We start from the raw sequence: 243,793 nt of genomic DNA on the forward strand, positions 1-243,793 counted from the left end.
TCAGGAAATAAAATGGTACAGAAACAATGCATCTGGATAAAATAAAAATGTTTACACTTAATGAGCCACATCTTCTTCTGTGAGATATGAGAGGAGGAAAACAATGGTGAAGGCATTGCAGGCTTTGACAGGAATGGAAATGAGAGGAAAGGAGGAAAAACAGGATGGAGGTGATGGAACAATATCCAGAATGGGTAACAGCTTGCCAGTTTCCACCAAGGGTAATGGGGGAAGTGAGAGATTTTCATTAATGGGAAACTGGCATTGTCCTGCTTTTCAGTTTTAACAAACCTTCTAATGATAATTGCAGACTTTCTGTATTTATAGAGACCCAGTGTGTCTGTAGACAATAGCATCATCTACCAAGTCCTTCTGCCACGATACAATTTCAGCCATTATCTTCCATGCCTTTCATTAAAATATGAAAGGACATAAGCAATATATGGCAAAATAATTTCCCAGTAGTAGGAGGGGAGGATCAGAATTAACTGGAGCTAAGGAGAGCCAAAAGAAATACTGAAGGACACATCAGTAAGAAAGGGAGGCAGAGCTGTGCCTCACACAAATTCCTGCTGTCAGCACTGGCTAGTGCTTATGGGAATGATCAAAGGTGGGAAAAAAGGAGAAAGGGCTAAAACCTACAAGATTAATGTTTCAGAGAAAAAGACACACTGCACTAAGGGATCCTGTCTGCAATGGTCATGCTCAGCCAGGCAGCATTCCCATATAATCCTTTTCCTTAGTCTTCCCCAACAAACACCTTGGTAAAATAAAAAGCTGGACATTTTAAAACTCCTGTGCTCAGCAGAATTAGTCAAGTGCTTCCTGTTTGGATTTATGGAGTAAGATGGGGCACAAATTCCTGATTTCAGCCCAAAGGACCATAGCAGATGTTAATCATGTGGCTGATTCCTGTGCCAAATTCCTGAATTTTACAAAAGTACACGTTCCTGGTTATGACTAAACTCTTTTTAGACCACTATTAAAAGAGATGCAAAAAATCATGAGTTTTTCCCATTCTTATGTAATTTTCTTTAGTTACTTGATATTGGTGAGTTCAAGAAAAGCTTGAGAATATTGATTTTAAGGAATTTCTACCAACAACTGATACTCTCGTGTGCTTTCAGATGCCAAAGACTCAAAAAATTAGTAGGAATTATGCAGCAAAATATCTTATACCTAAATTGTCAGTCTTGTATTTCCACTGGCACGTCAGAAAATTTTCCATGGATCCTGGATATTCTTTCCAAAGCTCAGTCTCTTGGCTATCTCAGAGTTGTAAACCAGAGCATCAATAAAAGGCACTTTAGTCTTGGCTGTAATTTTTATACTGCAAAAAGCATTTGGATGATCAATTTGCATTGAAATAAGTCATTGAAAATATGGCAATTTCAGCCTTAGAGCTGTATTGGAAATTCACTGCAGATGATGAACACTGGTAGAAACATGTCTGGAGAGGTGAGCTCTCTATCCCTATCTACCTTAAGGGCCCACAGGTTTTTGTTCTTTGGGGTTTTTTTTGTTTGGTTGGGTTTTTTGGTTTTGTTTTTTTTTTTTGGTTGTTTTTTTTTTGTTATTTTTGTTTTTTTTTTTTGTTTTTTTTTTTTGTTTTTTTTTTTGTTTTTTTTTGTTTTGTTTTTTTGTGATTTTATTTTTTTAGTGTCCTGTGATGAAACCATGATCATGTCTTGGCTCCAGCCAGCCAGAACACATCTCCAAATCGTCCCCCTTCTGTTTACCTAAAGAAGCCTCCCCCACCCTCCAAAGCATAAATCATTTTTCTGAAGAGAAGCCACCCAAAAAATGTCACCACACATTGAAATATGTGACACTTTGCTTACTTTGTAATAAAGGTGAAAATAAAGGGAAATAGTTTACCATTAACTTCCTATGTGCTTACAGATTATCTAAAGTATTTTTCAGTAGCAAGGAAGGCTCAAATGCATTTTCTCTCTCTGGAAAGTAGTAATATGAATAATTTCATAGAGATGATGTCTGACAGCATTGAAATTGATTTTCGAGCTCAAACATGTGAACGTTTTCATGTTCCCTGAGTGATCCCACCCATGTGTGGTGGTCTCTTCTGGAGTGTTGAATATTTACTGCTGATACCCGGAAGAATATGCAGCAAGTGATGCGAAGAGCCCCTTTGGTGGGGGAAAATGGGAGGCAGAAGAAAAACTGCCCTGTTTTGCTGAAGTGGCTCTAGACTTTGATATTGTCACATCCACTGCAGCAGAGATGAGGCAGTCTCACATCCTCCACGAGAGCTGTGGAGGTTTCTCTGCAGTCCGGCATCGTGTGCCACGCTCCGCTGACGTCGTTCATCACCTGCCCTTCAACAAGGTTATCTAATGACAGTGCCTTCATTGATATCCCTAACAGTCACTGGAGAGGACTTCTGATGTTAATTCTTCAAGAATTGGTTAAAAATAGCAACGGTGTTACAAGGCTAGGCAGGAAGGCTGTGAGAGATCTTACAGAGAATTGCTAATCAACATCTGCAGCTTCATTTCTGAGTCTTTGACTGAGACTGAACTGTTGTTCCTTTCTCATGAGTTTTTAAACAACAGCACAGTGAAAGATTTGATGGTCAAGATAAGGAAGTGATGAGAGAAGTATTTTCTACTTTCTGCAAATTTTAAGAACTTACGGAATTAACTTTCTGTATAATTTTTTCTTTCTTGGAAGTTGTAAGTTCTAGCTGGCATTTCCATTTCTATTTAGCATTTGTCCACTTCATCATTCTTCAGTTTGCATTTTAATAAAGCTACCAGAGGAGGCTATTCAAAATGAAGACTAACTCATGTACTTTCTTTGCTAAGACAAAAGCATTAAATGGAATTTAAGCACAGAAAGTGAATGCATTATTAGGGGATGGCATTTCTGAGCAGTGAATAATGATTCTTGTGGCTGTGACTTACTCTCATGAGAGGAAAGCTCTAGCTGCCAGTTCACTGCTGCTCTAATCCAAAACTTTGTGACCCCATGGACTGCTCAGCAAATACATACTGCTTTTTGTTGTCTTGTCCATAGAGATAAAGGGTTCCCTCATTTGCTCCTTGGCTTCCTCCACCCCTGCAAAAGTGCCTGGGGTGGGTAGGAAGTAGAGCACAGGGGGAAGGTGGACAGAAGAAAGACGTAAATGCAGATACACTTGTTTGAATGCACAGCTCGTATTACAGCTATCGGTTGATGACTTTGTTTTATATGAATTTAAATATGTGAAAAACAGTTTCCTACAGCACTTTTGTACAGTGGTGTGCTGAGGTACTCTGGGCTGAGAGAAAAAGTCTGGATGACAGGAAATTGCCAATGTGGAGTGAATGTAAATGCTCATGTAATCTGAAAAGAGCTGAACATTTTTCCAGGACACGAGTGTGTCACAGTGCCACAGTGTTCCTGAGGCTGCCAGGGGCAAGGCAAAGGCAACAGCAGTTATTTCCCTCCTCTTGCTGGTCTGAGTATGGAAAACCTCAGATAAAAGATTCAGCATTTGCTTTCTGCTTCCTCCACAATGCCTTGGGCACCAGGCTGGGTGCCGTGGCTCTGAGCAAGCCCTGCCAGCTCGCCAGCAGCACCATGTGGTTCCTTCCTTAGGGCTGGGAGGCTCCTTCTTTCAGGCCAAGGACTCACCCACATCATCCCCTGCTTGGCTGCCTCAGCCTTGCCAAAAAAATAAAAACATTTTAGCTGAGGAGAAGAAGCAATGGGTGACATTTCCTCTACCCACTGCATGATGAAAAACACCCTTCCATCCTCCCTATCCCCTGCATCATTTGTTTTAAATTCCTAAGTGATTTCTTTTTCTTCCTCTGTATTTTCCTTCCTCGGCTCCCTTGTGCAGGGCTGCTGGATTGTAATGTTACACAACCACCACCAGCCATCTGCCTCGGGGCAGCTCACCGTAACCCAGATGTGTCACATGAAAGGAGAAGTTGGGCTTATGACACTCAAGAAATGCTTCTGCCTATGTCTAAAAAAAAAGGGCAACCTTCCCAGCTCCTTCCTAGTAGTAATCCCTGCACAGGTCTCTGAGCTGCTGAATGTAAAAGATTCCTGTTGCTGTTTTAGGGATGCTTTTCTAACAAGTTTTGGGTAATTAGGAAGATTGATGCACCTGGAAGCATTGATGCATCACTGCATCCCACTCCAAACCCCAGTGCCAGGCACCAAGACTTGATCACATGTACATTGCTCAGTCATCAATCTAAATTGATTTTGGTCAAAGCCCCTGTCAAAACATTTGTAGGGCTTAATCCATGTTTTCTCGTACAAGAGAGCTCTAATTATGCCACTGTGTATGGAAACCCATTGCCATGTCCTAATCAAACTAGAAATACTGAGAAAATACCTGTCCTTCTGATACGTGTATCCCAAGGCACTTGGAAATTCAGGCATTATATATATGGTACAATATATAATCCAGGACAAAAAAAAAAAAACCAAAATGTAATACAAAAGCAAAAGAAACATCAGAATACCTCGCTACATAAGCCAATAAAATGAAATTCAGGCCAAAACTTCCTTGAAATAAGTGAGTCTTCTCATCAATATAGTGAATAGGCTTTTAACCAGACTATAAGTGAACCTTTGTGGCTGATGGATGTCAGAAACAGGTTTCCTAATGAGAACATTTGGGCAAAAATAAATCCAGCTTAAAACTATTTTCCCATTATTAACTCTTCCATGCCACTGTGCAATGTAAACAAGTATTTCTGCTGTTTAATAAGTATTTGACATGAAGTTACAAGTTACTTTTAAGGAAAATATGTCACCACAGGCTCAGTTCTGCATGTCACTGTAAGTTATTTCTCACCTTAGATAATGACTTCTGATCCTTTTAGCCCATGAGTTAACAGGCAGATCATACTCTTAGGACATATCTCCTTAAAAATAAATAAACTCCAAAAAGGTTCATCTTTATTACATGGTAGGGGACTTTCTGTATGCACAACAAAAAATCCAGGTTTAAATGACCACACATGGTACTATAATTCTGGTCATATTCAGATTCCTTTTCTGGTGGCAATCATGGTGCAGATAAGAATGACTGACAATTATTATATTTTGTGTAATTATAATACCAGCAAATATATTCTTTCAGCTTCTTCTTTCCTGATATCATAATCAGTGGTGTCACCATGAATTTGCATGCACAAAACCACTTTCAATTACATTCAGTTTCCCAAACATAAAAAATTCCTTGAGCCTCTCAAGCTGCCAGTGTGCAGATCTTTAGTCATGCCCTCCAATTTATTCCCCTGCACAGTTCAATTTCCAGTCTTATTGCTCCATACATTTCCTAAGGATCATGGCAAGGAGACTACAGCTAACAGGCAAAGAGAAAAGCTCTGAAGTCACCAGGCACAAAGGTGATGCCTGTGGTCTGACATCCTGCAATCATCCATCTCTCAGTCCATTACAAAATGCTTCTGCTTCACTTTGCTTTCAGGACCAGGGGACACAGAGCACATGACAAAAATAGATGAGATCTTGATTTCCACAAGGGTGTGGGATACCAGGGCAACCTTAAAGGCTTGTGATTTTAAAAAGTACTATGGACAGGAGATAACCCTCCTTTGAGCATTTCAACCTCTAACTTGGTGCTTGATTGCTCCAATAAGAGAAAGGAAAAATTAGTGTATGAAATGTGCCTCCCAGTGACATATATGTTCCTAGAAGAATTTGCGACTAAATTTGCTAGAATTATTTTCAAATTCTGCAGTCCTGGCACACATTATGGCACAGCATAGCTGTCCTGACCCACAGGCAGACAAGCCTCTCCAGAGCTTTGCCATTAATTTTAGGATGAGGATGATAAAAAGCAGAGAAGGATGAGTTCTACTGTCTCTTGACAGACCTGAGTCATTCACTTGGCTCCCTCAGCCAGGATGGAGAGGTGTTACACAAAGAGTTTGGTTTTTATGTGGAGCTGGGTGCTTTATTTAGCTACAGGAGAGACATGCTTTGACCTTGCTTAGTCTCTCAGTAGGATGTGGTGGTGGGTGGACAGGCTGAGGCTCTGACCAGGATCAGGTCAGCCAGGATCCCTGTGATATAGCACGCCAGCCCTCCCTACACACAGGCTTTATCTGAGGTAGTTTATTCCCCATTTTCAGAGGGCTGAGGGGGTCTGTGTGAACCAATGGCAGCAGCAGGCAGGCACTGGCTGTCTCAGCAGGAGCAAAACTGGGAGAGATAAGGGATTGGTATGGCAGGAGGCTTGTCAGCAAGGGGCTCTCCAGAGACTGCATCACATCTAGGACTCAGTCCAAGAACTCCAGGAATCAGAAAATCAGCTAAACATGATTGTGAAACATTATCTAACACTCCCTGGCAACAATTCAGTGGTGTCCCCTTCAGGCTGCACCATCAGTTCTAAAGGGCTGTCTTTCTAGTCCTCAAAAAACTAGAAAAATGCATTTTATCATGCATGTCACTGGGGAGTTCAGGGAAAGCTGTTGTATTAATGAGACTTCCCAGAAGTTTAATCAATGACTTCTACAGCCGTGGGATGGAAATACAGCTATTAATATTTCCTCCCATGCTTTTTGTTTGGGTTTGTTTTTTGTTTGTTTTTTTTTTTTTTTTTGCCTATTTATCAAAAGAGAACTATTTGAGCATCACTTGTTAGCAATAGAAGAATCTTACACTCAGTTACTACTTCACCATTATTTTACTAAGTACTGATTCACATTGTATCCCCCAGTGACTGCACCACCCCTATAACAAAAGCTGAGTGATTAGGTAAGGTAAGGAAGGGCTAGGACTAAATATCTCCTTAATTCTTTTCTTAAAACAAAAGCTATATGACTGAAGAAAGAGAACAGTGTCATTTGACTTTAAACCTGAGACATTCATGACTCAGTGAAGTCTCTTTGACTTTACGTATTGGCATTTAAATAATATCAGCCTTAAACTAAAATATTTGTCCAGCAGAAACTGAGCAAAGAGCTTAAGCCATTCAGCAAGATATTGGCTAGTGCATCCTTTTAATCCCTGTTTCTTCAGTCCAGCCCTGTGGGAAGCCCTTTGTGTCTGTATGGATTCCATGGGGGGTTTTAAATCCTTCATTCCAGTTTTATCTCGGGAGCTGTGGTGAGGCAGTCTTGTCCACATCACCCTGAAGGACTGCTGGCTCTGAAGGGCTCTGGGAAGAGCTTCATGACTATGCCCAGGTTTTAATTAAGGTCTCCTTTATCTACGGAGAAGAGAGGGGCTTGGCTGGCCAGCACTGCTGTGCTCTGGGGCCATGAAGGATCTGCAGCCACGTCCAAAGTTCAGTAGCTGGTTTATTTGTCCTGCCATGCTAGTGCCTTGTCTTGACACAAGCACAATTTACTTGCAATTATTTCTATGGAAAAAGTGGAGTGGTTGATAATTCAAAGGAGGAATTGTTTTAGTTTGTGCACCTTCATTCCGTGCAGTTTCCAGCTGCTCAGCAGATTATTATTTTGCATTTTAACCTTTACATCCCTCTTCAGATACCATTGTATCCAAAAGAAAATGCTTTGAAAGAACTTGCAGACCTAAGCTGGGTGCAGGGCTTTAAGTAATGTAAAGCTGTTAAAGACCAAAGAGTTCATTATGTAGGTTTAAAACTGTTCATTTATTTGCAACCAGATTGTTATAGAAAAATCTGCCAAAGTACATTTAAATATATCACTGCCTGAGTAGCCCTTACAGGGGAGGGTTTTTGTTTTTGTTTTAACATTGCATGAGTAAAGCAATCCCAAGCAACCCATAAATGCAACAAGATTCCTAAGTGCTCTCACCAGACTGAAATTTGGAAATGCAAACTGATGCTGATAGAATGGGAAATGTAAGAATTGTAATGCATAACACACATTTGATTTTACTTTATGAAGCATTGTTTTTTTTCTGGGATAAACAGCCAATTTCAGCTATTTATTTACAATGTAAATATTTACAAACTGGTAGCTATGAATCAGGCTGTTGTTATTTCATTGTCTTTAGCATCTGATTACTTCAAGGGGTGCTTTTGTTCTAGATATGAAGCAAAGCTGAGGTCTATACTACCCTGAACATGTATTCAGTTGAACAAAATTTTGTGTTACATACACTAAAAAATGGGTCAGAAGCTGCCTACTGCCATGAGTTTCTGAAAGTATCTTTTATGGCAAAATGTCAGAACTTGGGTACAGGTAACAGATGATGATCTCGCCACAGCAGGCAGGATTTGGGACAGATCAGGCAGTTGCCTTGGTGGCCCCACAGTCCCCAAGGAGAACAACTGCAAATGTTCCCTGTTCTAGAGACAGCACGGATCAGGTTCTAATAGTTTGTTATTTATTTGTAATTTTGTCACTGCCAGAAGCCATTAGTTGTGCATTAGGTAACCTGCATTCTCTGCAATTCTATCATCTATTAGGCACTTCTCTAGATTAATATTTATCATTACTGCTGTGTTTTCTAGTGGTTATTGATATTACTGTGCTTATTTTGTGTATGATGAATTTCAGTATATTAGCTTCTGGGGTCAGACTAGGCAATGTCTAGCATGAAATGACTGCGAGCTGCATGTTTTTGAAATGCTGCCACCCTTTGCTGTGCCTTTGAGGGCCTTTGAGGGCTGAGAAATCTTTGAGGAAGATGAGGTGTGAGTCCTCATCTTTCCATCACAGCCAAAATGTTCTGTTTTACTTGGCTTAACGAGTAAAACAAGAAAGCCCTCTAGGGTTCAGATACTGGCCTGTCTCAGTCCTCTTTAGAGAGTTCATGGAATTCCATAAGCTGCAAGTTTCACAGGTTTCACTAAACAGTTTTCAAATGTTGAAAACTACTATAAAAATAAAAATTTGAAGAACAGATTACCAATACATGTAATTATGAGACCAAGAGCCCTAGCCCTGGCTGCATGGCCCAAGAGTGATACTGCAGAGGATCACTGTTAGGTGACATAGCTGTTTGCAGCAGGATTTTTTTTTTTTTTTTGAGCATTTTCTGGCAGCAAAACAAGGACAGGGCTGATGAGCTCATTGGCAACATCATTGCCCCCTCCAAAGAGTATCACACTCCTGGCCCTGGGCTGCCACTTTCAGCCTATTGCAGGCTCAGCCAGTCTGGGTATCCATGGCTTATGATCAGACAAGTGTGCCATTTGTACTCTATTTGTATCTTCTCCATCATCAATACATGGAAGAATAAATAGATCTGTCAGTGAGTTTCAGAGTGGAAAACATTTTGTTCCAGCACCTTTCCTTCCTTAAGGAGATTAGAATAGGTATATTATTTTTATTCAGTGTGTGAGGTTACAAGATAAATTAAAATAATAGCATATTCCAAATGAGATTGCAATATATGGATTGGGTTTATTTCATTTGATTTCTATGACTGGAATATTAAATTTATTTGACTAGTCACATACTTAACAGGGCAGTGAATTATTCACAGAAAAGTTTGATTTGCAGTTAATTTAACCTCCTGCAAATCCCAGTGAAACTTGTTTTGCTGGAGGTGACTCAGGGTCTGGAGAGCTGCCCAGAGACCCAGGTTTAGGTTTTCTGGGCTGTATGTCTGCAACCTAAAGCATTTGGTGGTTCAGGGCCCTGCAGGTACGAGCAGCTGATGTGAAACTGAGGTAATCCCAAAGGGAATGATCCTGCCTCACATAATTATGCAGATATGGGTATGGTTAGCTTTTGGCTGAATAAAGTCTCTGAAATAGTATCTTGTGTATCAACATGCTCTCAGTGCTTTTAGAAGTTAAAAGCAGCAGATGCTCAGCTCTGCTGAAAACTGAAGTGGTTTTATCCTCCGCCCAGACAGTCCAGTACAAAACAGCTCCTCGTGGTAACAGAGACAGATTTCAGTCTGTCAGAGAAGCCAAGCCCCTCCTGCTCCGTGCTTGATCCATCCCACTCCAGCTTTCCTCTGCACCGGCGGCGTTGCTAGACCCTCCGGTTTTGTTGTGTTACATAGGAAAGTGAAAAATAAAGCAGTCAAGTTTTGCAGCTCTAATTTTAGCAGTACTTTCACAGTTACTATTGTGTTAGAACACCACATGACACAAAGAAATCGAGTAGGTCAGCAGCTTCAAAATAGAGTCTAATTTTATATTTTGGCAAGTTATATAAGCATTTGCTGATCACTTTTCTTAATAGAACCTGTTTTTTCTCTAAAGCAGCTAAATCTTTCTCCCAGAAGAGAAAAACACACACAGTGCTTGAAAGGTCCCTTAAAGATAAAACCAGAATTACTCAGTATTGCCCTTTCCAAAGAAGATTTCCAAGAAATGTTCACAGGCTACATCAGTATTTAAAAATAAAATCAAGTGTTATGTTTGAAAACATAGTGAGAAATGTGTTGAGTTTTAAGTAGCACAAGATGATAATGTTAGCACCTCTGCTAACAAAATCTCTGAAGCACTTGTAAGGACCCAACTAAATTAACAGGGAGTTTTTGTTTTCTGCATTTCATGCTGTAAAAGTAATTTGACTGTCCTTTGCTGCTGATTTCAATGGAGCTGAACCAGTAACAATTTGCCAGCTATAAAGGGGAAGTAAACATTTTTAAAAGTCTTTGGTTTTCATTCTGTGTGAATAATTAGTGGAATTGCTTTTGGACAATATGTTGAATTCTGTGATGTATCTTCAGTCAATGGGAAAAAAAACCCCTCAGGACAGCGAGATGTCTGCTCCTGGCTGGAGGGTGGAGAGACAGACTTTCCATTACTCAGAGTGGCAGGATTGGAAAGGTGCAAATCTCTTTTTTTTTTTTGTGAGAGATCAAACCCAGGCAGAGCAGAAGGATGATCATGAGGTGGCTGGGCAGAGCAAACAGAGGGCTGCATTTTGTACACAGTGGTGGTGTGGATGCCGTGACAAACACAAGTTGTCATTTCATTTATTAGTAAAGGTGAATTTATAGATTATAAAGAACCAACTGCTTAAGAATGATTAATCGATTAATTTTACATTAGAGTTTAACAACTCAACAGCTCAACAGCTTAACAACTTAACAACTCAAAAACTTGTTTTAACATTATAGTTAATAGTTACCTATATTGCAGCCTATTGGTGGGCTTAAATAACCATCAACACCAGACACTTGCTGCCTGGCTGTGCTTTCAACTACAGGATTTAGCTTTGAGCTACAGGATGAGCAACATGCTCAGCGAGCCAGCATTCATCCAATATTAGAATCTTTCTTACAGGAGATCTTCATTAACAGTCTGCTCATTGCAAAATACAGGCAGAGGTGGCTGAATGTTTCCTTCTGCAGTGGCCCTGTGAAGCAGGACAGGTTGTCTTTCTAGTTCAATAATTCTGTTGCTTGCAGGCTTGGCTGAGCAAAAATGTTGCTCTCCTCCTCCCTTTGTACCTCTACTACCATTAGGGACTTTCAAACCCTCGCACCACTGCTGACAAACCTGGCTGCCTTCACTTGTTTTATAGATTTCTCTCTTTCCTCAAGGTTTCTGGGTTTATTTAATTAAACATCTTTGTTCGTTTGTTCTGCTTGATAATTAAGTCCTTTTATTTTAACCATCTTTCTTCAAACAGAGAATTCATATGTATGAAGGACAGCTCCCAGAAGTGAGGAAAGGAAGCTACTGAGTGCTTTGGCCATATTGCCAGCAATGAAAAATACAGTTTTTGATAGACTTGCAGATACCCTTTAGGAGTCATCAACTTAGGAAAAACTGTTAAAACTGGAAAAAAAAAAAAAATCTACCCAGGCCTTCATGTCAGCTAATTCATTATTTATAGAGATAACTGACATTATTGCTATACCTTCACCTTTTTCAGAGAGAAAACTGCCCTTTCCAGAACATCTCAATTTTTCTCATCCTTCCATTTTGCTCGGCCTTTCCTTCTCCAAGAGATCTTCAGTCTGTGCCACCTTATGTCTGTGGAGCTGATATTCCCTCCCAGAGCTCAGTGGCCATGGACTTATCTGCCTTCATCTGAAAATGAAATTTTCACAACAAACTGCACACAATAAACAGACCTCAGTATCTGAATAGATATTACTGGTTACCACTATCAGAGTCCATTCTTCATTAATGCAAAACTTTTCAATATCTTGCTGGCTGAAGAAGGGTTTAAAATGAGGCTGAGTAATAGTTAATCTTCTCCTCAGGTCTCCAGACCTATTGTGAGACTCCTCATTGGAATTCACCCTGCATCCATCATTTAATTTCCTAACCAGATGAAGCACGGTGGTTTCTGGCCTGCCTGGCTCTGGAGTTCTCATTGCAACAGCAGCATGGGCATTAAAATAAAGAAAGATATCTGTGAGATCTTTTTCAGCCTAATACATTCTTACTGGAACTGATAAAGTATACATAGTTTAATAGATGAAGACCTACTAATTCTCTGAAAAATATCTAGGTGGTAGTGGTGGTAAAACTATTCACATTTCCCCTTTTTGTCCTTAGCATTATTGGTGTAGCTGTGCATCACTCCCAAACAGGGGTCAGGAAAATAAGTACGGCTCCTGCAGGCAAAGGTTTTAGCTGAACATGTAAAGGTTCTCTGTGGTTTATGGTTTTCTGGGAAGTATTTGTATCAGTATTATTTTTACCACACTGAGTACACAGAAAATATGAGCAATAACAGGCATCACATTGGGGCTGCGAAAATTAACTTCAATCCATGCTTACCACAGATGACAAAGAGAATTTATAAAGAAGACCTCTGATTTGTAGTGAACAATTCTGTCCTTGGGAAAGTGGAGAATTAATAATATCCAGAGAAACTGTACAGATTTAAACCCGTGGTGATATAAATGAGTGGACAGGGCTGCAGATCCAGAGGGTGAGACCTGCAGGGAAGAAGCAGGTCAGACAGCTTCAAACTGGCAGCCACAGCTAAATCTAGCAGGGTCTGCAAATCAGAAGAGGTTCATGACCTAAACCCTACAGGAATACCACCAACAGCTGGGATGTGGCAAGTGAGTCTGCATTCCTTTTCCCTTGCCATGGGTAGCCTGGCAAATTAGTCTGCATTTGGGACTAAAGCTGTGACACAGTCCATGATGGGGAAATGAAGCAGGCTAGGAAGTAGCCATATTCTCTTCTGCAAATAATAATTTTTAAGAGTTTTTTTTTTTTTTAATTCTTTACATTTTACCTCCTTTTTCCCTCTCCTTTCTTACTTTTTCCATTCTTTAATTTGTTCCTTATTAAACACATATAAAATCTTGCCTTCATAACAACCTTAACATTTTTTTCAACCCTGAAGATGGCAAGTTCATATTCCATGCTTTGTGGTGCTTTATAATGCCAAGCTGGCCTGATGGATCTCTGTGCCACGGAGTAAAACTGAAATCAAACCAGACTACACTCAGGAAATTGCACCCAGTGGGAAGATTGTTGTTTGACAGGAGTTAAATAAATTGCTGTCATGGTTTGTGCTTCTCCTATAAAGCAGGTTAGGTACCAGGATCCCTGAGCACACACTATGTCAGCCTAGTGACACAGGTTTATGTTTGTCTTGGGTGTTAACTGGGGAGCAGGGGTCAGTCCTGCCCTGCTGAGCTCCAGCACATGGTGGGAACTCAGGACACCCCTCACATGGTGCCACTGCGCTGGATGGCCCCAACAGGAGGGACATGGGGTGAGGAACAAGTGCTTTGCCCAAACTCAGCTGTGCAGAGAGGTTTGGCTTCGTGAGGAGCTGGGGAAGGTGGTCTGAATTCCCAGCTGGGCTCAGCATTCCGTGCACCTCATGGGTGGTTCATCACCCGCTAAGGCCTGACCCCTCAGGCTGGGGGATCTGCAGCAAGATGCAGAGCGTGTTCAGACACCACGAGAACGGTTGTTCTGTGTTGGGCATCAGTCACCTGCTCAGTGCAGCATGGGAGGATGCAAGGGACAGGAAGATATGTCTGCAGCCTTTTTACTGTTCCTGGTAAATTCTGTGATGCCTCACTGCTATCCTCACTCCAGTGGAGTTCCTCCACCTTAGCAAGGCTGGGAAAACCTCGAAAAGCCACATTCACTGGAGACTAGAAAACACTTTCAAAAACCTTTTTAAGAAGAATGTTCATTGCCATAGCCCAGCTTGTGATGGAAGATGATGGCAGTATTTCTGGATGGTCAACATGGCTTTTTGCACATTCCTGATGGGCAAAAAGCCCAAGTCTATCATGCAAGAACAGCTTTAAATTTACAAAGTCAAATTGTTTCATGTCTGTGTTTGGAGAAACAGAAGCAGAACACTAAGTGCTTTATTTCAAGAGGGAAACTAAGTTTACATTCAGGTATTTCAATGATAAAAATACTTTATTATATGATATGATTAAATTTTTACTTATGAAGCTCTTCTTTCACCATTTCATCATCTCTTTTACCTCTTTTGTAATTCAAGCTCTCAGCTCACAGTCCTCTGGGAAATGTTGTATGGTTGGATTTTTTTTTATAAACAGGGAAAACTCTTTAAAAACCATTCTGCCTCCACTTTGTTGAGTCTTACCTGTAACTGATATAAATAGAGGTATAATTAGACATTAAAAAATCAACACATTAAGCTTGTTAATTAATTATGATTTGCCTATTGATTTAATGTCCTTGTAAATTATTCTGCAGAGATGAGATTGCCTTTTCCAGACATAATTGCATTATCTGTCCTATAGAGGCTTTCCAAAGAGTTCTGTAAAGCTGAAGGCACTTATTAATTGTAATAGCAACCAATGCACAAAATAGGCATTTGCGTTGTCCTTTCTTGCTCGTAACTTCCCAATCTGCAGGCAATTTACAAAATCTCTTAAACTGCCTATTTGCACCTCAGTTTTTTTTAAGAAAAACCATAGCTAGAAATGCCTTGAAAATCAGGTATGTAGACTTATGTATCATATTCTACCACAAACACCTTTTGTATCTCACAATTTTAAGTGTAGTATCTTGGCTCCAATGTTTTCATAACTCAGGGCATAGGTTAAATAAATTAGATCACAGCTACCCATAGCTATCTAAAAGCATCACTACTGAATTTTAGGCTATTTCCCAATGCCTCAGGAAATAAACAGGCCTGGTTATCCCCATTCAGACGGCAGCAATATTCCCTGGGAGCATGCACACAGCATCCATCAATGAAGACTGCTAATTTACAGGGCACATATTTCTGCTACCTGATATTGCACAGGCTTTTGCAATGAATGATTAACTTTAAATAGCTTGATAATCAAGATCAGATTAGGAGGGAGTGGGATTAGGTGGCTTCTCTTCTCAGCCCTTTTCCTTGTAATAGGTGGCCCAATGGTTTTCTCTTGTGACCATGGTGTGCTCACAGAAGGGTGGGTGAAGGTGCAGGGTAAGGAGGCAACACTCATGGAGGTGTAGGGGAGCTGTCCCCATCCCTTATGGCTTCTGTTTTGGTGTTCTCCATGCCCCCGTGCTGGGCTGCAGAAGCTGCACATCTGTCATGGCTGAATTCACATACAGTTCAGTTTTTTGCACTACCTATCAGGGAGTTCATTCATTTGCTTTAATCCAGCTCTTTAGATGTCTTTGTTTCGTGGGCCTTTGAACACTTCCCAGGGAAAGGAAGTCCCACCTTTGCCCTGCTGAATTGGGTGATGCAGGCAAATTCAGGTGATTGCTTTCTCACAAGCAAGGCTCCATCTCCAAGAGCACAATGATAGCCCATAGCATTGATCCAGGGGAGTGAAAGGGCAATAGTAATATCTGCTACCATTGGAGGTTCCCTCTATTATGCTTTTTGTTTCTCTTTTCTTCTTGTAAGAATACGTAGTTTAAAGATGAAAAACTTTTGAAAATTTCTCATTCAAATTCTTTCTGTTTCACCTTTCCCCCTCTTCATTTCCAAGATTGTGTAGGCTTACTGAACCCTTTGCTTCTTTCAGCTGATCCCTTCCGCATCCACAGTGCTATCTTAGCAGGAAAATCCTCCTCCTTACATCCTCCTCCTCTTTCTTTGTAATGTTCAGAAACCACAGTTGTGGGCAGGACTCGTCGCACTGAGGTTCGTGGGCATTTTCTGTGGTCCGAGTTATTTCTGAAACTAATTATCTTATCAGCTCTTTTTGACAGGATTTGTTGTGTGCGTGCTGGAAGAAAACAAAGAGCAAAAGCTTTGAACCTTTAGACAGAAGTAAAATTGTGGTTCAAGCACAGGTAACTCCTTTATGGCAGATAGAGCCTCCCCACCATTCCCCTACACTTTGGAACAGCTCTTCCTCTGGCACCTGCCTTCTCTCCAATTGCTGTGCAAGACGTGCAAATGTTATTTTCCTTTCTGCTGTCAGCTCTTTTCTCCACATCATCTACTACTTCAAATAACGCTTTGAAAAAGGAACTCTGATGTCTGCTTTCAGATAAAAAATGACAATCCCTGGGTAACGTGTTCAAGCACATTGATGGGGAAGCTGTAATTTCAGGATAGCATCTTTCCCTCTACAGTCATAAGATTTATTGCAGATGAATGGAACAACTGAGAAGTAATTTCTTACTCAGAAGTTTCAATAGATACGCAAGGAAATGCCCTGATAGTCCACTGAGGATCTACATTAAATGTTAATTTGTATGAGTGCTTTCATAGCAGTGTAACTGCCTTCATCCTGGCATGAAAAGATACCTTCATGAGCATATTTTTCAAAGAAATCTCAGAGGGTTACTTTATTTCATTTTGGTTTTGTAAGTTATGATAGTTTCCCTTCTTTAAGGTAAACTAATGTGTTCAAAACCAATTTTTTTCAGCCCTGCGTATGTATATGCCTTTAGATATGACTATAGACAGCCCTTGAAGAGGAAGGAATGCCATTCCTGCTGTCTTCCTGCAGCAGGGCATTCAGGGGAAACCAGAGAACTGGAAGGTAAGCCTAGAGGTGTAATGGTGCCAGAAGAGTCCTGTGAGCACCTGGGTACCCACAAGGACTGTTCCACATCACATCCAACCAGCAGCACATGTGGTGGCAACTTTCAATTCAGCCTTGTGGATTTTCCTAACTTTTCACCTAGGTCTAAGTCCTTTCAAATATGTTGAAAGAAGCTTTTGACAAAGAAATTATGTCAAAAGAGTATGCAGGTTTTTTGCTCTTTAGAAATAAAAAATTTCTCTTAAGAGGCCAGTTGATTTTGCTGAAGAGCTGATTGTCATAGAGATAAAGCTCCATGGCACACAGGACACAATGAAAGTGCTGGCAGCCCTTGAACATGGTGCCATTTATGCCAGAGTTATGATAAATGCTCTGAAAAACACTTCCAGTTATTTTAATTTACTTTTTCTCTGCATCCCTGAACTCTGATCACTTGCAAATTGAAGTGCTCTTAAAAACTTTAAGTACTCCATTAATTTTAAATTGCTCTAAACTCTGCAAGCCCAGAAACCCAAAGCACTCTTGAAAATGTGTAGTGCTGCAATTACTTCGATTCACTCCAAAAATGTGGGTTCAAAATCCATTTTGTGTGTTTATTTTTTTTTATGTTCATATTTTCTCCCACAGTGCAACAAACACAGCAGAGACATAAATTCTTCAGCCCACTAGGAAAGAACCACATCATTTTAAGAGCAAGTCTTGATCCAAATTGTTTGAATAAAAAAGGAGCAACTTTGAGAAAACTTAATAATGCACAAGGATTGCCAGAAAATGTGTGTCTTCACACACTGCTATCCACACTAAATCTTAGATGCAGGCATATAAAGCAGAAGTTAGGATGAGCACCTCAAGAGATTGGCCAGTGCACTGAGCTGGCTGCTGGTCTGGCTGGGAGCTGTAGTTATTTCTTATTACAAATGTACCAGACACGCCCTCTGTGGGAGCTGGGCTCCATCCCCACTGCGCACATCAGGCTCCTGGGCTGGTCTGACCACGAAGAGCCTGGTTCTCTCCCCTGTCCCTGTGGAGTTGTGTGCTCCCCCACAAACTCCTGCTTCCTTAGCACAGCAAGGGTGGTGTTCAGGAGGAGCCTGCAGACAAGCTGCTTTCAGCTAATATCTCGTCAAAAGGAAATAGCCTTTTGGCAAGGCGTGGGAGGAGCAGCACAGCGCTGCCTCCACTGAGGACAAATCGCTGTGATCTTCAGCTGCTGGAGCAGAATTGGGGATGACTAATATGTAATGAAGCAGCACAACAGGTTTGGCCCCCTAGTAAAGCCTTTGATTTCAGTGGCGGCAACTGACAGATGAAACTCAGAAATGTTTCACATGCTCAGATGAAGCTGTCTGAATAAATAAAAACTTTAAACATATTTTCCTCGGAAGTATGATGTGAAATAGCTATGTTAGAAAGCTTTTGGGGATCTCTGTTAAGTAATTTGTTTTACATATTTGTTTTCCCAGAATTTTTTAAATAAAAAAGATAGTTTGGTCACAAAAATAAATCATTTGCCATCTTTAAAAAAATATAAATAAAGTATCTGATCATTACTTCCAAGAAACAGTATCAAGTATTTAGGCTTTCCTTCTTTCTAAAGTAACTGTTTCCATCACAGGTTTGTGGCCTCCCCTGTGGCTGAGCAACACAACATTTTCATCTTCAGTCAAAATAACCATCCTACTTTTACAACTCTTCCTGTCATAGGTAAATCCACTGCTTAGAAGGTCTCTTATTTTTAGGCTCTGATCTCTCTGTTATGGTCAGCTGGGAGCAGGAAATTAAAATTCTAAAGATCATTTTTCATCTCTGGGGAGATTTCCATTTTGAGAGCTCACCATCCTTGGTTGCCTTCAGCACAGCCTAAATTACATGAATACATGACTTTGAGCCTGTGTGTCCTGCAGTGTCCCCATGGCTGAGACCAGGAAAGGATGTGCCATCAGAGGACTCTCTGGGAAACCCTGCATGGGATGGCATGGACCTACTAAAATGCCTTTTAGAATTTTTTTTTTTTTTTTTTGGAGGGACTAGCAACAGTCCCAGCTGGTTCTGGGCTGCAGAGGCTTGGTGTGTCCCATGGGGACACTGTCCCTGCTCCCCTGCTCCCTGTGATCACCAGTGCCTTGTTACACAGGGAGCACAGCAATTCCCCAGCGAGGTAAGAGCATTGAGAGCTGGCTCCATGCAATTTTTCATTGCTACTTCCTTATTAATGCCATATAATCAGTCAGCCCACAAGTGAAAAATAATGGCTCTTATTGCCCTTTTCCTCCCCCATCTTCCTCCTGGAAGATGCACCAGCTTAGACCTGCTTTTGCTGATCACCATGTGTATACTCCAAGACAGTGAGGGTGTCACCTCTGCATGGGTCTTGTCCCCTCACTGCCTGGCTCTGTGCTGGCACCCAGCATGAGAGCTGCTCAGAGGGAAATGTATCCTAAAACACTTTAGCCATCATCACTGGCTAATAACCTAAAATCCATCATTCCTGTATGGAAGTTAAATGAAGAATCATTACATGTGCCAGCTATTAAGTGATGCATGACAAGGTGCTTCAGCAGTTGATCATGGAAGAGACAAAACTACTCTATGAAACACAGAGGAAGGGGAAAGACAGAAGAATCTGTCTATACTAAACTAAGCCCTTTCCAAGAGATGAGACACTGGTTTTGTTGTACTGAAATAACTTTTAAAAAAGAAAACCATTGGATTGTTTTGGAATAAAATAGAGGTCCTGGTTCAATAGATAGAATCCTATCTAATAGTAGTGGCTGCAGTCTCAAGCTGTGCCATCACTCTAATAAAAGATGCTGTTTCCCAGTGCAAAGCCTGATGAAAACATTTTCACTGTCAGTGGATCCACTTCAGCACTTAGGAGCATGATGCTGCAGCCAGCAACCTCCCACTGCACCATGTTTCAGAAACAATTGTCTCAGGCTCCCCTGTATTAGTCCTTTAGCCATTTTATACCCAATTACCCTTCCTCAGACCCAGCTCTCTCTCAGAAGCTGATCTTCTGGGCACAGTTCCACCACATCCTCATTCTTGCCAAGCACAAGTGCCCCAATCCCTTTTAGCACTGACTTTACCTATAACTAAAAGAAAATGCGTGTGGTTTCATCATGTTTGGCTAAGCAGAACACCTGCCCCTGCATCAGGGATCTCTCCTTTCCACTCTTCATTCTTGCCCCACCATGGGTCAGTGGCCAGCCAGTTCTGACGGGGTTTCGTGTAGTTTTTTACAGGCACCAGTAAAACTGCCTGCCTTGAGGCCAAGCAGTGATTTCTGTGGAGATTCCACTTGATACATGCCCACATCAACTGGTCTTGGAGAGGTAATTGTTCAGCTCATATTTGATTCACTTTGTGTGCTGTGTTAATTTTGTACTGAACTGGCTTCTTGAACATTACATCGTGGAATACCAAGTCAAATATTTTACAGAGGCTTAAATCAACACTATTCACTTTATTAAGCAAAATTGTAATCTTATTATATTTTTAAAAATCTAGTCAGTTTTAGAAGATCTATTCCTGTTGATGGGCATTAATTATATTATCCTTTCCTATTTTTTAATTTCTGCAGTTGTTTCTCATTGTCTGGGATCCATTATCTCCACAGGATCAGAGCTCAGCAGGCATCCAAACCATCCAACTTTTCCTTAAATAGCATCTTTTCTTCTCCTATTGTAATTTTACCAGTACTCCATGATCACTGCAAAACCAGCATTAGCAGGCCAGAAAAAAACCTGTAAGTTCTCCTCAAAACACTTCTTTGCAAATTATTTACACTTCTGACTTGAAGATGCTGAGCAATTGTAACTGTGGCTTGCTATGCCCTGGACTTCTGCTGTTATGCAAATTGTTGTACCATCATCTGGTGGGAATGCATTATTTGTGGTTGTTTTTCTCCTAGATTCAGAACAGGAATATTTGTTCATTAAAAACATTTGCCTTTCTGCATAATTGTTGTCATTTCTATAATTTCAATATGGTAATAGTCCAAAGACATAATTTAGTTTATCTTCATCCCTAATACATTTTAAAGACTTCCTTACTGCTCTTTTCTCTGTAACTGTAGCCTGTTTCTTGTATTATTTTCCTTTGCTTATCTAATTTTTCCAGTATCTAATATCCAAATTACAGTAATTGCAACATTCCCTTTTTCTGTTTGTTTTCCATTTGGATGCAAGCATTGCTCTTTTCAATGTTTCTCTGAGATGTTCCATTTCTGTAACCATCTCAGGTATCCTTTGCCAGCAAAGGGACCAGGGCTCTTCAAGGCTTTGGCTGCAGTAGCCTCCAAGTGTATTTGTGTGTCTTCTCCTCTGTTTCAAAATTTGCCCTGGTGTATAATTGTTTTGCACTGGGAATCTGACTTTTTCAAAGTACCAAGTGGATGTGTGACTGAGATTTTTTCCCCCTCTTACCACGAGTAATGATCAACTGTTGATCTTGGGCCCCTGGAGGAACATCTCCATTCTTCAGTTAATTTCTCTCTACTGAGAGCAAATAATATCTAGTTGGATCCCACTTGTTTTTGCATTAGCTGAAATAAACTCTAGAGCTTTAGGATGCTGACAGGTGCACAGAAACACCTGAGTTCAGGCAGCCTCCCTAGGCATTTTCTCACTTCCACTTCCATCAGAGGCGTACCCTGAGCTGCACACATTTGCTGGGCTGGGAGAAAAAGTGCACTCATGTGAGCAGCAGCTTGTTCCTCAAAAGAGGATGTCCCAAAACTGCAAAAAGTTTCTCATTGCTGGGATAATTGGTTCATGGATTTCTGATTTTTGCTTTTCTACATGGGGTTAATTTATCAGTTGATGAGCATTTTCTGCTGGATAGACAGCACATTTTCTTGATTATTTCTGTTTCTGCCTTTAGGTAACAGAGGCCTAGATAATCAGAGGCCATTCTGTGTAATTATTTTCTGGTAATACTCTTGTGTGCAGCTTTGTATAAATACAAAATAGAAAAGTAGCCCTTGTGCTAGGAATTTACAGTTCAAATGACACAGAAAATAGTGCCACTTAAACAAACATAGGATCTTCATGGTGGGCTCAATTTACGCAGTTGGCCATCAGGTTGCTATCAGATAAAATACAACAAATCACAAGTGTCAACTGTGACTGCTCATGTCAAAATTATTATAGAAAGTCGCTCATTTAAGGAAAAAAAAACCTCAAAAGCAGAATCTGGGTTAAGTTTTATTGAAATTAAAAAAAAAAATCTTTTAGAGCAAAGCCTTGCTAGCACCTTCCTTATTTTGTACACCAGTCCATGCATTTCCCAACTACTGAGCTTCTCAGGAATTCTGATCTTTCTCTTTTTACTCCAAAACCTTTCATATGGCAGCCCAGAGTTTGCACTCAGCAGTTTTGAGCATGTTCTCTGCAGTGACCCATTACTAAGTGACAGGCTTTTCACAGTATCCAGGGAAGAGGGAAAAACCAAATTTCCAAAGCACATGGTACTCCGTGCATCTGCAGCATCAAGGTTCTTCCCAACAGGCTTTTATAGGAAAGCATTTGTTGGACATTTGTTTTCTTTAGATGATACCAGGATCCTAAATCTCCTTTTCTACAGAGAGCAAGTAACTGAACAGCATCTCTAGGATACCACTCACAATGATGACCTCTACATGCACAGCAAAATTGATTAAATGCACACTTACTTCCCTGCAGTTTCAGCAAGGCCAGCAGGTCAATCACATTAATATCAGATACTCTATTTTATTGGAGAAGTCTCGTGGAAATAAATGTCAGCATGGCTGCAGTCCAAAAATTTAAAGATTCACTGGTGGAGTCAAACATAAATGGATCTTACCTTGCAGTTTGACAAAGTTTCTTTCATTGATATTTCTCCCTAGGTACCTCAAGCTATGGAGGCAATACAGGACATGCTTTATACTTGGGAGAAATATTAGGATAAATTATCTTAGAACAACACAGAAGCAAGTGAAATTCAGTTCTTTGGTTGCATTACTCCCCTGACATTGGAGACATTATTATAGACATCTCCATTTGTCGTGTGGGCTCCTTTCAGGGCTGAGGAGAAAAATCCAGACTGCTAAGACAGGAACTATCAGACACATTGAAGGCACCTGCCATAAAAGGGGATTGACCATAGCCTGAAAAAGCCCCTTGTGCTGCCATCTCTGCAAAAGATGGTTCTTCTTTGCAAGGAGCCTGCAGTTTCAGTGATAGATGGCTTGAAGGGTGCATGCAGCAGATCTCACAGGAATGCCATGGCCCATCAGCCCTTTCACTCCTTCTCTTTTTGCAAATTCCTGTCTCCTGCTTCCTCCACCACTTCCCTGTGCTGAAACAGCACAGAGTGTCACTGTGACAGGTGTCACTGCAGCTTTACCACAGTGGCCACATGGGCTGGAGACCTGGAAGCAGCAGAGCTTGAGGATCTTATGCTCTGCTTTATTCAGCCTACAGCCTTGCCTCCCACACTGCCTGCAAATCCCCAGACCTCCAGATTTTAAAGTTTGCAGTGCAGTATGTTGACAACACACCACACATTCAATTGCACGACTTCAAATATCAGAGTGCTATAGAACAAGGTGGAAATTAAAGGGAAAGAAAAGGTCAATGTTTCAGCAGTCCTGTCCTCTTCGGCCCCACCATCACATAGGCAGTGGGACACTGAGTCTGTGCAGCCCATCAAAAAACTCAAGACTCTGCTGAAGCCAGTGAAATGACCAAGACACAATGCTACAAGCAGAGGAGTGTTTGTATGACTGGCAACCACTCAGTAAATTTCATGTTTTATTTACTTGTATTCATCCTTGTCAGATTAAATTAGATTTCAAAAAGCTTGGAAAACATCGGACAAATGTCCTTTATCATTAAGGGAAGATTCATTATCTGCATGGTATTATTAAACTTGTATCTTATGCCCCTTTTAGTGCCATTTTTTTGTAATTACCCAAAGCTTTTTGGCACCAAGAGCAGTAATGAAATATCTAAAGGGCTGCAATCTAGCAATTTTTTGTTAAAATATAAAAGGCATGGATTTATTCTTAAAGGCAAAATTTAAAAATAATGGCAGATCCTTGAAGTATATAAATTATATTTGCATTTTCAGAGAGTGGCTCATACCTTGATTACTGTGTCCTTTGATTGCTCTTAGAGATGGGGTGAATGTGTCTGTTCAAAGAGACTTGCTGAAGTCCTTGTGGCACCTGTAAATCACAGGCAGCAGCAATTGTGCTTTTTTTTGTGCCTTTGGGTCTCAGAAATGTTTGTGGTCTCAGCTGTTTTCATGACCAGCCAAGTGTGACACTACCATTTTAAACACTGTCCTGTGTCCAGCCCTGTACATCTGAGCCAGCCGCGTGTGGAGAGTTTTATGGGCAAGCAGAGAGCATTTAAAAAACACCTTTCCTCAAAAAAAAACCCTCCATGTGGCAGTGTTTTTGAGATGGTTTCCTAGGAAGCCTGCTACTCCCTGACCTCCCTAGTGCAGACACAATGCTCTGCTGATGGCACCAGGAGCAGCAACTCCTCAGCCATGAATTACCATGGAAAATTAGGTAGTAAGAGACAAACCAATTATGGATGCTGTGACATATGCCCTCAGAGGGCTTCATCAGCTGCAGCAGTATTTACCTAGTCCTCCACTTTATATTTCAGAGGGCAAAAGGGCAGCAAACATTAAGGAAAGTGGTCCTCAGAGAGATTTCTCTCTCTCTCATCCACAACTGTAACACTTTTAACAGATGAAGGACAGTAAGAAGGCAAGAAATAAACATGACACCTTTATTGGTTTGGATTTTAGACAGAGAAACATATTATTTAATATGTAGAAAATATTATAGAAAAGTGTCTTTGCACTGCTGTAGAGCTTTCCATAAAACAGTGCAAGGAAGTCAGTCAATAATTTGATGAACAACTCTGAGCTTGGTATTTTTGGTACTTCAGTATAATTTAAGAAGTGGCTTGACCAGACTCTGCACAAGTTAATGCAGGGGAAGTATATGATGGTGTCACCTAGCAGAAAATAGCACAATGAAATGGGAGCCAAAGGCCAAAAAGACAGCACAAATGTTCAATAAAGACAATATTCAGCGAGCTGTGTAGATACACCAGCTTCCCCCACTCTGCAGGGTTTTTCAAAAGGACTGGGGCTCCTGAATTAAGGCACTGCAGAAGGGCAGGCATGTTCAGTCAGGAATTACTGGGTGAGATTCAGTTTTGGAGGCTGCAGTCAGCCTCAAAAATCCATTCTCATCACTTGTGGGTGAAAAACCACTTGATTGTGTCCTTTGATTTCAGCTTGGGTAGTGTCACAGCAGGGCAGAGCAGGTTGGACATCTTCCTCTCTCTCTGCAGGGAGGCATCCCTGCCCCTGGATTTCTGACCACACAGGAGCATGTTCAAGCTTCTGCATAATGGTGGAGCAGAATCTGGGGCTTTTCCTTACTGTCTGTGGCCTCAGACACCTTTGTGCACTGACACAACCACATGGCATGGCAGTGGGATCCTCCAAGGAAGAGGCACAGCATGAAGCCTGCTCAGGAACAGCTTGTCTGGGTGATACAACTGCTGGTTCCTGTGATGACTGGGGAACCAGCAGGCAGGTTTTTGTAGTTATAGTTATCCCCAGTGAAGAGTTCTTTACCTCCCACTGTGCTTCAAGCTACAGGGTTTAACTGATATTAGCCTTTTTCCAGCTGTTTGAAATCTAGTGAGTAGTGCTGCTTTTCTTCTCCCCTCTGCCACTGCTTGCCTCCCTGATGGGAATATTTTGGCTGTCTTCCCATCTGAAGATGTGTTTGGAAATTTGGATGAGTCCAGGGAGTGAGTTGTCTCTTTCATTGTCTCTTTCTAGTGCAAACACCATTAGAGTTATTTGCCTTCATGGTTATTTCCATCTCCACGTAGTCATTGTAGAACACCATCCTGCCCTCAGCAGTGGTTCTAACTGTCCTATGGCTGGTCCTCCTCAGTGTGAGCTGTTGCTTGTGGTTTTCACATGGTGTTTTTGCTAGCAATGATTCCACAAGTACTCACAGAGGTTTGCTGTCCCTCCACATGCTGCCTGGGCACCAAGCAGAGGATGACATGGGCAGCACAGTGCATGGCCAACACAGCACATGTCCAACATGGGGAGTGTATGACACAGTGAACATGCAGCACTGGGCATGTACACTTCAGAGTACATACAACAGTGTGCAGGTACACACAGTGCAGCCAGCACAATGCACATGCCATCATGGTACACATAAATCGTGGTGCATGTTCAGCATGGTGCACAGACAGCACCAAGAATGGACAGCATGGTTTGTGTACAGTACAATGCCCAAGATCACAAACCTGCATCAGGTCCCCATCAGGTCCCTTGAGAGCTGCTTGAAAGTCACCTGAGGGGCTCCAGAGGTCCTGAACTCTCCAGGAGATTCAGTCCTGCTGGCTCTGACAGAGTCAGGCTGCCCCATGCAGCCTCTCCACCTCTGTCCCAGCCTATCCAAAGACCACATTACTTTGTTCATCCTTACTCTGCCATCTCACCATAGTGGCATGCAGCTGGCTGGAGTTGTTTTCTTTGATCCAAAAAGCTGCTAGAGAGGCACACACACACACTTGGTGCCTCTGCTCTGCAGACAGTAAAACGTCTTGCAGTAAATCAGCTTGCCAGAGATTATACCAGCAAGGCCAATATGGCAACAAGTGTTCAAACAGAGTTTCAGCCCTGCACATCAAAATTTCCTTTCGTTTAGAAGAATGCTCTGTTTTGATCACACAATCCTTATGCAAAGAAATAAAGCCTGGGTCTGCGAAACTGCAAGTTTAGGACTTGTCCTAAAAGTATTTGATTGATTGATTGATTGATTATTGATTTAATGATTGATACACACAGGATAAAGAAGGTCTAGGCAGAGAAGCTCACACCAAGGCTGATGGGGAGCTGGTGGGTGTCCTGAAAATTCAGCATCTGTGTGGCTATAAGCAGGGATGCTGTTGTACCCAGAGCACGTGCAGCCCTCAAGGCAATGCCAGATGGGGAGACCTGCATTAGACCTGGGAGAGCAGAGCAGCTTCTGTTCCATACCAGGGCTTTGCTGGTGTCACAGACCAGCTGCTGCAAACCACCTGCTGAAACAGAGCTTTTCGGTAGGACAAGCCACGCTCTGGCTGAGGGTGGTGGTGGAAGCAGATGGGCAACTTTGCAATCTAAAAATTACATCTTCTGATGCTGACTACCTGATGCAGGTTTATTTGCTGTTCAACAGGATCTTTTCTGTTCTGTGCAATATCTTGGCAAACAATGTTCATTTCAGAGCACAGCTCAAGACCAAGGCAATAAGATGCTCCTGTGAATCACAGAAACCATGATACGGGAGAAATATTTTTAATAAGTGATCTGACAATTTTAAAAATTTATTTAAAAGTAATACTGTCCTAGGATCATTACAAAGAAGGTAATATTTATTAGTAATAGGCACTAAGGCAGTTCTGTAGCAGTTTTACTGTCATTATTATCTACTTAACCACCACTTTCATTTAGAGATATTATTTTGTTTGTGTGTATGTACATATACAGTGCTTGATATCACTCCAAGATCAAGTTTTTTAGAGAAGGAGAAAATTTTGCATCTAAGATACTACTAGCCACAAAAATTACTTAGGGAGTAATGGGAAATGCAAATGCTGCACAGATGCTTGGAAGGGATCCAAACAAATGCTTTTAAAACCTACATCACATCTTCCTCTTCTCTTGCTGCTGCTGTGTGGTATCATGTACAGAGATGTCAAATTACTTAGAGGTCTGAAATCTGCGCAACTCAGCACCTTTCCTATCAGTAAATTAGAGAATCAAAATGGAATTAAACTATTAGAGGAGGTATTCATGGTGTGAAGAGGCATTAATATGCTTTTAAGGGACAAATTCAACCAGCAGTTGCTTTACTAGCTTGTAAAATGTGCAGCGTGAGCACAGCCACAGACCTCTCACTGCTGAGGAAAATCACATTCTCTGTGCAAACTTTGGGAGCTTTATCATCTGTAAGTTTACCAGGACTGTATTTGGGCTGCATTTCTCCATGAGACTGGGCCAGTTGTGTCTCACTTGGGAGAAAATATCCCAAATCAGGGCAGGTGGTTGCAAAGAGGGATTTTATAAGACAGAGGTTGCCTTGCCTGAGAAGGCAGAACCCATAGTGGGAAGGGTGAGGCTGGCAGCAGAGCTGTGCCTGGGGCATCAGTCAGCCCCCTGAGTCAGCCCCACATCCAAGCTGGCTGCTTTCAGCAGAAGAGAAAAAAGTCAAGCGTTGCTCTTCACCGACTTTCCAAAGTCACCCCAGGTCTCCTGAGTGCAGCAGCCACCACAATGAAACCAAAAGTACAGGGCTTTTCATGTTTACATTGTAGTGCTCTGGTGCTGTGCTTCTAACTCATAACAACATTTGTGTAGCAGAGAAATTGCAATAGCAGGGGATTCCAAGCAGAAGGCATGAAATTGAGTTTCTTTATTTTTATTTATTGCATCCAGATAAAGTCTTTTTTTTTTTTTTTTTTTTTTTTTTTTTCCTCAAAATTGGCTATGGATTGGCTAAAAACAGCTTTCAGCCTCTCTGAATTTATGGGAGCCTAAAACTTTCCCAGGGGAACCCATCAAGAATTTCCCAAGGAACCTTAAAGTGGCATTGTCCTGGTGAATAATTAAAAAATGATCCTTAGGAGTGGCCAGATAAATGTCTTGGAGAAAAGTCAACCAAACCCAGCAACTCCTGAACAGCTCAGGAGGGGACAAAAGGTTTCTCTTCCTAATGGGTCTTTGAATGTCAAGATGATCACCATCATTTCCAAAATAATCATGGGAGAAACATCCCCTTTCTAGGTCTGTGAGTTTTCAGTTTGAGCAAGTCCCCCAGTCCCTATCTCTGCAATCTCATTTGCTCCTGCCAGTCCTGGCCAAGCTTATGGATGGGACATGCAATGGGTTGGATGTTATTTCATCCTATCCCGATGGCAGCAGCAAAGTCCTTATGAACAGCATCAAGTCAGCTTACCAAGTCTGAGCCAGTCCTTTGTTGAATCAATAGTAGAGGAATTTCTAAGTATTGTGAGCCACAGCTGTGCCACTGGTGAGGACACTTGGCCACACCCGAGCAGCGTCCCCAGGAAGCAAGGAACAGCCGGCTGGTATTTGTGTCAAATTGTTGATATGCAAGCAGGGAGCATGCTGTGCATTCAAATCACTTTCACACTAAATTTGGAACAGAAATCATTAAATATTTATTCTGTGCCCAAAATACTGCTCAAGCGCCCTACTTACTGATATTACATATTAATTCACATAGATTTTGCAGTACTGATAATGCATTTATTTTAAAATGGTTACTCTGAGGCATTTGTCATGATTGGGATGTTTAATAAAAAGAGAGATTCATGGCCCCAGAGGAAGCCAATCTAGTCACTTCTGTAAATCCAAGTGGCTCACGTGAAAGGAAATTCAAGGGTTCATAATTACCAATAAAAAAGTACTAACTGTAAGATATTAGTGATGTGTTGAAGACCAGTAAAATCAGGTCTTCCAGAACGAAGATACGTAAAAGCCTAATAGAAATTCAGAGTTATTTACTTAGCAGTAGGAGTACTGTATACTCAGTGAAGTAATCACACAGCTAGAGTATAATTGCTACAAATCAATTGCTCCTTTCCCTGGGTATGAGAGGTTCAGGTTCTCCTGAAATATGAGGACTGGTCAAAAAACGACCACAAAAAACTCAAAAATAAGTATATAGATGCACCTTGAGTTGCAGTGACCCCAGGGATGGCAATCAGGCACTGGCAGCAGCAATCCAGCCCAGGTTTTGTAGGAGCCCTGCGCATGCTGGAATAGATCAGCTGCAATTATTTCCAGGCCCTGGGTGAGCAGAATAGGGTGCATTTGATAAATTGCCCATGGTCCTCCTATCTGCAATAAGACTCAGTCATTTTTAATTATAGACGCCTCGAAAGCTGGGAGCCAGTGCTGATTGGGCAGGAAAATATTGCTACAATCCTCTCAATAGGGTTTGGAAAAGGATTTCAGTGCTGAACCTGACACGGATGTGATGCTGCCAGTCTGGCCAGAAGTGGAGATAAACAGCTCACTTGTGGATTTTGCTGAGTAGCTGCAGATGTGGAGAGAGTCTGGTCTCTTTCAGGGCCTGTTGGGTCAGGCTAATTTGTTTTTATTTATTTTCACACCTGGTATAATAAACCCTAAGAGGAGGCTGAAAGGACCAGAACCAGTGTCAGGACCAAGTGCATCCTCAATGGCAAGCAGGGTCTGCCCAGGCCCGTGGAGGAGAGCAGAGAGCACAAAGCAGGTAGTATGTTTCCTATCACTATTAAATTTCCCCATCTCCTGCTTCATGTTATCAAAGAAGGCAATTCAACCTTTCCCTCTGTCCCTGCCCTGACATACCTCTTACAGTACATCCCCCCCTTCTCTCCCTGCAGAATTTGCTCTAGCTGTGCCCCTGAGCAGTGATAGGTGCCTGGAAGAAACCCATCACGTGGATCATTATGAGCATCAGCCTCCAGGCACAGGAGGCACCAAAGCCAGTGTGCTGGCTGTCTCCTTCTCGAAAAAGGACTGCAGCAGGGAGAGGCTTGAGAGGCAGCAACATTGCCTGTGGAGGCCAGGGCTGCTTCAAACCCAGCCAACAGCACCCCCCACACAGCTGCAAATGTGGTGTATCTAAATCCAGTTACAGGGTGGAATAAGCACTCCTACTTCAGCACACAGGGCTATTTCTGACTCCAGAACCTGGATGCTGTGGGAAGTCTCATTTTCCTGCAGATGCTAATCAGGTCTGGAGAGAAGAACCTGGCACCTGCAAAGGAGGGAGAAGAGAGAGAATGGCTCAACAGACTTTTTCAAGGGACTGAAAAGCCTTTCCAAAGCACCTTCAAATACACTATCCAGAAATAGATCAGGAGGTTATCTTATTGCAAACTGCAGTTTTCCAGCAGTGCAGATAGAGAGGGTAACTCCATCTCTTCAATGCCCTGCCAGTCGCCAGTGGGCAGCTACCACTACACAGGACACAGACAACTGTTCCCACTGTGAGAGACTGACCCTCAGCTGGCTGGAATTTTTCCTTTCAGGTGGCAGTTTACTGAAGAAAGGAAACTTGCTGTAAATGTTCTGTGTGCAGGGCAAGGAGCAGGCTGAGCACTGATAAGAGAAATGCTGAACTGAAGCATTGGCACCCCAGCTCTTGCACCATCTGCAGCTACAGCAGCTGGGTGTCCCACGGTGCCTCCCTCCCCATCCCACACTTCCCTGATGCCAAGGATTCAGTAAGGCCAGCAGCTCTGTTTGGCCCCTGCTTCACTCCTGCCACAGTCCTGGTGCAGCCAGGATCGCAATGTAAATATTAGCTGAGTGTGCATAAACAGGTGAAAAGAGCAACAGTTTAAGCCACTCTGTTTGGGAGACTGAGAAATCTATATAACGCTGTTACCAAGAAACAAGGATTGCTTCCTCTGCTATTTTAGGAAACAGTGAAATAAATGGAGCTTAGGACACACCAGGATTTCTATTTCCACTTTGTAAATGAGTGTTATTACCAAGAGGCAGTGTTTCCCAGTGGCACTCTGTAGCCAGACTCTATTCATGCCTGAATCAAAGCATGTGCTGGTCGAACCTGCCCACTCACACACTCCCATTATCCAGTTCTTTAAAGTGCCCTGTTGCAAGGTGCAAATTGTCTAGCCCTTCACAGCATGTGCCCAAGGATGTGACAGCAAGTCCTCAGGAGAAGGTACCATTTACTTGGCACTACCTGTTGCACAGCCTAAGACAGGCTGGCCCTCAGCAGCTCCTCTGCTTATTTTTTCAGTTGTTGCTGAAATTTCTTATCTTTATGAGCTGTAAGATATTTTTCAGTAGAGTCTTTGCTATCTACTTTTTCTCTTTTTTCCCTTTCATTTTCACCTGATATTCAACAGAACTCAGAATTGTATTGCAAAATTGCTTTTCTAAAGCAAGAGGAACAGCCAAGCAAAACCTTTTTTTTATGTTTTGATGGCATGTTGCCAAAGGGTCAAATTTGCAGCAGGTAACATCCAGAAGAACAAATTATCTCTGACGCTGGACTCCTATAAACACCGAGTAGCAGACAGCAGGCACCATGTGATTGCTGAGGGGCTGGCACTGGGCAGCTCTGTCAAAAATCAGGAGCTGCTCTGCAGTCAGTCTCAAAGTGAGGGAGAATCCTAGCTAGGGTCTCTGTACACCCCTCCAGAGGTGTTTTCGGATCCATACCCAGCATACTGCATATATAAGGCAAATCACCTCAGGCTCATTAAAACAACACTATCCGAGCTGGAATAGGGATAGGAGCTAGTGGGTGCAGTTGGTGACTGGCAGGGAGAAGCAGAGAGTGCCCCAGCACCAGAGTCTGCACTCTCACTTTGCTTCCAAATCTCATGTTCAGTGCAAGTGATTTGCAAATGACCTCATGTTCCACCAGGGGAGGTTTAGAGTGGATAGTAAAGAAAAATTTCTTTGCTGAAAGCATGGTCAGGCATCTGAATAGGCTGCCAAGGAACTGGTGGAATCACTATCCCTGGAAGGGTTCAAAAGGTGTGTGGATGTAGCCCTTGGGGACATGATTCAGTGGTGAACATGGCAGTGTTGGGTTAATGGTTGGTCTTTTCAGCCCTAAGGATTCTATCATATCCCATGGCCACAAGGGATCTCAGAGGAGGCTAAACAGCACAAGAAATGGGCCCTACTCTCTCTTTCCTCTTCTAGACAGTCCCTTCAACTCCCTGCCATCAGTGCACATAGATTTTACAAAGGCACTAATTGCTTCCAGCTTTCATAAATATTCTGATTTAGGCCTTTAACCAGGATTAATAAAAAGAGTGTGGGTTTGTTTGGTTTTCATGCAAATGCAGCCTCCCTGAGGGAGATACTCTGTTAAGCTCTCCCAAATGGCTGCTTTAAGCAGAGTTCACTCTTTCTGCGGGTTTCTCCCAAGCCTTGGGTCCTGCCTGCTTGCTTGCACAGGCTGTGCCACTGCACCTGGTGTCACATACACAGGAAGTCTCTTCCCAAAGCCAAGGCCCCTGCTTCAGCTCTGCTTTTCTTTACGTAATTTCTACAAGTCATTATCTATGCTGATTTCCTCTGTCTATTGGAAAAAAACTGGAGAGAGCTACAATCGCTACAGTAGCAATTTTTCTAATGTCAACAGGTTCTTCCCTCTGACACTGTATAAAATGGAAAGAAATTTGAAACATTTCACAATTTCACAATTTCACTTTTACTATAACACTATTCTTCATCCAACTCTGTTTTCGATACCTGAGGTCACCTGGAATCTCCTTTACTCAGCTGCAGTGGCTCCAACCACGAGAGGTGGGAAGCATTTCGCCCTCAGCAGGGATTGGTGTGTGCGTATTTGCTGCTTCTTCTTTGTAGTGTAAACAGGCACAGGCACGGAGGTGAAGTATTCCCACACGGTGAGTATTGCCCCTTACCAGAATTTGCAAGAGAGCTGGTAATGTAGGTACTTTGGATCTCATTTAGTAATTATTCTGGAAAGTGTTTTAGCAGATACAATTAACTCATGATGCTCGGAACAAATATGTAGGGGCAGATTTTTAAAACCTCCTGGAGCCTGTTCCAAAGTGATAAGCTAGAAAAGACCATGCGTTTTGAAGCTGTGTTTCATCTTGAAAATGAACTTAGCCATCCAACATTAGCCATCCTTTTAACCCAAAGAGCCTTTGTTTTAAGCATCCTGAGAAAACAGCAATAAAAACCAATATAACATCAAAAATTACTTAGCTAATGCTCTTATTTATCTACATTTACCCACTCATGATGGGTAATTACACAAGTACCCACTGTGAAATAATGCCATTGGAAGTTAGCCACACATAATTTTCATGATCACTCTAGTGCTTCCCTTCCTGCACAATGCCTTCCAGACACTGCCTTGCAATAGGATGTAAACAACTGCAAGTGAGAGATGTTTTAGAGGAACCTGCATACATCTCTCTGGACAAATATGGCATTTGGAAAGAGAAAGCAAGAGGCCTGAGAATTTTTGACCTGACTCTTTCCTTCACTCAATAAAAAGCATGAATGTTGTAACTGTACATTCAAACACAGTCACTGTGAAAACATGGCTGTGTGAATTAAGAAAATAAGGTCTCAATCACATTGTCTGTGATATGCCCCTGCTTCTCTGGACCAGCAAAACTTCCAGGTGAACCATACCTTGATATTCAGTCAGGTCTTTCAAAACATAACCAAGTTCAAAGTTCTCTAGTGAGCTAAATCTCACCCACTAAAGGATAAATATAAATCTGAAGCCTCTTAAAAAAAAAAAAATCTTTTTTTGGTGATTGCATGTATCTATCTTACATCAATTAATTTAAGGAATCTTTTCTGACAATCTGTCAGAAAAGTCAATTTGTCTTTATAGTCAGATACTCAATGTCTGTGATGTTCCTACCAGCAAAAATTATTTCTGTCATTCCCAACTGCTTTCCTCTAGTGAATCCACCTCTGCAGAGTTACCACAACAATCAGAACAATCACCACAGAAAACATTTCATAAAAAATGGTCCAATTTTCCTCTGATCATCTGACAGAGCTTTATTGCTGTTTTGTCCAGGAGAGGGAAGACAGGGAGCTGCAGCTTCTGCCTCCTCAACTACGAGGGAGAGCACCTGCAGCCTCATGTCACAGATTTTTTTTTTCCATTCTCCTATACAATAAATGACATTTCTTTCTTGAAAATCCCAAAGACTTCTGCTTTCTCTTCTGTTGTGTGATCACCTATAGATAATATCATCATTGGCACTGATGTAATTTATGCATTTTTTTTTCTGCATTGGTACAACGGGACTCAGGACAAGTTTTTGTTTTGTTTTTTTTTTTTCTAATGGATGCTATAAAAATGGCATCAATAAAAAGAAAGAAATGCCAAACTAAAAGACAACTAAAAAATTAGAGAACTTTACTGAGGAAGATACTTTTGAGCCATCCCATCACCCTTGTGGTAGTTATCCTTGCATTAGCAATGGTAGGGGGCAAATGGTATTAGCAGGGGCTGTATGACCTGTCCCCTAGCAGCACAACCACACACCTTGGGTGAGCAGGGTTATTTGCATTACAGCAATGATATCATGGTACTTCTAGTTGTTTTTCTGGGAAAAAATAAATAGGGAGGCATGAAATAAAATGATAGTGAGAAAGGCTGAAAGGGGCTGAAAAATATTTTCCTAACTTCAGCTTGGACCAGCTCCTTTCAATGGGAAGCACACAGAAAACTTTGTTTGCAGGAACTTTACAATTTTCCTCTTCCCCACAGAGAGTTTGTCATCCCCAGGTCTTGCCACATTGCTGACACACACCATGGCAAGGTGATGTGCAGAATGCCACAGCTCTAACAGATAAGGCTGATGGAAATGGGGAAAGCCATTTTTCACTCTCTACACAAATTTTTCAGCCACTTCTCATGGCTTTTAGAAATGTAGGACCCAGAAGTTTTTCCAAACTCATCTGCTACACTGAGCTTTTAATTAGAAGTAGGCAAGAAGCTCAGAAAGCCCAGCTGTTGTGAAAACGCTGGAACACATCGTGAGAAGCAGTGCCTATCTCCTCTCCCGCAAGCTATTTTCACAGCCCCATCACCATGAACCAATGTTTATCTATTCTCCCTAAATATTTATTAACATGAATTAACAGGTGACAGGTATTTTGACATTCAGAAAAGAAGCACTGCTAATTGAGTAGAAAAACAAAACCTTGAAAACACCCACCGACCACAAATACACAAATACATGTAAATGAACTCTCAATCAGATCTGAAAATCACCAAAAACTAAACCATTGAATACGCGATGTCTTCACTGACTCATCCCTCAGAGAGGCTTCTGAAGTTCTCAGCTTGCCCCAGGTAATCTTCAAAGCAGAACACCGCGATATCATTACACATGGAATAATTAGTGACTTGGATGAAACCTTTACCAGCAATATCACTTTTCGATTAAGACTTTTAGCTGCACTGAGGTGCAAGAAGAGCTGCTTGGTGCAAAGCAAATGTTGGGAGCTTCAGGTCTGCGGGGATCCGTGTGGCTCAGGCTGCTGTGGGGACACAGTAATGCCCGTGTGGGGCTGTGGGGGCACCAGGGGCACAGCAGGGACATTGGTGGCCGTGGGGACATTGAGGACACAGCAGCGTCTGTGTGTGGTTGCGGAGGTTCAGAGAGACAGTGGGCTCTGTGGGTACACCCACCGCGGGCACAGCAATGCCCGTGTGGGGCTGTGGGGACATTGAGGACACCGCGGTGCCTGAGTGGGGCTGCGGGGACATTGAGGACACCGCGGTGCCTGTGTGGGGCTGTGGGAACATTGAGGACACCACGGTGCCTGTGTGGGGCTGTGGGGACATTGAGGACACCGCGGTGCCTGTGTGCGGCTGTGGGGACACCGCGGGCAGACGCGCCTGCCGGGCCGTCACCCCGCACCTCTCGGAGCCCCGCGGCCATGGCGGCGGCGAGGCTCCCACCGGGCATGCGCGGGGCTCGCTCGGCGCTCGCTCCCCTCGCCCCGCGCGTGCAGCACCGCGGCCAGCGCCCGCGCGCGCGGGGCGGGGCGGGGCGGGGCGCGCGCGGATCCGGAGCCGGGCACGGGCACGGGCACGGCTGCGCCGAGCGGAGCGCAGCCCAACGCGCTCCACAGCTCGCCCGGCCGAGCCCAGCCTTCGCCGCCGCGATGTTGGACCCTTCGTCCAGCGAGGAGGAGTCGGAGGAGCTGGTGGAGGAGGAGAGCGGCAAGGAGCCGCTGGCGCCCGCCGCGGCGCGGCTCTCGCCCAGCCGCCCCGGCGAGGGCCCGGGCGGCGGCGGCGGCGGCGGTGCCGGCGGCGGTGGGAGCGCCGGGGGGCTGCAGCCCGGCGGGCGCGGCAGCAGCGCGGCGCGGCCCGCCAGCCCCAGCCCCTCGGTGGCCAGCGAGAAGGAGAAGGACGAGCTGGAGCGGCTGCAGCGGGAGGAGGAGGAGAGGAAGAAGAAGCTGCAGCTCTACGTCTTCGTCATGCGCTGCATCGCCTACCCCTTCAATGCCAAGCAGCCCACTGACATGGCCCGCCGGCAGCAGAAGGTACCGGCCGCGCACCGCCCTGCCCTGCCCGGCTCTGCCCTGCCGGTCGGGTTCTGCCTCTCCTCTCCATCACCCACCCACCTTTGGCTGCTCCCTGCCTGCCCCTGCCATCCACCCACCTGCCTGTCCTCTTCTTACCCACCCGCTGTTGCCTTACCCCTGTGCACACTCCTCTAGATACCCCTCTGCATCCCTGCCCATTCCTCGCCTCTCCCTCTGCTCTCCGGGCCTGCAGCTCCCCGGGCACCCCAAGGGCACTCCCGGCACAGGGCACCTTGGGCCCACGTGGTGCGCTTTGCTGGCAGCAGCCCTGTCTCGGGGCTCGGGGAAGCCCCCTGACCCCTTGTCACCCTCCGTGCTGCTCCCCGACATGGTCTCCCACACAGAGCCGGCGCGGTGACATACATCGTTGCTTCTAGTTACGCAACATCGGGATTCGGGAAGTTTGGGATGTTGGCCATCTAAAGGTTGTCAAAAGGAGAGAAATGGGTTATGTTGCTGGAAAACACCAGGCACGTGCTGTTGCCTCCTGCAAAGGGACTCTACAACTCTGTGCTTCCTGCAAAGTTTGCTTAACTGGGAGTGCTGGCACTGACTTGGGGAGTTGCCGAGTCTCATTTCAACTTCTTTCAAGTGTTTATGTTTGGCGAGCTCCCCAAGATCGGCTTCCCGGCAAAATGTATCAGCAGAGGTTTGCAATGAAGTCTCTGCCACAGTCCTGGCTCTTCCTCCCCACTGTGTCACCACAGCAGGGCCGTGTGCTGCTCCAGGCAGAGGCTGGGCAGGAGCGCTTCACCTGGGCTCCCCATCTCCAGGAGCTGTCTTGGAGCTTGTTTCTCCTCTGAGACACAAGCTTATGGGCCAGGGCAGAAATTAAGTTTCTTCTGGATCTGGATACAGCCATCTTTCAGTCAAATGTAGCCAACTTTTTCTCTGTGGCAGCCAGAGTTAAGTCTGTGATGTAATGTAGCTCTCTGAAACAGCTGGTTGATTTTTTGTCACCATTTTCGGTTGAGTTTCTTAGACTGCAGTTTTAGCCTTGATCCTGTTCTGTGTTCACAAATGACCTTTACAATTCAGGCAGACTCCTGGATGTATTGAGGCAAACGACATTCAGTTCTGCTACACCACAGGACTATTATTAGTCATTGCAACATACGGAGGTAGGAAAGTGTATCCGTACTGTATCATGTAGTTTAAAGGCAATATAGGACAATCTGTTGCTGGAAGCTTGAATGATCTGCTTTTGTTTGCTGAGCAAAGTACATAGCTGAAATTATAGCCAGGTTTGGAGTTTCTTTTATCTGTTCTTTTTGCCTACAATGCTTTTCAACAGACTGTGAATTTCCGAAGTCGTTTTGGCTTTCGTTTCCCGTGCAACTTCTTTGTGTTAGAGAAAGATGATGAAACTTACGTTACTGTTAGTTTCACTGAAATAAAACCAAGTAAGTCCTACAACTGTTTCTCACATAAAAGTGAACTGAAATTGACAAGTAGTTTATCCAAAGGAGCATGCAGCATCTTAGCAGTTCAGAGAAGAGTGGCTGGGAAGGACAGTTTATAGTCCGTGAAGTCAAAATAGTGCACTATGAAAGGACAAGAGAAGGGAGAGGAAAAGGTGGGGAATAAAGTGCAGGCGAAACAAAGAAATGAGGAGTAATGAGAAAAATTACAAAATGGCAGCAATACTCAAGGCTATGTGGAAGTTACACAGGATCCTGGGAGGAAATAATTAATTCTCTGTGAAATGAAGAACATAGGGAAACATTTCTGGCTTACTAACATAGCTAAAATAGGTGTGTCTTGAGGACTGACCATCTCCCCTCAAACTTAGCAGTGAAATGGAATTGGGAAAGCTAAATTTGCCATGATAACATATGTCAAATTGAATTTACCCTTTAAAAGGTGAATTAATTCTGTTTTTTTGTTTTCTCTATATCCCTATATTCAGTTGTCACACTGGGAGTAGATCCTTGCCGTTTTTTCTTTGCCATGACTCCTATTGAAGTCAATTAAAGGACTACCAGAGCTTGCAGTTTGTTGATGAATTTCATGTGCTCCTCTGCTTTGCTTTCCTCACACATTCCTCTGGGAAAGTCCTTTCCTTCTCTGGCTGGTGGGGGACCAGAGGGTGAAGGTGAGGGACTTGATCCCTCGTGAGCATCTAGCTTCAGTTGCAGTGTATTGGTTGGGTCTTCAGTAATGGTGAAAGTGTCAGGTGCTCAAGACTCACCAAAGTGGAACAAATACATTTTGCTTCTTGGGAGAAAGGTGAGAGAAAACTGGATTTTGGTCCTGCTCTAATGGGGGCTGTTGGGTCAGTTTGCTCATCGGCAGAGGAGGGATAAACTGCTTCCTTTCCCATGTGCTATTTGCCTCTCCACCCTCACAGTCTGTAGTTTGCCAGGGAAACAGAATCCTTGAAGAAATAGGGAGCAGAAGATCCCCAAACATCGTCATTTGCAGTCTCCAGGTTGGTGCAGGACCATGCTCCCTCCTTTCCCAGTGGTGCTGGACAGAGAGGCTGCAGGGGCTGCTGCTTGATCCACTGCACGTGCAGGGTCCTGGAGACGCCAGGGCCTGACCCTGCCCATCCACCCACTTCAGTCACTGCCCATGGACAGGGTGTCTGGGAGCCCCACTGGGGCCCTGCCCAGGTGAGGGGACCTGGCTTCATGCTCAGGCCCCACATCCACGTCAGGGAGGTGCCACCGCAGAACTGTGCAGCAGTGTGAGCTGCTCAGCAGGTTCTGCCCAGTGCTGGAAGGAAAAGGATGAGGTTTGGCTTCACCTGGCTCACAGCTCTCCCCTGTAGAATGGGAGATGCTGTGACCCTAAGCACAGCCCAGGCAGGTGACCATGGCTTTGCAGGTGAGGCAGTAAAGTTCTTGCCCTGCCAGAGTGGTTTCCTGTCTGGGTTACCTGATAACAGCCAGCCCATCCCCACCACAGCTGGAGGACCACAGCCGAGATGGACTGTGTTGCAGTCAGCCCCTGCCAGGCTCCCAGAGCCTGGGCAGCTTCTAATAGCTTCACCTTCTTTGCAATTTTCTCAGATAAGAAAGTGTTGATTTTGTTGTGGCCGCAGCACTGAAGTTCTTGCCTGGGCTGTAGATCCCTGTGTACCTCCCCCTGAGGTGTATAATCCTCCCTCCTTGATCCTGCAGTGCTGCTGTGTCAGAGCTGGCTGGTGCCCTGGGGGCTGGGAACACACCAGCACAGCGGGCACCAGTTGTGCAGCCACACACGCCTGTGTAGTGCTCCGGAGCTGGAAAATGCAGCCTGGTGTTCTGCAGCACCCATGAACCATCCTGGAATAAAGGGGGAACTGTGTAGTTCAGGTGCTGTTGCACCACAAAAGTAATCACCTGCGGTTTGATAAATTAGAAGGTATATGAGAGCAAAGAGAGCAGCCAAAACTTGTGAATGGATGGTGTAGCTGGGTATTTACTGCATGTGGGCATGACAGCACTACTTGTTTACACCAGCAGCAAACTCTATGTTTCAGATATCCAGATGAATTTAAGCAGATGCGACTCAGAACTGGTATTTTTCTGATCCTGACACCCCAGAAATTTCAGCAACAGAGGAAAAACTGTTTTTTAGATCAGTTTGTTCAGGTCTATACCTCTGTTTTGGGTTTATTTTGATGTTTATGGGGTAAGGCTCCACTTGAGTAACTACATGTCTGTGACGTCTACCTGTAAGTTCTTTTATTTACATCTCACTAGCATTATTTCCTAAGGGGAAAGAAAAAAGTCTTATTAGATACCTGCCTGTGTTGTCTTTGCTTCCCACTTAGGTCTCTTTTTTTAAGCCACCACTGAATTCCAGGCACATTTGAGATGCAGACAATGGTCTGCAAGATACTCATCCCTGTAAGGCTTGGTGAAAATAGGGAGATTTCATTTTTATCTTCTATCCCAGATGGGAGGAAGGTGCAGTGTGTGGGCAGCCATTACTAGACACTGGGGAATCTGAGCAAGAGACCAACTGAATGTGGAAGCAAAACTCCCATCAGAGCTTACAATATTGCTGGATATGGAAGGCTCCAGCCTCATGATGCAGCTCAGGAGGAAAGTGGCTTTGCCAGCTCCATGGCTCTCAGAACAACGTGTTTTATTACTGCAGATGGCACTGAGCTTGGTAATTGCATGCCCAGGATGTGTGTGGTCTTTTCTCTAGATCATGCTGATTTGTTGGAAGTAGAGTTGAGACGACCAGCCATGCTTGGTGCCTCTTCCCACTTGATCCCAGCTGTCTGAAGCCTTTGGGAAGGCAGCTCAGCTGGCAGCCTTGGGATGTTGGACAAGGTGTGTGTGTGTCTGTAGTGATGCAAACCAGGCATCCTTGAATGTGGGTTGTACTTCTTGCTAAATATCTCCGCAGCACAGCAGTTCAAAAGGCACAGCACAGCCCTGGAATCGGTGTTTGCTCCTTCAAAATAGCATAAACTGAAAACACTTGTTGGGAAAGGGGCAGCAGGAAAAACTTTCTAGGAGATAAAGTGAGGAGAGCACATTAGGTCAGACATTGTTGCAGCCGTGGTTGCCACTGCCTGTTTTCCTTCCTGCAGAACAAGGGGGTAGGCAGGCATGAGAGTAAATCACTTCCCAGTGGAATAAATGCAGGATGAAAAAAGTTCCAGATTTGTTACAGATTACCAGGGCTACTCCTGGGAGAAGTGGCTCATGATTTGGGTCCCTGTGTAAGCCTGTGCGATGACGTCAGGTGCATTAGCAAAATTCTCAAATTCAGCAAAGCATTTAAGCTTGTGCTTTGCTGAATGGTGATTGATTTAAGCACAGTGCTTAATGCAGAACAGGTGTGAGGGGTCAGAAACTGTTAAATTGGTTACAGTGCATCTTGAAATACTGAATTCCTGCCATTTCAGCAGGCACACAATGCTACAACAGTAAGGACACAGTAAAGCTAGTGCAGCCTTCCAAATAACCACATACTTCTTACTTATCATGGGTTGGACTGTTACTCTTATGCCATACTTACACAAGTTCTCTCATAAAAACACCAACAAATTGTTCTTCTGAGACAGACTTTTTTAGCAGCTTTCTGCTGGAGGAATTTGTATTTTGTGGTCAGATTCTGCTCTGCTGGGCCCAAGAAACCCTTGGAGATTTTTGGTTTTCTCAGCTCTGCAGGGCAGGAGTGGTAAAGACAATGCTCTTCTAGTTTTCTGTCTGTTCCTCAGTTACTATCTAGCGCTGTTTAAGAAGTAGCTGCAAAGTCCAGGCAGCTCTCAAGCATGAGCTGTACATCATGCACAGCTCTGTAGCTGCAGCAAAGCTTGCAGGATAATTATTAGTGCTATGCCTATACAAACCTGGAAGAGTAGCTAGGGGCTGGCTTCACCATTTAGATTACTCAATGTGGGCACAGGCCACTGCCACCATCAAATGAGGGCTGAGGGCCTCTTGGCTGGGACTGTGCCCAGCTCTGTGCCAACCCTGAAGTGAAGGTGAGCCTGCTTGCAGAGCATCGCCGTGGCAGGGAAGGTCTGGCACATCTGAGATGCTGTGCTGCTTAGCAGTGTGGAGTGCAGAATGTGATTACTGTGATCAAGTTGTCTGGAATCTGCAGAAAACAGTTGTTTTCAGTTAAAACACTTATCATTTATTTTGCCAGTGCCTTATCTTAATTTAATTCTAGAAGATATTAAACATTTGTCATACTTTGGCTATTTATATACTTGCAGTTTATTGGATTGTGAAGTGGGTAATTAAATAGGCTGTGAGCTTGGTCTTTGGCTATTGTAAAACTTTGCAGCTCCTGATCCATAGCCTGACATTTCAATTATTGTAGGTGGCACCTCTTGGGCCAGAGTTACAAACTGAGAGTGGAGAAGACTTATCTGATCATGCCGCTCCAAGCCCTGCTACAGCCCATCGTTTCAAAAGGTGTAATTTATGGCCTTGCTTTGCATAGTCTAGACACTCCATGCAGCACTTTGCCTCTTGCACAACTTATAATTTTTTCTGCTGAATGGTGAGTCACTTGTTCTCCATTTACCTATGTGGAAAGTGGCTGGCAAGTCATTTCCCTATGCAATTTTTTGTTAGCTGGAGAAATATTTAATTTGTTTTAGCTTATTTAGCAGTAGCAGCCCAGCCATCACAACTCTGCTACTAGCAGTGTATGTATACAAACCCCAGAGCTACTGCCAGTGCTGTAGTCCAGAGTGGTACAAGGTAAACATCCTATTTCTGTTTCATGATGTAAGCTTGATCAGTACGTTAAGACCAATCGATACAGGATGATCAATAAAGCTGTTGCTTGGAGAGGGTTGATGTGAATCCAGCTAGTGGCTTCAGCAGCGCCAAGGTTTCACCCCCGAAATGATCTCTAGAAATCACATATTTTAGTGTGTCTTTGAGCATTAAGACTAATTAGAACAGTAGAGTTCCCTTAAAACAGCAGACAAATGAACTTTCCCTGGTGGTGAGCAATTCTTCTCCATTTGTCACCCAGGAGGGTGGGTGGGGTTTGATGGATGGCCCCTCAAAGGTCTTCCCTTCCTGGAAACAGAACAGGGTGAGGTCCAAGGGAAGGTGCCACCTTCCTGTCCAGCTCTTTTAGAGCATTGTGCAGGCATGGCAGGATAATCAGAATTGTCTCCTCACCTTGGATGCTCCTTATGCAAGTGGCACCACTAGCTCACCGTGGGACAGAATTGGGCCACCCTTCTTGGAAGGCGTGCTCCAAGGTCCAGCAATAGGGTCCAGCTGCCTCTTCATGAGGGTGGGAGAGGGGAGATGAGAGAGATGGAAGGTTCCTGGGGAGTTCCCCTGTGTCATTACCTCGGAGGTACTGACAAAAATACACAGAGCATCCTAGCCTGGCACTGGCTTAGGAAGAAGTTATTTGTGGGTACAGGATATTTGGGTTGCTTCAACCAGGTTTTCCTCTGAATTGTGTGGGCTTCATTCTTGAAACAGGACATAAAGTGCAGTCGCTGAGTGTTTGATGTTAACCTTTTGAAATTGTTGTTTGAAAGGTGCTTTTAGTGATAATACTTGGTATTGTTTGTCTGTGATTCAGGCTGATAAAAGTCAGACATTTGCTAGAATTTGAACACCCGAGTCAAAGTGTCATGCAAATATTTATTCGTCTTCGGGTAAGTCATGCTGTGTTTGTAGTTGTCCTAGTTCAAAACCTGTCTGTCTACTTCACAATAAGGTTGGGAGCTTGGACTCTTGGTAGTGTCAGGTATATAATGACCCTCATGGGCATCTCCCCATACCTAGATGTTAATATTTGATGAAAAAACTTAATGAAATCTAGATTTAGTCATGTTTTTTAGTGACGGTGCTGTGGTGTTTATCTTTGGGGATTGGCAACGTGACATGCACATCTTGAAAGAACCTCACTGACTTTGGTAGGACTTTGGGCTGATGCCACAATGCATTTGTGTAATACCCTGACAAACAGGGCTGATAGTCCAGCACTGGCCTTTTGTGATCTTGTGTGCTAAATTAGGGTGACATTCACACAAGGGCAGGGTGCTTTTAGACTTTCTAAGTGAAGAGTCTTCAAATCTAGCTTTGTCTGTAGACCCTCTGCAGACCACCTTCTGCTCCCTTTTTGGTGGGGGGGGATTTAGATCCACACTTGATGATTTAGGTTTAGCATTTATGAACTGGATCTGATCCTGTACAAGCATGGAGCAGAGTGACCCTGACCCTGCAAGTCTATCACACCCTGTATGTCTTCAGCCAGGTGAAGAATTTTGGGGGGGAAAGACTCAATAAACTTTTTGGCAGTAGAAAAGAACACCCTACTTGTTTAGGTTGTTGTTGTTGCCTGAGGCATTTCTGCAAGAGAAAGAGGCCTGGTATCCAGAGCAGCTGCAGCACTGCAGTGTGCACAGGCTCACTTCAATCTCTTGGAGCAGGGATAAAAGGGGGTGGTTTGGCTCCCAATTGTCTGTCTGGCACAGGGGAGGACAGTAATAGGGAGGAAAGGCTGTTTTCCAGGCACACAGACCTTGAGAAGCTATTGATAGAAGAAGCTATTTGTTAATAATTGTCTTCTTGAAACAGTCTCACAGGTTGCCTCGTAAAGAATAGTGTCTGCTCTAGCATTTGAATTTTATTTCTAGCATTTGCATTTGATCCTGAGAACCCATTGAGCTGGACAGGATGGCAGTGGGAGTTTGCAGATTCTGTAAGATTGTAGCAGCCACTGATGTCTGTTAGTTGCAGTGTGTGCTTTCAATCAATGACGTTTGTGGCTGACTGCTCTGAGAGGCCATTCTCTCTTTCCTGGGGAATTAAGTTACCAAGGCACAATGACACTAAGTTGGTGTTGCCCTCGGGTGCAGAAGGCTTCAATCCTGTTGAAAGATTTTACTGCCTTAAGCACCCCAACATATGACCACAACCCACAAGTTTTTCCCCACATTGCAGGGGAGGAGCCCCATGCTTTCCTCAGAGCCCCTCAGAGAGCGACAGTGATTTGCCTTTGTTGGGTGTGTGCATGAGGGTAATTTCAGAGCCCAGAGTGTCACAGCCAACACAGACTCTGGTTGGCACTGGAGAGGACAAGGTGCCTGGCTGGTGGCATCCTGGTGAGATAAAGGGACTTGGCTGTGAGAGGGAAAATAAACCCGTACTCCTAAATACAGCTCCCTGCTCACTGATACTGGTTGTAGAAAAAGGCACTCACCCATCTGATTTCCAGCTGGTGCTTTGCTTGGAAATGACCTCTTATCCCAAGGAATGATTTGGGGTAGCCCTGTCCAGCCAGTTGGCCAAGTGAACCTGAATACTGCAAAGACACTTAGGGAAGAAATTTCTAGGCTTGCTCTGGCCAGCCTTGATGTCTGGCTGGTGCAAGTGGCTGTGGAAGGGAGAAGCTGCTCTATAAGCAGCCAGCCAGATGCAACCTGTGTTTCACTCAGTGTTCCCCTCAGGTGTCCCTGTTCCTGTCTGATGGGTGTGGGCTGGGAAGGAAGGAGCATTTAGGTGTTGTGTTTTAGACACAAGAAATACTGGACGATTTGGGAACAATTAGTTGCAGCTATACAGAAGTTCTGTCATACTGTTACTGATGCTGCCGGGGGCTGGAATTTTTGGAAGGAGGTGCTTTCACTTTGCCTGATGTGCTGATGCAGGGGGTCAGCTCCTCCCTCACCTCAGCAGCAAAGAATTTAGGCAGCTGGAAGGTGATGTGGTTATCACATAAGCAGAACATCAAGCAAAAGGTAATTTTCTTCTAAGATGCCAAATACCTTTTCCTAATTTAGCAAGAGGGTACAAATACTTTGCATGTTGCATGTGATGAGTTTGCTTTTATTGTCGCCACCACTAGACTTCCTTCCTTCCTTCCCAGCAGACTGCTCCCATTCTTCTTGCAACCAGAGATGACAGGCTTGTCTCTGCCTCGGGGGGAAGCTAATGGGGTGACACAGCAGGAGCCAGCTGCCTTGCTACCTGCATGGTGACTGTGCAAGGAGGAAGGAAGGCCACAGCCAGCGCTTCTTCAGCCACGGGCCAGGCTGCATGACCTGAGAGTAGTGCACACTGCAAAAACCAGCACTGTGCCTCCCACCCTGGCTCTGCAGACCACCCTCTGCCAGTGAGACCTCTAGGCAGAAGCCATCTGCTGCTGTTATCTGGGGATGTTCGGAGCTGCATGGGGTTGGTTTTTGGTGCATAGCAAAGAACTAGCTGGAGTTAGGACTGCAGAGACTTTGTGTGTGCTCAGTCATTTGCAAGGACAGAGCAGCTCCCAAACATGAATCAATGCTGATGCTCTGCATTGGGAAAGAATGGGGAGCTGGGAAGGGCACGAGGCCTGGATGAGGGAGTTTGGAGTTGGGAAGTTTCAGCTTTGCTCCCTCCCTTTATCAGGTGTTTGGTGCTTTAGTCTGTGAACTTTCTGCCTCTGGAAGGTACCTGTGAAGGAGCTGGGGCAGGGACTGCTGGCAGTTCTCAGGTGTGGCTGTGTTTTCCTTTTCCATCTCCCATTTGCTCTGCATCAGATATGCCCAGGGCTATGCAGAGATGATGGGGAATAATACTCGTCTAGCCTCTAGCTGTCTCAAGAGAGCTGGTGTCCTCAAAAGACTTGAGTTGATCGTGCAGTGGTGGATTATGTTGGCCAAGGCTCTGCCTGGTATGATTTCTACTTGTTTATGGCCTCCTGGACTTAAGTGGTACCTTCTACTCTAAAAGATGTTGGGTGTAATTCTGCAAAGACTCTCATGGGTTTTATCTACTCCAGTGGCTACTTCTTTCCCAGAATCCCTCATGACACATTCCCACACGGCCTGAGCCACATGCCCTGCAGGGAGAGCAGCAGTTGTTGCACTTGTTCCAGCCTAACTGGTGTAGGGAGGGAAGGCTGGGCAGGGAATGGCATCAGAGAGCCTGTTTTTTAAACTGCAAGCTGGCTGCTTGTACCAGCTATGTGAGCCTGCATGGCTGAGCCATGGGCATCCCCTCGAGGGCTACACCAGCCTGGGGAGGGGGTTATGAGCAGAGCAGAGCGGTGGAGCATGCCTGAGGCACAAGTAGGGAACAGTAGCAACTTGCCAGTGGCAGGATGGAGGAAGTGAATTTGACACTGGAATTACACTTTTAAACTTCTGATTTTGCTTGGTTTTAAGTGCTATTACAAGTGCATGTGCTTGTGCAAAGGTTATGAACTGAGCAGGATGGGGTCTCTGTGGGCAGTGTTAGATTTCTCCATCAATAGTGAAAGCCATGGAAGTGCCTGGACTCCTGTGCTGGCTGATATAAAATGGGTGTTTCCTTCTAAGGCTGCATTGCATCCCTGCTGCTGAACTTTTATTTGGAGTTCCTCAAACTATGACCTCTGAAGACTCTGTGGCAAATTTCACATTTCATGCAGCAGGATGTGAGTGATAGAAATTTTTCCTGTAATTTCATCTCTCCCTTTTCTCAGCTTCTGTTGCATGCCAAAATATTCCTTTCTGCACAGAAGTCACCCCAAAAGTGAATCAGATCCTGCTGAGCAGGACAGTCTTCCCACCACCTATTTATAGTGCATGCAATTACCCTCCATGCATCTCAGAATTCTAATTGCCTTTTTATTGCTGTTTGTAGTGTGTTAAAGGTTTTTGAATGCTCATGCCTTGTGTTCTCATTAGCTCTATTTATTCCTCCTTTGGCTCCCTTCCTCAACCTCATCAAATTTAGCATCTTCATGCCTTCAGGGCCTTGGACAGCTCTGCCACTTCTGACTTCTCCCATGTCCTTGCTTGTGTTGCTGCTCCAGATGCTTTGGGTTCCCCAGGCTCGTTCTGATGTGCTCTTGGGACCTGTCTCCTGGAAGGGGCTCTGTGCCTGCTGTAATACCCTTCCAGTGACCCCTTTGCTGGGCAGGGTGGCTCAGGGAAGGTGCCTCAGTGTCTCTGAGGCAGCTGTCCTGCATCAAACAGGGCTGTGAGTGGTGAGGCTGACCAGGCAGTTAGGGGCAAGCACATGATTTCCAAATGGCAAGCAATGGTCAAGAATCTGGGGAGCAGCTGGTAATAGGGATTGGGAGTTAGTAGCCCAGGTGAGAGGCAGGTGCTGTGGCCTGGGGTCCCCTGCATGGATTTGCTTTGTCAGGGTGGCACCAGAGCTGTTGTGTCACCTGTGGTCCCCTTGTGACAAAGCCCTTCTCTAAAGCCACAGTCCCTTGGGCTGGGGACACATACAACTGGTATCACTGAGATTGCTTTTTTTAGAGCTTTGTGTGTATCCTGTACCAGTTTTCACTTGATAGGCTTGTGCAGCACCTGGCACTCTGGTGGGTCACTGGGAACAAGCAGTAGCCTGTGTTTGTCTTGTATAGTTTCTTGAGTGCAAAGTCCTTTATAATGTTGTTTGCTTTATGTTTTAGCCTTGTTGTGTGGCATTTCCATAGCTCAGATTAATTTAATTATCCCCCGAGGTGCTTGCTTGCTCACAGTTGTCCAGGACTTTATTGCCCTCCTCTTGTGTATTGAGGAGCCCACACAAATCTGAATCATCAGTAAATGTAATCACGGTGTTTGATGTTTGTTCTTCCAAGTCCGTGATATATACAATGAATGAAACTGGTCTTAATACCCATCTGTGCCTCCCCTTTAAGCACTTCTTATGTTCCAACATGCTTATTTGCTGTGTACAACTCTGCCACTCAGTCTTACCAGTATTTGTATTGACCAGAGGAATTAATGTTTTATGTAAAACTGTAAAAGATGTAAATAATGTATCAAAAGCCTTCTATAGGTAATTATGGCCAGAGCTTGCCATCAGCAATGTTAGCATGTCTGCTAAGCACAGTGTCTGCTCAGGGAGGGCTGAGCTCAGTAGCCTGCAGTGCTCTGTGGGCTGGGGCTGAGGACGGGTGAGTGCTCCATGCTGCCAGCCAGCGTCCCTGCCTGCAGCTGGTCTCAGCCTCTGACATGGTGGCACTTGTGACATGGGCTGTGCAGCGTTACTCTAGGCTGGCATCCTCATCTGTGGGCTCTGGCTGAGTGTGAGGGTTCATTAGTCAACAAGAGAATTACTGAACTGGAACAGCCTGGAGCTCCTTGGTCTCAGTGGGAGTTTGCTGTTTCAGGTTCCTTGTGAAAGGTGAAAGCAAAGGCAGAGCTTGGCAGTTTGGGCACTGACTGGGGGCTTGAGTTTGAGCCAGGTTACAGGCTCAGCTCTCTGCTCACTTCTTCACAGACTCGCACAATTATCCAGATCTTTCTCAAGCTGTCATCAGTAAGGTGGTGAAAATATTACTCCTTCCTCCATAGAGCACTGGAAGACAGAGCTTGTGAGATGCTGAGTTAATTCCTTAGTGCAGGATGCAGGTCAGAGGGAGCACTGGGGCTGGACCCGGTGAGAGTGGCTGTGCTGTAGCTCAAGCACTGAGCACCAGGGGCTGCCCCTTCCGTGACTAGCTGTGTCCTCCAAGCAGCTTTTACAGCTGCTCCCTCTTAAAATAAGACAGTTAATAGTCTTGCATAATTCATGCTTACAAGTTGTACACATTTGATAATAGAAGGAGCCGATGTTTCATTTACACACATGGGGCTTCATATAGATCTTAACAGCTCTGTGCACAACAGCCATGCACCCTTTCCTGCTGTTTGTGTTTGGGCAGCTGGACAGCAGGCTGCCTGCTGTTTCCAAAGGCAGGGCAGTGCCTGAATGCCTGCAGCCTGCTCCTCTGACATTTCCTGAGCTTGTCACAGGTGCTGCCCTCCTTCAGGAGGGAGAATTGCAGTGTAATGCAGAAGCAGGACAGGAAAATCTTCATCCTTGTTGCTCTCAAAACCCAACTGCTGTATGAAAAGGAGGCAGTCTGGAGTCCTGAGCCTAGTTTTGCATTGCTGGGAGTCTGTGGAGCGAGGCTCTGCTCCAGATGGGCTCTCTCGGGATGCATATGGATGTGCTCTGGCTGCCCTTGCTTGGGGCGCTCTCGGTGCACAACGCGGCCTTCAGATGTTTGTGCTCTGGTGAAGGCTCAGGCTTCAGGGACAACCAACTGTGACTAGCAGGACATGGGTATTTTAACTCGTGTAGAAGCTCAGCTTCCCTCTGTTAAAGCCCACACAGTCAGGAGAAGAGTAAGACTTCTGATTGTTTCCTCTCAGCCAAAGGCCAGTGGCCAGCCAGAAGCAGCTGCCTTGCTTGGTTGCTGCAGGTTTGGGAGTTACAACTGCTCCAGTAGTGTGGCAAATCATCTCCATTTATCTTTGGTGTTGTGCCTCGATGATGTCAGAGGGTCTCTTTACATTGCATATGTATTCAGACTAAGCAAATCACAGTAGTTTTCCTATAAAAATTTAATGATTAAATATGACACTTATAAGTGATTTCTTTTATTTTTTTCTTTAGCCAGTTGTTTCATTTGCTGTATAACCTTCATGCTAGTGGTAATAATCTTTCCTTGCAGTGACTCAGGGGAATAGATGTGCCTTTTGAATTTGATTCTTTTACCTAGACAGAATCTTCATGGTAGTTTATTGGGTTTTTTTTTTTTTTTTACAGCTCTGATTACTTGCTTTGCAATGCTGTGACCTATATTCAAGGTGAAACTTGTGATAAATATTTGCTTTGGGGAGAGAGGAACAACCATGCTTTTGAGAGATTAAGGCCTGTCAGGCAGCAATCCTCATTTCAATTAGACATCAAAATGCAAATCATCCAGACTTCAAAGTATGTCAAGGTGAGAGCAGAAAGGACTTTAATGCATTCTGAGATTAAGTTGAAATCCTTGAGCACTTTAATTGTTCTTGGTTAGTTACGCTGTCTAGGAATGGTGTGGGGGTAAGTCACAGCTGTGCAAGGAAGCCCTTCAAAGATATATTTAGTCCCAGGATTTCAGGGGCTAGAGGAGGGATTTGCTCACCTGGATGCTTGGGAGACTTTGCTGTGTTTGAAAGGGTGAATGACAGAGCCTGGGCAGTGAGAAGACTGAAGTATTTTTTTGATTTCTGCTCAAAGAGATTTATGAAATGTAAATGAAATTCCTACTCTTCATTCTTCTTTTCCTGTATTTCATTCTGACTTCTCAAGAAGCAAACATTAATGAAAAAACTGGGGGTAAGAATCAGCAAAAAAACCAACTTGTCCCTGTTGAAACCATGGGTACAAGGTCGTAGCTGTTTATGTAACAAATCTCAGAGAACAATCTCAAAACAATCTCATTTGTTTATGTAACAAATCTCAAAAAATGTCCTTGGTGTCGTCTTGTGCAATTTTTCAGACGTGTTTATGGAGTCACAGTACTACTTTGCACCAAAAATTGTAGCCATACACTGTAATTGTACGTTGTGCACCTCTTTGTATCCAGTTTGAATGATCACACTTTGTAGACATGACACAGATGCTGAATGAAAAAATAGCAAAAATGCAAATTATATATGTATCTTATTTAAAAAAAACATTAATTATGCTAGCATGTAGACTCTGCACTAGAAAAACTTCTGTAGACAGAACAACTCTCTAAATGTCTGTGTTCTTGAGAGCTGGACCTTGTGTGAAGAGCATTTGCAGCCACCTCACATCACCCCCTTCCCAAGGGAGCCAAGCAGCCAGTGAGTTCCTCATGGCTGGCAGATCTCCCTGGGCCCTGTGGGGCTGGGGCTCTTTGTGCAAGGCAGATCTGGGCATTGCTCTTGGGAGTTGCTAGGCCTTGGTAAGTCAGCAGAGCTGGGAAGGGCTACAAACAGGGAGGAAGAGGCAAAGAAATAACCTCCTGCATCATGTGGGCTACTGCTGAATCACTGTTTATGCTGTTTCCATACCTGCTGACTTGATGCATGGAAATAGGGTACCTCTATTTTTAGTTCTTACCTTGTGCATTCATGCACATGCACGCTGAAATTATGCTTTTTGTGATGGGAGCAGTTTCTTGCCTACACAGGGAAAGTATTTCAGAGTTGTGGCACGGTAATGATTTCAAATTTCCTCATTTCCTAAAATCATCTGCAGAAGGAGAGAGTGGAGAAGAGCTGCTTGCTCTCTGTAGGTAGAACAGGATACCCCGAGTGCCTTGAAGCTACTGCTGCAATCGATGCCATCCAGACATGGTCCTGCCCCACTGCCTTTCTGGCAGCAGAATTACAGCTGCCAAATTTTATTCCATACCCTGCTGGCTTCCTTTACCCTCTCCTTTAGAGCTTATTTGATACCTAAATAGGATTTATCAACTATTGCAGCAGGACCACAGTGTTTTGGTTTGTTGCTGTCAGTTTTTAATCTGTGATTTATTTTGCCCCTGTTGATGCTAGTTGAGCAATATTCAGCTCTATCAGCAGAGGAAAAGGTCCCAAGATGAAACCAGCACATTTGTTTTGGCAGGAGTTGTGTGTTGGCTGTTACCTGCTGCTGCATTAATTGTGCTGTGAAAACAGGCACCACTTTTGAAGTAATTTAGACATAAATTACCTATATGAGCTGGGACGTTGAGGTGAAGGAAAGCAGTGACTCGTCAGTACCAAAAAATGACTGTTTTCATTAGGGACAAGATCTGGTTTATTTTGTTTATGCTGCAGGAAGCCAGTGGTTGCTGGTGGAGCATTCCAGTGAAAACAAAGCTTTCTCATTCTAGTGTGTTGGGATTGACAGTGGCATTTTGGGAAGAGAAGAAATAAAAAGTGCTCTGCTTTTAAATGGCTCTGTCATTCATGCAGCAGCAGCTTTGTGATACTGTCTGTCCTCGGCTGCTGCAACTTCAGAAGCTGAGATTCCCCAGAGCTGATGAGATTATTTGACTCAGTGGTATTCTTTAGAAAATGCGTTATTCCTTCCCTGGTATCCTCCTGGTGCATGGGGTGCTGGTTCCTGCCACCAGAAAACCTAGGAGTGAGTGCTGCTGCTGCTAAAATGAGTAAAGTCGTGCATACAGTGACAGCAAACTGGTCCAAGTACTGTGTCCCATGTAAGAAATGTGACAAAAGGCTTGTCAGGATTCTGCCTTAAATTTCTGTGTCCAAAACCTTAATGCTGTACTTGGCAACCATGAGGTTTTTCCAACTGCCCTCTTTGATTTGCTCTCAGGGGTAGGCAGCAGAGGAGTAGCTGCTGCTTTTGAATACTGGGTGAAGTTTGGGATCGGGTAGGTGGGAATTGTGCCTTTGACCTGAAGGTCTTTGGTTTCTGGAGAATCTGGATGCTATCATCTCCCAGCAGGTCTCATGTCTTAAACCACTTGCAGCAGACCCTGTGGCAGCCTTGCTTTCCTTAGCAAGCTTATTCAGAGTCTCAGTATCCAGAAATTAGTATTGCCTCCAAATTCAGATCCATTTCTTAAATAACCTTTTACTGTGCTGTGAGAGTTTAGTCTGGCCAGCAAAAATGACTTAGTGATTCTGGTACTCTCTGGCCCAGTGATGCCTGATGTCTTTTGGGTCCTTTGCTGCCCTTCATCCTTGCAGAGCCTTGGCACCCACACCCAGGAGAGAATGATGTCCTTGTGAAACCCTTGCTGGTTCAGTTTCTGTCCTTGTTTCAGGGAGATCAGGAGTGAAGCAGTCGCTTGCATCGCTGCAGAGTAATTTTCTGCCTCTGGAGCCACGCAGAGCTGCAGCACGTTCACTCCTCGCTGCACACACAGCCCTGGTTTTTCCTGTTGTGAAAAGCCTGCTGAATTGTTTTAAAATGTCACAGCAGGAAAGAGCTTTATGTACTCCATCATTTATGTCAGCCCAACTTGTGAGCTGTTTGCCAGAAGCACGTGTGCGGGTCTAAATGCATTGGCTTTACATGGACCTGTTTTCTGCATGTTTGTGGCTGCCCAGTTGAGGAGCATCACCAACCAGTGCTGGAAAACTCCTGTGGCAAAAGAGGGAATAAAGGAAAGAGAGCTGAGGAGAGGTGGGAGGAAGGTGCTCCTCTTGAAGCAGAAACACCATTTGCTTCTGCTTCGCCTCCCTGCAAAGAGACGAGGGCCTTTGGACCATGTAAGTACACTTCCCCCAGTGGGTGGGAATCTGTTAGAGCAAGGGCTAGCCAAGAGCAGCTGTTTAGAAACAGATCCACAGTACCTCTTGGGTTAGGGGGGAGAAACACTGAAGGTTTGGGTGCTTTTTTCTGGACCTCAAACTGAACTGCAAATTTTTTCTCCCCAAATATGTTTAAAGCTAAGCCTTATGAGGCTGAAATGGTGTGCAAGCAGCCCCAGCTCTCCCCAAGGCTTCAATTTTCAGGATTATTCAGAGTTTTGCAAATTAGAAAGGTGCTGAAACCAGTTGCCTTGAGCTTCAGTGGAAAAGCATTTGATGGCATGTGGCATCTTGCAGATTAGTTCCCAGGCACCATCCCCTGTTGGTGGTACTTTTCCATCCCTGATGCTGTCTGTGGCTAGAGCTCTCTGCTTGGCTTATAGCCACTCTCTTTAAGGCACAGAGAAACCAAGGCAAGGGGAAGAGGCTGAGCACAACCTGTGCAGAGAAGGTGCTCCCAAATCCATGCTGGCTGCCCGCTCTTTCTTCACTGTGCCCAGAGAGATGCCAGTGACTGTGCCAGGGATGCAGGGCGTGGGGTATGGGATGTCTCTAAAGATACCTGAGCAGACAGCTTGGAGGTCAGTACCTCGTTAGAGCAAAGCCATGTGCCTGCCTTGCCTCTCTGCTCTCTGACTGCTGCCTCGGTGCTTCCTATCTGTGTCCAGTAAGCAAGCTGCTGGATAGTTAATTACTGCTCTGGTCTGAGTGCTGTATTATAGTCCATTCTGTCAATACTAATTGTTTTATAGAAATATGAAGTACCTCTTCCCCTTTCCTCCAAGGACTTTGAGACACAATGTGGGCTTTAATGATACCATTCTCCCTTCTGTCCACTGTGAGCAGGAAAGTATCTCCCATTTTCAGTGGCCACTTAGGGCTATGTGCTGGAGAGGCACGAGCACTCTGCTTTTGGGGTCTGTTTCTGTGTCCTTCCAAAAAAGCTCTTTCCACACCCTCGTACCTTTGGTGCTGTGTATTTATAACTAATCAATTTCAACCCAAGATCAGAGCTATGGTTATCAATTGTCCTGATGAATTCAGGCAATGCTTCATTACATTGTTCCCTTCCTGGGTGGGGTTTCTTTTTCTTGCTTTTCAGCCTTTGGTTTAATAAATAGGTGCAAAAGAATAAATAACTTAAGCAGGGGTTTTAGGTGGGCATCTACTAAGAGTCCACATAGTAGTGTGTAAGGATAAAACATAAGGCAAATTCCCCCTTTCAGGCATGAAAATTGTCAGCTCTTGGCATTTACTTGTATCTCCACGTACTTGCCCTGAAGCAGGTGGTCAAGGTGGGCAACCACTGGATAGCTCTTTGCAGGGTGATTTATAGTTTTGAATGTGTTTTTATTATTGCCCTGGAGTAAACACCAAATAAACCCACACTCATTAATTATTAAAGAAAAGTAAATTTAAATGTGCCCCACGTGTGTTGAGCTTCAGGTGTGTTTGTAGTGACTAATGTTTTGGGGCTGTGCTCTGGTTCTCTTTGCCTCACTGGAGGCTTTGTTGTTAGTTTTTAATCATTAGCGGCATTGCACAGAGCAGGATGAATTCCCAGCTGAGCACCTGTGATCTGTGCTCTCTGTCATGCAGAGATGAAACAAGAGAGCAGGGAAGAGCTCTCTGACTGGCTGTGGGAAAGGCCCTGCCACCGGGATGCTCCAGACCTGATCCTGACTGGTTTCTGTACCTACAACTTCCTGCAGAAGCCTCAAAAATGAGATACGGGTGTGCCTGAGGGTGCTGGTGTGATTTTAACAGAGATGAGGAGGATTTGTTGACAGAAGGATGGATGGCAGAGTCCCGTTCCCAGTGGGGTGTGGAGGATGAGAGGTGTTTTAGCCCTTCACTACACAGCACCCTCTGCTCAGCACGTGGCTCTGTGTTGGTCAACACAGCGGCAGGTGCACGTCCTGGAGCTCAGATCAGGGCTTCATCTGCTGTCAGCTGGTTACAGCAAGCAAAAGGAGGATGGCTGGATGCAAGGGTTGATGGTATTCCTCTGTCTTCCCAGGGGATTCACAGAGCAGACCATACTTAATTAGACTTGCTTTTATACTTAATTAGAGTCACTTTCAGAAAACAGTGCAACTTCTGGAGCTATCAGCACTTTTCAATGGCGAACATGGGAGGGCAGGCAGCATGGAGGCATTGCAGACCCACAGGGCCAGAAATACTCAGACTGAGAGGCAGGACTGCTGATCCATGAGCTGAATGTTGCAGAATGACTGCTGGCTACTCCCACAGGCATGGCACAGTGCTGGACTGCTGGACATGCTCAGTGCATCCTTGTCAGGCTGAGGAATCCTTGATGAATGTCTGAAACTGCTGTATGCAGGCTAAGATTACATGGCTGTCAGTGCAAGCTGTGAACTGGGAGGTGACACAGCTTTTTCTCTGGAAGAGACTTTTTTTGCATATTGTGTGGGATTTGTGGGATTTATAAACAAAACTTACTCCAATACAAGCTGAATCTTTCCTGTATTCTATTAAAATAGGGGGGGACAGGAGGCAAAAAATAGCCTTTTAGACTTAATCTCTGTCTTCTTCATCATCCGTATGGAGCTCTGAGAGTGTTTGTGACCAGAGATTTGTTGTTTGGCTTGGAGTTCCTATACAAGGACTCTGTCTCAGCTGAGCACTTTCAGTGCTTTCTCTGCTGTTCTTCTCCGCTAACATTCAGTGAAGTTAGATGTGCTGCTGATGTCATCTGCAGGACATTCTGTTCTGTGGTTTTAAAATGCATCCCAATTTCAAACCTGATCCATTTGGCTTAAGAAAGCCTGTGCTGGTGCCCTTGCTGCCACATCACCCAGCCTTGTGGAAGCCTGGATGTTAACTGGTCTCTGAAAACAGTTTCCTGCTTCTCAGCAACAAATGTGATTATGATTACACTGGGGAATGGAAGCATGAGAAGCTACGTTGTTGCATTAAAGGTCAAGTTCAGTTGATTTTTAATCCTTTGACAGCAGCAGCTTCCTCTCTTTTACACATGTGACTTCATGTGTGTCTGCCAAGGCATAGGCAGGAGCTTAGAGGTTGAGTACCAGGTAGGCCAGGCTTTGCTTCTGGAACTTTTCTGGGGGAAAGAGGCAGTAACATCTTGGCTCTTAGTTGTTTTTTTAAGAGAAGAGGCTGGTGCTGCTGTCTCTCAGTGGTACCCAATGCTTTGTGCCTGCCATCAGTGGGAACTGGGGAGCCCCAGTGCTGTGTGGGCTCTGGCACTCTGGGTGGGAGGATGGCACCTTGCTGTGTGAGAGCAGCACCTGGAAACCCACAGGCTGCAGTGGGAGCGGGGCCAGTTTCCAGGCTATGCCTGCTTGGGGCCTGTGGCATGAGGATGTATATTTTGGGATCCCATGTTCCAGGGTGAGTGAGCTCCCACACATGTACCCAGGGATATGCAGCAGCTCGGGATGTCGCTGATGATGTTTATCACCTTAATATTCATCTCCTGTGTTTGCAAATCTTGGCGTGAACTGCAGATTCTTCTGTTAATATTTTGGGGCAATTTCCTTCAGTTCCTGATTAAAATGCATGTGTTTTTCCTCATTTAAAAATATCATCTGTATCAAAAAGCTAATGATCACAATACCTGGCTTCCTTTTCCCCAACAAAGATGACAGCAGTGATATAAATCATTCTGTTGCTGATTGTAAAATTGCTACCTTCAGGCACGTCTTTATTTTAGGGTTGGATTTTTTGGCTGCCACAATTTACAAGAGAAAGACAGTTAGAAATTTTCTCCTTTTAATATGTAGTTTTCACAACTCTCAAGTCTCTTTATCATGTCAAACTGCTTTGGCTGCCAGGCTGGAAAAAGCAGAAGATTAAAGTGCCTTTTTTTTTTTTTTCCCAAGCATGCAGCTGTGCATATAAGTATATAGTGTCTTTCCTGATGTAAGATAAAGTCATAAAGATTTCCTGGTGGGCTTTTGCATTGCTCTGCTATTGGGGTCCTTGCTGCAGTAGGCAGTGAATGTTATTTCCTTGGGACTTTTTTCTTGTGTGATTTGAGCCTCAGTTATGTTCCTCTGGTTCCTGGTGTGGTTGTTGTGGGATCACAAACCTTCCTAGCACTGAGGTGCATTAGCTCCAACATGTCCAGAGTCCTGCTGAGAATTTGGATTTTAGTTGCTAGTTTTTGAAGTGAAATCTTAAAGGGATTTCAATGCCGCATCGTATGGAAACACAAAGTTTTGTTTGTTTTGTTGCTGGGTTAGTTTTGGGGTTTTTTAATTTAGGTTTTTTTTTCTCCTCCCACCTCTGTGGGGAGATGTAAATGCCTGTCTAGAGAAGTCAGGAGCTGCAGAGACTATCTGAAATGCCACCACCACCTGACCACCTCCCAAATGGCCGAGCTCTGTGCTTGGTGGATGACGACAGCAAACCCTATGAAGGGTAGTGCTTGTATTTAATTCTGCATTACAATCCCTTTAATCTAGGATTATATCCAGTTGTTTTCTTCATGCAGGGTATATGCTGTCAGATAAAAGCAGTAGCATCTGGGAGGAGAAAAATTGCTTCAAACAGGGGCTGAAAACCTTGAGTACCAGGAGGTGCTTTTATCAGAAGCATAAACCTATCTCACAAAAACTGCCCAGGCAGGTGCAGGGGCTGACAGGACCCTCCAGCTCTGATAGATTAAGACCCTGAGAAGGCAACTAGTTGCAAATGAAACAGTAATTGCTTTCCCCTCACTGAATGAAATCTTCTCTGAGGCGATTACACAGATTAAAGCTTCCCACTGCAATGTACCAGAATAAATATAGCCTGTGCCTCTTGCGGGGGCTGCTGCAGAGCAGCATTGGCTGCAGGATGCCTCTTGTGAGGTATGGCAGGGCAGCTGGAGTGAAGGGGAGAAATCCTGTAAAAATAGGTCTGGAAGGACCTAGGCTATCTGAACATCTTCCTCTCTTAAAGCTGGATTGAGCATGCCCAGGTTGTTCTGGTGGCACTTGTCCAGCTGGTCCCACTGGGGATGTGGGGACATGAGTTCCTGGGCCAGCTCCTCCTGTGCATCTGCATCCTTACTGGGACAGGGCTTTTTCTCCAGTATCCAGCCTGGCTCTCTTGCTGTAACACATATTTTAATTTCTTGCCGTGAATGTGAGTGGCAATGAGTTGGTTGGGGTTTTCTTTCCAGCAGATTTTTCCATACTTTGAGGAGTCTTGTGTTGAAAACCTTCCCGAGGGAGCTCTTTGTTTCTTACAGCCCTGCCCTGGGCTCACATTTGTTGTCTTTGCTCCTGCTCCCCTTCTCAGGGGTTTCCTGGGTGATCAGTGCCACCAAGGTGCCCTTTCCCTGCACTGTGTGAGTACTTAGTGCACCCCCAGCCATGCACTTTACATGTTAAGTTAAGCCATTACCCTAAATAACAGATGCATTTTACCAATCTGATAATTGGTGGTAGGTGCCACTTTGAGCAAGGTGCAAGGGAGAATTTGCCATGCTTACACAAAATTGTTTTCCTTGTTTATCACAGCATGATATAACTACCTGGTGCTCTTAGTGGTGTTTGATTAGGTTACATGCTATATAATTTCAAGTACAGTGTGTGTGTGTGGTAGTTGCATAACACAAATTAAAGTCTGAAATACAGGAGTTGTATATGTGAAAGTCATAGAGATCTTTTCCACTCTAATTAGCTTCTTTCCAGAAGAAAAGAAAAAAGCATAAAAAAATGCAGTTCACTTCAGTGTGTAGTAGAAGATGAAGCTTTGTGTGGGCTGGACCGGTGCCACATGATGGAGCATCACTTTGGGTTGTACAGAGCTGTGTCTCTTCCCTGCAGCAGTGTACTCCTGTGAAGAATCTGGCTTCTCCCGAGACATTTGGCAAACCTGAGGGCAGCAAGTGGTACTGTGGGAGTTGTTGCTTTCTCTTTCCTCTGTGCCCAGCTTGTCCAGACCCTCTTGGCACAAGCTTGGGCTCTCCTTCCAGAGCTCAGCATCAGTCCCTGCCCAAGGGACACAGACTTGTGTCCTTGGCACAGCCCTGTGAAGGGGACTGCTCCTGGCTGTCATGGCTTACCATCTGAAATTATTCAAGCTATGAGCACCTTGGGGCTAGGCCTGGTAGGGTTTTCTATTACTTTCATTTTTGCACCAAATGGTAAAGGGAGGCTTTGAGTCTCAGGTTATCAGCACAAAAACAGGCCCTGACCTGGGTGTGAATGGGACAAGGCAGGTGCCTGGGTGGGCCAGGCTTCTGCAGAGGCATTTGCAGCCAAAGGGATTGGAGTGAGCTGTGGGCAAGTACTCAGAAGTGCTTTGAATTGTGACAGTGATTGTGGCACCATCACCTCCTATCAAATGAATCAGCAGGAAAGAGGTCTTTCTTTGGCCCAGGGCTAGTTAGTTTAATTAAAGGTCTGTTGCTCTTGCAGAATTTTGATGTAGTCAGCTAAGTTGGTTGCTTAAATGATGTAATGTTGTTATGCCTATTTTTCCTCGAGTCTAAATTTCTGTAGCATAAGTAACAGGATGAGATGCTCTGTTGCTGTCTGTGGAGAGCTGATGAGAAATGAGTGGTGGAGGTGGTGGGTAGGCACTTAGAACTGGCAGGGGATCTGCTGTGAGACCTGATGGTTTTGCTGCAAATTGTAGGTGCCAAGGCTGTGCCAGCGATTCGCCTCGTGTGGCACACTAGGGAGATGGCCACCACCAGCTCAGCACCTGCTTGTTAAACTGTTTTGAAGAAAATAACCTTGACATCTAGTTTATCCATTCTCAGGGGATTGTGATTTGTATCTGGCTTTTTCTCTAATTAATAAAAATCTATTTTCATATCTTGGGGATGAATTTTCTCTAGGCCTTTGCTTATTCAAAAAATCTTTGATGATTTGAAGTGATGGTTGTAATGATGGCCTTTTCTCTCAGTCGGAACTGCTGGACCCTAAGAGGGACCAAAACAACGTCGTTAAATTTTAAGCCCCTGTACTTCCATACATGCAGTTTTCTCATGGCCCGCCTTTTGTTTTTTGTTATGTCATCTTCTGATCCCAAGCCCTGTTTTTTTCAAACCTACACTTTCTTGTGAACTATCTTATGTTTCCACTGGGAATAGAAATGCTTTTCTGTGCCCTATCCCAAGGAGCTTGGTGGTTGTTGGCAGTAGTTGTTCATGGAGTAGCTGCAAGAAATGCTGCAGTGGCCACCTGGTTCCTTCAAGCTTGCTGCTGAGGACTGTGACTGACTGCCACATGGACACTGGAATGGGGTTTGGCTTGTGCCATTTCTGGCACTTCATGGCCATTTGTGCTGCTCCAGCTCCAATGCCCCATCCCAGCTGAGATCCAGCCCTTCTTTGGAGCCTGAGTCCTGGCTCTTTTCTCATTCTCACAGCAGTGTTCATTTGCCTGGTACAGCTGCTGGGACTGACTTAATGCAGTTCTGTACTCATCAAAGGCACTCATCAAGACTGGAGGCTTTTTGGCTTCCTGGCTGCTGCTTCTATCAGTAGTTCCTATTAACACTAATGGAAATTACACTCTGGCATCAGCAGCACAGCACCCCCTGTGCTGTGCTCTGCTGTCTGACAGGAGTGAAATTGTGGGGGTAATTCCTTCTGCATCACACAGAGATTTTACTGCAAAGGGTCTTGCTGTCACTTCATAAGTACTATGCCAGCTTAATGTTCTGTTGTTTTCTTTCCTGGGAAGAGCCTGCAAAGCTGAGGAGCATGGTGGGGGTTAATGCTGGTTCTCAGGCACCAAGAATAAGGGAAGAAAAGTCTTTTGAATTCCAGCCTTCGACACAGTGCTTCAGAGGCTTTCCCTGTGGCCCTCCGTAGCTACAGGGTACATTTCTCCCTCTTCAGCAGCAGCCCCTGAGCAGGAAATGCAGTCTCTGTCACCCATCCAAATGTCAGCCCGTAGGCAAAGAGGATTTGTGCACAGCTTAATAGAGGGCTCAGCTACCAGCCCCATTCAGAAATCTCCCAAACAGGCTGAGGGGTGCCTTGCTCTTACTGACTCATGTTGTGCAGACTCTGTTGCTCAAGATAAGCATCTTTATTCTCTCATGTTCTTGCTGTTAGCCTGCAATGTGGCAAAGGCTTCTGTCTGTCTTTGTTGTTTTTTTTTCTGATGTTATCTTTAGTTTCTTTGCTTCTCCATTGTACCAGGAAGAATTAGGATTTGTTTTGCACGCTTAAAGCACATTTCTGTAAAAAATGTCCAAGGAATTAATCACAAAGCTCGAAAATAGTACATGGTTTGTAAAGAAGTAGTCACAGTTCAAAAGATTAAAGAAAATAAAAATTTCCATTTGCTACCTAAATTTAAGGGGAGCTTTAGTGTATCCTGGAGAGAAAAGTGAAATTGCAAAGACAGACATCAACCAGAAGAAGTGACTTGTGCCCAGCAGTTCTATATTCAGGTTTGGGCAACTTTGCTTCTGAGAAACACTTGGACTTTTAGTTAGTGAAGGCAAAAGTATCTTCTCCAGGGCTGGAGCTGATGGACAGGGGTGCTGAAGTTCTCAGGTGACTTCTGCTGCCAGCTTCCCTGGCATTTTTTTTCCAATATTTCCTGGTGAGGAAGATTTTATTGCTGATTTTGTTTGCTACAGCATGCATAATGTCCAAGTTTCTGAGCCCACAGCCAGGGTTTCAGCTGGAGCCTGGCAGCTTTCTCTGCTGTGTGCGTCAAGCCAAGTGCTGAAACCTGGCTGGAAATGAGTTGGAGATGGAACAAAGGTTCCCACCAGTTTGTCCTTCTCTTGTCAGTGTGGGCAGGATACTTGCCCACTCAAGAAACCATTGTGTGTAAAACTCTTGACGTTTGGAAACTGCAGCAAGGAGGGCCTGGATAGCAAAGTATCATTGGCATTGCTGGAGAAAGCCCTGCCAGTGTGGAACAAAGGGGAATGGGCTTGTTTGTGCTGCTTTTGGCATTTCCCCTTTGTGCACACCCCAGCCTGGCCCAGCTTTCTGGACAAAACCTGCTTGGTCACAGTTCAGCCTGGCCCCCTCTTCTTCATGAGGTTTTGAGGCCAAAGGAGCTGCATGAGCCAGTGCAGCTGGTACCTGGCATCACCTGCCTTGACCTGCATACCCCGTGGGCTCCCTGCCCATCTTCCAGCGTGCCTACTCCCTCACCCAGCTGCCAGGGAAGCTCGCTGCTGATATTCCAGAGGGCTGGGAAATCATTTGTCTCTGAGATAACTGTCAGTCAGGGCTGCCTGTTCTGGAGCAGGCTGTGTGGGCCCCCTCTGCAGTGTGTGTCATGCCAAGGGAGAAGCCATCACTGGCTGTGCTGGTGCTGGCCCAGCAATCAGCACCAGGAGTGAAACTCCAAGCTCCTTTCATTCAAATATTTTGGGGGATTTTCAGGTAAGTGACTGCATTCTCACATTCTGAGCTGTGCAGCTTTTATTTAAGCAATATTTAAGATTAGTGTTTTTCCTTCCAATTTCTGCAGGTACCAGTTATCTCTAATTCTTCAGCGTAGGCTGAGGCTTCTAATAGGAATGTTTGAGTTTAAAAAAAAAAAAAGGCAATCCATGCTGTAGGCTGAGGTGAGGTGGGATTGTCTGTGCATGTACAGCATAACGTGAGATCTGTTTTATGGGATCAGAATAACATGGAGTACTGTGGCCCAGCTGCCACCAAGCACTGGGATCTGCCACCTGCACAGACCTGTTTCTAGGACATAGCTCACTCCTCACACTTTTTGGGAGGAGGAAAATGAGAGTATTGATTCAATGCATTGTGCTCATTTGGGGAGCTTATTTTCCTTTTTTTTTTTTTTTGTGGTTTTGACTGTTATGGTTTCAGTGATGTCTTGCAGGGCTCCTAGAAGCAGAAGGGAAGCTCCAGGATAGAGAATGCTGTAGGCAAATGCTAGCACAGCTTTCTTTTATGAAGAATAATTTCATTTTGTCTTTTCCTCTTTCTGTATGCTCACGTGTTTTGCTGCTCCTACAAGCACTCCTCTGAAATTATATGCTTCAGTTCTGCAGTAGCTTTGCTGCTTTATGCAGGGGGTTTAACTTGAGCTCTTAATGTGCGGACAAACTCATTACCTGATGTAGCAACAAGCAATTCTTCCCTCCTGCTCTTTGGGACTGTGTTCTGCTCCCTTTGTGCACAGCCTGCTCTCCTCCCTCCTCCTGGATTTTTAGCCACTGTAAGGTAGTATAAGACACATAGGAAATCTGGATTTTGAGCTTGGACAACATATTCTGGGGGTGTGTTGAAGAGGATATTTACTCCATCTGTTACATCCCCTTCTGCTGCAGGTCACTGTTCTTGTAGCATCAGCTTGAAATTCTTCTGCACAACCCACAGCAAAAGAGGAGCAGAGACTGCTAATCTGATGGGAAGAGGATAGCAAGGGGCTCTGACCCTCCCATCATTCACTCAAAGCCTTTAAAATTATTCTGCCTTAAGCCCAAAGCAGAAAAAGGAATCTTCCTGCTTTTGGACACAGTCTGCAATATACTACACTTCACAGGAATCCTTAAAACAGCTTTCCTGGCTTAAATGAGAGAGTTTTTAATATGTAGGCATGTATTTTTGGAGAGGATTTTTATGTAGGGCCATATGACATTGTTTTGTTGAAAATTGCCAGACTTTAGAGAGTTAATGTACAGTAGCGGTACCAAATTTACTCTTTTGGGTTTGTTAGGAAAACTGGATGTTTCAAACTACTATCTCTAATCTTTGGCTAAAAAAAAGCCCCACAGCCCATCAGAGGCACAAAAAATGCTTTTTTAGGTGGTTTAGTTTTTTGTTTGATTATTATTTTTTTCATCCAGTTTACCAGTACAGTGTGTCCAGGCTGATGGGAAGGTGTTTGGATCAGACTAGATCTGTCTGCATTTGCTCCCTGTGCCCTGGAGCCAACAGGAAAGATTTGTGCAGTTGGGTGCTGCTGCTGCTGGGGCTGGGTGGCTGGTGCTGGGTCACAGCAGGCAGCTTTGGGGGGATGTTCTTTAGCTCTAATTAAACTTGGCAGGAGGTGAAAGGCAAAGGACAGCCAGCATGCTGGCCAGAGGCACCAAGGGCAGAGGGCTACTCGTTCAGGGAGCCAGGATGTCCCCCTTGCCTCAGCCAGGTGTCCCCAGGGATGATTCAGTCATGGTTGTGGTGTTGCTTCTCTCATTCCACCGGTGGGGTTTGCGTGGGGAAGGTCCCGGTGCCGAGCTGTGCTCAGCTCAGGTGCCTCACCCCTGTCCTTCCACCGGTTCCCCAGGAGGTCTCCCTGGGCTGCAAGGCTTGGACTGGTCACTGCAGACTCCAGAGCCTGTCAGCCAGCAAATGGCCTTTCCCTTATCTTGAAAACCATGGTTGAACTTCATGCCTAATTTCATGCAAGTAGCTAATTGTCCTTTTGCAGATACCCACACTGTACACAGGCTGTGTGTGCCATGACTGCCCTAGCTGGGTTTCATTTATGCTTACAGCCTAAAGCTGAGAAAAGGTCACTGCTTCCTCCAGCCTTCCCTGTCAAGTGAATTTGCTCCAAGCCTGGAAATCTGAGCACTTGCTTGGACAAAGCCACCCTTGGGGGTATTTCCCCATGGGGCTTTCATCCCATCTCTGTGATGCCTCAGATAATTTGCAAGATTTGCCCCTTTGTTTTCAGCCTCCTGACAGAAACTGGGTCCAAAGGTTAGAACTGTGGGAAACTAATTGGATAATTTTAACATAATTTTAATTTTAGCCTTTATTTAAATAGTAGTAAATCACCTCAGTGGAATGATGTTATTGCGATGAATTTCCCAGATGTCTTTGAAGGAGCAGACAGACATTCTCAGCTATTCCAGGTACATACCAGCCATCCTGTGAAGGTATATTCTTGTGTCTCTGCCTGGTGGTGGGCATGGAAAGTTGAAATGCTGCTTCCTTGCAGTAGTTCATTGCCTCAGAACAAACTACCTTTTACTAAACTTTCTCCTCCAGCTCCAAACAACATGCCCTTGTAAAATCTGATATTACTCACTTTAGCAGGAAATGTGAGGTGGAGGAGGACGTGCACTACAGTTTCACACCTTTTCTCTTGTTTTTCTATCTAGAAGCAAATTCTGTTCTGGCTTGACTGATTGATTGAACCTTTTTCAAGTGCTGTCTGAAGGAGACAGCTTCTCTTTTACTGGATCAGAGATGTATTTGGCTCTTACACAGATTTTCTTAAAATCTGGAGTGTTTTCTTTCTTTTTGTTTGTTTCTTGGAACTCATGGCAGATGCACAGAATAAGGGAAAATTTCAAACATGACAAGTTATACTTAGCCAAAGCCATGCTGTGTAGTAGGTCACGTCTCTTAGTGGGCTGCTTTGAAAATGTGCTTTCTTTGGAAAAGAAATATTGCTCAGACCTGCATCTGCTTCCTCTTCTGCTCCAGCAGTGCAATTTCATGTTGATTCAGACAGCAGCCCTCTGGTTTGGGGGCTGGTGGTTTCCTCAGCTCTTGGCAGGGGCAGCGTGGGCATATGGGGTGCCCACAGCAGGACTCGCCATCTCAGCCTTGTCTGCCTGGGAGCTCCTCTTCATTTCTTGCCGTCTTGTTCATTCCCATCAAAGACATTCCCTCCCCTGCTAACTCTGCCAGGCTGAATCCAGCATTTTCACAGAGGCTGGGACACACCAGGAGTCCTTGATTCTCCATTCATTTGTCTGCCACTTCTGCTCAGTAAGAACTGTTTTTAAAATAGGTTGTGACATGGAGGAGAGGCAGAGTTTAATGATGAAAATGATGCAAAAATAACACCAGTGATGGTAGATGTGCTTTTTTTTTTTTACCTTAAAAAAGAATTCAGAGAAGCTTGGGTTTCTTGTTTGGACATCTGAAGTGTCAGTAGGAGCTCTCTAGCTCTGATTGTTTAATATTTTTAAGTCAGCATGAACTGCTGCTGTATTAACCAGGAAAGATGATTGGCTTCTGCAGTCTGTAGGAATAGGAAGGTCTGCCTGGAATAGGAACAGAGAGATGGAAATAGTACAAATAGTGATTTAAAAGTGTCTCTAAAAGTAGCTTGCTTTTCTTCTTGGATATGCACCATTCTAGTCTGTGAGAGGCTCACAGTCTTTTCATGCATGTAGCTGCTTCTGGAGAGAAACAAAGTGCTTTAACTCTCCTTCACAAATGGGAAATGCAGCACAGAGGGAACAGACAAATGGGCTTCTTGGACAGCAAGGACTTGCCTGAATTCCAGAACCCCCAGCACAGACCATCTTTTGTTCCCACCTCATCCCTCACCCCTATTTGTGGATCAGTTAGTTTATGGATATGTAACTGTCCCTAGATTGTGCCTGGGATCTCCAAACCCACAATATACTGGGCCATTCCTAGCCCCTAGTCCAAGAGTGAAGATACTTGGGTAGTGTCAGCAGCAATAAGGGTTACTGATCTTCAGAGTGCTCAACTGTCCAAATAACGCTGGTCCAGGTGGTGAAAAGAGGTTCTGTGCTGTTAGTTACTCCTCAGGAGGGGCTGGCAGAGTGTTCCTGGTCAAAGGGGCACTGGCCACATTGATCAGCAGTGTAAAACCATCACTTCTATACAATTCTTTCTTTTGGGCACCTAGGAATTGTTTGCGAATGCTCCCTTGTAGCCCTTGTAAGAGATTTTGCACTTTTTAAAAAATATCAATAAATACAGTATCAGCTATCTATTGCAGATGATTGAATGAGAGGTTTTGCATACCTGTGATGGTGACAGAGCAGGAGGTTTAGGGCTTTGCAGCCATTAGGAAATAGATGTGTAATATCCATACCCCAAACTGTCTTTTTTACTTCCTTTCCCTCAGGCTCTGAACATCAAAGTTCTGGAACTTGTCCTCAGAATATTCTGAAATAAATATAAATTCTAGTAGGATCATAGCCCAGCCTGTTCCTGATTTTTCCAAGGGTCTGGACATGAAGGATCTGTGATGTTCTCCAGCTTCCCACCTCCCTCCTCCACTGCAGCACACCAAGGTCTTGAAGCATGAAAGGATGGGAGGTAATGTCTCAGAAACTGTGTCACATTAACACTCACAGGCTTCCATAGACCATGTGTTGTTTTCCATCCAACAGAAAGAAAGGAGTGAAAATGTTACTTTCCAAGACTGCCTGTGATGCTCCAGAGGAGAAGGAAGATCTTCCCTTGATCCTTTTTCCTGGGTTAAGCATTTTTTGAGGTCTCAGAGCAGCAATGCTCTGTGTGTACCACATGTACTGCACTAGTGGAGTGAAAGGGCAAGGCCAAGCCATGTCTATTGTATTTACAGAGAGTTCCTACAGCAGTCAGAGCAAACATGTCTCAGAGTGCCCCTCTGGCCAGGCCCTTGCTAGCGGGGTTTGCTGGAGCAGGCTGTGTAAGTGGTTGTGTTAGTGGCCCTCAGGACTTGAAGTTAATCAGACAGAGACTGGGACTGGGAGGGAATAAGGAACGTGTCTGGGCCAGGGAGAGGAGGAGGAGATAATCCAGCTGCAGAGTACAGCCTGGGAGTGAAGGGATTTTTGGGCACCCAAAGGGGCATCCAGTGCTGGGGAGCTTTGCTTCTCCCTCTGCCCATTCTACAAAGCCTCCGTTCTTTCTGTCTCCTGGATTTATTTCCTAGCTGTATTTCTGCTAGTATTTTTATGGGTTTGTTTTTTCTGTTTTATTAACAGAGCAGCTGCACTTTTACCACAGGCAGCATGACGCTGGGCTCTCTGCTGAAAGCTGCCACATCACGATGATGTGTTTTACCCAGCAGACCTCACCAGGCAAGGTTCCCAGCACAGCAGAAGTCACCAGGGAGGTTTCTCAGAGCAGCAATCACCCCTCAGCCCATCCTCAGTCACTGGCCTAGTATTTCATCATTGCTATTTCTTACTCCTGTTTTGTGCTGGCTTCTCTATTCTTCTAAGATCAAAGTCATATTTTTATTAGCATTAAAAATTAGGGCCCTGTATCTGTTTGATCGTATGCAGAAAGATACCCAGCAGGGCTAGCTTACTCTGTTGAATCTGTCACAAACTCACTCTGCTAATGGCTTGCTTAGGTAAAATAAGATCAAAGGTGGAAAAAGTTCCAAGTTTTCTGTGCTCTTGTCAGGTGGCTCCATCTTGGGGTTACTTGCCAGCACATCAGCTGCAGAGGAGGGACCAGCCAGGAGGAGACACACAGGAGAAAGAAACTTGTAGGCTGCAGCAGAATTTCCTGATTGGATTCAAGCTGAGCCACCTGGTCTAGTGGGAGGTGTGCCTGCCCATGACAGAGAGGGTGGAACTGAATGATTTTGAGGTCCCTTCCAACCCAAACAATTCTGTGATTCTGTGATGTTAATGGAAAAGGGGAGAGATGCAAGGGTAGACAGGTGGAAGGGTGATATGTGAATGTTGGATGGATACCCCTGGTACAAAGAAAGATAGCAAGTGAAGCAGGCTGTGGCAAGGTATTTTTTGATATACCTGCATCTAGGCTTGCTCTGTGGTAGCAGGTTGAAAAAGGATGGTGTAGTTTGGAAAGCACAAGGGGAAGGTCATCATGGCATGGTCATCCCAAATCCTGGGTCTGCTTTCCTTTTTTAGCATTGTGCATGGCAGCGTTTCAGAAAGTAGAAGCAGCTGTAATAGCATTTTAGGTCTTTCATGTATGTCAAAGAAGTGTGCCTAGCTGGCAGAGTGAATCATAGAAAAGAAATATATTCAGGGTTTGAGAGGATAAAAAAGCACATCCATGTATTTCAGAGAGCAACTCAGAGCCTGTGCTTTGTTTCTCCAATAAATCTGCTACTGGATGTAGTCTGGGACAGTGGAAAGAGGAGATCTGCACTGCTTGATCTAGAGCCTCTGTATCTGCAGCTGGCTTAACCAAAGGGATTGATGTTTTGCCTTCCCATACTTACGCAGCAATACTTGAGCCTCTTTACAGGAGAAATGTTCCAGCAAGTGCCAAAATCATTTAACACTCACTGCTTGTGCTGCAAAGCTGCTGGAGTTTGCTCCAAGTAACAGAGGTAGTGAGAGGTCCTGGCAGGGATTGGAGCTGGTGCTGAGGGCAGGCATGGCTGGGTGGTAGCTCTGTGGCTGGGCAGAGGAAGGGGCTTTCTTCCTCTGCAGGTGGCTCTAGTGGGTTTTCTCTCCCCTTTGGTCACATTGCTGAAGCAGATATTTACCCTCAGGTCAGGAAATACTATTCTTGTGTTCTTGGGCTGCTTGAGTGAGAGGCTGGTTCAGTCTCTGACCTCCAAATCGGTGTTGTGCTGGTGTGTAAGGACCCAGGAGCTGTTTGCATTGCTTGTGCTCAAACCCAGCCTGATCTCTGAGCACAGGGTAGGTTGGCATGTAGGAGTGTTTCTCCCAGAGGATCCCAATTGCTCTGACCCATCCCCAACATCACAGGTGGGCTGAGCAGACAGGGCATGAGCTGCTGCAGGCAGCTCTTTACTGCCCACATGTGTAAACCAGGCATGGTCATGGTGCAGTCATTTTCTCTGCAACAAATCAGCTGGACAGCTCTTCTGAGAGAGGAGTAGGTGACACTGGGGTGGCTTGCCAGGACTATGCCTTTTTCTCATTTGCCACTCACAAAAGATGACTGTGGCTGGAGAGTGGGTGGCCAGTGTGCATTCATCAGGGCCTGTAAAGCATGGACCGAGGGAGAGGCAGCAAATCAAGCACCCACAGAGAGGGAATTGTACAGGCTGCAGGAAAACAGTGGGTGTGTGCACAATGATCTGCATATGGTCAGACTGTAAGGGTATCCCTGGAAAGATGTATGGTGGCTATCAGGAACCAAAGCACAAGAAGTTCTTTCTGGTAACAAGTATTAAATTTCTCTGAAACAACCAGAAAAGGCACTGTTAGGTGGCTGGGAACAGTTTCCTGAGACTGCCAATTAATACTGGTTTTGTGTGTGAGCAGTGAAAAGCCAGCAGTGTTCAGCTGTTTGTAGAGCAGCCACATCTGCTCAGGAGAGCTGGCAGTTAAAACTCCAAATGCTGGGGCTGTGAGTCACCCCACCTGTGGCCCTCTCTTGTCGCAGGCAAATCAGCATCAGCAGAGGGACAACCTGATACATTTTCCTAGTGCAAAATAACCTGATTTTTTTTTCTTCTTCTTCTAGTCTCATGCCCATTGCTGGGGCCTCTGGCCTCTCTCCCGAGACCAGTGCTGGCTGCTCTGGCCTTCTCCCCACACCTTCCCTCCCACATTGTTGGTGTTGTAACTGGTTTTCTGGCTGTAAAAGCAGCAATGATGAGAGATGCTCATTTGGTTGGTTTAGATTTTTCCTAAATCACTTGGTGCTGAGGAGTAATGAAATATTTATTACATGTTACAAAACCAAACCCAGAGCAACAACACAGTGAGCAGTTAAATATTCCTCCTTTCCTCCCTGCAGTGGTCCCTGAGCAGCAGGTGCCCTAAGAAGGAAGAGCTCAGTGCTGCTTGTGGTTGACTGCTGCTGGGCTTTCTGGACAAAAGGCAGGAGTGCTTCCCCTGGGAATCACCTGCAGTCCTCAGCTGAAACGATGCCTTCAGGACAGGGATGATGCTGATGGGCTGAGCCATTAGGGACCAGTGTGCAGTGCTGTGATGCATCCTCATGTCCTGCCTGCAGGAAAGACCCCTCAGTGGGATGTGCAGTGTGCAAGGGCTCTGTGAAGCATCAGTGCACTGAAACATTCAGTCCTTGATCAGAGGTGTTCAAGTGTGGCAGTGAAGGGGGTCACTTCTCAGCTACAGGGTGCCTTTCACTTGGAAATATCCTTCTACACAGCCCCAATCTGATTGATTTCAGCACCCATCACATTGATGGACAGGCTTTATTAGCACCTCTGAGTATCTGTACAGGTGTGAACGTGCTATGCTGTAGGTTGCTACTTACTGACAGATTCAGCAATCTACAACTTAGGATGGCACTTCCTTCCAAATGTTCTGTTGGTTATGGTACTTATGTAGCATAACATAGGTTGCAGGAGAGTTCTAGAGGTCTCTGGCCCAATTTCCCTGTTCAAAGCAGGGCTCCCTCCCAAACCAGATAATTTTCATGCAGTCAGGCTGTGGAAGTTTGCAAGGCTGGAGATGTTACAGCCTCTCTGGGCCCATTTTGGTGCTGTACTTATTCCTGCATGCTCAGACTCAGCAAAGCATTCTGGAGAGAGGATGGCTTAGTGAGGCACATTGCTGTATATAACTCTTTTCAGAGAAGTTTTCTGTGGCAAACAGCTCCTCTTTGCAGTGCTTGTGCTTCCTTGGTGTAGGCGAAGGGGGCTAGAGACTATGTGCAGAGATGGTGCCAGCTGTTCACTGGCTGGAACACTTTGGAGAAGGTGCCATGGCTCCCTGCATTCAGGTTTGCATTTGGCTCTGAGTCAGACTGAGTATGTGCAAAAATAACACAGAGCAAGAAAGCTGCTGGTGTATGTTTGTTTCAAAGATGCTGATGTGCTGTTTGTTGGGATCTGCATCAAGCAAATTCTTTGGTTGCCTCTGTGATTTGCTTGTGGCAGGTGGGTCTTTGTTCAAACTGGGAGGTTCCTAGATTGTGCTGGGAATGTGGTTTTTCTTAACAAATTAGACCAAGAAGGTAGGAATCATTTGGGGCCCATGCCTAGTCACTGGTGAGCTCTTCCCATAATGTAGTCTGTTATGGGAAAAACATCTGCCAAGCTTCTTATAAAAATCCATGCAATCCACAAGGGAGGCCAGCCCAAAAGCTTCATGGGTGCCATGCCTGGTACCTGTGCCAGGAGTTCACTGCCTCAGTTGATTACAATTTTTAATATGCCTGTGTGTATCTGGCAACTTAAATTCTCCCATGCTTTAGACAAGTAAAGGTCCAGGAAACACTCTGCTTCACAAGCACATCACAGAATTAACTTGGGAGAGTTCTCTTGGGTCCAGAGTGCTGTGTTCCGTGATCCCTCTGGAATGCAGAAATTACTGTTTGTTTTTTAATGGCTCGCATGTGGGAAGCAGTTGTAGGGGATATCATAGACGTTTGGAAAAGTGAGGGAAGCTAAACAGAATGAAACTCTTCAATCCACCAGTTTTCCTGCTTACTCCCAGCTCTCCTGTGTGATGGCACTTGGATTTGTTTGCATGGGAGGCAGCGAGGCTGGGCCCCCAGCATCCACACCCCTGCTGGGCTCGCAGCCTAACAGGGTTTCACCTCCTGCCACAGCTGGTGTGAAGGCTGTGATGTTGTACTGGTGTCCTTCCAAGTGGAAGTGATTCTGCTGTTCTCTGCTATTTGTGAACACCCTATGGAAGGTAACCGAGTGGCCTTACTGGATCTGCAGAAGCTGTTGGCTTGCTTTATGTGGATTTCTAGCTTATCACTGGGGCCTCTAATTACAGGAGATAAAATAACACCCCTGCCTTTAAAGCACTTAAGCTTTCAGTTGAGTGTTCAGGGCACGTGCTCTTTTAAGCCTGTGGCTGAGTTAGTGGCATCACTTGGCACTGCTTCAAGGCTCTGGAGTGTGATTCTGATGCTGAGACTGCCCCCCTGCCTTGCTCCGGCCTTTGCTGGGAGGTGCAGCCTCCCAGCTGCCCTAGAAGTGCTTCTGGGATTTGGCAGCAATGCCTGTGGGGCCTGATGGGGACAGAAAGAGGCATAAAATAGGAGGTGAAGCGTGTTGGGCACATTTGGTTGACCTGCAGGTCTGGTCTCCTCTGCTCCCTTGTGGTGTGGCTTCTGCACCAGGTGTTTGCTGCTGTGCTGCATAAGCTAAGTTTAATATGAAAACAGTTAAATTGTGTCTCCGATCGACAGCTTCCTTGATAACATCTCTAACAGTGGCAACAGACTTGGATCAATACCCCGTGCTGTCTCCTGGCCTGGTGGGGGTGTCAGACTGAGGGTCCTGTTAGCTGAGGACTGTGCTGTGCTGCAGCCAGGTGTGATCAGAGAGGATCTCCTTTTCCCTGGATGGGGAAAATGCTGGCATACAGCTTGGCTGAGGAGGAGGCAACTGACACTCTTGTAGAGACAAATCCGATGATTCATTTCCACAGCTCCCAGGAGCTTGCGTGTGAGCTGCGTATTGGGAATTTCTAGGAATTTCAAGGAGCATCATTCGTTCTGAAGGTAGCCCATTCAGTACTGAGGAAGGAGAATAAAATACTGCTGCTAGATGGCATTATAGGAATTGAACAAGCAAGGGCTTTTGGAGGGTGTCCTAAGAAATAACCTGAACGCAAAAATGTAATAAATATGCCGTGCATGTTGTTAAAATCCCAAATGAAAAGCCTCTTGGCTGAGAGTATCTGTGCTCTTAGTATGTCTTTCTGTATGCCTCAGTCCCCTGATTTCAAGGTTACCTGTAGTTTTTCTGTTTTCGTTCCTTGGCTTTTTGTAGCATCTGTTGCCCTGTAATTTCTTTCTGACATTCACAATGCTTGCTAATACAAAACTGTCAATACATTTAATTAACATCTTGCCTTTTGCTTCTTTGAGATAATTAAATGATTAATAAAAACAGACCTAGCACCTTCCCATAGGTGTTTTTGATCACTGCATTGTCTCTGGCTCCTCTTATCATTGACCCAGTTTTCAATTCCATCAACTCAGATAGGTTTGGAGCCTGTTTAACATCTGATGTTGTGCGTGTTGCCCAAGGGCTCCTGATGTCTAGGGTGCTGTTGGCAAACACCCCAAAGGGGTTTAGGTGCCTGACATGGCAGATAGGATCTAATTTTTGGTCCTAAGAGTCTGCCATCCTAAAAGCTATAAGCTTTTGGCAGTGCTTTTCCTCTGGGCTCATGGCTCAAGGCTGAGGTGGGTCAGGTTAAGGTCCTTACTCCAGCCCTGTGATGCTGGGCTTTGTTTCATGTGTGCCAGACCCTGTGAAGTCTGGGCTGGTGTTTTGGGGGTGGGAGTGACCCACCTTTGCAGCACCCACAAGGTGGTGAAGGCTGTTCCACAGTTTCTAAAGCAGAGCATAGCGAGTCTCACTTTTTCTGTTTGATGAACACTTCTCCATTTGCAATAGGATAATCCCAGATTATCACATCAAATTGCTATTGCTCACTAACCCCCCTCAGCGTGGTGTTGAGGCATTAATTACCAGTGTTCATGATGTTCACTACTGCAGTCCCCAAACACCCCAGGTAGCAGCAGATCATGATTGTAGCTCCAGTGATATTTATCACTGCATTTTCCAAGTGGTCCCTCTCCTGCTTTTTATCACTAGTGGTGTTTACCAGGCGTCATTATGCTCTGGTTGTTTGAATCTCTGCAGTTTTTTTATACTTTATTCAAAGCCATTTAGACACTTAGAGCCATTAATTTCAACATTCTCTTCCATTCTAATTGTCTGGTTTCTTCCAACCCATTAGGGCTGAAGGAACAAGGGAGAAAGACACTTCTCTAGACTTTTTGGTCACTAATAAATACCTGTCCTAATTCTTACTGCTCTCCTTTCCCTTTAAGTTTGAAGTTGCAATATACACATATTGTTTGCTTCCTTCTGTTGAAATTAATTCTTATCCTTGAAGGTGAAGTAACCCCATGGTAAACCAGTCCCAGCTACATTTCAATCCCTGAAAATTTTAAGCATGAGTGTTGTCTATATCTACAGTTGTCTACAGCATTGCTGATACATGACTTATGTGCCTGCTGTGACTTTGTCTGCATTGTAAGCTGAAGAGGTGGGTTTTTAGCTATGTCTGGTTTTAAACTGACAGATAAATTGGAAAAATACTGGCATGTTATATTACAAGGCTGGAATAAACCCTTGTAAACTTTCTATTGATGTCACTGTAACAGAATTAGAATTGTCTTGTAAGTTATACCAGCTGTATGCTGGACGTGAAGTGTTTTGAGCAGGAAAGAGACAGCAGAGAAAGTCCTTGCTAGGAAAAGGAGAACAGGTTTGCTTTCATAGGATTTCAACAATAAATTCTTTCACCACTGATTTTAACTGATGTTTTGTATGTGAAAAGCCAAAAGAAATGAGCAAAATGAGCAAGGACAAAAAAAAAAAAAACCACAACAACCCCCCCCCCCCCCAAAAAAAAAAACCACCCAAACAAAAGCCAACCGCTAGCTTGCAAGGCATTCCATTTGGTATGAACCCCAAGCTTCTAAAGGGGAGGAGAGGCTGAGTGGGAAGGGGTTGCACCAAAACAGATTCTTCCAAGCACTCACACAGCAGCTTGCTTTTGAATTGAGTATACTTGAAGCAGTAAAAGTCTTGTGTGCATTTTGTGGTGGCAGAGTTGTTTAGAAATGATGTTCAGGGTGACTTCAGGTGCTTGTGATGCCTAAATGAACTCACCAGGCATCAGCGTGTGTGTGTGCATGTACCCATGTGCAGCTGGTTCCTCAGCTATTGCTGCTGGCCCCAAAGAAGAGCAGAAATGCATGTTATAAGCACCCCAGTAAGATACTGCAGATCAGTTACTGAGGTTTTCCCCTCGTACATAAACCTTTTTTGATGAATTTTCTTCTTTTGGCTTGTTTTACAGATAAGTAAGCAGCAGCTCCAGACAATCAAAGATCGTTTCCAGGCCTTTCTCAATGGAGAAACCCAGATTGTGGCAGATGAAGCATTTATAAATGCTGTCCAGAGCTACTACGAGGTAAGGAGAAACAATGTAATGCTCTTATGAATCTGTGTCCTCAACCCTATTCACAGATGGGGTTCAATTCTGAATTAATGGTTTGTCCATTATCACACAGTATGAAGCAAAGGCAAATGCAAAGTGGCTTCTGTCTGATGTCTGGTACATCACAGTGTTTGGGAGGTTCAGGGTTTGAATGTAAACCATGGAACAAGCATAGCAACCCCTATGCTGTGGCATTTCCTTATAGCTTGATTATGGGGAAGACTGCCCTGCCTTTGAGCTGAAAAATAATTTCATGATACTTTTGAACAGTGTATTCTAAAACAGGGAAGAGGGCAAAATCAGTAAAATCAATCTCGTGTGCTCCCTGTGGAAAATACCAAGAGAAATCTGGGCAGCACATTCAGTTCTTGTGGAAGCTTTTGCAGTGTGTCCAATTGACTTTGGGATTTTCAGCAAGAGTCTTGTCTTTTCCCTTTGGCCTGACAAGTGCTGCAAAGCAAAGGGGGAGTGAGGAGGATGTGCATCTACAAAACTAGATGATACCAGACAACATTGTTCATAATTGTGCAAAAGAATAATTATCTGTCTTTTTGCACCTCTTTGTATGCAGCCCATGATGCTGCCTTTTATATCTCTGCTTAGAAGAAAAGAATTTCTGGTTTTGAAGGAAATCAGTGCTTGTCATTTCTATAAGAAGTGTTGTTTGTTTTTTTTGCTAGCCCTTCTGCAAAGCACTTCTTTCTTCCTAAAGCTATTTTATCATAGAAGGTGAAGATTTTGAATTGCCTACATAAAATATTTCTCTAGAAGTGCAATGTAGGAGGGAACCAAAATCAGATAGTAAAACTGAAGAGAATTTTAGCTCTATAGGATATGACAACACCTGCTTCTGTGTAAGGAAAGCACAAATTATCTCTGGATTAACTCTGTTAAACCAGTCTAGTAGTTCCTGCTACGTCATTCTCTGTACAGGAAGGAAGCAGAGAGTAATTTACATATTTTATCAGAAAAGAAACTGCCAAGGAATCATCACAGCTTCACTGAACATGTGCTCTCAAAGAAAGTTTTCAAGATGAAGTGAGCCATGTTTTAGGATACAAGAGCAGCATAATCTGTTCAGATAAGATTATTGGGCAGGAAAAGGAAACTGCTTAAAACCAGGCAAAATACATCCCTGTTTCACTCTGGCTGAATGTTGTCAGCTCCAGAAGTCCTGTGCTGTATAAATGCCCCAAGTTATCAAACTGAAAAAGAGCAGTAGATTAGCACTAGGTATAAACAAGCCCATGTTCTCAAGTGGACCCTCCACTGGTTCTGTCCTGCTTAAAACCGGCCACATAAAGTGTAATGCATCACTCTGTGTCCTTTAGCACAACTTTCTTTTTCTTCTTTTTAGCTGTTGGTCTCCTTTAATTGACAGCCATGTGCTTGCCTCTGTGGCTCTTCCTCAGCACCAGCTGCAGTGGCACAAGGCAAAGCCTTGCCACAGGAAGCCTCTGCCCCTCAGTGCCTGAGCAGTGTTCCCTTCTGAGAGCATTCTCCCTTCCTTCTCTGCAGAGATGTGCCTCCCTTGCTTGATCCATTGTGCAAATCATGGCAGATCCTGCTTATCTCAGCTCCTGCAAATCTCAGTTTTATTCAATTAACTGTCCTTCTGCTGGGTGCTATCTAGAAATCAGGATTTCCTGATTTATAAATCTGCAAGATGGCTTAGAAAACACACAGCTGAAACTGGTAATCTCTGTGTAGGACATGGCTGATATTTCTAAAAAGTCCACGTATTAATGGTGCAGGATAAGTTCATTACCTGTGAATTATTGGTTTTTTGCAGAGAAAAAAAAGATAAGGGTGACCCTGTAGGTCAGAAATGCATTTGCTGTTGCCCTGAATGTGTTTGAATGGCCACATTTTGCTGTTAATTCTGGCTGTCAGGGTAAGCATGTGGTTGTCAGTCTTAGGCTAGTTCACAGGCTGCTATCAAATTAAAAAATTGAGTGATCTACTGCTGCTCTGCAAAGCAGCTCTGTGCCTGCAGGAATGCTGCAGACCCGTGTGTGCAGACAGGCCCAGCATACTCCAACACACTGCAGGGGAGCTCTTCTCAGGTCCTTTGACTTCTAATGAGAAAAGCTTTGTCTGTCACCAGCACATTTTGCAGCAGTCACTTCAGTGCATATGACAGAAGTGCTTCATTGGACCCATTTCCACTCTGCTGTGGGCAGACAGGGACACAGTGGCATGGCAGGCTCATCTGTGGGTGTGGAGATGCCTGACCCAGCTCCTGGAGGTCTGTTCCCTTCTGCAAGATTCGGTGTGTGCACCCATGCTAGGATTTTGTTCTAGGCAGTTCTTGGCTCCTGGCATCCCTACTAAGCAGTCCTACAGCCAGGCAATTCACCTGGTGTTTTCTAAAGAAAACAGGACAGAACATCTTTTTTCTTTTTTTAAATCTTCCTATTTCATGATTTCTGCTGCTTTGTGTCTGACTGATGCTCCCCTGTGCCTGCCTCCTCCCTGCCAGCTGCAGCCTTCCTTTCCTCTGCTGGCTGCTGCTCCACACCCAGGGAGGACGAATCAGGGCTGAGGGAACTGGGGAGCCAGATCCCACTGCTCAGGATGCTGGAGGTGAGGACCATGGATAACAACAGCCCTGGTAGGTATGGGAAGTCATTAGCACTGTCACACAGGTTCAGGCCTGGGCACCTGGCATGGATGAGGGGACATGGGAGCCCAGGATGTTGCAGTGGGGTTGGTCACTGTGACCTCCCACCATTTCCTGCAGTCAGTGTGCTGATAATTTCCTTGACTGCATCAGGAGCTTGGCTCTTGATAGCTCTCACCCAGTACTTGAAAGCACCTGCACACACCTGGAGCACGATCACTCATATTTCATCTCCACGAGGAAATGAAGCACATGCTGCTGTTGTTTCAGCATGGACTGAAGAGGTTGCTGGTGGCATTCTGCCTGTCTTGTCTGCAGGGACTGGATGCTCCCATGCTGATATTGGAAGGAAATAGCCCAGCTCTTCCTCAGCATCATTTTTGGTCTGGTCCTTGGACAAAACCTACTACTACTGCCAACAGATGCCTGTGCCATCAAGCATCTGGGAACATGGAGTACTGTGTTGCTGAATGGTATATAAAAAATAAATCTATCACGTCCTTAGGTCATCCTCAAGCTCTTTAATTATTGAGAGCTGACAGATACACCCCTGTGAGGGTACAGCTTCTTCCCAAGCTGCTGTATTCATCAGTTCTCAACATTATTAATAAAACAGCAGTTTTCTTACTGGATATTGTTTGCTCTTCTGTGTTCAGGGCTTGGGAGAGGAGAGCCAACACAATATCCCTCTGACTCTCTAACCCTTCAGCTCTGTGTTGCTCTCAGGACATCTGTGATCTGTGGGAGTCTGTCATGTTTTGACCCTTTTGCTGCTCTTGCAGTGGGAAGAACATCTTTATGAAATGTCTTTTCCCTCCCTTTCTCCTGCTATCAGTGCACTGCACCTCTGCAAAAGTTCAAGCCATGCTGAACCATCTTGCACTCTGGTATAGTAGAATTAGGGTGTAAACCTCGTCCCTGCAGAGTTTTCCCAGGGGCCTGGCTACCAGAATAAATCCAGTGCAATGCTATTGGCTTCAGGAAGATGACTCTGCTCCCTCTAACAGGGCAGAACTTGGTTAAGTGAATGCAGTTGTGAAAAAACTTCCTTATTAAAACATCAGATGGAACAAAATAAAATCCTGCTTTCCCAAAGGGCATTTATGTATCTGGTGAGGTGTGACCATAACATCACAAGTCCTAATTGCATCAAAATATTTCATTGTAGTAGAGGCAAAGCAGAGCTTTACCTGATTTCATTACACTTCCCAAAGTACAGCTGAAACCTCTGGAAACATGTGGCAGTTGAGTGAGGAGTTGGAGAATATCCTGGTAGTCAATAAGCAGCTTTCCAGCAGTGAAACCACCTTTTGTGGTACTTAAGGGGGATTTTTTTTGACTGGCACCATTTGAAATCACCCTTTTCTTTGCAGGTATTCCTGAAGAGCGACCGCGTTGCCAGGATGGTGCAGAGTGGAGGGTGCTCAGCAAATGACTCCCGGGAGGTCTTCAAGAAGCACATTGAGAAGAGAGTGCGCAGCCTGCCAGAAATTGATGGCCTCAGCAAGGAGACAGTCCTGAGCTCTTGGATGGCAAAGTTTGATGCTATTTACCGTGGGGAGGAGGATCCTCGGAAGCAACAGGCCAGGATGACAGCGAGTGCTGCCTCGGAGCTCATTCTCAGCAAGGAGCAGCTCTATGAGATGTTCCAGAACATTCTGGGGATCAAGAAATTTGAGCATCAGCTACTGTACAATGCATGTCAGGTAAGGTGGGAATTGAAGGGTTTTTTTTGGGGAAGGCTAGCCAATGGGAAATACTGCTGTTATGAACTGGAAACTTGGCGTCTGACCAGACTCTTTTGGAGAGAATCTTTACCAAGAAAGTGGGGGGTGGTTTATGGTGGGACTTCTGCACTGCCAGTGTTGTTCTGGCTATCCAAGTGGGCCTCCTTCTCTTACTCATTTTCTTGCTCAATTCCATAGGATTGCTGAGATGGGAAAACTTTATTCCTCAGCTCTGTATCTGGGTGAGCAGGTCTTTGAGGTGGTTAAGTGGGCTGTTTGCCTGTGGTTTGTTTGCCCTTCCCGTGTCACATCACCAGTCTAAATGACAGAGGTTCTTACAGCCTGTGATATCAGTAGTTGAATTCTGTGAGTCCCTAGGGTGGGTGGCTTATGCAGACTTGCCCAGCGAGGTTATACAGGTTCTCCTTAAGCAGAGGGATCTCTGTGATCCCGGTGTGCCTGTGGTGGAAGGAAAGAGCATCCCAAAGCCCCATGACCTCAGAGTAGCTCTGCTTGCACTTGAAAACCTTTCCCATTCCTCTCTTTCTACCCCAGAAGGGCCAGTTCTCCAGAGTTGCATAGCCAGGACTCTGCAGTGCTTGTGATTCCAGCAGCTCTTGCTGAGGGCTGTCAGTGGCTATCCACACTGCTGGTGACCCAGATTACAGTCCCCTGCTATTGGATATAAATATCACAGGCGGGATAAAGGATGCCAGAGTCACAGAAGGAGTAAGGTGTGGAAAGTTTTTGGAGGAGGAGCAGAATCTTTTCCCTGTAATTCAAGGCTTCAGCTTCTTATTGAAATGAATACATTTGAGACCATTTCTGTCTGTCTTCTGTCTAGACATTTCCAATTCTTTTTAAGACACAGAGAATTATGTTTGATCTGTTTTTACCCCTGTAAAGAGCCTTTGTTATCTTGCATTTGTTCTTCTTCATCTCAAACCTTAATGACAGAGTGGGGAGAGGATAATAAATGTCCCTGAGTAATATGTCTCCTGAGCAAAAACTGCAGTGGCCCTCATAGATTGTGTTTACAGAGATTTTGTGCCTCCATCCTCTGTTGGAAGAATTCTTTAAAATCAAAAGCATCATGTTTTCAGTGATGTGTCAAGAACTATGTCAGTTCTGCCATGTTTTGGTTTATTTTTTAACTTAAACCAGCTCCAGCCCTGTGTCTGTCTGACCTGTGCATTGCTAAGGACCAGGGTGGCTTTGTGTGAGCGTGTGTGTGAGTCTTCCCTCCTGGTTTGTGCTTCCCACTGAGGCAGAAAACAGTGTTTGACCACAGCTGCCCTGCTTTGTGATCTCTGCTCGTTAGAATCTTTCTGGCTGACACTATGAACCCAGAGGCTGCTCCCTGCAAATTGCCCTGTTGCATCAAGGAATCTTTTTCCTGCATGAGACCCGGTTTTAATCCTGGAGGATTTAATTCTGGGTCTTTTCTAATACTTGGAGACAGTAAACCTGTAATTTAAGCTTTTGCAGGAAGACATAATTTCTGATGAAAGCTAGAATTAGCATGGAAGTTACTCTGTTTTTATTACCTGGATAGCAAGGATAAGCTATGCAGAAAGGAAAACCCTTTGTGCAGTGCAGCCTCAGAAAGCTGCAAAGCCAGGAGTCATTGAGCAGCTGGGTGTTTTCCTGGGATGCAGTGGGAGTGGTTAAAGTGCCCTGGTGCTGTGGGGTGGGACCCTGCCCCTTGGGGAACAGGTCACTGCTGCTCCCTCTGCAGAGGGAAGGCAGCAGTGGGCACCCAGGGAAACCACAGACTTTGCTCTGGGAACCCTTTTTTGATGGTACCTGTGGTCATGTCATCCAGGCTATACCAGCAGGGTCTTTGGAGCTCTCTGGCCAGCAGCAGACATTTGTACTTCTCTCTTGCCATGGAGAACAGAAATTGCTGTTGACCATTACTCTTTCTGCAGGGACTCATCCATTGCTTGCAGCCAGTTTGTTGGGGGTAGTTATGAGCTTCTCAGTTGTAATTTGGTATGGTATAAGTTACACTTTTTTTTGACCTGTGCTCATCTGCCATGCTTGGGAGGAATTGGGAAAAGCAGCCTCTTCCCTTGCAGGCTGTCTGAATGCCATCACTCTCTCCAGAGTGGCAGCACTGTGCTGTTCATGCAGTTTATCAGTCAGCCACCTGTGATTAGAAAAAGCAAAGCCCATTGTCTTCTGTGAAGGGCTTGGCTGGTCTGTGCTTTCCCTTGCCTTGGTGTGCAGGGTGAAATTGCCCAGAGGCTGTGCCAGGAAGGAAGGGGTGGCAAGGCTTTGCCTGACTGTCCTCCTTGTTGTCTTCTGTTTGATGCTGGGAGCCTCAAATACTGCTGGTACTTCTGTGGTCTGAAAGGAGATGCTTTTCTCTTTGCAGCCTCCTGTTACATCACACTAATTGCATAATGATTGCATCACTGGGACTGCATTTCCATTCACTTCTGAGATAATATTATGTTTGTACAGAAGGAGGATGATTTCTAAAGAGATTTTTTAATACAGTAGCCCCAGGGGGGCATGAGATAAGTGTATTCTTAATGTGATAGCAGTGATTTAGCAGGATCTGAGATAGCAGTTATTGATAGCAAGGTATTAATGCAGTTGGAAAGGCTTTTAGGAAGCAAAGATGGGAAGTGGTGTTGTAGCAGCATAGTTGTGAAGATTACAGTGTTGTTCAGCACAAACTCTGACTAGAACATTTTAAATAATACACGAGTCTTGCGCTTTTTGCATAACACATACCACGTGGCTTGGTGTTTCTGCTCCACTGGAGTCAGCATGAGAATTGAGCATCCCTGGCTCCAGCAGCCAGCTCCTCTGCTGTGTGAGAGGTGTGCTGAAGGGAGAAATGTTTCAGTTTGGTCTTTCTGGTCCAGAACCTGTTGGCAAGACTTAAATTTAGCTCTTCTGCTTTGTAATTAACCTGTGGCTGTGGAAGAGTTCTAGAGGAGCTGTTTTCTGTACATGTTGGGCAATTCCAAACTTGGGTTCTTGCTGCAGTTGGAATTTCCTAGGGTACTCTATTTCCTGCTGACCTTCATGATGAGTGAATTCAGAGCATCTCTGAAATCAGGCTGTGGTGTTCTCCCTCTCTTATTCTTTCCCAGCCATAGGGCAGTGATTTACTTTTCTGTCTCAAGCTGTGTTTGAAAGTCATTTTTAGCTACAGTGAGAAGAGCCGGAGCTGTTCACTTAATCTTGCAGCAGGAGCAGATGTTCAGATTGTGTCTGTGATGAGCTGTGCAAGCCATCCTCCTGCTTCAGAGGAAGAGTGGGCTCTCCCTGCAGAACTGCCTGAACTCTCAGGATTCACAGTCAGGCTTTTTCTTCTTTCCCAGGCCTGAAGTGTCCCATATACTGTGGCAGAATAACCTGTCCTAAGCATAATTCCCTTAGATGTAAGATTTGAAGCAAATAACTAAATATAGGCATGTCCAACCTGCTGAGTGATGCTAATACATGGTCATGGTTTTTCAGCATTTATTTCTGTCCATCCATGTAGAAGGCAAAACATCAGAGAAGTGTGCATGTGTGGGTGGGTTGCAACACACACCAGGTGTCGTTGCTGTCTGGTGGCTATTTCATGTAAAGGCATAAAGACATCTCACCAGTGCAAGTGGAATTATTTCATAACTTTTGGGGGCCCTGTGATTTTTAACTAGGAAACATTTCAACCCAAATTTTCTCAAACAGAGCTGGCTTAAAACTAGAATTCACTGTTTTGACATTTGTTTTCGCAGCTGAATTAGGACACTATGTCCAAAGGCTGACATTTCTCACATAGCAGAAAGTTCCCCTGCCAAAAAAAAGTAACTCAAGTTTGATTTTAACTCAAGTCAGTATTAGAAATTATTTGCTGAGGTGGTGTCTTGCCTTCTGCCCCTCTCTCATCTCTGCAGTTCGTGTGGTTCTACCCAACTTGGTTTCTTCACTTGCCCTGGTGTGTTGAGCCCCTCACGTGCCCGTCACACGACCAGCATGTGTCAGTCATGTGCCTGGCACGCGGTCACACGGCCATCGTGTACCCAGTGTGTGCCAAACACGTGGCATGAGCTGACTTTGCTGACTTAGCTGAAAGTTGGAGACATCTCCTGAAAAATATCTCCTAAATCCATTCTGTTTGCAGAGAAGCTGTAGTGGTACTTGAAAACTGCAGCCCAAGTAGGGGGAGAAACTCATGTGAGGCACCGTGGCAGCTCAGACAGTGAGATGAAGGCTAAGGTCATCTCAGAATAAATGGTTGATTTGTGTGTATTCTCCCCAGGCCAAGTATTTCATTTAGTTTGTTGTGATGAAGAATTCCCAGTCATGCCTTGCAATGAGCATTGAGTCCAGGTCTGTTGTGCACAGTGTGGACCTGTTACCTTCCGTTCAGGGCCTCAGGGATTTAGGATCAGATCCCTCCCTTCTGCTCCCCATTTAAAGAACACAGAGAAAATCCTTTTTATTCTAGCTTCATCTTGAAGCTCAAAGTCTATGAAATATGTATCTGCAGTTCTGAGCATTTAAGCACTAATTCTGGCTGTAACGACCCCTCTGAAAGGGTGGGAGGTTTGCTTGGATCCCAGAGCCCCCTACAAATATCCTGTCCTGGGGATGGTGGTGGTGAGCTGTGGAGCTGCAGGCAAGAACCAATGAGCGTCCATGGGCTCTTCTCTCCAAGGCTGGGTACATGTGCCATGGACAACCAGCAGCTTTGGCCAGCACTGTTCTCCCCCTTGAAAATCCCCAGGGCATCAACCTTTCCCGGTGGCTTTTTTCCCCTCTTTCACTATTTAAAATTCCTTTTGATTGTTCCACCTATTTTCACTCTGTGAGGATCCTCCCCACCCCGCCTTCTCCCTCCCACTTAAAACAAAGCCATGACTAATAAAAATGGGTTAAAGTGGTTTAGAGATGATAAAAAGCCTCAAAACCCATAAAGCATCGTGGTCTGTTTTCAGTAATTCTGTATTTATTTCCATGGAAACGGAAATGGCAGCCTGGAGCCTTCTGCAGGGTTGTAATTACTCCTGCAGCAGCTGCAGCTTCCTGTCAAGGCCTGAGCACCTCCCAGAGCCTGCCGTGATTTAGTGCCCGGTGGGAAATTGAAAAAGGAGAAATCGCTGGGAAGTGAATGAAATCTTCCCTGTTGTAACAACACAGCGTAGATGATGCACACGTGGTCCTTTGGGGAGGAGGGGCAACTGCCCTTCTCCATCAGCTCAGCATGCAGTGTTTTGAAGAATAATTTTTGTCATGGGGGCAGAGAAACTGAGAGGGACAGTGCAATGTCAGGGCAGGAGCGAGTGTGGTGTCTGGCTCTGCTGGACCCTCGGTTGCCAGGTACATCCTGGCACCTGGTACAGGGGTTTGCTGATGGAGGTTACCCAGGAGCCACAGAGGTGCCATGATTGTCCATGTTGGTGCCAGGCAGTGCAGGAACAGTGACCCTATGTGTGATGCATCTTTGGTATCTGTAATTTGGAGCGAGAGGGGCAGTTGAGATGGGACATCTGATAGCTCCAGCATCCAGTGAGACCTCAGCCAGTTGGAGGGACGTGACAGGGCAGCCAGTGGGGTGGCCCTGCCAGCCCAGCAGTGTGCCACAGTGCTGCTGCCTTTTGGGGAGGACAGTGCAGAGATCACTGCCAGGGTGGGACCCCAGCTGTCATCATCCAGTGTCTGATTTGCACAGACGTGTGGACCTACGCGTGCACCCATTATCTGTAGGATCTGCTTATGTTATGTGCTGTTATGGACTTAGAGAGCAATCTTGGCCCCTGTAATTAAATTTAAAGCAAATTAGCTCTTCCATTAAACAAAATAAATCTGATGTAGCCTAATGCTGTATTCTCCAGCTATGGCTGATCAATCGCTCCTGCAAAGAGCAGGCGAATGCTGCTGAGCAGATGGTCTTGGCTGAGGCATGGTCAATTAAACTAATTAAAGATGCTTTCATTTAATCAGAGGGTGTTTTAACCCTGTTAGCTGCCAGTTGGGGATGTGTTTTTGTGTCCTAGGAACTTCCAGTTCTGGCCGTTCTGTGGACTACTTCTGGTTTTCAGTCCCTTTACAGAAACCAGGCCGAAGTGTGCATCCAAAGAGCATCCATCTAGCAGAGAAATTATAATGTCATGCAACAATAGCGAAGACTTGCAGAGAATTCAGTTCTTTCCTTCTAACACTAACCAGAGATGTTTATTAGCCTGAAGAACTCTTCTGCAATGAATCCTTCCCACCCTACCTCCTGCCAGCCTTCCCTCTGGGTTTAGGGGTGTGGCTGCCTCTCCACAGCCTAGACAAGTGTCACTTGTTCCACCAAAACAAACGGTGGCTTGTCACGGTGTGTTATTAAGGGGACAGAAAATGGTTTCAGCATCCAGACAGGTTCTGGAGTGGAGGAGCAGCCACTTATTTCAGCTCTCTGCTACCATGCAAAACATCTTGGCTGCTGGGAGCCCCTCTTCCTAGGGGTTCTGGAGATAGGTTTAATTCATTATTTGCTGCAGGAGTCCATGAGAACTCCTCTGAACTGAAGCCTTCTTTTCAGACTCTGTGATTTGTCACAACTGGTCACCTACACCATTTCCCGTCCCCCACTTCTGATCCGCTCCCCTGCCTCGCTGTAAGGGTGCCACCACCTGCCAGCAAGGTAAGAGCCACCAAGAGAGCTTCTTAGTCTCATGAAGATCATGCCAAACATTCTCAAGAAGCAGCAGTGGAGCAGAATCATGCATACAGCCCATGAGTGACTGCACAAAGGGCTGCAGCTTGCTGGGACCCCCTTCCTCTGCCTTTCCACCAGCTTGTACACATTCAATTAGAAGCAGTTGTACTTTATCCAGAGGCCATGTGGACAACTCCTACTTCAGCATCATGGATCCCTGCAGATACATCAGGGTGATTTTCAAGATGTTCATCCTTTGTGAAATGATAAAAACCCTTTTTACCCTCATCTAATTAACAAGGTGTTTTTGTGGTGCAGCATCAGCTGAACGCTCTTTGTTGTCTCTTTGTGTGGACTGATTAATTTTTGCAGTTTAAGGCTTAAATTACCATCAAGATATCTTTTACATTTACGTTTATTTCAGTTGGCCCATGAATACTTTTCATCATCTGCATTCATGCTGCAAAGGAATGCATAAAAAATAACCATGGTTACCTTATAAAACATTATATTGATGAACTTGACTTTTCCAACCTACCTTAGCCCTTTTATATAAGGACTGCTGTTTCTCTTCTTTCATTGAAAATATAGTTGTTACATGACTTTTCTGCTTCTAAACTAGATGTTTGGGTTTTTTTCCCCCAGATCAGGAGCTTGATCAAATCAATGTTCATTAATACAATTTTGTTTCCCTATCATAACCTTGCATTGTGAAAAGAGGAAGCTGAGTTGTGAATTCCTGGCTCTAGGTAGGAGCGACTGGGGAAAGTATGAAGGATTTAACTAGCTGCTGTGTTGATCTGCTGTCATTTGCAGCAGAAGTCTCTGGGAAGGGAAGCACTTTGATCCTGAGATACCAGCTGGGAGAGCTGTCCTGGTGTCTGTCCTCTGCAAGGGCCTGCCTGCTTCCACTTCTGAGCAGAGGGAGGGTTGGGAAGATGGACCCTTCCTGGTATGGTTGTGCAGGGAGATGCTGAAGCAGTGTGGAAGGTTTTGAAAAGGATTGAGAAATAGGAGAGTCCTTGAGCATCACTAAGTGTGACAACATTGAGGAATTACAGCTTGAAACCATTTCAGTGGAGAGGAGATTTGGGATGGCACAAAGTACAGACTCCAGAGGTGTTACCTGTATTGGTCTTGGCAGAGGGGAGACTGAAAAATGGGGGAGCAAGTGGACAAGAAGTTGCTGATTTAGAAAAAAACACTTCATGCTGAAAAGCCCAATGATCCCATGGAGTACATTGCCACTGTGCAAGGTATCCAGCCTCAAAACACCTGGTGGGTCTGCCTGAGGAGAAGCCAAGCCAAATGTTGTCCTTTACAGGGGGGCGAGAGTGATACTTAAATGTGCTACATAAAAATTAAATGTTTATTGCTAATCTCACCCGTAAAAACCAAAAAAACAAACCAACATAAAATATAACTGAGATGGGCCAGAGTGCAGTGTCTGAGTTGGCTTCCATGGGGTCTGGTTCCAAGGTTTCCAAAGGTGGGACTTGGCTCTCAAAATGCTGTCTTTATTTGAAGCAGTCTCTCTTGCTTCCCTAACTTTGAATTCAGTGCAAGCCACTATACATAAAACCCAGTTTCTCAATGTGGAGAAACATTGTGGACTGTGTCTTGTTAGGAAAGGAAAATGTCACTCCTCCTGTTTGTCTTTCCTTCAACCAGAGATGATGAGCAGAAGACATGGCAAAGAAATGCCCCCACTGGCCCCTTTTGGAGAACGTAATCTTATTTTTTCTCTGAGCAGTGTTTGTTCCCTGCAGTACATGTTCCTGTCAATCAGCCCAGGAGGCCTTGGGAGACAGAAGGGGTGTTATCCAGACCTCTCTCTCTTTAAGCAAGGAACTGCTAGCTGCAAAAGAACCCATATGTGATGCTTATCTTAAGGAAGGCTGGAATACTTAATAAGACATAACTGGTGCATGACCCTGCACTATGTTAATGCCTCTCTCTTCCTCTTCCTCTTCCTTTTAACTGGAAATACAATGGTGCTGCTAGAATTTAATTTTGCATGTAGGTCTTTAAATCTAATTTGAATTCCACATGAAAATCTCAGTGCTTTGCAGCACTTCAATCCTTGCTCATGTATTTTATCAGTGATTACCTTCATGGGGAACTTTTAATGCCTGTCTCAGGAGCAAAATGGAAAGATACCATCATACTTGCACATAATGGGGGCAATAACATGGTCATGCTGGCTTGTGCCAGAGCTCCAGGGTCTTCATTTCAGCATGCAATGTCTTGTCAGAGAGCCTGGACTGGTTCCCACGGAGCTGTGCTAGCCTAAGGTTACACACTATTCTTTTGGTTTTCTTTTTATCATGTTATATAGAGAGATCATTCTTCTGACATACATCATCCACTAAGGGAATATTTTGGAAGTTCTACATCAATATTTTACTAGGTTTTCTCTAATCTTATTTCTGTAAGATGTAGTTTCCTCAAGGCTGCTTCTTTGCAGTCCATATTGTGTTCAGAATTCCATAAAAGGGAGTTATTAAAAAAAAAAAATCACCAGTCCTTTTCTCCATTCCTCACATTTCATTCTTAAGGCCACCAGTGTTCCATGCAACTTGAAAAATGCTTCATGTCACAGCTTGGGATGTGATAGTGTAATTTTAATTCAGAAGAAACTTTGGGAGTTGAATGGATCAGGCCATAGAAAGTACTTCATGAATATAAAATACAGCTAATCTTCCAGTTTTCATCTAAAAAGCACCAAATTAAAAAGAGAATAGGTATATTTCTTAACAGAAACGAGATGCCAAGAATTTTCTTCAAAAGGATATCAAAGTAGGCACATATTTGTTCCCACTGAGCTGACTATAAATTGGGGAATGATCAGCAAAGTAGATTTCATGCATTTCAAAGGCTCAGCCTCAATATCCCTAACTTACATAACCTGCTTCTTACCTCAATTTCAGTGCTGAGTTTTCATATTCAATAAACTACATTTTTTCTGGAACATCTGATTCTACTCATGTTTGTGAGAAATTGGAGTGCAAGTTCAATAGGGAATTGGATGCAACACAAATTCAAATACAATTTCTCATGTATTTAAAAGGCCTGTAGTAGCCTAAAATCATGTGAAAACTGTGTTGGCCTCCATAGCACAGATTTTGTTGTATAATGCAGGAAAGTAGTGATGTTTCCTAACAGCAGTGTTCTGTGCATGTGTTTTTCAAGTGTTGTAGCCAGCCTTTGATGCAGTTTTTTTGTCTGTGACAGAGAACAGTAAGAAGATGGGGAGGTGATGGCACAATATTATTTGTCATGCAGTCTTTGTAGAAACATTGATAGCTGTGACAGGGAAGTGAGTGGAGTTCCCCAAGAGCTCTGTATGCCAGCCCTGAGTGCTGGTGACCCAGGAGAGCACAGTGTGGGGTGGAGGTTGGAGTCTGAACCCTATTGTGCCCCAGCCACAGGCAGGTTCCAGTGCCCTGTGGGCTTTGGTGGAACCAGGCTTGCCTGCTTGTGTGTTCAGGCTTGAGCCTTAAGCATTCCTCAGATGTGCAGAAGAGACGACAGCTAAAATTACAGGCATTTCCCACAATAAATGAGAACAAACAACAGATGCATAATTTTGCTGTCCTCTTCTGAATGTGCTGCGTGGTGAATGATGTTTGCAGTTAAAAAGGTGCTGTGGAGGAAGCAGGCACAGTGACAGACAGTGGCCACAGGTCAGGCACCCAGACTTCGCCCAGCAGCCTGTTGAGTTTTGGTTAAGTACCTGCTCATTCTCATGGGTGCAGCTCATTTCTGCACCTTGCCTGACTGCTGCCTGTGTGTGCAACTGTACTGGGAGCAGCACTTGAACTGCACATCTCCAGTCATCATTAGTCCACAGGAAGGGAATCTGGGCAAGGTCTACTTTGATGGTATTTTGCTCCAGATATCAACATAAAAATGTAAAATGTAGGGCCCAGAAATCAAAACATTAAGTCACCAGCAAAAGTGGGAGATCTTGGAAGATAACACAAATTACAGTGGGATGCTGGAGGCTTTACTCCTTGGCTGTTCCTTAGCAGAAGGAGCATCAGTGGCAAGTTCCCTTTTTCCCAGGCTGAGGACCATGAGTTGTTCTCTTCTGTGGAGAGTTTTGCTAAATATAACTATCTTTTTCTGTGACCTAATTAAGTCCAAACTTGACAGGGAGAAAGCCTTTTGGGTGTTTTAAATTATAAAATTCTAATAGTGGAGTAATTAAATGGCCTCGTGTTTCTTCTCAGCACCAGTCATTTATCATGCTGATAGTTCTGCCAGTTTGTTGGAGAGCTCATGTTGTGCAACATCGGTGGAATGAGCTGCAGAAATGTGTTTGGCTGCCATTGCCAGGAGTCTTGTGCACCCATGTGCACAACTGAGACCAGGACTGGCAAAATAGCTGCAAAACAGAGATATTGTCCGTGGAGAAATTATTGACATAATAATTTTATTAAGGCCCCTGATGCCTGTTAGGTCTGATGAGAATGCTATTTGCCAAGCGTAGCATTTTATTTTGAGTTTTAAAATCACATTAAAATCCAGCGCTCTTTGTTTCTGATGCAGGGTGTAATATCAGCAACAGTTCCCCATCATGATACTCACCATCCTCTCATGGCTTGAAGTCTTATTCCCTTCCTATGTATATCCAAATTCTTATTGTCAACACAGGCAGATAATGATAAGACAAGAGGGGGCAATTTTAAAGTAAAAGAGGAGAGCATTAGATGAGGAAGAAATTCTTCACTGTGAGGGTGGTGACACACTGGCACAAGTTGCCCAGAGAAGCTGTGGATGCCCCGCTGCTGAAGTTTTCAAGGCCAGGTTAAATGGGGCTTAGGGCAATCTGATCTAGTGGAAGGTGTCCCTGCCCATGGCAGAATGGGTTGGAAAAAGATGGTCTTTATGTTCCCTCCCTTTCAACCCCAACCATTCTATTACTCTGCATTTCTATGAAAAATGTAAAATACCAAGTGGTCATTTTCATTCCCCTTCTAACTCTGCTCTCCATTGACCTTTCTGCTTACAGATTTTCTCTGTATTTGCCCTTTTTCTCCATAACAGTAGATTTTGTCTGGGAATGGTTGTGCTCAGATGGTTAGGTATCAGTTGAGTGTAAGTTAGTTGAAGGAGCTGTGGCTGCCACTGTCAAAATGATTCCAAAATAACTTTGTGTGGGAGAGTGCTGGTCAGGTCAGACAAGAGAAGCGTGGTTTGGGTCTGCTTGAGGGGAATGGAGTTAGAGGGGATAATGCCAGTTAGATTAATAGAAGAGCAATGCACTCTTAAATACTGGCTTATATCAGAGGTCTTTCATGTTACAGTGGCCCCTCATGGGTGTGCAGCAGCAGCAGTATTTGGAAAAAGGTCTGATTTCCCATGAACATCTGCAGTATTTGAGATGAGGAACACTGGTTTCTTTGAGGCTGGTACAACAGCTTTCCTCTGGGAAGTCCCTGCTGACAGCATGGTCCTTAGCAAAGCAGGAGAGGAAAACTGGACGTGGGTTTGGCTCATTGATGAGCTGCTGTTCTCCCCAGGGGTAGCAGCTGCAGCCCTGCTGCTCCCCCAGCCCTGCCTGCTCAGTGTGGGAGGTGACTCTGCTTTCACGTGCAGCCCTTTGCCCAGCTGCGTAACTCCTGATCCCTTTATTAACAGTCAACATAGGCAATTAATCAGGGTCACTGATTGGCCATTTTGTTCGGCTTTATGTATGGCAACTGCAAAACAGCTGAGGATGTCTGGCAGGCAGTAGAAGTTTTATTTCTGTCAATTAAAATAGCCAAATATATGTTCAATGATGTAATTTGGATCATTACACTTTCCTATCATAATGCCAGTTGCAGTTTCATCCATTGTATGGATAAAAACAAAAGCAGCATCAATGAAAAAAATAATATCTATTTCTATCCTAAATATATGAGTTGAAAGGCTGGCATTGTAACATCAGAGTATGAGCCTGATCTGAGCTTTGTCATTAGTGATCTTGGGAAAATCTGATTTGTTTCAAAATAAGAGTGGTTTTCTGGATGATGACAATCAAAATACATTTTGTTTAACCAGATCAGTGGTTACCACCATCATGTGCAGCACCATGTGAACCACTGCAAGCCAGGAACCCCCCCTGGTATCTCTGTCTTATATTTTGTCTCGTCTGCAGTCGGGTAGCAGTAGAGCAGGGGATGATGGAGGGAAGGGCAGTGCAGTGTGCAAGGGCAGGACAGGAGGCACATCTGTCTCCCTAAGGCATCCTGCCATGCCAGCATGCCACAGCAGAAGAGACTCTCTCTCTCCACTGTTGTCTGAATTTCCTCAATGCCATATATCAGCCAAAAGTAAATCTCTCCTGTTCAAAGACAAAGAGTTCATAAGAATCTTTAATAATAAAACTCTCCTTGTGCAGAGGCTGCTAGGAAGGGGTATGCCAGGGTGCTGGGGAGCAGAGGAAAAGAAAAACGGATCAAATAAAAACCCTTCTTTTCTGCTGAAAAAGAAGAAAATTCTCATTGATAGCATGAAATTTGATGTAACTGTAAACTCTGCTGGACATGCATTGTCCTATGCCAATATGATCCCTGGAGAAGGGAAGGGCAGCTGACGGCAAGGGATGGTCTGAGAAAAATTCACCAAGTAAGCCAGAGTTCAGCTTGGAACTGGAGCATTTCCCTTGAAAAGTGTCATTGGCTGTCTGCTGCAGGCTGCAATGATTCCTGCCTTAAGATGAAGCAAAACTCATTGCTCTGGTCTGATGGCAGTGATCTGTGTGGAGAGCTTTTCCAGCTGCTTTGGGATGGTCTGGAAAACCCTGGGGAGGGTGTGTGGGCACAGCTGAACTGCATATGGGGCCAGTCCTACCTTGCTACAGCAGTTTGCCTGCCCTGTTTTCCAGCTGTGAAACCACTGTGATGCCCTTGCTTTTCTTGGGATGCAAGCCTGTAACCTTCAAGAGAACCGCTACCAAAATTTAGAGGCAAATCAGCTCATTTTAAATTTTTTTTTCATCCATACCCCCCCCCCCCCCTTTTTTTTTTTTCTGCTTCAAAAGAGGCCCTGGAGAGGACTTAAAGTAAAACAAGCAATGAGGAAGTACAAGCTGTCATAAATAGTGTTTAAAGAAGAGTCAGACTTGCAGTAAGGTAACAAGGTACCTGAGAAAGTGGTGACAGAGTTGTGAAAGGTTTTCAAAGCTTGTGTCTGATTGATGCCTTGTGGGCATCAGCTAAGGATTCTCAGGACACTGGTGGGCAAGGAGAACAGGATGCAGCCACAGCCTCAGTGGGTATGCTGAGGTGTCCAGCCAAGGTGCCAAACCTTTGGCACATGTGAAGGCACCCCAGGAAACATTGTGAGAAAGTGTTGTCTTTCTATAGGGCAGCAAAAAACCCTCTCCTATATCCCAGTCTGGAATCTGTACTAAAAAAATATGTTGGAAAGGTCTTGAGAGTTATGTGAAGGGATAAGGAAGAGCTAAAGGTTTGACTCACCTAGGGAAATGGTCCAAGTCATTTGTTTGCAGATGTATTGGAGCAATGTGTAACTGTCTGTGTACAGGAGCAGTAAAACTGGGATCAAAGCAGTGATTCTTGGCTGCCACTGATAGTCAGGGTTGGGAGCACTGGGCAAAGGTTGTGACAGTCTTTCTCTCACCTGAAGGATACACTGGATCTTTTTCTATCAGATATGCTTAAAGGTTAAATGGAAAGTCGGGCCTTAACATAGCAATTGTGTGCTGATGTTTTACTAGGAATGTACAAGAGATTGCACAGGAACGAGCAAGTGGCTAATTTTGGGCTGGGAATCCATCCCATGACTGGGCATGGTGTTTTGGACACCATGAGTGTTATTGCTGAATATAGAATCAGTTATTTAACTGAACTTTGTCTAGGCTTGTTATTTCATTTTAGTCTGCAATGGAAGTTGTGGTGGGTTCTGAAAAAGAGTCTTGCAGCCAGGCAGATTGGAGCTGTTCCCTGGCCACCTGCAGCCAAAAGCCTTTGCTGTGGAGCTGCCCGTGTTAGGAAGCAGGGCTGGCATGCATGGAGCACTTGGTGCTGCATGGCAGTGAGGATGAGGTGATGGCAGATGAGGGGACACTGCTTTGCCAGATGAAGTTTGTTACAAATTCCCATCTGCTCAGAAGCAGAAGCTATAAGGTTTGTGCTTGTACAAGTAATTATTTGTTATACATTTTTAAACATGAAATCTAGTCCAAACGGCAAATATTTTTAGCGTGTATCATTGTGCAGTTAAGAAGGCTGCCAGCAGCATAAACCAGAATAACTCTGCGTGGTGATGGGGCTGAGATGGGATTTTCTGCTTTGCCCATTTTCTCCTCCCCACGCCTGTGTACTCGTTCTCTCAGCTGGGCTCCTGCTCACATGAGCCAGCATCTTGCAGAGCCAGCTGCTTTGTCACCCCTTCCATTCATTTTTACCTGTGATGGAAAGCACATCTGGCACAGCTGGGAGGTGTTTGGCTTGGTGTGAAAATGCTCTGGAAGAAATGGGACAGGATTGCTGCTTTTTCTCCCAGTGGAATATGGAAGAGGCAATCTTACATCTCTTAATTTCCAGCACATGCACGCTGTGGAGTGAGCCTGCACATGGTTTACAATGTAGGCACATTTGGGCTGAATGAAGCATTTTTTTCAGGTCTTTAAGGAACTGCTTGAATTGTTTCAGCAATGTTTTACCCTCCACTCTAAATTTCACTAAAAAAGAGTAGGAGAATGGATTTAAGATGGATCTGAGCATTCTAGAAACAGGACAGCTTAGGTTTTTAAGTTTGCATAAAAATGTAGGGAAGAAACCTGTCTGAAGATGAATGCTTTTTGACAGGGTGGAATCTGTTGTGGATTTTGCTCAGCCTGTGAGGCAAGTGATTTTGTTATTCCCTCAGCTCTCATGCAAGGTCACAGCATAAACCTCAGTTGATTCCTTTGCACCTGCGAAGCAGCACAGGCAGATACCAGAGCATTTCCCAGCTTTGCTGGTTCCTAGCAAGAGCTCCCTTGTTTTCTTCCACCTGTCTTAACAGTTTTCTCAGCATTTGGGCCATCAGTCCTGTTAGAGCCTGCTTTTCCCTGTTGTTTTTCCTTATAACTCCTCTGGAGAAGGACAATGCAGAGGGTATACAGCAGGGACAGCAATCTAACCCCATGGGTTGCACACATGCATAATTTTTTTCTAGTGCCCTGAGCACTGCTCTCCTGACCTTGATTTCCATGGATCTTTGATTAATAATAAGAAAGAGAGGGGAAGGGATTCAGCTTATGTTCCGTATGTGTCTATTCCCATGGGTTTATTGCTGGTAACATCTGGCGGTACCTCCATTTGAAGTAAGAGGGTGGTTCTAGCAGTGCAATTTTTACCAGGTTACAGAGCAGGATGCAAAAAAAAGCTGAATTCCATGAGAATGCTTTAAGCATGGCTTTTCTCTTTAATCTCTTTATTGATGTTATTCCTAATTTCTAAAAAGAACTGCAGCAGTTGGCTGACATGAGCAGGTACTGGTGCTTCAGACCTGCAGTCATGGTTGTGCTCTGTCTCACTTCTGGATTTCAGCTGTATATTTTGCAATACTCTTTTACATGTCTTTTCTGCATATAAAGGGCATTGTCCTTGGTGAAAGCTTAAAGGGAAGATTGAGGGTAGACTCAGATGAAACGGGATCAGAGAACAGATTTTCTCAGAATGCTGCCACACAGAAAGCACCGAGGGACTTCAACAATAGCAGAGACTAATGCCATACTCTGAGTGTCCAGTATATTCTCCCTAACTCTCTAAGCAAAAGCCTCATGGCCTGCTAGCAGTTTCAAAGGAAAGAGGTCATGCCTTGCTGACTGTGGTTTGAAATAAGCCGTATTTCCTCAGAAAGTAGGAGATGAGAGTGTTTGTGGCAGAAGAGCTGTCTGGAAGAGTCACTGTGCAGCTACACTGGGGCCTGACCCACCACCCAGCACATGTCCCATCCTTAAATCCATAATCTTTTGTTCATGGAAGTCTGCTGCTGAGGCCTGTGCCATCCCCGCTGGCATCCCAGCCCTCTCCTTCAGGCTGCTCCCTCTTCTCCAGCTGTGTTGTATCCTAACATGTGCTGAGGGCTGAGGTAGTCCAGCCTGGGTTGGGATGGAGGTGTTGGGCAATTAGTGTTTTACTTGGCTTTAAATACAGAGAATAATTAGTGGAGCAGTGTGAAAAAGAGCTCTCCACCCACTGGGGATGGAAAAGCTCTGTCTGGAGGTTCGATCCCTACTGAGCTCTAGGGAAAGACAATTGAGAGGCAGTGGGTGAAGCCCAGAGTGGGACTGGGGGAAAGCTGGTGTTGGTGCTGTCATGAACAGAGTGCACAACCATCAGGACAACACTGCTGTGTTTCCTGCCCAGGTCCTCCCATCCACAAGCTGTTGGGATCCTCACACACAGCCCCTGTGACCCCCTGGGAGCACGGAGGTGCAGGCACTGCTCCAAAATGCTCCCCAGCAGCCTGGCTGCTGCATTCTCATGGTGGCTGGGCTCAGGCATGGGAAGGCAGGGACAGCCTTGGTGGGGGACTAGGGCAGACAGACAGACACCTAGAGGTGGTGGACAGATGGACACCTTGTCCCTCTGCTCCAGCTGGAGCAGGTTGTAGGCAAACAACTCTCCTGCACACACTGGGACAGCAGAGCAGCTTGAAAGGTTCAGATAATAATATTTCACATGGAGAAGGCTGTTAATGACAGGGGATGTGATTGACTGCCTTTTTCTGTTGCTGCTGTATTAGCTGTACTGAAATCAGCTTACATTAACTGCAGTTATATTTATTACTCTCTGTCTACATGGCTGAATTTTTAGATTGTTAATTTTCAACTGCAAATTGTTTAATTATGTCTGAACTTTTCATAAATATTTGGAATGTGAGTTAATATTTTCTATTACATGCGATACATGGTCTGGAAAAAACGAATTGTTCTTTGTGCTGTGCACTGGGTCTGGTGGTGTCCTCAAAGCCTCGATGCTCTCTTATCTGCAGTTTCTTGCCTTCACAGCTGGTGTGTCAGAAATTGAGGGCTGTAGCTGGTGCTGTGTGTGTGTTATGGTCAGGAAAGCCATTTAGGATTCATTTGGCTCCCTGACAAGAAGAAAAGGAAATGTTTGGTGTCTGCAGTGTGGTAACATGATGAAGACTGGAGGCTCATGACCCTACATGCAATACTATTGCTGTGGTCCCAGACCCTGCTCTGAGCATCAATATGAGATCTGGAGGGCAATGGTTCTAAGACTAGGAGGAATTTCTAGGGTCTACAAACCCCAGGGCCCCAAAAGCTCATCGCTGTTTGCCCATCTGAGGCAGGGATGCATGCAGGGCCATGGTTTGAGTTGATTAGAGTAAAGCCAGTGCAGGCTTGGGAGCAACAGTGCCGTGATCTGTGCAGAGGGAGTTGGGCTGTCCAGCCATGTGGCAGGAGCTGCTGCTGCCAGGCTGAAACATCTTACTCTGTAATTGTTATAGTGTCTGTACACAGAAATTATTTATCATACATTTAATATGGACAAATGACAGCATTTTCTCTGTTGTGTAGAGGTTTGCTGGGTTGACTGTCCCCACCAGGGAGGGGATGAGGATGGTGCACCCCATGGGGGACTTGCCCCACCTGCTAAGCTCTCCCCACACATGGTACCTTGTGCTGTATTCCTCCTCCTCTCAACTTACAGACTCACTGCTTTTAAAAGCATCACATTTTTGCTCCCTGTGTTTGTTTCTTCATAGCTATGCCTCTTGCTGCTTTTCTGTGTCTCCTTCAATTCTTCTCACATCCTTGATCCTTAATGCAGGTGCCAGAGCATCTCGCAAGGGTATTATGTGAGGTTAGATCCCACATGACAGCTCTCAGGTCCACATGGCCCTTCTCAGAGATGCCAGACATCCATTTTGTGCCACTGGTTCTTCAGGAGCAGAATAGGTCCTGTTGGAGGGGATCAGGCAGTAAGAGAGGTGGCAGATGTTCCCAATTAGTGAAGCTAGGATTCCAATCCATATTTCTTGTGATTTTTTTTATGTTGTTGAATGCTAGTTATTTTTAAAAGAGGTGGCTTTTCTGAAATGCAATGATAGATTAGATAGGCTTGATATGTCTAAGGGCTGATACCGCTTCTGTTCAAAACCAGGAGATTCTCTCTGAGGTACACTTCTCTGAAACCTTTGAATGACTCAGAGCACAGATGTTTGGGCACTGCTCTAAGAAAAGTGAAGAATTGAACTTTCAATTAGCATAATATAGTAATTTAGCATAGCAATAGTGATTGCTTATTAATCATTTATAGTTGTTGTTATGTATTGATCAAAGGGACTTAGAGATGTGATGTTTCTGCTCTGGATTTTGATAAGCTGATACCAATTAGTGAGCAGCATATTAGGTGCAAGTCAGAGGGACTAAAATAGCTGCATCTGCACTGGAAGGCAGTTCCCTTCCAGTTCTCTGTTGCTGTAGGAAGGGGGTCTGATGGTGACCTATACAGAGACTTCTGTGATCCTACTCACAGGTGAGACTAGCAGCTTCAGCTCCCACCTCCACCATAGGATGCCATCCACTGAGAACATGTAGCAACCTCCTTATGTGCTGGAAATTTGCTGCCTAGAGGTTTAATTCTCCTGACTGCTTTCTCCCTGACCTCATGGGAAAGTTTGCTGCATCAAACCAGTGTGAAAGACATCAGCCTGTTCAGGAGGTCAGTCTCTTTAGATCTGTGGTTGTGATAAATCTAAACTTCACAAATACAAAAATGAACTGTAATGAGCAGGACTGCAATCTTTGCTATCCTAGTCCTTGAAAAGTGGGAGCCATAAACTTCTCTTTACATTCCCTCTCCCTTTTTTTCTGCTGATTTAGCATATAGAACCAAAACATTGCTGTTTCACGGCCAGTTCCTGCTTTGCCAGTTTTTTGCTCAGAGCTTTCTGCAAAAAAATAATTTTTGCCTAGACACCATTGGAGATGTTCCCACATCTTATTCTGTCACATTTAATCCTGCTGAGTGTCAAGGTACTGCAGCTTTGCTGGACTAGGTCCTCTGCAAGTTACTTTAAGTCCAAAAGCCAAAGCCCATTTAGAATTAAGCAATGAATGTGTCTAACATTAAGCTTTTAATCAAAGATGAGGATTTGAGGATATGTAGATCCTTCTTCCATGATGGATTGGGATGAATTAATTACAGCAGATTCTAGCTGTAAAACTTATTTGGAACTCAATAGTAGTTTATTGCCATATTTAGGAAATTCAGGGGATTCTCTTTGCATTAACTGATGTAAAATTCAGCATATGATAAGGAAACACAGGCAAGCTAAATGTACCTCAGGCAGCATTGACCAGCCAGTGCTCCAGTTTCTCTCATGGTGCCATAGCTCAGCGTATGCTGCCCACACGCCTCCAAGCATCCTTATGCAATGCCATAAGAAGATGGTATTAAGGCATGCTCAGAGGTCAGAGCCTCTGGACAGCTTTAGTTTTCAATCCCTTTCAGTGTCATACACCTTGCATGGATGATCTTGCAGAGAGATTTGCAGGGTTCAAAAGTTCTCTGGCCACAGATGGAAAGGGCGTGTCTTCCGAGTGGACGTGCTCTGCCATCCCTTTTCTTAACAGCTTGCAAAACATTTGCAAAGGCAGGCAGCACTTTTTTCTTCCCCTTCCTGTTTTGCTGAATCTGGTTTCTCATTTACTTTGATTTATCATTGCACATAAATCTGGAGGTATCTTTGCACAACCTGCTGGAAAGATGCATTCAGAGTTTGCTTGTCTCAGCTTTCCTCAACCCTTTGGTGCAGCCTGGCAAGGCTGTGGAGAGGTGTGGTGGAAGGCAGGTTGGGAACTGAGAGGGCATGGAGAGATATCATCTTTTCCTGCACAGGATCCATGCCTGGCACCTGCCTGCCCTTGCCATGGCACCAGCTCGTGCTGGTGATCCATCAGCACTCTGCAGATGAGCAGTGAGTACCCATGGGTGCTGCTGCCAGCAGCACAGAGAACACGAGAAACCTCTGCCTGCACGTGCCACCAGAGCTGCTCTGGTGGAAAATCATCTCAGTTCATGGGATAAACAGCTATCTAAGACGGCACTCAGACCACGGTGAATCCAAGGGTGGACCTCTTGACCTTACCTGGTGAAGGTGTGGTCCCAGCATTCACAGGCAGATGTAACGGGTGAGAGCCTGCACAGCCCTGGTGGCTGCTGAGGCACAGAGATGTATTGCAGCACTCTGAGATTCACACTGAGGTGGGGAGAGGCTGCTCTACATCCCAGGGAATGTTTTCACCAACAAATCTAGTGCAACCCTAAAGTTTGTGACGCATGAAATAAGATTTCTCTTTAAGAGACAATCATCAGCCCTTACTGAATTATCCAAGTCCTTCCTATTGTTTTAAATCAGCCTCCCAGGACCCCTTGAGTGCTCTCATGCAGAAGGTGTACATTAGATAATCTTAAGAGTTTGCTGGGATGGCAGGAGCCAGCACCTATCCACAGCAAACAGCAACTGTGCAGCCCTTACTGAATTAGGGAAATGAACGAATCCCTGCAGCATAGCCTGTTTTACCTACACATGAGCAAAATAAGGTAATCTCCTCCCCAGGGGAGGGGGTTTGTCACATTTTGGGGTGCTGGAACCCTGGGGTTATGTGAGGAGCTAGGGCTGATAGGAGGGAAAAAGAAAATTTTGGTGAGGTAATAGGCACAGGTTCTGTGAATTAAGGGGAACTTTATGTTGAACTAGGAAGATTCTGTGTGACTGAACCTCAAAGACTGATTTGGGGAGCTCTGAGTGGCCAGAGGTAGCCTTAAGCATCCCTACTGTGCAGTTGCACCAGGAGATCACTCCCCTGGAGTGTTGGGGAATCATATGCCACTGCAATCCTAAAGGCTGGTGAAGAAGACATGTTCTACAGGTCCCTCCAGGTCTTTCAAAATCCTCTCTGGAACTGCAGGAGTGAGAGTTGTTGAATCCATAGTTGGGCTATGCAGATGCTGCCGTGGTTGCTGATGCAGGGAGGTGCCTAACATGGGGAAGCTGTCCCTGCTTCTGTTTCAGATCAAAGCAGCCAGCAGTCTGTGGGCTGCAGTTTGCTGCTCAGAGGATGAGCATGTTGCCCAGGACATTAGTGACTTACCCTTCTGGGGCAGCTTAGCATCATTCATGTTCCCAGTTTAAAGGCAAGTTAGAATCCCACCTGCAGCTGAAGAGGGAATGTTCAGATCCTCCTCTGCTTTCTGCTTCAGACTTGTGGGAAGAGGTCAGGGCCTTGAGCACCAGACTGCTGCCATCCCACTGCCCTTGGCTGCTTGTAGAGAGGAATATTCACCATTAGTGGGAAAAGGATGCTGCAGAGCAGTCTGTGGCATTGACAGGGAGCATATGTGTGCCACGTGGTGCCACTGTGTCCTGCCTCATTGCACTTTATCTCCTAAAACAGCAGCTTTGTGGTAAGAAACCAAGGGCATCCCTGCCATGAGTCACTTTGGGGGCCACGTTCCTTTCAGCTGGAGCACTCCGTGATGCTGTTGCCACATGTTGTGAGTACTCCTGGACTGACAGATTAATTATTAATTGATCTGGCTTATGAATTTTTCAGTGTTCTCTCACACTGTGCATCACAAAATGAAACCACCTTTTATGAGACAAAGATCTCTCCTAAAGCCCTACATCAAAGCCTCAAAATTGTCACCCATATTGTGATCTTGTTCAGCCTTCACCATGAGCATGTTTGCTTTGAAATACTTAATCAACCATTTGCTGAGCTACAGAGCTCCCGGCATGTTAAAGGATGAGTGCCTTGAAACTTCCTCTTTGAGGTATTTGGCACCTATAACCATGCACAGCACATGCATTTGGCTGCACTAATTATTTTGGGAGAAATTAAGCCAGGCTTAGGAAGAACATGAGTGGGTCATGGCTTTTGTCTTAGTCCTCCAGCCACAGAAAATAATTCAAAAAGTGGCATTTTCAGAGCCCCCAGCTGCATGGTGGTGTACTGGATACAGGGATAGAGAAAATTAGTGTTTGGGATCACTGAGAGTGTCCCCAGCCAGGACAGTCCCTGCTCAGCAGCAGCCCACCTGATCACCTGTTCCTGGGTACCAATACTGCTGGGGAGGAAAACCAACACAGGCAATAGCTGAGGATTTCATAGAGACCTGGACTAAATGTTTTCCTTTCCAGAAGAATAAAAGCCAGGAGTGTTTCTGCTCCCAATGCAGCATAAAGCAGGTTGCTGCAGCTCAGCATTTGCACTGCCAGAGCATTTAAAATGTGTTTTTCCAGAACCCTGTTGCAAAAGGCTGGTCCTCTGCAGGAGCACGTGTCATGGAAGAGCCACTGGATCCACCAACACATTGTAACCTTTCACAGGGGAGGGGACATGCCCTGGGACAGGCCCCAGTTGTTCTTCAGGAACAGGGGTGTTGTGACATCTGCTGCCTTTGCTGGGAAGCAGGAGTCGGCATTAGCAGTGGCTGGCAGGGAGGGATTAAATTGTTAAATGGTCCCGGTGGTTTCTGGCTGGTGCTGATGGCAGTTACAGCAACGATACCTGTCACATCCACAGTGTAAATGCCAGGCATTGAAGGTTGTATCTGTATGTTGCATCCTGTCATTACAAACTCTCTTAGCTTCCAACAGTGTTATTTCATCATAAACCCTTGTAGTTTACAACATTATTCCCAGCAGAGCTGAGCTCAGGGTGTGGGTTTAGCTCCTGTGCTCTTTCACTCCCTGTGTCTGATGGGACTGTGCCCCATCAATCCGTGTTTGGTGGAACAGCCAGATCCACTGTGCTCTTAGCAGCCAGCCAAGGGCTGTGTACAGCATGTCACTTGTGCCACCAGCATTGTCCCCAGGCTGGGAGGGTTCGTTCCATCTCCAGCCCTCGCTGTGGTCGATGGCAAGAGAGCTGTGCCCTGCTCAGTCCCCAGGCAGGTGAGTGGATCTAATGTGTGATTCTGAACCAAAGTGCTTTGTGCACAAAGCAGGAAAGAGGAAGGCAGCCTGGACTGCTCCAGTGGCTCTTTCAGAGCCATGGTAGCAATTGTAAGTGGTTTGGCTTTAAGCTACGATAAACCAAAGCTGGGGTTTTTAATACAAACACTTCAAATAAAACACCTGGACTCCAAAAGCATGGGGGTTTAAAATCCCCTAAAACCCTTCATGTCCTTGCACTGCCTTTGACATTTCCTGGTATAAGTAGAAGTGAGCCTGGGCTCTTGGCTTTAAAAACTATAAGGCTCAGGCTGGGTGATGTGTGGGTGATTTCTGATGCAGCAAACACTTCAGATGTGGGTTTGGCAAGTGCCTGTGCTTCTTGTAGAAGATCTTACAGACTAATTAAGCTGGTTGGTTTGTGTCTGCTTCTGCCTTTCAAAGATGTGCAGGGATTATCTCCCATCCTTTCAGGATAACAGGAAGAAATTCTCTCAGTGAGTTTGTTTCAGGGGGGTGGAAGCAAAGGATTGCTTCTGTAGGCCAGCAACTGGTTCTTACTGGCAATCAAAACTGTCAGACTCTCATAAGGAATGTTTTAAACCCATTTCTCTTATTTACTAGTGCCCACTAAAAATTATTCCTTTTTAACAGTTTATAGGTAAAAAACCTGTCTTCTTGCAAGGTCTTTTTCTTGCAATTGAACCCTCACCAGGGGTTAAACGCCTGCCCTGCAATGCCTGCAGTGATAGGCTGGCTGCAGTGCTGGTCAGTTTTGGGTTCCACTTAAAACCTAATCTACATATAGTTTTTAATTTTTATTCTTTTGCTTTAGCAACTGTTACACCAATGTAGATAATCTCTGCAGGGCAGGCAGAGAGAACTAATGTGGTTGTGGGTAGACGTATGAAAACATCTAATTTACCAGCAGGCAGTTGGGTAATGATCAGTTGAGAATTACAAATTATGTAAATCATGTATTTGTGGCATGCTGCTGAAGAAAAGCCCAGTACATATGACAAATCATGTATATACTGAAATCTATAATACTTTTCACATTTAATTGACTGGGGCAACCTTATGATTTATATCTTTGCTTTATTCGCAGTACACCCAAAGCATAGTCATAATGCAGAACGAAACTAATTCATTTTCTCTGACTTTTTAAATCATTTATGTATTTGGCTGTCAAGTACTTGAATATAAAGTGGGCATGCATGTGGCAGATAATAAATAGCTGATTCTCTAGTTAAGAAATTGAGTTTTAATGATATTAAGGTCTGTGTTGCCTTACTTGGTCTTGCTTAGATGATATGCCTCGCATTTGCACCTTTCCTTATTTCACAAGCAAAGTATATTTTATGAGTACCAGCATTACTCTCTTAATGGCTCATATAGTGTTATGGCTGTGTAAAATATACTCTGCTTGCTCTGATGGCATCAGGAGCCTTTCCCAGACACAGGAATCTTTCCCAGGCATAGCAGGAGATAGTAGCTGAGCTGCTGGGCTGCTGCTCTTAGTCACAAGAGATCTGCTGGAATGTGCCAGGAGGACAGACAGGGGCTGTCTCGTTAGTACCATTCTGTAGACAACCAGAAGAAAATGTTATTTTGGCTACTACAGACTAGGATTGCTTTCCCAAAGAGCAGTTTTTGTCATGGAGCTATCATGCAGAATCACTGAAAATGCAGCCTGGAAAGATTTTTTTTGTTTCTTTTAAATACCAGGTTACTTGGCTTGGTGTCACTACTTAGTCTTGGGAAGCACAGCCCTGGAAAGTAATACCTTACCCACTCAACCACAGCCAAAGAGACTGCCTAGGCTGCTTGTTGGCTCCTAAGAAAAATAATCTTCTGCAGTCAGATCTTTCCTGGACACCTGTGGCATCACTGGAAAACATCTGCACAATCAAGATAGTGCAGAAAGCGTGAAGCAGTTTGTTAGCTCATTATCATACTGCAAAATCAGCCCTCCTCCACAGCAGCATCCTCAATTTCTAATTTTAGCTCCTGAGTTATTTTGGGTAGTGTGTGATTAACCTCAATTACTGTAGCTCAGATAGAATTCAAATAATGCTCCGTCTTTCAGAATTGCAAAGAAATGAAAATCTGGGTCTGTACATTTCCTACCCTTAATGAAGCAGCTCCAAGAGGTGCTTCCACACTGGTGCAGGATAGTTGTGTGGTACATTTGTTCATGGAGAAATTAACGGGGAAGCTGATCCTGAAAGGTGCTGATAATCCATGGCTCTTTATTGGTGCTGGGATCAGGAATATAAAGATGAACCACACCAGGAGGTTATGTTGTGCAGCTGGTGTGAATGAAGTCATTGAAGCTTCAATAGATTTGGATCACAGTCAGGACACTTTGTAGTTTTGATGAATTAAATCCATAACAAAGGCTTTCAAAAGCTAATCAAAAAATACACTTTCCATCAATCTTAGCCATAGTCAGTGTTGGCTCTCTGGAAAATCAGTGGTGAAGCAGCATGCAGAAATACCACCTGCACCTGTGCAGGTCTGTGTGAGCGTGTGCAGGCAGAGAGATGAGGAGATGCCGTGGAGAGCAATGGGTCAGGGCCAACGTGGTGTTTCAGCTGATCCAGTGAGCACCAACAGATGAGCTCATCGTTCATCAGGCTGAGAATCAGAACTTTTGTCATCACTGTAGCTGTAACTTTCCAGACTACACTGCACCAGACCGCCTCAGGGTGAGGATGCTCAGCCCCAGGAGGCAGCAGGGCAGGCATCAAAAGCTGTCTGTCTTGGACTGGTGAACATTGTGTTCGTCCTTTGTGTTCCAGAATGTGGCCCCTCACCAGTCGCTCTGTCTATCAGCAATGTAGCACAGGTGGTCAGCCTGAAGAACTGAGCTGCACCTAAAGGTGTTGCATTGGTTCATTTTTCACCTTGATTTGCCTTTTGTTTTTCTACAGCTGGACAACCCTGATGAGCAAGCAGCGCAGATCAGGCGCGAGTTAGATGGACGTCTCCAAATGGCAGAACAAATTGCCAAGGTAAAAACAAAAGTCTACTATTATTAATAACCTCTTCATTTAGGAATATACAAGGAGTTTGATGCAGCCCCCAGGTCCTGTCATTCTCTTACAAGTTTCTTCTCACAATAATTACCAGTTAAAAGTGATCAGATTATTAGCTGCAAACAAACAAGATGAAGCTGTTCTGATGTGCATTTCTTGGTATGTCCTGATGAGCTGGGACAGTTTAGGTTCCTGAAAAATCCCTTGTGAATCCTCAGAGGTGTCACATTTCTATGCTAGACAATAAGGTGGATGTAAGGTGTGTAAAAAAGGAGCAAAGAATCATCCTAATGGGATTTGGGTTTTTTGCTGGGCTGATAGGAGCCACAATTTCCTGCCTGTAGGTAAATGCTGCCTCAGTAAAGGTCATTCAGATGTATTGTCCCAAAGAAGTTCACACTGTGCATGAGAGCAGTCAGGCCATCACTACCCCCCCTTGCAGACATTGCTGCTGTTTGGAGCAGTAGGCACGAGACCTCCAAACAGCTTTGATAACCAAGCACTTGGCTAATCTCCCTAGAGACCCTTCTGTAAGGAGCCATCTCCCTAGGAGCAAATCACACCCCCACACAGTGGCCTCCAATGGACCATAGATGATGGAGAGGATCCTGTTGACATCAGTATGGACGAGTTTTATCCTTGCCTCTAATCAGATGCTCTGAGTCACTGATAAAGCCCTAATGGGACTGAAGTCATTTGGAATGATCTGTCTGGCTGTTCTTGATAATCAAGAAACCATTACTACAAGGCAAAAAAAAAAATTAATCACAGAGACAAGCTCAGTCTAGGGACCTTCCTTTCAGCAGCAGTCCTCCCAGCACTGAGCTGGGCCCAAATTAGGATTTTTTATAAGAAAGGTAATATCAGAGCTGTTTGCAACCACACTGATATGCCTGCATGTGAAAAGCAGAGCATATTGATTTATAGTCAGGCGTTAACAATGGTGGTGGTGCACAGCTCCTCCTCACTAACACCTCTGTTAAACATCTGCTAGTTTCCTCTTTGGGGACATAGGCTCTGGTTTTCCCCACTTCACTGATAAAATTAGTGAGATGGCCAAGGACCACATGGCCAATCAATGGTGCAGCAAAACAGCAAACTCACTGGAGTTCTTTTGTTCAGTATTTGGCCCTTTGCCACTTAATTATTGTCAAGAAAACCTACAGTGTTTATTTGCAGTGAAATGTAAGCCTCTGCACTGAGCACGGCTGCTCTGGTTCTGAGATGGATAGCCAGGCCCTGAGAAAAAGATTGCCTGGTTTTGTTATTTTATTTTCTCTTTATGGTATGTAGAACAACAATATGCATGATTCAGTAGCAGCCAGCAGAAGCTGCAGCTTCATGAATTATTTTTTGCAAATGAGAATTTGCCATTTCCATTCTTCCCCCAAGGATGCTGAAAACAAACCATGACACTGCTGGCCGTCCGAGAGAGAGTCAGGGGGAAACTCCTCAACATAACCTGACATATTTCTGTGCAGAATTCAACCTTCAAAATACAACAGTGCAGCTTGGAGGTTGGTTTAGAGTAAAAGGACTTAGCTGGATTTCAGTTGGCAGCTAGGGATATTTAATCTCCATCATGGAACTGCAGCAGACTTCAGAATGTCAGGTCCTGCCAGCATCTGTTTGCGAGAAACCTTGTTCTTTCAGATCCCTGAATACTATATTTTGGAGGCATCCAAATGACCTTTTGAATCTTCTTCTGTAGCCTCCTTTCTGGGCAAGGCTGCTTTCCCTGTAACAGAGGGCAGGTTCACAATTCAGCTCAGTGAAAGGATAGCATTTCCATTTTTATCTCCAATTTGCAGCTTTTAATACAGATTTGCTGCACAGGGAAGCTTACAGTGCTTGTGAAACCAGCACTGAGGTGTCTGTCTTGGAGATTCCATGCTCCAGGCAAATTAATGTCTCGTTGTTAAATTAAGAAACTCACACTAGGACATTTGCACTTCAGAGGCAGCAAAGGCTGTGGAGTCTTACGGGACCAGTGGCTCTGCAAGGCGTCATCTGAGCTGTTGTGTGACCTTGAACAAGTCACTGTTGTGCCAGCTTTCCTGCCTCTGCCTACCAGGACACAGGTCTGGGTCTTTTTGCCTTCCCATGTTCCCAGGAGAGTGACGCTCAGTGCAGCCCAGCCCCGGAGCCAGGCGGCTTGAGGATCACGCTCTGTGGCAAGCAGATGTTTTAAAGCTGACTCTGGACAGGCTTTTCAGTCTGTGTGTTGTACTTTTCCAGCAGCTAAATAGAACAGCATTACAGCTGAGAGCTTAGTGATGCCAAGGCAGACATATATTTTTCTCTGCAGTGGCAAGTGCTCTGCTGTCCTGTGGTGCCTTTTCCCCCTCCCAGTCACCTGGCCTCAAGGACAAGGAGGAGCACGTGTAGGAGCAACTAAATGAGACTTTGTGGTGACACTGGAGTGATATGTCTGTCTGGGGCTGGACCCACTCTGCTCCAGTCTGCTGGACAGGTCATTCCTCAGTGTCCTAACTCTACCTGTCTCCATGCTTGTGCCTCTCTCCCTATTCTTGATCCTCTCTCTGCTCCCAGTACATGGAGAGGTGACTAATGCCCTTTCTTGCTGTTGTCTGCATCTCTTGATAGTTTCTTACTCCAGACTTCCCCCAGCTTTATCTCCAGTCTGATGGGTGACTTAAGACCACATCTGCATCTCTGCATATCCAACATCAGCTAAATAGTTCCACTTAAACTGTTGTGCATCACTTCAAACTACATTTTTAGTCCTAATAAAAGAAGTTAATGGTAGCACACAGTGAAATGTCTCAGTCCTTGCTGCACTGCTGAAGAGGTTTGTGAGGGCAGTGCCAAAATTGCAGTCCCTGGAGAGATGGATGGCAGCAGGGTAAAAAAACAATAATGTCTGAACAATGATGTCTGAACATCATTGCTGCAGCAGTAGTTCTCAAAATCTACAAAACAGTTGCTTTTTTTTTTTTTTTCCTAGGGGTGACTTGCAACTTATATAATGCACAGACAATACAGGAGGCTGATTAGGTAGTTTATTTCACTGTAGGTCTGATTTACAAGTGGGAATTGCTTCCCAAGATTGAGGCTGGAAACAGATGACTATACTTCAGCTGCTTGGTGTGAGTGCTGCTGTGAGCTCTGCTTGTAGTGGGTAAGATCTTAAGGACTGATGCAAAAACTAGTGCAGAGGAGAACTCTCTCAGCAGCCTGATGACAGTCTTCTAGAAGAAACATGACCTTGTTTTCTCTTCTAGCATGCATTTTAAAAATGGCTTTTTACAATGTTGTGAATTGCCACCAAGATTGTTTGCACATCAGCCCTGTGTTCCCTGGCTGCAGATGCTGCCTCACTGTCTTATGCCTTGCACAGTGTCTTGTAACCCACTGAGAGACATTTGAATGCTGAGCAGATTCAGGCCATGGGAGGAGTTGTCAGAAGATGTAGGGCTCAGGCTGGTGATGGGCAGCAGTTCAAAGCTGAGAATGTGCATTGGGGAGCATCATATTTTGCTCTCACTGTCACCCTTGGTTTTAGAGTTTAAATTTCCTGTTGACAGCAAGCAGCTCTGGAAAGTCTCACAGTTAAAAGTTGTCTTCTTGGGGGGAGGCTCAGGCCTTGGCAAGTAGTAGAAAGGATGTTTTACCCCTTATTCCAGTTAGAACCAAACATTCCTGCCCACATATAGCTGGTTTTCCCTCTTTGAGCTCCTTTCACACCTAGAAACCTGATTAAGCAACTGCTCAGAAGTGTTTTTTAAAAAACTGGCACAATTGGAAGACTGGAAAACAAATTTCTTACTATCAGCATCCTCTGAATCAGTAAGTTGCTGTTGGTCACAAAGTTCAGTTGAGATCTGGCCTGGAGTGTTTGTAATTGAGGAAAAAGCCCATTTGTAGTTAGAAAAGTCAGTGAAATGCAAGTGCATGCAAGATACAGGCAAGTTGGACAAGTGCCAAGTAGTAATTCTGTGAGAAACTAGCAATAATGTTTCTACATTACTCAGGGGGAGGCTGTAATTTGTCATCTGGTTTGTCGGAGCTCCCTGCTTACAAACCTCTGCAGATGCTCTTGGGGGATTCTCCCACTGCAACAAGTCACAAACATTCATTCTGTTGTGTTTGTTTCCAAATCCAAGGAGCGCAAGTTTCCAAAATTTGTGTCCAAAGAAATGGAGAACATGTACATTGAGGAGCTGAAGTCATCTGTCAATCTCCTGATGGCAAACTTGGAGAGCATGCCTGTGTCTAAAGGAGGCTCTGAGTTCAAACTACAGAAGCTGAAACGTAGCCACAACACCTCAATAATTGACATGGGAGAGGAAAATGAGAACCAGCTTTCCAAGTCAGACGTCGTGTTGTCTTTCTCTCTGGAGGTAAGCTACATGCACACAACGGTGTGCAGAATTCATGGGAGTAAAGAGCACAGCAGCCAACTTCTGCTCAGTTCAAATTTGGGTTAGGTGGAGAGAGGGAGTAGAAATCACTCTCTATTTACTGGAAGCTTTGCCTGTGATTAAACACTGTGTCCTTTCTGGTGTCTCACCACCTTGTTGGAAAAATCTTTGTGATGTTCACTGTCTGGCATTTGTGATGATGTATATCAAACGGCTCAGAAATCTGCATCATTAACTGATCTCTTCATGCAGTTTGTTACTGAGTGTAGCCCAGTAACCCTGAGCCTGTATTGTCCCCAAAACCATTACAATAATGCAACACTGTAAATATCAACATCTTTAACTATTGCCAGCTAGAGGGGTTGCTACATTTCCCTGCGAGAATTGCTTCCTCTTTGAAGAATTGTGAAAAATTCCTGGGGTTTGAATTCACCCAACAGATTGGTTTGCAGTTTGTGTGGCAATACTATGCTGTGCTGGGTTGCTCTTTGCTCTCTGTTGCATGCTGACTTCCTGCTCAGTGCTCTGTTGAGCAGTTTGTCTGTGCAGCCCAGGGGAAGGCAGGGTGCTGCTGCTGCCTCCGACACGGGCTGCCTCAGTCCTGGAACAGTGTTGCTCAGTAGCTGTTTTCAGCCAACTCAGTTGTTTTGTGCAAACACATTTGTGGTCTATTTGTGGGCATATTTACTTCAAGGAGTCATCAGCTCACCCCTACAGAATTGTTGTTGTCTGTCAATGAGTGGGTTTATGTTACATTGTCAAAACAACTACCAGGATGGAGTCAAAAATATAAGATGCAGAAAAATCAGAAAATGCTGGTTTTGTGTAGTTTCCTATTTATTTCTCTTCCTACAGGGTCTCTTGCTATACATATTATGCTAATGCAAAACTTAATAACCCTGGTTGTCCAGTCTCGGAATTTAACTCATTGTGTCTGAAACCATCTTTATAGTATTCAGTTCAGTCTTATTTAAAACTAGGGCTGTGAACCCAGAGATGGTGCCTTCAAGAGCAGCATCAAATAAGGCTGACTTTCAAGCATTCCCATATGGAGGAGCAGGGAGCTACCACAAAGCTCACAAAGTAGCCCCCCTATTGCAGAAGCTGTGCAGTGTGTACAGCTGTGTGTGAAGGGACACCCTTACAGCAGGGTGTCACAAATGCTCTGCTCCAGCTGAACCCCATCTGGTGGGAAGTCAAAGCCCAGTGAAGCACTGACTTCAGGAGCTGGCAAGTCTGGGCACTGCTCAGTGCACAAAACTCCTGCTGCAAGAAAGCTTTTACCAAAAATGTGCACTCATCAGAGGCTTTGCGGAGCTCTGTGTGCCAGGGAGAGGATCCTCAGCTCCAGACAGATCAGAAGACCCGAGGAGAGGAATTTTAAACCCCTGTGTATATACTACATAAATAGCTGTAATAGAACATGAACAGAAACTCCCACAGTGATTCTTGTAGAAATGTTTAAGGTGTGTGGTTAATGAGATTAATCACCTTTAAAAAAGGAAAAAAATTAATTACCTGCAAGGAACTTAGGTGGTGATTTCTTAATTAGAAAGATTTTCTATAAGCAAGATGAAGGAAGTTTTTTTTTTTTTGTTTTGTTTTTGTTTTTTTTAACCAGAGCTATAGAGTGGACAGGGGGCGGCAGTTTTAAACTGGAAAAGGGTAGATCTAGATTGAGTATAAGAAAAAAAATGGTTTTGATGAGGGTAGTAGGAACAGGGAACAACTGGGACAGGGAACAACTGGGATATAGGTGTTTCATCCTTGGAATTTTTGAAGATCAGGTTGGATGGGGCTCTGTGCAACCTGATCTACTGAAAGATGTCCATGTCTCAGCATGGGGATTGGACCAGATGATCTTCAAATGTCAGTCCCAAACCATTCTATGATTAATATGGAAAATATGCTTTTGGCACAAGATGAGTAGTCGTGTGCACTTTTTTTTTTCTGGATTTCACATATTAAGGCATTTCTAGATGAGGCAGGACCATGTCTCTGAAGCCCATCTCCTGAAGCCTGGTACAGCCCTGGGCACCCATGGGTTTCAGTGAGCCCATGTGCACTCAGAGGGAATCCTGGTCTCCATACAGACCTGGCTGGCTGCCACAGTCCCCACTCAGCCTGGGCAGTGCCACCACCCCTGCCTCCTGCCCCTGTGAACATCCAGCAGTGTGTGAAGGACCCCAGCACCGGCTGACCCCATGGGTTCAGCAGCCACAGCAGGGTCTGAGGGAGGCTGCTCCTCTTACATTTCTCCTTCTCTGCCTGCAGGTTGTCATCATGGAGGTGCAGGGGCTGAAGTCACTGGCCCCCAACCGCATCGTGTACTGCACCATGGAAGTTGAAGGTGGGGAGAAGCTGCAGACAGACCAGGCTGAAGCCTCAAAGCCAACGTAAGCCTTGCTTTGCTCTTTGGTCTCCCCACCACGCTCTCCTCTGCCCTGTCTCTGCACTGCTGAGTCACTGCAGATAGCTCTGGCTCCTGCATGGTGAGGGCAGAGGGGTCTCTCAGAGGCAAAGGAGAAACATGGCCTTGCACGCATGCAGAGTGTTGTCCTGCAGCTAAAAATGGCACATAACCCCTGACCAAGGGGAATAAAGTGTTAATGAGAGGCTTATGTCTCGTGTAGCCATAGAGAGATAAATTTGTGCCTATACATAAGTGCTTTACTAAATAGGGATGGAGTTAAGCATGTGCTTAGATAAGTACTTGCCTGAGTGTCCATCTGAACTGGTGCCATCAGGTATAGGTACATTATCTTGTCCTCACTGTCAGGGTTTAGGCAGTCCTACGAGAAAGAGAACAGCTGGCAGGGACACAGTCTGGCAGCCAGAGGTGGAAGAGGGGATCTGGGAAAAGCTTCAAATTACTCAGTTAAAGCTTTTTCTGAGACCTCTCTGGCCCAGTCCCATTCAAGGGCAGAGTCTTGTTCTGTCCTCTTGGACCTCGGCCCCAAATCCTCACTTTTGACCCCATACTTGGCTTTCTTTTGTCTTATCTGGTGTTGTTAAGTGCCTACCAGTAGTGATTGGCCTTTGCTGTTTCGAAGGAGAAAATGATGAATGGCTTATTTCCTTTCCAGTTTGTGGGATTAGTTAACTTGAAACACTCTGGATTTGAGGCAGTGTTTCTCTGGATGACTGCAGAGATTTCACACTTAAATCAAATTCTCAATGCACTTCCTGACAGTAGAGAATTGCTAAGGTGGTATGAAGCCTCCTCCAGGAGTAGGGAGCAGTGCTATTGTGCTCATATCCCATTCCCCGTGGCCAGTCCTCAGAGGCGTTTTGCCTGGAGCTTCCCAAGCTCGTGGAAGGCAATCCAGAACCACCCGGCTGCAGGACAAGGCAGTGCACAAGCACTGCAAGCAGCTCAGGAGCAGGGGATGCAGGTTGGACCAGGACAGGCTGCCTTCCTTCTGTCACTGTCCTCTCACAGAGGCACAGAAATTACTGGTGCTTCATGCCCTGTGCTGCACCAGAGCAGCAGGAATCTGCAGTAAGCGGTTCAAAAACAATATTCCCAATCAGGGAAAGTGCTGCAGCCTGGCTGACTTTTCAAAATGCTTTGAAATCTGCTTTAGAGAAGGAAGGAAGAGAGCTGAGCTTAGAGCAAAATTTCCATGCAAACTTAAAATTGTCACTATTTTAGGTATTCTTATTGCTTCAGTGGAGAAAGTTGGGCTCTATTTAGGGGAAATTGCTACTGTTCATACTGAAAAAGCACACTTTTCCTGGGTCACGTGTACTTGTTTAGATTGGTCTGTTCATCCCACCTTTGCTCACAGGATCTGCCTTTCCACACACAGGTCTTCTTACTGCAAGATGTAGGACTATTTCTATGAGAATTGCCTTGAAAATAAGACCTGCAGGAGTGAACTCTTTAATTGAGTAGGTCTTTTTATTATAATTAAATGTACAGTGCCTGCGCATGAAGCCATCAGCCCCCAAGAAAATGCAGCCAACACTGAGCGCTGCAGTGTGGTAAACGTCATGCTAGTCCATCACACTCATCCTCTCTCTGCACTGGCTTCCTGTAGAGGTGTGAGCCAGGCTTCACATCTTCTGGATTGCTCCAGCACTTGGGCTAATACCTATGGAAATGGCTTAGGAGAGGAGTAGGTTTGACAGTTGTATTCCTGTAGGGTCCTAAGACCTTTTCTTTCCAGAACCAAAGACCACCCAAGCTGAGGCTCTAGAATAACCTTCACAGAAACCAGAGGCCATCACAAAAAGCTTGTCCTTCTTTCCTCTCTGCATTAGAGGTGTTTCTTTCATCTTGCTTCCCCTCCCAGGCACAGCAGCAGAGATACAGGAAACTAAAGCTCTGTGAAAGCAATTTACTGTACCTAAGCTCTCTTGAGAAGGAAAGAGGGAATGAATCAGATGTGACATGTTTGTCATCTTGCTTAATACAAGACTTGAAGGCCCTCAGGTACTCTGGTGATGAGGGCAGTGGTAGAAACAGCTCAGAGAAGATTTTGGTGCATTTTTGAGCAGTGCTGCCTTAGAAACAAAGGATTTATGGCCGGGCAAAACAGCCTTTGGAGGTGTTAGTTTAGATACTGACATCAGTCTCACTGAGGTCATTCACACTGTGCTTGCTTCTGTGCTTTTTGTAATAAGCAAACCACCCCTACAGAAAGGAAGCAGCTCAGTGAAGGCATGAGGGACTGCTCACTGCCCAGCATCCCAGGATTTTTGTGCTTTGGTAGGGGATGCAGCCTGGCCTGAGGGTGAAGAACACTTGGGGATTTTGAGCCTCAGCACTATGAAACTGTAAACACTGAAGCAAGTTAGCTGTGTACATCCCAGAAGTTTTATATCTCAGAGACTCAAAAATGTGGGTTAAGCAGCTGTGCTCAGAATATGCAGTGAATGCAGGTCTGGAAACAGGCAGCATTTTTAAACTGTCAGCCTTGAAACTGTTTGAAATTCAGCTTTGCCATTGTCTGGAGGCTATACAGGCTACAAAAGGCTAAATTTCTCATAAGCATCAAGGAAGAAAAATTACATTTGAACAGTAAGATTCACTGGAAGACTTCACTTTTCTATGACAGCTCTGTGTCCTGGGATGGAGAGTGTTAGGGGCCACTCAACCTTGTAGAACATCTTTTTACCTAACTTGTGGAGTTGTTCACTGTATTCTCATGTGTCCTTGAAATGCCAGCCCTCAGAGCACTCAAGTCACAGCACACTGGTGATGGTGGCTGCTGTTCAGCTCAGTGCCATGCCAGGGGTTCCAGCCTAGCTTCCACATCTTTAATGGCAAATGGCAGTTCACCAGCCAGGGAAGGATTTCCAAAAGCACTGGTCTAGGTCTGTGCAAGATTCTTTCATCCTACTGGTGCAAAATGGGCAGTTTTTGAGAAGAAAGCATCTTAGTGACTTTGGAGCTTGAATCCCATTTGCAGATCTTGAGAGAGGCAACGTAGCAGCAGGCTTAGCAGCCACACATACCCAGCCATCAGATGAGTTGTGTGGCAGGAGTGTGGGTTTGGGAACAACAGGAAATACTGGCCTTTTATTTCTTCTCAGGCTTCATGTTGGATTCCTGACATTTTAAGCCCAATCCCTTCATGTGAGGATTATCTGCCTCAGCACAGATGCTGGGGATGACACAGTTCTAGAGAAAGCCAGACCTGAAATAGCAAGGTTCATTTCAGATCAGACTTGCAGTGTTTTATTAGTAGTGCTTTTAATAAGTTGTGTAAGAAAAAGCTTTTGTGTATTATTCCCTAACATACAGATGCTTCTAAAAGATGTCTCAAATCCCAGTGTGAGAAGGATTTTACTGCTTTTTGTGCTGGAACTATTCTTGCAGATGTTTGTGGAGTTTATATCTCTCCCCCCTTACCTGTGTACTGGCCTGTGGTCTGTCCTCTGCAGGTCTCCAAAATGCCCTTCCAGGAGCTGTTAGTAGTGCTGCTGTTTGTGCAGCTGGGAACAGGGTTGTCAAAGGGTTTGGGAATAGCACAAATCCAGCTACAACCCCCCTCTCCTAAAGTCCTAAAGTCTCTAGAGAAACTGCTGGATATATTTAAACAGTGACCTGTGCTTGTGGCAGTGCTCATGGTCAGCATCTTTTATCACCTTTCTCTGATGTAAGCAGAATAAAAGAAAAGAGACCCAAACACCAGCAAGGACCTATGTGCCTTGTGAATAAATGCTAGAGATTCTGGAGTTATTTTGGCACCCAGAAAAGTCTCGTTCTCTTCTCTATCACAGTAGTGAATATTGGGTGTCCCTGCATTGAACTGAGCTGAACCATTTGGGGTAAAAGCAGTTAATACTGGTGGGGGAAGAATCTGGCCAACCTGTCTGTGCATTTGGCATGCCAGGAAAGGGCCAGGAGCGTGGGCTGCTCCTCTGGAAGTGTTTTCATTTTGAGGTTATCTATCCCCCTTGCAGAACAGTCTCTTCAGTCAGAGTGCAAGGGTTGTGCAGTAGCTCAGAGAATGAGAGGTGAGGATGGAGCTTGTTGTTTTCTGAAGGAGGAAAGACCACTTTTCATTGCTTGGGATTTTTTTTTCCATGTAGTTTTTTTCAGTGTGTGCTGTAGAGCAGTGCTGGAGAAAGGACACTCAATGGCTCTCACCTGACTCCATGCCACATCTTACATTTGTCATGACCAAGGGCTTGAGCCTTGTGCCCTTTCCAGAAATTCACTCTTGATAAAGTAATGTCTTTGGTAAACTTCTAAACCTCCCCCATCTCCTTTCCCTTAGCCACCTCCCTAGGAGACAGGGGTGTCTGGTTTTATCTTTGTGCTGGCTCTGATGCTGCTCCCTGATTTGTTTCAAGGTGCTCTGACAGCTCTGCTGCTTCTCTCTGCTGCGACAGGCTGCCCTTGTTCAGATCCCTGCACCAAACCTCCAAGCTTATCACTCAGCCAGAGTTTTTGTTTGAAATTAGTGTGCCACATCCATCAGAGCCCTCTGCCTGACCATGAAGAGGGACAGGACCTGCACAGCATCCTTCTTCAGTGCTGTTTAGTCACCTTCTCCTTCTGGGAGATGGGCACTGAGCAGCAAAGGGAGAAGCCCTCTGGGAAAGGAGGCTGGCCAACAGGGGTGCTTTCTCTGTCTGCAGAAGGGAAAAATCTGGTCTTTTCATTCAGGAATCCCCTGCCTCAGGCCGTGGAGTTTGAACTGATGCCCAGTGGCTTTGCACAGAGAGGACTGTGACAGGAGGGCTTTGCAGTCAGTGCTTTGCTGCCACGGTTTGTTGGGAGATGCTGTGAACACTTCCCTGTGGTAAAATGAGAAAACTCCTTCTGAAATGCATAAATTTCAAATATTCCATATTCCCTATAACTAATTTGACTCTGCTAAACTAAAGGGGTTTATGTTGATGTGAGTGAGAGTAGAGTTTAATTCTTGGTGTGCATCCCTCAGTACAGCTGCTGTTGCCAGGCCTGGTAGGTCTCTTCCAGATATGGCAAAGTTCAGGCACAGGTCCTGTGTGGCTACACAGTTTTAAGTAAACATTCATACTTAAGTTTGCATGCTTAGCTAAGCCCTATGTAAGCAAAATTCATGATGCTGGGTAAAAAACAAAGCAAAAGGAAATTTTAGGAAATAGCTGTTTTTTCTTGCTTTTTTTTTTCTCCTCCTCTCTCATCTAATTGGCTTCAGCATTAAATATAAGCTGTCTTAATTACCCATACTGATTGGATTGCTTTTCCAGTCACATTATTTCATTTCACAGCTGTGCAGATGTTTGCAGCTCTTTCTCCTTAGGAAATCTCTGGGAGCCTTAGGAATGTGTTAAAGCAGGTGACTGAGTACAGCAAACATCAGACATCATTGTTTGTGAGGTACAGTCCTTGTTCCTGAGGTGAGGCTCTGAGCAGAGGGTCAGTCTGCCCCAAGGCAGCTGTTGGGGAAATGTCTTCCAGGAGAGGTCTTCAGCTTTGGTCTCTGTGAGCATGGTGCAGATGCCCTGAGCCCACGATGCTGCTGGGCTAAGAGGTGAAAATAACATGGACAGGAACTTCAGGGCAGTTGCTTTTAGCCCCTGTGTCTAAGGCTGGAGGGTACAAAGTGGGGTCCAAATCCCTGACACAAGTTTTCTTCATTTAGAGCTATTTAGCATGCCTAGGAGACAGTTTTCTGATGAGACTGTGCATGGCTTTGCACCTGAAGGGTTCTGCTGTTAGCTTGGTTTTACCTGCTCTTCAAGTCCTCTTTTGTATGACAGCATTTCCATAATGCTCCTGAGATTTATGCTGTGATGTTCCCATTTCTGAAAGTGGAGTCTGTGGACAAGTCATTAAGCACAGCAAAAACTGCAATAAAAAGTTATTACCCGAGTGCAAGTATGTGATCTATTATGGGAGGTCTTTGTGCAAGTGATTTACTGCCCTTTTTAATTAGGAATTCAGAACCTTTTCTGATGCTCCCTCATAGCTGTTCTGCAGGATTGCTTCTTACCCAGCTCAGCCACTGTGGGACAAAAATTCTACTTTAGATTAAGCAGCTGAGTTTTTCTCCAGAAGAAAGGCAAGATCCTGTAGGGATTTCCTTACCCTGAGTGTCACCCAGACTGCTGTGGAGGAACCTTCTGAACAGCCATGGAATTCTCTGCTGGGGCTGTGGATGGTGATCCCAGGTGGGGCCCCGTTCCCAAAGGTGTCATGTTCAGTCCCTGCTCTCCTGTACCACACTAGAAGCTGTGTTGAAGAATAGTGAAGGCTTGTTTCTTTACACTTACCCCTTGTACTTGGTTTCTTCCAGTATCAAGTAAGTGCAAGCTCTGACGGTGCTTTCCCTGACTTTTAGAGCACACATAGCATTGCTTTCACATGGATTCTCTGGTGTCTAGTAAGGGTTGAGCTCATGCACCTTCTCTTTCACAGATGAATGTCTTGCTTTTCTCGCCAGCTGTCTAATTTCTTGAGTGTTCCTATGCACTTGGGAATTATGTATTCCTGTGATAGCACATACATTCAAATTTAAGTATTCCAGAAGGTGTGATGATGCCCAAGGCGATTTTCATCGACACCCGTCTGCTTCATCACTCCTATGCTTGCAGCCTTAAGATGGGGATAGGAAAAACCAAAAGGACATTGAAATGAGACTGAGACTCCGTGATCTGAAATAGTGCTTAATTAAGAGGAGGACTGCAGAATGCAAGGTCTGGGGTACATTCAGTCATGGTGTTTATTGTTCATAGTTGGTGTTCTAAAAAAAAAAAAATAAGCTATGCCTTAGTGTAAGTCCAGCACATCATTTGCCAAGGGAAAGGCAGGGGATGAGGCATGTGAAAGGGCCCAGTTGCTGGTTTATTTATTAAGTGCTGTGTGCAAGTAGTGCACGTTATTATTTAATGAGGGGTGCTGCTATTCTGCAAAGCAGAGTAGGGAGATAGAGGACACATTTTAAAGAATTGGTACTGTGCCTGCTCCTGTCTGGACAAAGCTCTGGAATGGTGAAATGACAAGACCAACCTTGACAGTGATTTTTCAACATTTTAGGTGTCCTTTCTGTGAAATGAAGGTAGAGTGTACTGGCTTTGTAAATGTGCTGCATGTCCCAACAAACCACAGAACTAAGTGTAAAAGCACTTAAAGGGACCAAGGTACTGTTGTCACTACGTGGAGAAGGCTGCTCATGGAGAGAGGAGCTTGCAGGTGGCTAGGTGGGCATCACCTGCTGGAATTGTCCACTCATCCCCATTGACCCAGGAGATGCTAGTGTGAACTTTTGTGGTCAAAAGTTGTGCAAGGCAAACCCAGGTGTCTGGCTGGATTTGAGCTTCCTGTCCTGGATCCTGGCTTAGAAAATATAGGACAGCAAAATGGGAGTGGTGGCACAACAAGAGATGGTCTCACATTTCTTGTTCCTCCTTTTAGCTGATTTTGGAAGGTTGCCTATCCCATTCCACTATAAAGGGGGAGTCAGGATATTCTTATCCCCTATAAGAATATAATACATGTTGAGGCATAAATAAAAATCAGATTGGTCTCTCTTAGCACCTTGTGTTGTTTGCTGCTGTTGGCATTTAGAAAATATTTCACTGCTCTCTACTAAGTTTTATAAAGGAGGGTCTAGGCTATGTTGGCACAAACCAGTAACCTATATTTTCAGGCAGAGGATTTCTGTCTCCTTTTCCACGGTCTGTGTTTGTGAGATACCAAGTTTATGTAAATCTAGCAGGGTATGGCCTTATTAAGTCCAAAATCATGACCAGGCCTTAACCAATGGCAGTCCTCTGCAGTTGTATTTTCTTCCAGGGTGACAAGATCTGATAGAAGTAGTTAATCATATTTGGTCATTTTGTAAAGTGAGCAGCTCTGTGGCTGGGTCAATGGAGCATCTTTGGCCAAAGGAAACTTTGATTAGCGTGTGTGTGGCATTCGAGTCACCCTATTCAAGTGGTCACAGCCACAGACAGTAAATGCACAGAGGCATTTAATGAATGAAGCTGTAAACTCATGCTGTATCCAAAGCAGATACAGTGATGGAGTACACACAGTAGGCAGCCCTTGTAAAAGCAATTTTTCTTTCAGTTCAGACCTCCCAGTAAAACAGTGCTGGGCTTTGACTTCCATTTCCTCCTGCTGAGTTTTTCTCCCCTAATTGTGATAGTATTGAAGAGTACAGGGCATTTGAAAAGCAGTCATCATTTAAATAATGGAAAGTAATCGTGCAACTTTTTTTCTTTTTTTTTTTTTTTTAATTTTCCCTGTTAATACCCAAAAGATTGTGGTGAATAGCACTGCCACAATTTCACATCCAAACCAGCTGAGGGATTTCTGCAGCAGAGTCCAGCCTGGGGTGCAGTGGCCTGGGAGGGGTGTGTGGTGCTGGGCTGGGTGCAGGCATGGTGGAGGGACATCTCTGGGGCAGGAATGCCATCTCGTGGCCATAAATAGCTATTATGTGATTTTAAATCCACCTCCCATCCCTTCTTCCTTCCTCATGACACTTCCCCAGTGTATCAGTCATTCTCAGGAAACACAAATCAAGCTGTATTTTCTGCATAGCAAAGATCATCCCTTTTTGGGTTCCTAAAGCTGTGCCTCATCAGCTCCTCTTGGCTGCAGTGCCCTGTGCTGGCACTGGAATGGGATCCATGGGGATTGTGTGTGAGCCACAGGCAGATCAAGAGCAGACCTTTGCAGGCTTTGCTTTGCTGCAGTCTCTGTCAGCTTTATCCTCATCCTTCTGTGCCTTGCACACTCGGGCACAGATGTGATGCTCTCTAAGACATATTTCTCTCTCAGCCGGCGGTGTAGTGCTGCCGTAGCCAGTTTGAGGATGTGGGAGTTGCAGCTCCTGGAGGGAGAGATGGTCTGGTACTGCTGTCTGCATGATGTTAAGCAAGATGGTGCCTGCGTGTGTGACACATACATTTTGTCTCAGAGCTGTGGAAACAGAAAAGGACAGACCATGAAGTGCTGGAGGTTGGAACACCTCCTTAGCTGCTGTAGAAGGAGCCCAGTCTTAGCGACACACTGTGTCTGCTCACCTTTTGAATAACACCATAGTGCTTTCTGCAGTGGTGTCTTTGGGAAAAGAAGCACCCTTTTTGTAAGCAAAATATTTAATAGTGGTGTTCTGTTTTAGCAGAGGGGGTGTTCCATGCTCGGCAGGAATTAGGATGCCATGGGAAACGATGGATTCACACAGAGCATCCTTGGGTTATCCCATCAGAGCAGACATCAGTGCTCCATGCAGAGATATGGCCTCACCTGGTGTTCTCTGGCTGCAGGGAAGGCAGGTACAGCCTTCTCTGCCAGCCAGTGCCTGCAGAAATGCTGATTTTCAGCACCTGCACAGGAGCTGCATCAGTGAAAGCGCGTTTTAAATCACTGCAAAGCCTGTGCGGGAAAGTCTGGGAGGAATCAAATCTGTTTGTGCTGTCACTCCCACTTCAGCTCAGCTTGTTCTGAGGGGATGGGACTGAAAGGCTGTTCTGGCAGCTGAAAGGAAGGGGAGGAAACAAATGTAAACAAAAATAGGCTGTGTTGTCAATCTGTGTCTGATGTCTTTGGTTATCCAGTTTTGAAGGTGAGTAAACACATCAAAGTTGTACTGTGGGAGGAATCCCAGAGGAGGCTCAGCAGCCCCTCAGTATCAAGATGTATTATGGATGCAAACCATTCTCCATGCATTTCTACAGGCAGAATGGAGAGGTGCCTTTCTTAGAACCTGAGTGGTATTTCCTAGCCCAGGATGTTTTTGCATGAGTAATGTATATGCATCTGTATGTGTTCTTTGAGATTTTAATTTCAAATCTTTTTTGTGAATATGCAGCAGTCACCTCCAGCACACCCTTATAGCAGTGGAAATACAGGGGCCCTCTATGTCAGGCATTGCTTCATCTGCTTGCTGCCTCTAAATTGGGATGAGTCAAATTAAGGCCTAACTCTACTGATTTAATTAGATATCTCCTTATTGCAATAGCAGGAGCCCAAAGCAGGTGACTGAGGCACATTTACACAGTAGTACAGTCCCCTAAATTTGTGGGTTTTCAACTGAGGTTTGTAGTCCTACTGTAGGAAATCACAGATTAGTTTGTAGCTGTCCCAGCACAGCATCCCCAGACTGGCAGTTGTTTATGGCATTCTCCTGCTGTAACAGAGTTGTGTGTGTGCATCCCACAGGCCTCCAGGTGTGAGACCCAGCCTGTGAGCTTTCTTGGAGTGCCTAAAAAAAGCCAGAATTTTTCTGTGCCTTTGGGCTTTTTCAAATCCCAAAGACACAAACAAAAAACCTATTATCCATTGCCATTACCCACAAGAGCTGCAAAGAATATGTATTTTCTCAAGGCTTTGGGATGCCCTGCTTCTATTTATTATGGATTTGTGACCCAGCTGGTGCAGGTGTGAGCACCTGTTTCTGCCATGTGTGACAGACACATCTGTTCTGCCACATCCCTGCCAGTTCAGTGCTTCACCTGCACTGCTCCCTACAAGGAGCTGTCAGCTCTTCCAGCCATTGTCTAGTTTATGGTTTTCCTAGAAGTTCCCAAGCACTCTTTTCATTTAAAAAAATGGGTATTTTCATCCCAGTGGGATTAATGCCATCCCTGCATGAGGGTTTGCAGTTGACCTGAGTGAGTCTGGGTGTGCTCAATCATCATGAACTATTGCCTCTGTGTATGGGCAAGGGAAGTTCAGATAGATCACTGATAATTGTGATCATCAACCTCTAGTTCATGTTTTTGAATGGCTGGTATAGATAAAGCATTAGAGAATACAGTACAAATCTGTCCTGTGTGCTTCTTCATAAATAGTTAACTGTTAAAAACACTTCAAACCTGTTTATTTTCCTCCTCACTTGTGTCTCTAGGAATATGTAGAAAAGAAACACAGCTTAGCATTACATTAGAGGAAAAGAACACTACTCCATCAGCTGTGTGAAGGTAGGTTAGCTCAGTGCCTGGTGTGCTTCTGCTCTAACTCTGTATTTCCCAGTGCTCAAGCATGGGCATACATGATTTATGGCCCAAGATTTAAAGGTCTCTTCTGGGAGGGCAGGAGTGTGCTAAAGTAATAAAACCATCATTTGTTAGACAGGATTTCTGGGAGAACTAAACTGAGACTGTATGTAGCATTTCAGTCTCCAGTGATGAAGTGGGATCTGAGCTCTCCATTCTCAGAGCAGGATCCAGATCCAGCAGGGACCATGACTGGGCACCACAGTAAGCTGAGAAACTAAGGCTGGATTAAAAGCATCACACCACACAAGGTGAAGCAGTCACCAAGCCCAGGCAGTGTCTGTCAGGCTACTGTCTGTGCTGCCCTCTTGATGAACTTCCCTTCACCAGCCAGCTCACTTTGGAGACCTAGCTACAGGTACACCAGGAGGGACACAGACATGTCAGAAGAGAAGAGATGAGGATTGTAAATGAAGAGAAGTGCATAAAGCACAATCCTCTCTGCCAGCACTGCACAAGGGAGGGAGGCAGCCAGACTGGCCAGTAATTTCATCCTCACCAGATCCCATCCTGACAGTAGAGGACAGCAAGGGAAGGACAGCTGCCCTTTCAACTGTTGTCCCAGACATGGTCACATATATTAAACGCCTTTCAGCTAGACCTCTGTGCCCTTGTACAGAGCCAGCTGGCTGTGCAGGAGGGTAGGTGATACTGCTGCTGGTTTTGGTGACCCTGCAGGGATGGAAGCAGCTGCCTGCCATGTCCTATCTTCCCAAGGACGTGTTCCTGTCTTGGGAGGGAACAGGTACTGCTGCTTAGTTGGTTAATTTGGGAAAACTATATTGAGCAGGTGGCTCAGTACACTCCTGCAAGTGTGGCCAACACGTAGGAATATTATTCTGCAAGACTTTTTTACTGAAGTGGTGAATTTATGGGAAGAAAGCAGAAAGGCAGCATGTCCGTCAGAGAAGATCTGTCCCAGGAAACTGCTGTGGCCAGTGTCATGCACACCTGGAATGAGCCCACTGAGGGGACAGCATAGCTCTCCTTTAATACACATTTTTATTTTCATTTTCTGATTTTTTTGTGTTTATTCTATGCAAGCTGGAGAGGGATAAAAGATATCCTCTGGTAATTTTGAAGCCCATGAGAAGCGGTCGTAGATGACGTTTAAGTGTCCCCCCTGTGGAAAGCACATGGCTCTGCAGCTGCTGTTCTGTTAGCCTGGTTAGCAGGGCTGATTCATGGCCCAGCAATACAACCCAGTTGCACTTGTTCATTATTTATATAAATCACAGGCATCAGTGTTCTGTCTACATCAAGTTACAAGAGCATTGACAGAAGAAGGGTGACTATTTTAAATTAGGCAGGGGTTGAGCAGACTTGCTGGAGAGCAGAGTATATGAATGAAAGAATTTAATTAATTTTTCTGGGTATTAAATGTGTATGTTAGCTTTTAGGAAGGTCAGAGGTGTGGAAATTTCCTTTAGAGGAACTTACATACTTGAGTTGGACAGAAATTACTAAATCAGTGTCTCTCAAGGACAGCTGAGAAAATTGTAGGTCATATAAGTGGGATATTATGAAGAAAAGCAGCTGAAGTCAGCTGGATTCAGAGACCCTCCTGCCTGGTTTTATGTGATACCTGCAGTCAAGATAGGGTTCTTTACAGGATTTTGCTCAAGCCTTATTCATATCCCAAATAGTATTTCAATCATTAATTTTAACTTAGCAGTGCCACAGTGTTTTAATGTTTTTGTCTTTTTAGCTGTGTGGTAATTAACTTTATAATTGCTATATCTGCATTTTAGAAGCCCTCAGCCCTACAGTCAAAGATCAGTAAAGCTCTGCACTTCCATGGGGTGACAACAGTTGTTTCTGCAGTGACCTTATGGCAGGGAAGGGTAAGAGCTTGGTACAGCATCAGTGGGAGGAGAGTGGTCTTAGAGATTTTGGCCATAAATTGGGAAGGGCTGAATAGCACCAGCCTGAAGGTTTTTAAGATCAGCAGTCCAAGACAGCTGAGAGCAGCTAGGTCTGAGCAACCTGGCTCCTGCATTGGCAATGGCATCACTGCCCCTCATGTGTGAGTGAGGGCAGTGTCTGTGACAGCTCCCAAATGCTCCTGAAATCAGACAGGTGAGCCCATCCTTCAAATGCTCCACGAGGCTGTGGAAGTAATGGGAGACAAGAGCTGACCTTTGTTACTTATTGGCCACTCACACCCTCTGGATATGTGCTATTTTTTGTTCCATTCAGGATAAAATGCTAGCACTTCAGGCTGTTTGGTCAGTAACTGTGATGGCACCTCTAGGTGAATCAGTAGACACAAAGTCTACAGTGATGATTTCCTTATTATGCTTGTAGAAGGTAAAACAAGGGCCAGCATCTGTCAAGTTAGCACCTGAGGCATATCTCAACCTCTGGCACTTTGCAGCCAGAAGAGTTTAGCTGCTTATCCTAAGTTTGATGCCTAAATAGAAATCGTAGAGACAAAAGCAGATCCTGGTGATAGCACTGGAGCAGCACAGATGCTGTAAATAGAGCAATGATTCTAGTAAATTCTCTGTGCACAGCAGCATTTCTCTATCAGTTCCAGACTTTGGGATGCACTGTCCAGTAAGAAATGCTGAGCTGAGGGGTTCAGGCAGGATTCGGATAGTTAATACTGTCCTGATTGAGGAAGTGCTGTCAGGATTGTTCTGCTTGTGTACCTTTTTTGTGTTGTACATCCATACGTATCCATCTGTATGCGTGTATCCTTTTGGCCAGAATAACATTTGTTTGTTTGCATTTGCAGATGTTTTATTGTTTTGAGGTGTCAGCATGGGTTCCGGGATAGGGGGACAAAATAGCATTGATACTTCATGGCATTTGTCCACCACGGGTCCCAGCGACCCAACAAATGAACCCCTGCAGTGATAACCTGCTTAATGATTAAATATGGAAATGAAACCATTACACTGTTAGTCCCTCAGAAGATCCTAATACCTAGCTACTGTCCAGAAATAATTTTCTGAACAATAATTTAATACACAGCCCAGATAAACTGGGTACTCAGATTGAATACAAATGATGTTTCAGTGGCATGAATTATGTCCTTATGCTGAGCATCACTATGGCAACTAATGACATCACCACAGGCTCCAACCAGCACAAAACTCAACTTTTGATGGTCTCCATTTGTTGGCGCAGATCTTTTCAGGGCTTTTGGGTGTATGAATATGTAAGCACCAGTGTTGTCAAGGGTTTGCTATGTATGTTTGCTGTCATTTGAAACATTTATTCTCTTTGTGGTTAATGTTGTTCCCATGAAGGAAACCTAATGAAAATTACTGTTTGTATTTGGTTAGTAACATTTGTTGATGACATATGGTCTGGGAATGCTTCAGCAAATAAGAGCTTTTTAATAGTAAACAGAGATACAAGTTCTATAAAGCAGATGCTGTCAAAATACACAGTGTAAGGTTGGATATTTTCTTACTTTTGCCTCTTACCCAAAGCAAGATAATCTTCCTCCTTTCCCTCCTGGTGACAATGCAGTTTTTTGAGAGAAAACATAACCTGTGACCTGAATCTGTGATTAGAAAATTAAGTTGTTTCTTGCTTCTTACCCTTGAAATATTCTTTAGGTAGCTGATGGCTTACACATGAAAAAGATATGATATAAAGGACCTGATGGGACCTATAGTGCTGTAGATAATTTAAGCCAAACCTCTGCTGTCTGGCACTGGTGGTGGTTTGATGCATCATCATAAAAAACAAAACATGTGAAACAGTGACACCAGGAGAGGAAGCTTCCGAGCAAAGATGATGAAGAACCCGTTTGTTATCAGCTCTGTGATGAACGTGCTCATCTGCTGAGCTCAGTCGGACAAGATTTGCTCAGTGGGGAGCAAAGCATAAACCCATACTCTTAGAGCACAAGGAGAAGTGAATTATTTTTACTGATTATTTTCCAAATGCTAAACCTGTGGCTTGGTGTTCATCTTTGAGGAACATCTAGTCACTGGACCATGTCTTCTGAGCCTTTTGAAGGAAACTGCCTTTCTTTAGCAGAGGATCTAGTTTGAGGACAGCCTAAAGTGACAAAGTGTCATTTACAGAGTGAGGGGGAATAGGAGTGGTTGGTGAGTTATGGTGTAATCTCTCATCTAACTTGCAGCATTCTGGGATGCACTGTATGTTCCACCACATCACTCAGAGGTGTTGCTCATGGCACGCTCTTGGCAGGGTCCCACATGGAATGAGTTCATGCTTTCTCTCCATTTGGGCAACTTGTGATTGCAGAAACTTGTAGATGTCCTCTAGAGACGTGTGTCTAGAGGCTGTGGGTAATTCAGCTTCCATAGCACTCCTTTCCAAGCCAGGGAAGGACTCACAGAGTACAAATAGTAGACAGTGGTTCATGGTGTACTTGCAGAGGTGGTGTCTTCCTGGCTACTGCAGTCCCACCTACAAGGAGCTGGTGTCCTGCTCTGTAGTCCTAGCAAACTAGGATTACTCCAGACATAATGGCTTGAACTTAAACTTGGCTTGGGCTGAGACTTGGAAAGCAACCCAGGTTAAGTTGCAGTTTCTTCAGAAAAAGCAAACTTCACTCTCAGCCTGGAAAGGAGAGATAATTAGCCAAGAGAGGAGCAGAGGCATGAGTAATTACAGACATCCTGGGTGCAGATGTCTTCTATCCTCTACTTCTCTTGTGACTACACAGGCTGGCACTGCAGAAGACATTGTTCTTTCTAACTAAGAAAGTTCTCTTAAACTTGGTTTCGTGCTGCTCCCAGATGCTTTCTTTATTTCCCCAAAGGATCATCATGGATTTTCCAAACATCTGTCCCACATTACCCAAAGAAGATAATTAATACCCTTGTCACTCACACAACCCAACCACTTTGTCTGGTGTCAGACACTTTTTAGGTTAACTGTTTCATGCCTGAGCAGTGTTGCTGCTGACCTGCCAGCTGAGCTGAACACCTCTTTGTCCTTCTTTTCACAGCTGGGGCACCCAAGGAGACTTCACAACAACCCATGCACTTCCTGCAGTGAAGGTGAAGCTGTTCACAGAGAGCACAGGAGTGCTGGCTCTGGAGGACAAAGAGCTTGGGAGGGTAAGGAGATTTTGAGTTTAACAATGTTTCCTTCTAGCCCTGCTTTTCTAGAGAAGTCTCTCCTGTACAGAAATATCTTTGGAGTACAACATGCTCTCCTTTTTTGCCAAGCTTCAGGAGGGGGAAAGAAAGCAAGCTCTGCACTGCTGGAAAGGAGTGCATCTCGCATGCTGTCTTTGTTGTGAGTTTTTAATGGCAGCATTTCAGCTGGCTGTGCCTGCTCTGAGCAAAGCAGAGGATCTTGTGTGCAATATTGGCAGTCCGGAAAGCCTTAAAAGTTGCTTGCGGAAATGGACACTCCTGAGGCAGAAAAGGGGATTATGCTGAAGCAAAAAGAGGGGATTTAAGTTTGGCAAGGGACTGCTAAGTTTCTGTCATATCTGCTGAGCAGCCAGTGCACGGTTTGAGCTCTTGAAAGCACTGACTGCAATACTCCCTGCAAAAGGCTTGGAGCCCTGGCTTCCCTGGGAATGGATGGTGGCTGAGCTGGTGGCATCAGTGGGGCTGGACTGGGGAGTGAAACATGAGGGTTCATTGCTCCCATCAACAAAGCAAAGAGCTCAGATTCCCAGGGTATTGGCCACAGAGCAAATCTTCCCATCTCTGCCCCTCACCTCTGGTCCCTAAACCAGTGCCCTGGCACTGGTGGCCCTTGATCACTGCAGCCCACAGCTCCAGAATATCTGTGGATGGCACTTTCCTATGCCTTTGGGACACTGCACTTGTCTCCATGGATCTTGTGCAGCTGTTTAATTTGGCCCCAGGCAGAAGTGTCAGCAAATTCCTTGCCATGCCTTCCTCAGCTTCTCAGGCAGAGATCAGTATGATGATGACTCCATGAAAATCAGTTCAGGGTAAGAGAACTTGGCACCTCCTGTTGTGGCTCAGCCTGACCCAGGTGATCTCCAGGGGCAGCCTGGGCTCTGTCTGTCCAGCCCTGCATCACTCCTTGCTCTCTATCCTGCCTGTATGGCTATGGCTAAGAAATCCATGGTCAGGAAAGCCACTGATCCTGTTGCAAGCCCAAGAACAATATTTCCAGTTATAGACTAACTTGTTGGGGTGTTTCTTGCTAACTCCATGGCTGTTTGTGCCTTGACAAGGAAGAGTCTCTGTCCATTCAACATTTTTCCTAATTAACATGGTTTTGTTAATCCTGTTCATAAAAGTGCAAAACATTCTCCCAGGTCCTAGTGAGCTGTTGATTTAAATTTATAGCTTTATTGTGGAGAATGCTGCATGCAATTTTGCCTCATGTAATTCATGTTCATTTTAATTATTAGTGTTTTCATGTTCATGAAGTATCCTTTGTTCTTGCGCTTGAGAGAAAAGCAAAGCTACCCCTTCTTTTCTCCTCTCAATCTTCTCTTCAAAGGGAGTCACAGCCCCTTCAGACTTTCTCATCCACACCTTGATCCTTCCTTTCTCCCTGTCCTCCTTTTTTGACAAAGAGGATGACCCCTCTAGGCTGCAGTACTACAGCTGAAGACCCACAATTGTTTTGCTGCACAGCATCATAATATTTTCAGGATTATTTTCAAAACCTCCTACTTCAAACAGCCTGGCACCCTGCCTTTATCCACTGGCATGCTGAGCAGAGCTTTTCACCCAGCCAGCCACACTGCCATTCAGGGATTTTCCCCTGAGTGGTTATACTCAGTGCAGCCCCTCTTGCTTTGTAAGTCTTGTTTCCACTGGCAGCCATGAGCAGTGCTGACTTTGCCGGTCTTGGGAAGCAATTAGCTGTGCATGTTGTTCTGAGAAAGATGTCAGCACCCAAAGCAACCCCTCTTGCCCTGAAAGGCTGAAGAGCCAGCCCTACCAATGTGCTTTAATTCCCAGTCCAGCGGGAAACCATCCCTCAGCCCTGAGTTTCTGCAGCCTGAAGGACATAGGCCAGCAGTGGCAAGTGTGGGGAGCTGGCAATGATTCCCCCTGGCCCGTGGCCACCAGTGCTTTCAGTCGGCCAAACTTCAAAGGGATGCTCAGTGTACCCAGAGCGGCCGAAAGATGACGCGTGTCTGCTCAGGCTGCATCAAGATTTCTTCTTTAAATAATAATGAAACTGGGAGCGTGTTAAGCCCCTGGTTTAGCTGTTGGAGTGGGCAGGAACCTGCCTGCATGGAGAGAGGAGGAAAGCAGGTTTTATATACAAAACACCCCTGCTCAGCCGCCCTTTGAGCAGTGGCTTTGTGCTCTGCCAGGCGGGTACAAAGCCCACTTTCTATTGCGAGTGTTAAGTTGGCAACCGGCCCCCACTCCTCAGCTCACCACTTTTATCCAAGGGAGAACTGGAAAATGCTCCCAAGCCCTACACTGCTGAATGGGCAGCTGAAGGCATGGGAATACATCCTGACCCTATTGAAGCCAATGGCAGGGCTCCCATGGATTTCAGCCATGCCAATACTTCATCTACTGAGGGCAAGGAGGGGAAGAGCTGTGAATTGCAACACCACTGAAAAACGTTTGTTTCTTTTGTTGAAAAAAGAGGTAGAAATCAAAGCAGAGAGCATCCCAAACACACAGAATGGCTGCTGCCTCACTAAGAGATGCAGCTTAGCACAGGTGGATGTTCTTGTATGACCTGCCTGGTCCTGGGGTTCCTTGGATGCTGCTCAGAGCTTGGGTCTGTCATGCTTCTAACAACCCCCTGCTTCATGTGGAGAACTCATTTCTCATCTTCAGGATTTGCTCAAATGTGTTTTCTTCCAAGAGTGATGCAGTACAGACTGGTGTTGCTCAGTTATCTGTGTGACTAATAACAGCTTCAGATTCCTAACAGAGAAAGCAATTCAATAAAGGAAGTGATAAATAACATTAATGGATAAAGGTAAAGTTGAGAATCTACTGATGTTTACCTCAGGCTTTAGAGGAGGCAATAAAATAAGTTTTAGAGTAATTCATCAGAGGGTAATAGCATCAATGATATTTTGATGGAAAACAGCCCCTAGATTGTTGAGTCAGCAGCAAAGTTGAAGGGCAGATGAATACAAGATTATAGTCTGGGCTGGAGTTTGGCAGGAGCATAGACTAAGCATGAGCAAGAAATGAGTGATGGCAGCACACCAGTTAATGAGGGTGAATGCTGCCATTTGTAAGAATTGTGAAACAATTTGCTGGCATAAAGATTAATGAATTTAAAGAAGATTCATCTCACTACAGCACGGTGGAAACTTGAATAAATTTGTACCAAGCAAAGTCACCTCTGAGAGTGAAAGCATCAGAAGGGGAGCAGTGTAGGAGGAAGGGGATTAGGCCACCTCAGAGGAAACATATGGAAATACCAGCAGAAGATGGTGGATGTGGTGTTGTCCTAGGGGAATACTCTGTATCTTACTCTCCAGGGAGCTGCTCTGCTTTGTAGTTTTTAATGAATGAGTGGGAAAACACAGCCATGATCAGGAAAGACTATTCACCTCTTGGAGCTTTCTGTTTCTTTGAGCCAAGTGCTTGCTTTGGTGTTCATCTGCAGTTACTGGTGTGGTGTGGATGTGCTCCAGCTCGAGACCCTCCCAGCATTTCCTGCTGCATGAAATGGAAGCAGAGTCCTGCAGCCACTCATGTCATGACATGGGCTGCAGATTTTATCTGCTGTTGTAGCTCAGTCAGATGTACCATCCTGAACTGACAGGAACTGATCATGCAGTTCTGTGTGCACAGCCCTGTGAGCTGATTGAGGACCCAAAGAATATATGACCTAATCTCAAAATAATAAGCTGTACTTTAGAAAAGCAATAAAAAAACATCCTCATTGATGTGAATAGACATATCCAGACTGACTTCTAGGACAAAACTAGGTCATGGTGTATTTCTGTTGTTCTGATGTATTTCTGTTTCACATTAAACCCCATTTTATGAATAATTTTTCCCTTTAACATTGTTTGTTTTAATTCTTACAGGTTGTTCTCCACCCTACTCCTAATAGCCCAAAGCAGTCAGAGTGGCACAAAATGACCGTTTCCAAAAACTGCCCTGATCAAGATCTGAAGATCAAGCTTGCTGTGCGAATGGATAAGCCTCAAAACATGAAGCACTCTGGGTAAACATTTGTATCAATCTAAAGTCATTTTGTTTTGAATGTGCATTAGGAAATTTTGCTTTTTAAGATTCTCAAAGAGAAACTCTTTTTCTCAAGTTCACAGGAGGTGAAGCAGAAAGATACAAATAAAAATGGCATTAATTCAGTCGCTTATAGTGCACTTTCCATATTCTTAGCATAGTCTTTTTTAATGCATATGAGCCAAACAGTTTAAATTTTAAACAGTTTTCGTCACAGGAAATTATGTTTTTTTCTTGTGAGAAATGATAGATGAACTGCCCAACTCTCTTACTGAGAATAATATTATTTTTTAAGTTATTCTGTGTCTCCTTGTATTGATTTCTCAAAACCAAAATCACAGTGCACTTTCTACTTGAAATAAACCCCAGTGTGACCAGCATATTTTATACTGAAATACACACCACAATTAAATAAATTTCACAACTGCCTGGAGTAGGACTAATAATTGGGAAGGTTAAAAGGGACATCTTTCCCCTCCAGGAGGGAGTGTCAGAAGATCTGGGGCCAGAGGGATCCCTGACCACTTCTACCTTCATACAGTTACAAACTAGATCATCCTTGGGAAGATCTAGCTAAGGCCATTGGCAAGGCTCTGATTGCTCTTCAGAGCTGAGGATGTGACAAAAAATTGAAACTGTCCAGAAGCTCAATATTGGAAATAACTCTCCAGACTGGTTTTGGTGCTATAAAAGTGACTTTGTTTCACTTTTATTTTCATAGCATTTTGTTAAATTCCATCCATTATTAGGTGATTTATATCACTCATCTTTTCTAATTCCTCCTCATGCTGTCTTCTCTGCTGATGAGATCAGAGCCAGTAGTCTTGTGTGAAGTTTAATTTTTTCACCACGATCACAGGCACCAAAGCCAGAGAGGACAGATCTGCTGTCATGTTTATTTCCCTGACCTCAGCTGATAGTAGGGCTGTTCTCTAGCTTTCTTCAACTAACATTTGATTTACATGATACTGCTTAAAACTCTGAGGTTTATACCTCTTGCTACGAGAACTGAGATTATCTTTCTGTTGATGTTAGCAGCAATAGCCAAAAGGACACTTATTACCTTCTTCTTGAACTAGCCAAGGACTCAAAGCCCACAGCAACACAACTTGGAGTTTTGTGATTTAAACATTCAGTTTAAAGTATGCTAGATCTGTTCTGGCATAAGGAACCCCTTGCATAACCAAAAATGAAATCTTTTTTTCTATTTATTGAGCCAGAACTAAAGTAATTATAATGATACATAAAACATATTAATGCTGAATAATATCCTTATGTTTATTATTAGCCTGGTTCTGCCACTAGTTTTGCCAGTGTTTGTGTTATAGTGTCACAGTGGCCAATTCATCACAGAGATTAAATGCTAATGCTTATTTTGACATTAATTTTAGAAGCTAATTCTTCCTTGGTAGAAAACAGTAAATTCACTTCTCCTCAGAAATTATTCAGTTTGCTTGAATTATCTGTAGCCAAGCAATTTCTTGGATTTCATCTTAGAGCTGCTCAGTGAAGTGTCCTGGTTTAGTCAGTCCACTGGATATTGAGATCCTGTGTGCTGGGTTTAATGTAGGAAGTGTCTCTCTGTTTGACATCTACCCTCAGCAAAATGGTTTTATGAAGGCTAAAGCAGATTTGAGGTTTCTCTCCCTTAATTCTTCCACTGCAAATGCATTCTTCACCCATCCAACCATGTTGTAGCTATTCACTGGCACTAAAGAGCTTCACATTCTGAGTTAGTTGTGAAAGACAAAGGGAAAGAGAGAATTAATACTGTGTTAAGGCTCTGTAAGGTTTTTATGTCTCTTTCTTTGCAGGTAATCTGCTCAGGCTAAAAATAAACCCATTCATGAATGCTGCTGAGCTTGAGAGTCTTGTAATTGCTCCTCCTTGTGCATTAACTTCAGTTTCTAAGTGTAAAACAAAATATACTGAAAAGCAAGAGAACAACAGATTAACACCTGTGTACTGAATTCACCTGTTCTTTTCTCATAGGTATTTATGGGCCATTGGTAAAAATGTTTGGAAGAGATGGAAGAAACGATTCTTTGTCCTGGTCCAGGTAACAGATGTAACTAGAAGTGATCTTAAATCACTACATGAAATACTTGAGTCTGTCCTCTGGCCATTTTCAGTGCTGTGTGATTGATGCTGAGCTGTGGTTCTGTGCAGGGTGTCTGTTAATCATGGATTCTTTTTCTAAATGTATGGGTGTTCTCAAGGATATCCCAGTTGCAGACTTCTGGCCTTGAGTTTCCAGATGCACTTGACTGCTTGATAAAATGGAGAATCAATTTTAATGAGGAATTAATGAGGTGAGGATGAAGCACAGTCTGTCTTGGTTGGAGGTTCTTGGGCTCTCTTTTGAACCTTCAGGTTAAATTTGGAGGCCATTTGAATGTACAGAAGTTTTATCACTGGCTATGTCAGAATCAGCATCAAATCATTCTTGACATCTATCTTGCCTTCACATTTATTACTGCTTCTCATTGTCTGCAGCTCTCACTGATCATTTTGTGGTCATCATTTTGCAGTGTCTTCCTTTTTGCTTTTTTCTTTATTTCACTTTTTGCTCCCCCAGTTTTCATTAGACCTGTATGTTTGACCACTGTTAAGAATTTCAAGGAAACAGGCAGATGTCCTCTGTAACCTAAAAAGGTTCTGGTCAGTACTTTGTCTGTTAGATCTTCCCTCACCTTCCAAGGGCAGGTGAAACCACTGCATTGGCCACAGAAGTGTGTGGCCCCAGTGTGAGGGATCCATCTTCACACCAATCTGAGAAAGTCACAGAGCCCTCTTGGGTCCATCTCTCTCTCTCCCTCCTCAGTGGACTCTCATGGTGTGTTGTCTCCAAATGTGAGGAATAAAACCTTTGTTCAGGGTTTTCTATGAAAGCAACATGGAGATGCTCTGATGGAATAAGATGGGATCCAACTGAGATCTTGTGACACCAGAGATCCAAACTGATCAGATTAGAGGGTAAAACCCTGCTGCTGCTGAAGCAGATGGCAGGTCTGCTGTAGAGGGATAAAGTGTGAGAGCAGAGATGGTGTAAACCAGGTGCACCAGACTCCACATTTGGAGCATGCTTGTTGGTGTGCTGTCCTGTGGTGGTAAGGACAGGAGTCCAAGCAGTCCCTCTTCCACCTCAGACACTGGATTTCCCTGCTCCTAAATCACCTGGTGTAAGCTGGCTCCTTTGTTTTGTGTTAATTATTGCTCCAAATTCAGCTGTCTCAGTAGGAAGCTTAATTGTATTCAATCCCCTTTTAGCCATCATGGCTGGCTTCCATAGCATGAAACTATGGGGCAGATAAGGAAATCCATCCTTGGGAAGTAAAGGAGATTTAGGATGTGTGGGACTCATGTAAGTAGGAGGCTATTTGGAGAGACCCATTTGAGTACCTAGTCCCATAACCAAGTATGATCAGCAGAGACAGTTTAAGTGTTCATTTTGTACTCCACATGGGGTCAAAATGGCCACAGAGAGGGGGGAGGTAGTGTAGAGCAGCCACAGGGCATGTCTCTATCTGCCTTTCTCTTTTGGGAACATGATATACTGACCCTGTTCTCTGGCAGAGATTGAAGGATTGCTTTTCTCTGTATATTTCCTTTATTGTGTTCTGAAATGAAGTTAGAAGTGCTATGGCAGTCCATGATCACTAGTAGTGCAACTGGTATTGCTTTTCCCTGCGAGACAATTCAGTCCTATCAGACTAAGTTCTCAGTTCTTTTTTCCCTGTGAACAGGGATGCTCCAAAGCAGAGAATCGTTTTTCCCAAGCTCATTTCTCACATAAATGATGCTATTGATACTCTTCTGTGCAAGGGTTTGCAGGCTTGGACATGTATTCCCTTGTCTCTCAGAGCCTTCTGGCCATTCAGTGTGGCTGCAGTTGCTTCTCTGGTTTTTAGCTGCTATATATTCTTCAGCTTGCTGTGGAATTGAAGCACTCAGAGTTATTCCATGTTTTCTCATGTTACTAGGTCTGTATTCGTCAGTTGGCATATCGGAGCAGAATTTGGCCAGAAAAGCAATTCATTTGAATAAGATGAGCAGACTTTTGCCCCCAGAGAGTCTCTGTAGCCCACCTCAGAAATTCCAGCTGCCACTGCAGCTTCTCTGTTATGTTACCGTTTGCTCAACATTTGGTGCAATGTAAAGTGTTCTGCCGTACATCAAATATAAACAAGAAACACTCTCTATGCAGTCCCTCAGATGTAGTTTGAGCATATTGAACATGTCAGCAGGCAATAAAGATGGAATAAAAATACTTTGCTGTCCGTATGTTTGTCATTTGCTTTTCATGCAATGCAAAGGATGGGTGCTGATACGAACAGGGATTGGCAGTAAAGGTGCTGATGTCCAGGATGCTCTGAACTCTGCTAAACCACAGGCAGAAAATAACCCCTGCGGGAAGGTGAGCTGGCTCTTGTTACAGAGAGTGGACAAGGAGCAGCCCCATTTTCAGGAGCTTCATCCACACCAGGCTTCTGCGTGTGCCAGAGTTGAGAGAGAGAGAGAGCCCAAAGCATAAAGTCCATTTGACATATAGTGGTCTGGTCAGTCCCTGAGACTGCCAGGAGGGCAAGGCTCTTTGGAGGAGTAACTAAGCATTTCCTTTCTGATCCCTTGTCTCTGTCCCTTACCTGTAGCATCTTCTATTGCAGCTCTGTCTCCTCTCCTGTTGCTTGCAGAATAACCTCCCCCTCATGGTCTTGTGCTCTCTCCCTCTTTCCCCATTTCAGATGGACACAGCCTTGATTCCTTCAGTGCCATTGGGTGGCACCACTCTGTCTTTTGGTACCAGTGGTTAAGAAATTCGTGGTAATAAATACTCAAACTCTTCATAACTATTTAAACAAGGCACAAAAGTGCCAAACTGCATGGGTGGCACCAAGGAGGAAGGTGTTGATGGCAGTTTGTCTCTTTTGTGTCAGCGAAGCCTTGCCGCCAAAAACGGAGGCTTTGCGCACGTATGGAGAAAAAGCAGCTCTGCTGGGAGCGCTTCCACTGCTACTTGGCTTGTGTAAGCCGTGGAGAGAAGGGGAAAGGAGCAATAACTTCCTTGTAATTTGGGTGGAATAATCCCTCGCACCTTCTGTGTCTGTGTAACTGCAAGGGTTATACAGGAGTGAAGTGATTTGTTTGGGTGTAGTGGGTGCGAGCAGTTCCTTTGTGTCATTTCTAGACCTGAGCCTCAACTCTCCAGCACCTGCCTTGCTGGGTGGACTTGGCTCAGCCCCTCGGGGAAGGGTTATGGCATGGCATGGCTGGCAGAGCAAGGGTATGTGCTCTTCCAGCACTGATCCGTGCATTAAGAGGGGTTAGTTTTCCCTTCCGAATGAATCGCAGTCCTCTCTGTACACTGCCCACCCTTCTCATAGACACCCTTTGAGATGAGCAGCAGAAGAGCAGAATACTGATTAGATGTAAATTACATGGCAGAGACTCGTTACTTGCCTAATTTTAAATCCTGAGATATGCAGTGTGAAAATGATGGCAGAATATGGCCCTGAGCTTGGATGGAAATGGTCCGCAGCATCACAAGCGAGGAAAATGCTTCGTAAAGGCAGCGGTAATGCCAGTGGCAGTGGTAAGCAAAAGCAATTAAGCTATTTAGGGCAAAGTTCTCTGTGACTGGTTAGGAAAGAAAATGTACATCCATTGCAGATGTTGTGTTTCCTAAGCTGCTGTATCAGCTGCTTGAGCACAGCACACAAATTTCTGCCACTTTGCCAATTAGACCCTCATGCAAAAGCTGGGATTTTTGATAGCTGACAGAGCTTGTATTAATTCTTTGCAAGGTCTAATGTGCTGTACTGGCAATAACACCACGGTTGGTTCTGGTGGGTTTGCTGGCTTTGCAATAGGAAATTTCTTATAATGATTTTTAAGGGCAAGTGAATTAATTACACTGAGATTTCAGACTGAATCTGTTCATCTCTTATCATAACCCCATTTCAGTGCTCTGGCAGCATATGGGAAGTAACACTCCATGGTACCTGGATGACATGTCTGCTGAGTAGCTTGAAGCAGTTTTCAGCTGATTGTGTCTGATGGTGTTTGCAGAATGTTGTTGGAACCAGATCAACTCTCTGCAGATTAAAACCAGTTGCAGTGTCTACGCCTGGATCTATTGTTCTAGTGACAGCCTCCCTAAACTCAGTATAATTTAGACTAACAGTGACAGTCCTTGCTTTTAGCAAAACTCAGCTGGCTTGGGATAAAATGAAATGAAGTAAGAGTTCAGTAACTCTGAATATCACCCCGAAATTGAAAAAAATTCAGCAGAATTGCAGTGTGGTACACCAGCAGTCCTAGACTGTGGTCTTCAAGCCGAGGTGAATGACCCATAGCTGGTCCCCATAATCATATTAAATAATGTTTTCTCTTAGACCCTTGCTAAAGAACTAGGCATAGATGATGATTCTTGTAAAATCTGGAGTGTGGTGATACATACAAAATATCTGGAAACTGCTGGTTAAACTGATGCCACAGCTAGTTCTGCCTGGCTGCAGTAGGTCTTGCATATCCTACTCACACAGGACGAATTCCCACCACACAGCCCTGCCCAGGAGAGCACACACATCTGCTTGAAGACAGAAGCTGGGACAACTGTTTTGTGCCATTTTTTAGAGCTTTATGGATATGCTGAGATGTGAAAACTGCCGTTTTCACTTTTTTTTCTTAAAGCTAGATCATTTCCTCTGCTCATTTGTGTCAAGAAAGGTCTAGGGAGGCAACGTACAGCTGCAACCAGAGGACAAGAGTCTCCCATCAAAGTGGAAAGCTGTATTACAGCTGGCAGTATCTTCGCACGGTTTCTCTCCCTTGGGACAAAATGCATGCTGTTAATTTAGAAAAGGTCCATTAAAGAATTTAACCCAAGTAGGGTGGTGTTGTGTCAACAGTAAAAAAGGGGGAGCAAATGACTGAGCTCAGAGTGTGAGGCATGACAATTAACAGGTTTAAGCAGGATCCTGGGGAAAGCAGTGCTCGCTAGAGCAGGAGTCTCTGGTGGAGAAACCAGGACAAAGTCAGGACTGGTTAATGCATATCTGCTGTATTTATTAATCAGTTGGATTATATAGCTGGTGACAGAATATGGTCAAGTGCCAAGTAAGTCAGATTTAATTTAGCAGCCTGGGAATAGTGAACTTTGGCATTTGTCTCCTGCTGTCTGCTTCCCCTTTCCTGAATTTCTTTGTCATTTCCCCCACCTTTTTTTTTCCCTTATGTTCTTTTGTCTCAAATTATTTCTCAAAGTGTTTTCCCCTTTTAGTAATGAACCAGCCAGGGGTGCCTTGAATTAGTTCCCTTCTTTTACTTTCTCTCAGTTCAGCTTCCTTAGATGCTCCTTTCCTGGCTGTCATCGAGTCCCTGGATGAAATCCCAGCTGCTTTGAGAGTTTGTCCCTCACTGGGCAGAGATTTCTCCTCTGTCTTCCTTCAGTTTCCTCTCTGTATCTGTGTTTTTTCCAATTACTCAAACCATTCATCTTGCCCATCCCATCTGCTCGCTCGCTCTCATACTCAGCTATGGTTCAGAGTGAACTCAGCAGGCTGTAAGATTAATTTCTGCTATTAACTGTTTCACTTGTCTGGCCACTTCTGAGCTTTACAGAAAGCAGGCTCTGTAAAACACAATATTTTGGAGGAGTGACGAAAGGCAAGTGCAATCTTCTCTTGACCCTACAGTGCTCTTCTTCAGCAAAGCACAACTGTGACATACTGAGCTTTCTAGAATCTTATTTTCTTGGGCTTGGCTTTCCCACTGCTTGTAAATGGAAGGAGCCACATTGCACTGGAAGCCATGGCACCAACTTCTCTCTGACCCCAAGCAGTAAATGCCCTAGGCAGCAGGATAGGGCACACAGGCTGGTCTGCCAGTCCTTGAAGTTAGTAGCTTGAGTTGTTTAGGTGCAGGCACTCTGCATGGCACAGTTGGCACCACTTCCAGAGGCCATCATTAGCTTTTTCCTCTCTCCAGTCTGATCCTTGGCTTGCTACTGCCAGCAAGCTTTGTAGCATTCCTGAGCTTGGGCTTCTGAGCGGTGGGAGTAGAGAAGTAGGACGTGAACCTGGATGACCCCTGGCTCACTGCCTGTTATAGACCCACCTGCAGGTTTCTCTTGAAGGTCTCTTCCAATAGCAATGTTCTTTCAAGGAAATCCTGTGCATTCTAACAGGAGAGATCAGTTTGCTTTGCCTCTGTCCCAGGATGGCTCCACCAGAGCCTACTGTCTACACCTGTTGTTTATAACCTTTAACATGAGAAATCTCAAGCTCTGAAATGCTTTTTCCCCTATGTTGCCACTGTGTTGCTATGATTGTCTTATTGATAGGGCAGAAGAATATTTTCTGGGTCCAAAGAGGAGTGGAATTACTTGTATATGAAGAAGACCTTGAAATTCAAACCCCATGTTCAGGGTCAGAGAACAACAGCTGAACTATTGAATCAATTACCTGTTGCTATAGACCATACAGGAAAAGCAAAAAAGCATTAGTGATATTAAGGTTTTCAATAAATGTCAGCATAGGTTAGCGCTGACTCATTTCAGGAATTGCATTTATCATGCAGTCCCTGAAGTTCAGGCTGTCTAACGCAGAGAAATCAAATCCTTACCGCTCAGACGAGAGCTCTAGGATTTTGCCATAAATAAAGCACATTCCGGAGTTTCTCCAGGAGATGGCAGCAACATACTGCAAGTAGGACTGAATGAACGCCACAGGAGTCTGAATGTTGTGCTGAGGGGCACTGGGTTATTTTTAGATTCCTTCGTGTTAATCTTTTTAATTTTTGTGTTGCCCATACGATGGTAGGCATGCAAAGTTCAGAACAGGGAATATGCACTGGTGTGCTCCTGCTATTGGTCTGCTACTTGTCAATCTTTCGTCAGTGCTGGTAGTTTTAAGGAGGATGCAAGATGCTTAAAGCATCGCTTTTAGTCTTACTCCCACAAATGTGTTAATGATAGAGTTTATTCTTAGGTGGCTTTTGGAGCTGTTCCTGGAGGAAGGCTCAGTGCAGGCAGGGCTGCTGGAGCAGGCTGGCAGCGAGCAGAAGCCCATAGAGGGCAGCAGTAAACCGAGTGGTGTCTGGGAGATGCTGTGCCAATCGACAGGTCCCCCGACATCAATAAATTACATTGTATTAGTGAGAGATACCACTAAAATAAGTGCTGCATGCGTCTTTGTAGCCGAGCAGTTTGGCTGGAGTTTGAAGGCAAAACCTCTCAGCCCATCCATGCTCCCATCTTTCAGGATCTCTCCCAACTTCCAAAAAATGACAAGCACAATTCATTGCCACCCACCAGAGTTTTAAAGTTTCCTCCAGAGGTCAAAAAAATGTCCAGATGAATAAAATTACGTCAGGCGTCCAGGATGTGACACAACCTTAACAAAGTCATTTGAAATCATTTGACAGTAAATTTCCCTGTGAGTTCCTCGCCTGGGGCATGGAGAATCCTCTCCTCTCCTGGCTGGATGAGCTCCTTGCCGACCATCCAGATCGCGGCACGCCGAGTACGCGCGGGGTCTTGATGCGGCCTGATGGGCTCCTAAAGGCGATTCGGGAGCCTGGCAGAGCCCCCGCAGCTGAGTCGGCTTCCGTCAAGAGCTTGACATTGAATGTATCGTGTCATGCAGATGGTACCTCAGAGGAGTGAGAGCTGCCATTTACAGCACTGATGACAACAACTGCCGAGATCAGTGGCATCTTAAGATTGCTTTAATATGACTGGCACCTAGCAATTTAGCTCACATTGTTTGTGACAGGGTGTCACTCTTGCACTTGTCTGGGGATGAATGATAGAGGGTTTTAAGCCGTGGAGCTTCCTCTTTTGGAGGAAATTAAACCGCTGTATGTACTGATGCGGAGAATTAGGTGCTGCAAGAGGGTGTGCTAAGAGAGGGCTTTGCAAAAGCCTGGTAAGAAGTTTATTCTGTCTCTAATGGGCAATGAGCATCCAAATTACCCCACCATCCCCCATCCCTGCAAACACGCTGTAAGCACTTTGGATTGCCTTGTGGTGGTCACCCGGTGCCATCTTAGGTTTGTGATTTTCCTCAGGTTAGTCAATATACATTTGCTATGTGCAGCTACCGGGAGAAAAAAGCAGAACCTCAAGAGCTGCTGCAGCTCGACGGATACACTGTGGACTACACCGACCCGCAGCCAGGTAGGGGGCTGGCAGCTCCCGCGGGTGCCGTGCTCACCGCTCCCAAAGGGACTCCTCTCTGTTCCTCTCCCTCTCCTCCTCACAGCTGAACTGTGATCAGCATTATTCTAAATATGTTTGTGTTTATCATTAGCTATGCATGACTTTACTATAAATAGATCTAAGGGACTGAGCTAGGAGTTGCACCAGAGGGAGGGAAAGACTCATCTCTTCTGGGGAGCCTAAGTGAATTAGACACTTAAATCCCAATGGAATTTTATTGTGATCTGAATGCTCAAATTGAATAACGATTCTAACCTGTGCCTTCAGATTATATTCCCTAAATAAAAGCATAGCTAGTATAAAGCATAACAAGCATAGCTAGCAGTTATGCTTGTCTTTATTGTGGAAGCATTTTTGCCTGCCCCATTCTCGCTAGGATGGATGTCAGTGCATGGAAGAGGCAGGGACAGAAAGCCCCTGGTACCTGGAGGTACCTGTTGGTGGTTGAGACACTTATTCAAGTGGACGAGTACCATTTTTCTTTTATTTCAGTGGAACAGCATGGTGAGCATGGTGATCCTCACCATGCCCTGGGTAAAGGTATCCCCAGAGGAGATGAGAAAAGATACAGTAGGTTGTTGTCAAGCCCTTTATTCCCTTTATTCCCTTAATTCTCATATCAGGGAGATGGGAGGATGGGTGCCAAATCAGGGCAAAGATACAAATAAGGATATCACCCAAGGACCTTTTTCTGGAGTGTGAGCACTGATGCTTTCAGTATAATGGGGAACCTCCCACTCAAAGCCCATTTTTAATTGGGCTCCAGTGGTGCCCACATGGGACTTGCACAGATGGAGCTGTAGGTGAGAGAAGCAATTAATCCAAGGGTGTTGGGGCATGTTTTAGTAATTGGGTTGCCTGGGGACCTGTGGGCTGTGTTGCAGGTGAGTTTGATGTAGGGGAGGGGTCTGAGCAGTGTGGAATTGAGTGAAGAGACACCCGAGCAGTGTTGGGGTGGGAAACCAGGGGAGATCTCCTGTCTGGCCTCAAAGTCTATGAAACTGCATTGTCACTTCATTTCCTGCCAGGTTTGGATGGTGGCAGAACATTCTTCAACGCTGTGAAGGAAGGAGACACGGTGATTTTTGCAAGTGACGATGAGCAGGACCGTATCCTGTGGGTCCAAGCCATGTACCGAGCCACTGGGCAGTCTCACAAACCCGTGCCACCTACCCAAGTGCAAAAGCTAAATGCTAAAGGAGGAAATGTACCCCAGATAGACGCTCCAATCTCTCAATTTTGTAAGTAAATAAGTTCTCCTAGACAGCCAAAGCCTTTGATGGAAAGATTTTCTGCACTGATGTAAATCAGTATTCCCACACATGTTTCTGATTTCAAAACAAAATGTTTTTTTCATTATCACAAAGCTTCTTTTTACATCAATAGATCCAGAAGCAGTTAATCTGTGTGTTTGACAGAACCAAACCCAAGAAACAAAATTCCTTGGGGAACTTGTCAGTGGGTATTTTAAAGTGCAATACTTGATGGAGGAGAGAGACTGGGATCTGAGAGCCTGAGACCCACCTTGCCTTCCACAGACACGTGTTTTACCCCCACACAATAAATTGCACACCCAGATCAGAGCAATTCATTAGCACCATTAGCTGTCTGTCAAATGCATCATGTGCTCAAAACTACAGGTGCAAATCTTGCAAGTATGAAATGCACACACAAAAAGAGGTCTCCTGTTGAATATTCAACTGTAGGAAAACATATGGTATTTTTAACAGGTTGCTTTGCAGGCCAGTTAGATGTGAATTTAAAGCAATCATCTTTTAAGCTGTAGCTATGCTGCATGTCCTATGCAGTTATACACACTTTGCTTCATCTGAAATTTAGAGCAATTTCTTTTCTCTTGCGAATGTAATTTGATTATAAACCACACAAATGCCTCTTTGCTCATTTTTCTTGAAGGTCTCAATCATCTGCAGCCCCTTTATTATGTAACATACAGCAATTCTTGCTAGTTTCAGCAAAAGTTAAGAATTATTATCACTAAATATAAGTAAAATAAGGAAAAGTGGTAAATATTAAAGAATTCTTCTGATTAAAATAGATTTCAACTTTTTAAAATAGTCTCTGTAAAGCAGTTATGGAGTATATTGTTGTAAGGAACTCAGAAAATCTGAGCTTTCCTTATCAATAGCATTTGACCATCTTTTATATTTGTTTGACTTCTTCATGTCAGTATTTATAGAAAGTAACAGTACAAGACATACAGCTGTATGACCAGTGCTACAGCAGAAAACCTCTGCTTGCTGCTTTTTTTTTTTTTTTTTGTCTTCCACATGCCTCTGTGTTTTGGCCTCCCTTCTGCCTTGCGTTGCTGCTGCTGCAAGTGAAATGTAGTGTGATGCAGTGTGGTAACCTAGAGTCAGTGTTTTCATTTCAGTGATCCTCATCCTCTTCCTTGCCACTCCATTGTCAGACTTTGGGAGTGCAAGGTGTAAAGAACTAGGGTTGGGAAGGCAGGACACCTCTCAGAAAGCCAAAATAGGAGGTGGGAATTGGCCACTTGCAAGTGGGACATTTACTGGCTGTGATAAGCCTCTAGGCCTGGCTGAGTTGTGCCGACCTGAGAGCATTCCCAGGGATTTATGTCCCTCTGCCCAGAATGTGTAATCAGAGAGTTCTTGGAAATAGCAGGCACAGGTCCTTCTACTGCTGCTTTTTCACATGCTAAAAGCCTTCAAAGCATAGCAAGGGGGAGCAACAGAGGGATTCCTCTCCTAACAAGTGATGCTGAAGGCTGTTCTTAGTTGTGAGGTTGGTGTACTGGGATGCACTCCTGTTCATCCCAGCATGATCTCTGCAGAGTAGGATGAGAGCAGAGAACATCAAGCTGAGGAAACACCTTTCCCTCCACTCTTCTCTCATCCCTGCAGACGTCAAGATTGGAGAATTTTTCTGCTGAGTAAATTCCTGATATTTACAGAATTTTCACTTCACCAGACCAATATGAAGGGTCAGGTGAAGTGTTGCTTTCCAAGATACTTCATAGCAGCTGTAGCAAAATCTGCCAGGATGTGAGGAGGAAAAGGGATTGCCCAGGGCTGTGGACACTTGGGTGTATGATTTCCTTGCACAGCCAAGCACTGTGTTTGTGGGAGAGCTGAACCTCTCTGCTTAGGGTACCTGGGGTGGAGAAGGGGCATCTGGCTTGTCCTAATCCTTGCCACAGATCAGGGAAGTCAGTGACTGGGCCCAGGAGTCAACTCTGCATCTACACAGCCCAGCATGTCCATCAGAGCCTTGTGCTGCTTGTGGTCCTCCAGACTCTCAGCCTCACTGTGCTCAGAGCTTTAGACATGCCACAGGCTTGACCTTGTTTTTGCATCTCGCTCACTTGCCAGGAGGCAGGGCTCCCTCATCCTTGCTTCTGGTGAAAACAGCCAAGATTTCACCCCCTGGGCCCTTCAGGGTGTTCGAGGGAGTCAGGATCTGACCTCAGTTTCTCTCACTTGTTCTCATGCCAATACCAGCTCCAAATCTGGATCATTTTGCTTTTTATAACACCACCACCCTCTTTCCATCTACAATGTATTTTTCTGTAAGTTGCACAGTGTCAGTCTCCCCTTTTTGCTGCAAGAACTGGGAAACCCTCTTGGATGTGTTGTGCCAAAGCCTGGGAGAGAGAAACTAGTTGGCTCATCAGTCCATCAGTGTGATGGCTTACTACTTGAGCATCTTCTGGGCTAGTGTGTTTTGTCCTTGGTTTTCCTTCCTCCTCCCCCTTTGGGTCTAGATCCCTCTGACAGGTCTTTGTGCACATCCTACAAGAGGTGGAGGGCAACATGCCATAATACACCTTCATCTCAACAGGAAAGGCTGTTCATTTTTCATATTTCAACATCTATACATGACAGTGCTCATTGCAAAAGTCACAGGGCACAGTAGTTAAATGATCCAAAGCAACAGTGAGTCATGCATGCCTCATATGGGGAGTCCTAAATGCACAAATACATATCTCAGCTCCTTCAGTCTTGAAATCCAAACATCCCAAGTATTGCATTTTTAAAAGGGTCAAGGTTTGTTACTGGTTTTGTATTTGGCTTGGGTGTTTTGGTTTGGGGTTTGGGTTTTTTGTTGGTTGGGGTTTTTTTGGGTTTTTGTTTGTTTGTTTGTTTGTTTGTTTGTTTTGTTTTTTTGCCTGCGGAAAGGTAAGGACTTCTATGAGACATTTTATTCTTGTACGTTTATCTCTATACCTGTCATATTTTTATTTTCTTTGTGCTTATTAGAGGCTATGGTGAATGAGGATGTGCAAAGAAGTAAATGTTAAGCCATTTGACAAGTAACTGTTGTTACAGCTTCCATGTCGTAGCAGTCCGAGACGGCTCATGCGCATGCATGCACACGCACAGAAAATCCAGCCCTCCATGCCTGGCATGGAGCTGTCTGTTGCACAGAAACTTGGGAAGCACATATCTTGCTGTTTGGGAAACTTGGGAGAAATAGTAAATTCCATTTGGCTCCCGCCTCTTTTGAATCAGTGAATATAAAGTTTGAGCAGCACTCAAATTCTCATCCACAGTTCAATGGCAGCACTTGACTTAGAAGTAAACAGACAGCTCCAAACCAGGGTGGAGTTTATTTTATTTGCAATTTAAGTACTGAAAAAATAGATCCTGCTATTCATTAATTTTTGTATGACTTAAAATTCCTTTTACGTGGGTGAACAATACCTGTCAGAGTGAAAAGTTTTGCTTTTTTTGTTTTGCTACAATTTCAAAGAAAAACTCCATTTACACAAAGCTGTGCTTTTCTCCAGTGTTCGCATTACAAAAGAAAAAACCCCAAACTGTTCTTGTTTACTGTTGAAATCATTCACAGTATTATAGTCAATAATGCTGCCAATACATATTACACCTTTTGGCAATATTTAAGCTTCATAAAAGTGGTCACTTGTCTGAAAGCACCAATCTTTGTTCTGTGTTAGTGATGTATCAAAAAAAATTCCCAAACGTGCTCAACATTCTCTTTTTTTTTTCTTGAAGCCCTTTTTTTTAACATGAAAGATTGGTCTGTACTTGTTTTACGTATCATTTGTGGTTATATTTCGTTTTTAATGTCTGTTTATATTTAATAACTGTTAATCACACCATATACAATGAGTTGGTTGTTTTGAGAATTTGTGATTATTTGTTCCCCCATAATAAGTAGCAAGGTTTATTGAGCTGCTTGAGAAATTTTCAGCTATAAGTGGTTTTCTTTTTGGTTGGTTTGATTTTCTTTAAGTTTCTTTTTCATTCTTTGCTTGAACCCAAATATTTAGCTGCTAGGTTAGGGCTCCTGTCTGCTTTCCTGAGCCTTGTTGCTAGTCTTTATGTTATTCTGGTTTGTTCCTTCTTACCCTGCTAACTTCTAGCTGGACTCAAGGGTAAGTGCTTCCCTGTAGCTAGCACAGCTCAGATAATCAGACTAGATTATCTGACATATGCAATGTGCTTTTTTTTTCTCTTAAATCTTTCTCATGTTTAGATTTTGTAGTACAAACTTTCCATGTTATTTTCCTGAATTGAGATTTGAAATGTAAGTTTCCATACTGAAATTGGGATGCATGTGATGTTTGCATAATTGCCTTCTCTCCCTGGCTTTCACATTGGCATCAAGTGATCCTCTTAGTAAAGCCAATCATTAACATTTCTATTTTTCATTCCAAGATGTAAATAGTAATTAACATCACAATAAAACTGTAAATAATACCTTCTTTTGTTTCATGGAAATTACATCTAGTTGACTGCTTCCTGCCTGAAAACAGATCATTTTGCACTCTGACAATATCCTTTCTCTCCGTGCCGATGATTAGCTTGGTGCAGCGCACCAGAGTGCAGGGCTAACCATGGACACTTCAAAGCATAGAAAGGTAGGGCAGGAGACCCCAAGAGACCCAGAGAAGGTGCAGGACTCCAGAGGAGGCCCCCAGAAACCCCTCCACACATGCCCTGTGAAAAGAGCCCTGAATCATCGAGGTTTGATTAGTTCCTCTCCCGTTAACTCGGCAGGGAATGATTTCAGCAGCAAGTGGGAGCTCTCTGGGTCACGCTGCGTTTGGAGATGCTGGCCTGCTCCCATTTAAATGCATTTTTCATTTCCCCCAAATTATCATAAATTATTGTTTTAGCATGGGTCTCAGTCACCAATCAAAGCCGTGCTAGTCAAAGAATAAGCCAGGGGAGTTGCTATTTTACTTTTTCCCACTGGTATACCTACTTTGCAAAAGATAAAAGCCCAGGCCTGTGCTGTAAGAGAGCTTCTCCTTAGTTTGTTCAGTCCTAAACACACCCAGCACAAATCCTTTATTGGTGTTAAAATCTTCTGTAATATCTGGTGAGTGCCTGCTTTCCTTAGGAGGGAATAGCATCAGTGGGTCATGAGAGCTGGCAAATATGTATCTGGAGTATCTGAATGCAATTATGAGAAGGAACAGGCGGTGTCATCCCTCTTGGCCATCAACAAGACTCCTTTTTTTTCTTCCTCCTCCTTTTATTTGTTTTTTCTTCTTTTTTCCTATGTGTGAGTATGTGCGTATGTGTACAAATATACCCCTGGGTAGCAGGCAGAATTCCTTCTCAGCAGACACTTTCTTTTTTCTTTCTTTATTTTGTTTTCTAAATGGTTGGATTTCCAAAGAGAATTCTTATCAGACTTTACTGCAAAAAAAAAAAAAAAAAAAAAAAAAAAAGAAAAGAAAACAAACCCACAAAAGTTTAATTTCAATGAAATACAGATTTTTGCCACTTTGAAAGAAAGAAAGAAAGATTGAATGAATGAATGAATAAATGAATGAATGAACCTGGGTTTGGCAACATTACATGTATTTGCACTACAATGCATCGCTATCTTATTAGATTATTAGTTTTGTGCTTTAATTGCTTTACTTTTTTAGATAGTTAAAGATATCATGAGAACGCTGCTGTGTCTTCTGTATTGTCAACTTGCAGATGCTTCATTGCAGGAATGCAGAATTAAAATGTTAAATCAGTCTCACATAACCTGCATGAATTTAAAACTCGCCTGTAAATCTCTTCTACATGCTTTAAGAAGCCTGGAACTCTAACTTATGAAATACAAATTCACAGGTTTCTGCAGCCATCCAATTCAAAATATTTTTAAATAGTTATAAAGATGCTGTGAAACAATGTTTTATATTATAAATAGCTGTTCTAAAACTGTGTTCTTAACTTGCCACACAAGGAATTATGTAAGTGTATACTACAAATTCTCATTCATCTGACTACCAATCCTTAGACAATTTAGATTGAAATTCAATGCCTGGTGTGTCTGGTGATTTACAGGAGCATTCATAACAATTTATTCAAATTCTAACTGAAGCAGAAAAGAACTTGTTTGCAGCAAGGAAAAAGCCACAAGCCACAGGAATAAACAGCCCATTATATTTAAAATTCTCTTCTAACATGCAGTAATATGAAGGGGAGAAGAAAGAGCTCTTGGCTCTGCAGCTGAGAGGCAAATTGAGGCTCCTGCAGCAGCCACAGCTCCTCACAGGGAGGAGGTTTGGGGAGGAGGTTTGCAGAGCCCTGAGCACATACACATCACTTCTCAGAGGTAGCAATGCCACAGTACACAGTGAGGAGGGGATGTGGCAAGTCACAGCTAGCACTGCCAGCAGCTCACTCACAATCCGCCTGGCATTTTAATCCAGGTACAGGGATTTAGTGTTTCCCCCTCCAGAACATCAGTATTTGCTAGTGAAGTCTTGCTCCACAAAATGGAGTTTTCAGGCACTTCCTTGGGTATTTCTTTAACAAGTCAGAGCCCAAATGTGTCCGTGAGCAGGAGGGGACCCCGCTGCCCCTCAGGGCAGGCAGTGGGTTGCACTGGGCACTCATGAGCCACCTGCCATGGTGCATTGCTGGCCAGGCTGGAAAAGTTCTCCCACTTTACCCAGCCCGGCCAGCAAAGACTTTTCTAGAAATATCTGTAAATGAATAGCTGCCATCAATCATTGTCATTCCTTTATTTCATGTCTCCTGATGAGGTTGACTAGTGTCATTGTTTGTTACTGTCCAAACCACATCTTCATTCTTGTAATGTCAAGCAGATATGACAAGCACACATTTTCCAGATGAGTAAGATACAAAGTCACCTTTTAATTTACAGTTGTTTGGGTTTTTGTTTGTTTGGTGGATTTTTATTTTCTTGCAAGAGGGAAATGTGTTGTAAAATTTACTAGATTTTCAGTTGCCTTTGGTACTAAAACAAAGTCACTCATTAATGAAAAGAAACAAATCTGGAGTAAGAAATTCTTACAATAAAATGGCTACCTAAAGCCTTTTATAACAAGAATTCTTTTATGGAGCTTGTCCCCCGCTATTAACTTCACTGCTCTCAAAGCAAAATCTGCCAAAATTATTGCTGGAGCAAAAGAAATGCAGAAAGCAGGGAAATATATTTAAGGAAAAAAAAAAAAAGAATGAGAGATCTGACTGTTTTGTCTCTTCCTTTTAAATAACAGATAGATAAAGAGAAATACCTCCCTCAGAGAACCAAACAGTGGGACAGTCCTTTGGGTTTCATGATTCTTGTTACTGTTGAAATCTTTGTGTTCCTGACATAGGCAGATTTTTAAGATTCTGATTTCAAACACATGTAGGGAGGGTGTGTAGGACAGGGGTCCAGTTAATGGAGTCAGCACAAAATGCAAACTGGATAAAAATGGACAAAATAAACCCAGCAGTATTAAAAAAAGGCAGTAATGCAGGGGACCAAATGTTATATAAAAGGCCAGAGTCTGCAGTTTTGCAGAAGAAAGGTTTGTGGAGCCTGTGCTGGCCATGTCCCTCCACTGGCAGCCTCCCTCCTGAGACCACCATCGAACACCTTTCAGCTGCAGTTGTGTGCAGCTTGTCTAAATATGTAAGATAACTTTTGTGGGCCTGCAGCAGCATTTTGGCTGGGGCCCCAAACAAAGAAACACTAGTGAGCTTGGCACGGCACCTTGGGAAGGGATTGCAAATTACTGGAGCATCATATAACTTTCTTTCTTTGGTTTCTCCTTCCTTTTTAGCTAGAATAACAGAGCAGGGTCAAAAAAGCAGCTGTATTTGACTGAAACAATTAATTTAAAGTACTTAAAAACTGGCTGTACAGTTTGGGTGTGAATATTAGCCATTCTCGTTTTGTACTTTAAAATCACATTCAAGCTGTATAGGCCATTTTGAAAGAAGGTGGATTATACATAAAACTTATTTCATATGCAGATGTTGGCATTATTGTAAATCGCAGATATTTGTCTGAAGCAGAGTAATAATCGATTTAGATCTTTTTGTGTTGCCTACGAAGTTTAATGTTTTTGGTATAATTTGATTAATGAATTTCATTGTTAAAAGTGAGCCCATTGGAAAAATCAAAATGCAAAAATAAATTGCAAGGTGTGTGGGATGTTTATTTAGAATAATTAAAGGAGGGTGAGTTTAGTATAGGATTGACTTCTTTAACCTGCTCCTTATTTTTAAGAATTTTGGCCCAATGAAGCATCTGGCCCAGAGCTGATATTCCGTTTAAAAGAAATATACATTTGTATTACCATTCTCCACAGACATCTCCAGTTCCCATCACAACAGCTGTATCCCCTGGGTGGGTGATGTGCACCCACGTGGCCCTGCATCTCTGCTGGTGCAAAATGGTTTGGCCACGCAAGAACTGTGGTGCTGGGCTATGCAGGGAGAGCTGCAGCTGCTTATCCTCCTTCCCATGGCAGCAATCCACATTTTGAATCACTGACTGAGCAGAAGTCATGTGCATAATGCTTTTCTGGTCACTTGAGCTCACACAGTGCCATGTCTGATGTCTCTCTCTTCATGTGGTTGTTCTGATGAGGAGAGATTTGGGGCAAATGGGCTTTCGAGCAGGCGCCCAATGGAAGATGTGGCTTCAAAGTGTTTAATAAAAGTAAAATTGCCCCTGATTATGGCCAGTTGTGAAGGACATTTAATCACTGTGTCTGTTCTGACGCTTGTCAGGGAACTGTCTGTGACCCTGCCTTGGGCAGGGAGATTGTAAAAAGCCCAGCCAGACCCTCAGCTCTGTGGAAGCCAGCGGCGCTTCAGTCAGTTCCCACCAGCAGAAGGTCTGCTCTGTGCCCACCTTGCTCAGAGAATGTAATATGGGAAAAAGCTTATTAATCTGGAATAAAAAATACTCATTTCAAACATGCTTTCTAGCACATATGCTCAAAAAGGTTCACCAGCTAAAGGGCTAGAGGACTCTTCCAATTTCCAGCTGATTTACTCGGCTCTCAGAGCCTCGTTGGCTGAGCAGGAGGATTGACAGTGTATCAGGGCTCCTAATTGAAAAGTAATAAAATCTCTGAGCAAAACTGGCAAATGAAGGCCTCCAGCCAATTTGTCAGCTTGCAGTCAACTCCGAGGAGCCGGGCAGAGCAGCAAGCCATTAAAAATAGTCTGATAATAGCTGTTAAAACATTTTCTGGGCGCTGGGGATGGAATGAAAACAGCACAGCCGAACTCTTTGAGAGTGAATGCAATCAAATCCATCTTGGCCCAAAGGGACAGAGACAATGGGGCAGAAAGCTGTCAAAACAGACAGGAGCCAGTCTGTGCTGCAGGCCACAGGGCTGGGTGGGCTCCACATCCCATGCCCAGGGATGCTGCAGAGGTGCCATGGAGGTGACGTGCTCCCCAGAGAGGTTGTTCCCATCCCCTGAGCCAGCCCTTGTGCTGCCACCTCACTCAGCACCATCGGCAGCTGCGTCTGTCCTGGTGCTGAATGCACAGCAGAGGGGGAGGGAGGGGTTTGGGTCCTGGGAGGGAGGCAGGGTTAGGGGTCAGCAGGACCCCAGCACATACAGGGGAGCAGACCCTCAAAAATTAATCCTCTGCAGGAAAAACATCAGTGTTTATTCAGTGGGGTTATAGTGAGGAAAATTGCCAGCTACAGCTGAATTAAGTATTGCTAGCAGCTAATTGAAATGTTGCATGTTTCAATTTGTCTGATTTCTTTCCAGTGAGTGATGTTATTTATACAGTTTGTATATAGATAACGACAGACTATACAGAAAATGCAAAGATTGCTACCAGTGATCATTACTATGTAAGAGCACTGACACAAATGAGGTATTTGGAAAGACAAGCCATCCTTCACAGCTAAATATTGAATAGAAAAACATATATAAGAGAACATTCTCACTCTCATTTAAAACTTTTTTTTCTTTTTAATTAAGGATTTTTGGGGTTTTTTTCTGGTAAAGCGGGATTTTGTTTTAAAACAAATACAGTTACCATATACTCCTGCTGCGGAAAACTGCATTTTTGTGTCCTTTCAGCCACATTGTTTCAAGGCCACCCAGTTCCCCTAGGAGGCTATAAACAGGGGAAGGATTTAAATCCTATTTTCTTTGTCGAGGATTTGGCAAGAACCCATATAGTAGGAAGCTGAGCACAGACAAAACCAAGTGAAAGGTGTCCTTTAATTCCCCAGCGGCTGCTAGAACAAAACCTGCTCCCAGCGGGGTCCTGGCTGGCCGCACCCAGGCTGGCGTGGAGGCTTCATTTCAACTGCTGAATTCGATGTAGTTTAGTTAACCATGTTGAGATTAATTAATTAGCCCCTAGGAGTTAGTGCCCATAAACGTCACCCAAAGCAGAGAAGTGTGAATACGTTGAGGCTGTTAATTCACCCAAAAATGGCAGCTTGTAATCTAGGCAGAGGAAATTCAGTCTCTCCGTCGGGATGACTGGCAGCTCCGACGCACTGTCGGGTTACTGCCTCTGTGACAACAAACTACATATCAATTTAACTTCTTAGCAATGCTTAAAAGAGCATCTTTTTATTTCAGTGAGGTAGCATTTAAAGTTGCTGTTAGAAAAAAAAATTGCCGTGGGGAAGACAAACATTGGCATTTGGAGAAAGAACAACGTAACTGGTGTGATACCTAGAAAACCTAGTAAATGTAGAGGAAAAAAGCTGTAACTTCATTAGAATGGCAGAATCTATTACAATTAACCACAACTATCTAAATAGGAGCTAATTTACTTATGTGAGCCAAAATTCTGTTAACTCATAGCCTGTTGTAAGATGCAGAGTGAATTCATACGTTTGTGTTCTGGTTTTAAGTACAGAATAAATGCACTATAATGAGCAGTTGACAAGATGTTAATTCTAAAATCTTTTGCCTAGATACAATAATATAGTCCATAACTGATGCAAGTTGACAATGGGAGGTGAAGTGTACTGTATAGCCTGCAAAGAGAAAACTTAATGGCAATGGAGGGAAGAGGAGATACTTGGCTTTCATGCTTCATACTGTATATTTTTTTTCTGTTATATTTGTCAACTAAAATGTCTTATATCTCTCTAAATGGTGTCTTTCTCTATATGTATAAATGAACAGATGCAGATAGAGCTCAAAAGCATGGCATGGATGAATTTATCTCTTCCAATCCCTGTAACTTTGACCACGCTTCACTCTTTGAGATGGTTCAGCGCCTCACTTTGGACCACAGACTTAATGATTCCTATTCTTGTCTGGCAAGTATATTCTTTGGTCTCTAGTGATATAAACATCAAGCAGCAAAGTCAAAGCTAGTGCGACTGGGGGGCTAATCCCCCTGTTGCTGGAAGATTGACTTCTGTTTACACCAGGTTTGAATTTGGCCCAGAGGTATTTTCTTTTGAGAGGCTGCCTGCAGTGAACTGACTGCTGTTCTTCTCCAGTCGCACTGTCTTTTATTATTTCTGTTTGCAATGTTTAAAATGTTCCTTCCTGCAAAGAGAAACTCCAGTGTGGGAATGTGAAGTAGAGAGCAGTGCTTTGCAACCTCCTGCACTGCCTTCCAGAGTCTTCTGGATGAAAGAACAGGGAAAAGATGACTGTCTGGCACCACCTCCCATGTCAATAGAGTCCCACCAGGAATAACTGTGGCCCAGCTTTGTGTCTCTTTATGAGCAGGGGTCCCAAGCAGGTAACAGATGGGACTGTGTGGATAACTGCAGTGCTGCTGCAGTCTGTCCATGCTCACATAGTTGCATGCCCATCCTGAGTACTCCCATGAGCAGCAGTTGCAGCTCTTTGCCCACCGTAGGACAGTGGTACTGAGATGTTCCAGGACAACTTGTAGCCTTTGGCTGGGGTGCAGTGCTTGGGGGCTTTTATGTACTATAAGGGCTTAGATAACAAATAACCAATAACAATGTAACCTGAGCAATTAATTTTTAGCAGTTTCAGTGAGGAGGATGATGAGGCTCTTAGTTTTTGAGAAAACAACAGGATGAATCCTTTCTAGAACATCCTGACACACAGGACATGTCCTGAACATGGCATGGGACAGATTCTGACCTGCTGCCCTCCTACTGTTGCACAGGGTGGCACACTGGGGTATCGTGGTGGGCTTCTTCAGCAGAAAGACCACACTGTGCCAAGAGCTTTTGCCAGCTGTGCAGTCCCTGGAGCTCCTGAGTGCTTTGCTGTTAAAAGCAGCAGCCTGGGAACACAGCTGAGCAGTTGGCAAGGAGGCTATTGGTCTCAAATCCTGCCCTCCATGTCCCCCTCCACCATGGTGCTCCTCTCACTGCCCTGCTCCTTGTGCCACACACAAGGGCCAATCTCCTCTGAAGGACTGAGGTCCAGTAAATGCTGCTAGCAGTAATGAGTTGTCATCTTCCTGAGGAGAGGCAGGATAGGAGGAACAGTTGTGGACATCCCCTGAGGTAAGGATGGGGTGGGGGAAGGCTGCACTTTACCTGCAGATACCCAAGTGGTACAAGTAGGCTTGGTGGGAGCATTGTCAGACCTGCAGCAGGTTCCTCACTGGTTCCATCAAGGTCCTTGCTCTGGCAGGCAGTGACTTTGGCATGCAGCTTCTGCTCCCCACGCATGGCTGACCCTAGGAAGATCATCCCCATCCATGCATGTCTGAGAGGTTGGCTTGCTGCTGGTTTGTCTCTGTGCAGTCTTGGGCCTGGTGAGAAAGCTGTGGCCGTTGAATTAAACTCATGGAGAGGTGAGAGGCCATCACTGAAAATGATTAACAATGTTTTTCTTCAAGAAACCCACCAGCCGCACTTCTGCTTGTTATGGAGATATTTAGGCCCTTGCTAGAAGCTACCAGAGCGGTGGAGCTCCCCTCAGCACCAAGACTCATCCTCTTCAGAGTGGAGCATCACAGTTAACCATCTTCTTTCAAATCACCCATTGCAGTGTTGTAAGGACCAGAATAATGGCCTGTGTTCACCTATGCTTGGTTTCACGTGCTTCTTGACTTACTTTGCCATGTTTTTTGTCCTGATTATGGTGTAAAAACAGACTGCCCTCAAAACCTGCAAAGAGCTCCCACTGTTCTTGCTGTGTCTTTGGAATGTTGGTGATAGCACTGTGCTGAGCTGGCTGGAGGAGCTGTGAGCCCGTGGTAAGCCTGCTCTGTGCACTGTGTGCCACTGGGCAATTCTTACTCCCTACAGGACATTCCATGCAAGGTCCCACAGAGTTTTGCCTCGTCACACCTCTTGTTGTTTTCAAACATGGGCATGGAGGTGCCAGGGAAGACTTACCCTGGCACAGAGGATAACTCAGCATTGTTTCCTTTCTGTGGAACCAGGTTAAACAACACTATTGTGAGCCCAGTCACGGGCTGAGCCAGGCATCCCTAGGAAAACAAACAGCCTGGCTGACTCATCCCAGCCATGGCAGAAGTGATGTTTACTGGCAGAGAGCTCTGTGCTGGGGAGGGGGAAGAACACTTTCTGTAGAGCTTGCAGAGGGGTCTTGCGCATCATCCACAAATTGATAATAAAGTCACACTCAGAGGATTTCCTGGACTTTTGAGAAGACAATTCAGCTGTTCCAGCTTAGTATGGACCCCACACATGCGTGGGTCTTCATTCTTTTCACTTGGACATGCGTGTTGTTTCTGAAACTGCCCTCCAACTCTTCCCAAGACTTCCCCATCCACTGCCAGCATCCAGATCACACAACCATCTCTCTGCTGGAGCTGTATTGCCCATGATGTGTCAGCATTCATATAATTTGCATTATACAGCACAACGCATACCACGGGACAGCCTTCAGAGTACCCAGCCTAACTGAGGTGATGTGAGGGAATCAGGTTAAGAGATCCATGAAACAGGCCACCAAGATTAAATTGTCTTAGATTTCATATGATAAAAGGGAAAATTCAGCTACTGAAATGTGTAATTTCCCTCAAAACCTCTGGTTTTCTCAGAAGTTGCATTTGCCTGTTGACAAGTGGCCTATGTGTCACCAGCCCTGACCAAGCCTTGCTTTTCCCAGCTTCAAAGCTCCCCTGGCATTCCCTGCTGGTGCCTGGGACATGTCTCCTTATCAGAGCAGTTCAGCTTGTTGAACACAGTCAGTGGAGCTCCTTGTGCTCTGTGCCCTTCCTCCATTGTCCCCTCCAGGTTTCCTCCTGTCATTGGAGACACTGTGAGGCCACACTGAGCTGCACCTATCTGCACTGGGGACAGACACCCCATGTGTCATCACTGTCAGCTGTGTTTGCCAGGCTGGCTGGGTGTCAGCTTGTTGGGCCAGGTAATCTTCATCAAGAGCCAGGATCTGCCTGAAGATGTTTGGGATCTGTTTGAATACTGCTTTTCATCAAGCCTTGGGGGTTTTTCTAGGGCTGTGGGGACTAGCATTTACTTGCTCCAGTGGATCCCCATTCAGCAGCAAGTGTTTTATTTCCTACCTCTGCCGTGCAAGAGCAGACCTCCTGGTCCTCCTGAGGCTCTGGATCTGCTGGCTGTGCTCTCATGAGGTCTGGGGCTCATCACTGAACCTCTGATCTCTGCTCATGCTTCCCCTCATGGCACCATGGCAGCGATTATGGATGTTTACCATCATCCCTTCTGTTCTCCTGAGAACCAGCACATCGCAGACCCCAGTTCAGGGGAGCAATGTGGCATGCTCCAGATCGCTGGGTTCAGCCTCTGCTTCCTTTGCCTCAGACTCCAGTAAAATCAGTGCCAGCCTTCCCATCACTGTCAGTAGAGCCAAGATTTCACCCCATAGGGAGAAATGAGTTCTTTCTTTGTACTAGGTGAATATAACAATTTCTGCTGCACTTCTACCCCTATATCCAAAAGCAGAGCAGTCATGGCATTTCCTTATTTTTACCATGCCTGATCACCAAAGACTTATGCGAAGAGAAACAAGAGATGGTCTAAGGATGTAACAAACAGACAACATAAAGAACTCCAGAATCAAGCATAATACCACCAACCAAAAAGCAGGCAAAAATACCATCAAAAGTGGTGAAGGCAAATATACCCCTCCCAAAAAATAGCCTTCCAGAGGGCTGTCCCATCTGCATTGTTCTGTGTCTTCATTTTGAAATGTGCACTTCTAGTGATCCCAGCACTGTAGCTACTCCCTATATCTATCATTTTCCCCTCATTATTTTAATTCTTTTCTCAATCTGTTTTGGAGTTGGCCCAATAAGGATGAGCAAATCCTTCTCTATGTCTTTGAGCTCTTAATTGATATTTCTTCAACTCTTTTCAAAGCAGCTATTTTGGCATCTAGAAAAGATTTGGTGTCATCTGAGTGGTAGAAAATATATTTTAATCTTTCACAGCAGTGTTGTTTCTAAGATGTAGCATTTGGGGTAACAGATGGGGTGGCAAAGAAGTTGCCTATAGGGGCAGTGCTCTGCCTCAACTACTCTCCCGCCCGCTGCAGGAACTTTTCAATTAAACGATGAAAGATTTTGCAGCTTGATGCATTCCAGAGCTGCGTCTTAGCAATTGTTTAGCACCCAAATTTCCATGTAAATATTGACTATTTTGCAGCGTTTTGAAAAGCAATCTATGAGATTATTCTTGTTCTCATTAGCCTCTCTCCTGAAGGCAGAGGCACGCTCCACTTCGGCTGTCCCAGGACCTTCACCAGAGCCATCCCCTTGCAGGGAAGGGCGTCGTCCTTTGGGAGTCTGGACATTGCACCACAAGCCTTGTGTCACCAGCCACTCAGGCTGATACAAAGAAATGGTCTGAGGTTCCTGGATGTGTAAAGGAACCCTGCTTTTGAGCAGAGCTCCCCTTGTTTCAGTGCCAAGGAGTTGGGCGATGTCAGTGTGTCGCCAGCAGCACGCAGTGGGGACAATGGGAAATGCCCCTTTCTGATACTACAGAATTGCCTTTCTCCATCTGCAGGATGTTCCTACCTGTCAGATGCAAGAGAAGTCATTTTTCAGTGTAATCCTCTGTCCTCTTCCCCCAGATCAATTTTCCTGCTCCCAGCCAAATGTACAATCCCATCCCCAGAATGAGACTACTGTTTCACACTGTTTAAATAACCAAACCTTGTCATCTCTTAAAGGTGTCTTTTTTTTCCTTTGTATTTTTTTTTGCTAGGCACTAACATGAACTGGCCTAACTTTTCATCATTTTAAAGGACGTATCCCTTTAATGGTAGCATAATACGTTTTTGTTAATGGTTGCACTGAGTATATGCTGTGTTTGAGTAATGATGTGAAAACTGTATTGTTTGAGTGACCTCTCTCCTTTTTCCTTAATGTAGCCTTAGGTTTGTATTTCTTTTTATTAGAACAGTTGACCACTACACCTCCAAATCTGATAGCCTTTGTATTTAATAACTTATATTTAAAATCAAGTCTCTTTATTTCTAAACAGGGCTGGTTTAGTCCTGGCCAGGTCTTTGTGCTAGATGAGTATTGTGCACGTAATGGAGTGAGAGGCTGTCACAGACATCTCTGCTACCTCAGAGATTTGCTAGAGCGCGCAGAAAACGGAGCTATGATTGACCCCACCTTACTTCACTACAGCTTTGCCTTTTGTGCATCACATGTTCATGGCAACAGGTAAGGAATTCTTCTTGGCTAGCAGTGCCCTGCCTACAAGACGTGACTTTGTCAAATACAGGTTTCCTTGGATAATGCACAACAGTCCCCAATTTGTTTTCACAGTGGATGTTTGGCAGCAGCACTTCTAGTGGCATAGTCGGTTTGTTTGTTTGTTTCATTGCTTGTTTAATGTAAGCAGTAAAAATGCACATAGAGGATCCAGAAATGAAGGTTTTTAACTTACTTGCCCAGGCACTTGCTAAGATGCAGTTCTGAACAAGATACAGTTGCAGTCCCTGTGACTGTCACGGGTTGAATAAATAGAAGTAAATGATACACCGTGCTGATTTAATTGCTGTTCAAGAGGATCTGACAAGTTGTAGCAGTGAAATTTTCAGCAGTATCAAACTTCAGTGCTCAGAAGGGCTTTAAGCCCTTGGGCACCCATGTCTTATTTAAAGCCCACGTGACATCAGTTCAGAAATTGCTTAGACGTAACTGGAAACTTTATCTTACTCTGTTACAAAGCAATTTCAGTTTCAGAAGAAGACAGTTCCTTTCTCTCAAATGTGATAAACCTTTGATGGGAGGAACTGGAGCTGTGTTTTTTCCCTCTCTCCATTTATTTTGTTGACAGCTGTAGCATCTATTGCAGCTTCTTTTTCTGCTTTTTTTTATGTTAATTTATATTGTATACTTTGAGGTATCACTTTGTATCTTACATATGTTGCTGAGAAAGGAATGCTGTAAAATAATTAGGTGTTTTCATATACCTTTGGTAATACCACCCTGAATTACGACACGCATTGCCCAGGTTTCACATTGCAAGGCTGTTGCTTGCTTTTGCAGTTACTTTCATACATCTTGTCATGGAAACCAAGTTTTGCTTCCTTAGTTTCTTTTTTAGTTCTGACTTTCCGTTGCTCGTTCGTTCTTTCTTTGCCAATTGTTATATGATTTCAGTTGTTTCCTTTTAGCTTAATTTCCTTTTGTTTTATTTTGTGGTTTTTCATGCTTTCTTCTTATTTCTTTCGCTTTTGCTGCCGGCCTTGCCCCCCACATTTCAATCATTCCCCCAAGCCAACTCATGGCAGAATTACTTGGTGGGTCACAGCCAAGTGCAGACGGTGAGGGGGGCAAAGCCTCTGCTGCTGAAACGGAGACAAAAAAGGATTCCAAAAAGGAGTCCAAAAAAAAGAAGGAGCCCAAAACCCAGCCGAATCCAGAGCCGAAAAGGTAAGTGAAAGTGTGCAGTGCACAGGAGTGTGTTGCAGAGGGCTCCTCAGTCACTGAGCACACTGGGCAGTTGCACCCCCTCAGCTCAGGGAGACCTGACTCCAGTATTCGGGTCACATGCTCTCCTGGGAGCTGGATAGGATTTGGGCACCCAAGTCCCACAGGGGATCAGAGACTTAGGTTTTTAGGTGTGTGTTTAGAAGATGGGTCACATGGTGTTTAGGGGATGGGACGAGGTGTTTAGGGGATGGTTTTAGCCAGTGAATGTGGCTGCCCCGTTGCCCTTTGTCCTAGGCAGGACTCATCTCAGCTGACAGCTGGTTTGGGAACAGGACTCAGCTCAAAGCCCATCTGGCCCCTAACAGAGAGGGGGTGGGATGCTCATCACAGCTACTCCATGTACCTCTGCACAGGGTCCAGCACAGCCAGGGTTGAAGCATTCTCTTCATCAGGGCTGGTGGCAAGAGGTATCTGATGGTATGGGCCAAGGTGACAACCTCCCATTCCCTCTCCATGGGGCTGGAGAGTTGTGAGCTCAGGAAAATGTCATGCTTTCAAGCCAGTCCCATGCTGTATAGCTGTCCAGGGCTGTGTGTGACTGCTGTGCTGTATGAGGGCCTGTTGGGCACTGCCAGAGGGGCAATTTGGCCATGGATGGGCTATTCCAGTCACTCATTTAAAATATTCCAAGAAAGGAATGAGGTGTCTTGCTATGACTTAGTTGTCTTTAGCTGACAGTTGACTTCACATCCGAAAGCTGAAGGTTCATGTTCCTTCTTGGTCTGTGCTGTCTCTCTGTTGCCTGGGGATTGCAGGAGGCTCTGTGTGGGAGCTGCAAGGCTGCAGCATTGCGCGTTCCCACCAAGGGCAGGCTCTGCTTAACACCCAACAGTTTGCTATGGAGTCTGCGGGGTGCAGCGTCTGGCTTTTGCTACCAGAAGGTCACAGAAAGGGACCACAGAAGGTCTCGGAGAAAAACGCGACTGCTTATCTCTCATGTCTACTCTAAGCAATCTGAATATCCGATTGGAAGAGTCACGATTTCTTTTCAGAGAGCTGTTGAGGCCACATGCATCGTGCATTTGCGAGCTGGCTGGCAGAGAGCGATGGAAAGCCAGTATTTACCCGTGCAGTCCTTACTGGCAGTTGCGATGTGTGTAAAGCCATGCTCACTTTAGCTCTGTCCCTCCCTCCCACCCGCTGTGTCCATGCATTGCTCATTGCCTTATGACTGGCCCTGCTCTGCTCTCCCCAGGAAACCTACATCTCATGGCAGAAACTTTCCCTGTAAGAGTTGTCAAGGTGGCCCACCTGCCCCAGGACCTGGCACAGCACCCAACAGAACATCTTGGAGTGGCCATGTATTGCACTGTTGTTGGGATGCACAGTGCTCTGGGAAAGACTGAGTTACAAGACATTTTTGTGTTTAACAAAGGCTTCTTTTTCCACCAAATCTGAAAAAGTGTTGATTTTCTTCATAAAAAAAGAGTTCCTTCACTTTTAGACAGTAAAAACCCCTGAATGGGTGGTTTAGCTTTCCCCAGGATGAAGTTGGCTGTCAGACAGAATATGCCACCCAGTAATGAAGGTCGAGCAGGGAGATAATTTCATGTGGCTATCAATCTCCTGTATTAGCAGCAGACAGTGATGGAGCTGAGGTGGGCTGTCTGTTTGCATCGTGTTTGCATAAGGTCAGGCAGCGAGACAACAGTCGCTCGCAGTCAGCGGGAAGTGCAGGCAGGCTGTGGATGCTGAGGACAGCCTGAAGGTCAAGGCTGACAGGATGACAGGTGTCAGTGTGGGGATGATGCCTCCTCGCCCGTCCGGCCCCCGCCTCGGCAGCGCTGCCGTGCCACAGCCAGGACGGGAGCAGGAAGGCTGCTGGTGGAAATGCAGCTCTAGCTTGGGGCTGGCCCTGCGGCTGCAGCAGGTGAAGTGGTCAAAATGGGATTTTGTGGGCAGTTTGGAGCCCCGTTGCCTTACGTGTCAGAGTTTGGTCTCCCCTCTCCTTCCGGCTCGTGTATCTTATTCAGATCCCTGACATGATCTCTCCATACTAAGGCTGTAAATCACTGCTATTTGCATGACAGCCCACATATTTTTTCTTTTAATTTCATCTTTTTCACAAGTAGAAATGGAGTTAAATGTAAATTACTTGCCCTAAGTTTCACCTCCTGAGACATCTGACTATGCAAGTGCAGGGTGTGAGGAAAACAGGGACTAGCAAGAACAATATCCACACGGTTTACTGTTCTTAGGTACTTGCTTTTCACTGAGACTGAGGAACTCAATGCTTTTTAATTGTTGTGGTCTCTCATTAGTTGATAATGGAGTTTTGTCCACTTGGTATCACAGGATGCCTTTTGCAAAGACCTATCATTATGAAAAAATGTTATTTCTGATGTATTTACATAGGTGACAGGTAGTAAAGGCACAGAATTATCCAGACATCCAACAACACATTGTATGTTTATTGATGTCTCTTTGCTTTTGGTGCCACCACTATGTTGCTTTTCTTTATCAATTGTCCTCCAGAGAACTAGCAAAGGCAAGAGCAGGAATGGTTTTGAAAAGACATTATGATTTGGAATGAAATTGTGAAAGGGTTTACATGGCTACCAAGATCTTTCCCTGCCTTCTCTCTCCCTGTTTTCACTGTCCTCATGTTGGAGGGCTGTGGCAGTACTGCCAGTGTTGTTTGACACACAGAGAAGTGATGTGTTAGAGGAGCCTCACCACTTCCCTGTCTGCACATGGGAGAAGTATTGTGGAACAGAAAGTTGAGCTCAGCTTTTCTAGGTCTAAAGTTAGTGCTTAAATCTTGAGCTGTGGCTCCTGTCCCTTGCAAAGAACTGGCTTTCAGGAATGGCCTTGGTTTCACTTGTGCAATTTTTTTTATTTAGGCAGAGAACAGCATTAATTTTAAATTTTAAAGTTAGCACCATGAAAAACTCTTTTTGTGCTTGTTAATCCCAAACTTTTAAAAATCAGACTTAAATATTGATCATTTCCATGCTCAATATTAGCAGACTGAGCTTATCAAAATCAGGATGCTGGACTGAATTCCCTCCAGTCTAATAACAACCAAGTACCATAATCTTCTGCAAGTTGTTCAGTGACAATTTACCTGGGGTTCAAGCAGCTACAAGCACCTCCGTTAATTAATTTGGTATATTAGTGACTTCCCTTTCTTCTGTAACCTGTATTTTATAGCCTCAAATTTGTTTTCAAGAAAAAGCAATTTTGTTAACTAATGCTACCATTAGCTTTCATTACTGTTTTTACAACTGTAAACCCAGCAGAAATATGCTATTGTCATAAAGCTTCAGGAATTGAAAACTCTACGTGACATACCTGCAATTTTCTCCATTGTATTGTAATTACATATCTGGTCTGTTTCACATAAAAATTTCCACACAGCTAGTTGAAACAAAAGAAAGACAGGATTATTTTTGTCCCTTAAGCAGTAAATACACTTTATCATGATATCTTCATGTGCTCCTCTAGAGCTCTGTGTTGGGTTTCTCGTTCAGATGCCTTGTCCTGGCTGCAGTAAGGCAGGTTCAGTCTGGCAGGGTGTGATGCCCTAGCCTGTCGTGAGGCACCAGCTCCGTGTCCCATCCAGCGCTGCGATCAGCCCGTGGTGACACAGCAGGTGCTTCCACTGTCTGTGGGATGGATGGGATGGGATGGGATGGGATGGGATGGGATGGGATGGGATGGGATGGGATGGGATGGGATGGGATGCACTGCCTGTGCTGAAGGGCTGGGTTGCCAGCCAGCAGCAGGTCAGCGGCTCAGCGCAAGAGGCTGACACGATTCATCACAATGGGTGCAGGATGGCAGGGCTCAGAAACCATCCGGTGCCGGCGCAGTGCGTCAGGGGTGCGGATCGCACATGAGAATCAATGAGCTGTGACTTGGCTCGGCGCTGCGGCGTGGAGGAGAGCCCGAGCGAAAGGAAGGCAGGAGCTGGGAGATTAAATGGTTCCCATGCTCGGCAGCACCTCAGGGGCGGCTGGGGCAGCCCAGGAGCGCTGGGGTGAGCAAAGGGCTTCTCACCGACATTTCCCACACGGTGTGAGTCCCCAGAAGAAAGGGGAGTTGGGGAAAATCAATGTTTGCTGAATACACTTTTCTTTCCTAGGGCTGTAGGCAGGTGGACTCTCAGGTCTGGTCTGCTGGGGGAGATGTGAGAGGCAGCCGTGATCCTGCCCACATCCCCAGAGCCCATCCTCGTGCAACCGGTGGGACTGAGCAGGCAACTCCTGCTGCGAGGATCCTGCGAAAGCCTCTCCTGACACATGCCGTCCAAGGCACTAATCATCGATGTTTACTGTATAGCTCATATGTGCTGCACCTGGCAACCAGCAAGGGAGCTGAAGGCAGCACGTGTTTTATATTTGAGTTGTTACTTAAAAAATCAAATTATTTGCATCAGTTTTTGACATTGTTTTTTTTCCCTTGGCTCTGCATGCCAGGGCTCACAGTGCGTGCAAAGATCTGTTTGCTACGTGTAACCAATATTTTCCCCAGTAAAAAAAAAAAGTGTAGACAAGTTAAACATAAAAGGTGTAAAAGATGATATGTCTTTTCATTTAGAAGCCGACGTGGTATTTCATAGAGGCTTATGTCAAAGAGATTAACGCGCTGGAGCTATACTGTATATTTATAATTGCATACAAATGCATGCTATTGCTTCATATATTAGTCTTTGTTAAAAAATCATTTTGATATATTTGTTTTAGCAGCATAACTAGCCCTGGGGGCACCGGGTATAATTAGAAAAGGGCATGGGGGGAGGCGGGACTTGTAGAATAAAGCAGTGGCCTTAGGATCACAGGTCCTAATTATAATTTATAATTAACCCCAGAATTTGCACAAACCATCTAAGCTAAACAAGGACTATAATTTTTGCTGTTTAAATTGCAACCCTTTTTTTTTTAATTTCACCACCTGCTTTGTTGATGTTGTTGTTTTTGTGGTTTAAAACTTAAAAACATGGGGGGATTAGGAAAGTGGCATTTAAAACTTTTCATATGAAATATTTACTGTAGGAATTTACTAGTTTAGAGCCAACACAGTGAATCTGCAGCAGAAGGAGTGATCTGAAACTTGTTTACTTATAATTAAAAATCTCGTTAGTTATTTTTCTTGCCTTTTTTGCCCTTCTGCTTCCCTCTCTGCCCACAGCTTCTGCCGTACACCTCAAGTACCCGTAAGCAGGAGCTATAGAGAATTGGATGGAATTGTGTCTCCACACAGATGAAGACATTAATGTTGTTTGTCCAGCTGAATTCATAGACCCAAACCCATTTCGTCCCTCATGCATTTGTATATACCATGTACATCCAAAACTTCTGCTCCACCCTTTTGCTCTCCTCTCACTTCTCATCACTGCTTCAGTGCAATAGTGATGTGTTTGTGGATTGTGTGTGAGAACATCAGTTCCTGCAGCTTCGAGAGATGCTGTTCACTGAGGAGTTGATGCTTCTGTACATTAGATCAAATAGCTAGTATCAAAGTTGAGCTGGAGACCTTTGCTGAAAACAAAATTGCCAATAAGCATCAGAATGAGCTGTGCAGCTTGAGCTTCTCCTGGGGATTTTTTCAGCCCCATCATCCATGTACCGAAATTGTCTAGAGCACAGAAGTGAATCTTAAATTACAGTGATGCTAAGCTATATACCCTTTGTGTTCTTGCAAAAGGGAAAATAAATATGTTCCCTCAGAAAGATTATATTTTCAAAGTATATTTGACTTGAATATTTAATTAGGTTTCAAAATTATCGAGCTAATAAATTAAGTGGAAGGCTTTGGGTAGTGTTTTTCCAGTTCTATCTATATCCTGCATTTGTCACTAATTAATGAGTTTCTAATGCTTCAGTTTCTGGGAAGATGAACAACAAAGATTAACATAACTAGTAAATCCAAAGATGTGCAACTGGGTTATAGTATTTGAAATTTGACAAAAACATTGGAAGTATTATTATTTGTGACATGGCTCAAGATGGGGGATTGTGAGGAAAACAAAGATGACAGAACTGGTGCTAACCACTGTGACAACAACTTGAAAAGCAGCCGACATGACATCTTTCCTATCATGCTGCCGAAAATGTCAACTTTGTGAAGGACAGTGAGAAAATGGTTTGCCGAAAATCTGAAAGGTAGATTCAAGAGATGCTCATCATGTCAGATGCAATATAGTCCACAGCTGGGTGAGAAAGGGAGTCCTTGCTGTGGTGATGGCTCTCGCTTGGCAGGCCCTTCCAGACATCCACACTGCTCCAAAAATGGCTACAGCTGACCTGTAGATTGTCTCAAGTTTGCATGAGACATGAGAGCAGCTTGTGCTTACATCCAGCATGGAGGGACCGGTGGCCAGAGCCACTGGGTTTGTGTCCTGGCTCACAAGAAAGGGGAAGACTGAAGGATTAAACTTTCATTGTGTGTGTGTGTGTGTGTGTGACATAGGGGTTTGGTTGTCATCCCTTCAGATGTTGTGACTTGGGCAAAAGCCACACTGGCCAGAGGTTTTCTCTCCAGAGCCCACCCTTTGTCTTTGTGTGGGTCAGTGATGCTTCCAGAGCTGCCACTGCCTGGCCAGGACACACCTGATGCTGTCAGGTCAGCCTGTGCTGGGTGTCCACCATGAGTTGTTACATGGCGAGTGCTCTGAGTACAGTGAGAAGCTGAGATTCATGTGAGAGGGCTGTGACCCAGCCCGAGCTGTCAGATCCTGCCATTAAATCTCACCAGTTGAGGTTATTGACCTAGCAAAGGGTATCACAATTTTCAAACCATTTCCAGTCCCACAGCAAATCACTGCCAGGGCAGGCAGCTTTTACTCCCTCATTTGTCAATGTTGATACAATTAACCCAGTGACACTCTGAGCTGTTGTGAGTACAGGGCAAAGACCAAATGCCAAAACCCAAATGATGGCTTCAACCCTGCACCTTAATATATGGCATTTATTGTGATCTGCCTTGAATTATCTCTCTCTCTGCCTGGGAGCAAACCAGGCACTGTGAGGTGCACAGCATCACAAAAGGCATGGACATCTCTATCTGAATATTAAATATTTTATGGAACTTTGCAATAAATTATATTAAGCATGTTAAGACATTAATTTTTGTTCAATATCTAATTTGGGTTTTTTGTGGCTTGCTCATTTTTTCAAAATAACTGGTACTAATTAGTTACTAATGAGACCAGATCTATACTTCCAAAATTGTTTATGAAATGTGTTCCCCAACTGAGACATTTTATCCAAGTTTCAGCCTAAATCTTTTTTTCCTGTTTTTTTCCTTAATACACAACTGAATTTGGCAAATAATCAAAGAAAGATTCTGATTAAATGCTGTTTAACTTTAAATACATGCCCTGGTATTCAAGTATTTTTCTGTGTCCATGCTGCAAGTTTTATTTAATGTATATTTAGCTTTAAAATTTTGCAGTAAATATCATCTACGGTTTGCAAGTTCCTCTTCCCAAATGTTTAAGTGGTTTGTTCACCTGTGTTGGAATATCAGAGTTCATATTTATGATATTAAGAGCTTACAAAATGTAAGGTCGAGGAGAAGTGATTGCATAGATTTTATAGATTTTAATTTTTTTATAGATTTTTTTTCTTTTTAAGTTTAGGGCCTTTGATTTTTTAAGAGGAAAATAAAGCCAACCAATTAACCCCTGACAGGAGGTTCATTAGAAGCTTTGTAATCCCTTGCCAAGTCTTTGTAAAGCCAAACCAGTCTAGTACTGCGGATTTATGCAGCTTAAGCTGAGCACTGGGGGAGGCCTTTAAGTAAGAACATTTGTTCAATTTTAAGATGTCTTACATTACCTAAAGATTGCCTGTGCCAGCAGAGTTGTCCAGGAGTACACAAATCCTTAGACTTTGCTCCGCAGCGATGGAAGCAGTGCCAATGATTGTGTGCCTGGCCAATCCCTTTGGTGGATGGGTGGATCAGACTCACTCCCTCCTCTCGCCTGGGATGCTGCTGCACGGCGGGTTTTGCCGTGTGGGTGTGGGGGAGAAGGAGAGGATTGGCTAGGTTGGCACCAGCAGAGGTAGGAGATGGAAGAGCACAGGGATCACGGCATTATCCAGCCCCCAGGAAGAGCCTCAGCAGGGATTGTCTGCGCACTGTGCTCTGTGAAAGATGAGAAATACCCCAAGGCAGCAGGACCTGGGTGTCTCACAACACACTCCTGTGCACTCCTCAAATAGAGGGGCATCAAGTTGTCTGAGCAAATTTGAGATAAATTGCATAATGTGTTCATTTTTATAAATTAAAATTAAACTACTGAAGAGGCATTGCATTTCCAATGCAAAATGCATGTCACTCTTCAGGCACATTTCGGCAGAATATATTGAAGATGGTTCACTTCAAGAAACCTTTATAATGAGGTGATTCAGCAGCCAGGAAGGAGCGCAGAATTTTATATTCTGTTTATATATATGTCGTTGATATTCTTTTATACTGTGAATTGTGTTAAATTAGCAGCTGAATTTTTCTGGAGAAATTCAGTCCCTGTTTTGCCAGCAACCAGCTCAATCCTGACATGAAAGCTGGCATTGCACTCCCTGCTTATACCTGTATTTTGAGGGAAAATTGCTTTTCCCAACTTCTTTAATAATGAAAATAAGGGGGTGGGGGGATGTCCACATCTAGATTATCACTGTGAGAGAGGATACTTGTTTGTTTGTTTGTTTGTTTTTGATACTTTGGGAGCGATGCTGCTGCAGCCATCCCTGTCTCAGTATGGCACATCCTCTGTCCCAGGTCTCACAGTTGGTGAGAGTCCTTTTGGAAAGGCTGTGGGATGAGGTCCCAGGGTGCTGAGGTGGAGTCTGAGTCATTGTGGCATTTCTCCTGCAGGCCTGATGGGATAGGAACTGTGACCGTGGACGAGAAAGAGCGTTTCGAAGAGATCAAGGAGCGGCTCCGGGTGCTGCTGGAGAATCAGATCACACATTTCAGGTAAAGGCACAGAGCCCAGGCTGAATGCGAGAGGAATGATTTCCTCCCAGCTCCCTCCTATAAGCAGTAAAGCCAAAAGGCAGGTTTTGAATGCACACAGGAATTTTGCATAAGTGACACAGACCTACACAGGGCAGTGAAGCTTGTTTATAGCTGGCGTGTGATTTTAAATATATATCCTTTAAAGGATATTTCAAACCATCTTGCTCCCATAGGCATGGTAAAGCTGTGGATTTTTTCTAAAATATAACAACAAAAATTCCCTTATCCTCTTATTTCTCTGTTCCTCTCTGCTCAGTTATAACCCATTTATCTTCTTCCTAACATTGACAGGCAGGGCTTTCTGCAGGGATGTAGTATGGACAGTATCCTACAATATGGAAAAGTTTGATTCCCCCCCCAAAAAGGGATGAATGACCCCCAGCACACTGGCCAGGTCAGGCAGGCTGTGCACATTCACACAGATGGGTGATGTGCATTACCTACACCCTGGTGCATTGCCAGGTCTCCAGCTGGAAGTAAATGTCCTTTCCAGAGGAGCTTTTTTTCCCCACATTTTTAGAAGAAAATGGTATTATCTCTCCAAGGAGATCTAAAAACTCTCCAGGTGACACCCAGATTTAAGAAACTGCTAGAACTATCAACTTATTACTAACCCATATTGTCTTTTGCTGCCTTAGTCTACAACAACAAACCCTTTCAGAAAGTTACCCTAAAGAAAGACTGCACATTCCAGGCAGAGAGACTAGAGAATTGCTTGGACATACTTAGGAAAGCATCCTTATGGCTCAGAAAAGGCTTGTTCACGTGCCCTTGGTCTAAGGCTAAGATGATGTGCTTTCTCTAGGTACTGCTTCCCATTTGGCCGTCCAGAGGGTGCACTGAAAGCCACTCTGTCACTGCTGGAAAGGGTAAGCACAGAAATAGCAAAGAGTAATTAAAATGACCTGTTTTCATGTATCCTTCCATCTCAAAAAGCTTGAGGAGCTGTTGGCCTTGCATAGGACATGTAATTAATGATATCTTACGCTGAAGTGTGGGGCTTAGGTGGGGTTGGTGTCTCCTGCCTCAGCTGAGAGGCAGGTGTGTAGCCTGACCACTAAAGGCACAATGTTCTGTGTCTGTGTTGGCAGGTAAGGGTGAAGGGTCTGCCTGGCAAAGATCCAAATCACAGACCCTTGGCAGCAATGCCTGGCTGCTGCCTGGTGAAATTCCCGTCTTGAGGCAGATTTGTTCCCTCTGGATGTATAAAACCTGCTCACCATGATCCTCCTTTCCATCCCCACTCCAACATCCTTCCCACCTCTGCTAACCTACAATATGGCCAAGTCTAGACGCAAACCCAAGTCAGTCAGTGGAGCCTGAGAAGGGCAAAACATTGCCTGGCACTGGGCAAGTTGTGATAGATCTTAATGTCATACCCTAAAAAAATCATCACAGACTTCAGGGCATGCCATACGGTGTACATACAGAAGGGAAATAATACAGTCCCACATCTCAGGCTGGCCAAGGTGACCTTGTAGTGAGTCCTGTGATTGTACACATGCCCTGAGAGCCACACAGCACTAGCATAGGAATGGATGTTTGTGCTGGGCTTGGAGAAAAGCAGTTCTGTGTGCCACAACAAATCAGATTTTCTTGTGTCAAGGTTCTGATGAAAGACATAGTTACTCCGGTCCCTCAAGAGGAGGTAAAAACAGTCATCCGTAAATGCTTGGAGCAAGCAGCTCTAGTCAATTATACTCGACTATCAGAGTATGCCAAAATTGAAGGTAAGGCTCTTTCTTTCTGAAATTACAATTTTTCTCATGTTTCTAGGTGGCAACTTAGGTGGCTGGGAGCTCTTTAAAAAAAGCTCATTTGCTATTTACTCTCTTGTCGATAAAACTGTTGTAATTCAGAATCATTTTTGTGGCGTTGGCTTCGGAAGCAGTTAAGAATGGAAGCTATGCAAATCGTTTCTTTTTCTGGAAAAGAGAGAGGAAACAGTTAAAAAGAACTGTAGCTTTTTTTTCCCTTTGATCGTTAGTGCATTTGGCCAGTGGTGTAGTATTCAGACTCACGTCGTGGTTTTAAAAAACAAATTGAGAAATACTTGGGATGTCATCTTTACAGCTGAAGGTATACTGCAGCTAATTGCTTGTGACACTTCAGGAGACAAATGAAAAATAAAAAGCTGAAAAACTGTTTAATCTATGTTTAGTCATTTGTAGCCAATTTAAAATGTCTTTTTTTCTGGGTGTGTTTCATTGTCTTTGCAGTTTGCATTGCAGTCATTGATCAGTGATCCCATACTTGCATCGGATTTCTTTCTTGTCACTCTGAATCTGGCAAAGCTGATATTTTTGACCTTTTAAGTTATGGGAGAATAACAACCAGTGACCAGAGACACATGTAGCCATCAAAAAGACATTTTAAAGTTTGCTGGAGGATATGTGTTACTGAAGCTCTATGATTCAGTCATTCTTTATGTGTTATCAGTTTATGTTGGTACCTTGTTGGCTGCTATTCCCAACTTGAAACTCCCACCCAACTTTTTCCAAGTTCCCGATTACTTAAACCTGTATGTTCCAGATGAATGGTATGTTCTGCTCTAGATTCTGGGTTTCAGTCATGTGTGATGTGAAGCTTTCCCACAGCCAAGATTATTGTTGTATGCCTATAGGACAATATTGAGAGGAGAAAAAAAAAAACCCAAACTAAAACTCCCTCTGATTTGTTCTTAGTTCTTGTTTACATGAAAAATTGGGTTGTTATTATATGGCAAATTGTCCAGGTTCTGTACATGACATGTCCTCTCTTTTTCCATTTTTTTTCTGTCTAATGATGCAAATTGTGTACCAGTGGTAATGAATTCATTGTTATGCATCCAGTGAGAAACACTTAAGAATTGGGCACTAAAAGGATGTTTATCAACTCTTGACTTGGTAATGAGTGACAAAAATAGAGAAGGACGAAGGTTTCATAAGCTCTGTATTATCAGGCAATTTATCGAAGTACTCAACTTCAGAGGATACTTTAATTGGTGTATTCTGTAAAATGCAATGTTTAAATATACTTGACAAGGATGGAGAAGGACTGAGAATCAAAAACAGCTTTTCTGTTGATGGATGCTTCTACCCAGGGCTGGCTCCCTTAGGTTCTCTGTATAAATATCACTAACTCGTTGGTAAGATTTGCTCTCTTCTTTCAGATAAATCTATGCAAAAACAAACTTTATGATCTGTAAGTAAAAATGCATTCATTTCCAAAGTAGAACAGTTAGTGTGTATTTTTCCTTTTGTGCCTCAATTCTTCTTGGTTGTGTTAATTATCTGCCCTCTCTTTTTGCACTGTGACTTTTAGGTCTGGGAATACTTTGAAGCAACAAACCTATTTTTTTTTCCAGCTGCCTTTTCAGAGAAATAGTTCATTCCACACTATCTGCTCTCTTCTGCTTTTCTCCTCCTTTATCTGTGATTGGCCACAGCCACTTTTTGATGCTATTTCTACAAAAGTGGTTGTAACACCAATTTCCAAGCATGCTGGGATTGTTAATTTGAACAACCCAACATCCGCCAGCTGCATGCATCAGGTTTTCTCTCATGAGCATAGTCCACTGTGTATTCAAATACTTCCTTAGAAGAGCAAATGACAAGTTTACCTTGGTGAGACACATTCCTGTTCACTGGACATGGCTTTGAAATCTTGCTTTTGAATGATATTTGAATAGCCACATGTGTAAGGCACTTTTGTCAGAAATGCAGGACCAAATCAGTGGCAGCAGTGCTTGAGGCTATGCTTATGAAGAAATACCTGTGAAAGCCTTAGATACTGAAGGCTGAAATCCTTAGTATCTCGGAGCCTTAAACCAATGGAATTCTATTTCCCTCTATTCATGATGTTTTGATCATTATATTCTTGCAAACAGTTCAGAGCAAACCTCAGAGCAAACCTCTGAGTCATGGTCACAGCCTCTCTTGTGACTCATGGGCATGCTGAATGGTTAATCCACTAGATCTCAAATTTAACCCTCCTTTTTCTTTTTTTTTTTTTTTCTTTTTTTTCCTTCTTTTTATCCTATGTGTATCCCAAAATACTCTGTGGCTTTCCTTTTAACCTGATATGAAGTTTTCCTCTGACCTATAGCCTGTAACCTCTTTACCTCTGACCTAAGCCTCTTGCATGCCCAAATCCTCTTTTATAGGGAAAAAGAGAGAAATGTATGAGCATCCTGTCTTCTGCTTGGCCTCTCAAGTGATGGATTTAACCATTCGTGAGTACCTACCACCCTCCTCTCCATGCTGTCCTCACTTTCTCTGTTCTCATTACCTCAAGAAAGTCCAGATCCAAACCAACTCACTCTCCTTGCTTCAAGTCTTTTAGCATTGGCTTGTCTGTTGCTTCTGTCTGTGAAACCCAGTGTGAGAAGTCCAGTCACTTTCTATCAGCCTAAACCAGGTTAGACAATTAACCCATCTGTTTGTGATAAACTCAGACTGTCTGTAAGTTCTTTCAGTTCTTCTTTATGTCTGTGACCTGAATGCATTTTTACTTTGCTTCTGTGTAACCCCAGTTTGTAAAGTGCTTGTCACTGGTACACAATCAAAAGGTAGCAGCTACATTGTGGAGAAGTGAGCTAGAGGTCAGATAAAGGACACTTGGAAAAAGCCATCCCTTTGCCTGCGTATAAAATCTTTACCCAATCCTGTGTATAAGATCGTATAAGGCTGTCCTTTCTCTGTACATCAGATCTTAATGTCTCCTGTCTGTTAGCTCTCAGCCAAAGGATGCACTCTACTTGCTCTCCTCGATTTTTTTACTTACTCCTTTGCACCGAGCTCTGGAGGGGACACCCCGACCCTGCTGTCACTCGGAGACCCCCTCTGTGTCCTCAGAGCTCTCCCTCTCTGGTTTTCTATTTGTGCAGCGTTTTCTCTCACCTCCGTGAAAGGAGCTTCCTTTGGTAACCCCACGCTCGGGGGGCGGGGGGCGAGACGGGGCGACTTCTTTTTTTCAAATGTCATATATCACGCATAACTGGGGGGCTGTGTGGTCCACTTGCTCATTAATCCTGCATATCTGTTCTTGTTTCTCTCTTTTCTCTCCTTGTTGCTTTCTCTCTTTCATATAGAGAATCAAAAGGACGCAGGTGAACAATTGTATATGCATTATAAATTGTTAGGACTGTTGAGTTATATTTATTTTGTTTTCTATTTTCATAGCTCCTTAAGATATGTACTCCTTCAGGCTGAAAATGGAGATGCATTGATACTTAAGGAGTTAATTTGTGCTGTCTACATAATCTCCTTTTCCTCCTTTCATAGAATAGAGTGTAGATTAAAAATACCCTGTAGAGATGTAGTGCCTTCTTAGGAGACAGTTGTAGAGGAGAATCTAGTCTTTGTAAAGAGAAGGTTTCTTGTTTTTCAAAAGAATTGCAGCTCATTTTGGGTGAAAAAATGTTGGTGATTTGGCCATTAATTTTCCACACCTAACAAGCACATTTATAAGTAAACTAACGTTCATTTTTGGTTTTCATACCTTCTGTTTTCTGCCCTGATGGAAGGACTGGGTTTTTCTTTATTTCTTTATTTCTACTTATTTGTTAATGTGTAACAAACAATCTGGTGGGACAGAAGTCATGTTTGTCTCTCGTTTATAACCTGTGGTGACATGTAACAAGGCAAAGGCTCAGCTCAAGTGCACATCTCTGCAAAAGGGATGGTGGAGCCCTGCAGCCCCTCTTCTTGTTTCTGTTGTACCCCAGAGTCCTAGTTCCAAAGTCCTTGAAACTTGAACTGTTCATTTCTTTTTGTGAGTAGATTGTTCTGTTTTGTGGGGGAAAAAAGAAAGGATCTGGTTGATTTCAGCTCTGTTAGCACAGGGAAATTGCTTTAGAAGTACAAGAGTCTGGGCCGGGTTCTGGTTTCCCCAGACATCCTCAGCTCAAATTTGGCCCATAATCTATTGCATCATAGTAAAATGGATTGTAAATAACAATCAATATTTAGAAAATGGTGACTAATTTTTTCTTACATTTATGAAAGCTGCAAATAAACAAAAATAAATAGAACAGTAGCAATTATTACCATTAACTGTAAAAATTACAGTGAGCACAGGCTGTTGTGCATTAAGCACAATAACTACATGAAGCATCATGCTTGCTGCATCAACCTGTAACGTGCCTGCAGTTTAGAAGTTCAGAATGACATTCCTATGGCCCAGCTTGTTTAAAAATAACCTGTTTCTTCCCAATGCTTGGAGCAAGTGAAAGGGCACAGGGAGTTGTGGCTCCACTGCTTTGTGCCCATAAATTTCCCTTTGTTTTAAATAAAAAATTTCCAGGCAAGGTCAGCAGGACTCACTTGAAACTGGTTCCTCAGCTTAAGTGGAGTCAAAAGTGACTGGGGTTTGGCCTGACTTTTTTATTTTGCCAGAAGCAAGAATAAAAATAAGACGCTGAAAACAACTTAAACACCACAAGTGTTACCCTTTGGTTCTCCTTTCTCCTGAGAAGTGTGCAGTCTCTTGCCTTGCATTAAAATATTGAAATAGAACATTAAACAGGAAACTGTGCTAAAAGAATTAAAAATTAATTACTTTAATTATTAATCAAACCTACAAACACTCAGATTAATCATTGTAACCTTTTAATAGATGTTTATTTATGTAGGTCAGAAATACATAATTATTTTAGAAAATAATAACTTCTCCAATAATAACTTCTCCCTTATATATGAGTATCCCATGAACACAAGTGCCACTTTGCACTGCTGGAGTTGGGTACAGGCAGCTTCAGAGGTGGTGCCAGCCAAGGCAGTAGTTGTCAGTTTGACAGTTGATTGTGTTTGGTGTAAGACTGGGTGGAGGGTTCAGTTTTCAGACTAATTCTTGTATTGCAATTTGGATTTGGTCTCTGTAAGGAGAGGTTTATTGTGGTAGTGCTGAGTTGGTGCACAGAGATGAGCAGTGAAGGAGACAGGTCTCATCTCGGTGCTTAGTGCCAGAGTGTGGGTGGCAGAGCAGTGGGCCATCTCATGGAAAGTAGCTGGAGAGCAGAGGGACCTACTGAAATCCTATTGCTCTGTCCCCAAGGCAAATTGAGCTATCCAGAAATACCAGATTTTGCTTGTCCAGCACTCCATCCCCTGTGCAGGGAAGGAGTCTCCCAAGGCACCACCCCTCACCATGCTCCACGGCTGGCACACGCTGTCCTCGCTGGGTGGGCTCCTGGGGAAGCTCAACCTCACTTGAAAACACAGCCTGTGGTGATGCCAGGTGGGAGTGAAGCTGGAACCCGGTCAGTTCAGGGTCAGTGCTGCCCACGGGGCACCGAGGGGCAGCTGCAGTGCCTGCACAGAGGCAGACATCTCTCAGGTGCCTGTGTCAGGCTGGGGACCCAGGTGCACCCGTAGGAGAGGGACTGAGCGCGGCAGCTTGGGCTGCATCAGCCTGAGCTGGCACCAGCCATGGAGCATCTTGATCGTACACTCGCCCCAGCAGGCGTGGAAGGCGTCCTCCACTGAGGAAGCGGGTGCAGGAGAGGTTGGTTTTAGACTAGAGCAGCACAGCAGGTTGTTAAGGAGCAGTGGCATTTTCCAAGGCAGTCGTACTGGCCCTTGTCACAGTCCCATGCTCACTTTACGTCACTCGCCTTCCCTATTTCTGGATCTCAGCCTGAGAAGCTCTGTGCACGTATCTGTAACTCAGCCGAGGAGCTGCGCTGCCTGTCAATTGACCAGGTCCGAGGCACGGACAGATCCTGTGTGATCTGTCAGCCCAACCCCTGCTAGGCAATCACTCCAGCATTTATGATAAATCACAAAGCTTAAAAAGAAAATCAAATTGCATTGTTTGAGTAAATAAAAATGTAAAATATATTAAAACATCCATCTTTGTGTGCAGGAGTGGAGGCTGAAGTCATTAATAAATCCTATACTTTCACTCAGGCACAACTGTAACCTGTATCCATGTGTGCTGAAATGCTGCTTTATTTGTTTCCTTCCTTGAAGTGGCATTGGGCTGTGTTTAACAAAGAATCTTTACGCAGCTTTCAAGATTTCCTCTTGACCTTTCAAAGGCAGTGTCTAAAGCAGTACGAACTTATTGTAAAAGCTTCAAAAATCCAGAGACCTGCATTCTGCATTTCTTTCTATGATTCTCTCACCAACTGCAGGAGCAACTTGCTGCCTGGGGTATGAGGCACAATTCAGATAGGCACAAATTCTTCACTAGGATAAATAATCATTAGAAAATCAGGAGAGCAGTTCTCTCTTCAGTATGTTGAGGTTTTGAGGTGAATTGTCATCTCTTTCTGAATTAAAAAAAAATCTATTATTTTTTTCCCTTTAAAATAAATATCTTATTTTGAGAGAAAAAATACCATCACTGAAATCCCTTTCAGATACAGGCAAATTAATTTCATGAGTATAATAAAAGGCTGCCCTGCCTCGTCCTTGGGCTAAGTCCATTATGCTTTACAGTTGTCTTAAGAACAGCTTTTTGTATCGTTTTGATGATTGGCTCACAAATGAATGCACACATAACACATGGATGCTAAAGCCTTTGGCAAGGGTCATATATTTTTAATTATTATGAGGAAATCATTGAATCAATGGCTACGCTTCTAAAAAATATGAAAAGTCAATAATATTCTTCTCCTATTGCAAGAGTAATTCTTAATGTTGCTGATGTTTTAGTAACTGATGTAGCAGAAATCATGGTGCTGAGGTAGAAATACGTAGTTTGAAAATTTTCCAGTCTGTAAAGAGTCACACACAATGAATTGTGTGCAATATCTATACCCAGTGTAGCACAGACTTATCAATATACGTGTTATTGCAGGTTGAAGCTCATTGCAAGCACAAACCCAGAATTTTTCAAGTAATTTGCGCTTCTGCAAGTATTTTATGTGCCAGTATCATGCAGAAGCATAAATACCTTTAGAAGACTTTGTCCAGGAAAGCATTTTGTCAGGCAGTAAGAAGCTGCTCTTAGCTCTGGTTTCAGTGACAAAGGTGTTTAAATCATGCATGAGCAGCAAGTACAAGAATATTTCTGATACTAAACTGGCTGTAGCGAGGGATCAGAGAGGAAAAGGATGGGGAAAAAAGAAAAGCCAAAGTGAAACAAAACCTGCCACACGCTGCAGCTGATCACTAACAAGTGCCATAAAACCCATCCGGCCTCACACATCTCGCTTGCTCTGAGCAGGAGCTGAGCCACCCCTGAAAGGGACCGCAAATGTCATCTCTGGGACCTGGACCTAGAGAAGTATGTGAGCTCTAGTGCCTCACAGTGCATGGCTGTCACAACCTCATTTCTGTTTAAATTTACAGAGGAAATGAATTCCTTTACTTAGCCAGACCTTAATCTTTTAAATTTTCTTGCAATAAAGAGACAACAAGGAAAAACATGAGTTGGGGCTCATGGGTGTTCAGTGCCCCAAGGAATAGAGAGAACTCTTCCCCTCCTTCACCTCCAGGTGGTTCTGCAGCCCTCATGCAAGAGCCTTGAATTTGGGTCTGAAAAACTGAAATGTGTGAAAAGAGCTGAATATTTGTGCAGATTGGGCCAGATCAGAATTATATCAAGAGTTTGTTGCTTAGCCTGCTCCAGTGCCTTGTAGGAGCTTGTTTCCAAGAGCGGGTGGTGGTGGGGGGATGCCAGGAGCAGGGTAAGGTGCTGGAGGGGTCTCTCACAGGCCCCCCAGTGAAGTGAGAGCCACCCTGGGGCACTGTGCTGACAACTGCACAGCGGGAGCCTCCTCCAAGCTGTTCTGTACGCGCTGCACCAGCGACTCGTGAAGATGCTGCTGCATCTCTTGCCTTTTCCTCCTCCTCTTTCTCTATTAATGACTTTTCCCTAGGACAGAAAACACTTGTGCTAATCAGGCCCGTTCAACACTCTGGAGTCTGGATGTCTGTGAAGCCTAAGAGCTATTTTTGGATGGGTAACTGTTAGGGATGCAGGGGCTGGACTCCACATTTAAGGATGCTTGAGGGCTGCAGTGCTGACGTGTGCAATGGGTGCAACTCAGATTCCTTTCACCTTGGCTTTGGCACTCTTAGGAAGAGCTCTCTGTCTTTGACACCCCCAGCTTTGCCACCCAACAGACTCCCCTGGGTGGTGAGGGGTTCCCAGCCTGTGGTTGTCAGACATGGGTGGGAGGAGATGTACAATTCCCTCTCTGCACCATTCCTTCCCATCCAGAGACACAAACTGCTCTCCATAGCAATGGGCAGTAAAATACTCTTCCTACATTTACATGTCAAGCTCAGGAGCAACCAGTGAGTAGCCAAATTTAATTCTTGCTTATGTTTTAAAGCAGAGTGAAAGTCATTAGGCCAATGCCCAAAACACAGTTATTTTTGTCACTTGAGGCTGAGAGGTTTGTTTTTGGGGACAAAGTCACCCTTGGTAAATGTTGAACAAAGATCAGGATTACTCCAGAGATGAATGAATATATTTGCTTTTCCTGTTGTAAGAAAACAAGGAAAAGAAAGAAAGCCAGTAGCTTGAATCTGAGAGTCTGAATTAATCATTACACAGCCTAAAAATGTGTGTGTGTGTGTGTGTGTGTGTGTGTGCATGTGTGCACGTGTGTGCATTTTGTGTGGTTTTATGTATGTATGTGTACCTATCCCTGTGTATGGAGAGGGGCACCAACCTAACTCACACTCCTTAATGGTTTACTCGAATATTCTTCATTATACTTTGATAAGTGTTGTAGCTCTGTGAGAAATAAAAGCAATCAGAAATCTCCTTTGCACAAGCCAACTGATTTTTTTTCCCCACTGGAAAATGCAAGCAAAATGGCAAGGACTTTTGGCAATAGAATGTCCAGATAAATATGCCAGATTCCTTGCAAATGGCATGATTAAAAATAGTCACAATGCTGCTAAAAACTGTTATTAAAAGGAATAGAAACTATTGTGTTAATATATTCACAGCATTTAATTTATTCTCTGGGTGTATGTAAAAGGAAAGGCTATTTTCTTTGAATTTTTCCTACGCTGATATTGTAAACTATATGACAGATGGGTCAAGTCCTGATTGCAGTATTCTAACATTTGGAATAGCAAGTAACATATTTGATAGAGCTGGCAAGTTTTTATATATGATTCAACCCAGAATATAAAAGCCACTAGAATTCCAAGTTGAAAATAATTAAATGAGCTGGAAACGATCAGGAACCACACATTTTTAAGTGACAGATTTTTTTACATGTTTAAATTGCACAAGAATATTTTATAGCTCCCTTTAACCAACAGTGACGTTTAATTCTAAAATGTGTAATTGATATTTGCAAAGCAATTAATTCCTATGGCTCATTATTCTATTGCTAAACGTGCCTAAGCATTGGGGAGCTGACTTCAAGTTGTGTTTTTTAGTTCACCTTTTCCGAATTCCAGAGTTTTAACTGAATTAACCCATCTCAGTCTCCTCGTGTGACTGTGCTAAGTGTGGTTTCATACTTGCATTGAATTTTTAGCTTTCTGATTGCACGTAGGACGTTCGAATCTGCTGACTTCTAGAATATGTGTTGTCAAATGGTGTCATTACCGTGTAATACCCCAAACACCAATAAGCAAAAACCCAACAGCTTATTCCATTTGTATTTGATCATTTCTGCTTATGTTCCTTTTGAAATTTCCATCTTTTTGTCACTGTTTATGAAGTCATTTGTCTCTTTACTTTTGGCGTCTCTCTCTCTCCGTCATGCACAACCAGCCCGTCCGCCCAAGCCTAAGCCGCCGGCTGGGCCACCATCATCTCCTCAAACGCAGACTAACATGATAGATCATATGCTCAAAGGCATGGCCAAACAGCCGCCAAGTACTGTAATAGTCTTCCTTTCTTTTATTCAGTGGTTTTCTAGTCTAGCAGCCGCTCGTGTAGCAGTAGAAAGCTAGTCCTCATATGCAGCTTTATACATACAAAACACCTAGTGCGACGTGGTAGGTTTTAGAGGTTTAGAGGTAGCATTTATTTCAAAATGTCCACATTTTTTTGTCTAGCAATGTCTGACATATGCAACATTTTCAAATATCAACGTCAGCACAAAATAACATTGTTGTTGCATAACATTTTGCATGGAAACTATAAATATGTATGAGCTTTACATGATGTTGGATGAAATGTTTGATAAGTATATCGTATACGTTTCATGTAACTGTCAGTGCTCCAGCTATCTTAGCAGAATATTCTGATGTATAGTAACTTAACCAGGGAAATATTTAAAATAAGAAGGAAAAAAATTAAGATTGACATCTGCTGGCTGCCAAAGTTATATAAGCATCAATATTTTCTTTAAAGACAGCATCTTTGAGCAGTTGTTCTTATTAACACTTTTGTCTTTTAGTTATATTTGAGTGCAGATCAATGTTGCAAATGAGAATGGGCCTGATGCTGCACTGATCAATGGAAAAGCTTCCCCTTGGCACTGGAGGTGCAGAAACAGCCAGATCTTACTGAGGGACCTGTCTTTGGGCTCCTTTTGCAAAAGGAAGTGGTTTTTACTTCTTGTAGCCATCGAGGTGCTGGATAGTGTAGGACAGAGACTGAGGAGTTAACCAGGAGCTCTCCAATTTCAGTATTTGCTCAGTAAATTATATTAAGGGGAGCCTTGATTTCTTTTTTGTTTGTTTGTTTCTATTGATACAAGAAACAGCAGCAAAACTGGAGAAGAAACACCCAAGGCCCTCATCTGTGCCATAAATCAGTAAAACTTTAGAGTTCATTTGCATGATGCTTTACCACCCCTCAGCCACGCTGAGCCCCTACAGTGCCAGACTCCAGCTTGCTGAGCTCCTCCAAAAACCAGCCACATTTGGGACTGTCCTGAAACATATGGCTTTCCTTTTCATGGGAACTGTGTAACCTGTAAACAGGTATTCAGGGGAAACTAGGGGCTGGCAAGACTTTGAGGGGGAGAATGAAGTCCTGTAAGCTCCCTGAGCCTTCAGCAAGGCAGGGATTTCTCCCTGGGTGACCCAGTCAAGCAGAACAGGCCACCTTATGCAACCTCGTTTCTGTCCCACCAGTAAACAAGACCAAAACACTAGGAATAAAACAGGGTGTGTGAAAGGCCGGAGCAAGATGTCCTGTGAGTACTTGGCCTGTTGGCATGGATCCCAAGGGGGCAGGTCTCCTACTCCACTCCTGCTCCAAACAACCATCAAAGGGAGAGTTTGCACACCCCAGGGCAGTGAGCTGCCCTTTGATACCATGGAGAGGCCAAAATACTCCTGGATGCAGAGGTATGGACTGGCTGTGTAGTGAAATGCCTCTCGTTGCCCTTGCTACTCAGGAGAGCTGGGACTGGGACCTGGGAGTGAACCAGAGAGACACGTCTGTGGTCAGCTCTGCGGAAGCTGTCGTTCAGGGAAATTGTGGTTATTTTCTTTTCCTCTACATTATTTCTAGTGAAAGGCTCTAAATGTTCCATATTGTTAGCACCTCATATTTTTAATGTGTTATTAATAATAGAAATTACCTGGAAGAATATAATTTAATTGATTTTTAGAGTTTTCAGAAAACACTGCAAAATAACTCAACATAGGTAAACACCAAGCTCCAGGATTTAAACTCTTTGGTTTGTTTTGCGGGGTTTTTGTTGTAAACTTGCGTCTCTTTTCCCATATAAATCTTACCCATGAGTGTAGGATTTACCACTTTTCACTCCCTCCAGCATGTATAACTCCTGACCCTTGTAGAGTTAAATCCTGGAGCAAGACAGACCTGCAAGTTTTGCTTTTAGAAGCAGGTGACATTTAAATTGCTCGAGTCTGACAATTTATTACAAGTGCTGACAGATTTGTTTGAATAGATCTTCTTAAAAGAATTTTTAAATAATATAGATATGATTCCTATAATAGCATCATCTACATTGAAGGATACATATTGTTCATACATTAGTGGCCAGATGCTGTCTTTAGGGAATGTGATGTTCTTATTTGAGCTAATGAAGTGCCACTATAAAGCAAACCAACTCTGACAGTATTGTGAAATTTGGAGCTGGAGCACTGTATTTTCATAGTATAATAACGAATGTGGCTTTCTGGTTTGCTCAGTACTAATTATATAAGCATTTAACATATGCATGAAAAGATCTTTAAAGCTGCAGAATATTATGGGGTTTTTTTTAACCTCTAAAATAACTCACTCTTCGTCTAGCTTTTCACCCTGCCTTCCTTTTAACTTGAGTTCTTGTACTACAGAGAATGTAGGCCGGTTAGTCACACCAGCTAAAAAGTTAGAAGATACAATACGTCTGGCAGAGTTGGTAATCGAAGTCCTACAGCAAAACGAAGAGCACCATGCAGAGGTGAGCAGCGTCCTCAGCGAGGTCGTGTCCCCCCAGGTCTTCCACAGGATCCGGTGGGAGCTTTGTATATTTGTGTGATGTCTTCCCAACTGATGCTGGGTTACCTTTTTTAAAAGCTGACCAACTGATGCTGGGTTACCTTTTTTAAAAGCTGAAAGTACACTTGAGTATGATGAAGGCAAGGTACACTTCAGAAGGAATGTGTTTTCCGAGGGGAGGGAGGGCTAAAGGATGATTTAATTGAGTTGTGCTCTCCTCGATGTCAATCTGCAGCCTTTCTGACAGTGCCAACCTGGCTAAAATATTCACCACCAACTACCTGCAAGAGCAAGCCTGTCCACTTTCCAGAAAGGTCGCATTTCCAAATCATGACCTGTGTGTGTGTGTGTGCCTCCAGCCAGCATGAGCGCGGTCCCTGCCGCAGCTGCCGCTCCTGCTGTCCGGAGTGGAGCAAGGAAATTCAGGTTGTTTCCAGGGGTCTCCGTGGGCCCCTCCAGTACGTGGTTTCCTGTTGGCCTCTTCTGCCTTGGCTTATTGGTAATACCTCAATTACTAGTCACAGAGGTTAGGATGAACTATGCTCTGTTACTCATTGTCTGGGTTATTTAAGGCCTAATGCAACCACTCTTAACTCTTTGAAGCGCCTTAACAGAAAGATTTGTGTATTAAAACACTGAAACCATGTCATAGTCAAATATACACCAGAAAATCGTGAGGTTTGATCCTGGAAACACTTGATCCCACAGGCAGCTGGCATGGCTGGCTGTAGTCCTGCTCTCAGCACGTCAGGACATTTCTCCCTGAGCAGGTGATGTTGCATACTCATGTAAGTATTTGCAGGATTGAACCCTGAGTTCTCTGTAAATCTGGTGCTCTTGAATGCGTATTGAAAAGTTAATAATTTTAAAATTCGGAGTGGACGGTTATTGTTTATGACTGTAGGTATTATTGCACTCTTTTATTATTTTCTCTTTTCCTTCCCATTAATATATATATAGATATAGATATACTCACAATATTTTGCATTAAGAGCATTGATAAATAATTTCACAATCACCTAAAAATCATTCCAGTGTGTATTAAATATGCAGTATAGTTTTACGTATTGATAATACACAGCAATCCACAAAACCCAACTAACGCCTGATTACATATTTAAATTTCCTCCCTGTTTTTCTACTGTTCATTCAATCTTGGATGATCCTGGCAGGGGAAAGAGGTATGTGACTAAACCGAACGAAACGAGTCACTCCTGTCATATTCCGTGCATGCCCTCTCAGTGCCATGTTTCCTACTGGGATTTTACCCTGGTTGCCCTCGCTTCCGTAACTTTGACCGAGGAATGTAACAGCAACTTTGGGTCGGCTGCTTGCGGAGCTGGTAGCCTGACACAGGAGGGTAAATGTGGCATAGCAGTCCAGTCCATGCATGCAGCAATGGGTATATTTTACGAGCGCTGCAGTTACATCCCAACACAACCCTACCTGCCTGGACTCGCTCCTCAGCCTGTTGTTACCTGTCGTTTGCATTCACCCAACCTCTAGTACACTGTGGTGGAGATGGACTAAGTACTACACGAGTGCCTAGAATGGTAGTGGTCTTCCTCTGGTTTTGTCTGTATGTGCCTTGTACTGGATATACAGTATTTATATGTAGAGAGAGAATATATAAGGTGAAGAGTGAAATAAACCTCCTTTTTACTAAAGCAAGGGGTGCTTGAGAGCACTATGCTTGTGCAAAAACTGTTTTATTCCACTCCTCACCAGCACAGGCTGGATGTACAACCAGCTGGGAAGGAGCTGTTTTTTAAAACACAGCTTATTTTGAAAAGAGGAAGCAGTTGCAGGACCAGTCACACTCAGCCAGCCATGCTGCCAAGATCCTCACATGACGAGGAAGGCTCAGAACTGTTCTCCAGCATCTTTTGTGTCACAAGGTTTTGATTAGAGACAGAAGGTTAATGCCAAGACAGATAGGAGGCATCCCAGTCCCTTGTTCTGAACGGTGACTTGGAAGGATGAAATCCATCTCCCTCCAGAAGCCCGGCACACTGTTGGTGCATTTTGAATCCCTGTCCTGAGGGTGGCTGTGGCATTTCAGCAGTGCACAGGCAGTTGGCCAGCTCTCTGCACACTTTGAATTGCACCCAGGGAAGAAAGAGAAGAGGCTGGGTGGTTTATCACTGATTTTTATGATGTGTTGTAGCCACATTATGCTGTCACTGTGCAATGAGCATTGCTGAGGTATTACATTTATTTCCCCCCCCCCCCCCATAATTACAGGTGAATTTTTTTATATGTTGTCACTCACTGGAGAAGGCTTGACCTGTGAGGCGTGACTCTGGTCTACTTCGGTTATTCAGCAGAAAATTAAGTTGCACTGCTTACTGACAAAATGCCTTACTTTACTAAAAACAATAGTTTTTGCAATTAACACATGCCCCTTTTTTCACCATGTGGACATCCAGGCAGACTCCCTAATGAGAATGTAGAAAATAATACTCAGAGCAAGTTCAAAAATCATTACAAGAGGAGTATCGTGTCTAGTCAGTTGCGCTTGTCTTACCCATGAGAAAGAAGCAATGCAGCACAGGCAGAAATAGCAGAATCCATGTGCCTATGTCTGTAATCTGGGAGCAGGAGGTCTCTGGCATTCTATCATCTCTCCCATCAGATGTCTCCTAGCTCCCTTTCCCTTCCTCTTGGATGACTGATGACAAATGCCAGAGGCAATGCCATTCACCTGTTTTTAAATTTGTGTTTTCTCTCTCTATGTATACATATGTGTATATGTATATATGTATCTTAACTCCTTGAGGTCATACATATATACATGTGTATCCATGTGTAAAATATACAATAATAGGTGTGTTTGACTAGAAAGCACACTCTTTTACCCCTTTACATTATTATTTAAGCAAAGCAGGTAAGTAGATGGTAAATAAATGAAATGTTACCATCTTGAAGGTTTTCTAAGTATGGTGTTACCAATCCTGCTTACAGAAATTAGGGAGGAGGTTGAGGATCCTGACATAAGTTTGAGAATTACAGAGTTAAAATTTGACTTTTCAAGCAAAAGGAAAACTGTTAGTGGTTTGGGCATATTTTTTTTTCCACCAATGATCACATGCTTTTCTTTTTTTTAAATAGCTCTTTTTTTTCCTTTTTTGTGAAAGCAGGTTCTTATTGCAGGACTCTGAAGTGTTTATGTTGGGATTTGTTACAGAAGACATTCTTTGTCCTCCTCTCTTTTCCCTTCCCCGCAAATGCCGGTTGCCATCGGTCCTTGGTAGCGGTCGCTCCATGCCTGCAGAGCCGGGGGCAGTGTTGGGTGGGTGCCAGCATGGCAGGCTCTGGGCAGGCAGAGGCACAGCCAGAGAAACCACATCAGAGCAAGGACAGCCTCCCTGAAAACCACAGCCAGGCCTTGCTCACATAAGAGGACTCGGCCCCACGGCTCAGCAGCGCTCCTTTCCCACCCACCTCTGCGAGCAGGTTGGAGCAGGCATCAGGAGCACACCTGCCTCTTTGCCTCTTGATGGTTTTGGTTCTTCTGTGCTCTCTCAGCAGTTTGATGCCTCCCAGCGTGGCAGTCACTGGCATCCAGCCCTGTGCCTGGCTGGACACAGCACCAAATGTGGAGAAGCGCTGAAGAGCACTGCCCCGCACCTCAGCCCCACGCAGGCTCCCTCACCTTGGTTTTGGCTTTGCCAGAGTGACGACTCTGCAGACGTCCAGGGCCACTGTCACCACTACCACTGCACCCCTGCATCCCCAAGCAGGAGATGCTGTAGCAGAGCTGGGCAGCTTCCTCCTTGGGCCTGAAGCTGAGGATAGTTTGCAGACAAAGCACTCTGCTGTAGCTATCTGGTCCCCTGCCATGACCACTGGGACATGCACCTCCTGGTGCTGCTGCTTCAGGCATGGGCAGACACTGAAGCTGTGCCTTCATGGCACAGCTCACCTCGTCCACATCTTCACCCCCATTACAGGGCAGGCCCAATACTAAGATTAGTTTGGGGGTCATGTGGTTATTTTGGTTATTTGGTTTACATCTTGGATGTGCTCTGGGAAGAGAATGCCGAGTGCAGTGCCCAATCTATCTGTGCCTTCACATCAATTTTGTATCAACTCATGGAATAATAACAGGGCAGTGTCAGTCTGCTTTATGTTTTAAAGGATTGAAGGAGTGGAAATAGTTCCAAAGACCCCCTGACAACTGCCCTGACTGGCAGTTGAGAAGTCGAGCCAAAACAGAAGAAACTATGGCAGTAACCTGTTTTAGAGGTGCTGTTCCCTCTCCATGCCCAGGTGAACCAGTAGCTGGAGTTGGGCTGTGCACATCAGTGCAGTTCTTCATCAGTGAATCAAAACTGAACCCTGAGAGAGTGAAAGCCCATTCTGCTTATTCATGTCTGCTAAAACTGCAAAAAATGCCCCTCCCTGACTGGCAATTCCTCTTCAAACTGATTCCTCCATTCCCAATGTCTTCCGTTTCATCTCCACTCTTGTGCCTAAGCTAGAGGTTTCTTTTTCTTGCCAAGTGCCACAAAGCTGTTCCTTAGCTCCTTTAAGTCACTGAGTAATTTTCTACCACTTCAAAATGACAGCACATGGTCCTATGGACAGCTCTTCTCATATTGCATGTTCCCAGCCGGAAGTGACTACTGAACACGCATGCATGCATTTGCAGCATTCACATCTGAGCCATGTATGATGTGAATGTCACCTCAGAGAGCCCGCACAGCGAATTTTAAGGACCCATGTGCATGAGAATGAGTTACCTCACTGATATTTTTTGGTTTTCAAGTTTAGACATATGTTTTTCCTGCCTCTGTGAAAATATAGACTTGCCGTAGATATTTTTTTTTACCTTGGCATGTCGATAGTAGAGCTTTGTAATGGGTTCCTAATCAGTAGCATCATGAAGGTGGTAGTGTGTTAGATAACCATGTAAAATGAACAGTGCTGTAGTAACTTTTACTGGTGATGTTTGAAATATCTTGAAAACAGGGTGTGAATGATTTAGGACAGATTTTAATGTCTCAGGCTTCTACTTTTTCAAGACAAATGCAAGTACTGAATCCAAGTAGAATTTAAGCTGTTGAAAAACACGTCAGAAACCCACAAGCACAGTGCAGAAACTCCCAAATTTCTGTACTTACAAAATAAGAATTAGTTGGTTTTTTTTCCCTGATAATTAGCATCATTAATGAAGTCATTTATTGTAAATTGAACAGATGAAACCTTCTCTGCTACATTATAGCTGCATGCCTTTACAGTGCAGCTCTGAAGAGACCCTCTACAAGAAAGCTTTGTGTTAGAACAGCAGTGCCTAATTCTGTGATTAGCACTGCCCATGCAGGCTAGCGCTCCAAAGCACTGTTCTCTTTACAATAAAGGTAGCTTCCATGAGATGCACTCTTTTTTTTTTTTTTTTTTTTTTTTAAGATATGTGGCCTAACATCTTTCCCTGTGCTTTATTAGAACTAATACACATCTTTATTATCTTTTTCTACCAACTCTGAAGGCCTTTGCTTGGTGGTCAGACCTAATGGTTGAGCACGCGGAGACCTTCCTGTCCCTGTTTGCAGTGGATATGGATGCAGCGTTAGAGGTGCAACCCCCAGACACCTGGGACAGCTTCCCGCTCTTTCAGCTCATAAACGATTCCCTCCGTAGTGACTGTATGTATTCTGTATTCTGATCATTTCCTCTTCAGTGGGCGGCTCAGGTTACTGATCATGCTTTCAGCCTCTCCTTACTGCACAGAGAACTGAGATTGGTAGAGATTTACAAACTCCTTTAGCACCAGCTTGATTTTATTCCATTGCCACTAGAAAAAAGCACACCCCTTAAATCATTGCAGTCAAAGGTGGGAAGTTGAATTTTATTTTGTTTCATCTTCTCAAGTCTCTTGATAATGGCTGCCTGATAAGCCAGGAATTAGGTACTCTATATCTGTCATTAAATGTGTGTATTGTATTATATGTGTGTACTGAATTTATTTAGCATGGAGTAAACTGGTCCTTGCTTTAAGATTTTATTGAAGGGAGGAAAATATTAAAGTAAATGGAAGCAGGAGTAGTTCAGAAGAATAGTGCTTTGTGAAATAAGACATTCCTCCAAAGCACTTGGGCCCATGCTATCAAAACCCATGTGAGGATTTGGCACTTTCCTGGGTAGTTCAACCCTCCCTGGGGAGCTGGTGGCAAAAATGGCATTGCCTTAGCTAGGTCCTAGACCAGGACCCCAGCTAGTTTTCTAAGACCATGTGAAAAAAGCCAGGGACTCATCCTCAGAAAGCAAGTTCCAGCATCATGGTGCTGAGCAACCAAAGAAGAAATTATTATCCCACCTGCTAAAGCCAAATGTTTGCCACACTGTGTTTCTTACACTGGTTTTATTCACAGGAAGTGATAATGTATTTGTAAGTTTTACATTAATGGAAAAGAAGGTTCATTGTCTGTTTATTTGTTTGGAGTAAGAAGTCATTCCTGCTGTCTGTGTCATGAACTCTGGCTCTTGTTATGTTCTTGAAGTTTTCCTGTTTACTGACAAATTCATTGTTTGATGAAGTGCCACGCTGTGGTTTGTTACAGAGGTTGTAGTATAACAGTCGTGTCTTACTATACTTTTATTTATCTATTCTAGATAATTTGTGCAATGGAAAATTCCACAAACACCTCCAAGACCTGTTTGCTCCACTTGTTGTTAGATATGTCGATCTGATGGAGTCCTCAATTGCACAGTCAATTCACAGGGGCTTTGAGCGGGAGTCATGGGAGCCAGTAAAGTAAGGAAACCTCCTTTGATACAATCGGAATTTGGGTGCAAATGGATGGAGATTCATATAGAGGTGAATTAGCAAATGTTAGACTGAACATGCAGAAAATGCTTTAAACGTTCTCGTTTAATGCTCTAAATAGGAGGCCTGATCTCTTCAGGATTTTCAGGTTAATGAGGGAAATGGTATTGGCTTTTTGAAATGCATCGCTGCCTCAGTTTGAACTGTGTGCCTTTGAACAGGGAAGCATGAAAATGGGAAAACCTTCTTAACTGCCATGGCTTTTTGGAACCCATTCTAAAAGGCCTTTCCAATGCTGCTTTTGAACTCACATAGCTCCTTTTCAGAACAAAAAAATCTCGCTTCACTGTGTTCAGTTCCAGCCCTATAACCCCTGTGAGTCATTGCTGTATTTATTCTCAACACTCACTTTTTCCACCCACCCTGTGGGGGGGATAGTGCAGTGTGTGCCTCTGGCATCAGCCCCATGGCTGGTGGCTGCACATGTCCCCATGTCCAGGGCAGCTCTGCCAGTCCCAGCTCCTCTGCCTGTAGGATTAGACGTGCAGAAACCAAAGTGAAACATGGGCATGATGACTCAAGCATAATAATTTCTTACATTTGGAAAGCTAGGAGTTTACCAGCAAGAAATTGGGAACCTGAGAAAAACCCAAATTGAACTCAAGAGCTGGTGAATGATAAAAATGTGACATGTGCTTTGGATTACTGTTGTTATTTCACAGGTTTTGAAGCATTACTGAACCCTGTCATGCTTGTGCTATAAAGCCAAGTCAGTTCCTACAAAGGGAAATAGCTGACTTTTCCTTCTAATAAAGATATTAAAAGAGAAGGATGGACCCTTTGCAAGCGACATGAGTCTGGCAGTGCCTCAGACTAGGAAATGGGACCAGGTGACCTCTGGAGAGACTCTTTTCCTTGCTTTTTTTGTCATTCTCTAGAGCAAGTGAAATGGCACTGCACTCTCAGAGGTTGCTGTATAAAAGAACGTGTGGTCTTTCAGGGCTTTTCACACCAAATATGTTCCGTTTACAAGGAAAAGAGATTTTGTTCAGCAGCCAGCCTCCCATATGCAACCTGGAGTCTGAGTACCCAGGTTTTTTCCTTTCTTTCTTGTGCATCCTCAGCATCCGTAAGGATTCTGCCTGCCAAATCTCGGGCTTTTTCTTGACACCTGATCATCCCCTCTGTTTTGAGTGGGGTTAAGTGGCTGGCATTCAGGAGCCTCTCTCACTTTCCATTTGCTGTCTCTGGTCTGCAGGCTAACAGGATTAAAGATCCTAAAAAATCTTGTTTCAAATAAGCAGATGTGACCCAGAAAACATACAAGAAATAGATCTTTCGAGTAGGAGAATGCCATTTTTACAGCCACTCCTTCAAGCAGAATTGCACTTCGAAGTTAGCATTAACTTCAGTTTCAGAGCTCTGCTTTAGTAAAAAATATGTATTTCCTTGTCTGTTATGAAACAGAGACAGTTAACTCTGTGTACCTGTCTACCTGGGTCAAGCACTCAATAAACAAATCATTTGGCTTTTTTTTCTTTTATCAGAAGCTGTCATCTTTTTGCTTTTTAATTACTTCAAGGAGTTAAATCTAGATGTCCATAAGTACTTGGATGTGCTACTTGCCTGTCAAAATGCTTTGTCCCTGGGTATGCCAGCATCTATCATTTCCAAGTTATGTCTGATAGTTATAAAAGATCTTTTCTTAGTTCTCTTGTGATGGTTATTCCCTTCTGGAGTTCCAGTTACAGTGTGCTTTGAGCATTGCATCTCCAAGCAAAAGCCCAGGATGGACTCTTTCTCTTACAGACTTGGGTATTTAAAAGATTTCTTCCAGCAGGAAAGTGGGTGCTTTCCACGAGATGCTTCTGTCCATCTGGTGAAAAGATGCACCATGTTTTTTTTTTTCACGTGTTGATATTTTGTTCTTATGTCTCGCACACAAAAGTGTGAGTTGCAAACGCTGGCTCAACGTGATGTGCCCCGGTGAAGGGAGGCACCAGTGAGTGCCAGAGGGTGGCACATACAGTGCAAAGGAAAAGAGGAGTGTCATTCCTAGGATCTTATGACATATTTCATGTGCTGTTCAGAACTAAATGTTAAGGCATCTTCATCTTTGCCTCCTGGGCAGACCACCTGCTCCTCTTTGTCTGATCGACAGGGAACTTGCAGAAAAATTCAGGTTAGAGACTTAATCTGTTTGATTTGCCCTCCTATATCTACTCTCTTCTCACCCCACATGTCCATACTGTAGCACAGTTGAATTTTTGGCCGTAGATTCTCAAATAGTTTGGAGCAGCCAATTCCCAACCAAATTGTGACCTTCTATTGACACCTCTCCAGCAGAGCTTTTTTGGAAATCGGGAACACTGCAGAATGTTCTTCCACAGCTTTGCTTTGGAGATAGACCTTCAAGTTGGGCAGCAAAGACAGATCATCAAAGCTGACTGTTCTACCAAGCTTTTTGTTGTCCTGGATCTCTACAGTGCATTATGAGAAGGAAATCTCATTATCTTCTGTTAACCAAGAAATTATTCCACAACACAGAATCTTTTGAAAGGGTTTCTCTGTACTTGTGTTTGCAGTCAAGGCTGAAATATGTAGCCCTCCATAACCTGACCAGATGGCAGTTTGCAAGCATGTATTTCTTCTATTTTCATTGCTGAATACTCTGCACCTTATGCTCTGAGGAGTTAGGTATAGAAATCACAGGGAGAGAGATACTGTTAAGTATTGAAAAAAAATGGTGGGGGGAAAGCATGGACGTTATGTGCTCATGAGGGCTCTGTAATCTGCCTCTGCAGAGCTGCTGAATTTGCAGGGGGTCCGTGCCCTATAGCTAGAGCAGCTGGTGCGCTTGTATGAATCCACGCAGAGAAATGTGGAACACTTGTCCTTCGCACAGTCATCCAAGTATGCAGGATACAGAGTAGGTCTGTTCTCTGGTGAGTTGAGAGGTCTTGGAAAACTAGGGTTTGCAATGGGATTTTTTCATGCTAGCTTCTCGCAGAGTGCTGATTTATCTTGCAGCCAGCTGACACGTATGTGTGTGCGTCTCTGTGTGTGTGTCTGTGTTGGAAGGTCTTTTTGAGCAAATGCTAAAGCTCATGCAATGATGACCAATGGCTTGACTAGGACATTACTCATTGACCCAGGGGTCTCTCTACTGCTTGTAGTCCTGGCTTTAGCATCTAGTAATTGCTCACTAGCCCTTTGCAAACTATTTATAAATGTATCATTAATATAAATGTCAGAACTTGAACAATATGATTATACTAATCATTTTATAAGGTTGTACAACTACAGAATGATAGTGAAAAATGTTTCCCCTTAAAAAGAAGCACCACTGTAGTGAAAGTGAGTATTTTTGTTACTATTCTGGGTGTCAGTCACAGGAAGAGCACAGATTTGACTGCCTACTTCACTAGCAAGCTCTTTGCTTCACATCAAGGCTTTTGTGAAAAGATTTGCTCTTGAGCATTTGCTCAGCCTCGACAGTGAGGTTGCAAGTGTTTATAGTGATGGAAGAGACAGGCATTTGCGTCTCCCATCACTAAATCATTTCAGGCATCCTGTAGGAAACTGAGCATTTAGGTGTGGCCAAGGGTCTTGTTCAGCTCTATTCTGAACCCAGGAGACAGCTCAGTAAAATACTGTGATTTTTCTGCCCTCCTTTCATTGCTAGGGCAGCTCTACAGGAGCAGCCATGGTGCAACTGGACATGTTCCGTGTGACCGGTGCTGCAGTACAGTGTGAGCACTGGGAGGTTGTGCAGGGGTACACTGCCAGTCTGTCTGCACTGAGAATTTCCCAGCAGACAGCCCAGGTGAAAGCCACAGCTCACACACACAAACAGGGCTGAAGCAGAAGACGCCAGGAAAGCAAGTGGTGCAGCTCCAGAGCGTGTTTCTCTCATCAAACGTATCAGGATCCAGTCCTGAAGCTGAGTCGTCTTAAATCAGACAGCCCTCATCTTGTTGATGCAAATGCCCACATTCCCTGCCTGATGGCTCAGGTTATATTTAGCCATCTATATTAAATAGGCATGGCTGGCTTCTAGAAACAGTTTCTCATCTTGGACCTGTAGTTTTATGGTCTGAACAATTGCAGGCTTCATGGAACATTTGTTGGTAATATTAATCATTTTTAGAGGTCTCACTGCAACTGTTAGTCAGATAATTAGATCAGTTGAACCTGAAAAACTGTGCATGTCAATTCAGGAGAATATTTTTTTACATTAGTTACTGTATGTTAACATAATATACTCCATTATTTTGCTGTTTTGTTTTGTTTTAAAAGTACTAACTTATTCTTGCAACATATTCTTGCATCAGCAAAATAATGTGTTGTATAAAAGAAATATGTTTCCGTGTGAATATAGTATACTGTTTACTCTAGAAGTCATATTTTATTAATACAGTGTTTTTATTAATATAACACTGTCACTTCTTGAATTTTAATATTAAAACCAAAGGTCCTCTGATTTATGTATTTACCATCTGGCTAAGTTATTTAAGTTGCTTTTCCTTATACATTTATATGTTGTCCACCTCTTGCTATTTCTTTATTTATTCCATATCAGTATCTAACCACATGCACTGCCATTTCTGAAGATTTAACACTCTCTCAATCACTATGTAGTCTATGTCTCATTCAATAGTCATATCATCTTAGGAGCAGATACAGTATGAATGGAAACAATGGACAGCTTTGTGACAGTACTGAATTCTTATGTTGCCTGAAAAAGAGAACACGCAGATAGCAGGAAGTTAAATCTGCTAAGAATCATAGAAATAATTAGAAATCAGAGCATAGTCGTGGGGGTTTTTTCACTAGAAAAAGCTTTGATTTGTGATTTTCCTCCCCAGCAAGGGATTTTATTCACAAGGAATGAAGTCTGTTCCCTAACATTCACCAGCAATGACAAGCTGAGCTCTTGCAGAGATGTGGTTCACATCGTCTGATGCGTTAGGAAACGTTTATTCAGGCAGCTCAATTCCGTTACTTTGGGGGTTGATATATAAAACTTGCAGTAAGAAATGAAGTGCCAAATATGTCTCAGGGAAGTTACTAAGATTTTAATATGCCTTGAAAGACATAGTGTATAATTTGATAGTTTCACAGGAATCCAGATAATGGTGTCTGTAAAGTAACTCATTTAATCCAGAGAAATGGGAGAGACCTCCAAAGGTGGCATATCCTCATGCAGTCTCAGAGCAGGCAAGTTTGGATGCTGAAGCAGTGCCCATGTGCATCCATAGAAAAGCTTTCTGTAGCTTCAGCAGTGCAGGGTGAAGCCGAAATCCTGAATTTCTAATTCCATTTTCACTGAGTCCAAGTAACAATCTGATGAAAACAGTGTCAAAGCATCTGGCTTTGTTCCCCACATGGGACTGTAAAACCACCTGTGGGTTGTGTATGAGGGGGTCAGACAGTGTTCCTGGGAGAGGGCAGAAATGAGGCATTTTTCTGAAACTGGCCTCTCTTCTGAGAGCCAGGTAATATGTGAGCTGGGTAATTGAGTTCTATGTTTTGCTGATTCCCAGATCTCCTGATGTTTTAATTTGCATGTAGAATATAACTGTTATGAGATACTCACTAAAACAGAATTAGACCAATTACAATATCTTAGAGACCTAGCACAATGAAATCTGTCAGGGTGGATTCCAAACTTTGGGCATGCAGTGCTGTTACATGCACCTTGTTCCAGGAGAGAATGTTGCATTAAATCAATACAGCTGTCCACTTTTTAAAGATCCCTATTTGCATAACAGTTGCACATCTGAAAATACTGGTTGGAGTCATGATGCCCAAATGCACATGCTTCGTATTAACCTTTGAATATCAAATCACCCCATGGCCCACTTCCAGCCATGAAACAGTCACATACTAGTCCTGGATTCATATACAAAGTGCAGTTTATTCAAAGTGCACAAATAGTGGGGCTGGACAATCGTTTGTTTTGCACCCTGGAATGCAAGGGAGGATCAGGGCACAGTCGTCACAGAACCTTGTAATTCACTGTTTCATCACTCCAGATTAGCTCATCTTTATTTGTGGAGGGTCTAAGACAGAGAGGTTTTGCCGCAAAATTGCAACTCCATTGAGCTTGGTGGTGAGAAAAACTCTTGTGGCTAGAATTACAGACTCTCTCTTTATTATTTCAAATTCCAGTCCCTTAGCAGATCTCATAGTTTAGCACTTCCTTTGAGCCTGTGTGTGTAAGAATTGAGACTCTTCCTTAAAAGAGAGATTTTTTTGGAAGAAAAGCTGCTCTCTGCACTTTGAAATGGTATCAGGACTTGAAGGTGCAGTTATTTTCACAGGTGTTTAAGTTCTCTGTCAATTTTTCCCTTTGCAATTCTTCTTTTCATTCTGGTTTGCTTTTTTTTTTTTTAAGGAATTTGAATTTTATAGCAGACTGAAAAGACAGTACATTTAAGCTTCCATACTCATGCTTCTTTCTGAAATGTTTTGCTTTAGTTTTTTAACTGTCCTCATGCTGTGAACTTTGCAGATTTGTTTCTGAGTGTCATGTGCTTCTGCTACATCGGCATTGTCACTGTTATGGTATTTTTTCTTTCTGTCTGTTTCTTCCACAGGAGTTTAACAAGTAATCTGCCCAATGTGAATCTACCAAATGTGAATCTCCCTAAAGTACCAAATCTACCAGTTAACATCCCACTAGGCATCCCACAAATGCCTAGCTTTTCTGCACCGTCATGGATGGCTGCTATTTATGATTCTGAGTGTGTATTCAGTTCAAATTAGATCTCATTTAAATTTAAAGTAATCTTGGCATGGATATGTATTGTTTGTTTCTGTGCATTACATAAAACTTTAAAGAGTGATACAGTTAATTAGATGTTTTCTGAATGAGACACTAGTGAATTTCTGGCATGTGTATTTTGAGGGTTTTTTTTGTATAAACCTTGAAAATTTGTCTCAACTCCCACTGAGAGTTTGAGCAAGTATCTTGCTTTACAAAATAGCTGTCAACAATGGGGTATGGTCTGAATAACGTACAAACCACAGAACTCACAATATGACATTATGTGTCTCAGCAAAGAGTTTTGTCCAAAAGAGAAGATGAACCAATTTCAATGCCAGTCAACCAATTTCTGTGGACCAGATGTAGATCTAAAAATGAATTTTATTTAATGCAAGCTCTGCATTTCCCAGATATTTTTTGTCTCGACTTTGATGAAGCAGTCTAAGAAAGAGGAGCACCCTGTAACAGTTTTTATTCATGTTGGGGGATGCCACAGAGAGGAATTAAAGCTCCATAGCCTTCATTACTGCCCAAATATTGCCATGACCAACTAAAGAAAGATATTTCCAATGTGATTTTTAGATTATGGCTTGGAAGATAGTGTTAAAGCAGTCACTCTGTAGGAGCCTTGAACTCTGTGCTCCCAGCTTCCTGCCAGAGTGTCCCAGGGTGCAGGTGTGAAACTCGGGGGGAACATACCACATATCCTCAGAACAGATTGGGCAAGTTCTCTTATAGGAGATTTCTCTCTGAGCAGTGTGGAGGGTGGTACACAGTGGGCTCAACCCAAATCTCATCATTTGAGGTAGCTCATCTCCCATGATATCCTGTCGTGGGAACTGTTATTTGTCCATTCTCCTTCTAAAACCCTAGAGAATTATTTAGGGTTGGCATAGGGTTGTCTCAGTCAGCACTGTAGTGCTTGTCCTCTATCCTCTCACTTAATAGATAAAACTGAAGAACTCACCCATGAATCTCCTGTTCACTTTTACTGAAACACCCTCAATTACATCTACACCTGGAGTCCACCAGAACGCCTCTGCCATTAGTCTGGCACAGGCAGGATTGCAGAGCACTGGTAATGAATGAAAGTAAAGAAAACACTGATGTGAAATCTTTTTAAATAGATTTAAAAGCTTTTAAAATATTAGCATGGTTGTTTATGTTTCAAAGCCATACAACTCATATTCATGCTAAGATAGTTATTTTAAAGGTTAGCTTAGGCAGTTGTCTGTAAAGAGTACTTGAAAGTTTTAATCTTGCTCTGTGCATGCTTTGTGGTATTGCCCTTGAAAAGATAAGAATCATGTAATGACAGAAAATTGGATAATCCCTCTGAAAATGCTTGAGCATCAATGGGATATTGCAAGCTGCCGGCGTGATTAGAGTAATTGTGGTGCTCACAAGCAAAATATGAACAGTGCATTTTGGAAATGAATATACTATATTGTTTACTTGGATGGAGCCCTAATCAAAAGTGAGAAAAAGACTGAGAATAATTCTTCAAAAATTTTGAAACCAAATGGATATTATAATATTGCTGTAGTAAATACCAATTATTGTATTTGTATACATTAAATCACTTAAAATGTAAATCCATGCAGTTCCAAAACTGGGTTTAGACTGTTAAAGCTTGCTTACACCCAAGCACAGGTTTGAACTAAAAACTGTTGGTAGATGAACGTGTGAGACTGTTGTCCAAATTGGTTCCCTGGCAAAAGCAGATGCCTGATTCTTTATCTTTTCATCTCCCTGGTTCCCTTTTACTCACCCTTCCCCTCCATCGAGGACATGTTACCTGTTGCTTAGTGTCAGATATGTTTCTCCTACAACCAAGACTATTCATTCTTTATCTTGTTGACTCTGCTAGTCCAGGATCCCTCAGGACCCCTCTGGCATGTTGGGACTGCAGTTCTCACCTGGGAGTAGCCCTGTTTGTATTAGTTCCCAGCTCCTCTAGCATTAACTCAATGCAGCTGGCATCTGTCACAATAGAAACACCCTCCCTCATCTGTTTCTATAGATGATGTCAGCACAAGTGGTAATGCATGGTGTGTTAAATATCTTATAAATTACTGTGTTAGCATTAGTGGTATGCGAGGAGGGGGTTGAAACTCTTGAAGCTCCCTTGGTAATTGTTCTGGGAAAAAAAAAAGTGAGGGAGAAGAAGAGAGGGAGAGAAAAGGGTTAGAGATGCATAAATTTCTGTGCACAAACAGAGTGCAATCCAGTCCTGTATTTTTATTCTGTAAGTGGAGGTTTGAGATATAATTATACTGTGAAAAGAGCTGGTGTAGCTACACACTGCAGGACTAAAGACTTCCATCTGGGCAGGGGTGTGGGTACAAGAATATATGCTTGGGAAAAAAATTGAGAATTTTGTGGCAGACCAAAGTTGTTGCAAAGTAAATTTTTAGAAATGTAAATTTGTTGTCCTGTAATTGCCTTTGCAAAGAAAAAGGTGCAGCAGTAAATCCTGCCGAAACTCCGGATATGAGATGTACCTTTAGCTCAATTGACTGACCCCAATTTTTTTTCAGCTGTTCAAGAGATAAAGTGTGTCCTCGCTCACCACTTGTTAGCACTGTCCCTTACCTGGAAACGGGGCCACACTGGGGGGACAAGGCAAACTCAAGATATAATTTGGAGGGGGGAGAATTGCATGAAACCCTAAATCTTAATAACTGCATACAGCCTAGTATAGCAGTTATTATTGATCAAGGATTTTCTCCCACAGTTTCTGGCCTTAATTATTAATAATCACATATGTTAATGTGGTTATTAACTAAGGCTGATTTTTACCATACACACGTTCTTCCCGTTAATCTGTGTAACTCATGATGTTGTCTTACTCATCTGGTCTGGAAAGTTTTGTGGGTGATGACAGCAAGGTAGATTAGGCAACTGTATGGTAAAACTCAAAATCCTGATGGTGGAGATGGCCAGCGTTGTCCTGTGTATGAAACTGCTGTCTGCCTTACACTTGTTGCAGGAATGGTCTCCACATCAGGTTGCAAAGACCCTGATGCCACTTCTGACTTTTGTTCTCATTTTGCCCTGCCAGCAATGGATCAGGCACTTCAGAAGATATGTTCTGGAAACTTGATGCCCTACAGACCTTCATTCGGGATTTGCACTGGCCTGAGGAGGAGTTTGGGAAGCACTTGGAGCAGCGCTTGAAGCTTATGGCGAGTGACATGATCGAGTCCTGTGTGAAAAGGTAGGTGCCCACAAGAGCTCACAGGATGCAAAGCTATTCCACCTTAAAACTGGAATTCACCCCCGTACTGCCAATTGTGGACTTTCCCAAGGAGATGCTTCTCTGTTGAGACTAGGGAGAGTGCTTATTCACAGTAAGGCAATACATCACCTATTCTTCTGGGTTTTGTGGGTAATTACTTATTTTCAGTGCCACACACGATGTCAGATCTTTGTAAATGCAGGTTGGTGTGATGATGCTGATTGCTGAAGGCATAGCCATAAGAAAGATCCCAGCACCCACCTAAAAAGCATAGATACATGAAAAAAAAAAAAAAAAAAAAACCAAGAAAAAATTATTTTAAAAGTGGGATAGTGTGTTGCTTGGCACACAGGTTTCACGTCTGCCGTTGATTGGGAAAAGCTGTTGTATCATCAGCCACATTATAGCATAGTTACCTGCAGATCTTCCAAAACAGAGATATCTTTAAGCAACTTTTAGACATACTGGCAGCTGTCATTTTGAAAGCAAAATATTGAAGTTAAATTTCCAACTTTTCCACTGCAATTTATGTCCATTTGCATCAGAGATAACAAGGCAAGAAGGAAAAAAGAACTTGGTATTTCATTGTGCAAAAATCCATCGACAAAGAGATGAACCAGAGAAAAAATGGATGCCAAATATAGCCAATACATGCTAATATTAACTGCAGTGTGTCATGTGGCTGTTCTGTACCACAATTTCCTGGCCACTCTGCAAGTGTGAGTTTGGCATTTATTTTCAGTACAGTCCTCACTAGCCTGGATGTGCAGTGTCAGCACAGGGGAAGGCAAGTCCCTGAGATGCAGGCAGGAAGGCAGATAGCTCAAGGCTTGTTCTCTCACCATTCTGGATAAACCCTAGTGCATTTTAAGTGCAATGAGATCCATTGCATTTAATTTTCTCTGTGTTTGACATAGAGCAATTTTTGAAACACTGAGCTTTAGTTGTCCTTCAGTTGTCAGGCTGTCCTTTAGGAGAAAACTCAGTGCTGAAGCTCTGCTCTCTGCTCTGCCCCAGCACCACCAGCAAAACTTATTTTCTCTTTTTGCTTTCTTTCACTTGAAATTAAGGTCCCTTTGCTGTCCCTACAGCACAGTTATAGCTGCAATGGTCTGTAAAAATCAGACCAAGTTAGCTCAGCTGAGATAACAGAAAAATAAGCAAATTTCCAGGTACATCTAAAGAAGGGCTTGTGTGCCTGGAAGCCAGGTGGTTTTTTTCCCTGATTTGCCTCAACATTTCTACAAATGTGTTGCCCCTATGTAAAATCCTGTCCCAGCTTGTATTGGTACAACTATATATAATGGTTGTGAGCATAAGTAGGAACATGCTCCTTTCCATGAGGAGATGGAAAATCCCAGTCTCCTTGGGTCCTTTCAGTAATTATCAACATTCTAGTCCCCGAGTCCAGGCTAAATCTGGCACTGGTAATTAAATCAGTTCAAATGCCATTGCTGATGTAAACCAATATGCTGCCTTCCCTATTTATATCACCTGCAAACAGGGCCTGGCTAAGGTTTCTTTAGCAATTTCAGTTTGACACAACATTTTTCTTCGCGTCTGTCTCTGAACTGTTGAATCCATGGAGGAGCCACCCTGCCTTCCGCACTGGGTTGTATTTCTGGGCTGTCAGGAAAGCAGCCCTTGCGAGGAAGGCCTGTTAATTAATAAATCCAGGCAGAAGGACCTACATACCAGCTCACATCTGATCCCCAGAACAGGAGCTTCACATTCATAATTGAGCTTTTATTTGCATAATCCTTGTGGGATCATTTAAGTTCAGAATTATTCCTGATCTGCAGCTGATATTATTTGTTACTTCTAGATTGAAGCTCCTATGTTAATTTATTGGCAGATTCTGTGTGATGCGATAATTGTTCTGTGTCAGGTTAGATTAGTGAAGTACCTCTGGAATATGAAGAAGGGCTCTGAAAAAAGGCAAGGCAATGCCCACCACATTGGAAAGCATTCCTGTGTTACACTCACAAATGCCTTGGTATTTAAAATATGACACAGGATCAGATTTTGTAGGTTTTGGCCTAAGAAAGCTTTTGGTGTATCATGGTTTGTTACTGCCAGGGATGTCAGATTTGATCTCAGTGAAACCTCAGGAAAATGGGGAGGTGTGTGATGCAGGTGTGTTCATATGCACATGCCTGTGCATGCTTTGCAGATATAGTCTGGTGAATGTGTGTGGTGCTGGGAAACCACTTCTGTGAACTTACAAGACAATTAAGAACTTACAAATCAATTAAGAACTTCCAGTGAGCAAATACTATCATATCACTATAACTGCAATGATCTGGCAGCGTCCTTTTAGTTAAGCAATAAAGGAGTTTCTGTTATTTGTAGTTGATATCAGGGAGCAATAGGAGCTTCCTTTAGTGCAGCAGGGTGTGGTTATCAATCAGCTAATACAACCAAATTAAAGATGTGCCTTGACACTGCTGTTTGTAACATCATCACACTGTTTATCAAGCATAAGAGAGTCACAGTTTCCCTGAAACTGTTGAACACTTTATAAATAGTGTGTATTCTAGAAAGGGGGTTTCTTTTTAAAGAGGAAAATCATTTTTAGAAAAAACCCATTTGTAACAATTGCACTATGCACTCCCAGCAGCATTCAGTTTTCTGGCTCTCAAACTCCTCTCAGTATTGTTTCAAACTATTATTATTGGCTTAGTATGTTTAAAAGCAACTGAAACATCTTCTTCTACTTTCCTTCACAGAACAAGGATTGCATTTGAAGTAAAACTGCAGAAAACCAGCCGATCAACAGATTTCCGAGTCCCTCAATCAATATGCACCATGTTTAATGTCATGGTGGATGCCAAAGCTCAGTCTACAAAGCTTTGCAGTATGGAAATGGGCCAAGAGGTAAAAATGCAGGTTCTTCCTTTCACAGCTTTTAAAGGCAATGTCATGAAATTTCCTGTCTCCTGTTGTGCTCGTTTCAGAGACGTTGTATCGTTTGTGGATTTAGCCTTCCATAGAGAGTGTGCAGATGAATGTACAGGGGGTTGCTCTCAAATCTAATGAATAGAAACATTCGGAATCCCTGTCACTTAGGAGTGGCTTTTTGCAAGGACTGTGGTATGCATACGGTATCTCTCAAGCTTGGTTGTTGCATGATGACCATATAAATTGAGTCATTAACTGCACCTTGGAGCCAGGTGTCAGCAACACACTTTCTGTGTATGGCTATTTTCTGTAGACAAACATAAGGAAAACAGAACTGACAAGTTGTTGCTGTGATGCATGTAAGGGAAAAAAAAAAAAAACAAACCACAAAAATAAAGAACTTCCAAAAGTAGATTGAAATTCCGGCTGCTTTGCCTTCCTCGAGTACTGGCTGTAATCTGCACACTTGATCATTCTGGATTTCCAGGTTCATAATGACTCAAGTTCCCAAATAACAAACCTGTTTTAATTAATTGCCAATTTTTATTTTCTTCTGAAGCCATAGTTGCAGGTTGAAGTTTCTGTGAATTGACCTGTGAATTAGAAAGACATGGCAAATTGGAATGAATTAAATGCATCAGAATGCTCATTTTGCTCCAGTGACTTCAAGCCAAATTGAATATTCATGTACCAGTCTAGAATAAATTCACAAATATTGTTTGGCTCACCTAGTCCGCTGCTTGTCAGCATTTCCTAGATAAGCCTTTCCACTACAGCTTTCCATGGTCAGATTTTGCAGTGAATCATTGCTAGTTGTTCCTGTGTTTTTTTCAGTTGTTCACTTCAGTTTGTTCCTCTGAAAGAACTTGCTCCAATGCTCCAAAGGCCACTGGATGTAGCAGGGCTCTCTGCCCTGATGTCAGTGGTGTTTGGATCAGATTAAGCTGTTCTTTTTATTTTTCTTATACATATTTCAGTTCTGACATTTTATTTGTGACATGCACCTTGTAAGAGATTTCATACTGCCCATCATCAGGTCTTCCCTTGTCCTCCAGGTCAGCTGGAGCAGATCTTGAGTGGGCTTTTGTTGTCCAGGTGTGGACATGAACTTCTCTACCATTTTCTGTTCCATATTCATACCCACGTTTCTCCCCGAATCCCTCAGTCTGCAGCTGCTGCAGCATCTACTCTGTCAGCTGCAAAGGTCCATGTTTGTGATGTTCCCCACTGCAAACCAGGATCAAGCCCTTATACTGGCACAGTCCCTGTGGACAGGGAGATTTTGGAGATCATGAAGGCAGGGAGGCTCATTGCATTCATTAAACTGTCAGGTTGAGTATCCAGATGGCCTGAGACTGATCACATCAGCGCGGTGCCCGAGTATCCTGTGACCAGGCACTCGCTGCATCTTTCCATGCTGACTTGTGATGCTCCCTGACTGCCACAGCTTCCTCTGAATTCTGAGCATCAGTCCTACTGCAGGTTCAGCCTGACTCACACTGCAGGAGGCAGAGGAGCAGGCGGCTGCGTGGTTGCTTCTGGGCTGCAGCCGAGATCAGCTGCAAATCTGCCTGGGACACTTCCAGGAGATGTTTGGTGCAGCAGCTCAGAGACAGCTGAACCCCCGTGGCAAGCAGCAGTTGCTGGGACATGAGGTTTTTAACAGATAGCTAAACCTGTAAAGCAGATGTAAATTATTGGTGTATAGGTTCCCATTTAGGGCTGCAGTATTTTATACACCCTCCCTTTTCCTTTTTTTTTTTTTCTTTTAATTAGTGTTACTACCTCCCCCTCCATTCACTCATGCCACTCTGTGTTTCAACTATCTCCATCTCCTCTTCTTGAAGCTGTCTAAACCTGTGTGCCAAGATGTTCAGGCTGAGGGGGGTAAAAGTTCCTATATAGATCTGTCATTACAACCTGGGAGAGGGGGACAAAATACCACCCTGCTTCTTCCAGTCCCACTGGAAGTGGTGAGACAGTCAGATAAGCAGCAGAGACATGGGAACCTGGGTTTCCAGCCTGAGTCCTTCTCAGTAATATGGGGAATTGGGTCTGTGCCTCATCGAGTCCCTCTGTCCCCCCATCTGTGGTGCGTGGCAGCCACACAGGTCAGCAAGAGGAGGAATGGACAGACAAGGAGGGACAGAAATTCGCTGATGGGACCATCCATCAGTGCCCCAGGTGGCACATGGCTTCTCCAGCCTGTGTCCCTGTGCAGACAGTTCAACAGCAGCAAAAAGGGCTCACACTGCCCAACACAGAGTTCAGGTACGGCCTTCGGTCCAGACCTAACCAGAGATGACATTTTTGTTAGAAACAAACTACTGATTTTTCTGACAGTTCAATCTCTATTTGGACAGAGACTCTCTCAGCACCTTCCTTGACCTTGCTCTGTGGGTTCCCTCCCACCCCAAAGGCCTTCTTTTTCACACTACCTTCAGCCACACTCACTTTAGCAGATACTTGAATGCGTTTTGCGAGCATTACCCTGTGAAACAAACACCCATCATTTCATTCCATTTCCTTGTCTCTAAAGGCAGCTGTTAAAACATTTGGTAAACATACTTTACCATCTTAAATATTTATTTTTCCTCTGAATTTTTAATACATCTAAGGGGATAAATGTATGTATTAAATGTTTCTCAGTTGGTCTAGTATGTTTCTATTTAATATCTAAGGTCAGATGGTCCTTAGAGAAATACAACATACACACAATCTGTTACATGACAAGGCAAGATACTCATCACATAAAGTCAAGTTGAATCATTGTAGTGCACTGATTATGGATTGTAATAATTGAGCTAATAGAAAGCTATGATGAACTTGGTCGAGAGTGGGGGCTATGCTGGGTAAAGCAAACCAGCTCTGCGATCTTTAACCTTGAGTGTTTCCATGAGGACTGTAGAAGGAGCTGTTGGAATTGCTGGTTTTGTGAGCCAGGCATCTGTAGCAGCACCAGGCGCTCGCATTCCAAATCGCCGCCGTCTCTGACCCTGTCCTGTCTGAGGCTCCCCTTCCTGAGGTGGAGCTGGGGCTGTGGCACTGGTGGCACAGGGTGCACATGGCTGTGGCTGCCTGGGGCAGGCCCTGTCCTGCATGGTCACTGCCAGGGCACCAGGGCTCACCCTGCCCTGGGGATTGCGGCTGCAATGGGAATGAGCGCTCAGGGTACTGCTACACCACCTTGGTGCATGCACAGGCTCCTGTCCTGCTCTCAGAGCTGTGGTTTTATTCCATTGGGGCTCTTATTTGCTTTTGAAACAAGCTTGTTATTGAACATGCATCAGTCAGTGCATTTCACGGTGAATTGCTTTGCACATAGCTAGTCATGATTGAATTCAAACTCATGACTTACATGATGAAAGCAGATAGCTGAATACTTGTTTGCAAAGTTTTACACACACAGAAAATGCAGTTGCGGAAGGAAAACATAATGGGAGAGATGCCCCAATATATGCACAATCCCTTCTCCATTTCCCTTAGGAAGTCCTGGCTGTGTCTGCCAAGCACATCAACAGCTTCTACCTGTACCAAGCTGTTACAGGTCCCTGTCGCCCCACAGCTTCATTCTAGCTGTGCTGGGAAAAGCCAGGTCAATCCTGCTGATAAGGCCTAGCTCTGCATTAAAGATTAATCATAACTATGATCCCATAAGGGACTTGTGTATGTCTTGACCTGCAAAGCAGGACATGGAATGGGAGCTGCCAATGCAAGTATCACCCGCTTGTTCGTGTATGTTTTCCCCCGCGTGGGCCCAGCAGATCGCAGCCTGTGGCGTGGCGGTGCCGGTTTGTCCTCGTGTCCAGGTGAGGCTCTGAGTGCCCCCAGCCAGGCCTTGGGCTGGGACGTGCTGTGCCACGTCCCCTGCCCTGGCCCTGCCGCCCCGGTGAGGGCTGTGTGGCTGCCCCAAGGCTGAACCCTGCCGGTTCCCTTCCTCTTCGGAGCCAAACAAAACCGTACGAGAGTGCCAGGTGTCAGCTACAATCCGGTCCCTTCCCACTGTTTTACTGCCACCAAATCCTACAGGTAGCGATCTCTGGTATTTCAGCGAAAGGAGGTTTTGACCCCATTTCATTTTCCATTGCTTATTGTTTCTGTGCATGATGCTGCTGTTCTCATACGTCTCTTTTTTTAAAAGATTTTGGTTTATTTATTGTTTATCTTCATATGTTCTTTTTCCTGTCTTTTGCACTTTCCTCTTTATTTCTGTCCCCAATCATCTGAAAAGTTTGCAAAAGAGTGGGTAAGTGTGTCCTACTTTTATTTTCTTTTTCCCAAATTCCTATATTAATGTTACTGCCATAGAAAAAAATCCCCAAACTGTAGAGCAGTTCAGAGTACCAATCAGACACTGAGACCAGCAGCTAGCATTTGTAAAGCCCTCACAGTCTTCCTTCCCAAAGTCTGATTAGTATTTAAAGCAGATTTGTCTCTTTCAATGTGATTTGATGTTAACATTTTAAAACAATATTAATGCCAAGTGGTAATGAATATAGTGACTAGCACCAGTGCTTGAAATGTTTGACTGAAAAATCAAATGTTTTGTGTTGGAAAGCAGTCATAATCAGTATTTTCTCAGTCCATTGAAAATAAGAATATACTGTATGTTTTCACTAATTAAATCTTGTATTGGAAACAGGTCTTTTCTAAATTAGTAGAAGACTGTATTTTAGTACCTATTCTAGCCATATTGCAGCTGATTGCATCAGAGCTCCCAAGCTAAGCAAGGTTTGGCATGTGCAGAAATTGGGTTGAAGACTCAGAAACGCTGGTGCTTCAGGCACAGGCCTTGGTCAGCCAGTGCTGAGCCACTGCCACGGGATCTGCCATTGCCCGGGGCTCAGGGCTGCACTGCCTGCTGGCTTTTGCATGGGACAAAAAGGCTCGTCGTGGTTTGTTGGGTGGTTTCTAAATCTATCTCACAGTACAAAACAGCAAAGCGTTTGAACGAGTGCTTAACTTGAGCCATGTGCCAGCTGAACCCAGGGTAACACAGGTTCAGCTGCTTTGCTGCAGTAGGTGGGAAGGGTGCAGCACCATTCCCAGTGGTTGAGCCCACTGCAAGCACTCCTGGAGCAGCACATCCTCCCCATGTCCATGCCAAGGGTGGGGTGGTTTGTGGTGCCCTTGGAAGGGGCTGCCTGTTCCCCTCCAGCAGCAGGTGTCTGCTGCAATCCATGTGCCAGGTCAGGATAATGCCCACAGGATAATGAAGTGGAGCAAAGAAACTTCAAAATCTCTAGGAGCACTGCGTGCTGGTTCTCACAGGGATGGTAGAGCCTCCCCTCCGACATCCACGCGTGGCTCCCAGAGCTGTGGGCACACAGAACAGGGCAGGGTTTGCCCATGCTTCAAAACTGATGTAGGATTCTCCTGAATTTGAAGTCTCTCCTACAAGTGTAAGTAGTCACTGGCCACTGCAGTGGGGCCCAGGGTAATAAGCTGCATAATTCTTTGGTTTAATACTATTTATTGTGGCTTACCAAGGGAAGAGACTGACAAGTGTAGAGCTGTTGGCTGTGATCAATGCTAATATTTTCCTCCCCCTCTCCTTTTATTTTTCTTTAGCACCAGTACCATTCAAAAATAGATGAACTAATTGAGGAAACCGTCAAAGAAATGATAACACTCCTAGTGGCAAAGGTAACCCTCGGCTTCAGGTGAAGTGATTCACTGTTAACGTTGCATCTTTAATATGTGCGTTTCCATTAAAATGTGACACATTAGGATGTTGAATTGGCTTGTTTCTCACAGGCAAGATCATACATCTCCCAGTCCTTTCATGGTGACTCTTTGTTGATAAGGAACTGCGTGAGACGTAGTACTCTGCTAGCAGGATTGCCATACTGGGCCAGAAGTGGCTTTAAGGAATGGGTGTTATGTCAATGGGGTAACACCCCATGGTCAGCATCACCCCACAGCACTGGGGTAGCTGCAGTCAGGGGGTGGCTAAATGCTAAATGCTACTGCAGAGCCATTGGGGTGGCATGCAGAGGTGGTCACCACTCCTACACACGAGGTTGTGTGGACAAAATAGCTCATCTTGTGCAAGATCACCATATGCTCTTCGAAGAAATTAATTTAGAGATGACAGTAGTGGGAAATACATTCCAAAATGTCAGGTTTAATTGTTTGGAAATTGTTTTTCATCAGAGTCAGCTTCTGTAGCTTAGCTGCCAGCATTCCCCTTGGGTGGTTGTGTAGGTCTGGTGTGCTGTGCTAACACGGAGGGGAATTGGTATGTAAGGAGAAAGATGGTGGGGTGTGTTTTCCTCTAGTTTCAAACTTTCTGCGAACAAGTCATCCCTATTATACAGTGGAGACCTTTAAACATAATCCGCCAACATATGCCAGTTCAATTCTTCTGCAAGAATACCCAGCTAGCTGCGTGCTTGCCACTGCATACCAGGAGCAGGAACCACAGCCTTCCCCATCCAGAGAGGCTCGGCTGGATTCCCCACAGACTGCACCCACCTCCTGTCCCCTGCACCACCCAGGACACTGAGGGGTGATTCCCAGTGAGCAAGAGGTGCACCATAGCACCCAAAAGGAAGCACTCCTTTCTCCCCATTCCCTGCCCACTGTGCTCAGGGAGAGGTGGTCCAGTCCTTTGGCAATGCTGAGAAGTCCACTGGTTCCTTTGAAGGTGATGCAGATTTTTACACCCTTGTCCAGCTATTAAAAATAATTGCAATATTTTTTGTCTTTGTAGTTTGTCACCATTTTGGAAGGAGTCTTGGCCAAACTGTCTAGATATGATGAAGGGACTTTGTTTTCTTCATTCCTGTCATTTACTGTAAGTACAGACTATATTTCCTTTCTTTTTCTTTTTTTCTTTTTTTTCTGAGTTGTAACCTCCTGCTCTCCCAGGACTAGATCAGCTCCCTAATAATTCTTCCATTCTGTGATGTTTGATCACTTTAACTCCCACATGAATAGCCAAACAACCTGTATGCAGTACATAAACATCCGGGATGCACAGAGAAAAGCCATCTCCATCCATTGTTTAGCTTCAACTTCCTCTACAGAAGTAGAGGATACATATGAAGATGAAAAAAGCCTGCACTGTACATGCAATTAGCTTCATTGTCACTTCATGTGACAGGTGTGTTCTTTTCAGTCTTCTGGCTGTAACAGTGACCGTTAAATAGTAAACAGCAAAATAAGGGAGATTTAGGGAGTGACTATGTGTTTCTAAAAGAGAACAAGGTAGGAGAAATGCCATGAGGTCACAAAGCACAAGGTGCTTCTAATGCCATGTTTCTCCCTAACACAGAGGAACCAATTCACAGCTCACCACATATTTCCTAGCAAGGTATAGGACCAGACCAATATCTGTGCAAAACTGGCCTCAGTATCCATGGTTTAACAATCAGAGCTGTATTCCAGAAAAGTGTTGTGACAGCTTCTTAGGATGAACACATGGCAGCTGATTTCCAAAGGTCTTCTGAAAATGTATGTGCCAGAAAGTTTACAGGAGTGTCTCTGTGCAAGGAGGACTTCACTTCTCTCAGCTCACAGACACTTGTGCACATGAATGCCTGTGGCTGGGCTGCTTGGAAAGTTGTGCTCACATTTCACACCCCGCTCCTGTCACCTTCATGTGCAGCCTTTCCTGCACTGACTTGTTCACAGAGACTGGGCAAGAGGCAGAAGGCACTGCTCTGCAAACTGGGAAGGCTTTCCAAAATCTCATTTTGGAGTTGTCTTAGTTCCTCACAAATGTCTGCTGTTTGCTACTCTTGGGCCCTTTTGCTGAGTTTGAGGCAGTTTGTAGGATCCATCTGGAAATGGAGATGGATTTAGGAAGGCTTAACAGCAGAGGCAAGAAACTGCTCTTGGCAGCTTTGTGTACACAGTCTGGCAGCTTATCTGAACCACCGTGGAGTTCAAACTAAGCATTCTGCCTTTTCAGGTGTGCTGGAGGCACTTTGTTCTTCAGAGAAGAGAGGAAGGGAGGGTGTTCCATTCACTGCCCCGCAGTGCAGCTCTTCTCCCTGGATAAACCCTGTGTGGTTACAGCTCCAGGACTGTGCTCACCTGTGCTTGAGGGGATGCAGGGTATGGCTTGGGTTGGATACCTGGATACCTTCCGTCACTCCAGTGCTGTGGAGGGTTGGGAAATGCTTGTGTGCCAGCAGCAGAGGATGTGGAGGCGGCAGCTTTCCAGGCATCGGAAGTACCAGCATCAGCCCGTGTAGACAGTGTAATGTGCAGCCCTTCCTTCCCCGTGAATCCAAGCTGTTCCTCGGTTGATGCTGCGCTGCTCCCACCACATCCTACTGTTTACACTGCCAAGTGCTGCTCCCTTTGATTGCTGAGCAAAGCCCGGGCTGCACCTGGGCTCTGGGCACCTGTCAGGACCAGCACATGGGTGCATAGGATTCAGGCATCCTCTCTGCTGCTCCTCGGACACTTACTGACAGTTAACTGCCCCAGCAGCAACAAAGCAATCTGTCTCACTCCAACAGCCCCGCAGCCTTTGAACATGGTCCCAAAGCCTGGATTTCATGAGTTTTCAGTCAGGAAGGGATGTGTATCCAAAGAGCTGCTGTGCGTGGTGTGTGCATATCTCCAGGAAAGTGTTGGTCCCTCGCCCACAGCAAGTGGGCTGGGTACATGACAGAAGAGCAGGATTGCTCCTTCCTGACAAAAGGATGTCTCTCACTTTGGCCCCCATATTTGCTGGGAGCCATTGGGAGAGAGGAGGCTGAGGAGCAGCCCTGACCCCTTTGGCACTGGGCTTAGCAAGTCTCCTCTCCCTGCAGTAGTAATGTGACTTGCTGTGTTTAGTCTTTGCAGTGATAAATACAGAATCTCTCTCTTGTTACAGCATGCTTGCACCACCTCCCACGTTTTCCCTGTCTGAACAAATACAACAAAGTGTGATGGTCCAAGCCACTGAGCTCCAGAAAGCATTAGTCTCCCACCCCCTTCCACCAACTTCTTTCATCGCGTGTTTTCCAGGCGCTCTGCAAGTGACATGTACTCGGGGTCTTGTGACAGACAGTTTTATCACCTAGTAGGATATCCTCATTTCCAATTCTTGCCTCGAAATTCAAGATAAAATTAATGCATCTGTTGTCCTAATAAATTCTCACTAGCCACTTCTCCTTGCAGAGCACTTTGAGAGGAAAACACCCTTCTAAATTTGGCCAGACTTTTTTTTTTCTGTTTGTTGCTACATTTGAGTGCATCTTGGCGGCAGCAGCCCAGGCCCTGGCTGGGTGTCTGCATGTGCAGATCCACTGACTCACAGGAATGCCAGCTGCTAAAATTCCCTGTAATCTGGACGGCCTCTGTAGGCAGAGCATTACACCTGTGGTAATTATAACCAAAGATTCCATGCTACCCAAGGGAGACAGAAGTAAAAGATCTTATTTTTGTTCTGCGCAAAATTTGTATGGTAAACTGAGATGTTTCATGGCAAAGTCACATACTTTGTGAAAAACGGCAGCCTAGCAAAAATCACACAACATCCGGCAGTTTGGAAATTTCACTAAATGTAGCCAAATCTGACTTTAAAGAAAAACAAGTAATTATTCTGATTAAAGGAGAGTGGGCAGGAGAAGCAGCTCAGTTTTTTTGTGGGTGGAGGGAGGAGATCGCAGGAAGCTGAGTTATTCTTGTCGCCTCTTGGCTTTGGAGAAGGTAGTTTGAAAGTGGCGCTAAGCTGGACCCAAGAGTGCTAAATTCACACTCAGCTGGCAGGTTTGCCTCTGCCTGGCTTCATGCTTCTGTGATATTTGAAGGTACAGGTGTAAGGTCCCTGAGCAAGGACCCCAGCTTGAGTTCTTGCAGGCTGTTGAGCCACATCATTTCCAGGCTTGTTGGGCTTTGCTGCTCAGAAAAACTGCTGGTTTGGTGCTCGCATGGGCACCCTGACTGTGTGGGTGTGTCATGACTGCCTGCTCTCCTGGAGCTGCATCCACTGGATGGGCTCCAGCTGCCTTCACGCACGGAGGCTGAGGCTCCTCCGCTCCCATTCCGCAGGAGCATGGGATAGCACTTCACCACCTCCCAAGAAAGTTGTGAGGATAAATGCAGAGACAGGGCAAGGTGTCCAGCCAGCTGTCTAGAAACAGGAATACCTGGAGACAAGACAAGTGTTTTCTCTGGTGCTGGTTTTGCTGTCTCCTTCATAAACTCACACGCTAGGATGTGCCCCGTCCTCTGGCAGCCAGACCTGGGGTCACACCGCAGCAGCAGGCGCTCGGTGCCCTCCTCCTGCCCTTCCCTCTGTTCTTGCCCCCCGGCTCGGCAGCCTGGGCGCTGCCAATGCTCGCCGCGTTCACCTCGGCAATTACCACCAGTCTGGTCTTTTGTATCGCCTCATTGTGCTTAATTATGCACCCCCCACACACACCATATGAGTGCTTCCACCCACTCTCACATTCTGTCTCACACATACATTCATTCTCTCATTCGGGACACATAATTTATTCATCCCAAGATGCAACTGTGTGCGTGTTATATTTAGGCTGTTTTAATGGTAGCTTTAGAAATATTTAAAAGCAGGTGAGCTTTTACACCCAAACAAAGATGGCCGGCAACGCTTACCCTAATTAAAAGCAGAAGCGTTGTGGAAAATCCCAGCCATACTCTTTCTAGACACTGTGCCTTATGCTACAGTGGGAAAAAGGTCTCTGTGGCCAGCTGGGCACTGCTCAGTTGGAAGAGTTGGCCCTGACGTCAGGGGCCACCCCGCCTCCCGTGCCAAGCAACGTGTACCCTGCTGCATGGAAAATCACAGACAAAGTCATTTTGGGGTCTTGCAGATCACACCAGCTTGTGATGACACCACAGAGTGCAGTGTCCATCTCTGATACCCTCCCTCCAACAGTGTCTTCTAAAAAGGGAGGAAAATCAGGGGAAAATGAGATAGCTGTTCAGTCTGGGAAGCAGAAAAGCTTCAGAGCACTTCTGCGTGGCATGGCATGAGCACACTGCCCCAACATAGTCTGCAAGCTTTTGCCAGCATCAGGGCCAGCAACAAAAGGGAAAATAATAATTTTTGTTTTGAATTCACTGATGTGGAGGAGGAACAAGTGAGTGCAGGAGAGGCTGCACGTGAAGGCAACAGGGCCAGGTTGTGAAACGTGAACACAACTTTCCAACCAGCCCAGCCACAGGCATTCATGTGCAAAACTTCTCAGAAAACCTTCAGCCTAGCAAAGCATCACAGAATGGTTTGGGTTGGAAGGGACCTTAGAAATAATCTCGTCCCAACCCTCCTGCCACAGGCAAGGACACCTTCTACTATCCAGGTTACTGAAAGCCTCATCCAGCCTGGTCTTGACAATGTCCCAGGCTGCAGCCTGCACAAACTGGGGGAAGCACACCGTGGACAGGACTATGGGACGGGAGCAAAATTAGGGTCCTTTCTTGCATGCAGCTTGGTGCAGGCCCCTGCCAGCCTCACCATGCCATCATGCCCCCGCTCCCAGGGGAGCTGCCGTTGCTCCTGGGCTTCAGCTCCCAGCAGGAGAGGCATGCAGTGCCTTGGGAGACACGTGGCATCAGGTGGAGAGCGAGGCCTCCGAAGAAAATAACGATGTCTTCTTACGAACCCCGTCTTCCCCCGCTCGCTGAAGTAGAAGCACAACTCCCACACTATCATCTGCTGCTATTAGAGCTTTAGCAGCAGTAAAGTTACCTCTCCAAAAAAAAAAAAAAAAAACAAAAAAAAAAAAAAAAACAACAACAAAAATACCACTGTTTTAGACAGGAAAGTGAGTTTCATCACCCTTTTCAACCTACTCAGCATTATGTTGTCCCAAGTCTTAGCTGGAGATGGTCTTAGAGAGTTTAAAGAAAAAAACTAAGACCTGAAAAGGTACTGAGATGGTGTTAATTCTCTTCTTGTTCCTTTTACAGGTGAAAGCTGCTTCCAAATACGTGGATGTACCCGTAAGCACAATTTAAACAACTTCTGTCACAGTAATTTGCATCATGCTTTGGTTTATGGCATGTGTAGCAACCCACATTATGCATTAACAGCCAAGATTGAACCATGGGCCTTCATACTTCTAACATTTGAACTGGAAAGGATATCTCCATTATGTTAATAATGAGCAGTTACTCTCTTGTGGAGACCTATGAGGCTGTTTAGGCAACAATTTGCAGATGGTGTCAAAAAGGTACCATATTTATGCAATTGGCTTGAATCATATTTGAAAAAAAAAATGGGAGAGTGCATTCTGTTGATTCTTCATTTGGACTTGTACAAATACAGTATAATTTCCAAACAAAAAGTCCAGACATGTTAGAACTGAGCCAACACACATCTAACACATTAGCTAATCTATTTTATTTTTGTTCTTCTAATTGTTGGTTTATTTTACTCTTTTGGAAAATGACTTTTTTATTACTTTGGGGAAATGGTGATGAGCTACCAACATGTGTTTGGGAAATTGTTAATGAAAATAATTTTTTCCATTTTTCTGTAATTGGTGTAGGGAAACTGTACATCGTCTCCTCTAATTAGACCTTGATTCATAAGGAAAAGAGCCCTTAATGTTCTTAGACAGAGCACTTAACTTGCCAGAAATTTACATTTAAATTAAGTTGAAATGTAATATATGAATGTTGGCTGGAATAAGGGGTTACTGTAACATTTACAGGCAGAAAGATCCTGAGCAACTGCAAATGCAGAAAAATAGATCTTAATATACCACACCAGTTCCTGCACCCAGTTGGACTGGGCAGTGGAAATCAAGAGTAACTCAGTTGAGTCTGATGATGTGTATGTATAATGTGTGTATATTTAATGCAGGTGTATTGTTCTGCATGTTTTCATATGACAATGTGATAAATTTATCAGATATCTTGGACATCATCTGCATTTGTTTTTTTTTCAGCCCTTTAGCCCAACCTAAATGTTGCCTACAAAATTATCATATCTTGAGCCTAGCATGGAAAAGACAAACTCTTGAACACTAAGAGGTGTTGCTTGGTTTAAAATACTCCAGTGCAGATCTTGGCATCCTGTTCTCTCGGAGTAATAAAAGCAAGATTTTGAGAGCTTTGGGAAGAAAAACGCAAAATTTATTTCTTGCCCTGAAAAAGTGGAGATCCTTCAGATGAAATGTCCTAGTTGTTTCAGTGCATCTTAAATATTTAGTCATCAGAAATTGGAACACAGAACAGTTATTTTAAATAACTTCTAGGACAAAGCATGGCCTTCTCTGAGGACTCTATATTCCAAAAGGAAAGCATTTCCAGGGAAGTGGTCTTAGTAAAATGCTATGTATCCCTTTCTAGCTTTTCCAAAAGCTTTGTACCTTGGACACCCATGGGAGGTCTGCAGCAGGGTCTGCTCCTCTCCTCAAAGCCAGACAGATGCTCCAGTTCTTTGTGTAAATCAGAGCAGAAATCATTCATTTGGGTTAGTTTTCAGTTGTTTCCCCACCTGCCCTTGGAAATGAAACCATATTACAGTGGCTTCCTTGACAGCCTCAACATTTTTAATGAACAGATCCACCAGCCCCACACACCTCCCAGACTTGTGCAGAGGCCACCCCATGGTCTGTGAGCCACTGCCTTTCCAGGGGAAGGAGAAATAAAAACCTGTTTGACTAGAAGACAGAGGGGAAATTCTGGTGTTGAATGGAAACCCACCACTTAAATTTAATTCCACAAATGTTAGTTAAATCTAAATCTGTAATTCTGTTGCAATTGTCTTGGTACAAACCAATCCATCTAATCCTGCCTTGGAATGGGCACGATCAGCAGACTGAAAATTGCTTGAAAGTGTAACACTTGACTATTGCCATGCTTGTGTTGTCCTCATTGTTTTTCAAATTAATACCTTGTCATTGTTGCAGTAGGTGTTAAGAAATGTCACTGCCTTCCCAAGGGCCAAGCACTGGCCCTTTGCTTGATAATTGTTTGCTTTGTATTAAAAAACTCCCTTCCTACTGCTTTCCAAACTGTCCTCATTTTCACCCTGGAAATTACATGGATGTGCTAACTAACTTCAATTTACAGTGGCTGACAATCGTATCTTGCAGAGAAATGATACTCTGTGATCTGAGGTAAATCACAGTAATGGAAACTAATGACACTAGTTATTAACAAACTTACAATGTGCCACACAAATTTAAGGTTTTGTGGCAGCTCTTGTAATGACTCGTGTTACCATATTTTAATGGGTTTCATTCGAGGTAAGTTTGAATCCAATATATCAAGCAATGTGAACTCAAACAAGATTTTTTTTTTTAAGTCTTTTCCAACCCAGCTGCTTCAGTTCCCATTTGCTTTAAAGCAATGCTGTTATCCCCAAAATCTTGCATGCTTGTAGGTTCCTCTTTAAAAATCAGTTAAATTCTGCAGAGAGCTGTAGAAATGTGACGTCAGGTAAGTGTTCATCAGGTAAGGGCAAACTGCAGGAGGACAGCAGGAGATGGAAGAGAAGGAAAAGCAGTGATGAGGCTGCACAGAGAAGCTGCCCCCTGCGTCACTATTCATGTTTTTCTCTCTCTCTCTTCTTCTCTCCTCCATGCAGAAGCCAGGAATGGATGTTGCTGATGCCTATGTGACATTTGTCCGCCACTCTCAGGATGTCCTGCGTGATAAGGTCAATGAGGAGATGTATATAGAAAGGTTATTTGATGTAAGTAAATGCCCTCTCCTCCTTGGACGCCAAGCAGGAGAGACCCAAAATGTGACAAAATAAGACAGGAGGATAAGTCACATTTTGAGAAAACTTATTGGTTATAGCTTTAAAAAATAAATCTTTCCCTTCTTTCTGACTAAGGCTTGTATCTGCTCTCTGCCTGCTTTAAATCTCCACTCTAGTCTACTGTGTCTTAGTCTGTGTGTGGATTTTAAAGAAACAGTATCTTCTGAGAGAGCTCTTTAATATGTTTAAGCTTGTGTAAATTTCTCTGTATCAGAACATCTCAGTCATTGTTCTCACTGTCCAAATTTGAGCCAGGTTTTTGGCAGAGATGTTTCCTAAGGGCCAGCTCTTCTGCAATTTTTGCCTTGTTTCATTGACAAGCACTCCAAATCTGACAGCAAATTTAACATTCTAAACTTTAATTTTAAAAGCTAATCAAAACAGAGCTGATTATGAATGGGCTTTGATATAAAGGAGGACTATGTTGTGGTGTCTGCCACCAAAGGTAAATTTGAGACATGCTCTCTTTGATGAAGATGGCTGGTAGGAATTGACCCAGATGTTCACAGCTAATTTGCAGTTGGACAAGATCAGTTTGTTGGACTGTGAGAGAACAGTGACCTGTGATGCCTGAGTTTTTTAGGTATGGATGCATGTCAAAAGTATCTCTGTTTCCGTTGCTTTTGTTTTGTTACAGCCTTTCTGTCCTTGTAGCTGTTCTATAGTAAAGGTTTTCTGTTGATGACCAGGCTGCAACATTAGTGTTTCAGTCTCTCTAGGGTATTTGTCCGTATCTCAGTTTCTGTTTGAAGCAGCTTCTTTCCCTACTTTCCTTCCTTCCATCTCTCAGCAGTGCCATGTCTCAATCTCCTGGCTCTGGAACTCTGACAGCCTTCTGTGCTTTCTTTACTCACTCTTTTGCTTCCTCAGTGTGCAGGGAAAGCTGCTTTTTCCCCAGCCAACCTCTTCCTTCACTCAATACTTCTCTTTCTGCACATTACCTGTCCCTCAGAAACCTCTTCTTCCTTTGCAATTCCCACTCTCTCTTTTCCTCATAACTTACCAGATTAAAATGGAACTTATCTCTCATGTCAAATGTTTTATCACATTATATCAAGTGGCATGAATTAAGAGTCAAATAATCTTACTGTGTACATCTACTAGCATGACCCATATCCACTGAGAATGCCTCATTCATGCACAGAGCACAGCAGTGCCTCCTCCGGGCTCGGCTCGTGCTCGCTCCGGGGAGAGTTTGCAGCGTGAGCACCAGACGCAAATCACCCATCAAGCAGGCATGGGGAGAAAAAACAAAACATAAAACAAAAGACTGTCGCTTCCATCTGCAGCGGGCCTGCAAGTGCATTGCTCGTTTGTGTTGAAATTTATTCCATGAGCAGTTAAATTTCCAGAGCTCATCTGGACTGTTCTTTTCAATGCCCACACTGCCTTTTCCCTCATCCTTTCCCTATGATTCACAGTTGGTGTGTTTGTACCGATTTGGGCCATTATTTCCAATTTTCAAAAGGCTGTAATTAACACAAATATTGATTTCAGTTTGATCCACTCATACTTGGTTTTACCAAGCCATATTTTAAACAAATTAACAGTTGACATGGACTAAAAAATGAAAGAGCAGCTACCTTGGTAGAAAGCAAAAAATGCAAAACCCTTCTTTCCCTCCCTGCCTTCCTCAAGTCTCCCTGATCCATGTGGAATTAAATAATCAAGGATGGAGTTTTTACATTGCTCTGCCTGTTTTGACTTACACTGGCTGCAGGCGGGAATTGCAGCATGTGGGAGCTGTTCCCATTCCTGTTCCCATTCCTGTTCCTGATCCTCTTCCCATCCCAGTGGGACAGAGCTAGTCTAATGCTGCTGGCATGTTTGCATGTGTCTCATGTGTGTGAGTGTGTGCCTGTGAGCAGGGCAAGCTGCGGGGTGGTTGCTTTGCAAGGAGGGAATGGATCATGCCAAGCCCTTGTCACCCAAAACTTGCAATTATGTTTTGAGCAGTCATGTATTGTCTTTGTCAGGTTGCAGCTGAAGGGGCTGGCTCCTGTGGTCAGCTCCTATCATGGCTCAGGTGCTCCTGGTGGGTCAGTACCAGCACAGGGTTTACATGGGGGTCACCAGACTCCATTTAAGTTGGTGCTGTGTTCACCCATGTTTGTGTAAAGGCAGGAGCATGTGCTTAACTCTATTATTGAGCTCAGAAAGAGCCCTGCAGCCTTTTGCCCCTCTCACCTAACAAAGCAAAGCAGCATGGTCATGGGGTTTTTAAGCTTCTTTGGTCTTATTTTCCAAGGACATTTTAGGTACTAACTACCTCTTTAATAAGAAAGAGAAGAGGAATAATCAAAAATGGTATTTATGATACTAAGTTAGAGTTGGACATTATTTTGTTCCTTCTTCTCCCAGCATGGCAGGGGAACAATCCTCTTAGCTGCAATTTGTCCAGGCAATGAGATTATTAACACTTTCACAGCCAGGTCCTCAGCTGGTTTAGTGCAGCAGTGCTGGCTTGCCCTGGCCAACTCTCAGTCCAGTTTAGGCTGTTGTATGACAATAGGGGCAGCAGTGGCAGCAAACAGCTTAAACCCGCCTGCAGGCAAGTCCTGTGCACCCAGTGGGGTCCCAGTAAAGACACGGTGTGGGGCTACATCCCCTTTCTGCACAGTCCTGAGCAGTGCAGGAGCAGAGGTAACACAGTGCAAGGTTGTCTATTGTGGGGTTTAAACTCCTGGGATACCCCTAATCCCCACACTTCTTTGCAATCCTGCCCTGTGTTCTCATTTATTCCTCATCTTTCTCCTCGGAAGAGAGGCTGCAGAGTGTGTTAGGCCATGTCCCCAGAGACACTGGGTTAATATGTCTTTTCTTGGCATTTGCCATGATTTCTTAGCTCAGAAACCATCTCTCTTCCCCTGCATCGCCTGACTTGCTCGTGCCTGCAGAACAGGGCTCTGCTCTTTGGGAGATACTGGTGTTTGTGGCAGATAATTGTTATATTTCTGTGTGGTCTCTGAGTTAATCCTCTTAATTCTGCAAATTAGTCAGGATGGGTTTTCCCCCCCCTCCCTGAAATAGAGTCATCTTAATTTTAAAAATCTGTATTCTTGGGATCATTGAATGAACAGATTGATCGTGGAGTTCTGGTGGTAATCAAAACCTAACTAGCTTTTTGGCAGTGCTGTTTACTGCAGAGTAACATGACTTATTTACTTGGCCTGGTTCACTAATTTGATAACATTTAAAGCTAAAACACTGTAATAAGGCCCATTGGTAGAGAGCAGTGGTAACAGAGGAGTTTCAGAATAGCATCGTAGCATCCTCTCCCTGCACTCCTGTGCCTGGCTGGGTGCTTTGGGATTTGAACGCTATGGTACTTTGCACACAATGCAGAAGGATCACAAAATCTGTGTGGTGCCTGATAGGAAGTAAAATTTTATCACTTTTTGCCCAGAGAGGGAATGCAGAATGGAACTTTTTGTAGGAACAATGAGGCAGAAGCAGGCGGGTGTATCTTAAACATAGGAAATTATCTTCAGAGTGATCTTGAGTCTTCAGACCAATCCTGAAAAATTCAGATCCCCTTTGTCTTAGGTCACTCAGAATTTCACAGGATCAGAGTTTATATATCTGTCATTTTGTCTGAAGACAGTGGGAGTTTTACTTGTGAGGGTTGTGCCCTTTGACAGAAGTTATTTCTAGATCCTTGTATGTGTGTATATCTTTACAAACACCCTTAGATACTCACAGTATAGGTTTCAACCCCTCGCAACATATGTGATCCAGAAAGTCTATGATTGACTAGTAGATAGTGTGAATGCCAACCTTTCTTCCACATAAATTGGTAAACACTAATGTAAAACATAGGGTGACTATTTCCTCCCCAGCCAAAGCGAGTAGCACATACACAAAAGGCTACTGAACATCGGGTGAGCTCCCCGAGATCCTGCGAATTCCAGCATCCTGATGCAGTCCCTGAATAGCGCAGATGGCATTTTTCTCTCTGATGATTAATTCAATATCTTACCCAAAAAAACAAAAACATGCTTTTGATATGAGGGATCAAAACACCAAGAGAAGCTCCTAAGATTGCGAGGACCTAAAAAAAAAAATTAATTTATTTTTTTCCTCCTTGTACTTCTTGAAGACACCAGCCTGAGTAGAAGATAAGGATTAAAACAGATGTGCTTAGTGCTAGTTCATCTGCTTAAATCTAGCAGTCTCTGAGATCAGTGATTAAAAAGCCATCTTTAACTTTGATGAAATCCACTGCAATGGTAATTCTGTGTCTCTGATCGCTGTCTTATGGGCCTCATGTCTGCCTAAACCGGACATAAAAAACATTTCACTGGAGATGATACATGGATTATATGGGTCAATTATACACTTAATCTGCCTTCTGGAGATTAAGTGTGCATGGATTGACCCTGCGTATTTGGCTTGTCCTTGGCAGTTATCAGATCAGGAAGGTTGCCTTTACCAAAAAGTCTGGTAAGAACTTAATCACGCAGTGATACTGCCCGCCGAGGTGGCAGCAGCCACCGTGCTTTTTGCAGAAGGCAGTTTTACCACTTCACTGTCACTGTGAGTGTTCAGCTCCCTTGGTCTGTGCCACAGCCGGGATAGCAGACGGAGAACTTAACTCCGGAAACGAGAAATGAGCCTGTTCTTCTCTGCAAGACAGAAATGGCTCTTAGTCTTGATGGCAGGGTGGGATTAGCAGGGTCTGGCAGGTGTAGCAGGGAGGGCAGTGGGGAGACCAGGGTTTGCTCTGCCCTCGGCTGTCCTCAGTGCAGAGGAACAGTCACTCCAGGTCCTCTCATCAGCTAGAGGAGCCAGCATGTCCTTCCCACCACCTTCAGGGAGGCAAAAGCCCCTGGCTGAGGCTCCAGCATCAAGTCCTATCCTGCAGGCTCAGCTGAGTTTGTCTTTGAGGAAGCCCCAGTGAAATCCCAAGGCAGATGTTGCATCTGGTGGATTTTGATGGATTTTGGGAAGAAACCAAAATCCCTCATCCAGGAGCCCAGCAGGAGTGCTGGGGACATGGTGCAGGACAGTCCTCATGTTTCCAAAGCAGGCTGCCCTTGCTGGTACCTGACTTGTAAATATCAGAGATAATAAGGATGCAGGACACTGTGTGAGTCTCAAGACTTCAGCAGAATCCCTATACACACTTCCAGGAGCCTGAGTAAGCATTTGTCACTGGAGGATCCACAGGCAGCTCAGCGTATGTTTCAGTACCTACACATTAGAGCCTGATAGCACACCTGAGTATATTGAAAAAATACAAAGCACAGCTAGATCAGTTAATTCAGAAAGTCCTCTGCAGACAGTGAGGCATCATTAGTGATAGCTAATATTAGTGATAGCTAAATGATAGCTTATTCTTAAAATTGAAGCTTTTGCCCTTAGCAGGGTTACTCACTTGAATTTTGGCAGCTCCTTCAAGGCATGCTTGCAGGATCATGGCATTTCTTGCTAGACCGTAAGGCTTTTATGGCACAATCAAATGCCAAAACAGAGCCCTTCCCATCCTCCCTTCTTCTTCCCCTCTCCAATCTCAAAAGCCTGGTTGTGAGTCAGTGGAGCTACTCACTGTGAGTTAGAATTACTCACAGGAGGCCGGGTTGCAGGATCAGGGGAAGAACGGATATCAGGCTGCGCGCTGGGCTCCCATCTCGTATCTGCTTGTAGCCACACTCACCACTTTCTCTTAGACAGACAACAACCTGTTTCCCTCCCACGCAGCTAGACTGCTCATTAGGGCACTAACTCTCTCCCACTCCCATCCTGATATGGCCTCCACTGAGCTATTTCTTCTCCGTTGTTTTTTGCTTTTTTTTTCCCCTCTCTCCCCTTCCAGAGCGAGTTGTGAAATTAAGACAATTAGGCACATTCATCTCAAGGGATCACAGCTTACATTTCCCTCTCTGTGCATCTTTGGAGGAGCCAGAGCCATGCAGTTTCTGCTGCCCTTTGCTGGCTTGGCAAGGCACGGACCTGGACCTGGAGTTGATCTCACTGCAGGACTTTTGCTGGAAAAAACATAAAATTGTGGTGGCAGTTGTCAGTATATCTTCTAGGGGACAAATTCTCTTTGTCCAGAGTAGTCATAGAGTGCAGTGTCCTTCTGCAGCCTCTTTTTCTCCCCATGTGCCCTCTTGGAGTCACAGGGGAGTAGGGAGACAAGCTTAGCACTGACACCACTCCTCAGAAGCAGCCCTAGTCCTCAGTATTCCCCTCTGTTAGCTTCACACAGCCCAGGCATGCACTGGGCACATGGCCTTCTGGCTCCCCCTCAGCAAGGCTTCTTTCCTGAAGTGCTCATTTAAGTAGGCTCCATTTAATTTATTTTAGGGAGAGTCTTAATAAAATAAATCCTAGATCTGTCACTGGATTTTACATGCTTGAAAGGGGTTTCTTCCCCTCCTAAATGTCTTTATCAGAACAGCTTTTCATGTTCCAGTAGACATTTGGTTGAAGACAGTTAATTTGATTTCTTTTCCAGAGGAGATTTTCCATTAATCATTCTAAGAAGGCAGACTGATTGCTCCGTTACGTTAAGGTCAGCATAGGCTTGCTAACATCATCTGCACCGTGCTTTTGAGCGTCAGAGATTTGTGTTTTGGGGCTGGCACTGAGTGAAAGATCATTTATTTCCTGGTAGATGTGAGTAGCCAAGGCTTTGGGGAAGCAGGAGCATGGAATTCTCCATCCAGAGAGAGCCTTTTTCTGAGCAGCCTCTGACCAGGAGCTCTCTGCACATCCATGACTGCGGACGAGTTACACGGTGCACTCTGCCTTCCAGCGAAGTTTCAGAGGCTGTAGCTAACTGGAGCTCCAGTTCTGAGGGCCGTCAGGGAGGAGAGCCCGGAGGTGGCTGGTGAGCCGCGGCTCATGCGGGTCCCAGCTGCGTCCAGCGGTGCGGGGAGCGTGGGAAGGGCCGGGACGCGCCGGTGCCCGCAGGTGTGCGGGGCTGACCCCAGCCCGCGGGGCCGAGCCGGCGGCTTTGCTCCCTCCCTGCAGGCTGTGCAAAGAGCCTTTGCCCAAAGGAACTCTCCGTGCAGGGCAGAGCCCCTGCGCGGACAATGACGAATTGTCTGATTTCCAGCAGCGCCTTCAATCCGTCTTTTCCTTTTCTCCCCCTGCATCCCGGCCCCACACAATTGCTGCTCAGCCCGCGCCAGCCAGCGGTGCGTGCCAGATTAGCCGTCCCAGGTCATTTTGTTTCTCTTGATCTGCGGCTCTTTCCTTTCCCGGTGCTCGCTTAAGCCTGGCCCTGGATGTATGATATCAGCATTCAAAAATGCCTGGTGGGACTCGGGCAGGGAGCGCACTGCGTCCGGTGTTTAACCCCAGGAAGGAGAGAGACCAGGGGAGCTGCTGCAATCAGGGCCGAGATGTCCAGGCAGCCTGTAGCTACTTTTTTGGAATTTGCAGGCTATAAAAGAAGTAAATAAAGTTTATCAAGTCCCATTTCATGACAGCTTCTAATTTAAAATGATAACAAGTATAATGAAAGTATTCTATAACATGCATTGCTGTGCATCTTACTGAACAACTGTGCAGCCAGTTTTATCATCACTGCCTCGCACTAACAGGGCTCTGGAATCAGGACAGAAAAATAGCAGTTGTGTGGATATTGTGGTTTTACTAGGCTGCTTTATATAGAAACTCATATTTTAACATGTCAACTTCATTTCTTTTTTGAAAAATGGAAATAAGCAGAGAATATTTTATAAGTTAAAAATGTATTTGAAAGCAAGCATCCATACAGGAGTGGTTTTCTGTTTGTGTGCTTTTATAGGTTTTTATGCAGAAGCTCTTTCATTTAGGTCTGCAAATTCCTGCAAAGCAGCAGGTTTTTGGGGATTTAATTTGGCAGTTCCTAGTGAATGCTGTGCACTTTGCAGAGCTGTATCTGCAGTGAAGGAGAGAGAGCTCAGCACCAGAGCCCACCTGGTGCTGTGCCCAGGCCCCCGCTCTGTGTGCAGGGATATGGGATTCTCCATGCCAGCACAGCCTGGAAAGGCAGGGTCTTCCAGTTCAGGGGTTCATGTAGCCAGGACAGGCTTTACCTGTTGCCTAAAAAGGGCATTTTCTGGAGGTGTAATTCAGTGTATAAACAGGATTAGGACTGTCCGGTCTCAGAGAGGAAATGAGGCACCTGCTGAGGCACTCAGCCTGCAAACCCAAAAGGTGTAAGCATGGGATGTCCCTGGTTTGAGGACATTGTGGATGGGAGAGAAATTTGGGGTGGCAGCCTGCTTCCTTCCCAGATCACCATGAGCACCAACTTCCTGCACCCCCTGCCATGGACCAGTAGTTGTTTGCACAGGGTCTCCCCTGCAGTTTTCTCTGCCTGCTGCCCTCCATCCAGCCCTGACCAGCGCATGGCCTGGCAGGTCTGCCCTCCTCAGAGCAGCAGCAGCACATAGCTGGGATGGATTCAGAGATGATCTCTGTGTGGGCTGGCATTGGTGTTTGCTCACAGCAAACCCCAGCAGATTGGGACCAGGATATCCCTGGCTGTAGGAAGAGAGGAGCCAGCACTGCAGTTGCTTTTTCCATGAGATTCTTCCCAGGGCAGAAGGGGCACTGGCACATTCACCCATCACTTCTGCTGGGGATGTGAGCGTATGGGTCCTTGCTAGGCAGACTTTGGTGTCTGGCTGGCAGAGCAGACCACCCTGACATACAGCTCGGGGCCACCTGAATGAGTACAAGGCATCATATCCTCAGCATCAGAGTTGTTCGTCCCCCCTGAAGCAGCAGTAGTGTTGCAGATCCCTTTCTGGCTGTGTCCCTGCTGTGGGAAGCTTTTGCCCGTGTGCTGAGAGTGCACGGATCGCCTGCAAAGCCGCTGAGGGTCGGCACAGACCAACCTGCAGCCACCATGGCATGTGGAGTCACAGCTGACAGGACATGGGTAGGTGTTACTGGTTCGTGCAGCACCAAGAGCAGGGATGAGCTTCTTGGGGACATGTGTTTGTTGGGGACCTTGGCCCCACCAACACATAAGGTATTGACCCTCCCTGTCCCCTCTGAAAAGGAAAAAAATTTTGAGTTAAGAGCAGGGAGAAATCTGCAGCAGGGACCATGCAGGTCGGGCTGTGCCCCTCTGGAGAGCAGGGAATTTGTGCCATCCCACCAGCACAGGCAGCACCCCGGGAGCCCCGGCCTCCCTCCCTGTGGCACCGACCTGCCGAGCCCCGCCGGGTCCAGCCCGCCGCCAGTGAAGGGTGAGGCGGCAGCCTGAGCACGCCCTGGAGCCGAGATCCCCGAGCAGTGGGTGCTCGCAGGTGCCATATGTACTGCAAAGAGCGTGCGGCACTTCCACGCGCTGGGCTCTGCGCTCTGTGCGCGTTCCGAGCGCTCTTCCCTGTTGGAAGGCAGAGCTCTTACGCGATTCAAAGTTGTTTTGTGGTTTATTTTTGGGAAAGGGGGGGAAAAGAAATAATGTAATTCGGTGATGCCATTTGCATCCTAGACAGATGATGAGTTGCTCTGGCTAGCAGCTTAACCCTATTAGGCAACGTTAGGGACTGTGACTTTATTAAATAATAATACAAATTATTTTCATATCAAGACCCTTTGACTTTGTAACTTCCTCGTATTGGTACGTTGTCAACAAGAATGAAATTTTGTAGTTAAGGAATATAAAATAGAGTAAAAGGCATCCAGAATTCACAGCTCTGGGGTGGATGTTGAAGAACACGCTGTGTGTACTCGCAGTGATAGCATTATAGTGGTACATAAAAAACCAGGGAAGAAAGTACTTTTACTCCAGTAATAGCTGTGAGTGTGACCTGGGAGACTCCAGACTTATTCACAAGGCTTTGGTAGAATAAGGTCAAAATTCTATTTTAAAAAAAGAGAGACCTCAAGGTTTCAGGGGATTTTTATCAGAATGCTAGCACTTTGCCAGATCTCTAGAATTTAATGTGGAGTTTTATAGTTCTGAAAATGAGGGTCATGTTGCCTGCTGTGAGGACCACTTGCCCAGAGCACTGCTGAGCACAGCTAACATTGGCTTCTCTCACAGGGGCGAGGTGCAAACGTGGGGTCCCCAGTTTGGCAAAGGGGTCACGAATCCCAAACACTGACAGTTCATGCACACCGTTCCTGGACATACCAAGGCAAAGACCCTGCAGAGAAGTTAAATTAGCACAGTGTAAAACTGTCACCAAAGCTTAGATTTATTTTCTGAAAGATACTTTCCTAAGGGTCTGAATTTGGGGTGAATCACCTTTCTACCAGCACCCAAGGGCTGCCTGAAGCCCTCCCAGCGCTCTGCTGTGTGCTCCGTGGAGCTACACCAACAGACCTACTTTTGATGTTGGCTTTTCATACCTAACTTAGAGAATTATGTGCCACAGAAAAGCTGCCTAATGACCGGACAGCGTTATTATCTGGCATGCAGCAGCATAGCAGGACGATAACTATTTATTTACTCTTTGTGGATAATGTTCTGTTATTTTCTAATCTTTGGCAATAGCATGAGAGCATCTGATATATACAATATTGGTGTGTATCCAATTGTTTGTGAACATCCCAAGTTTTGAAACATGGTTGTGAGAGAGGAATATAAGCTTAAGCTTGAAAGGGTAAAAAGCAGAAAGCCCCACACGTAAATGCTATTATACACTTAATGAGGCAGGGTTTAAAAAAAAAATCAGCCACACAAGTTGGTTTTATCAAAGAAAATGTATAAATAACAACCAGTGATTCAGAGTGCCTCACAAAGGGAAAAGCAGGGACGGGAAGCTAGCACTTCACTTGTGGCATTCAGATAATTCTATTTACTACACTAATCTTTTGGGCTTAGCAATTGACAATCAATATATTATTACCAACAAGCGTTAATGCAAACAAAAAGCTTCTATTTCTTTTTTTAACTGTGTTCCCCTAAGTCCCTTAAATTTAATTAAAACCAGACAGCTCTCCTTCTAGTACAAATTAGAGTTAAAATCATATTAAATATTTGTTCCACGGGAAAACAAAAGTGTCAGCTTGTGCTACTGGGTTTGGCTGTTTCTTTTTTCCTCCTTTTTTTTTTTTTTTTTTTTTTTTTTTTTTACACACAGAGGGGAAAAAAAAATACCAGCTACTCAAAGTTAAAATAAAGTCTCTCTCCCTCCCTCCCTGTCTCCCAAGACTACTGTCTATAACATGTTGTTCCTTATAGAAAGTGGGATATGGTGGCATTTGCTTGATTAACTTGCTCGACAAAAGTGACAGCTGCTGTGGGTGCATGTAGCTAAGCTGCACAGCGCAGTTCCGCCTTTGTACATCTGTCAGCAAAAAAGGAGGAATAAAGAGTGAAAAGAGACAAATTGGTCCCAAAAGGCAATCCATTCAACTCAGGAGGTTTGCTCTATTCAAGCACTCGCTGGGAATCTCAAGTGCTAGGTAGCTTATTCAATTTCATTCATTCTTTAGAATGAGCCCTCAAGTGTTTAATTTCTTATTCTGTTGAATAAAAGGGGAGCTTTTTTTTTTTTATTGGAAGCATTAATTGTAAGACTAGCTGATCAATGCCTGCAATATTAACTCATTGCTTATTTTATAGTTAGCTGCGTGCTCCGAGAGCCACAGCCGCTAAACTTATTTCTGTAACGTGGGCAGTGTCACACCAATTTCTGTGCTTCTGGAAAACCTGGGCACTCACAGCAATGTCGTTGTCAGTGCCCTGAGCCTTGTGCCCTGCCTAGCTTGGGGGAATGGTCCAAATCCTTGGCAGGTGTAAATCGAAAGAGTCACTGCGTCATTACTGGTGCCACCCATGGCTGCGGCCAGGACACGACCGAGCCAGATGCTCTTTGCCTGGGGCTTCAGCCCTGAGCCCGCTGCAGGTTTGGGCCTCTGTGCTGGAGGAGGTTTTATACCTCCAAATGCTGAGCTGCCTTTGGGTGGTTCTTTGGTCCTCAGTGAAGGGCAGGGCAGGGGAGTCCTTCAGCAGGGCTCTGTGGAGAAATACCCAGAGCACAGTATGGATTTTGTTGAGTAGTGGCAATAAAAGCTGATGAGAGGATGGGATGGGGTTTGCTGCATGGACAGATCTCTGCTGCCATCCAGAAAATGTATGCTTGTAGGGAAGCAATGTGCCTCTTCCTTTTTCATTGTGTGGCAGAAGATCCATCTCAGTCTCCTCATTGACACTGGGCCAGAGTGGTGTTTGTGCTTGAGTGCCTGTGGCTTTTCACCCCCCTCAGCTCTGCCACCTCCTCCTCCAGGGCCACTGCCACATGTCTCAACTCAAGCTTTTCAGACACATTTGTGTCACCAAGGCCCTGTCCCTGCTCTATCCCCACGCTGCCAGCCTGGGGCACAGCACATCTTCTGCAGCAACACAAAACTTGGGTTTCCAGAACAGCCTGAAAAGCAGCTGGGCTCAGCTCTGCCAGCCTGGCCAAGACCTTGCTAGCAGTGCTTGGGAACAGGGCAAGAGTCACTGCCCTCATCCACACCCAGCGTCCCAGCAGAGCTGGCTGTTGGAAAAGGGATTGCATAAGCTGCTGTGTATGTTCATGCTGGGAACATCTCTTTATTTCTGATAGACAGGAGTAGGAACTGTGCTGGCTGTGAGGCCCTGTGCTTTGGGCCAGCCGCCTTTACCAAGTTTTTGGAACAGCAATGACTGCCTGGAACCAAGAGCAAAAGAAACATTGAGGGAAGGTGGAAGGAACACTTTGGTGGCCATAGAAGACTGAATGGACAAGAATGATTCTTCTGTGACTGCCATAGGGAAATCTGGGCTTGGAGTTGCAGGGCTGCAGCCATTTCTGGTGTACAAACCTGGCTGTGCTGCTGGGCACACTGAGAGTGCAGGAAGGGACACACAAGGCTGGCAGGCTGCTCCTGAAGAGTTCCTGCTCCCACTCTCCACACAAGTCCTCCTCCAACACTGGCAGCTGTGTGCACAGGGCTGGTCCCCAGACAGCGTGTCCCTGCACTGCTGTGGCTGCATCCCTACCTTCCCTGTGGAGATGACACCTGCTCAGGGGAGGTGGCTGCCGTGAATACATGTGACAACACCAAACACCCAGTTTGATCTCAGGGCCACCCAGGACTGGGCTGGACACAGCTTTGTCAGCTGTCCCCTACTGTCATCAGTTGCAAATCATTGCAGCCCCACTGTGCCTTCCACCAGCTGAGCTTGTGGCCCATTGGACAGGGATGCAAATGCCAGAAACAAAGAGTTGGTAATTTTATCTTTTTTTTTTTTTTTTTTTCCTGGCTGATTAAATCGCTTTGAGCTGTTACCTGAGAGCAGGTTCAGTTTTCCTTTGGGAAGTGAGGCCTTTCCTCACAGTCAGCCTTTTCCTCTCTCCCTTCCCACCTCTGTGGTCCCCTTGTTTCGTGCTGGCCAGCTCGGGGATGCTGTGGTGGCGTCCGCCCAGCAGCCAGTTCCTCATCTTTGAAACACCTTGAATTCAAGGGTTCATTTCAAAGCTGCCTTTCAGCATTTCAAAACAAGCCCATGTCCCGGACAAAGAGAGGGAGCCAGCCAGCATTCGGAGCCTCTTTGTGCCGTGTGTGTCACAGTTTTAAATAGATTTGCCCTGCTTGGATTGGTTCTGGTTGGAAAGCGAGTACTGAAATGAGAGGTCATAGGGGAGAGTTACTATGGTAATTGAGTAGTATCACCAGTAGTTTTGCTCTTATGAGCATTAAAGCACATAATAATAGACAAACAACAGTGGTTAAAGCAAGCAGGTAGGATTACTATGTTCTTTTGTCAGAAGTATATAATGTCTTGTAGTCAGTTTTAAAGACTTCTCAACCCCAAATCCACCCAGCAGTCACCTGCTGAGTAATTTTGTATGCCTAATCTCTAGCCCTTAACTACAAGCTTTCTGCTAATTTGAGGCAAATGGGTATTTTTGACACTAAATAGGGCAGTAAAGAATCCCTGACCTAGAAAAACTCTGTTCCAAGGCACTGAGAGCAGAAAAATATTCTTTCAGCATCCTTGTGAGACCTTTGGAATGACATAAAATAGCTTTGACTAAACTGTGCTACAGCCTTCGATTAATGGTTTGCAGAAACTTGCTGAACATCCCTACTACAACTTCCCCCATAAAACTTGTCACTTCAGATTGCCATCAGCCACCACAACAATAATCATTTCATGCCTATTGCTAATTGCAAGCACAGCTGAGGCTCAGCAGGGTGCTCTTGCACAGTCCCAGGCCTTTATACCAGCCTCAATCTGTTGTATGGCACTTGTTCACACACAAAAAAACTACCAGTAAAGGCAGAAAGAGGCAGAGTCACAGGTTCCTTGTAATCCCTCTGCTACCCTGCTGACAACCCAGCCCTATAAGCATTCCTGGTTTTGTCCCACTCTTTACAAAAGCTGAAGTGACCTTAAGCTACTAGTATGTAAGCTTTTGAATGAAGAATACAGCTCCTTCAGGTGCCTTAAGAAGCAGTGTTGCATCTGGCTTACGAGATTCTGTTTGCAGCACTCCTGGGGTGAGCTGTGGCTTCCTGTAACATGTAAAATATGAGTGTGAACTCAAGGTTCATGGCAAGGAACAGGAGGTCATGCTTCCATTCAGCTCACACCAAAGAGAACGGGGGTTTGCAGATGTTCCTGGGTGTGTGTAATGACACCACCTCCCGGAAAGCACAGGAACCCAGCACAGGGCTAGGTTTTGATAAAATGTGCCACATTCAGTGTGCTACTTGCAGATTTATTCATACCAATTTCTACAATTTATGTATTCAGAGACAAACTTGCTATTTCAGGAACTTATTGATCATGTTTTTGCATTCAAAAAAAAAAAAAAAATTAAGGCAGAGGGCTGGGGAACAAGTATGCTTATTGCTCAGACTGGTTGGGGTGTTGGATGGGCAGCCATAGAAGTGCACCTTTTGTAATGCTCCAGCTCCTCTAAATGCCCATCCTGGTGCATCCCAGCTGGTCCATGGCCCACCTCATCCACCCAGACTAGCACCCAGCAATGAGGGTTGCTGTGAAAGACAGGAGAACAGGAAGACAAGCCTGAAAGAGGGATTGAATTCCTGTCTGTACAAATACAGTACCTGCTTGCAGTGACTGGGCTCTGATAGTGTCTGCATTTCCTCTGCTGGGGCTGGGTCGTGGTGTGCAGCCATGGGGCTGTGGTTTGCCTCTTCCAGAGCCCTGCGCCCTTCCCTGGTGGCATCCTGCTGGAGAAGTGGTACCCACCATGCATCCATGAGGATGCAGGCTCCACAGCCTGTCCTCACCCTGTGCCCCCAGACTGAGTGTAAATTGTCCCCTAGGTGAGGGACAGGGATGTCAGCAGCACTAGTAAGGTGTGTGTGCTAGAGTCAGTTACATGTGGGGTTTTGTCCAGGGGCCTGGACCATCAGTGAGGTCTATTTGTTCTTTACAACCAGGCATGAGGAGTTTTTTGCAGAAAACATATTTATGGTATTTACTTTGATGTGCCCATGCCACAGCTGTGCTGTGGCTCCAGAAATGTGGCTGAAATGTGTTGCAAACCCCTTGGCAGAGCCCCAAAGTTCAGTATTTGGGCTGTGGCCTCTGCACCTTGTCTTTGGGGACAAGCCACAAGGCTGGAGCTGGATCCCCAGGGGGACCCTATGTGCCAGCATGAACCCCACTGCCCCTGAGGGAATGGCAGACCCCTTTGGAGAAAGCAACGTGGCCAGTGTCCCCACAGGACCACTCTGTGCTCTTTTGTCTGAGGTGAATACGTTTCTGTTTAGGAGCATTTGGCTTTTTTGTTGTTTTTTTAATAATATAGTCATATGCAAATGTTATCTTCTTTGGTAGGTTAGTCATGAATCAGAGGGCTTATGCGTCTTATAGCACATCAACACTAGCGATAGCTAAAGGGAACATTTAATTTATGGGCTAACTTATTTTTATGAATATGCAGGGCTGAAATTCAGCAGTTGGTGTGTGCTCTATGAAGTGACGTGACGGTTTTGTGTATCAAGATCAATGAATTAGACTTTGTCTTTTTCTCATAAAGCAGAAAGTCTTAGGAGTAAGTTGGCTTTGAGAAAGAGAGCTCCTTTCATGCAGCCGAGCGCTACGCCTGGCTGAGCCCTCGTCAGCCGGTGCTCGAGAGGAGAGGGGTGCAATTCACATTTGGTTCCAAGGATGCTGCATCTCCCCAGAACCCAGAGTGTTTGAAGTGCCCTCCAGAAACACAGAAAAGCATTTCATTTTGCCTACTTGGAAGGTCTCACAGCAGCAAAGTCACCTCTGGGCAGAGGTTATGATTTCTGTTTGGGATCAGATAGCCCTGTGGGTGTGTGTGGCGTGGGACAGACAGAAATGGCAGGACCTGCCCCTGCCAGGGACTTCTCATCTCATGTAGAGTTGACACAAACACCCAGCAGATCGTTCTGTGGAAGATGGGAGGTGGCAGGGGAAGGGAGGGGGGGTGTGTGTGTAACACATGGTTGTGCCCTTCCTCTGGGGGCTCCGATTTGAAGAGGTGGCAGAAGGGGAAGGAGGTGTTTGGCTGACCTGGGCATCCATGTGCCAGCGCAGCCCTGGGTCACAGCTAATGTCACCCAAGAGCATGACTCAGTTAAGCACTGACTGCAGAAAAGCAGCTTTATGAACATTAACAATTTCTCTGTTTTGCCCGCGTGGGTCTGCAGCATTTCATGGGAACCCAGGCAGATCCCCCAGTGACAGCAGTTGCTCTGTGCCACCCAACCACCAGCTGGCTGTTGGCTGTCCTGGGTCAAGGTACTTGGGATTCCCAGGGGATATCCAGGGACACACTTGACTTCTCAGACTAGTCCGAGGGATTGGAAGGTATGAAGCCCCACCAGACCTTCATGTCTCCTATGCTCATCAGGTCCACACCAGCTACCCAGATTGTTTCACTCTCTGTTCAACCCCGGTCTGATGCCAGCACCGCAGGTGACAGCTGAGAGCTCCCACTTGCCAGTCTCAATTAGTCTCATCCAAGCTCTTGCCAGCTTTCTGTCCTGGAGATGAAGGGTCAGCAGAATCTCTGCCACAAGTTGCACGAGGTGTAAGCATTGAGCATGAGGTCACCACATGCCATTTCTTCAGTGGCTCTTTCATCTCCTTATTTCCTCAATTTTTTAAAGAGGTGGTGTAGAAATTAAAGTAGAGGAGCATCGTTGGAGCTGGGGGGAAAACTCTTCCCCATGCAGCTCCCGGGTGTACTGCCACACAGCTCAGAGAGATGTGTGTTGAGCACACATTTTTGTGGTGCAGGGCTGGTTTAGCTTAAACTCATTTGTTTGCTTTGGTGAGCCTCATGCCACCTTGTGGGTGCCAGTGTCAAAGGATGGAGGGAAGCAAATCACTGGCAAGTTTTGCAATTACAAAATGTTCATTTGTCTCCATTCCCCTGCTGTGCTGGCAGCAGGAAAGGGCACGTTCTGTGTCAGACACCCCCAGCCTGAGGGGGCACCGAGGGGGAGCACCAAGACCTGACTTGGACTGGTGTGAGGTTTCAGGCTTGTTGGGAGGCAGCTGCATTCCAGACTAACTTGGATGGTGCTCTGTCAGGATCTTCATAAAATGGTCTGGTGGAGTTTCTTTAGTATTTTAACTGTTTCTAGATTAATGCATCTGGTCTGCAGTATGGGATTTGATCTCTGCATGTAAGAGAGCTCACGAGAAGGGTGCAACTGCCCATACAGAGGTGTGATGGGGTTTTGCCTGCTTTGTAACCACCCCTTGTGCTGAGCACCATGGGGAGGTTTTGTGGTTCCCCACCCACCCCCAAGCCCCTGCTTTTCCTCCTCTCAAGGGCTCACTGCTCATCTGTGTGGCATCAGACGTGCCACATCAGCCCTGCATGAGCAGGGCTCTGATCCACAGCCCACCAGAGCCTTCCTGCACTGCGGGAATGGCAGGCTGCTGCCACACCGCTGCGAGCCTTTTTCACAGACAACAGCACAATTTCAGCCCCTGGAAGGGTCCTGTGAGTTCAGCAGCTTGAAACAAGCTGATTTATTTTCTGCTTTTCCATCTTTCATAACTGTGAGGGTGAAACCAAAGCACTTCCCACACAGCCTGGGCAGACACCCACCCGTAGGTGCTTACACCAGTGTCCTTCCCCCCAGCCAAATCTTGCCCAGCATGAGCCTCCCCTCTGCTCACCCTTGAGGTCCCAGACTCATCCTGTGGCTGTTTATCATTGAATTTGAAGATGGTAAGTAATCTGAGTGTGGGACAGACATCCTTAAAGCAGGACTGTGTTCTCACTGTGGGGGAAAGAGGTTAAAAACATGGCTCGAGCCAAACACACATCACTGCTGGCAAGTGCCACCAATGGCAAAATCAGATTACAAAACCTTGTGGCGCTACTGGTGGCCATTACCCTCCTAATAAGTTTATTTTTGTTATTGTTGTTATTAAAATTTAAAAGCCCATGCATGGAAATTCTGTGTAAGAGCAGATGCCAGTCTCCCCTCTCAGTCTGTGGCCCCCCCATGAGCAGGCTGGCAGGTGGCAAAGGTGGGTGTGAGGGGATGCTGGGGGCACAAGCGTCAGCCAGGGCATCGCACACAGCCCCGTGTGGGTGCTGGAGAAGTCGTGTCTCTCTTGCAGCAATGGTACAGCAGCTCCATGAGCGTCGTGTGCACTTGGCTGACAGACCGCATGGACCTGCAGCTCCACATCTACCAACTGAAAACCCTCATTAGGATAGTAAAGGTAAGCTCCCAAGGTGTTCCCAGTGCCCCTCGCTGTCAGGAGGAGCATGTGTGTGTGTGCCTGCACGTCTGTGCTCTGTCACTGGCAGATAAATTAAGGATTGGTTAAAATTCTTTAAAATAATTAAGAGAGCTATGTCTATGGCAAGCAGCACTGGATAAACAGGAACTTTGAATGCAGAGAGATGTAAAATACAGGTGTGCAAATAAGAGCAACGTAATTTCTTGCATTAAAAACAAAAACCAAATTCTCTTGCTATTTGACCTTACCTGTACAGTAAGTGCATCAAAATTGGCCTTTTTGTGGACAAATTCACTGATCACACCAGTGAGCTCTGGTGTTAAAATGGGTTAAATCAACCCAAAAGTTTTTAACGCTGTTTTGTTAGAAACATTTAAGCCCAGCTATGGCTCGTGATTATTGTCAGAATGCAAATGAGATTGTTCTCATAGTTAATTGAAGATGTTTCTTTTACAATGGGTGTATATAACCAACTCTAAGAGATCACAAAGGTGAGATAACATACCCTGAAAGTAGCATTTTTTTTCTTTAAGTGCACGTGTATGTGTATATCTCTGTGTGTGCATGCCTTGGACTAATGATAATTATTTCAGTGTGAAATCACAGTGGTTTACATGAAATAATAAGATCACAGAAGGGGGTAAATATATTTTTGATCATTTTAGGTTCTATCTAATGCTTTTTGGTCTAGTATTTTATAATGTTTATGGTCTTGTGTGCAGTGAACACATTGAAGGCATGAATAAATTAAAACTGAAATGTATTAAATGTGCTTTTCATAACTGAAAACAACAGGCACAGACAGATTATTCCTACTTGTCAGCTAGCTGAGGAAAGCTTTTTTTCCTTGTGCTTTATTTATACCAATATTACATTCAAAAGCAGCTATAACAAATCCAAGGACTTCTGAAATAGTAGAACAGTAAATAGTTTCTATGCAGAGCACAGAGCAGAATTAAATGAACAACGAGACCAGAGTTTTATCTCATAGAGTTGAGAAGGTTTTAAGCATAAATTCAAATAAGAGAAGTTAATTGTAATAACAAGGGAAGTATGGGAACCATGGAAATACAATTCCAGATTGAGGTGAAGAAAGGGAGATTTAAAAAAACATGTGCCCAATGCTTATATTTATACATCAATAATTTCGTCCAGTATCCTGGACTTAGTTTATTTAATCCCTGTACTGTAGGTTGGATTGTTTAATACGGAGCATTCCGGGAATGTGTAATCATGTCTGTGGGTACGGGGGATAAACATCCTGCTGCTTGAAGAGAAATAACTGACATTAGAGGCAGGATGAACACATGCAGGAGCAAGGGAAGTCAGTTGGAGCAGAGCCCTTATATTTCTCCGATGTCTTTTTAGACACCAGCCCACCCTATGCAAAGCTTCCCCTGAGCTGCTTTGAAACTGCCCAGACCGGCCCACAAAGGCAGGGCTGGAGTCACAGAGCTGTAATTTGTTGCCCAAGGCACCCTAAAGGGACCTCTGCTACACCAGAGTGGTGGCCAGCAGAGATGCTCCTATGGCCTCTGCACTTCCCAGGTGATGCAAAATGTCCCCAAGGCTGGGATTTCCCTGGTATCCCAGCCTCTCCCATTAGTGACCCCAGACCCTCAGCACAGGGGCACAGGTTGAGTGCTGCAGCAAAGCAGGAGGGCTGGTGTTGGCCCTGACCTCTCCCTGTCTCTGCTTTAGAAAACGTACCGAGATTTCCGATTGCAAGGCGTGCTGGACTCCACCTTGAACAGCAAAACCTACGAGACCATCCGGAACCGGCTGACAGTGGAGGAGGCCACGGCGTCGGTCAGCGAGGGCGGGGGGCTCCAGGGGATCACCATGAAGGACAGCGATGAGGAGGATGAGGAGGATGACTAGGGAAGCTGGAGCAGCGGCTGGGGGTCGCCTGGTATCCGTGCATGTACCTCGTCTGTAACTCAGTTAGCCACATTAGGAATTTTTATGTCAGCTCTAAATGCCCATGAGAAGTTTACCAATACAAATGCCATGTTAGCTGTGTGGTAATAAGATTAGCACCTCTCTTTGATTCATCAGTTTCCTAATTTCATATCTATATGTTCATAAGCAATATGGAGCACCATTGTTTAATACTGTTAATGGAAAAACTACATAGAAAACATCCTAGGTGTGTCCCTGTTATTAAAGTTTAAACAATGCTTCATTAATGTACTGTATATACATTGATGGTAAATTGTTGTGAAGATGAGTGACTCGAGTCCTTTCATTTCTTTCTCTTCTGTGGATGCCAACTGCTTAAAATTAATTAAAAAAACAGCTTTGTTTTTAAAAGAAAAACCAGGCAATTACAAATGATTTTTTTGTTCTCTCTGTTCATTTAAAAACCAGAAAACAAACAAACCCAGACAGCCGTTTGAATCATTCTGCATCCTTGTTAAAGTACCAGGCTCTTCCCTTCAATATGCAGTTAACTCCATAGAGACTACATCTCAAAGGATTAGTCATTCTAATTGCCACACCAGATTAATCCTATCATTATGGATATATCATGCCACATTACAAGTCCAAAGCAGTTGTTTTATGTTGACGTTTGCTCCTCTAAATGTTACATTTTTGTTTAAATTTCAAATAACCGTGTATGTACAAAGACAACTTTAATTACAATCTTAGACTCTACAAATGTGTTTATAATAATATATTGAATATTTATTTCAGTAGATTGTAACCATAATTTACAATTCCTCTGTTTCACAATGGTTTTTATATATGTCATGTACATTGCATTTTGACCAGTAACTGCATGTCCATCAGTTCCTTCTCCAGAGCTTTTACTTTCTGTGTAAAATAGTGATCCATCTTGCTTTTTTTGCCTTATACAAGCCGACAGTTGTAAAAGTGTGAGAACTGTGGCTTCTCAATAAATAACTATTCAGATGTCCTAATAATAAATTATGGAGTCTTTTTATGTCTGCCTTAGGAAAAAAAAAAAAAACAAACCAAGCTGAGATGTAAGAGCCCCAACCTCACAGAATAAAGGCATTTTCTTTTCTCATGGGTGTTCTTTAGTTTATTAATTAAGAAGATGGTTTCCCGATTTGCTCCCCATGGTAGGATTGGGAGCACACTGTCTGTTCCCCAGGTACAAGAGCATTTCTGCTATGACCACCACAGCTGTTTCCACCATTATCTGCACTCTGTGTCCTATGATTTGTCCCTCAACATCTAATTGATGTCTGCTGTGGTTCATCCCCTGTTATTGTATTGCCATCAGCACTTACCCTCTTTCAAAAGGCCTCAGTTTGTATTTTAACTTCTCCCAAAGCTGGCTTAGTGCAGCAG

The 243,793-nt window shown here is 44.4% G+C and overlaps 1 protein-coding gene across 10 annotated transcripts; it reads left to right on the forward strand.

Moving 5' to 3' along the window:
- Positions 1–36,461: 36,461 nt before the first annotated feature.
- Positions 36,462–243,506, forward strand: CADPS (calcium dependent secretion activator). 10 transcript variants are annotated; one of them, XM_053989358.1, is made up of 31 exons: positions 36,462–36,933; positions 76,790–76,903; positions 80,927–81,259; positions 107,807–107,887; positions 112,039–112,275; positions 114,571–114,692; positions 130,688–130,799; positions 134,699–134,838; positions 136,851–136,917; positions 144,930–145,038; positions 146,109–146,321; positions 157,457–157,593; positions 162,715–162,902; positions 173,004–173,105; positions 173,953–174,016; positions 174,754–174,877; positions 177,292–177,360; positions 178,219–178,236; positions 187,310–187,425; positions 192,946–193,102; positions 194,070–194,211; positions 200,826–200,972; positions 204,060–204,215; positions 206,966–207,113; positions 211,369–211,383; positions 212,709–212,783; positions 213,853–213,936; positions 219,018–219,050; positions 221,647–221,754; positions 240,347–240,451; positions 242,174–243,506. In XM_053989358.1, exons 1-31 carry the CDS (start codon positions 36,553–36,555, stop codon positions 242,351–242,353), a joined length of 4,077 nt encoding a protein of 1,358 aa, XP_053845333.1. In that variant the 5' UTR covers positions 36,462–36,552; the 3' UTR covers positions 242,354–243,506. The 10 variants fall into 10 exon arrangements, with proteins under 10 accessions (XP_053845333.1, XP_053845335.1, XP_053845336.1 ...); XM_053989360.1 differs by having other exon boundaries at positions 187,310–187,416; XM_053989361.1 differs by lacking the exon at positions 211,369–211,383.
- The last annotated feature ends 287 nt before the right edge of the window (positions 243,507–243,793 follow it).

This window comes from Vidua macroura, chromosome 13 (genome assembly GCF_024509145.1).
Source record: "Vidua macroura isolate BioBank_ID:100142 chromosome 13, ASM2450914v1, whole genome shotgun sequence".
Classification (NCBI taxonomy): domain Eukaryota; kingdom Metazoa; phylum Chordata; class Aves; order Passeriformes; family Viduidae; genus Vidua; species Vidua macroura.

Bases quoted from the DNA above. Each gene is read 5' to 3' on its own strand.
- CADPS (XM_053989358.1), top strand. From the start codon at position 36,553: ATGTTGGACCCTTCGTCCAGCGAGGAGGAGTCGGAGGAGCTGGTGGAG. The intron at 36,934-76,789 runs GTACCGGCCGCG...CTTGTTTTACAG, and splicing joins TGGCCCGCCGGCAGCAGAAG to ATAAGTAAGCAGCAGCTCCA. The intron at 213,937-219,017 runs GTAAGTACAGAC...TTCCTTTTACAG, and splicing joins CTTCATTCCTGTCATTTACT to GTGAAAGCTGCTTCCAAATA.